The sequence below is a fragment of the Cricetulus griseus genome, chromosome 2 (genome assembly GCF_003668045.3).
Source record: "Cricetulus griseus strain 17A/GY chromosome 2, alternate assembly CriGri-PICRH-1.0, whole genome shotgun sequence".
In the NCBI taxonomy this organism is placed as follows: Eukaryota; Metazoa; Chordata; class Mammalia; order Rodentia; family Cricetidae; genus Cricetulus; species Cricetulus griseus.
The window spans coordinates 201327451-201568788 of record NC_048595.1 but is presented as its reverse complement, the minus strand read 5'-3'; the positions used below and the strand labels follow the sequence as shown (position 1 = coordinate 201568788).

General features: G+C 47.9%; 2 protein-coding genes across 2 annotated transcripts; one reads left to right on the top strand and one right to left on the bottom strand.

Moving 5' to 3' along the window:
- The first annotated feature begins 21157 nt into the window (after window positions 1–21157).
- Psd2 (pleckstrin and Sec7 domain containing 2) lies at window positions 21158–57874 on the top strand. The gene is made up of 14 exons (XM_035440194.1): window positions 21158–21588; window positions 22529–22978; window positions 23374–23568; window positions 28064–28144; window positions 30817–30929; window positions 31776–31834; window positions 46197–46286; window positions 47971–48014; window positions 48970–49160; window positions 49330–49400; window positions 49773–49930; window positions 50702–50846; window positions 53959–54102; window positions 55710–57874. Exons 1-14 carry the CDS (start codon window positions 21218–21220, stop codon window positions 55917–55919), a joined length of 2322 nt encoding a protein of 773 aa, XP_035296085.1. The 5' UTR covers window positions 21158–21217; the 3' UTR covers window positions 55920–57874.
- A 2019-nt stretch (window positions 57875–59893) lies between these two features.
- Window positions 59894–239781, bottom strand: Nrg2 (neuregulin 2). The gene is given in 11 exon segments (XM_027400776.2): window positions 59894–61414; window positions 61417–61814; window positions 64614–64841; window positions 65366–65493; window positions 65839–65962; window positions 67911–68013; window positions 76813–76889; window positions 82673–82793; window positions 90870–90988; window positions 97065–97236; window positions 238515–239781. Coding segments are annotated over 11 exon segments (2529 nt in total). The 5' UTR covers window positions 239212–239781; the 3' UTR covers window positions 59894–61052.
- Window positions 239782–241338: the final 1557 nt, after the last annotated feature.

Here is a 241338-nt window from a genome sequence, read left to right as displayed (position 1 = left end):
CTCCCAAATGCCCATCATGGATTGGATAAAGGCACATATCACCAAGGTTGGACCTATAGGGAGTTTCTTTTTCTAGTTCATTTTTCAAGACAGGGTTTCTCTGTGTAACAGCCCCGGCTGTCCTGGAACTCACTCTGTAGACCACTCTGGCCTCAAACTCAGAGATCTGCCTGCCTCTGCCTCCCGAGTGCTGGGATTAAAGGTGTGCGCCAACACCCACCATCTGGAGTTTCTTCTTGCTCACTCCTACCCACTTTCTTCAGGATCTCAATTAGCACAGGCTGTCTCTAACTGGCTGTGTGGCTGAGGATGACCTTCACTTCTGACCCTTTTGCCTGCACCTCCAGAGTGCTGGGATTGCAGGTGAGAGCCACTAAGCTTGGTCTTTTGCAGTGCTGGAGTTCTGGATCCAACTCTACCACCAACTGAGCTATTAACTGTGGACAGACGTTTCTGTCCCATCTAGTCCCACTGCCATTTAGTCCCAAATAAACACAGAGGCTTATATTAATTATATACTATTTGACTGATGGCTCAGGCTAGCTCTTTCATAATTATTAACTGGTTTCTATTAATCTGTATATCTCCATGTGGTCTTGGCTTACCAGTGATACCCAGACAGCTTGCTTCCTTGGCAGCTACATGGCATTTCCCTGGTGACTCACTCTCTTCATTCCTCTTCCTAACCTTCTCCTGGTCTGGTTGCCCCACAGGCTACATTCTGCCTGTCCACTGGCTGAAATAGCTTTATTCATCAGCCAATAAGAGAAACATATATTCACAGAATACAAAAGGACATTCCCCATCAATTAATACACTCTTAGTCTCAATAAAGGTGAAGGTTAATGTCTGCTTTGTTTCATGATATGGGGCATCTATAATTGGGACCAAAATATATTTATTAACCAGATCAGGGAATGGAGACTGTATGATAGTTTGGAATTCTTTAATTTAAAAATGAGGTTGAGTTCAGTGTCTAATATGGCAGTCTGAATGTAATTGACCCCCACAATCTCTTAAGGAATGGTGGCACTATTAAGAGGTGGGGCTTTCTGAGCAAATTGGGAGCATGGGAAGAGGGGGGAGGGAGCTAGGAGAATGAGAAGGGGAGAAGAGGAGGGATGCAGAGGACATGAGGGAGCAGGAAGGCTGAGTCAGGGGAAGAATAGAAGATAACAAGAATGGAGATACCATAATAGAGGGAGACATTTTAGGTTTACAGAGAAATCAGGCACTAGGGAAATGTCTACAAAGATGACACCAGGTAATAATCTAAGCAACAGAGGAGAGGCTACCTTAAATGCCCTCCCCTGATAATGAGATTGATGACTGACTTATATGCCACCCGGTAGCCCTCATCCAGCAGCTGGTGGAAGCAGACACCAACAACTAATCACTGAGCTGAACTGGAATCCAGATGCAGAGAAGGACAAGTGAAACCCACAGAAACAGCTGACCTGAACATCGGGGAACCCTTGCTCCCCAGACTGATAGCTGGGATACCAGCATGGGACTGATCCAGACCCCAGGAACATGGGTTTCAGTGAGGAAACCTCAGAAATCTATGGGGCCTCCTGTAGTAGTTCAGTACTTATCCCTAGCATAGGTGTGGACTTTGGGAGCCCAAACCACATAGAGGAATACTCCCTGAGCCAAGACACACGGGAGTGGGCCTAGGCCCTATCCCAAAGGATAGACTCTGATGACACCCTATGGAAGGCCTCACCATCTAGGGGGAGCAGAAAGGATATGTGATAGGTAGGGTTTTAGTTGGGGGGGTTGGTAGGGGAGGATGAGAGGGAGAGAGAACTGGGATTGTCATGTAAAGCAATCTTGTTTCTAATTCAAATAAAAAATCTGCAAAAAAGAGGTGGGGCTTTGTTGGAGTGGGTATGGTCTTGTGTGTCACTGTGGGGTGGGCTTTGAGGTTTCCTATGCCCAAGACACTGCCCAGGGTCTCAGTCAACTTCCTGTTGCCTGCAAGATGTGGGACTTTCAGCTACTATTCCAGCACCACCTCTGCCTGCATGCCACCATGCTCTCCACCATAATGATAATGGAAGGAACCTTTGAAACTGTAAGTGAGCCATCCCAATTAAATGTTTTCATTTATGAGAGTTGCTGTGGTTCTGGTGTCTCTTCATGGTAATAAAAACTCATGCCAGGAGGTGATGGCACAGACCTTTAATCCCCAGCACTTAGGAGGCAGAGGCAGGTGGATCTCAGTGAGTTTGAGGCCAGCGTGGTCTACAAAGCAAGTTCCAGGACAGCCAGGACTGTTATACAGAGAAACCTTGTCTCACCGCCCCCCCCAAAAAAACATAAAAATAAAAACAACAATAGCAACAAACTCCAACAACAACAACAAAAACAACAAAAACTCTAACTAAGAGAATGGCCATTTGTGTAGCAATAATAATAAAAACTCAGAGACAGATATCAGAAAAGCAAAGCAGCCAAGCCAGTAGAGAGTTCTTACCTCTACCAAGGCTAAGATCAAAGGGGAGCAATCCTGTCCTCAGAGTGACTGCAGACTACAATGCTCTCCACCACCGCACCGAGCTCCTGCCTTATATTCCTCTCTAGTGATGGGATTAAAGGCATGTCATCCCAAGTACTGGGATCAAAGGTGTGAGCACTGTGTCTCTTTTATACTGATTCACTCTCATGTAGACCAGGCTGGCCTTGAACTCACAGACATCTATCTGCCTCTGTCTCCCTAGTGCTGGGATTAAAGGTGTGGCAGCCAACCACTAGAGAGTTCAGCATTTTTGCAGGCTTAACTAAATAAGATACATCCTGGACATGCAGCACTTATGTCCCCATGGTAAGTGGGATCAGGTGCTAGTGTTCAGGAAGAGAGGCCTGTGCAAATCACTTAACTGTCAGCAATACGGTTAAGGCCGCGGGTATGTGCCATGAGATGGGTTCAATCCCCTAAAAGAAAACCAAACGAAACACAACTGTCAGCAAGCAACAGTGTCCTCAAAGGTGGGGGTGACATGAATAATGTTCACATCATTCGGAGAAAGTGGAATAGGTTGACTGGTTTGGATGACTTGACCGGAGTGCCAGGCCATGGCGGCACATGCCGATAATCTCAGCACTTAGGAGACTTTAAGGACAGTGTCGGGTGGGTACAAGGCTAGTTGGAGGCTAGCTTGGGTTAAATGGACACCTACTTCACATCCTCGTCTCTCAAAAGAATTTGGCAGGAGCCTTGTGTAAGGGCAAAATAAAAGTTAGCCTTTGTTATCTTATGTGCTCTCTGGGGTCAGGCTTCTGCCAGGTGGCACAGTTGCATTTTCTGTGTCCACCAGCAGGTGGTGGCCCAACCCCAAAAGAGCCCTTTTTCCTTTTTTCCTGGGCGCGGGGAGGATTGGGCGGGACAGATCTGGGCACTGACATTCATACTTGCCCTGATGCATCAGGACTTGGGGTGAAGTGCCTGCACTTCCCTCTGTTCTCGGTAGTCGTTGGCAGACGGAAAAGGTAGCTTCGGTCACCACGCTATAGGACAGCCTCTGTTTCCATCCATACTGTGAAAGAGAGACATCCTGGACGAAGTTGAGGAACTACTCGGGTTGAACTAGATAAAGGACTTCTCGAAGGAGCAAGAATCGGGACTCGGACGCTGGTGATAGACGACTGTGGCTGGAGGTTCGTCGCAGCTAAGACCGAGTGATGACTCGCAGGATGAATATCTGCTCTCCTAGTTCAAGAAAGCCGGGCTGCCGTTCGGCGAGGACCCGCTGTAGGAGCCTGCCTAGTGACGAGCTGCGCTGTAATGCAAGATGCTACCAGCAGAGAGCGGCAGGGAGCCATCCTCTCCTGCCCGCTCCCTCCAGCGCCAACTAGCTCTCTCGGGAACCTCTGGACCTAGCCAGCCTGGCTGGGCAAGATCCGACTTGTCAGGTGTCCCTCTGCTTTTGAGAAAGCTTGTCCTACTTGAGAACACTGGCGGAGAAGGGAGGTTCAGCCTTAAGCCAGAAGCTATCTGACTTAGTCGAATCCTTTTTCCCTGAAGTCAGGAATGAGTGGCACTGGCCACTCTAGTTCCAGCAGCCCTGAGACCCGGTAGGGCAGATGGGTGCTCCTTGAACTCCTTATTACTCAGCCCTGGATGGCCCCCAGGAAGCAGGGGGTTCCCACCCCATCCCACCGTCGCCAGTTCCCGCACTCTCTTGGGCAGGCTCCCAGAGGCCCACAAAGGCTCTCAGATGGAGTTCTGGGCCATGCACCGCTGTGCCCTGGGACCGCGGCCTGCTGGCTCTAGGCACTGCAAGTCCCTGGCCCTCCCCTGTCGGGCTTTGTCCACTGTCCTGGCTCTGGGCTGGCAGCAGCTGCTTGCTATGGGAGGGGAGGGGTAAATATGGAGGCTCTGTGGCTTTCCTTTCTAGCCGCCCCATTTTGTTCCAACACCTCTCACTGCTGGTCCTACCAGACAGGGCCTGTCTGGAGGGAAGGGTCTCTCCCCTTCCCCACACAGGCTTTAGGAAGTAATCTCATTTCCAGATGACATTCTGAGGTTCCAAGGACTCAGCCCATCCTCTGTACCTCCCTTCCCAGGCTCCTGACATGTGGCTTTCCTCGTCTGTCTCTCTAGAGACTTTGGCCCACTCAGGGACTGGTCCCTGGCCTGGTATTCATTCGTTGGTTTCTATTGTATGCTTTCTTGGCTCATGGTAGACCTGGGAACTCCGAAAAGAGAGAAGGGACCTAACCCCCAATGAGCAGCTGTCCAAACAATATGAAGGTGCAAGTTGCGACTGGGAAACCACTGAAGCCTGGAGGGGTGTCCCCCAGGTCTAGGGAAGTCTTCTGAGAGGTCTTCTCCAAAGCTGCTGAAGTAGCTCCCACCCAAAGGTCAGGGCCCATCACCCCCCTGTTTTGTTTTTTTGCATGCTTGTTTTGTTTCAAAACCACTTTTAGTATTTACAGCTTTGTTCTTTATCTGCTGATGTGTTCATCTGAATGCCTGTGATGTGTCAGGTGCCAATCCAACTCCCAGGGATATAGAAGTAAAAGAACACAATTCAAACTGTCATGGAGCCTATGGTCTAGGAGGTGGTGGCAGGAGAGACAGACGGCCAGAGTGAGTAAGTGAACAGAATATGTGCACATGTGTTGTGGAGGGAAAGAAAGCAGGGGGGTGGAGGCGGTGGTGAGGGAGGGAAGTGGTGGGGGCGGGGCTGTGCAGATCTGTCGGGGAGGAGTGTTTTAGGAAGGGGGCACATCACAGCCAAGGGTCCTGAGGTCAAATGTGTCTGGCACAAGAGAGGATGGGTGTGGCTGGGGAGGAGAGGGCAGAGAGGGGCTGGGGAAGAAGCAGTGGAGGACTCTGGAGGCCACATGAAGATGGCATGATGTTGGGGTTGAGCCACAGAGAGGCACTTCTTGAATTTGAGCAAGAGAGTGAGGTCTTTCCATCCCACAGCCACCCTCCCACAGCAGCTGTGCTTGAATGCTTGGGGTGTGGAGTGGAACCAGTTATGAGGCCACAGTGACAGTCAGGGAAGAGAAGGTGGTTGGACTAGCATGGTAGCAGTGGGACTGACCAAAGTGACCAGCTTGGGACATAGGTGGGATGTCCCTGACTATCTGGGATTGGATGTGGTGGAGAGGAAGGCAAAGGTGGCTTTGGTTTGCGCTGGGTGGGTGGAAGAGCAGGAAGAGGGCTGGGGACTTCGCTGGGCTGAGTTAAGGCAGGAACCTCAGCCAGTAATGGTATCTAGGTCTGACCTGGGGGGTCACATGCTGGCACTCAATGCATTTACCTTGATTTTGAAGCTAGTCATATCATCTGGGAGTAGAGAGTGGGGGAGGGCCAAGCACTGAATCAGAGAAAGCTGAGGGACCAGGCAGCATGACTAGGGAAGTCCCAGAAGGAAAGCACAGAGTCCCAAGACAGTGTCAAACACTACAGGGAATAAAGAAGTCTACAAATTGGATATGGGCTGGGCACTGCCACAAGGCCCAGGCTACAGTCAGCCTCTAGTATCTTTATATATGATTTGGGTGGGCTGGGCTAAGTATCTACTTGCATCTACTTGGGGGTGCAAGAAATGTTGTCTTTCCCTGGCATCCCTTGTGCCAGGCTCACAGCATGGTGAGAAGAGAGTGGGTGATCCCAGCTCCTTGAGGTGTCTGCAAACTCAGGTGTCCTTGTGCAACACCCAACCTGCACATCTATACTGAGGAGCTGTGCTGGTGATTCTCATGAATGGCGATCGAGTCTCATGAATGGTGATTCTCATGAATGAATGGTGGTTCTTATGAATGACATCATGGATTGTGTGAGGGCAGAAGAGCCAAGAGCTGGCTAGAGTCTGTTAATATTGATGGCCATCTTGACAGGATCTAGACTCACCTAGGAGACAAATCTCTGGGTATGTTGGTGAGGGAATTTCTAGACTGGGTTAATGAGGAGGAGGGCCCACCTTAAACGTGGATAACACCATTCCATGGGCTGCGATCTTAAGCTGGAAAGGAAAAAGGAGAAAGAGCAAAACACCAGCATCCATCTTTCCCTTTCCCGACTATTGGAAGGCTACCAGCGGCCTCAAGCTCCTGACCGCAGGTCTTCCCCATCCACCGCAAGCCCAAACCAGCCCTTCTCTCCTGAAGCTGCTTTAATCAGGTATTTGGAGAAAGTACTAATAGAGAGTCTTTGAGAGAGAGGAATTGGAGACAGCCGTCAGGGACAGCTTTCAAGGAGCTCCCACGTCCTGTGGAGAGGAATGAGGACAGTGGCTGGAGGGCTGGGAGTACCTGGCTGTGGGAGGATGGGTGACAGCATGTGCCTTTCCTCCTGCCATTCTTCCCTGCTCTGTGTATGGGTGCTGGGGATACTTGTGGCAAGCTAAACCCCATCTTACAGGGCTCCGTCCGTGGGAGACAAAAGTAAAGAGTCACTTCCACGAGGGCCTCAGGCATGCTCGGATGCTGGATAGGTACTCTAACCACTGAGCTACCTCTCCAGTCCCAGACAGTCATCCTTACAAGAGCCATGGCCACTGAATGTACACATGTGCTAGGCTCCACAGGGACAAGCACCCAGCTCATCAGCCCTTTTGTCCCTACTTAGCCCCATCAGTCTAGTCTACCACCGTCTGAATGGGGGAGATGGAGTGGGGCCTAGAAAGGTGGTCTGGCCGTGACCTGGGAGGGTGTGCACGAGAATGGCTGGTGCCTCTACCTCCTCCTGAGCCCCAGCCACGGCCATCCTCCTCAAGGCGTCAGGCCCCCATCCCTCAAGATGTTTCTGCATTCAGAGGGTGTCTGAGAGCCAGTGGGAGGCAGAAGGCTATGTTCTAAGCCCTCCCTCAACTGCCCACTTGGTTCCTTAGGTCCCCTGAAACCTGGGGCAAATGAGGTCTGCTCTTGGCCCATCAGTGTTTTTACCTGTGAAATGGGTTGTAGGATTGTTTTGAGTCAAATAGCACACAGGGAAAGCGTTAGAGGAGACTGTGGGTTTGTTTGGTGACCAGAACCTAGAAATTGAAGTAGAGAGAGGTGCAAAGTGGCCTCCTGTGGTAGCCCCTGCTTCCCCTTCCTCAAGGCCTGGGCCTTCTCACCCTTCCCTTTTCCAACCCCTAGGGTTTAGAACCCCTTATGTCTCTCTGAGAGGTAGGATTTTGCTCTATTGGATATTTACAGCCAAGAAGTCCTTAGTGTGAAGTCCAGGCGCAGTTGGTCAAACTCCTCCAGGAAGCTGCAGTCCTGGGGTGGGTGGGGGTCGTGACTAGCAGGAGGATAGGCCAGGGCCGCGTGCTTCTGAGTCCCCAAGTGCTCTCTCATCACCCTTACCGGCTTAGCTGGCCCTATCATTACTCCCATCTGCAGCAGGGTCTGTCTTTTGTCTCCTCTCTTCTGTCCCTTCCAGCACTGTCCTCAACTCCCCTTGTCACTCCCAAGTCTGTCTGTACCTCTGGGTGCCTATCTCCCTCTGTGACTCTCTCTACTTGGCTCACTAAACTCCAAGGTGAGAGCTCCCAGGATGAGAATGGGGATTCTGGAGTGGGGGCAAGGCCCATCCCTCTATCAGGGACTGGGACAATTGGGACAGTGGTTGGGACGGCCAGAGGTTCGAGGACAGAGGCTGGGCCGGGCGAGGAGGGGGGCGGAACCTCGTGGAACTCCCCTCCCCCACTTTCTTAAAGGGTCCAGCGCGGGCCTATATGGGACAGGGGTGGCCGCGTCCTGTGGGTGGGCGCCCCGCACAAGGTCGTGCGCTTGTGGCCAGGCGCCGCGGGTGGGCCCTCCTGGTGGCCACCGTCCTCTCCGGGCTGCGCGCGCGCCGGCAGCCCCTCCACCCCCCCCCCCGCCCTTCTCGTCCTTCCCGCTCCTCCCTCCCTCCTTCGCTGCTCTGTTCCCTCCCTCCTGCAGTCGGTCCCCTCCTTCTCTGCCCAGCCTCTCTACAGCCGAGGCTCCAACACCTGAGAGGACAGAAGCGGACGCCGGGAGCTTCAACAGGAGGCGGCACGGGACCGCGGGTCCAGGGGTGGCTTCCGCATGGCCCCGCCGTGAGAGGGGACCCAGTGGCTGGGACCCGAGCGGTGAGTGGGGCCGCGGGCCAACTGTGTCCCTAAGGCCTGCATGCTCCGGGACCCCGCCCCTCTCCTCAGAAGGCCAGCTAGACACTAGAAAGGGGTTCAGGGTGGGGAGAGGAAGGCCGGCTGGGTGGCGGGAGCCGCCCTCCGCCCTTTTTGCCCGCTAGGGTCTGCTAACAAAGCTACATTTCGAGATCAATTCTGTGGTGGCTGGAGCATCCAAAGGATGCGGTTGTCATGGAGATGGGGCAGTGACAGGAAGCCCAAGATGGTCAGGACTGGGCCAGGGAGTAGGGGCACCGCCAAGAGCTCCATTCCCGCCTGCAGGGCGGACGAGGCTGCCGGCCCAATTGTCTTCCGGGCTCTGCCTCCCGGTCCCCTCCCCCTTTTGTATAATCAGTGTCAGTGTGTGCGTTGGTGGGGTGCCAGTGTCAGTTTGGTGGTCCGTGCTTGGGGTGTTGTGTGCTGGGGCCTGCCACAGCTACCTCCACAACGGAACATCTTTGAGGATTTATTTCTCTTTCCAGTTTCCCAACTTTGACAGGCAGGCCTGGGGCCCAGGCCTCTCTGCAAGAGCAGGGGTTCGCTTGGGGGCGTGGCAGGCGGTAGGCAAGGCCAGGCCTCACAGAATGGTTATGGCAGCATTGAGAGGAGGGGTCCTTGGAACCAGGTGCTGGGTCTGGGGGTGGGCAGGGAATCCAGATGTGGGGACCACCCTATTCATCTGGCTCTCTTCTAGACTCCGGTCCCTGGAGGATCTGGGACTCTCTGAAATAAGAGCCGGAGCATTGTTTCCACACAAGACCTTGGGCCCACTGCCCACTGTCCACCCCTTTGTCTTAGGTCCATCTTGTCCAGACCAGAAAGAGATCTGGGGGCAGATGCAACAGTTATAATGCAAGAGGGCACAAGACTCCTCCTGGCAGCTCAGGACAAGCTTGGCTGAGGTGGCTGAGACCAAACAGCCTGCCCTGGGTTTGCTGGTGTAGGAGAGTGGGCCTGGGGGTAACATTAGGGTTTTCCCAATCCCCTCCAGACCCTGGAGAAAAGAGTTGCTTGAGGGATAGTAGGCATGGAGCATGGGGGTCACCTCTGAGTCCACCCCCATTCCCGGACAGACCTTCATCCTAAGGAAGCTAGAAGTTCTGTGGCCTGGGGTCTATGAATCAAGACAATGGGCCAGCCACTCTTCTTGTTCACTCAGAATCTGGAGGAGAGAATTGCTCCCCCAAAGCCCTTTCTCCTGCTGTATGGTGCTAGGCAGTGGGTTTTGAGAAGGGCTTCTGTAGTGTTTGATCCTGGAGGGAGGAGCAGGCCCACAGGCATGGCCAGAGCCCTCAGAGGGTTCCCACACATTGGGGTGAGTAGGTAGGTGTGGCCTAGCTAAAGGCAGAGGAATGACAGGTGTTCCTAGAAGGCCTCTTCAGCTGGTGCCTCCTGCAGGGTTGAGGTCTCAATGCTCAGGTGGTTTGTCCCTGGAGCTCTGAAGTGCCTTGTGCCAGGTCTCCTTCCTGTGGGCTGGCCCCTGTGTGCTCATTACCAGGGAGGGGCCACATGTCCCAAGTAGGTCTAGGGTCATTCCTCAAGGGAGAGAGAAAAGCTAGCTGGGATGACTTCCTGTTCTCCACAAGACTGAGAGACAGGGCCTGGAGATGTCACACTGCCCTGCTTCCATTGATGGAGCACAGCAAAAAGTGTGGGGGTACCCCGATACCTGTGAGTTTTTGGAGGGAGACACTCACTATTGCCCCTATTCTGATGGAGAGGCCTCTGGGCCCAGGGAGTAGTTGTTGTCTCCAAGTATCTTGTGGAGATGGGGCTTCTATCTGGGTAGGACTTTCTGAGGCTCAGACCTGTGTCCCCAGCTGTATGTCCCCACCCACCTTCTCTTCTGCCCTGGAACTACAGCTTAGGGCAGCAGTGGGCCTGAGCACCTCCCTATCTGCATGGAGTGACCTTGGGAGATACTGAAGCACTACACTGGGGTCTCCTAGGGAGGTGAGATGAAGGCATTTTTCTCTGGGCAGCCTGCAGACTGAAGCTACCTCTCTTAGCAGATGATGCTCTAGACCAGATGGTCTTTTCCAGGAAAATCTGTTTTGAGAAGCATCTTGTGTCTGGGGTTCCATATTTAGACTGGCTCCTTCTACGGGAGGATATACTCAGACTGTCACCCTTCAAGGGATGTTTGGGGGTGGGGTGGGTCCAGGGCTACACTTGGCTCCTTGCCACAGCTTAACCATGATGAGGAGGTCCTTCCCTGGCTGTGATATGTCCTGCTGGTCTCTCTGGGGTCTGGTCATGCCCTGGGAGCCCTGTTCTTTACTGAGCTTGGTTCACAGTAGAGTCAGGCTCATTGTGGGTGGTGAGTCCTCCCGAGTTGTGCCCGCATGTTTGGGTGACTGGTATTCTGGTCAAGGCAAGCCCATGGCCCAGCTTGCTTCAAGGCTGTGGGTTGTTGCAAGCAGCAGCACCCTTTCTAGCCTCCTGCTCAGAAACCCAGTTTGCAGCAATGCTCTTTGGGGCCTCTTCCCGAGCCACTTTCATCCAGCCTCACTCTGCATACACCCACACCTCCTTCACTCAGAGACCCAGATTTGCTAAGGCCAACATCTGGCCATGCTTCTTCCTCCCTTCCTCCCCCTCTTTTGAAAGTTGAAGGCTTTATTTTTTAATTTATTTAACCTTTATTTTACGTGCATTGGGGTGAAGGGGTCAGATCCCCTGGAACTAGAGTGACAGACAGCTGTAAGCTGCCATGTGGGTGCTGGGAATTGAACCCCAGTCATCTGGAAGAAAATTTAGTGCTCTTAATCCCTGAACCATCTCGCCAGCCCTCCGAAAGTTGAAGGCTTTAAAATCCATCTCCTTAAACTATTTCAACATAGAATCAGGGATATTTTCCCCTGCAGAACAGTTCTACTATTATCATACCCAAAAATTTAGTGATGATTCAGTTTGTTCTTACATTTAGCCTGCATTCAAGTTTCTCTAGTGGCTCTAGTAACATCTTTTGTAAGTATCTGTTATGGATCTTTCATGTTCATTTGTTTGGTTTGGTTTTTGAGGCAGGGGTTCTCTGTGTAGCCCTACCTGTCCTGGATCTTGCTATATAGACCAGGCTGGCTTCGAACTCAAAGAGATCTTCCCGCTTCTGTCTCCTGAGTGCTGGGATTAAAGGTGTGACACTATATCTGGCTATAAATGTTTCTTTTTTTGATCAAGGAACATACAGTATATTTAGTTTTTATACACTATATTTGGCTATGTTTTAGTTCTGGATTAACCTCACTTTTCCCTCCTTCCATTTTTGAAATGGGGGTTTTAAGCTGCCCAGGCTGGCCTCAAAGTCATTGTGCAGCACCGAGGATGACCTTGAACTCCTGACCCTCTTGATGCCACATTTTTTTTTTTTTTTTTTTTTTTTTGAGACAGGGTTTCTCTGTGTACCCTTGGCTGTTCTGGAACTCACTCACTAGCTCTGTAGACCAATCTGGCCTCAAACTCACAGAGATCTGCCTACCTCTGACTCTTGAGTGCTGGGATTAAAGGTGAGGACCACTGCCTTTAAACCATTGCTTGGTGATTCTACATTTTATCTGCTGGGATTATGAGCAAGCTCCACCATGCTCAGCTAATCACCTGACTTAAAAAGTTTTTTTTTTTTTTTTTTTATCCCTTATACTGTTTTAGGAGTTGTGTAGAATCTCCCATGTTCTGGTTTGTCTTCTTGTTTGTTCCTGATCAGGTTTAACATTTGTGGCCGTATCCCATAAGTGATGTCCCATCCTCAGTGTCCCATCAGAGGGCACACCTTACAATAGACAGTGTTATGTGAGGCCACTCAGCTGAAGGTCTATTCGCTTCCATTCTTTCTTCGATTTTGCTTGGGCAACCCTGCAGCAGGGGCGTGCAGCTTTCTACCATCAAAACAGCTCAAAACCAGTTCAGACTGGATTGCTCTCAGAGTGTACTGCCTCTGGATGGAGGCAGATGCTTCTCAGGAGGGGAGAAGTGAGGCCTGAGAAAGGAGTGAAGGGTGTGGGGAGTGTGAGGTGTGTGGCAAGAAAGATCCAGAACCCAGCCTGGGCAGAATAAGGGCTGAAGTTGGCTCTTCTCCCCTCACCCCCCAGGTATTGGGAACCCCTGAGGGATTTTACAGAGGTGAGTGATAGGGTCATTTTGTGCACTGGAAGGTTCTCTGAGGAGGAATAGGATAGGTTGGGTAGCATGTTGGGTGAAAGCTCATTTAGGAAGTTGTGATGTGGTCCAGTACAAGATGCTTGGAAATTGTGATGCTTCTGTGTAGCACTTCTCATGGGTTGTGTTGACCTGGTGGGACAGGGGACTGGGGAAAGGATGCAAGGAGAGCCTAGTGGCAGATGGGGTTTGGGTGTGTGGAGGAAGAGGATGGAAGACACCACTTCTCAAGTTGCTGAAGCTTCTTCTGTGGTGAGGGATAAGGAAGGCCATACACTACCTGCAGCAGGAATGGCTGGTGAGCTTCCAGGCACCAGCCGGAGTACTTGAGCAAGTGAGGGACCAATGTGTAGGTAGGTAGCTGTCCCTGCAGGAGTCAGGAGACTCTTTCCTTCTCAGAATCCAGTTCCTCAGCTCATGCCACTCTATCAGACTCTATTAAAGCTCTCCCTAGTAGACCCCAGTGTTTGGTTCCCTCCAATGTGAGGAAAACCCAGCCTGGCCCCATAGTTCTCACAGTAGGTCCAACCCACAACTTCAGCTGACTCTGCAGCTGGCCAGCACTCAGGTTACGGCCCAGAGCTCACTGCCTCCTCCTCCACTCAACATTTCCTCGTTGGCCCTTACCCGGTGTCTATTAGTCAGGGTTTCTATTGCTGTGATGAAACACTGTGAGCAAAAAGAAAGTCGGGGAGGAAAGACTTTATTTGGCTTACACATCCACTGTTCATTACTGAGGGAAGTCAGGACAGGAACTCAAACAGGAGCTGGAGGCAGGAGCTGATGCAGAATCCATGGAGGAGTACTGCTTACTGACTTGCTCCCCATAGCTTGCTCAGTTTGCTTTCTTATAGAACCCAGGACCATCAGCCCAGGGATGGCACCACCCACAATGGGCTGGGCCCTCCCCCATCAATCACTAATTAAGAAGATGCCCTACAGCTGGATCTTATGGAGGGATTTTCTCAGGTGAGGTTGCCTCTTCAGATAACTCTAGTTTGTGGCAGGTTGATGTAAACTGTCCAGCACACTTGGTTTCTCCTTGCCCACATCCCTTTCAGTCAAAGTCTGGGAGAAAACAGAAGTCTCTGCTCCCTCAGTTGCCTGGACCAAGTTCACCCATCCTCCTGTTTCTGCACCTCTGCCCTGCCTTCCTCCTGCCACTGTGGGCCAGGGCCACATGTCCTTCGCCTGCCTAAGGTTACCCCTGGCCTGGATACCAGACCTTATCACCTCTCACCTGCTTGAAGACACTGTTCAGCAAGTGTTTCCTTCTGAACCATAGTTCCCTTCTCTGTAAGGTCATTTAGGAAGGGCCTTGCTATTACTTCTGGAAAGATTGTTCTTGGTCGTCTCCAGCCAGGGCCACCACATCACTCCTCTTTCTAGCAAAAGCTATCCAGACTCTGCATCCTCTCCTCACACATTCTGACTACTCAGTCGTGAGCTCCCCCTCTGCATTCCCTGACTGCGTTTCTCAAGGTCACCAGTGACCTCCACATTAGTTCAGCAGCCAGCTTCCCCTCCTTGCCTGTAACACGCTACATCCTGTCTCCTTCCTTGAGACGCTTTCAGATGCTTTCTCGGCTTCTAGGTCACTCATTCTCCCGTTTGCTTCCTGCTTTGTGTGCTGTTCCTCAACTTTGGTTGCTGGCTCCCTTCTCCCTTGAAATGGGAGCACTCCAGGACTCAGTCCCTGCACAGCTGCCTGGCCAGGACTTACACCGACTTCACCTACTGCTGCAGCTTTCAATGCCACCTGTGCCTTGCAGGCCCCACACCCATCTGTCCATCCGTGTGTTCATGCCCCCAGCCTTACCGTCCCCTGAAAGCTCCAGGTGCTTGCTCTGCACTTTAACTTTCATGCCAACCAGATGCCTCTAATTCAACTCCAACATGGGACTCCCGTCTTTCTCTTAGACCTCCCCTTCCTCCCCTTCAGGGGTGGCACCTCCATCCTTCTGGCTGCCGGGGTCAGAACATGAGCATCTGAAATGGGCAAAAAGCTGAGGGTGGAACTCTTGGCTCGTCTTCTTGGCTATTGAAGGAGATGGAGAGAGATGCTCAGACATTGTGCTCCCCCAATGAGCAGGCTTCCTCTATGTCCCCTGCAGCACACAGGCCATGGGTTAGGTGTGGGCCCTAGAAGCAGGGTGAGCCCATGTACCTTCTGAAGCTGGAGGGAGGCCGAGCAATGGGCAGGTGGCAGTGGACTCCCAGAACCTGGACAGCCTGGTTCTTTGTGATTCTAGATTGTGACGGTCTTACCCAGCAGGGAGGCCAGCTGCGGGGTGGAGTTCCCTGTTCTACATGACTTGGGATTTGAAGGCAAGATGCTATGGATTTCATTAATGTTAAGGTTTCTCCGAAGAAGCATGCTGATGTATGCAAATGTTAAGCAAATGAGGCTGCCAATTGTCTGGGGGCTGTAGGGAGAGAAAGCTAGGGGATGTCAAGGAATGACCTTTGTGGAGTGGCCCTGAAAGTCCCAGTGGCACACACAGATGGATGCAAATGCGTACTCATCCCTGGGGCCTCTTCCTGTTCAAATGAGACTACAGGAGGCTGACCTCCTCCTAATAGGCAAAATGGGCGGGGCTTGCTAACAGCTTCAAGCCAGAAGGGGACAGTCACTCAGAACACAGATTTTTGGCTCTTACTTAACCCCTTGTGTGGCTCATGTGCCTTGGAATGGAGGAAGTTATGAGCCTGGCCTTGAGGTGGGGAGTGTTGGTGTGGCTGTCTTTTTTTGTTTTGTTTTCGTTTTCAGTTTTGGTTTTTGGAGACAGGCTCTGTATAACAATCCTGGCTGTCCTGAAACTCATTTTGTAGACTAGACTGGCCTCAAACTCCTTGAGGTCCACCTGCCTCTGCCTCCCAAGTTCTGGGATTAAAGGCATGTGCCACCAACTCCCAGCAGTGTGGCTATCTCAAGTGTTTGCTTAAGGGTAGGGGGTTCCTTCTCTGCTCACCCCACTTGTCCCACAGGACTCATTCACTGTCTCCTCCCTTATGCTGGGCCTCTGGAGCTCCTGCCTTGGAACCTGACAGTTGCCAAGGACAACGGTCTCCAAGGGTGAATGGCCTGTGCTATGTGCTGCTCTTGTGAGCATCCCACCTAGGGCATAGGCAGCCAGCTGGTTCCTCTGCAGACCTGAGAAGCTTCTGGAAGGAAGTAGACAAGGCACTTCCTTGGATGCAGCCCTCACCACATTTCCTTCAATACTACGTTTGAAGGAAACTACGTTTCACAGGGGCTGCTAGTTTGTTTTATTTTGTGGATGGTCCAGAGGCTTAGGAAGATGAGTGACCTTCCTGAAGTCACATGGCTGGTGGGGAGCAGAGATCTCCCCAAGGCTCCTGGGTAGTCATGTTCCCCATATTTTCCTGGGTTCCTTCTGCCCCAGGGAGTGGGATATTGAAGTACTTGGGTGACCTGACTTGGGAAGGCTCCTGGACCTCTTGGATGACAGGAAGAGCCTGACCTTTGGATCTTGTGGCTGGCAAAGGCAGAGTCAATGAGAATGAGATATGTGGTCTAGGGATACCACCCAGAAGTCCCCCTCACAGTTGCCTGTTGTTTGTGCTGTCAAGGGCATGGTAGATCCTTGTGGAGCCCTGGAAGTGCTCAGGTCTGGGCCAGTTTGGGTCCCAGGCTGGTGAGGGGCAGAGCTGGCCAGCATCTGTTCTCAGCATTTGCTATATGCCATTATCACTCCAGCCTGAAGTTCTGAATTGTCCCTTCTCCTGTCTCCAAATTTTCCACCAAGAGGTGGAAAGATTTCTGCCCTGGGTGTTCAAATGTACGTTTAGCTGTCCTTGACATTGTCCTTAGGTTTGAAGGTTTCTCATTCCACCACGACACCCAGAGGAACTATCTCCTTCCCTCTGTGTGGTTGTCTGGGCCTGAGTATGTATGCACACATGTATGAGCCCACAAATGCATGTTATGCACAGCTAAGCATACAGGTGTCTCATAGAGCAAGCCAGCCTGGAGCATGCCCACTGGCCCTGACCTGGTGCTTCCCACAGCCCCTGGCTTGTACCCGAGCATGGAAAGGACCATAGAATTGTCCAGCCCTGCAGCAGCCTTACTCCAAGCATGTCCCTCAGTGTTGCCTAGCCTCTGCCAAAATGGAGATGATAATTATCCAAATTACTCAGCCAGCAAATATTTATAAAGCATCCCTATGTGCCGGGCATAGCAGGCTCTTGACAGCTGTGTCCATGACAGGTCCCTGCCCTGACTGGACTTACATCTTAGTGTCAGGGAGGTGGTCAGGAAATAGACATATGGGGGTTTGGAAAGTTGCAGAGATGGCTGGCAGTCAAGTGCTTGATGAGCAAGGCTGAGGACCCCAGCTTGGATCTCCAGCATTGATATAAAAAGCTGGGTGTAGCCTGGTTGTGGTGATACACACCTTTAATCATAGCACTTGGGAGGCAGCAGAGGCAGGCAGATCTCTGAGTTTGAGGACAGTCTGGTCTACAGAGTGAGTTCCAGGACAGTCAGGTCTACAAAGAGAAACCCCATCTCGAAAAACCCAAATGAAAACCATGCAATAACAACAAACCAAAAATACCCCCACCAAAAAAAGCTGGGTGCAGTGGTATGTCCCAGCACCCCCAATGCTGGGGAGGCAGAGACAGGAAGATCCCTGGGCTCACTGGTCAGCTAGTCCTGCCAAATTGGTGCACTTCAGGTTCAGTGAGAGACTCTGCTTTAAAAAATAAGATGGAGAGCAACTGAGGCAGATACCCATGGTGACCTCTGGCTTCTACACATACATGCACACATATGCACACCAACATGCACATACATGTGTACTCACACATAGACCAAAAACATAATTAGTTAATAAAGGAGAGTTTGCATTTTTATTGATACTCTAAAGCTCAGAGGAGTGTGACTGGTTGGTCAGACAGGGACTCTGTTGGGTGGGTGGAAGAGCTTTGGAGTTGAGCCTTGAATGGCAGGAAAGGCAGTCACTCAATGACCCAGAGAAGCAACATTCTAGGTCAAGGGTATAGCCAGTGCAAAGGCTCTGAGGTGGGAGTGAGCTTGGGGAGCAGAAAGAGGCCAGTGTGGCTGGGGAGGAGACAGCAGAGTGAGCTCAGGCAGGACTTTTTAGGCCATGCTGGGGAGCCTGGATTTTCATTTAAGGGAGATAGGAATTGCTGGAGGGTTAGGAAGGAGGGAGCACATGGTGTTATTTATTTTTACAGTATCCTCTGGCTGCCATCAGGGAAATGGGGAAGGGGACAGGGTTATCTGAGGAACAGTTGAGATCCAGAAAGTGTGTGGCTCTTCAGTCACTCTTGGCCCAGCTGGCTTCTGCTGTCATTATGGTCTCCATCTTAACTGGTACTCAAAGGAGGCCACTGAGCCCAAGGTCATCCCAAGGACTGGGGGTAGTGAAAGGCTCCAGGAAAGGGACTTGGATCAGGCTAAGAGGCAGGGGGTCTTGAGTGCTGCCAGCTTGTCATTTGCAAGGTTCTCCCTGAGACAGATGCTCCGTGGCCCAGCTCCACTCCTCTGCTCTGGCCACTGCTTTGGGCTGACTCTCTTAGTTGAGGTTTTGGGGTCTTGATTTCATGGGAGGATCCAGCCTGCCTGCACCTCTAGTCTCTCCAGCTGCAGAGGGAGACTGCCCCTGATCTCGAGCAGTGGACTTTTAAACAAAGCTTATCCCGGTGTGTGCCTCAGTCTCTCTAGCACTGGAGAGTTGAGATCAGCTGCTGCTCACCCGGGGAGTTTGCTGCTCCTTGGATAACCACTTCCTCAGCCTCCATGACCTTAGTGTCACCTACCCGCTCTGGCTTCACACAGGCAAGAGAGGCAAGAGTGAGTCCCTGGTCACATCATGGTTCAGAGGGAGGACCTGGGACATTGCTTCCCACCTTTTGCCTTGGAACATCCCCTCGTTGTATCCCTTCCAAGACGCAAGTACTCTGGGCTCTACTGGCCCTCAGCCCAGGCAAGGATTTTGGGCCCCTCGCCTAGAGTGGTGCTCAATGCTGCCCCTTGTTTGTTCAGCCCTAGAACTGAGGGCACCGGCCAGTGCCCAGTACTGGCAGAGATTCCGTCCTACAAGGGGACATGGCAAGACAGGTAGGTGGATAGTCTGAATCAGTTTCTAGAACTTACAGCGTGCTAGAAAGGTCACACAAGAAGTCCTTGATTTGTCCACAGACCTAGCTTTGGTCTTCTGTGTCTTGGACTTCAGGTGGAGCCATTTATACCATCAAGTGGCTTCAGGGAGATCAGGCAGAACCTTAACTAGAGGGTCTCCCCACCCCACCTGACCCCACCTCTGTGGATGGGCACAGGAGCCTGAGACATCTGGCAGGATAGGGGGCTCAAGTCCAGAGCCAATGCCCTGCTGCCCAGGGTTGGAGAAGTGGTAGAGGACTGGAACTAAGGCAGTGGGCTGCAAGCCCCCATTCCCTCTCTTCCTTTCTATGTTCCCATGGAGTGTCAGTTGAGGAGGTGACCTCCTCCCTTTCTCTACGTATGCCACTGGAGGGAACCAATAGAAATAGCAAAGACGGCGGCAGGGATGTAGGGCAGACCAGAAGGACTCCCTTACTCAGCACTAAGCCCCGAGGGCCCCTGGTGCCCTAGCATCAGGGCCAGATAGCTTAGAGCTTCGATTGAAGTTATTTTAAATCTTTGGGCTTTGCATGCGGGTGTGTGTGTGTGTGTGTGTGTGTGTGTGTGTGTGTGTGTGTAATCTGAAATTTAGTGCAGTTGTTAGAATTCTAGGTAGTCTATATAGAGAGACCCTGTCTCAACAAAACAAAACAAAACAACCCCCCAAACCCCCAAACATCCAAATTCTAAGTGGTGACAATGAGTCAGGCTGAGGCAACAAATCTCTCTCTCTCTCTCTACTCAGTAGTATTTGAAAATGCAGGGTTACATGTTTTTTTGGTCTATAGTAGCTGAGCTCCCCTCAGAGGCCCAGGAGTCCCCAGAGAGTGGAACTCACTTTCTTCTCTGGGCTCACATAGGTGCAAAGTCTTCCTGGAATTGACCTCTGTTTCCTGCAGGCCTGAGCTGGTAGCCTGAGGCAGGCCTGGCGGGCTGAGTCCCCAGGTGAGACTCAGGAGTAGGCAGACACTGGGTTCACGTCCTTATCTTCACACTGCAGCATCTTCTGTTGCAGTCCAGAAAGCTGACTCTCCTTCTCCTCCTCCTACAGCTGCTCCTGAACCCAGACAGGCCTCTCCAGAAGAAAGCAGGATGTTGGGGCTCACATAGTGGAGCAAGGAAGTAACACAAACCAGAGACAGAGGAAAGTCTAGGCACTTGGCTCTGCAGCTTTCCAGGGTGCTGGGACAGGACTGTTTTGTGTCTCTGGCTCAGGTCACTTGGAAGGATAGCCTAGACTACAGGGGACTGGGGCAGAGAGGAGAGAATTGGCCAGTATGTGGCTTCCGCCTTCCTAGCTAGGATGACATTGGGGGGGAATGTCATCTCTGGAGGTTGGGCAGAGCAGGGTGTGGCTCTTCCTGCTTCACTTTCCCCAGAGAGATTCTCAGACATCTTTCTCAAGTTCTTCCTTAAGACTTGGTGAACTCCTGTGGCAGCCCTCATGAAGAAGGGAGCCCTGGACCCCCTTTTCCTTTCTTCTGCCATCGCCAGACGCTGGTGCTGCAGGGGCAGCCTTGCCTCTCAGTGCAGCGCTGCACCCGCCCAGCACCCTGGACAGCGGCGCACGGTGGGCCCCCTGTGGCTGATGGCTGTCTCCAGGCTCTGTTCTGGCCTCCCTGGAATGCTCTCTATCAGCATCAAACTGTACTTCTCTTCTTTTCCGTGACTTCTCTTAGTGCCCCCTTTAAAGGCAACTCCTGGGTCAATTTCCTCCATTAGTTACGAATTCAGGTTCATGCAGCCAGAGCTGAAAACATGTGGAGAGGCACATTACTCCTCTCACTAGCAGTAATACAGAGGGGCCTTCGAGAGTGTTGGACACTTGTCCAGTTCCTCACTACCTGGGTCTTCCTTAAGGGACTTTGGTGGATTCTGAAGGACACAACAGAGATCCTAAGAAGTAATAGAGAAGGCAGGGGCTAGGGTACAAGGTCCCAGCCTCGGGCCAGAGGAGAGCTGCAAAGTGTGTGTGTGTGTGTGTGTGTGTGTGTGTGTGAGAGAGAGAGAGAGAGAGAGAGAGAGAGAGAGAGAGAGAGAGAGAGAGAGAGAGAGAGAGAGAGATGGCCATTGAAGTGAGGGTGTCACAACCTGAGCTCACTCCCCAATTGAAAGTTACTAAGGAGATCATCACGGCCAGGCCCCTAGTCCTGATGGCTGTCCCACATTGGTTTCACAGGGCTTTGGACACTCTGACTTCTGCCCTTCTGACTGACTCTGTCTTTCTCTCTCCATCTTCTGTCAGGTTTTGTCCCCCCCCTTTTTTTTTTTTGAGCCCTAGGGCAGGCTGGGTCAGGAAGCAGTGACTGTCATGGATGAAGAAAAGCTCCCATGTGAACAACGTGAGGAAGGAGGTGCTATCCAGGACCCCAACCTGGAACCTAAAGGGGAGCCTGGGGTCCAGAATGGAATGGAAGCCAGTAAAGGCCCAGGCAGTCACATCAGCAGTCCAGGCAGTGAGAAGAGAGACACCTTAGAGGGCACCATGGAATCCATGGGAGACCCAGATGTGGCCCTGCCTGGCCTTAGCCTCTCTCTCACCAATGGCCTGGCCTTGGGACAAGATGGGGACATTCTGGAAGATTCTATGGAATCCAAGCCCTGGAGGGCTAGTGGGCCAGCAGAGGAGGAGGAGGATGTCTCCAGGAGTCTCTGTCCAGATGCTGAGGACCCTCAGCTGGGGTGAGTGGGTACCCGGGCCGGGCACTCACATTTCTAACTCTATGAAATCACCTGGGGCTAGCCCCTTAGTCTCTCTGGGAGTCTGGGGTTTCCTGTCCCCATTTTCAGCTTCTGAGTGTTTTGAAAAGATAGACCCCTGTAGGGGATTTCAGACGCAAGCAGGCTTGCTGTTCCCCTCCTCCCCAGCACTTGGCCCCCACAAGCCATAATGAGCAGTTTCTGTGAGGGGCTGTCTCTCCATCTGACAGTGGAGCTTCAAGTCCACTCAAACATCTAAATGTGGAAGACAGGTTATCTGCTCCATTCTCCTACCTCAAGATGGCCCCAGGAATCCAGGCCTTATGTGCTTGTCCCTCCCAGGGAACTTTCCTGGGATTTTGAATAAGTTGTACCAGAAACTTTGTGTCTATCCTAGTTAGCAGAGTTACAGTCTGTTTGTCAGCAGAAGTTGGAGAGACTGGTCTTGGAGTACCACTGGACAAGGAGGAGGGCAATGTCTAAAGACCAATAAGTCTGGGAAGATCATACACAAGTCTGGTAGAGTATAGGTATAGGCCTGTCTGGCCTGAATGGGCAACTGCACAGGGGTGTATAAATATATGTATGAAGGTATCTCCAGCCTTTACATGGTACATGCAAAAGGATGTGTAAGTATGCATGGGGGGCACATGTGTGTTTATGTGTGTTTGCACTCATGTATGTGTGTCTAGCCTGTCCATTGGCATTTACACAGGAGTGTATGAATATGCATGAGACGTGTGTGTGTGTGTGTGTGTGTGTGTGTGTGTGTGTGTGTGTGTGTGTATGTGTGTATGTGTGTGTATGTGTGTGTGTGTGTGTGTGTGACTGTGTTCGGCTCCTAGAACACATGGTATGGTAGCTAGCCTTAGTGTGGGGAGACATCTAGGAAGGATGGTGACTATTCTCTTGCATTCTATAGGCTGGATTGCCCTGGGGAGCCAGATGTGCGGGATGGCTTCAGTGCCACGTTTGAGAAGATTCTGGAGTCAGAGCTGTTGCGGGGCACTCAGTACAGCAGCCTGGACTCATTAGATGTGCTGAGTCTCACTGACGAGAGTGACAGCTGTGTCAGCTTCGAGGCCCCCCTCACACCTCTCATCCAGCAGCGGGCTCGAGACAGCCCTGAGCCTGGGGCTGGACTAGGCATTGGGGACATGGGGCCTGAAGGGGACCCGGGGGCAGCTGGTGGTGGTGATGGGGAGCTGGGCAGCCCCCTGCGGCGGTCCATCTCTAGCAGCCGCTCAGAGAATGTCCTGAGCCACTTGTCTCTCATGTCGATGCCCAATGGGTTCCATGAAGACGGACCTGGGGGCTCAGGAGGGGACGATGAGGATGATGAAGACACAGACAAGTTGCTGAACTCTGCCAGGTGAGGAGGGAGCTAGCTTGGGAGCTGGGAAGCCACTGAGCAGATAGGGGAACTGAGACCGAGGGGAGGCAAAGCATTCTGGGATGACAGTGTCCACAATCCACATGCCCTCACAAGGTCACCGTGGCTATCCTCTGCATGCAGACAGCCCGTCCAGTCTTGAGGGTGCACTCTGCTCTTCCATTCTAATAGCTCAGAGCTGGTCATATTGCTATGCTCAGGGCACAGCCACATCTGATTTCACTTGAGTCACTCTGGAAGTCTGGCTCGATGCTTTCCTCCTGCAGTGGAACCTCTTCCCTTCCTCTGCCCCCCTGCCCCCCAAGGGTTTTCAGAGACCTGGGATCCCTCCTAGCTACACACAGGACTTCTGATCCCCTCCTTTCCATTTGCAGTGACACCAGCCTCAAGGATGGCCTGTCGGACTCGGATTCAGAGCTGAGCAGCTCTGAGGGGCTGGAGCCCAGTGGCACAGACCCGCTGGCCAATGGGTGCCAGGGGGTCAGCGAAGCTGCTCGCCGGCTGGCCCGTCGTCTCTACCACCTCGAGGGCTTCCAGCGTTGTGATGTGGCTCGGCAGCTGGGCAAGAAGTGAGTGCATCTCCCCAGCTCCTGCCCCAGGCAGGGCAAAACCATTGTCTTCCTCAGTTGGAAAAGGGCAGAAAAGGATGTGGGTGACTTCTTTCCGGGGTGGCTGGTGCCACAAGCTCTCACCAGGCCTTCAAGGATACCTCCTCCTGTCACTGTCCTCATTCTTGACCTCGCCCTAAATCTGTTTCCTTTCTGGGCTGCTTGGGAGAAGGTGGCTGCTGTCAGGGAGGGGGTGGTGACAGGCGGCCCCTCAGGGCTGCAGCGGGATGGTGTATGAAGGGCAGTAGAGAGGACAGGATAACCTGACAGGACTGGAGCTTGCCCCAGTGGGGCCAGGTGGAGTGGAGAACCTGTGAGAGATCTGGGGTGAATGTCGGGGACTGGAGATAATGGTGTCCGTCTTCACTAACCAACCTGTCTATTGGGACCACCTGTAGGGACTGGACATACAAAATCACAGGGCATAACCTTTAGACTGGGTGCAAAGGACACTAGGGAGGTAGATGTTGTGAGGGCGGGGGAGCGTGTGTGTGTGTGTGTGTGTGTGTGTGTGTGTGTGTGTGTGTGTGTGTTGACATATTCTGAGTATGTTTGAACATAGTGTGGCCCTTGCCTTGGCCCTTCTATCCACAGGAACTCCATCACCCCAGGAAGGCTTGGAGGAGCTGGCCAGTCTCCTGTGCCACTCACAAGGCTAAGGCAGATCATCAGACCTTGGTCAGGCTTAGACGGGGGACTTAAGTCTTAGGAGGCCTTCTTGCACCCTCTGAAGTTTCTTTGTACCTTGGGCGGTGGGTTCCCAGGATCCCTTCCTTAAAAAAATCACAACTGATACACTTCTCTGGCAGGCTGAACGTCTCCATACTTTGGAGAACGGATTCTTGCCGTGTTTCCACGGCGCCCTCTGCAGGCTCCTCCAGCAATTTCTGCAGCTCGCCCCTCCCATCCAAAAAGGGCGGGGTGGGGGGGCCACACAATGATGACATGACTTTCCAACTTCTCATCTCTAACTCTCAGGTCTTTTGCCCTAGGTAGCTTCTGTCCACTTCTTTTCTTTTCTTAGTCCCACCCAGATGGGTTCTTGCCATTCTGTGCCCTCTTTAGAAACTTCCCTTTCCAAGCACCATGGGCTTAGGGTATTGGAAGCAGGTGATTGCTACCCATGCCTCCTTCAGCAGCATCTGCACACCTGGGCCACTTGTTTCTATTTCAAGTTTTTCATTATGAACATTTCGAGAATACAAAAAACAGATAAACATCACATCAAACTTTTCATGTACCCATTGTGCAACTTCAAAGTGTTCTGAGGTCTCACCAGCCCAGACTGGTCACCAAATCCCTCTGCCTCAGCCTCGTAAATGCTGGGATTATAGGTGTGTATCATCACACACAGCTCTCAGCTTTGATGTTCTTCTGTTATTCTTTCCTCTGTTGTCCCATAATCCCCCCCAATTTGTTGGATGCATATTCAAACACTCTATCATTGGGCTCACAAGTGCTTAGGCTATATGAAAAATTTTAACATAATTCCCTTATAACAGTTAGCAAAAATTTCTTATCTCTAACATTTATTGTATTTCATTTTCTCTGGTCCTCTCAAAAACATTGATCTGGTCAGGCCTGGTGGTGCAGGCTTGTTATCCCAGCTACTGGGAGCCTGAGGCAGGAGGTTCGAAAGCTTAAGGCTTGCCTGGGCTACAGAGTGACTCTATCAGAAATATATACAATAAAAATAGGGCTTGGCTGTAGCTCAGCATAGAGTACTTGCCTTACATGCATGAGGCCCTGGGTTCAATCCTCCATACCACCACCACCCAAAAACAAACAAACAAACAAACAAACACAAAAAAAACCAAAACCCCAAAACCAAAAAAGATAAATAAAAATGGTGTGTCCAAAATAGGGCTGGAATATGATTCCCATGTTTTACCTGTCCCCCTTTTTCACAAGTGGCATTTAATATACAACCAGCTGCAGCTCTTTCTTTTTCATCCCCCCCCCCCCCCCCGCCGCCGAGCCGTGGTGCATGCATGTCCATACGTATGTATGCATGAATGCACATGTGGAGGCCAGGGTCTCTCACTGAATCTGGAGCTCACTGACTGGCTAGGCGGGCCAGCTGGCAGTCTGCAGGGATCCTCTTGTCCCCACATCTCAGTGATGAGATTACACGTCCACGGCACCATGTTGGCTTTTTACCCTGGGTGCTAGGAATCCAAACGCAGGTCCCAGGCTGTATGTAGAGTTTCTCTGTGTCTTGGCAGCCACTCCCAAATAACCAGACAGAGACTTACTGTTAATTATAAAGGCTTGGCTGATAGCTTAGGCTTCTCTCCAGCCAGCTCTTACAACATAAATGAACTCATTTATATTAATCCATGTGCTGCCCAGAGACTCTTTTACCTTATCTATGGGCTCCCATGTTGCTTCTTCCAAGTCTGACTCACGACTCCTCAGACTCTGCACTTCTTCCCAGCATTCTCTTTACCCCCCAAATCCTGCCTAGCTATCAGTCCATTCGGCTTTTTATTAACAATGAGAGCAACACATATTTCGAGTGTACCAAGATTGTTCTGCAGCACCAGGCTTGCAAGACAAATGCTTTAATATCAAGGCCATCTTCCCAGGCCCCTCTTTTAAAGTGCCATGTACTGAAGGAACAGAGCTGTTCATCCCAAAGAATTTCCCACATTTTGGATATGATATGGTGATGTTTCACATATTCCTCTAATTCCCACGATCCTGTCATGGGAAAGAAAGCTCGAGGCTTAATTAGAGACAGGTGGAAATCTTCAAATTCTTCTTCCTGGGCTTCATGAAACATGTTCCTTCTTGGCCTCCAGGAGGGCACAGCCCTGCCCCTCTGCTGTTCTCAGACCCCTTCACCAGCTCTTTCCTTGGTCTAGACCTTAATGGGGCTGCTTTCAGAGCTCTTCCCTGGGCTTGCACACTAAAAGAAAATATTTTTATTTATGTGTGTGGATGTGTGTGTTGTGTGCTTTTTTTTTTTTTTTTTTTGAGACAGGGTTTCTCTGTGTAGTTTTGTAGCCTATTCTGGCACTTGCTCTGTAGAGCAAGCTGGTCTCGAACTCACAGAGATTCACCTGCCTCTGCCTCCCGAGTGCTGGGATTAAAGGCATGTGCCACCAACGCCCGGCTGTGTGTTGTGTGATTGTATGCTAAATGTGGGCAGATGCCTGAGGAAGTCAGAAGAGGGCCATAGAACCGCTGTGGCTGGGTTACAGGCAGTTGTGCAATGCCAGACATGGGTGTTGGGAAGTAGACCAGAAGTGTGAATGCTGTTAACCCTTGAGCTATCAATTCAACCCAGTCTGGCCTCAGGCTCAAGATGGCCTTGAACTCCTGACACCTATCATGCTGGGGATTGAACCCAGGGCTTTGTATGTGGTAGACAGACACTCATCCCATCTGTACCTTTAAAAGTTTTATTTATTTATTATGTATACAACATTCTGCTTCCATGTATATCTGCACACCAGAAGAGGACACCAGATCTCATAAACGATGGTTGTGAGCCACCATGTGGTTGCTGGGAATTGAACTCAGGACCTCTGGAAGAGCAGCCAGTGTTCTTAACCTCTGAGCCATCTCTCCAGCCCCTTACTTATTTATTTTGAGTCACAGTTTCATTATGTAGGCCGGTTGGTTGGGCTCAAGCTCCTATCCTACCTCACAGTGCTGAGGTGACAGGTAAGCACTGCTACACCTAGCTCCTTGCGCCTTGTTCTCCAAAAGGTTCAGGTCTCACAATACCAAGCTGTCTCTTACAAGGTTGCTCTCACAGGGGTTCAGCCAGCCCTGTCTTTGTCCTGAGCTCTGACATCTTTTCTGATGACCTCAGCAACCTAAATTTTCTCATCTTGGCCACCTTTTTTTTCCTGACTCCATTCTCCGTGGGTTTCCACTCTGCAGGTACAGTGTTAGCTTTAAAGTCTGTAGCCAATTGGGAGGTGGTGGCGCACGCCTTTAATCCCAGCACTTGGGAGGCAGAGGCAGGTGGATCTCTGTGAGCTCAAGACCAGCCTGGTCTACCGAGCAAGTTCCAGGACAGGCTTCAAAGCCACAGAGAAACCCTGTCTCAAATCCCCCTAAGCCCCCTCCCCCCAAAAAAGTCAGTAGCCATGGCCTGGTCCTTCCTGTGATCTGAGGTCTTGCCCTGTATCACCTCTTGCTGCTTCCCCTAGTGGCTTGATGTGATGTCATATCATTTCCTTTGCTGGGGACACTTGGCATCACCTTACCCCAGTCCCTTCCTTCTGAGCGGGATCTTAACTGAGCTGGCTGAGACACCATCTCTTGAGGCCCCAGACCAAGGTTGATCTGTCTGAGCTGAGTGACCAGAGGGGAGGTAATCCAGGGTCTGAGCAGATCTCTGAGGTGATTAAGGGTCCTCTGGGACCAGCTTTCCCAGTAGCTGCCATCCCGGGACTTGGGGCCTGCTTCTAATTGACATCCCATGATGCTTTCTTGGCAGCAATGAGTTCAGCAGGCTGGTGGCTGGGGAATACCTCAGTTTCTTCGACTTCTCAGGCCTCACGTTGGACAGAGCACTCAGGTCAGTGGGGCTGGGATGGGACAGTGCCTACAGGTGATGGAACAGCACATTTGGATTGTCATTCCAGGTCTATCATAACTTGCTGCATGACATTTGTCCCTCTGATAAAGCTGTGGGGAAGAGATGCTATGAGTAGCACTTGTCCAACAACTCAGCGAATGCCAGCTAATGTGATGGGTGCTCAGGGTATGAAGGTGGGGGTATAGTCACAGCTCGGAGGGCTTGTCTGTACGGAGCACTTCCTGCCTGCCAGATGCCATAGGTCTTTCTACACCTGGCCTACTTTGATGGTAAATAGAACTTGATTGTAGCTGTTTCAGTGTTTGGGCCACAGGAGGGTCAGTTGTGGGCCTAGGGAGGAGGAGGGGTGGGATGGGTGGATGTTGCCCGGTGTCATCAGAAAGATGCAAGGCCGAGCTGAGGAGGGAAGGGCAGAGTCTCTGAGCTAAGGGTTGTGTCCACAGATGTCTCTTATACTTAAAAAAAAATACGATTGTTTTTAAGATTTGTTTATTTTCTTATGCAATGTTCTGTCTGCACTCCATAGGAGGGCACCAGATCTTATTATAGATGACTGTGAGCCACCATGTGGTTGCTGTGAATTGAACTCAGGACCTCTGGAAGAATAGCTGGTGCTCTTAACCTCTGAGCCATCTCTTCAGCCCCCATTCTTATACTTTTTAAAAATCACTTTTATTCTTTTCCCCTCTGTTTTGGTTGGGACATTTTCTGTTGGCTTCTAGTATACTTGCTATTTTGCTGCATTCAGTGTACCATTGAAGCCAATTAAAAACTCACTGAGGGCCTGGCTCTGCATGAGTAGGAAGGGTGAGGGCCACAGTTCAGACCCTCTATTTCTGGGAGGCTTTCTGCCTAACTACGCAGTTCCATAACTGTCACCCCTTTGAGTCTGGCAACTGTGTGCCCATGTGCTAACAACCCCTCAAGACTCCAGATTTGTTTTCCCAGACCTAAGAAAGGATCCAATATACTGCCTTTTGCCCATGGGCTTTGTTGGCAATGCACCCAGGGAAAAGATGGCTGTCTCGTGTCAGCCCGCTCTGTCCAGTCCTCTTCACCTTGAGATTGTGGGCCGGTGGCTCCTCTTGCTTCACCTGTAACTTAAGGAAGTGCACTGCTGCCACTGTTGGGGATGTATATTGCTCTACTCCAAGCAGATCTATCTTGAGCTGAGCCTTTGGTTGCATCAAAATGAGAATGGTCAGAGAGACAGTGTTAAGTGGGACTGGCTCACCGTCAGAGGCACGGACGGGTGCTGGGCTGAGGGTCCTTTATATTGGGCCCTAGAGCAAGGTTTGGCTGTTCAGAACCTGCAGAGCTGCAGAAGGCTCTGGGTGTGAAGCAGCACCGTAGCAGCATGCTAGCAACCTTTAATCTGGAGGACAGGCCTGAGGATGCGGGAGAGTGAGCAGGAAAGATGGGCACGAGAGCTTCCTCAAGAGATAGAGTGGAAAGCAGCTGGGGCAGAGATAGTGAGAATATAGGCAATGGTGGGGCTGAGCCTTGGGGCAGGCAAGAGTATAGGGGGAGGAGGTGTGACACTTGGGGGTTGGTAATGAGCCCCTGGGAGGCAGGATTTGGGAAGGATGGGGCTGGAGTTTACGAAATACAATGGATTGGGTCTGGAGAGATGACTCAGTGGTTAAGAGCACTGGCTGCTTTTCCAGAGGATCCAGGTTTGATTCCAAGCACCCACAAGATGGTTCAGAATTGTCTGTAACTCTATAATATGAAGGATGTGGATGTTTCTCTGGGACTTCTGGGGAGCCAGGGAAAGGTTTTAAGTGGCTGTGGTGAGTTGAGATCGCCTGTGTGTCTACAAGGCAGATACAATGTGTGTGGGGTGCTAGCTGAGAGGCTGGGGTAGGTATCCTGAGCACATGATGAGGGTAGACTGGAGGGAAGAGAAGAGGAGGAGGAGGGATTGAGATAAAGACAAAAGGAAGGCCAAGCGTGGCAGCACAAGCCTTTGATCCCAGCCCTTGGGAGGCAGAGACAGGTGGATCTCTGAGTTCCAGGACAGTTAGAGCTTTGTAGAGAGACACTGTCTCAAAACAAACAAACAACTCTCCACCCCAGAAAAATGAAGAACAAATCACAGAGACTTGGTACAGCTTAGACTTGGGGTGGGGGAATGAGAATGGAGGGGCAGGTTTAGGGCTTAATTGATGGCGAGTAGGGTTTAGGAAAGACTGAAGAAGAACATGCTGATGTGTGGGGCTGGCTGGCGTTCTAGGACAGGCTGATACTGGCTCTGAGGTGCTCATCTGCCTTGTTCAGATCCATCCCCCTGCCTGTTTCCAGAAGGGTGCTTTAGGAATGAGAGAGAGACAGAGACAGAGAGAGATAGACAGACAGACAGACAGACACATGCAGAGAGAGAGAGAGAGAGAGAGAGAGAGAGAGAGAGAGAGAGAGAGAGGGAAGGAGGGAGGGAGGGAGGAGGAATTCTGTGGTCTTAGAATCCAGAGGCCATCTTGGAGGTCAGGGGGTCCGCCTGGGCCTGTAGAGGGTACCCAGACCCAGGTACTGGGTACAGGAACACTGGTCTCACGTGGGCATCTGTGTGTGGGGAGTAAGTCTTCTATTCCAGTGAGAAGACTGAATCAGGGGCTCTGAGATTCACTCAGCAACCTCGAATTACATTCTAGAACCTTCCTGAAGGCCTTTCCACTGATGGGGGAGACGCAGGAGCGAGAGCGAGTCCTTACCCACTTCTCACGCCGGTACTGCCAGTGTAACCCAGACGACAGCACATCAGAAGGTACAGTACCCCCTGTTCCCCCTCCCTTATTCCTGCCTGAGTCCTGGTTCTCTCCCACCCTGGCCCACTCCCTGGTCCCCCTCCCTTATTCCTGCCCGAGTCCTGGTCTTCTCCCACCCTGGCCCACCTGTCACCTCTGTCTTGCAGGCCCAGGTGGGCTAGATGCTTTGGCAATTAAGATTGGATGAATATAGTTGGGTGTGGTGACTCATTCCTGAAATCCCAGGAATTGGCAGGATGAGTCAGGACTATTTCAAGCTTGAGGTGAGCCTGGGCTACAGAGTGAGACCCTGCCTCAAAAACCAAAATAATAAAATGTCCAGTGAATATCAGATGGCCTGGTGCTAGACAGGAGAGCCCAAATGTCTTGCTCATGGTCATTTCATTCCCAGTGCCTGTAAGTCCTTCCTACACTCAGTCCTTTAACGTAGTCCATGTTCCGTGTCTCTCCCATCACAACCCTGACTCTCAGCAGGGTAGGGGACCTTCTATGCAGGTCTGTTTCAGGGCCAGGACTTGCCAAATGGATGGACCCAAGTCATAGGAACCAAGGGACTAAATCTCTTATGGTTGTTGTAGGGACATGGTTTGGGGTTCAGAGCCTTTCTTAGGTCTAAGGTTCAAGGTTCAAGGTGACTTTGTCTGCAAGGGGCAGACATCTGGACTAGAGCCTCCCCAGGGTGGTTAGGGGCTGGGTGGTTGGGCATTACCCAGGCATTAGCCCTGAAAAGCTTGGGGGCAGATGTCTGGTTTCCTTTGTCTGTGTGGCCTCTTTGCTGGCAGGTGGGAGACCCTTGGTGGGAATGAGTGTGTTCTCACACTGAGAATCCATTGTGTTCTGTTTAGATGGGATCCACACGCTCACCTGTGCCCTGATGTTGCTTAACACAGACCTGCATGGACATGTGAGTGAGTAGGGGGGCTGTCGGGGGACATGTGAGTAGGGGGGCTGTCGGGGGGGGGACATGTGAGTAGGGGGGCTGTCGGGGGGGGCATGTGAGTAGGGGGACTGTCGGGGGACATGTGCTCTCACTGGCTCCCTGTCACTGAGGGTCAACCCTGTAGCCATCCCTCTTCCTGAAGCTCTTGATCAGGAACAGTGTTTTCTCCTAGAAGACTAGGAGAGGTGGCAGTCTTGCTTCTGGATTTGACCCTGTCCTGGTTTTATCCACTGGTTCTGCTTGGGTTCTGATTCCTAAGAACAGTGAGAGCAGTTGAGGCACATGGGAGTTTTTCTTTTTGATTTTCGAGTCAGGGTCTCTCTATGCAGCCCTGGCTGTCCTAGAACTCACTCTGTAGACAAGGCTGGTCTCAAACGCAGAGATCTTCCTGCCTCTGCCTCCCGAGTGCTGGGATTAAAGGCGTGTGGCACCACTGCGCCCAGCTGAGGCATGTGGGAATTTAAGACATGGCAAGTCGATGTGTCATCAGGACACATCTGTGGTGGAGTCCCCACCTTGATCTACCAAAAGGCCATCTGCTCTTCCATCTCTCCTCTAAAAGCCCAGATGTGGCCTCCCTGAAATGGCGTGCCCAAGACAGTTGGTCTTTGCCCACCAAATGGCAGGTTACTCTTAAGGGGCCTCCTCCTCACCCCTTCACTCTTGTCAGGCCAGTGAGTGGAAGAATAGGTGTGGGGTGCCCTGGCCCCAGGCCGCCTCCAGGCTTCCCACGCTCACTAATTCCTTCTTCCTTCCTCTGTTGGCTACTGCTCTGGGTGCCCCTGCCCTCCCTTCCTCAGGTGGTAAGTGCTGCTGTTAGAGTGTGCATGCTACGTGCTTAGACCTGCCTCCATTCACCCTCTGTGTCCTGTCACGCCATCTGCCCCACCCAACCGCTATCTGGCCATCACTCACTCGGGCTGGTCAGAGCCCCTCCTGGGAGTTGGGTAGATTTAATAACTCAGTGACAACAAAGTCTAGAGTAAACCTAAACAGAAAAGTTTAGGAGATATGGCCTGTAAGAAAAATCTGGGATAGACAAGCTTCATAATCCCTTCTTGCCTTCATTGGGTAGCCGTGTGAGCCCGGGCAAGTCACTTCCCCTCTGAGTCGCAGGTCCTGCCTGCATCTTCTCAGGGCAGTGATGGTTTCCTCCAGTGTCCTGGGGAGGGCAAGAATGGCAGCAATTTATGTCACGTGTCAGGGCCTGACCCTGGCAAGGGTTTTGCTGTGAACAATACATCCACATGCCCAGTGGTACCCATTGCTACTCTTACAACTTGAGTGACGGACAACCTGTCAGTACAATCTTGAGGCTGGTGGCAGCCGGAGTGGCCAAGGGAGAGGAGGAGTAGCCGGTTGGGCTTGTGGGCTCATGAATGAATGTGATGCATATTTCCTATGAGCAGAGTGGGGTGAGCACCCTGCACAAGCCAGCCCTTTCCCTGAGATTGCCTCTTCTGTTCACAAGTGTCACTAGCCACTTGAAAAGGAGTGGTAAACACACCCCTCAACACTGAGCACTCTCAGTGGAGAGACCCCTAGCATGGTGGGCCTTAGCTGGTCTGGGCCCCTCCTTTGAGGAGGGAGAGGTGTTTGGATGGGGCCTTCACACTGCAGCCGACACTGAGCAGTAACTCCCTTGAAGTAGCATTGCTCAGCAAGCAGAGGGGAGGGACCTGGGTTAGGCTTCTCTGTGTTTGCCCCCAGCACAGCTGTATGGCCTAGAACAAACCTCTTAACTCACTGAGCCTCTATTTATTTCCCATCTTGTAACCCCTGCCTGTGAATTTCTTTCTTTTTAAAAATTTATTATTTGATCTTATGTGCTTTGGTGTTTTGCCTGCATGTTTGTGTGAGGGTGTCAGACCTCGGCAGTGAAACTGTGGTGGGTGGAAGACCCCGGGAAAGATTCGGGATTTGACACCTGTCTTTAAGGCTTCCTTCCAGGTGAACCATAAAAACAGGCTAGGATTGTTCTTACCTCAGTGCCATGCCAGACTTTCAGGAAAAGGCTGGCTGTCCTGGTTCAAAAGTGACCACCAAGTGTCACTTGGGTAACACCTAATCCCAGCCAGTCTCTACTCTGGGCAAGGATGTGGGTGGGGAGATGGTCACCTGGCATGAGATGTGACAAGCTGTGACTTGTCCCTGTGGGGGACAAGCTGTGGGGAAGAGACGCCAGGGTCCAGGGGAGGTCCTGTTGATGACAATGGGAGCGGGAAGAAGGAGACACTGGACACTCAGGGTTCTCAACCATACACCTTGGGCTGTACTGTTATCTGGGTCCCCTGTCCCCACACATGTCTTTTACCCAGTGGCTGACTATCAATGCTACTTTAAAGCAAATAACTTTGGTATGCCTTCTTTTTTTTTTTTTTTTCTCCCCGCACTTTGGCCAGTCTTGCTTTTTGGCCTACAGAGACTATAGTGAAGGGTTTGACTTGGAGTGTGTTCTTTAGAGTGACTATGATGTCCTCATATGTCAGTAAGGCCAAAAAGGCTTTCTGTATCATGGAAACCTTGTGTGCACTCACTGATTAATTTCACTGTGGTGAAATACAGTAGCAAGCACTGACTATTTTAACCACTTAAAAACACAGAATGCAGTGACAGCGGCTGCAATCCCAGCGGTGTGCACCCGGCACTACTGACCCACTCCAGAATTTTCCCTCACTCTCAAAATAATCCTCAGAGCCACCAGCAGTCATGCGAGTGGAATCATGCAACCCCTGACCTTCTGTGTCCGGCTTATGTCACTTGACATACTGTTTTCAAGGGTCGTTCATGTTGTAGCATGCGCCAGCACTTCATTCTTGTTTAGGGATAAATAGTGTATTATTGCATGGATAGGCCACCTAGGACATGCGTGGATAAGCATGTGGAGTCACAAATATTTGTGTGCAAGTTTTAGTTTGTACACCTGTTCCCAACTTTTGTTCTTTGTTGTTGAAACAGGGTTTCATTATGTTGCCCTGGCTGGCCTGGAACTTGCTGTGTAGACCAGGCTGAACTCAAACTTACAGAGATCTAAACTGCCTGGCTCTTCCTTCTAAGTGCTGGGATTAGGGGCACCTCCCTCAATTATCTTTTTTAATTATTAAAAATCTCTCTCTCTCTCTCTCTCTCTCTCTCTCTCTCTCTCTCTCTGTGTGTGTGTGTGTGTATGTGTATGTGTGTTGTGCACATGTGGAGGTCAGAGGTCAACTTTCAGGAGTTGGTCCTCTTCTTCCTCCATGTGGGTCTCCCAGGGATTGAACTAAGATCAACAGGTATGGCAGGAAGTGCCTTTACCTGCTGAGTCATATTGCTGGTACTTGGTTTCTCATTTCTTTTCAGGTATATGCTCAAGGTAGACTTGATGAATTACATATTTTTATATTTAACGGGCTGGCATATTGGCTAAATATTTCCTATCACGCCAGCAATATATAAGGGTTCCAATTGTCAACGGTGTTAACTTTTCTTACCATTTTGAAAATATTATTGACATCTTAGTGGATGTGAACTACTACTTTAGTTTTCAGTTTGATTTCGGTGCTGTGGATTGAGCTCTTACGAATGCCTGGTGAGTGCTCTGCCTCTGAGCTACTGTGCCGGCCCTGCTGTGGTTTTGATTTACTGGTCTTCATGGCTTGATGGCCATTTGCATATGTTCTTTGGAATGCCCGTTCAGATCCTTTGCCCACTTTATTTTATTTATTTTCTTACTCTATTGTGTTGGCTGAGTACAAACTCACAGGTTTCTTGACTACAACTTTGAAAGTGCCAGGTTATGGGCATGCCCCACCAGATCTGGTTCCTTTGTCCAATTTAAATGTCTGTTTTTGTTGTTGCATTCTGCTGGCTTCCTGTATTCAGAACACCAGACTCTTGTCAAGCATATGCCATGCAGATGTTTTCTCTCATCTTACTGGTTGTTTACTCATTCTCCCTCCCTCCCTCCCTCCCTCCCTCCCTCCTCCCTCCCCTCTCCCCTCCATCCCTCCCTCCCCTCTCCCTCCATCCCTCCCTCCCTCTCTCCCTCCCTCTCTCCCTCTCTCAAGACAGGGTTTCTCTGTGTAGCTGTAGACTAGGCTGGCCTTGAACTCACAGAGATCCACCTGCCTCTGCCTCCCGAGTGCTAACATTAAAGGCACCGCCTGTCCTCTTTCTCACTCTCTTGATAGTCTTGTGATGTAGGACAGTTTTTAAAATTTGAATGACATCTAAATTTATCTTTTCTCTTCCTCTGTGTGTGTATGATGTGTGCATGTATATGTGTGGGTGACCTGTGTGTACATATGTGTGGAGGAGGCCAGAGGTCTATCTGGAGTGATCTGGAGTGTAATTCCTCTGGAGCCAGCCATCTTTTTCTTTTCTTTTCTTTCCTTTCCTTTCCTTTCCTTTCCTTTCCTTTCCTTTCCTTTCCTTTCCTTTCCTTTTCTTTCCTTTCCTTTCCTTTTCTTTCTTTCTTTTCTTTCTTTCTTTTTTTTTTTAAAGACATGGTCTCACTGGGACCTGGGACTTACTGATTACATTAGGATGGTTGGCCCAGTAAGCCCAAGGAATCCTCTGTCCCTTCTTCTCCAGGCCTGGATTACCAGGTCTCCCTGCTTGCACAGCAGATGCATTGCTGACTGTGCTCTTACCATAACCCTGCAGCATCCTTTTTTTTTGTTTGTGCATTGGGCATCATGAACCAGAATCTATTACCAGTGTTGTGGTGGCATACATCTTTAATCTCGGGGGCAGAGGCAGATGTGCCTCTGGGAGTTTGAAGTAAGCATGTTGAGTTCTAGGTCAGTCAGGGTTACATAGTGAGACCCTGTATCAAACAAACAAGGAAACAAACAAGCATTGAAAAAGAAACCATTGCCAGATCCAAGACATGGAGCTTTGCCTTCTTTTCTTCTGAGAGTTTTAGCTCTTCTACCTAGTTTTGAATTTTTCTTTTTTTTTTCTTCAGCACTGAGGATGGGACTTAGGGCCTCAAGTGTGCTAGCCGAGCACTCTCCCACTGAGTTCTGGCCCTACCCTTAGTTTTAAATTCTATTCTGAGTAATGAAATACAGTACCAGATACAGATTCAATCCCATTCATTTGCGTTTGGACATCTGGCTCCAGCATCATTTATACAGAAAATTATTTTCCATTCAAACAGTCTTGACAGACTTGCTGCGATCTAGCCTATTGGTAAGCATGGTGTTATGTACCAGTACTCAACACTCAAGAGGTGGAAGCAGGCAGAACTGAGTTTGAGGCTACCTCCACTACAATGCATACTCCCTCAAGCAACAACAACAAATTGATTGATTTTAAATTATAGGTTTGAGGCTGGGGAGCTCAGCTGGTAGAGCACTTGTCTAGAATTCATGAGGCCCTCAGTTCCATGCCCAGTATCCTCAAAACTGAATGTGATCACACACACCTACAATCCTACCTCTTGGGAGGTGGAGGCAGGAGGATCAGAAGTTCAAGGCCACCCTTGTATATGTAATGAGTTTGAAGCCAAGCTGGGATATAGGAAGCCTTATCTCAGACAAAAGTTATAGGTTTACTTCCTGACTTATAATTTGCTTCAATTCATTTGCAACTCTGCTCTGTGTGAGTGCCCCATGTTTTCACTACTGTGGCTTTCTAGTAAGTTCTCAGTCGGAAATCTGATAGGTAAAGTCTGTTCTTCTTTGTTCAAGACTGAGTGAGTGGGTGATCTCTTGCAATTCCACACAAACGTAAGGATTGGCCTTTGCATTTCTTAAGGTGTGTGTGTGTGTGTAGAGCATAAAGATTTTGATGGAGATTACCTTGAGGTATTCAGGTCGGTTAGGGGAGAATTGCCATTTTAGCAATGCTAAAGTCTTCCTAATCCATGAACAAAGGACGTCTTACTGTGGATTTATACCTTCTTAATTCATTTTAGAACTCTTCTGTAGTTCTGAGTATACAAACCTTTCATCTCCTTGGTTGAATTTTATTTGAACCAGGGTCTCATGCTGGAACTCACCATGTAGTTCAGAGTGTAGTTCACTGTGGGTCCCCTGCCTTAGCTTCAATTACAGGCTTGATCCCTGTGCCCAGCTTCCTTGGTTAATTATATTGGCATTTTATTATTTTTTATTTTTCTGAGACAAGATCTCATGTATCCCAGGCTGAAATTCAGTATGTAGCCTGGGATATTTTTTTTTAATTTAAATTAGAAACAAGCTACTTTTACATGTCAATCTCAGTTCCCTCTGCCTCCCCTCCTCCCCTGACCCCCACCCACTCCCTATCCCAACCTCTTTCTGCTCCCCAGGGGGGGTGAGGCCTTCCATGTAGGATCTTCAAAGTCTGTCCTATCATTTGGAGCAGGGCCTAGGCCCTCCCTGCCTGGGATGGTCTTGAACTCATGATCCCTTGCTTGTGCTGGAATTCTAGGAGTGAAACGCTGCGTCTAGTTCATTTTATTCATTATGTGTGCATGCACATGAGTATGAAGTCAGGGGTGGACCCTGGAGGCCATTTTCTGTCACTTCCTATCTTATTTTTTGAGACAGTTTTTCTCACTGAATCTGGAGCTCACTGATGCAAACAGACTAGCTAGCCAGCCTCCCTCCTGTCTCCCTAGTGCTGGGATTATAGATGTATATTGCCATGCTGGCTTTCATAGGGACGCTGGAGATTAGACTCTTAGGTCCCATGCTTGTGTGACAACCACCCGGCTGATCCATTTCCCAGCTCCGTCATTTTATTCTTGTTGATGCTGTTGTGAATAGAATTGTCTCCTGAATTCTGTTTTCTGATTGTTCACAGCTAGTACACACAAATCCAACTTGGGCCAGGGAAATGGCTCAGCAGGAGAAAGCACATAAATTTAAAAATGTAAGCCCAGTGCCTGATCTTGGCTGCCTCTTTTCAAGTTGTTGGTTAGGAGGCCCCAAAACATTACAGGTTACTGCCATCGCTCTTGGTTATCTTCCAGAACTTGATGGTAGGACCCTATAGCTAAAGAATCCACACTTGAGTCATAGAACGTGGAGAAATCAAGCTTGTACTGACCTGGAAGCTTTATCCCTATTGGCTAGGTGCCACAATACTGGAAGGTGCTATTCACACTATTTGGGGAGACAAGTCATCTACAGTTTTACCCATCTGTGGACACTGCAGACCTCAATAACAACTGGCCTGGAAAGATATGCAATAGTGGCATAGCTGTTATGGGAGTAACCAGTCACTTCCTTCTTGGGCTTAAGGTCTGCTGCATAAGACAGACTCATGCCTGTTACCTTTAACTATGACAAGAATGGCTGGGCAGGTCATAGGCTCTAGGGGAGAACCCACTGCTATCATTCTGCTATGTGGACAAAATATTAAAACTCCCTAAGCACTTATTTTTATATCTATGGATTAGAGCAGTTGTCAGCTCTCATTAGAGAAGCTGCTTTTGTGCTGTAGATGGTGACTGCTTCAGAGACCCACAACTGGTCAATGTGCAGAGAATAAGAGATTGTGGTATCTGCAACTAAAGGTAAAGAACTCCCTCCTTTTGAATTTGATTTTTTTCCTAATTGCTTTGAGTAGGACTCATTTATCTATTTATATTTATTTATGAGATAGTGTCTCTGTACATAGCCCCACTGTCATGGAACTTATTATGAAGATCAGGCTGGCCTTGAACTCACAGAGATCCACCTGCCTCTGCCTCCCTGGTGCAGGGATTAAAGGTGTGTGCCACCACACCCAGTTGGCTAGGACACTTAGTACAATTTTGTAAAAGTTTCTGATTATAGGGGAAAAGCTTCCAGTCTTTCACCAATGTACATCAGCTGTGGGCTTTTCATAACACCCTTCCCCAATTTAAGAAAGTCCATTCTGTTCCTAGTTTGTTGAGTATTTTTTCCCATGTATTTATTTGGGGAGGGGATAGTGGTCACATGGTGCATGGGTGGAGGTCAGCGGACAACTTGCAGTAGTCGGTTCTCTCCTTCCATCATGTGGACCTTAGGGTTGGAACCTAGGTCATCATCAGGTTTGGTGGCAACGTTGGTGGCAAAGTGCCTTTACCTGTTGAGCCATCTCATAGCACCTGTGTAAAGTCCTTTTAAGATGCTGATGAATTTGGTTTGTTAGTATTTTATTGAGGATTTTTGCATCTTTATCCTAAAGAATTACTGATCTTTTCTTGTAATATTTTGGCCAGGCACTGGTGTGCCCCACATTTATGAGTGAATTCGGAATTTTTCAAGAGTATGTCCACTTCATCTAGATTTTCTAACTTTTTGGCACCTACTTCTTTAGTATTCTTGCTTATTTATTTATTTTTGTCTACTTGATCTTCTTACGAGTAAATAGTGAAAGAAAGTGAGGACATGGCCACTCCATAGTATGGCTGAGGAGAAAGGTTTTATTTTAGATATGAGGTAGAGTTCATCCAGAGGCATTTGGAAGGGTCCAGAGTGAACCAAACCATGAGAGGAGAGAAAGAAAGAGGGAGAAGGGAGTGAGGAAGAAAAGAGAGCTAAGAGGAGGGAGGGCAAGTAGACTAAGAGAGGAGCCATGAGTGAGCCAGCCAGGAACCAAGAGAGGAGGACCAGGAGAGCTTGTGTCCAGAATGGCTGGATTGCACAGGAAAGAGAAGTGGAGGGAAGAGAAGCCCAGCCAGCCACTGGGCTGGAGAGGTTCAGGGTAGTGGGTGGGGTGAGAGGTGCTAGAAGGAACCACAGATACTGAATGATTCTTGTCCCAGGTTTCTTTGGAACCTGACAAGTAGCATTAAGGTCTGCAACCAAAACTGTGACTGTGTTGTCTTTTGAGTCTATCAGGTTTGTGTCCTATATGCTATTTGGTATATATGGGTTTACTGTGCTTATGTTTTCTGCTGGAATGATGCTTTTTTTTTTTTAAAGCATGAAAACATTGCTGCTTTTGTCTTTTAATGCTTCCTATCTGATATCAGGGCTGTCCTTTAGAAATTAGTGGGTCCGACTGGAGATATTATGTTAGTTGTGTGGGGTATCCTTTTCTAGCTTTTGGCTTTCAAAGATGTCTGTCCATTTATATTTAGGGCATGACTCTTGCATCATATACTTTACAGATATTAGCTCTGATAACTTCCTTTTAATTTGACCATCTAATGAGTTATGACACGTTTTAACTTAAATATACCAGGTTAACCTTGCGTTTTGGTTCATGCCCTTAATCCTAGCCCTCAGGAAGTTCAGGCAGGAGAATCATTTAGAATTTGAGGCAAGGCTGGGCTACAGATTGAGTCCCTGTTTTAAAACAAAACAAAGCAATAAGTAAATAAACAAGCTAAGTTGCATTTTCCTTTCTGTTTCATTCACCTGTTCTTTCTTCCTTTCTTTTTATATATGAAACTTTATTTTATGTGATTTGGTTTGAGGGTGTCCACTCTCCTGGAACTGGAGTTACAGATAATTGTGAGTTGCCCTGTGGTCGCTAGGAATTGAACCCAGATCCTCTGGAAGAGCAGCCAGCATTCTTAACCACTGAGCCATCTCTCCAGCTCATTCTTTCTTTTTTTTTCCCTCCTTCCTTCCTTGTCTACTTTTAGATTGTTTAGGTTTTTTTTTCTTAGATTTCTGTTTTCCTCTTTTTTAGATTTCCTGTTAAGGTACTGGGGATTGAACCAGGAGGGCCTTGCATATGCTAGTACTCTACCACCGAACCACGTACCCAGCCCTCAGAATTCTTTTTGTTTGTTTGTATGTTTCTGTGTACATTTCTGACTTGTTAAAAGTGTGTTTATCACTTCTGAGGCCACACAGCGCCTACAGACACCTCAGTTCCTTCACTGTTCTCTCAGCTCCCTGTCTATTCTTGTTTCATCCTTCGCCAGGCTCCCTGCTTTCCTTTTCTCACTCCCCTTACACCTCTACACTTCCTGACTCCCCAAATGTAATGTTTAAAAAAGAAAGGCGAAAACGGGGACCTTTCAGTGGGCCCTGGCAAGGGGTGCTATGCCCAAAGAGTTAGTGCAAGAGGTTTATTGGGGGAGGGGGATGGGGAGAGTGAAGGAGCTTAGGGCTGTCTCTGAGTGAGAGAGACAGACAGGCAGACAGAGACAGAACCGGCAGGAAGAGAGGCAGGAGACAAGACAGACAAGAAGTAAGAGAGACAAGAGAGCGAGCTGTGCCTGGAGGACACTTTTGAGGGGTGCACATGTTGCATAGCTGAAGGTGGAAAGCCCCCTGGTGACAGGTGATGACTAACAGGCAGGCTGCTGCCACTGTGGGAACTAACACCAACTTTCCTGTTGCTCTGTGCTTTCTACTTCCCCACATTTCCTGTTTCCTTATGCTTCCTGATTCCCCAAGCTTCCTATTTCTCCATGCTTCCTGCTTCTCCACACTTCCTGTTTCCCCATGCTTCTTCCTTCTCCACACTTCCTGTTTCTCCGCGCTCTCATCTAAAATTATTTTCTTCCTGACTGAAGAATTCATTATAGGACTTCCCTTCTTTGTTTCAAATTTCATGTTGACATATGGCTGAGGTATTTCTCAGTAACCCTTGCCCTTGGTGGGCTCTGACCTTCAGTAGGGTCTCTTGTTTCCACAGCCGTTGGGCCACCATGCCTCAAGGAGGGAAGTTTCCCAGGGCAGGACTCTCTCTGCATTCCGGGATTGGCAGGAACTTAACCTTGGTGTCTGTTTTGTCTTTCTCTATTGCCGTCACACAGGGGCTACACTAATATTTCAGCCCAACCCTTTCCACTAATTTTTATTTAGGTGTATGTATGTGTTCCATTGTGCATGTGTGCCACATGAGCATGCCCGTGAAGGCCAGAGCAGGGAACCAGTTTTCCGGAGTTACAGAAGGTTGTGAGCCACTCAACATGGGTGCTGGAACCAAATCCAGGCCCTTCTTGAAGAGCAGTAAGTGCTCTTAACTCTGAACCATCTCTCCAGACCCCTAATATTTGTTTTTTATTGGGAAGGTATCCTTTGTAACAAGGATATGTCATTATTAACATTAAAAAACTGTTTATTATTATCATCATTATTTTATTTATTTTGAGACAGAGTCTTACATAGCCCAGGCTAGCCTCAAATTCACCGTACTACTGAGGATAACCTCGCACTTCTGATCCTCCTGCTTCCTCTTCTCAAGTGCTAGGATTTCAGGGGTATATTAATATGCCCAGTTTATGTGGTGTTGTGGAGCAAACCTAAAGCTTCATACATCCTAAGCAGCACTCTACCAACTGAGCCACACACCCAGCCCAACCTAGCAATCTTTTGACCTTGTACTCTTAGTGGCTGAGAATGTTAGGTGTGGAGTTCAAAGACAGTATTTCCTCATGTCTTTGTATTCTTTTATTTAAAATGTCCATGACACAGCTAAATGCTTATGTCTGCACACAGGAAATGTATATATAAAAATGCACATAGAATCTTTTCTTTTTAACCCTTTAGAAGACATTAAGAAAATTCTCATCAGCTATATATTAAGTCTTACATTGTCTGGGTACAGTGGCATATATACCTATTATTCTAAATCAGTTCTAGTGCTGAAATGAAGACAGTAACCAATAGCAATCTGGTAAGGAAAGGGTTTATTTGGGTTACATCCATCAGTAGGGGAAGCTAAGGCAGAACCTTGGGGTCAGAGATTGAAACAGAATTCATAGAGGAATTTTTTGTTGTTGTTATTTTCCAGACAGGGTTTCTTTGTGTAGCATTGGCTGTCCTGGAACTTGCTTTATAGACCAAACTGGCCTTGAACTCATAAAGATCCATCTGCCTCTGCCTGCCAAGTGCTAGAATTAAAGGTGTTTGCCATCACTGCCTGGCTGATAGAGGAATGTTTTTTATTGGCTTGTTTAGCCTGTTTTCTTTCTTCTTTTCTTTTTTTAAGATGAGGTTTCTTTGTGTAGCCCTGGCTGTCCTGCAACTCGCTCTGTAGACCAGGTTGGCCTCAAACTCAGAGATCTGCCTGCCTCTTGAGCACTAAGATTCAAGGCATGCGCCACCACTGCCCAGCTATATCCTGTTTTTTAAAATTAATTAATTAATTTCATGTTCATTGATGTTTTGTCTGCATGTATGTCTGTGTGAGGGTGTTGGATCCATTGGAACTGGAGTTACAGACAGCTGTGAGCTGTCATGTGGACACTGGGAATTGAACCTGAGTTCTCTGGAAGAGCAGCCAGTGCTCTTAATCTTTCCAGCCACCCAGCCTGCTTTCCTATATAATCCAGGACCACATTGTTGTGACAAAACTTTTCCTGGGATGATGCAACACACTAAACCCACATCAAGCCAAAGTATGGATGGATACCACCAAAGTCCAAACTGGAGAATCAATAATTTTTCTGTTGTCTTTCTTGAGACAGAACTTCTCTGTCTGGCTGTCCTGGAACTCAGTTTGTAGACCACATTGGCCTGGAACCCACACAGATCCACCTGCCTCTGTCTCCCAAGTGCTGGAATAAAGGCATGCACCACCACTGCCTGACCAAATCAATAATTTTTATTTACTGTAATAAGAGTGAGGGGTTACTTACAGGAGCAGAAATGACTCAAAGACATCTGCATCACTAAAACCCACCCCAGCATGGGTGATAGCTCATAAAGTCTGGGAGCCTGGAGTACATTGCACAGCCTATAGGCAGCTCAACAGTTTGGAGGGTGTCTTTCCAGGTGCCTTAGGTGGTCTAACCTTTTTCTAGGCAGCTGGGCTGGCTCTAAGAGTCTTGGCAGGTTTGCTTGTCTGAGAGTCTTTGCAGCTTGGGTTTATCTGACAGGGACTGTCAGCTTTTACTGTTTGCTCTGGCCGGGAGGGGCCTAATGAATCTGGTCAGTTTCAGATACTTCCTGAACTATTTTGAGTTGTTTATCTTCCTGCTTAGGGGATGTCCCTGAAGGATGAAATGTTTTGCTATTGGAGGAAACTGTTACACAACACAGCTACCTAGAGGTCCAACTACCCACAATGAGCTGGCCCATCCCACATCAATCATTAATTAAGAAATATAGGACAATGTGATGGGGCATTTTTTCAACCGAGGTTCCCTTTTCCCAGATGACTCTAGCTTGTGTCAAGTTGACAAAAAACTAGCCAACATATCTATAATCCCAACATTTGGAAGGCTGAGGCAGGGGGATCTCAAGTTTGAAAACAGCCTCAGCTATGTGGTGAGACTCCATGCCAAACACACACACACACACACACACACACACACACACACACACACACACACACACACACACACTCCTTGAAGCAGTATTTTTCACATTATTTCATGGATGCCTTACATGGAGTTAGTAGAGGCTTTTTGTTAAAGTAATGCCAACATCAAGAAGTCTGGGTTAGTGCACATGGAAATCTGTCCTTGGAGAATCCGGCACTCACGAGCATGTTCAAGGCTCTGAAGTGTGAAAATCAATTTGCTAGATTATAATATTTATTTATTTATTTATTTATTTATTCATGGAAATACATATTCTCATGTCATGGGATGCTAACATTCCATAGTAAAATATGAGGGAATACTACCTTAGAGCAAACTCCAACTCTCAAATCCTCCCATAGTTGTAGTGCTTCCTAGGGCCTCTCCAACAGGGCTTCTCCAAGGATACTCTGAAAGTGTGAATGCCAGGTGGTGGGTTTGGAGGGCTTGACCCCTTTTGCTAGTGAGAAGTTAAAAAAAGACAGAATTTGGGGGTACAGCCACCCATCCCTAGCTCTTTGCTTATAGCAAAGAGAAACTGCTTAGGTTCTTTTGTACCAACCCAGCTCAGTATGGATGGCCCATGTGTGCTGGTGATAACTGATTTTTGATCTCATAAGACCAGACTCTCCTTTACTTGACCTACCTCTGGGAGGTCATCCTGACCCCACTCGGTGCAGGTGAGATAGTAAGAATATGGTGGAATATAGAGAGCTGCTCAGGAGCCAAGAGGCCTGGGTTCAAGTCTTGGTGCGGAATGATCTGGGGAGAGTTGGTGAGAGTGTGGCCTTTGATGTCAGGTACACTGGGCCCTTCCACTTCCTTCGTACACCACTTTGCCTTCTCATCCTTCAGGGTTCTCGCCTTGTGACAGGGAGATATGACAATGCAGCTCAAGTACAATGCCCAGAGCAGAGCAGGCACCTGGCAGACTCAGCCAACCAGACTCCTTCACTCAATTTGAAGACAGCCTTTCATGCTGTTTGTGGATTAAATAGACTTTTGAATGCAAAAATGTTTTGTAAATTCTTGGAGATGAAGGAGTAGCCAGGCAGTTTTACTTTCATTACTGCCCTCAATACTGCCTCATCCTGTCTGACTGGGCAGGGCAGGGGGTATGGACCACACCAGCCTTCTTCCCTACTCTCAGGCAGAACCATTTTTCCATGACAGAACATTGGCAAGAAGATGTCCTGCCAGCAGTTCATTGCCAACTTGGACCAGCTGAATGATGGCCAAGACTTTGCCAAAGACCTGTTGAAGGTATCTGCTAAAGTCCTCATGCCCCTTGCCCACATGAACGTAGTAAAATTTTGCTCCACTAAACCTTGACATTCTAGATGCATAGCACCGAAGCCAGAGTCCCATCACTCTGGGGCAGAGTTGGAGACTGCTTAGTTCCTCAGTTGACTGTTCTGTCTTCTCCAAGAAAGATAGATGGAGAAGATCTGTGCACTTTAATTTTAGTGCTCCAGTCACCAGCATTTCTATGACAGCAATAGCCATCACTACCGACAATTGTAATGGCTGCTACCCATCACCACCACCACCACCATAACAACCATCACTACCACTACAACCACCACAACCACCACCACCATCACTACTACAACCAATGCCACTACCACCACAACTACAGGGAAAGGCTCATTCATTCTTCCATCACCAGCAATGAAAGAAATTAGTTTTTCTTTGAGGCCGATGCCCAGAGTGAGGTTCTGGCCTTAGATAAAGAAGAGCAGATTTATTTTTTGGTTATGTATAGATGATGAGTTCATTTTTAGATAGTCTTTTAATATCCATATGGTGCTAGGAGGGGAGCTGAATGGTAAATCTAAAGGAAGATATATATAATTATTATGTGTCAGTTGCAGAAACTAAAAGAGAACATTGTCTCTATCTCTCTTTTTTGCTATAATTATCTGCTCACCATCAAGAAGTACCCACTGAGAACATATCTTTTAGATCAAGCCAGGTGATGGTGGCACACACCTTTAATCCCAGCACTTGGGAGGCAGAGGCAGGTGGATCTCTGAGTTTGAGGCCAGCCTGGTCTACAGAGAGAGTTTCAGGACATCCAGAGCTACACAGAGAAACCTTGTCTTGAAAACAACTAAATTGAAAGCAAAACAAGACTAAATCATCACCCATTCATTCACCTCTCCCCATCTACTTATCCATCCTTTACACAGTCCTTCATCTACCCATGCATTCCTCGTGTACCCATCTCTCCAGCCATGTAACCACTTACCTACCCATGTACCTACCTGTTCACCCCTCACCCGTTCCCGTGCCTCCCAGCCCCCAAGCTACTTTTTTTCTTGAGACAAGATCTCACATAGCTCAGGAAGGCCTTCAGCTCACTGTAGCTGAAGATGACCTCGAGCTCCTGGTCCTCTTTCTTCACTTCCCAAGTGCTGGGGTTACAGGGATGTGCTACCATGCTGGTTGATACCATGGTTGATACCATGCTGGTAGTTCTGGGCATCAAGTCTACGGCTTCATGCACTCGCCTTAAGCACTCTATCAAATGAGCTACGTTTCCAGCCCTCCAAACACTCGTATACTAACCACTAATCCATTCTGACATCCATGTATTTGCTTCCCAACATCCCACCCACCCACCCACCCCGTGATGTGACATTATAGACTTTGTACTGAGGATTCAGTGGTGAGCAAGTTAGACATTATTGACCTTGGGAAGCTTACAGCCTCCTGGCTAGACAGACGGTAATGACTGCATAATAAAATATCACCCATCCATACACCCACTTATCCACTCATTTATTCACCAACTGACATCAAATAAGTTTGAATCAAGCACCCACTTTATCCATTAATGCAAAGGTGCTCCCTCACCACAGCTGCATTGCTGGAGAGATACGGGGGGTTTCTCGGACTCTCCACCTTAACTCCTTTTCCCCTCCCCTTTCTTTGCTCCGTTCAGACGCTTTACAACTCCATCAAGAATGAAAAGCTGGAATGGGCCATGTGAGTAGTGCTCAAGGGTGTGGCTATGTGAGACTGGTTACCAGGAGAGGGAGGGGCTGGGCATGCAGACCACTCTCCATGGTGCTGATTTATCCTAACTCAGGCCCCTGACAACCCCTACCCAGCTGGGCAACACCCTTGCCGGTTCTTTTTCTGACTTGATTACAGGTGTGGAAAGTTTACATTGCTGTAGAATAGATTCAACCATGAATTTAGTTCTAGGAGTGTCTGTGACTGGTTTGTTCTTACCAAGGATATTGTGGAGTTCCCAATTAATGACAGCATTTTCCCCTTTTGGGAAATAGAAGGGCAAGAGGCACAGGTCCCCAACAATACTAGCAGTATGAAGATGTTTGGGTGGAGACTGCTTTGGCAGTGGGGAGGGGTGAATGCCCGAACTCCTTCACCTCTGAAGGCTGGGTGTGCACAACCATCAGCAAAGAGGGGTGAAGATGTCTCTGGTTGGGGCAGTTGTGACAGGTTCTGTGGCTGAGCTCCCGAGGGAGGATTGTGCCTTTGTGTATGTGTGGAGACCAAAATCTCAGGGACTATAACCCTGCTGAGAAGAACGGGCACTGTTCTACTAGGGATCCCATGGTAGACCTGGACTTCAGGGCTTGTCTCATGGTCCTACTATTTCCAGGATGTTGGCATGGTTTATACAACAGCTTCATTCTGAAGGGGGGTAGTGCTCCTGGGGCTGGAGAGAAGGAAGACTCGGGGAAGGAGACCTGAAGACAAAAGTCTTCAACCCTATGTTAAAGGTGAAGATTAGCTTAGAGACCCTGAATCAAAGGTCAGGACTGAAGATGGGGGCGGTCAGACCCCGGAGATGTATTCTGCAATCTTTTGTCTCCAACCTTGATGCCAGAGGGATGTCTGGTGGGAAAGGCTGTGGCAAGGGGTGGGGACAAGTCCTCTCAGGAGGTGGCTCTCAGGTCTGGTACCTTCCTAGTGATGAGAATGAGCTGAGAAAATCCCTGTCTGAGCTGGTGGATGACAAGTTTGGGACAGGCACAAAGAAGGTGACTCGGATCTTGGATGGTGGCAATCCATTCCTGGATGTCCCGCAGGCTCTCAGCGCTACTACCTACAAGCATGGCGTGCTCACCCGGAAGACTCATGCTGACATGGACGGCAAGAGGAGTGGGTGTCAGGCTGGGGATGGGACCTGGGAGGGCTGCTGATGTAGGAGGGACCTAGTCTTGGTCATTCCTCTGGGGACACACATAAAAGTGGACATGCATGGGGTGACAAGGTAAGAGTTATTGAAGCAGAGGGTTGCAGCCATACTACCTGTGCGCCCCCCCCCCAGCACCCCGTGGAAGGCGTGGCTGGAAGAAATTCTACGCGGTGCTCAAAGGGACCATCCTGTACCTGCAGAAGGTGAGAGGGAGGCTGCTTCACAGCCCTTACCTAGAAACGGCTTGCTCAGTCTCATCTATTCCCTGCCTATGGTATCCAACTCAGGGTCTTCTGGCCAGGACTAGGGCCTAGAGAGGATATAGGGCCTTCTTCTATTAAAGGTCAGACCTGGACTCACTCAGGAGCTTTGAGGGTTTTGGGAAGTGGACTCTGTTGCCAAGTGGATTAGTGTCAGGCCTCTGGGACAGACTGGAATGTGAGGGGAGAGTACATGGAGTGACTCTCATTGGGGTCTGGGAAGGTAGAGGTCATACAGGGGACAGTGAGAGGGGGACAATGGGATGTGTGGGGCAGTAAGCCACAGCCTGGAGTGACACAGCATGCCTCACTCAGGATGAATACAGGCCCGACAAGGCTCTGTCTGAGGGCGACTTGAAGAATGCCATCCGTGTGCATCATGCTCTGGCCACCAGGGCTTCTGACTACAGTAAGAAGTCCAACGTGCTCAAGCTGAAGACAGCAGACTGGAGGGTCTTCCTCTTCCAGGCACCGTAAGTGGGAGCAAAACTGTGCTGCCTGCACCATTAGCCCTGCAACCTCCACTCTCCTGGTCTCAGGGTAGACACCCCAGTTGTCCATGCTGGTCAGCCACAGACTTGGTGTGTCTGCTGGACACAGATCAATAGCTGCTTCAAGTCTTCCAGGGCAGCCCGTCTCAGTGTGGTCCTCTCTGTGACCTGAAAGCTGGGTAGAGGCACTACCTCTTTGCCCCATCTTAGGCCCACAGAGTCAGACTGGGTCTAAGAAGCCCACGGGGCTGCAGGTGCACCCTGGAGTCCTGAAGGTCAGGTTGATAGACTGTGACTCAGTCCTTGACGGGGACTCAGAGGTTGTGAGGAAGGGCTGTCTCTACCTTTGACGCGTAAGGCCTTCTACTCCACTGCACCCCGTCCTCTGTGACTAGGAATGAGGTTTTCCACATGCCAGACAAGTTTCCCATGAAGGAGACTAGTGTGTGAGGACTGGGGACGGAGTGGCGAGGCTGGGCAGGTGGTCAGCTGACCCTGGAGTTCGTGGGGTGTAGGGACACCAGTCCAGACTGTAGCAGGCTTACTTCATGGGCGTCCAGATAGGAGTTCCCTACCCAGTTCTGACCAGGCTCATCCTCACACTCCCACCCTCCTCCCTCCTTCCTGTCCTTGCCTAGGTATTAGGCTTTTCTCTGCCAGACTTCATGCTGAGTCCTGGATGCCAGGTGTGGGGAGGGCCGGAGGTCCTATCATGAGAATCTGGAGTCCCTTTATGTCCTCCTTTGTCCCCAGGAGCAAGGAAGAAATGCTGTCCTGGATCCTGAGGATCAACCTAGTGGCTGCCATCTTTTCTGCTCCTGCCTTCCCAGCAGCCGTTAGCTCCATGAAGAAGTTTTGTCGGCCCCTCTTGCCTTCCTGTACGACTCGCCTCTGCCAGGTACAAGCTCCTGGGTTAGGCTGCTGCCTCAGCTTAGCTCTGCCTCTGGGTCATGTGGCCTTGGGCTGAGGGACAACAGGGGAGGAGATATATTCACTAACAGGTGGGAAGATAGCGACCCCCACACACAGCACACAGAAGCCTGACAGTGCTGTGATTGGCAAGCCTCCCTGCCAGTGGCAGTGCGGCTGTGTGGGTGTGATTGTGGGTCTGTGGCATGAATTGAGAGGCTCTATGTGTCAAAGGGACAGGTGAGACTTGGGTGGCTCTTCATCCAGTGCTCCATTGACCTGTTTAAATGTTGATTTATTTGTGTATGTGTGTATGCATGCACATCTACGCATGCGCAGCCGGGCGTTGGTGGCGCATGCCTTTAATCCCAGCACTCGGGAGGCAGAGGCAGGCGGATCTCTGTGAGTTCGAGACCAGCCTGGTCTACAACAGCTAGTTCCAGGACAGCCTCCAAAGCCACAGGGAAACCAAACCACAGAAAAAGAACACAGAATCCCCCCCCCAAAAAAACCATTTATGCATGCACAGTGTGCATTGTGTGTGTGTGTGTGCACACGTGTGTGTGTGTGTGTGTGTGTGTGTGTGTGTGTGTGTGTGTGACATCCTGCTTAACATGATCTTTACACCAATTTTCTTATAAATGGCATAGTTTAATTTTTAGTTTTCAAAATTTATGTATGGTGTATGAGTTCCTGTGTGAGTTTATCTGCACCACATGCATGCAGGTGCCCACAGAGCCCAGAACAGAAGAGGACATCAGATTCCCTGGAATTGGAGTATCAGGAAGTTGTGAGCCACCTGCTGTGGGTGCTGGGAACTGAACCTGGTTCCTCTGGAAGAGCAGTAAGTGCTCTTAACTGCTGAGCTATCTTTTCAGGCCCCATAATTCAGTCTTTATGGCTGAATAAAACTTCCTGTGTATATACACTACATTTCTGAATCCATTCATCTGTTGGCAGACAGCTAGACTGATTCTGTCACTTGGCTGTTGTGAACAGTGCTGCAAGACGCATGGGTGTGAACGCACGGGTGTGAATGCATGGGTGTGCAGTATTGCTGTGGTGTGCTGACTTGGGTTCCTTTGGGTGTATTCCCAGCAACGATATGGTTGGAGCATGGTAGTTTTTTAAATTTTATTTATTATTTTGTGTGTGTACCTTGTGTGGCATAGCATGTGTGGGTGTCAGAGGACAACTTGGTAGAGTCTGCTCTCTCTACCTTTACATGGCTTCTGGGATCTAATTCAGGTTATTTGTATTGTTCAGCAAGCAGTTTACCCACTGAACTATCTCCGTGGCCTCCTCTATTTTCAGTTTTTTGTTGAGCTTCCATCCATAGTAATTTCCTCAGTAAATATACTTACTAATTTACAGTTCCACCTACAGTTTGTGAGGGCTCCATTCCTCCAGTCTTCACAAGCGTTTGTGTTATGTGTTTTTGTTGTTGTTGTTGTTTTGAGACAGGTTTTTCTCTTTGTAACAGTCCTGGCTGTCCTGGAACTCTCTTTGTAGACCAGGCTGGCCTCGAACTCACTGAGATCCGCCTGCCTCTGCCTCCCAAGTGCTGGGGTTAAAGGCGTGCGCCACCACCACCCAGCTTTTCTTATAAAACATATTTTCATACTTCATTTATTTTATTTTATGTGTATGGGTGTTTTTCCAGACTATATGTCTGTGCACTATGCATGTGCCTGGTGCCTTCAGAGGTCAGGTGAGGGCATAAGATCTCCAGGAACTGAGATTGCAGATGTTTGTGAGCCATTTGTGGGTGCTGGGAATTGAATCCAGGTCCTCTGGGAGAGAAGCCAATTCTCTTTACCATGAAGCCATCTCTCTAGTTCCTATTTTTCACTTTTTAGAAGTCCAAGTTGACATCTGTCTTAGTCAGGGTTATTGCTGTGATGAAACACCATGACCAAAGCAACTTGGGGAGGAAAGGGTTTATTTCACTCACAGTTCCATACAACAGTTCATCATCAAAAGCAGTGAGAGCAGGAATTCAAGCAGGGCAGGAACCTGGAGGCAGGAGCTGATGCAGAGGCCATGGAGAAGTGCTGCTTACTGGCTTCCTTCCCCTGGCTTGCTCAGCTTGCTTTCTTATAGAACCCAGCACCACCATCCCAGGGCACTACCCAGGATGGACTTGGCCCTCCCCTATCAATCACTAATGAAGAAAATGCCCTACAGTGGGAGTTTTCCTCCTTTTAGACAACTCTAGCTTGCGTCAAACTGATGTTAAACTAGGCAGGACAATATTCTTTTTTTTTTTTTTTTAATCTTTAAGTACTTTGGTTATATTGCTGTGAAAACCCCGTCTCACTAATACCACATATTCTCAGGGTATTTTGGACAGGGCAGGATAAAGGATAGACCAGAACTTGAGAACAGAAGGCCAGCAAGGTTCAAACTTTCTTCCTCAGCCATTGGCCCCTTTCCTATCAGGGCCTTTGTCTCTCCACAGAGCTTCAGGGCATTCCATGTCTGCGTGGAGCTCCTGTGTGTGTGCACAGTGAGCACAGACACACCACACACACACACACACTCTGAATGAGCACACATATGCACACAAGCACCCCTGGATGTGTATCCACGCATCCGTGTATACAGATTGCCTAAAGGGGCCTCCTCACTGTGGTGTGTGCACCGGCCAGCTAGTGACAATGTCTCAGTCTACCTTTAGACGTGCTCTGGATCTGCAACTGTTATGTACATCTGAGAATGGCTGTGAGGGGCTGCATGTGCTGTGTAGAGGTCGGGAACTGGGGCCAGGCTGACCCAGCATGCTTGGGTGTACATGTGGAATTCTATGCAAGGGGCCGTGGTGGTGCTGTCTGTTTCACAGTGTGTGTGCGTACCTGCAGATGCAAAGCTCTCTTATCTCCTGAGCCTGGGGGCACTGAGGGGGGCTGACGTTCCTGTGAGGAGGGAGGAAAGGAAGCTGGAAGGAGCATTCACATCTAGAGCCCACCTCTGCACCCATGTATGAATTTGAGGGCTCTGGTCGGCACCAGTTTTCCTTTGGTGAAGCCACTTCCAGTGTGATGGGGTTAGCCCACCCCTGTGATATTCCAGACCTTATAAACGTGGGCTTGTCTTTGTAGGAGGAGCAGCTGCGGTCTCACGAGAATAAGCTGAGGCAGGTGACTGCAGAGCTGGCTGAGCACAGGTGTCACCCAGTGGAGAGAGGCCTCAAGTCCAAGGAGGCGGAGGAATACCGGCTAAAGGAACACTATCTCACATTTGAGGTAGGTCTGGGAAGCGAATGGCAGAGGTCAAAGCTGGGGCCAGAGGAGGAGGCTGGTTCCCACCCTCCACTTCCTGCCATCAACATGCCAGGGACTCTGGTTTGAGACTCCCCTACTCTGGGGCTCTCTTAGGCAGGTGTAAGCCACAGTGTGCTGTGGTCAGTCTCGCACAGTCTGGCTGTCAAAACTTGATCAGTTTTGCCTATGCCTGGGTCTCTCCGGGAGCCTCTAACATCTACTCTACAGTGTGAAAACAGAGATGACAGCAGCTGTTGTGGGCTTGCTTTGGGGTGAGGTCTGGCTGTCTTCCCTTCCTTGCTTGGGCTGAGTTACATTGGCTTTCATGTCAATGCTGTGGAAGGGTTTCTGTAACTATACCTATTTGATAGAAAGGTAAGCTGATGCACAGAGAAGCCAGAGTGCTGGCCTGAGGTGACACTCTCAGGAAGAGCAGAATCCTCACCAGGTTACTGGCTGCAACTCTGGCATCTGAGTCCTCTCTTACTGGCTTGATATGGGTGGGGAGGACATGAAGCCTGGAAGGCAGAACTGGGGGGAAAGGCTCCCCTGATATTGGAGAAGGCCTGAAGCTCAGAGTCAAGGTGCTCAGACACTGCTAGGTTGACAGCAATTGCATTCCTTCTAAGTGATTACCCTTTTCCTCACGCCCTTACCAACACTGGGCATTTGGAAACACTTCAATCTTCAATGGACCTCACAAGTTTCACAGTCATTGTCTTATTACTATTTTAATTTAGATCTTACATTTTTAATTAAAATATTTCCTTTTATTTATGTGTGCCCGTGTGTGCTCTGCACACTTGTTTGCTGATGCCTGTGAAGGCCAGGAGAGGGATCAGATCCCTTGGTGCTAAAGTTACAGGGGTTGTGAGCTGCCTAACATGGATGCTGAGAACTGAACTCAGGTCACCTGCATGGGCAGCCAGCACCCTTGACTGAGCCATCCCTCCAACCCCCAAATTTTAAAATTTTAATTGTGGCAACACATAATTGTGCCATCTTGATCACTTTTAAGTGTGTAGCTCAGTAGCGATTATTCTCATTGTTGTGCCAATTTTCAGACTTTTCTATCTCCCAAAATGGAAATTTTGTGCTCATTAAATATAATTTCCTTATCCTTCAAATCACAGAAGTTTTAAATATCAATGCAGCCCCATTTGTCCATTCTTGCCTTGATTGCCCATGTCTTTCATGTTATATCTAAGAAATCATTGACATCATTTGTATTTCCAAGTTGTAAGTGAGAAGCTGGGCATGATGGGGCTGACAATAATCCCAGTACTCAGGAAGTTGAGGCAAGAGGGTCACTGTAAGTTCAAGGTCAGTCTGGTTTGCAGAGTGAGTTCCAGACCAGCCAGCGATACACAGTGAGATGATGTCTCAAAACAATGATGAGTGAGACCTAGGTGTATGTAGTCTGCCTATTTTTTATTGGGTAGTTTGTTTCCTTTATATTGATTGCAAGAACTCCTTGCACACCTCTGAGGGCAGTGTTTTGCTACTAGTTTTCCAAGGTGGATCTCCTATCTCCATTTTGTCATATCTCTTTTGACTTTGTTTTTGGCTTTTGTCTGCCCCTTTCCCAGAAAAGCCGTTATGAGACCTACATCCACCTCCTGACCGTGAAAATCAAAGTGGGCTCAGATGACCTGGAGCGGATTGAGGCCCGGCTGGCTACTCTAGAAGGGGATGACCCAGCTCTCCGGAAAACACACTCAAGCCCTGCCCTCAGCCTGGGCCACGGGCCTGTGACTGGCAGCAAAGCCACAAAGGATGCCTCTGCATCTGATACTTAGCTGGTGTGGCTGTGTTGGCCCTGGAGTCAGGCAAATGTCCCCAGAAGGGTCAGTGAGCACAATTCCAGCCAGAGGCTGCTTGAACCAAGCTCCATGCAGTTAGCAGGCAACCAGAGGGGTATGGAGAGCCATGTGGCCAAGGAGATGCCATTTGTGGCATTGATCTTCTTGAATCCTGGGCTATCTCTGGCCTAGACCCTCTTTTAGTCCTGGCTGACCTCAAGTCATGGGGCCTTGCTTTGCAGGACAGACATGCTCTAGGGCTGCCAACTGGAGAAGTCCATCACTGTTGCTTCCCCAAGCCCCCTTCTCATCAAGCTTCTCCCTCATCTTGTATTTGAGAGGATGGGTCTGAACTCTGGGTTTCAGCTTGGACACTTACACTTTCTCCTCTTTCCTCTCAGCTGACCAGAAGCAGGTCTATAAACCACCACCAACGCCTTTCTTTTCCCCAGCAACCTTTGCAACTGGCCCAGTTCTCCTGCCTCACATTGCAATAATCTGAGGCCTACACTCCACTCAGTGCCAAGCTGATTCTACTCACGCCTGTGTCCAACTCTCCTTTTATCCAATGAGGCCTTCCTGCCTCTTTTTTATATGGACACACACACACACACACACACACACACACACACACACACACACACACACACTTGAAAACTCATTTAAGAAGGTCTGAGAACTACTGCCAATTAGAGGATAAAACAAGATGAAGGAAAAGCTCATCTCAGCTTGGCCTGCTAGCAAGGAAGCCTGCTCTGGGGCCCTCTGCTACCCTGGCATCCTGGATGGAAAGATGACGGCTCTCTGTGTTTTTGCCTTTTCCTTTTCCGGCTGACTTGTGACTCATAGTCACTTCTCTAGTTGATGCTTTTGGACTAAGCAGGATATGTATGTCACTTCTTCAGTCCCAAGGGTGTCCTGTGGGGTGAATGGCTCAGAAGCACACCTCTATTTGTTTTGATCTTCTGTGAATGCTGCCAAGGTCTTTGAGCTCCAGTGTGGCCTCTGCACAGACCTACTGGCAGGATGAAGGACACACTACCTTGCTGAGTGCCATCTGCCAGCAAGCCCAGGCTGGATGATAGAGGAAGCTGTTAATTCATGGTCTTGGGGAAAAGGTGGGGTGGCAAGTTTTTGATTACTGATAATCCTTTCATGTTTTTTAGTGAATCAGGAAGGCCTAGCTGAGAATAGAGACTCGTGTCCATCACAGGTTGACATCCTTTGAACCCTGAATCACTTAGACCAACAAGTGAGTTGGTGGGATGGCCCTCTTAGACACAGCTACTATGAGCCAGTCTTTCTTATTGTTTGGCCAACAGTTTGACCTCTTTGGTGACATAAACCTTGCGACTAAGCGCCTAATGTGTAAAGTCCACTCCCATTGGATGTGGGACGCTGTATGTGGAGAGGCCTAGGGGGTTTAAATCCAAATTGTTTGAATTGGATTAGCTGAAGTGTGTATTATAGCCAAACCATCTGGCCCCTTTGTTTTGCTCAGGGGAAGTAAATGCTCATTTGAATGAGATCAGAGAGGCGATTTAGGGGCAGTAAAGAGACCTCAGTTCTTTGTCCAGCTGCCTGAAGGTCCTGTGATTTTCGGGCCAGTGCCCCACTCTCTGTGTCAGAGGTGCGAGCTCATTAGCCGAAGACACGCGCAATTCCCCAAACACTAGTCGTGCCTCCCATGAGTAAAGACATTTTTTAGTTTGCTTCCTTAATTGTATAATTCTTTATTTGTAAATTATATACATGTACTACTGTACTAAAATATTATGTACATTATAAAACATACACAAAAAATAGAAATTTAAAAAAAAGATGAGATGAAAATAAATCTAAATCAAAGTTCTAATATTTTTTCCTGCATTCTAATAGACCATCATGTTCCTCTCCCCTAACAGTTGTCCCTAACATGCCCATAAGGCCTAGTTAAATCCAGGGCCCAACAAAATGCAGTAAGTGGTTTGCTCCATCTAGAGGTCCTGGGAAGTTGCCCAGGGCTCAGGAATTCCTGGTGGCTAACTCTTGACAAACAGCCTTCAACCTCTTCAGCTAGGGACGGTGGTGAAAGAGGTCAGCTCCCTGTCTTCATGGGTCTCAGTTAAGGGGGACTCTGGGTTATCATTGCCATAGAGGACTCTGAGAGGGGCTGGGGAAAGACACTAAACGAGTTACTACAAAGTAAAGAATTTGGGGAGCAGGGAAGACAATTTTGACCTAGGAAGCTGCCTGAATGTCCTGAGTGTTCCAGGGGACAGGGTGGTGGAAGGGAAGTTGCTTAAAGTGATTGCAATGCTCCCTGAAAGGCCACACACTCAATTTCCCCCGAGGCTGAAACCTGAGAGTCAGGGTGGGTAAGAGGGTCTCTCTGGTCAAGTATGCTCCTGAGTCTCAATCATACCTGTCCACTGACTAGGTGGCTGGTGCAATGAGGAGACAGCTGAGGAACTAGGTTAATTCTGGCCTTGGACTCTTGGCTGGTATCTTAGACCCCAGGGCAATGATGAAGGAACAAAACGGGGTCAGATACAAGCTCACTAAGTGGTTACTCAAAGACAACCGGGGCCATACACAGATAGGAGAATTCATTTGAGTCATAAAGGTGGTTTCTGAATGAAAACCTAGAAGGCAACAACTTAAAGCCCTCACAGAGGCTAACCTGGATCGTTATAAGATCTGATCAGTGGGCTCACCAAGAGGCCGTAGTAGTTAATTTGGGGTCCCATAGAGATCAGAGGTCACATGTAAGGATAACTGCCTCAAGGCAACAGCAAACTGAGATAGAGGAATCTCATGAGGTCATTTGCTGGGGCTTAGAAGAGGTCCATGATCTACAGGCCTGTGTACCATTCAGTCCAGGCATTTTTCTTTCATTTTTTTCCTTTGTAATAAGTGCCCTCTCAGCATCCCCGATGAATATAATGACTGTGTAAGTTTAGACTTAATCATCGAGTTTTTGCCACTTTGATTCAAGGTTGCAAGGCTCAGGATTCTGTCACCAGCACCATCAAGGTAGCCATCTTCTGGCATCTGTCAGCAGCAGTGATGGGTTCACCTCCACAGCGACTTGCTGTGGCATACAATTTCTTCCTCATTTCTCACCAAGCAAACTGTGGTCTGGAGAAGGCACAGGTCTAGTGAGGGCCAGAGCTGGCACACAAATTCAGTTCCTGTTGTTGCTCTATGCCTTTCTGTCCCACTTGTCTGTTAGTGCCTGTCTAGCTCCACACTGGGACATTCAAGAATGTATATAAGCACACACAAACGTGGGCATTCATCCCAGCTCTTTAGAGAGAAGACTTCAGTTCCAGAAGGCTGGAATCTTCCTTCCTGGTATTCTAGGTTGCTGAGGAGAAAGACTCTTCACCTTGGACTCCCATCTGCCTCCTCCATGCCTGAGATCAGACCTTCATCAGATTTGCAGGTTTAGACAGACCCTGGCTCTGAGGGGGTATAAAATTGGGGAAAGAGCGGTACCCTGTGGGTTTAGAAGCTGCAGCTGTTGTGGTCTTTCTGGCAACGAGGGTACCCATCATGCTGTCTTACATGTCCAGACTCTGCCTGTGACGTGCCTGAAGCCCCAAGGGTCATCTTTGCCTCCACTGCCCCCGTGCCAACCCCACAACTCTTCCCTCTTCACCCACCTGGGTGGAAAACAGTTGCCTCAGTTCAGCTTCCCAGCTCCAGGGCAGGGACTGGGCCAGAGTTCTGAGGCTGAGTTTAAAGCAGAACAATTTGCGTCAGTCCTTTGGCTGGGTTCCCCAGCACCCAGGGGGGACACCTTATAAATGATTTGGAAGGAAGACTTGGAGCAGGTCTTTGGAGCTGGGGCCAGCGGAACTGGAGAGAGGGTCACTTCTGCTCAGGAACTGCCCTGGCCCTTTCCAATCTTTATTCCAGTACCCACATGCCTTATCCCGGGTCCTCAATTCTATCTTCCCTCCTCACCTGGGGCCAGGTACACACAGTCAAACAGGAGTTATTTCTGATTTTATTTATAATATAAAAATGTTCAAGTGTCAACAGTCAGGTGTTTGGACATGTCAGGGTTCCCATTTGTTCCTGTTTGGGATTTTGTTTGTTTGTTTTTTAGACAATTGCCTTTTTGACAAATTAGCATTGGATCCAGTTGTGAGGGCCGGGGAGGGCAGGACTGGATGGAAGTCATAGGTGGGTTGGGGGCTGGGCTGTGAGAAGGATATGGTGTTACTTTATTGCTAAAAGGGGAATCGAATACACTGTCGGAGTGGCTCTTCTGGGTCCCAGCGTGACCATGCATTCAATCTAAAGAATCTGAAATGCAAAGGACATGCAGGCGTAAAATAGAAAAGACGACCTGTAAACGAAGGTGCTGCAGAGGACAGAGGGTATCCTGGAGGCCGCAGGGGAGGAGGAGCCATGAAGGTTGGGCCCCTGGTAGAGCTGCCCCCTCCCTAGGCCGGGGGCTGGTGGGAAGACCTCTTTCTTTGTCCTCTTTCCCTTAGCAGCTGTGAGGAGGACCCCTCCCCATTCTAGTTGCTCCAGTGGGGGACCGTGTCTCCCCCTGGAAGTAACCGACCTCAGTTCTAGCTCTAATCCTAGGATCCCTACCCTCTGCCCAGGACTCCAGATCTGGACTGGGGAAGATCAAATTCTGCCTTGTCTTCTTTTTCTTTCTCACCGTCTACTACCCTCAGGGCCATTAGAACCTCAGTCTCTTTTTTTCCCTGCCTTCTCTCAACCCCACCGATTTGGGATCCTACAAGCGCCCATCCCCACCCTGCACCCCAGACGACTCTCCAGGAGCCCCAGATTAGCGTACAGCAAAAGGCACCACAATATAGGTTTCTATTAAAGAGTCAAAAAATTGGCCCATCTCTCTTTTTTTTTTGTTGTTTCTTTTTTTTTTCCGAAGCTGTAAATCAGGATGTTACATATAAATAGTTTCCCTATAAAAACGTCTTTGCCGTTAGCTAGTATTATAAGACAATTTTTGCTAAAATGAAAATAAAACATTTTGTTATACTTTTTTCCTTTTTATAGAAAATAAAAATATTTTTATTTCTTTGTTCGCTCCTATTCCCTCTTCAGTCGGTGGTCTCCGCTCTCCTTGGAGACGTGGGGCGGGCGAGGCGGCGGCGGGGGGGCCTAGAGGGGCCCCGAGTCCTGCTTGGCTCTCGTGGGCGGCCCACGGCTGTGTCTGCTGCTGGCGCGCGTGCTGTGGCTGTCCAGGGAGTAGTAAGTCCTGCTATCGGCCGCCGGGCACAGCGGCGGCGAGTCCGAGCGCAGCGCGTCGTGCGCCGCTCGCAGGCCGAGGAAAGGCGTGCTCTCGGCCGCCAGCGCCCCGTCCGCGTCGTCCGCGTCGTCGTCCGAGGCCGACGCCGAGCCGCAGCCCGAGCCGCTGCTCAGCGACAGCGAGTCCCGCGCCGCGCGTGCGCGCTGCGCCGCCAATCCGTTGAGGCGCGAGCGCCGCCAGCGCCGCGGCCCCGCTGACGTCCTGCGGGACGCGCGCGCGTGCGCGGCCGCGGCGGCGGCGGGGGCGCGCACTCCTGCGTGGTCTCGTACTCGTCGTCCTCCGGGATGCGGAAGGGGCTGGCGGGCAGGCTGCCCAGGCTGCCGCCCAGCGCGCAGGCGCCGCGCCGCGGTCCCGGCCCCGCCGCGGGGTAATAGTAGCTGTCGTAGCTGCGCTGCATGTCCACGCCGGACCCCGGCCCAGGGCCCGGCGGCGCCGGGTGCCGCAGGAGCGGCTGCTGCTCCGCCAGGCGGTAGCTGATGGGTGCGGCGGGCGGCAGCGACACGGCATGCGCAGAGTTGGGCGACGTGATCTCGAAAGTCGGCACCTGCGTGGCCAGCGAGTAGTGGAAGTCCACGGGCGAGAGGCGCGCGGGCGTGGTCAGGGCCGACACGTACCTGAGGGGCGGGAGAGACAGAGCGTGGGTTGGGGAACCCGGGTGCAGGGCCGGAGATTCCAGCCAGAAAGGACCCTGCCCGTAAGAGCGATGGCTGTGGCTCTCTGAGCACGTTCGGTGCCCATGATCCCTCCCAGCCTCTTTTCATCTGTTAAGCATAGATAACTACAGTGTTTACTCCAGTGTGATGCTGGACGATTTCAGAAATGTACTAGGGAAGTACCCTAGCCCAGTGCCTGTCCTTGGGTAAACATCCCCATGCTGTGGGGATGCTTAGTCTCCAGGGCACGCTCAGCTTGGGGTATTTTTACGTGTGGTTTCATCTATTCCGTAGAATCTGTGGGTGAGGGCCACGCTACACAAAGGAAAGAGAGACCCAGATATTTAAGAGCCAAGGACAAATGACCAAAAGTGGCCTGATCCTTTTTTTTTTTTTTTCTGAGTCAACTAACTCACTCTCCTCCCTGTTTCACCGAGACACCACTAGGTGTCTCTTCATGGAACCAATGACTCCCAGGTCCATGCAGGCCTGTTTTTGCTAATACCTCCCAGTGTGAATCCTGGGTACCTATGCCTGGGATTTGAACCCAGGTTAGGCGGAAACTAGTAAACTGCCATTCAGAGACTCCTGCATTTGAGCTCACTGACCTTGCACGAACGGTTTATCCCACGGCTTGGCTCGAATGAGGGAAATGACTGAAACCCAAAGCTGCCACATGGAGGTGACACTGGTTAGGGTCCTCAAACCAGGACAGACAATACCAAGATAACATGGGTCTCTACCCCCCTGACTTTCTTGAAGAGTTTGCTTTTGCTAATATATCCCCAGATGTCCCTTTTTGCTCTTCACAATCGCCTTGTGGGCCTTCAGCTTCCACCATTGTCCACCCCAGGACAGGGGTCACTCACTGCCATGCCTTTCTTCCAGACTGCACTCTAGATACCTCGTGCTCTCTGGAACTGGCTTAGCATACTTGTTACTTTCTTACTGGATCAGTTGATTTGGCCTCTTCCCTTTCCCACATGCAGATCTAACTAACTGCTAAGTCCTACCTATTCCTTCTCTCCTGAGGCACACTCTCCAGGCTGGGCCAGATGTTCTTTCTGGTCATGCCACCACCTTGGGGTGTCTTTCAACTCTAGGACGTTCCCAGAGTAAACAAAACAAAACAATCCCCCTTTCAACCAAAACCAAACCAACCAACCAAACCTCAGCTCTTCTAAAGACACCACCTCCCAAGCTCCACCTCCCAAGCAAGCAGAAGCCAAGGGCCCTTGGTCTATCTCTGTGTCCCCAGCCTGCCTGTTGAGCTCCATGGCTCCTCACAGTCCACCCGGTTTCTCTTAAGCATGTTCCTAAGTGTTTCTCCGAATGCAGCTGCAGCGATACACCAAGTCTGCGAAGCTTTCTTTCCCCATGGATGGGCTTCCCACCACCTAGTGTTGGGGTGACCATTGATGATAACAGAGACAGGGGTGAACTCTGTAATTATCTTGGGTCCTTTACCAGCTCCATGTGTAGTAGATACTGTTTCCCCCTTATCTACAACGAAGGAGCAAAGTTTGAGGCACCTGCCCCAGATCACGAAGATAGCAGTGGAGCTGGGCTTGGAGAGGAAAATCTGGATGCTTCTTGGAGCCTGTAGTTGGAGCTGGTGTCTCTGCTTTGGTGTGGTATCTGTGCTTAGCACTTGGAAAAACTGCTGAGGGTGTCAGGGGTTTGTCCCTTGCTTGGAATAAGAGCAGGTAGGCCATCTCTGGTATGCTTGATCAGCTCAGGCCTAGCTGAGTCAGAAAGAGGTAGAATTTGCTCCTCCCCATTCTGGAGCCTCTTCTGCCTTGGTGTGCCCCCCCTCTGCTTTCCTCTCACAGACCTAGCTGGATTAACAGCCACTGGGAAACTGGTCAGGGTGGGGCCTAGCTCCGAGGACTCCTGGTGTGGAGTAGTCAGGAAGAAGGGGATTTCGTGTGTGTGTGTGTGTGTGTGTGTGTGTGTGTGTGTGTGTGTGTGTGTGTTTGTGCGCGCTCTGCGGCGCGAACTCACACGTGTGCATGCACACATGTGATGAGAGAGAGAGAGAGAGAGAGAGAGAGAGAGAGAGAGAGAGAGAGAGAGAAAGAGTATAAACGTGTATATGGAGGTCAGAGGACAACTTGTTTGAATTGGCACTCTCCTTCCAATTTGTGGATTCTAGGAATTAAACTTAGACCAGCAGGGTTGGTAGGCAAGCTTATTTGCCACTCAGCAATCTTGCCAGCTCCAGGGAAAAAGCAATTTCCTGTTTCTTTCTTTATGGATTTCTCAGGATCCCAGCAATGCCTTGGGCACTGGGGACCTTGATGGAGATGCTGAAAGGCACTGAGGCCATTCTTGGCTTATGTCCTTGCTCTCCAGTCAGTGCCCTTGAAAATGATCTCTTTTCCTAGCCTGTAGTCTTCTTGGTCTTAGTGTCTTTCTGCTTCTGTTGAGATGTGGGAGTCTTTAGGTAACACTAGGAATCAGACAACCTTGGATCCTGTGTGTATGGAACAGCCCTGTTTGTCCCCAATGCTTCAGTATGATTATTAATGTTCCCTAATGGGACAAACTATGTGGTCACTCCAGCCAGGATCTATTGAGCTAGATGTAATTCTAATCCCAGGAGACCACTTAACCTTTCTGGGACCTTGTTTGCCCAACAGAAAAATTGGGATGAGGCTCTTGGTAATGCCTCTGAGGTACCCTAAGGGTCAGCTTTGGGTTGGCAGCGACAGCTTTCTAGCCAATGTAGGGTTCAGTCAAGGGGGAGTAGAAACTGACCTCTCACTGTGTGGAGAGTCACGCAGGGAGTCTATGGAGTCATGGTAGGGTGGCATGGCAGCCCTGCGCCGCTCCTCCTGGCTGTAGGCTGCTGCCCTCCGTGCCCGAGCCTCCACACATGCTGGGCTGTTGCACTTGCTGGTGCCCACTGAGGACAGCATGATGCCTGACTGGGAATCCGAGGTCAGGCTCTCTGAACGTTCCAGGCTCCACGTGTGGCTCTCATGTCTGGGAAAACCAGATAGGAGTGAATTGATAGGTCAGGAAGGACAGGCGTTCCAAAGCAGGTGTGTGATCCCATGGCCACCTTGCTCTTAGTTCATCTTGTCTGTGGCTCCCTTAGATCACTGTCCTGTCCACTGTGGGTAGATGTGGAGTTTCACAGATGTTCAGCCCTGATAATGGAGAAGGAAGTCTGGGATCCTGTGGTTGGTGAGTTGCCATGTGTAGAGGCTTTTTCCTCCTGCCACCAACGTCCCCCAGCTGGGACACATCCACCCCTCAGGATCCCAGCCTCAGTGGCCAGTATGCAAGGGCTCTGACTATTGCATGGAGCTCTCCATGGAAGAAGGGACCAGCCTTATTATTTTTCTAGCTGTAGGAGCTATTGTGCTTGTGCAGACAGGTTGCCCCAGTACTGGAGAGTCAGGTGGACTGTGATCCATATGCAAACACAAGAGAAGATATCAGCTAGCTGTGGATGATTGAAGAACAGGAATTAGCAGGGTTCCGAGGGCCCTGACACTGCTCACCTGTGACTGGAGGTGGGGGTGGCTGTGGAGCAGTGGTGAGAAGGTGAACAGGAGTGGCTCCCAGAGAATGTAGTCTCAGTTTCCCTCCGGATCACGTGGTCTGTGGCTGGCACATTTTTGGAGATATACTGAGACAGACAGAAATTGGGAGGAGTTAGTGAGAGAAACTCGATAAGTTCTCTTTCCTGGTAGGGAGGGCAGGTGATGAGCACCGAGCTCTAGGTTAAAGAGTGACCCACTGGGTGAGATGTGACTTTTGTTGGGTCAGTGATAGCCCCGACAATCAATTTCCTCCTCAGTTCTTCCTTATGGAAGTGAGCAGAGTGAAGCCAGGTCCCAGGGAGGTGGTGCCTGGCAATAGGACGAAATACTCTAGGCTCAAGCAGCATCCACCCTGGCCCATCCTTGCAGCCAGAGAAGGTGGCTATCCAGCAAGAGCTGGGGGGGGGGGCAGGTCTGGGAACAGGACTCACATCTGCCATCTGGATCTCCTCAGGGTCCAGCCGAGGGTGGCTGGGCCCATTGGCCAGGCTCCGGTTCTGGTGGGCCGGACACATGTTCTGCCGGAGATGGTTATGCATCTGCCTTCGCTGTTTTCTGCACAGGGGAAGGATAGGTGAGCATAGCATGGCTTCCCTTCCAGGGAGGCTGGGCAATGCACACAACTCTACTGCTTTGTACTGTGCGACCTCGGGCAATTTCACAAAGATACTTCATTGTCTCCATCTGTAGTGTAGAATCCCTTACCATCCCAAAGACCACTGCTCATAAAAAGTCCATAAATGACTCTCACACCAAGATACCCGCTCCTCCCTCATTTGTTTAGTAATTGTTTATTGGGATTTCCTGTGTTCCAGACTCTGCTTTGGAACAGATGAGGTAAACATGGTCTGTGCTTCATGCAGCCTGGAGCCAGTATGGGAGGCAGACAATAAATAAACAAGTAAATGAATAGTCATTTCCAGTGAAGCTTTACAAAGAAAATAAAACAGAATGCTATGATCCAGGAGCCAGGCCCATGGGACTCCTGTATACTGACACATAATAAATGCTCAGTAAATTATTTTAACATACACAATTGTAATTATGTCACTCCTATGGTTCAAACCCTTCCCTGGCCTTCAAGATCCCCTTTTCTCCCCAGGCTTGACTCTTGCTGCCTCTCTCCACCCAACTGATTCCTGGGACAGCTAGCTTCTGATCCTGCAGAGTTTTGCCCTGCACTTTAGCCTCTTCACCTGCTCATGTCTTCTCTCCTTGGGCCCTAGCCTGGAAGCCACTTCCTAGGGAAAGCCCTTCTGCTCTCCAGCTGAGGATAGGGGCTTCAAAAATGTGTCTTGGTGGCCAGCTGTAGTGGAGGCAGGGAGATCTCTGTGGATCCCAGGCAGTCAGGGCTATATAGTGAGATCCTACCTCAAACAGCAACAAAAAGTCCCAAACCAGACATGCTCTGGGACCACTTGCTTGGAGCCTGGTCACGTGCCTGGGGCTGGGTCTAGTGTCAGCGCCACTGATGAAGGCTTATTGCAGTGATGAAGAAATGCAGCAGGTCAGAACTAGTGCTTCTTTCCTTGGTTCATAGACTCTACTTTTTGGGCCCAGTCTCAACCCCGTCCTTCCTTCCCAGCCTTTTGGCCTGGTCTCATACAAGATGAGGTCAACAGGATCTTCGATCCCATCTTTAGGGCAGCAGGAGTCCAACTAAGAGACCCATCCTCTGATGGTAACTGCCTAGGCTTACTTTCTGGATCTAAGCAAAGGTTGCACCACCTCACTCTACAGCCTTCGTTGGCTCCATGCCATTTGAAGCCTGACATCAAGGTTTTATGAAGGCACCTGAATCCCAGATAGCTTTAGTTTCTGCCCACTTTTTTTCTGACCCTGGCTTCTTGCTCTGAGTGGTCTGGACTGCCTTCTCTGACTTATCTTTCATTTTGTCCTCTTCTACATGACCTCCCAGCTTCCCCAGCTGCTGCCCCAGCCTTCCCTGAGATAGCCCAATCTCTCCTCCTCTGTGCTCTCTTGCGGTACTTCCAGTGTGGGGGTGCACCGTGCTGTTGAGACACCTGTTCGTCCCAGGAATGCAGCCTTCCCTGCACATCCTCTTTCTTCCCAGCATCCCCAGGGCCTCTCCTCCACCAGTCCTCCAATCCCCCCATCTAAGCTATAACTGTAATCATATCACTCCGATGGCTCAGACCCTCCCCTGGCCTCTAGCGACCCATTTTTCTTCTCAGGCTTGACTCTTGCTGCAGGAGCCTGCAAAGGGCAACTGGGAGCTCCAGTGAGGCCACTGTAATGTCCTTTGAGGTGCACACTAAGCTCATCACGAGGACTTGGAGAAGGTCCTCAATTTTCTCAAGGTCCTATGGGAAATAGCAGAGTTGGGTTTGAACCAAGACTTTCCCTGTGCCTGTCCCTTGGTGCTACAGCTGCAGAAGGTTGTGAGACTACTGGGGACAGGAAGCTGTAGACTCTCAGGCTAGGCAGATTGGAGGCCACCCCCTGGCTTGGCCTGCTCTCCGCTTGAGCATGGAACACTCACTTGGTCTTGCAGTAGGCGACCACACAGACGATGCCCACGACCAGCAGAGCCACACAGATGCCAGTAATTGTCAGGACTCTCTTCTGGTACAGCTCCTCAGCCTCTGCAGGGGCAGAGCAGGAACAGAGCCCATGGAGATGCTTGTACGAGACCTTCATATTCCCCAAGCTGTGGGATCCCTCAGTACAGGATTTGTACCCTCCTTCCATCCCTTCCCCTTGCCTGCTCTTAGACTGCCTTTGCCTCCCCTCAGATTCTCCCTACTCCTGGTCACCCCCTCCCCAAACCCATACCTGCCCAATGCACATGAGCGGAAAATGCAGAGGATGGAGGGGATGGAGTAGGGGTGAAGTTCCAAGGCCACATTAGAGGGGAGGCAACACCTTGACCAACACCTCTGCCCTGCTCCATGGTGTCCCAGCAGAGGGTTGTTCAATGAACAGAGACCTAAGGCAAGGGCTCAGGCACCCTGATTCCCTAAGAAGAGTTGGTGATAGGATATCAGGCCCAGATTTGGGGGTGGTGGTGCTACGGCCAGGAGCAGGAACATAGCAGACTGGGCCTAGAGAGGTGTGGAAAGAAAGGCTTTCTCCATCTCACAGCCTGGTCGGGGTAGTGCCTTGGGTCACTGGACCTTGTCGTCTGCTAGTGAGAAGCCTACCAGTGGCATCACAGCTCTGCCTGGCATGTACGGATATCCTTGTGCACAAGGAACAGGCCCCACCTTTAACGAGCTGGGAGAGGCTGGGCCCAACTGTTCTGTCTACCCTCCGTGCCTGGTATGGCCATCCCTGCCCCTCTAAAACAGAGAAAGCCAGGAGGAAGACAAAGATAAGGCGACAAGCACTGGCTACAGCCGAGGCCATATCGCAGAGAGCCCACCCCACCTGCCGGCTGGCACTGCCATGTTTCCCTGTTCCCAGTGGTTATAAGTAGAGGCAGGCCCTCCATGATTGGCAGAGCTCTGAGAAATGTCCCTGATCCCGCAGATTTATGCCACCTCCTGTGTACACCAGTAACCTCAGAGCTACAAACCCTCTGGACATTCACATATCCAAGCTATGGCTCCTGGAGTCACAGACATGCCTTTCACGCATGGACCTGCACACACAGCTGACCACATGCTCCAGGAATGGGCATACATGAATGCCCAAGCACACTGAGTTACATTCAGGCAGAGTTTAACCAATCCCTGTCCCACTGGGCTTTACTCTGTCTACCAGTTCTCCCCAGCATATGTCTCCACCACTTCTTGGAGACCATTCTGGTGATGGTTACAAACAGCTTCCATATTATCAAGTCCTGTGGCATTTGACCCCCCTTCCTCCAAGGCCTGGTGCCCTAGAACTTTGATGGTGAACTGCTCCTCTGTGGACTGACCTTTCTACAATGGCTTCGTCCTTCTCTTAACCTAGGCCTCCTGGGCCCAGGCCTCTTCCTTTCCTCCACTCTTTCTTGGCATCATCTAGACAGACGTCCGGTCCTCCAGGTATGCATTCTCTATTTCCATCTCCTGCCCTGATTTCTCTCTGCTTCTCAGCTCAATACCCATGAACTATGGCCAGCCAAACAACTCGCCAGCCGAAACACCAGCTCCCTAGCTTTCTTCACAGCTGCTTGCCCATATCAATAGTGAGGCTTCTCTTCTTGTCACCCCCCCTTCCCATCTCCTTGGTCCACCCAAAAGTCACCTCAGCTTGGCTTTCCAATTGAGTCAGGGATCTGACCAGAGTGAGCATTTTCACTGCTGCCTCGGTAGTCCATGAGGGGTCCCCCTCAACGAGAGATGGCCACCTTCTGACAGGCCTTTCTGCTTCCACTTCTAACCCTGACTCATCCCCGTGCTTCGTAGATACCAGTAATAATGCAGCACATTCTAGCCTGCTGCCTCTCACTGCATGTATAAAAGCAAGGGCTTCCTGGATCTTCAAGGCCCCTGACTACCAGTTCCACATTCCATTTGGATCTTATCTGTGGCCTGCTGTGCTTGGAGTCTGCTGCAGCACCTCTGTCAACTGAATGCGGCAAGCCTCTATGTACTATATCCCTGCCTTCAGTGTGTTTCTCCAGTCATTTGGAGGGATGGCCACCAGATGCACCACGTGGGACAAACTTTTTCTTGATCATTAGTCACAGTAGTTCTCTACTGCAGCCCAGCTAACCCCTGAGTCGAGGTCACTCCTTCCTTCCCTCCCTCCCTCCCTCTCTCCCTCATTCCTTCCCTCCCTCCCTCCCTCTCTCCCTCCTTCCCTCCCTCCCTCCTCCTTCCCTCCTTCCTTCCTTTCTTCCTTGTCTGTATCACTGTCAAAAGCATTTCCTGTTTGTTGCTGTCTCCTCTGAATGCAGTTCCAGGAGGGTGGAGATGCTATATGTGGTAAGTTCTGGTGCTGAGTGGATGTTTATTGGGTAGGCAAATGAGTACATCTCCTCCTCAGACAGACACACACCCACACTCACCTCCACACGCTGGCAGTTTCAACACCAAATGCTCTGGGTTTAACACAAAGACACTCCACAGCCTTTCTTTATCCCTAAGTCCTGCCCAGAGACGCTTGGTAGCCAGACATTACCATTCCAGATGCCAACAAAATCCATCCACATATACGGGCAGATTCATTCCTGTGCACCTCGCTGCAATCTCAGCCTCCACCCTCCTCTCCACTCAGGATAGCTGGAGACCCACACAGACACTCACATTCGGACTTTGAGCTTTGCCTTCTACTGAGAGCAACTGGCAGGTACTATGTGGTTGGGGAGCTAAGACCTCCTCAGGGCTGCCATGAAAAGCCTCCCCTGTATGTATGTTGTCTCTGACGTTCCCTGTCATCACTGCCATGGCATTCCCACCACCCTTGAGCCCTCTGTTTCTGGTGCTATGACACAGTGGGACACTTGAGGCTAGGTTGGAGTTTCCCTGCACCATGCCAGAGAGTTTAAAATGACGATCCTCAAAGTCTCTTCCAAATAGGTAGTGTCTTCTCAAGGCCAAAGGGCAGTGTTTGTGGCTTTGTGGGGGATGTAGGGAATCACATGTAAGTTTTTGGGGAGGGTAGAGGTGGGGGTTAGTACAGATTAGACCCTGGGTGGTCTTGCCCACAGATACACACACACACTACATGTCACTGTAGGGACAGATCACAGAGGGGGCGAATGCCTCAAGCAGATGGCAGAGCCTGGCAGACAAGACACAATGCAGGGACAAAAGCAAATGGGAAGTTGTCAGTTTTCTAGCCTAGTGCAGAGAGTATGAAGCATCGGGAATGGAGATGGGAAGGAAAGAGGACCAAAGTGAGATGGGAAAGCTGCCTCTCTGCATAGCTCCCCGAACCAGGCTTCTTCAGTCTACAGACACCAGCTGTTCGAGTAGCCATGTCTGATTTGATTACTGACAGGTTGTCTACTGCATGGGAGGGCTAGTCCCTGCAGGTTCCTCCCCTGCAGGGGATGCTAACTGAGCACCAGGCACAGTTTGAACTGCAGGGTATCCTGCCCTTCATGGGATTTTCTTGTCTGTCTCTAAATCAGCATAGTTTATGCTAGAGCATCTTGATGAGGCCTGGGAAAATTTCAGAATCCCCCCCTTTCGATTTGGGAGGAAAGGAAACCTAACAGTGCGCAATCTTGGTGTCAGAGGCTGTGGAGGGGGGCTGTGCAGATGATGCAGAGTGATAATCAGGTTCCATACCCTTTAATTCAAATCCAAGGTGCTCTGGCAGTGCAGAAGAAAGGAGAGTGAGAGGGGCAGGGGAGAGAGAATGAGAAAGAAGGGGAGGGCAGGAAAGAGAAAGAGAGAGAAAACGTTGGTCAGAACTCTTCAGACACTGGGCAGCCAGCCTGTGAGGTGAAAGCAGGTTAGTAGTTCCCCCTCCCAGCCTCCTGAGCTCCTTCCCTGGTCCCCAGTTCCCGAGTGACCCAAGAAGGCAAGAGAGAGGCCATGTTAGAGTTGGCAGGCAGGGAAGGGTCTTTAGAGGTGAGCAGTGGAGTTAGGACCTGGTGAGAAGGCACAGGCGCAAGAGTCAGTTGGCAAAGTCCCCTAGGAGTGGAGGACGAGCCGGGTGGGGTCCAAGGAGGAGTATCCAGTTCCCTTCTCCTGGCTCTAGTCCCAACCCTTCAGCATCCGCAGGCCCTCCTGAAGGCAGTCTGTCCCATTCCTAGCTCTTTCTTGGGGGTCCTTTTCATCTGTTCAAAATGAATGTGTTAGCCCCATGTCCCTGCTTTATGCCACAGGCCTACCTAGCTGTTCTGGTACAGCTCCCGTCAGTCTGAGTGAAGGGTTTTGGCATCTTAGGGGAGAAAAATGGGGTAAGGAAAAGACTCCAAGAAGCAAGTCATTGCTCCAGTTGACATCCCCTATACCCTGAGCTCCTAGGGTTGGGCTGTGGTACCCAAACCCATCTCACTACCTAGGAGAGCATCTACAACTCAGAGCACAGGAAGAGTGAGTTCACCTGTGCAGCACTTACACTTCTTACACCATGGACACATGACTGTGTTGGAAGTGAGGTTGTTACCTGATTGTGTGAGTTCAAGCCTTTGAAAGGTGGATGCTTACAACCTTGAGAGGTTAAATAAAAGGGCTTTGGTCTAAGGGTTAGTTCTGGGAGTCACATTGTCTGTGACTCTGAGAGATGCCCAACCTATCTAGGTCTCAGTCTCCCAGCTGCGATGGGGATCAAGCCTTGCCATGGGATCTTGGGAGGTCTGAAAGCCTGGCTGTGCTTCAGAACCATCAGGCCAATGGGAGATGGCCTGGGTGGGAGCCAGGAAGTCTTGGTGGTGTTTTAAAGACTTGCCTTCCCTTTTCAGGCACAGCCTGTTCTGTTCTACGGACCCAGGCCTCTGCTTCATCCCTACTTTGCTATGTGGATGTGGGTAATCCATGAGTCTGTTCTCTGCAAACAGCCAGTACACAGATGTGAGCAGGCCTGGCCATCAGGAGGTTAGGACATGTGTGTGCCAGGGCCGCTGCTCATACCTACCTGGGCACACTCCCTCACTAACTTTCACAGCAGTCACCTAGATCTGGTGAGGGTGTGACACTGGGTTTGACTTCTCATCTGCTGTGGAGGAAGGGCACCCTGAGCATTATCTGGTCCACTTCTTGGAACTTTCTGAAAGGGATTCCAGAGGGTTCTGTATTTGGAAAGAGCAGGAGAGTGGGTGGCTCTGAACCAAAGACCAAGAAGGTCCTGATCCCAAGAACCCCGAGGAAGATCCTGGGGTTTTGACCTGACCAATTCTGTGCAGAGGCCACACCAAGGAAGTGCTGATCCCAGAACTTCAAACACAAGGCCTCTGCATCTCTGCCACTCTGAAGCTGGGGTGATGCTGAGGATTTGGTTTCATTTTTGCTCTGACTTCTTGAAGCCCTAAGTGTAGCTCAGGGTCCTCTGACTGGATCCAAGGGTCCCACAGAGGTTCCCAAATAGCACATCCTGGAGCCTAGGACTTCGAAGCACTCAGAAGGATGTTACTGATGTCCAATCATGCTCACCCGAGGGACAGAAGACCAGCTTCACCAGGTTCTAAGTGCTGGTCTTTAGCTCACTTTCAGAAAAAGTTGGTGAAGTCTACGGGAAAGCTGGTGCCCTGTGGTGCCAGGATACTTTCTCAAAGTGATGCAGGAAATTGGGAGGCAGAGACTGGAAGGGACAGTGGGTCTAAGCTATGGCTGTTCCTGCTCAGGCTTGCCTGGCTGCTCCTGAGGATAGTGGCCACCTGGAGAAGCAAGCAAGTCTCTCAGAGCCCTCTGAAAATGTCCCACCAGGTCACTTATCTGGGAACCAAACTGTCAACAGCAGCTCCCAGGGGGCACCATTAGGGTGAGCCAGTGGTGGCTGGCATGATTGGTGAGGCAACTGAGAGTTTGGCTAGTTACTAGGTAGATGACTTTTTTCCTGGGAAGCCTGAAGACAGGTGCTGAGGGTCTACAGCTGTGTCTGTTGCAGTTAGGAGTGCAATCTCCTACTCATGTTTGTTTTTTGTTTTTTTGTTTTTTTTTTGCATGGCATTCAGCCAGGGTGGGGTGGTACCACTGAATCTCAGGCCAGAAATGTTCATATTGACCAGCAAATTGGATGTTGGATTTCCAGCAGGGTCAGGTTTCTTAGGAAATATGCCAATTTATTGTCTTGGATATAACCAATGGCAGTCATAAGGTGCCTGGATGAGGAGAAACTGATGTATGTGCTGGTATGAGCACATACTCTCTCTCTCTCTCTCTCTCTCTCTCTCTCTCTCTCTCTCTCTGTGTGTGTGTGTGTGTGTGTGGTGTGTGGTGTGTGGTCATACACATGTGGGATACAGATGGGCCAGCTTTCCCTTTCAGGAGGGCAGGGACCATAGAGAAAGAAACTTCAAAGTGCTATTGGGGTCAAAGGTTGTTTTCTTAGTCTCTGAAAATCTTGCCTGGGTTTGAGGTGGTTTGGGTAGGTGGCAGGGTCAGATGCTTTTCTCAGCAATGCTGGAAGGCACCCTCCCAGGACTAGTCTGCTTTCTGCCCTCCTCCTTGCCATCTACAGCTGGGAGAGATACGAAGTTGCCCTCTAGTGATAATGGCAGGCTCTCATATGCTTCAGAGGAGCCTCTCATATGCTTCACTTCCTCTTGACTGCTGCCTCCTAGACCTGGATGCCTCTATCCTCATTGTACAGATGAGAGAACAAACCCAGAACAAGTAGATAAGGCCCAGGACTAGGGATCTAGGGATCTGGTCTTTCTGGATGGGCAGCTGAGGACTTCAGGGGGCACAGGATGATGTCTTTGTGCTCCTCGTGTACTAGAACATTGTAAGGCCTTCAGAGAACACACTTGAAGAATAGGACTCCTGTATGGTACTGATGACACAGGCAGGAAGGCTGGATACTGCATCTGCAGGCTTTTTTGGGGGCTCTGAGAGGTCTGCTGACACCTCCCCCCCCCCAGCTGTGATGTAGGCTAGGCTGACATGATCTAGGGGCTTTGCATAGCAGGCCATGTTCTGGAGGCTCTGCTGCTCTCGGATCTAGGGTTGGCTGGGACTGCCTGTCCAGAACAGTTTCCCAAGCTGTGTAGCTCTTGGCCAAGGGTAGAAAGGAACAGGTCCCCCACTGCCTCTCTCACTGGGCCCACCCGTGTCTGTCTGCTTCGTCCTCTCTTGAGACTCCCCCTGCCCCAGAGCTTCCCACATAGGCCGGATCTGATTTTGAAACCCTTCTAGAGTTTGAGTTCTAAAGAATTTTTTCAGGCTACACGTCTTGTTCACACTTTCTGCCTTTATCCCCTCTCTCTCCATGGCCTGTGACTGTAGGGGTCTAGAAAGAGCACTGTCTTTCTCTCTCAAATTGTAGACAAAGGTGGGTCTACCAGCCCTCACCTGCTGGGGCTCAAATGCTCCTTCTAAGGGCAGTAAATATATATCTGGGCTTTATCCTACAGTCTGAGAACAATTGTGAGGCTTTGCTTTCCCACCCTGAGATCCAAACCTCTTTTTCTGATGTGCTACCTACTGGTTCCTTTATTTATTTATTTATTTATTTATTTATTTATTTATTTATTTATTATTTTATGGAGTTTTCCTTCCCAACACCCAAGTACCATCTGGGTTCTCTGGTTTCTTATGGCTCACAGGATCCAGATACCCTCCCTAAAAAGGACCAGGGAGCTAGTCTGCTCTGCAGGATGGGATGGGTGACATGGTTCTGGTCTTGAAGGCCAACAGATCACAGAGCTCCAAACCGAGTCTGTGACTATCCAAAGACTAACTGCTCTATTCCGCCCCACCTGGTGGTACTTGAAGGAACTGCTCCCAGGCTCCAATGAAAACAGTCCACTATTCTAGCCAATTCTCTCCCGGTGTGGAAGAAAGAGATCCTGGATAGTGTTCAGACTAGACAGGCCTTGTGAAGAGTCACCAATTTTTCCTGGAGTGTTAGCATCTGCAGCAGTCCATCTCATCCTGTAACCATACAAATGTCTCTGGCATCCATGGAAACCATTGTGCCTGCTCTCTTTCACTCTGCCCTCTGCCTTGGTCCAGGAACCCCAACACAAACCGTTCTGGCTAGACCAGGAGACAGGGTTTTGAGACCTTTTCCCTTCTCTCAAACGTACCCGCAGAAACATGCACACACTCACTGCCTGGCCCATCAGCAGCCTTACACCAGAGGCAGGGGAGGGCCCCACAAACGCCTCTTCCTCTATCTGGCAGGCGGCCTGATCCCGGAAGAGGGGAGAGGCCTGGACATGGCCTGCTGCTGCAGAGAATTCAGCCTGCTTTTCTCAGGTGATACAGGTGACTTAGGGGGGTGGGTGGGGAGACAGGGGTGTATCGTCTCCTCTGCAGAGGCTACTGGTAAGTACTGAGGGCTGAGAGGAGCTCAGGACACCCCTGTTCCCTCCAAGTCTTGGTAGGTAAGGCCCCCATCCCTCCCACATGGGGAGACTGCCAGTCACCAGGGAAGAAAAGAAATAGAAGAAAGAAACATACTGGAGAAGTTGACCATTGCGAACTGCTGACACCTGTCCCCGGTGTATCCCACAGGACACCTACCAAAAGAAAGAAAACCAGAAAGAGAGAGCCAGGATAGCAAGACACAGGCATTGCAACACCCCGGCACAGGCTCCTGCCAATGCCAGCTAGGTTCCTCGCCACGGTTACCATTTGTACTGGCCTTGTCGCTCTGCCCCTTACCTGCAGCCCTGAACTTTAAACCCAAGGATTAGGCCAAAAAATGAAAAACAAAGCAAAACAAAAACAAAACAAAAGAACTAACAAACCAAGGTACAAAAAAGAAAAGAGAAACAAAACATAACAGCCGAAGATCAAAACAACCAACACCCCTGACCCTAAGCCCTACATTGGGGGACTGCACCCGGAAGCTTTCTAAGGAGCAGGGACTTGTGTTTGTATCTTCAAACATACTTTGCTTAGGATCTGGCATGTACAATCGCAAAGGCAGTTTCTCCAAACATCTCTGTCCGAAGAATCCGTTTGGACATCTGGAGAAGGAAAAGGGGAAAAATCACAGAACAAACTGGCATCATCCACGAGGCTAAGGTTAGAAATCAAAGTGCGCAGTGATGAATGAGAAAACCAAGTCAGGCACTTGGGGTCACACTCGTAGCTGAAGGGCTGGAGTCAGGGGGCTGGGTGGAGGGCTCTGTCATCTCCTAGCAAACACTCTAATCCATGTGGCTCTATGGGGGATGGGTGGGTGGGGTGGGGCAGGGAGGAGGATGCGTTAGGGAAGTTGGGTGGGGAAGGTGGGGGTTATTGACTAAACTGTCCTACTATTTAGGGAACTTTCCCGTCTCACCTGCCTGGTGCCCCAGGAAGCCTGAACTGTAGCCTCTGGGTACCAGGCAGCCAGACTTATGGGATACAAGTTCCTGGTGTCACTCCTCTGGGCTCTGCTGAAGGGTTCTCTCCAGAACTCTGGGCAGGTTTCCTCCTCTATGAAACAGCTCCCAGAAAACTCAAAGTAGAATTCTGCTAGGCTGCTCACCCTATGTGCTCATGACCAAAGGGACCTAGGAGGTATTTGATCTGTTCTCTCAAAGAGGGATCTGTGGGCCAATATGTTTGGGAAATCCATCCCCTGGGGCTCCTGTAGTGGCAGTCTCCGTTAGCGTAGGAAGGATTATGAAAAGCTTTGTAGGCAATAATAACTGAACTCTACAAACTTATTTGGCCAAGGAAGTCTTGTTTGTGTATTTTGAGACAGGCTCTCGTGCTGTAGCTCTGGCTGGTATGGAACAGAAGGCACTTTTCTAAGAACCCTTGCAGGGCTCCCGTAGATGCGGGGAAAAGCTAAGTGAGGAAAGGGGATGCTGGAGAGGGGGGAATTGCCAGTGTCCCAAAGCCACCTTCCAGACACCTGGTGCAGGGGGAGGTGGGAGCAGGCTAACTGGGGACCCTGGAAGCCTGTTCTGTACAGGAGGCCCCTGGAAGCCAGCCTTGGCCTGCCTGTCCTTTACTTGTGACCTGTGCTCCCACTGTGGCCTGGCTTTGGCCGAGATCTCCTAGCATCTTGCCTTCCTTGCCACTCCAAGTCACCACCCATCCACCCCCTTCTCCCTGACCTTGTCTTGCCTTCAAGGTACACTTCCTTCTGTTCTCTGGCTGCCACCTCTCCCCTTAAGCAAGTCCCAGTTTTGTAGATTTCTAGGAGACATGCCCAGTCCTGTACTCTCTCCTGAACCCCAGGAAGGCCGGATGCCTAGGGAGAAACCCACAGAGAGGTCTGCATTGACCCTTATGCATGTCTCTCTTCAGAAACAGGTCTCTGTTGGCCTGGCCTGAATTCCCCTAGGAGCTAGGGAAACCTCATCAACAGTAACCCTTAGTACCAGGTTACTGTGTGACATTAGTCAACCTAGACTTCCTCAGGAGGTGTCTTAGCCTTCTGCTGTACATAACAAGAGGGCCCTTGGCCTTTCGGTAGATGCTAGCCATCGGCTATGATAAATAATCATGAAAACCCTGTGGCCTCTAATCTGGAGGAACAGGGGATGCGAGTGGCTGGTGGACACAAGCTGGAGTTTCTTGGGGCCTGTGGTATCTCTCTGGAAGGAGGGAGAGCTGGACATTGTGGTGGGGGAACATGGGTGCACATGTTCCTGGCCAGGTGGAGGTCTGGCTGGGAAGTTCAGCTATTTGGGTGGGCAACAGCGGTGCATGTGGACCCTGTGGAATAGGGTGGCTTAGGGGAGGAGCCCCTCTTCAATCCCTTGGCACTAGTCATTTTATCCAAGGAAGATGGAGGAAGTGGCCGAGGCTTCCCAACCGACCACAGCCAGGTTCAGCTCTTCTTCCTTCACTGCTGGCCCTTGATATGGGGGATGGGGATTAGAAACAGGTGAAGTGGTTCTTTTTCAGACAGAAGCACCTTTGGGAGTAAAGTATAAAGATCCAGAAGTTGCCAAAATGACTCTTGGATTCTACAAAGTAACAGGAAAGGACTAGGCTTGACTGTGTCCCTTGTCTGCCACTAGCTGGACTCTTAGAGCCAGGGAAATCAGTGTATGCAAATGTATGGTGTGTGTGTGTGTGTGTGTGTGTGTGTGTGTGTAAGAACAGTGGAGTGCAGGGGCAGAATGGGACAAAGAGTAACTTATTTGACGTCAAAACTGCTGTCCCATGAGTCTTGTTGGAGACCTGTGGCAACTATAAACACACCCCTGTGTCTCTGTACCATACTCAGCCTGGACTAGTCTGACTGCTTGCTCAGGGCTACCGAGTTGCACACTTCCAGGTGGTACCATTGACTGGTCCACAAACAAATGTGCTATGGTATTCGTGCAACGTTCTGGTGCTAGCCTTGCACCACCTGTCTGTGAGAGGGGTGCTGCTTCTCGCTGGACAAAAGGCCTTGGGGAGTAGCGTGATCAGGTTGGGAAGGACCGATACACAGTGCTATCCCTTGGAGGCACTAACTCCATTAGGGGCTCCTGAATACTCCTACTCCTCTCTGCAGTTCTGTGTGTGGAGACTCAGGCTTCTTTAGAGAAAGTTCTAGGTGTGAGCAGGGCCTTTGACCTATCTGCCCTGCTTCCCCTTATGGACATGACAGGAGTCTGCACAGGGAGTAAGTGGCTGGCTGGTGGCTGGCTAGTGGCTCCCACACAAACAGGGATGACCCTGTGAAGTTCAGGGAAATAGGGAATGGGTTGGAAGGGGCAGCAGGCCGCAGCCTTCCTAAACCTTCCTACAGGCATCACCACTGACTCTGAGAAGGTCTGAACCTGGGGCTGGAGAAGAGCAGGGATGAGAGAAGGGTAGAGAGGAGAGCCCACGGGCTACATCTGGGGTGGCAGAGGTCAGGACCTCTGCTGCCCCATTCCCCACCCACTTTCCGGGCCTCAGTTTCTCCTTTTGGTAGCCTGGGGATAATGCCATGTGTGCTGCCCTCACCTGGGGAAGGAAGGATGAAGGATGAGGCTGTGCCCCAGGCACTGGAGGGAGCCGGGGTCTCGGAGCTCACGAGGGCGGGTGGGTGGAGATGTGGTGAGAATGAGCAGGCAGATGGGGTGGGATGGGGTGGGGGAAGCTGGGGGTGAGGGAGGTGAGCTGATGGGAGAGGGAGGCATGCCACTGGTATGTGCACAGGGCTGGAAAGAGAGTCTTGTTCTGTCATCATCCCCTGAACCAGTCCCCAAGAGTCACGCACCAACCGTGCTCAACAAACACACGGAGAGAAGAGGAGAAAACGGCAAGAGGAAGTGTGGAGGTCCCTGTCTGGCCCAGACAGAAGACAGTCACCTTGATTTGGACCCCCATTTTCAAGTCCCCTTAAGTTGTCTTTTTTAAAACAAAATTCAGTATCAGTGACATTGTTTCTTTTGGCACTGATTTCCAGAAAAACAAGAGGGTTACGGAGTGTGCCTGCCTGCTTTCCAACACCCCCTGGGGGGCTCTGAACCAACACAGCAACAAGGGTAAGAAAACCAGGAAGGAAAACTGAGTTTTATAGAAACTGGAATGAAACTGACCAGTGTAGTTTCATTATCCAAGCTAAGCGGAAATGCAAAAAAATCAAAATAAAAAGTAAACAAACAGCACAAATGGTAGACGTGAGTCCCGTTTCCTAAATTCTTCCCCTTTTACTCCATCCAGGTGTTATCATAAACCCCAAGAGGCCTGCCCCTCTTCCCACCCGGTTTCCCACCCTCAGAATGGCCTCTGGGCTCTGCCCGGCCCCCTCCCCCCTGCCCTTCTCCAGCTCAGCTCCAAGGACTGCAGGCCCAGCCAGGGATGTCCCTCTCCCTTGCATGTGACAAAGGGGTTCAGGGAAGTGGGTTATGGAGCCTTGACTGGGTTGACCCAGGGGGGCAAAGATGGAGACGTAGTGGCTCTGGGTGCCAAGTTTACATTTGAAACCCAGTTGCCCTGGGTGGGGGAGGAAACAGGCACCCTCGTGCTCACCAGGGCTCAGGCCCCTCTCCCTATGCCTTTCGATAGAATCCTAGGGGCACAGTCATGTTGGTAGCTTCTCCTGGGAGCCATTGTCTCATCCTTCCCTTTCTTACACTACACTCCATCCTGGAGCCTGGGTTCTGGTGACCTACTTTGTCCTTGTACCTATCTTGGGGTGCAAAGCCTTCCCTGCCTGCAGCCAGGGCTAACTTCAGTGACAATGCTGGATTCTTTGAAGGGTCAGGGGTCCAAGGGGCTAGGGAAGAGGAGAGGCCCAGTGTGGTAGAGGGGAAGGGGGTCAGGGCTGGGACATCTCTGTGAGGCATGCTGGGATCTTTTGAGTCTCTAGCAGGTCTGTTCCAAAGAGCTCAGAGCATTTGCAAGGCTGAGATGCTTCCCTAGGCCTGAACTGCTATTATGGCTGCCTCTTAGAAGCCAAGGCCAGGCCTTGAACTTCCCTGGGGTACTTGTTGCTCTTGGAACTTCCCTTAGGGGTTCAGGAGGAAGGAGGTTGGGAAGGGGGTGACAGCAGGTGAAGGGTGGGACCATGGAGAAAGCCAGTGAGGAGGCCAGCTGGGGCCAGAGCCACAGTTCTGTCTGGCAGTGCCACTGAGCTCTCCTGCCCCATGGGAGAATGGGAGGAGACATGGACACTGGGACCCTGTTAGTTTGTGGAGGGTTTTTTAAAGTCCCAGCCTCCCCTCCAGGGTCACATTCTTAGAAAGGCCAAGCCAGTGAGGGGTGCAAGATCTGGCCTGGGTAGCTAGAGGTAGGAGCCTGAAGTTCTATCAGGAGGTCAAAACCCTCTTCCTGAACTAGCAACACTTTGGTGGCCTTTGTCCAGATGCCATGGGAATGGGACAGCTTTGGCACCTAGTCTGGAGCCCTTGGCACAGGCTGCTTTGAGAAATCCAAGCTGTGGACTAGACCCCCTTCCTATTCCTCCTTAAGATCTGGCCAGAGCTGCCCTCATGGAGTTTGTCACTCTCCTCACACACATGCGGGAGCATCGCCCAGAAGACCTGCTGGGACTGAAAAAAAAAAAAAAAAAAAAAAAAACAACAACAACCCTTTCTGGTAGCCTAATTCACACTAAGCTTGAGTGCTATGGTATGGATAAAGGGTTGTGAGCTCCTTGGAGCTCCTGCTGGGGCCACCCTCACCTCCCCCATTGGGCCATTTCCATAGTGGTGTCCTCCTGAAGTCCCCGCCTTCCATACAGAGGGACTGCAGTTAAAATGGCACAAGCAATGCTCAGGGCAGGACTGGGCACTAGGGTTCACCAGGGCAGGAAGAGAAGCCAGATCTGAGGCCAGCACTGGGCTCTGGGTAAACCTCTATTTCCCCTCTAGACAACAAGAGTGGGATCAGCAGGTGCCAAGGGCTGTGCAGCCTGAATCTTGCCTTACTCTTCCAGGCTTTTCTATTGAAGAAGATGCAGCCAGGACATGATCATCCAGAGCTGCTTAGAGATGGGGAAGAAAGATAAAATGTTGGGGGTGGGGGAGGAGAGAGAAGAGAGAGAGAGAGAGAGAGAGAGAGAGAGAGAGAGAGAGAGAGAGAGAGAGAGAGAGAGAGAACAAGCACCCAGTGCCTTAGACGGGTATCCCCATCTCCCTGCAGGGTGGTGAGAGAGAGAGGGTAAAAGAACCTAGGGAACTGGGTCTGCAGGAGTCCACACACCCCTTAGAGCAAACATATCTTTAGAGTCCAGAAAGGACTAGAAAGTGGACAAACGACCCTGTCTGTGCCCCTCGGGGATCACTTCCAAGTTGCTTGAAGCTTGCTTTTTCTAGAGCCCTCCACTTCTGCCCCAGCACCTCCTCCCCTGCTCCTGGTCCTGTGCCCACCCTGACCGGTCACTTACTTGCAGGAGAGCTGGTTGATGCCCTCGATGTAGTAGCACACGCCTCCATTCACACAGTAGGACTTGGCTGTCTCGTTGCACTTCCGGGCGTGCCCCGACCATGATGACAGAGTGGTGCTCACTGGAGGTATGAGAGACACGTGCTAGTGACCCACTGAGACCACTGCTGGGCCCAGGGATCACTTCCTTCATGTTCTTTCATGTTCCCATCTCAAAACTGGAAGGTCACTAGGGTCTGCAGGAATGCCTGGGCAGGGAAGGTCTGGGGGGGGCATCTCTTGGTGGGCAACAAGGCAAATGGGAAGCCACAGTGGACCATCCACCCAGTGTGACTCTGCATTCACGCTCTTGGCAAAACTACAAAAGTCAGAGGGTTTCCCCCTGTTTTGGAAGGTTGGAAGAGAACAGAAAGAGCTTCTCCACTGGAGTTTGGTCTGGCTCAGGGGGAAGACACCTGTATCCATCCGCACTGCTCAGATTCGTATTGTGGACCAGGGACTCAGGGAAACGACACCTTTCGGATTCTGTCATTTTCGGAGCTCTGGGAAGGGAGTTTTGTGTGTGTGTGTGTGTGTGTGTGTGTGTGTGGACCTGGGCATCCAATCTCTTTCTTCTTGTCCCAGCTCAGGGATGTTAATAAAGGCTGCCATGTCTTGCCTCTAGAAGTGTCCAGTGTCTCCTTCATGTCCCCCACCAGACAGCTCCCTCCTTGTCAGCTGTTGCCTGTGGAGGGGGCCTTCAGACCTTTGACAGTCTCAGCTATAAATCATGAACTCCAGGAGGAGATGTAGCTGGGCAAGGGGCGGGGGCAGGGAACAGCTGGGCTCTCAGGTTGCTAACCCAGGCCACACATCTGACTGATCAGGCTTGCCTGAAACAATTGAAAATAATGAATGCTCTGCTCCCTTATCAAGGGACCATGTCCAGAAATCTGGCTTTAAATGCAAAACCCTCTTTGTAAGGCACACTCCACACTGGCTTTCTGGAATGTGCTGCTGAAAAGGAGCCCTGCTTCCCTTTAGTGCTCTGGGGCTCTGAGGGGCTCTCACTCCCGCCCAGCGGTGGTCCTCTGACTGAGGTGTCTTGCTCCACCTTGGTTCCCCTTATCTCCTCTGGGGTGGCAGGCTCCATTGCTCCCATCGGCAATGGGGAGGAGGTGAGAGGAGGAGGATGGGGCAGGCAGGCGCTTGGCACCGTCAGTGTTTAGACATGTAGGGAGACAGATGGAGCGTGGGGGACTGCAGTGTACACACAGCACAGCCTCTGTATATGTCTGAAGGAGCTCACAGATAAAACTCAGCGGGTAGGGCCAGCTTTCGCCCTCCCCTCCACCCCATGCCTGCTGCAGAGTTGGCATCTTGGGCCCCACCCACCCCTGCTGAGGTCTTCTCTAGGGTTCTGCCGCAAACCCAGCTGGGACCCACATGCTGGCCAGGGAGAGGAGGCTTTCAACTGGTGTTTGCACCACTTCTGGGTCACAGAGACCCAGCAAACTAAGAAAGGGACAGAGAAGAGACACAAGTGCGGTGACCACGTCTGCAAGTTATAAAGTCCAACACTGGGCAGATCCTAGAGGTTGTCTTGCCCTTTGGTTACGCCTCCAAGGAGGAGTGAGGGAAGGGAATGGCCGAGGGCCTCTCTAGAGCTCACTTGTGTATTCCTGCCAGATACCCTGTCCCTTGTGGAAGAACACGTCAGCACCAAGGCTTGACGTGAGCAGATGAATGTGGACCACAGCCGGCGGCCTCCCAGGGGCCTTGGCTAAGCCAGAGGAATCTTGGCCCCGATCTGCCAGGCCCAGCATGGCTCCTCTGAAGCAGTGGTGGCAGAGACCTCCTGCTGTTGGTCTTCATTGCTGTTCTGTGAAGTTGACTGAGCACTGGACAGCAGTGAAACTGCTGGGTGGCAGGGACCACAGAACACCAGTTGTGGTGCACTGAGTCTAGGTTGCCAATACCATATCATGGGGTTGATGCCAGGGCTCCAGAAAGGCAAAAAGTGAGGGTAGTGGGGAGCTAGTCATACAAGTGTCAGGGAATAGTGACCACAGGCCTTCCCACCTCCTCTGTCATGGTGAGACCTTCCCAAGTCACTTTAGCATAGCTGTCCTGTAGGTACCAAGGCAACATGTTCTTCTTTATCCCCTTGGCAACACATCTGTATTTTGCCACTGGCCTTTTTTATTGTGAGACACAAAGGTGGCAGGGATTCTAAGTGAGAAGGCTGCTCTCTTGTCCTCTCCACTGGGATGGCTACAGAAACCCAATCCAGTGTGTCCAAACTGGCCTCCCAGCTACTGCTCTCTTTCCTATGACTGAGAGCCCCAAAGTCCCAGAGAGCATCTTTCATTTTTTCTTTATTCTTTCCTGGCCTATATTCTCAGGGACTGACACTTTCACCACCTCAAGAGGCTCCATTCAGGCCTCCTAGTTCCTCCCCTGGTCCAGCTCATGGTTGTGTCTTCCTTGAGTGACCTACTTACTTCCTGGTCCTCCTGCCTCGCACTTGCCTTCACTCTGGCAGCCACAGTGGTTTTTAGAATATGTAAATTATGTCAATCCCTTCCATGGTCAAGGTTCTTTAGCATGTCCCTGTGTAGTCAGAACAAGACCCTCTACCCTTCATTAGGTCTTATCTGGGCCTTGTGGCATTTCTGTCGTTTTTTATCCTGTTCTCTCAACATATTTTGGCTTTTCTAACAAGCCAGGTGCCTTGCGGCCCAGGACCTTTCAAATATCAGTGTCTTGGTACAGCCTCTCCCGGCTTCTCAAGATGGGCTACAATCTTTATGTTCACTTCTCAAGCTTCTGCTAGTAGTATTCTTTCTAAACTAATTAAGGAACCAAGTATGTCATCAGTAGCTCTGCCACTAGAACCCCAGCTCCTCGGGGCATAGTCACCTCTGTCATGTTTCATTAAATCCCAACATCTAACCAAATGCTTGACACAGAATAGGTGCTTAACATTTGTGGACAGAATGAACAAGCACACATCTGATTCTTGAGGGAAAGCAACCTCTGCTGCTTCCCTGAGCATGGTCTAGTGTTCTTACCCCATCATCGGGCATCGGTACCTTTTCTCCTCTCACTTGCAAATACTGCTAAGAGGTTGTTAGGAGTGTGACGTCAAAACCACAATGAGATACTGCTTTACACCTACTAAGATGGCTAGAATGCTAGACCTGGAAAACAGCAAGTATTGGAGTGGACATTGAGGAGCCAGAACCCTGGGGCACACCTGGTGGGAATGCACAGTGGTGTGGTTGCTTAGACATCTAGTCTGGGAGTTCTGTTTTTGTTTGTTTGTTTTTGAGAGGGTTTCTCTGTGTAGCCCTGGCTGACCTGGAACTCCCTCTGTAGACCAGGCCTCAAACTCACAGAGATCCACCTGCCTCTGCTTCCTAAGTACTGGAATTAAAGGTGTGCGCCACTGCCTCCTAGCCTCTGGAAGTTCTTTAAGAAAGAAAGAAAGAAAGAAAGAGAGAGAGAGAGAGAGAGAGAGAGAGAGAGAGAGAGAGAGAGAGAAAGATAAAAATTAAAAATCCCCAGAGTTACCATACACTCAAGAAATTCCACTCATGGGCGTATCAAGCCTGAAAACCTGCGTGCTTACAAACACCTGAACATGAATGTCCGCAGAGACGTTATTCATCAAATGTGGAAGTGATCCAAATGATTCAACAATTCAAACTGTTAAACGGATGGAATAAAATGTAGTACATTCACACACTAGAATAGCATCTCACCATAAAAAGAATGCACTCATACATGCTACAATGTGGATGGGCCTTTGGATAAGTTAAGGACACTTACTATATGGTTACATTTATACAAAATTTCTACTACAAATTAATCCACAGGGGCAGAAAGCAAGAGTAGTAGAGTGAGTGCTAACATGGAGTTTCTGAGGTGATGACAAAAATGTTCTGAAGCTATACTGAAAACCACTGAATCATACTTTCAAAGGACAAGTTTTATGGCATGCAAATTATATCTAAAAATATTAATTAAAACCATGCCCAGAAGGGGAAAACCCAGGAAGCAGTTGCCATGAGTGTCATGGCGCAGGCTGTCCCAGACCTTCAGAGGAAGATGAAATGGGACAGACAATGAGCGGGAGGGAACACTGAGTGTCTCTCTCTGTCCGGGCCACAACTGCTTTTGTCCTTTTAGCACGGGCACACTCCTGTCCCCCTCTAAGGTCCAGGCCCCTTAGCTTGAACTACCCAGCTCCTGCCTTGCTGTGCAAATGGCTCCTTCTAACTTGGCTCAGGTGTCCATTCTCCCATTACTTTGTTGGGAGAGGCAGACACTTTCAGGCCTAGGATTTATCTTCCTGTCATCTGAGGTTCTGTATTGATAACCAAGGCCTCGGCTTTCTGGAACTCAGAGAGGGGTCATGCTGAATACAACTGGTGTGGGGGTATATGTTCATGTCTGGTTGTATAGACGTGTTCAGCCAGCTAACCTCTTGCCCAGAGGCCTCTACCACATGTCTGCAGTCCTGTAACTCGTGCCAAAGCTGCCTGCCCTGTGCTTGGTGTCCTGGGACAATCTGGAGTTCCCTTTCACTTGGGACAGGGTTGCTGGCTTCTGTAGGGCAGAAGGGGATTGCACTTTGCAGACTGATTTGTTCCCTGCTCTGTCTATGTCTGCAAACTCCTTTTCCCTGCAGCCCAGTGAGGCTAGAGGCTCCTGTGAGACCCAGAGCGATCACTTCCAGAGGGCCTGCTCTGATCTGGGAAAGAGGACTATGGCTCCACCCAAATGGAGAGGTAAGTAGCCATTCAAGAGTGGGATGATACCCTTTGACGCCCTACCCCTGTGGCCCTACTCCCCTGGGGCCTGGGCGGGCCCTGCCAACCCACCTTGGGATGAGTCATTGGGGGCAGGCTCAGCTGCCCGCTGCCCGCCCTCCACCCCCTCCTCAGGGTGTGGTTCCTGAAGGTCTGCTGGGTTTCGCTGGTAAACATGGAATCCATGGATTTCTTCTTGGGAAAACGTCCATAACCATGTCTCCACATCAAGAGTGGACTGGACAGGGCAGCCAAAGCAAAGAGATATATGCGTGGCGTGTGTGAGGATGCACACAAGTGTGTTGGTGAGGTGCAGATGGCAACCTCAGCAGCAAACTCAGAATCCCAGGAGTTCAGGAGAAACTTAGCACCATGTAGCTCAGCCTTTGAGGGGAAAGCTGAGCTTTAGGAGGGGAAGGAGCAGGCAGTCTGTGGGACACAGAGCTGGGAACGGTGCAAATATTGGAGCTCTTGCTACCTCCTGGGCCTCAGCTCCCTTGGGCCTCTGCTTCCCCTGGGCCTCTGCTCCACCTCAAACCAGGCTGCAGGGGCCAGAGGCACTGAAGTCTTCGGACAGCTGGGATTCCATTCTCTGCATGAGACCCTATACTCAGCCCAAAGGGTCACTGTCTGCTTCAGATGTCTATCAAAGTTTGGCATTCTGCAGGCTGAGGGGGCCACTCAAGGCTGGGGCTGCAGCTTGCTGGTGAGTCAGACCTTCAAGACCCTGGCCCTGCCCAATGGGGAGGGCACAGCTTAGGTGTTCTGAGTAGGAACCCTTCCTGTTCCCTTTGTCTCACATAGCGAGATGGTTTTCCTACAGGGCCATCACTCGTTATAACCCTTGTGCACACAGATAAGCCTGGCAAAGATGGTGTCCCATTCACCTGAACAGGGTAACAGGGCCATGTGTGCATGTGACTTCAGCAGGGTGACTAAGAATCCATTCTCATTCCTGCCCCAGGAGGTTGAAAAGATGGCGGCTGGCTGAGGTGGAACTCTCTGAGGCAGTGCCTTCTCTTTCTGCCCCACTCCCTAAATACAGGAGATGCTGTTGCATAGTAGGAAAGCAAGAAACCAACCTACTCCCAGTTCCTGGAGTCTTTGCCATCTGGAGTCAGCATTTGCACTTCCTAGTTTCATGAGCCAATACATGATTTCCTCGGGGTCGGCTTAAGTGGATACTTGTCAGTTCTAACCCAGAAAGTCTTCATTAATAAAATGGGAGATTCAAAGTTCAAGGCAGATCAGAAGATGTCTGCCCACTGCAGCAAAAGCGGCAGATGCTAAGCTCAGGTACATCCCAGTGGAGCAGCTTGAAAGCCACTGGATCCAAGCACTTGCCTCTGACACCATTCTCAGGCCAGGACAAGGCCACAAAAGCCTTGGAATAGCTCCTTCTTTTTTTTTTTAATTAATAAAATGATATTGAAAGCTGGGCATGGTGGCTTTAATCCCAGCACTTAGGAGGCAGAGGCAGGCAGATGTCTGTGAGTTCAAGTCCAACCTAGTTTACAGAGTGAGTTCCTGGACAGCCAAGGCTATGTAGAGAGACCCTGTCTCAAAAAAAACAAACAGCTGGGACATGGTGGCACACTCCTTTAGTCCTAGCACTTGGGAGGCAGGCTGTGAGTTTGAGGCCAACCTGGTCTACAGAGTGAGTTCCAGGACAGCCAGGGCTACACAGAGAAACCCTGTCTCGAAAAATTAAAAAACAAAACAAACAAACAAACAAACAAACAAACAACAAAAATGATATTGAAATTCAGGCCTTGTACATGCTAGGCAAGAGCTCTCCTGCTGAACTACATTCCTAACCCTAGGTTGTAATTTCTTTAATATAACAGTTACCAGCTACCTCTTGTGAGGTAGGCATTGTGCTAGGCCCTGAGGCCAGAGTAGTAAACAGACACATGGAGTGCCAAGACCAAGTTTACTAACGACTTTCTCACTGTAGAGATCCATCAGTAACAAGCTGTTTGACTTTGGGCACAACCTCTCTGAGCCTCTCCCAAAGAAGGGTCCAGGAGACAATGCAGATAGAGTATGGCTCAGCAAACAGTAGACCTGACCAGAACTCTCAGGGGATAACATCATTCCTGTTCTTGTCACTTCCCTGAGGCTCCTCCTGAGTTAGGTGGTCTGAGCACAGAACAAATCCAACAACAGGGGGTCTAAGGCTAGAATCCAAGAGATGCCCCCAAACCATGAGGGTCAAGAGGTGGCTCAGGATTGGGTTTGGACCCAGAGTAACACTGCAGGAGGTCAAGGAGGAAGGCTGCTGGGGGGTGGGGGTAGGGTTGAAAGGTTATGGATGGGGACTGGTAAAGGAGACAGAGTTCATCTAGGGATGACATGATCTTGGGGTCAGATAGGAAAGGAGTAAGCCCTGGCGAGGAGGCTCCATGGGAAGGGTATGGCTTCAAGAAGGCACTGTCAAAGCCCATTGCTCTGACTTGTGTGTGAGCTGGGGCCAAAGCCTGAGCCATGGCTGCTCTCGAGATAGGGAATGGAGTGGAAGGGACAGGTGTGACAAAGAGCTAGACAACAGAAGCCTGAGGTATCTCCCATGAGCATAGGGCAGACAGGATGGGGTCTGACTTGTGGCCTTGGTAATGCAACAGGATCCCCTTAAAGTCAGCACTGGATCTGGGGAGCCCTTCAAGGCTGTATGGTGGTAACATAGTCAGACGGCATCATACACAGGGTCAGATCCTATGCCAGGGACAGGGCGTGGTGAACAGCAAACCCTACACGATGGAATCAGTTTGTGGCTGCCCAAAACCAGGGCCTGAGAGGAAAACCCAGCAGAACGATGTTCTCTATTCTGATGCTACATCAGACACTGTGAGCCAGCAAACCAAGCAGCTCTGAGGTCCTCCTTTGTAAGTCTTCAAAGAGGGCACAGCATAAGTGAGGTGAGCCAGGCCTGTTATCCCTAAATGGAGGCTGCCCACAGGCCACAGACACTCAAGCTTCCCACCCTGAGGCCTGGCTCAGGTGCCCAACGATGCTGCTGGCAATAGGCAGGCAACTCACACCCACCTCAGGCCCCGCTCTCCCCCAGCCTTGCTCCTGACAGCCCAGCCTCCCGTAATTGCCTTCTAAAAATATCTTCCCCCCACCCCCACCTCTTGATTTCAAAATATTTAGTTTTCAGGGTATTTAAAATGAGAGTTGGCGGCTCTTCCAGGCCCAGATAACAAAACTAAACATTTATGCTTTGACTGCATTTCTCTGAATTGGCTGAGATCTTGGATTTGATATGTAGCAGCAGGAGGGAGGGGAGTTGAGTGCAAGACAGATCTCATGTGGTTCTCCTGAGGGCTGAGGGCCAGCTGATCTACTCTGCCATCCCCTACCCCCCACCCAGGACCCTTCCCTTCCTTGAGGAACACCTACCACTGTTAACATGGAGCCGGCCCCTCACGGTGTCCTTCCCAAGGATGTTCTCGGCTTCGCAGACATACTCCCCAGCATCTTCCACCTTCACTTTGTTGAACTGGAGTCGTGAGTTTTTTCTGGTTTGGGGGAAGAAAAAGGGAGAGAGGTGTGAGCCAGGGCTGCTGGAGCTTATCAGGGTCACTGAATGGTAACTTCACAGATCCACAGTGGCTGTGTAGGATGGGTGAGAAGAAGGCCCCTTAGGCCAGCTCTTTCTGGAGTGCAGGTGGTACACCAAACCCTGGAGCTGGGAGGAGACGCGAATCCTCAGTGCAACACTGTGTATTGCTCCACAGCACTCAGGTTCTGATCTGTGAATTCCCGCATCTCTTTCCTTGGGGCTGGGTTTCTTTGTATCATTTTTCTTGGGGAAGAACACCAGGCCCCTTAGGAAGTCACATAGCTACACCTCGAATTTCCAGCTGCCTTTGCCATCCATGGAAGTAGCAGATTGCCACTGTTCATGTTGTATATTGTTTCCCAAAGTCCACTGGTCCTCACTGCAATGGTGTTAACAGATGATGAGGACACATATTGAGAGGGTCTCATGCCCTTGATTTTGGAGTTCCAGACTCTACAAATGAGGGCCAAACACATCCCTACTGTTTATCAGTGAACCCCTCTGGATACTCTGTTAGAGCAGCAGAATGGACTCCAACTCCCGGATACCCGGGAGAACGCCTGTCTGATAGCTTCAGCGGCAACTGTGCTAATCCAGGGTGCCAGTCCAAGCCTCTCTCCTACTGTTTGTCCACTCAGCCTTGCCATCAAGGAGCCTCTGTAGCCTCTCCAAGAGGATTTTGTTTAACTCCTTCCTCAAATGTGTAACAAGCACCTCCCGTGTGCTGGAAACTGTGTACCCCAGGGTCTGGAGCCTCAGGGCCAGTTAGGGTGTCCTCTTCTTACCTATGGACAAACTAAGTCTGGCAAGGCAAAGCAGAGGTAACCAGGAACTGAGGTCAGTAAAGACACCAGAAGCTAGGGCTAGTGCCTTTCTCTGGTCTCTTACTTGAATGGTCCGAGGCCAGGTCCTAGCCACCCCTCCTCCAAGCTGTGGCTCCGGAGCATCTGGCTTTGGCTTCTTTCTGAAGTCCTGACCAAACCTTGCTTCCTCCTCAAGGCTTCCTTGCACCAACTCTGAGATGTCTTGGTTCTGCAAGGCTCTGCTCATAGTTCCCAACCCTTCTTGCATCAAGTACTCTCTGAGGCTCAGAAAGTGTTCTGGATAAAGCCAGGGACACCAGAAAGGACATAATGTTTTTACTGTGACCTCCTATTCTTTTTAGTGATGGATTAAAAAACCAGATTCCTTGTAGATGCACAGTTGGCTGGAGTACGGGCAGGGTACAGCCAAGATGCCATTGCCCTGCAAAAGAGAGCCATGATACTGATGGCATAAGGACTGTGATGGGAATGGGGAATGGGATATGGGGTTTGGGGTATGGGGAAGTAATGGGGAGAAAGCTGAGCAGAAAGCACCTCCCTCTTGGCTTTACCTCTGTCTTTGGGAATTGGCCTCATCTCAAAAATCTCTCCACAGACTGATCAACCTTAGTGCCATAGTGATGGCCTTGCCAATGTGGTAACAGTGGCTTGACTATATGCCCTACCATTCCTGGTTCATGCTGGTCTTTCTCCTTGGGCTTGTGCCTGCCACAGCCCTCCTCTATCAACAGCTTCATTCATTAAGCAGAGTCCTGGAGGCCCCTCTGACTAAGTGAGCCCCTGCTTCCCATCTCAATCTAATTAGTGCCAGAGTCTCACTTCCCTAGGACAAAGCTTCCCTCACTTTCTTGCATGCTGGATAGGCAGGGCCGGGGTGGGGGTAGTGACAGTTGAGGGCAAGAGGGTTCATGCATAGGGGACCCAAAGCCAGGAAGATCCTCATGGTCACCCATAGCGACATCCCTAAGATGCTATTTGTAGCAGGACAGGTAGAGCATCTAAGGAGCAACATAGACTTGGAGGAAGAACCCCACCCAAAGCTGCATGAGACCAGGATCAAGGAGCAGCAGGGCTTGTCAAAGGCCAACCTTTGAGACAAGAAAAAGGCAACAACTCTCAGGTACAGAATAGGCATCTTGGTTCATTGGGGCCCAAGAGGTCTTGGGGAAATGAGATCCAGAGCTATAGCTGAGAATGGGCCCTGAAGTTGCTGGGACTCTATACTCTCCTCATTCTTAGCTCCATCTGGAGTCCCTAGGACTCAGGGCTCTCTCCTTGCCTTCCTGGAAGGGAGGCAAGGTGTGCACTCCTGCCACCCCATCAATGTGTTGACCCAGGTCTGCCCCTACAAAAGGTGCTGTCCTACCCTCCCTAGCCGGTTCTCTGCTGGCAGGGACAGGATCTGGGCAGCCCCACACTTTCCTCAGTGCCTGCCTCCCTGCCTGCCTGAGGGGCCTGTCCCGGCCTGCCCCTCATAAATAAAGGAACATGCGGTTCTGCAGGGGGGCAAGTGTTCTCCTGGCTCAGGAAGGCCTGGATGACACTGCAATTTGGCAGGCACGGAGACAGACAGTCAGCCCCTGTCGAGAAGGCAGTCTCTGCCAGCAAACAGAGATGCCAACCCTGAATGTAGCCTGGGCAGGTAGAGCATGAGACGCTCAGGCAGGAAGGACAGAGAAAGGTTCGTCAGAAAGGGCACTCCTAGCTCCGTGTCACTGAGGTGTGCACAGTGGGGGCGTGGGTAGTATGGAGGGTGACAGTTCTCTTGAAGCCACTTTGAGAGGACTTTGTATAATCAGAAGTTCCCTGTCACGGCCTACTCCTCCACAGCTAACGATTTACTGCTGAAATCCCAGGGACAGGACAGGTGGGACAAGGGACAGACATTTCAGAAGGCAGCATGTGGGAAAGGGGCCATGTCATACTTCAAATTTAAGGGTCTACCATCTAGGGAAAGACCTTGGCCTTGTCTCTGGATTAGGTCACCCATGTGTCAGATGAATCTGAGGCTTTACCAGGAGTAAGTTGTTTAGAAGATTGGACTATCCATAGAGGACCCGTTGAGCCTCTTGAAGGACAACCTTGCACTCAGGAGAGGAGGGCCAGCGCTGGGAGGTTCTAGTCAGCCTCACACTGAATATGGATCTCTGCATCCAGGCTCATAGGGGAGCAGGGGGAGTTGCTCCTGTGAGAATTGATCAAGTTCTCAATGGTGAGGTGAAGCTATGGCTAAAGTATGGTCAGGGGACATGGGCTGATCCGAGGGCTCCGGTTCATAGATATTCCTGAGTCCCAGCATTTGTGCTGGGTCTTGGAGGGCTTTGCCAGGGACAAGAGGTGCAGTTTTCCTAGTACAGGGGACAGCCTGGGCCCAAGTCCAGGTTTGTGAAAGGAAAGACCAGGGGTTGGGCCTCTAGTAGGGACAGATCAGCAGAGAGTTTAGGCCAGCACAGATTGGGAGGGTCCCAAGGCTGTCAAATAAGGAAGGGATGATTTCAGGGGGGGCTGGGGTGGAAAGGATTATCTGTTGCAGGCACTTGTAGGGGGCTGAGAACTAGAATCATAAGCAGGGTGCAAGAGGATCATTTTTTTCCCTGAAAAATGGGCGGGGGGCTTTTATTATTGCTATTATTGTTATACCAGAGTCTATGTTGGAAATGGGCCCAGAGTCTCATGAGGGCAGGGGCTACAGCTGTCTTGTTCACCAGTGTATCCTGAACCTCTAGCAGAGTTCTTGACACACAGTCAATACCCACAGGTTAGCTGCATCAATTAACTCAGAAAGGGGCCTGTGTCCAGGGGGGAGGGAGGTCAGATGAGAAACATTTAGGGCAGGGAGGTCATGTCCACCTGCAGAGATGGCAGAGAGCATGACAAGGAGCAGCTGGGTCAGTGAGGGTGGGGCGGAGGAGCTGGTTGGGAGTACTGTGGGTCAGAGACTGCTCAGGAGTGATGCTTGGGGCTCAGCTGGCAGCACAATGTGAAACTTGGTGAAACTGCCACCATGCCTAGAGCTGGAGGCCTGGGGTCTCAGAGATGTCAAGCCATAAGAGGGTGGCGTCACCCCCTGGTGGGGAGGGAGCGGACAGTGAAGCCCAGGTTGTAGGAAAGCCCAGCACCAGTGGACTCTGGGAAAGAGATCTGACTCAGAGGAGGACAGTGGAGAAGCCACAGTGAGAGGCGGCAGGTGTCAGTGTGCCTAGCGACCCAGAATTGGGGTGGAGGAGCCGAGGACATGCTGCACTGGCTGCATTGGATAAGGGAGTGTGGACAGAGGACGAAAGGCATGGAGGAGGGGCCTGGGTGACTCTCATAGTGGTGGGGGGAACAAGGGAGACAGGCAACAGCTGGAAGTGGGAAGGAACAGCAGTCAGGGATAGTGGCTTGTCAGAGGGGTGAACAGGATGAAGTCTGCTGCGAGGGAGAGGAAGAGAAGCTAAAGTTACCGAAGAAAGGCAGGAATTGGTGGTGCCTCAGCAAAGTGGAGTGTGTGTGTGTGTGTGTGTGTGTGTGTGTGTGTGTGTGTGTGTGTGTGCATGCGTGTGTGTGCATGCGTGTGTGAGTGAGTGTGTAAGGGAGGGCACGAGGCAATATTGTACAAGGTCTGGTGGGATGGAGATGGGTAGATAGGTGCCATGTTGGGAACAGTGCAGAGGAGAAGGGCCAGCACCTTCCCTGGACTTTGTAGACTTCAGGAAATAGTAGAGAAGCTGGAGGGAGGTGCCCCCTCCAGTCCTAGCTCCAGGAGTCCTGTCTACTAGTTTTTCTAGGCTGGTACCAGTACTGTAGCAGGGTGGGGAGGAGTGGGGGATATAGGAGTTGTTAGACTGAGTTTCTTGCCAATGATATAGACAAGGGACACATAGGGAACCCACTGCAAACCTTGCTACCTCTCCAGCTACTATAATTCCCTCACGAGTCAGCCCTAGCGCCACGGACCTCTCATCTAAACCCTTCTTGCCTGACTTTTTGCCTGGGCCACTTTCTGTCTTTGTCCAAGTAACCAGTTTTTCTTTAGTTCATGTCTTGGAAGGAGAGTGGAGACAGAGTGAAGCTCCCGAATCCCATTTCTCTTCTCAGGTTGCAGGTCTCTGAGGTGGGGTAGGGATAGCCTGAGGCTGGACCTTTACCTAACACTTTCTGTTGTGGGGTAGGCCAATGATCTCTACAAAAATAAATACCATTGTTTGCATTTTGTGGAGGGCTGGAAGAAAATGATATTTTCAAAGGAGGTGGTTGCAAGCTACTCTAGGGGGTGAGGGCAGAAAAGGCTTGAGGGGCTCCTTAGTGGGAGTAGAATGTTTACCTAGACCTCAGCACCCACAGAGAAAGGTTGGGTAGAACTGTGTTTAATGGCAGACATGTAGGAGCTGCCTTAGACTCCTGGATCTCCTGGCACATCCCGCCCTTTGCCTGGATGGAGGTGAGGGTATCTTCTCCAGCCTGAAGACTCAGGGAGTGTGCACACCATGCTCCTTCCTGAAATATTCATTTCAGGACTAAAGACAATCTTCTTGCAATGGGGAGGGGGGTGTCGCAGGTAGACCCCTGATTGTCTCTTCCCAGTTACTAAGCTCTCTACAAGGGGCAGCTTGCCAAGTCAGACCTCCAGCCTTTTGTCTCATGTGAGTCCCCAGGGTCTTTCACCTTAGACTGCCAGATTCAGGACCCCTCAGATGGATGCTAGGTCTTTTGATACGTAGGACTTCTGCTGCTAAAGACAGCTCAGAGTCAAACTGCCTCCAATATTTAGACACATAAATGGCTTCATTCTTTTTTTTTTTTTTCCTTCAGTGAGACAGGGTCTCATCTAACCAAAACTGGTCTCAACTTGCTATGTAGCCGAGGATGACCTTGAACTTCTGATCCTCCTGACTCCACCTCCCAAGTGCTGGGATCAAAGGCATGTGTCACCACACCTGGTTTTATGTGGTGCTAGGTTTGAACCCAAGGCTTTGTGCATGCTTAGCAAGCACTTTATCCACGGAGCCCCATCCCCAGCCTTGGGAATTGCTTAATTCTTGCCCCTGGTCTGTAATCCCAGGGCAAACCTGGCCTGAAGGGTTGAGCAGTCAGGGAAGCATTGGGTGTGGCAAGGAATGGATGCATGGAGGGGACCTGACTGGTTCCATGCTGAGTTTGGGAATATGGCTCTGGTCCTCCCTTTTGGACTAGAAGCTGGTGGGATGGAGAGCAGGTGGTACTCACCTGCCATTGCCGTACTTGATACGGATATCACGACTCCGGTTGAGCTCTTTGCCATCTTTGAACCAGCGGTAGGAGGGCTGGGGATTCCCCGCTGCTGCCTCGCACTTCAGCGACTGCTTCTCACCCACCTCTCCTGTCTGGCTCTTCATCTTCTTCAGCTTGGGCCGGGTGGCTGTGGGGTGCAAGGCAGGCAGGTGAGTGTGGGGGTAGCGGGGACAGTGCCAGGCATGAGCAGTAGGAGTTCCCATGGTAAGGCTGGAAGTGGGGAGACTAGAGGCTGCCCCTCCTGACATTTTTCTTTAGTCCAACTCAACCTGCATTTAGAGTCTGCAGTGGGAACATAGTCCTGCTCCTTCTGGGCACTTCTCTGGCCTTGGGGTGGCACCAAGAGCTTCGCATTCGCTTGTAAAACCTTCACAACCCCATGACTTCACTGTAGTGTTTAAACCCATTTATAGACAGGGAAACTGAGGCTTAGGAGAGTGAAGTCACTTCCCTGGACCTGAGGTTCAAATCCAGATCATGACCTTGGTGGTCATGATCTAACTCCTGTCTTTCCCCTTCACTTCCTCAACCCCGCCCCCACCAAGGTCTGTGCTGGGCCCAGAAGACACAGGAAGTCAAGATGGTAGACTTTGCTACCACTTCCATAAAAGGCAGCCTAGCACTGTAACCTGGAATTGCCACTGCAGTGTGGTATGAGGGGAGCTGGGGGTGGCAGAGCCCAGAGGAGCAGTCTTAATCTCAGCCCCGGGGACAGGGCTCAGGCAGCTAAGACTAAAGGAGTGGATGTGGAGGAAAGTGAGGAGGTGCGCTCTGCTGAGGTAGCTCTGAGCTGAAGGAATGTGAGCCAGAGTAGTGGGCTGTCAAAGGGTGATGGAGGGCACCTAGACAGGTGGGTGTGGGCCCAGGCCTGGACAGTAAGCTCCAGGCTTTCTCCTCTGTTTCTGAAAGCCCAGGCAGTTCACAGACATGTTAGACTCCCATATGCCACCTCCTTGTGACACTCCCTGCCACCTTAAACATATACACACACTTTGTTCCCAGCAAGGTGAGGGCATGCAGGGCTACCTGCTGGGTCACAAATTAATAATTTGCACTGAGATGGCCCTTCCTAGGACATGCAACTTTCCATGCACACTCTCATTTGATTCCTGAGCTCTTTGTGTCACACTCCAGTGTGGGTGGAGCTGACTCAGGTTCAGAAACTTGACTGAGACCACACAGCTACAGAGCTGAGGCCAAAGCCTGGGTATAGGGCAGGTGGCAGGCTGGTGTCAGCTTCTGGAGCCGTCTCTCTCACGGAATGCAGACCCTGGATTTGAGGCCTCCCATTAGTGTAAGGGAGGGTCTACCAGGGTCAGGAACTGTCTGGGGAACCTGCTGGCCCCATCTCCAGTCCTCATCAATCACCAAACCTTTCTTTTATTGTAGCTTAGAGTCCTGACAGTGGGCTAGAGGCTTCAGGAGAAAGGGCTTGCTAGAGGTAGAGTTTCTTTCCTAACTTATATGCAAGTCTGCTCACAAGTGGGAGGAGATTAGAGTGGGGCACAGAGAGACCAGAAGGAAAGTGCGAGAAAGCTTCCTTTAAAAATGTATTGTTGGGCTAGGTGTAAGCACAGACACCTGTGAAAGTCATGACAAAACACAATGAGTAGGCAGAAGCAAACAAAACCATCTACTATTTCAGTACTTGGAAATCAGTACACACACACACACACACACACACACACACACACACACATTATTTTTAAGCAAAATGGGACTAGTGCCAGTAACATGATTCTTTCATTTAAAGAAACAATGCAACCTCTTCACCTCCGTGTTCAGTATCAAAACCAGCATTTTTAAAACCTAACTTGCAAGTGCCTGGAGAGATGAAGACAGATCATTACTCAAGAAAAGGGTTCCATGATGAGGCTGATTCGGGGAAGACACGAATGGATGCAGTCCAGGAAGGGCCTTCATTTACCTTGGTCTGACTGAGTATGGGCTTTTGAACCTTTTTTGGGGATCCCCAATAGTACTTCTGGGGAATAAAGTTCTACATTGTAACTTGCATGTGTATATGTGCATAGATGTATACATTTTAACACATTATAGCCACATGATTCAAATATAACAAGAGTATATATTTTACAAAACAAATCTCCCTCTAGCTTCACAGAATAGCCAGGAGGTAACTAATTTTATCAGTTTCTTCTGTATCCTTTTAGAGATCTTTTACGAATACAAAACCATTTTTTTTCCCCCTGGCACTCACACAAATATTTTTCCACAGAATCACTTTTCACACTTGCATAATATTCCTGTGTGGGCGTATCATAATTTATGTAACTTATTGCTGTTGAGAGGTGCTTAGCATGCCCTCCCAATGCTCCCATTACAAATCAAGCCCTGAGGGCCCTCCCTGTGGCTTCATTTCTGCACACATCCAGGAGACACAGACCGTCTGAGTTCTAGTCTAGGTTTGGCTACTTGTTAGCTCTGTGTCCTGAGGTTGCTGACGTAGTTTGTGTCTGCTTCACTTTTTCTCATCTGTAAACTACAGGAGATAAAGAACAGCTGCTACCCTTGTGGGACGGCTGTGAGGACTGTGTGAGATAATGCATACAGAACCTGGCATGCAAGTGGGATTGCCATGTCAAAGGCCATGCAATCCTCCTCAGCAATTTTGTTCTGCCAAATTGCCCCCTAGAAAGGCTACTCCCATCCACATTCCTCCTCTGAATGACTGGGCCTGTTTTTTTTTTTTTCTTCCCCACACCCTCACCATGTTGGGGTATTATCACGTTTTTAATCTCTACCAATTAGCTAGGCAAAAGATAACGTCTCTTTGTTGTGGTAATTTGCATTTATTCGATGACTGGTGAGGCTGAACAGTCATCGGCCCATTGTGTTTCTTTCTTTGGAATTGTTGGTTCATGTCTGCAGTCTGTTTTTCCAATGGAGTGCTCATCTTAAGGATTTGCAAGAGGCCTCTGAAAATAGTAAGGCTATGAACCTTTTGTTACAGTGTTCCCCCCAGTTATCTGCTTCTCACATTTTAAGATGCATGGCTGGCCTTCCTTCCATCCCTTCCTTCCTTCCTCTTCTGTACCAAGAGAGTTTGTGCATCAGTGTACTGTGGAACCTTCTGGAACTTCATGACACAAAGTAGTCCTGCCTAGCATCCTTCTTTTCCCCATGTCCCATGCTTTCACCTGCTCCAGAGTCCCTGTCACACCTCACAATTCTGAACTATGGAAGCCATGGGAACCATCTGGAGACTTAAAAACCTGGGCAGACATCTGAGAAACAGGGCTGGGAAAGCCATCCAGGAGGGTGGGCTCACTGTCTCATCTGTATCTTTCACATGTGCTGGAGAGTGTGTGTATAATCACCGTACATCCCAGTGCCTGGAGACACGGGAGCACATCTGCACAGCGGCTTCATTCTAAGGTTGACTGACAGCTGTCATCTAACCTTGGTCTAGCGCTGACCTCTACCTAGTCCTCTTTGCTTTCTTGTGACTGGGACACAGAAAGCTCCTGGTAGGGTCTAAAGTACCTACTTTCCGTACTGGAGTTCTGACACCAGGGAAGCCTTGTCTCCTAGCCCTGTGGGCCACTTTGCTTCCAGCCTGACCCCAGCCAGCCTCTGAGGGGTGGGATGAAGCCACACTGACTCTGTTACTTTGCTGCCTGATTTGAGTCCCAGCCAAAGAAGGTACAGTGAGCCAGTGGGCCACTGTTTCACATGAGGGTGATGGGCTGGGAATGCACCAGACAGAGGCAGTCAGCAGGCAGGACCAGAGGGCCCAAGGAACTGAGGGTTCCAAAGCCATTCTATGTCTCTGTTAAAACACAGGCTATTGTTTTAGATCCCAAGGGTTCCTCTCCAACCAGTGGGAACTCGTGTGTCTTATTAGCCACTTCTTGATAGTTTACGCACTTCTGAACAACTGGACTAGTTTACTCACTCCTCATTCATTCATTCATTCATTCATTCATTCATTCATCCATCCACTCACTCACCAACTCAATTCATTTCCAATGAATGATTCAAGCTGCTACATGCCAGGCACTGTTCATTCACTGGGGAGTGAGCTAGATAGTCCTGAATTTGGGGAGCCTGACTTCAAGAGGTAGGATGAGGCAGTGACAATGAGCTTGAGAATTCACAGGCTTTAACAGCCTATGCAGCTGAAGAGAGCAGGGGCTGGAGAGGCAGGCAGGCCCCAGGTGACAGGGTTGTAGGAGTCAGGATAGGAAGCCAGGATTGAGCTTGTATTTTTCTTTTTAACTTCTTTTGTGTCTGCTAGACGATTTTAAACGACATATTTGAACTAGACTATGCTTGCATTGGGCAGCACTGGTCTAAATGGCAAGAGCATAAGAATAACCACATGCTCGAATCATGCCATGTCTTTTACAGAGAATTTTCTCTTCTAGCTTTTGGAAGATCCTCACAAGAATCTCCTGAAAGGCAAAGCGGGGCCAGGCATACTCACTAGGCTCAGTTTTCTGTGTCTGGAAAGTTCTTTGGTGGATCTATTAGAGCAGTTCAGATTGTAGAAAAGAAGAGTGCACACCAGATGGCTCTTGGAAAGGTGCCTGGGGGACCCCTGCAGCCCCACTTCTGGGCCCAGAGCTTGGAAGCTTTCTGTGGCAAGGCCTGGGGACCTCTCCAAGATAGCCCCGGATTTGTTCTGAAGGTGTCGGAGGAGAGCATTAGATGCTGTCTGGGAATGACAGACAGTCGTGCTTGTGTGTTTAGCTCTTTCTTAATCTTACAGGACGTTGTTTCTCCTGTTGTGGCTTCCAGACATAAAATTCAGTACCAGTATTCTAGGGTCACTTGGCACAAGGCTGGTAGGTCATTCATGTGGCAGGCCCCAGGCACCTAGAGACAGCTCTCAAAGGGTTTCAAACATGACTGAGCTAATCCCAGCCCCCAGCCACAGCACCCACCCCCTTCCGAGAGGGATCTATTTTATGCTCAAGTCCTAGGATGCCATGCTAGTGTGGGGGCACAGAGAACATCACATTGTGTCCGAAGTGTGTCTTGAGGCTAGAGCTGAACCAAGCAGGGGAATAAGCCCCTGGGATGAAGTGGGTTCTGCCAAGACAAGAGCCAAAGCTACCAGTGGGCTGGTATTCACCCTCTATCCTGCTCATGGGGCTTACCGAGCACCTCAGTATTTACTGGGGCATTTGCTGAGCATATCTGCTCTTTGTCAGGCCTGGCTCTGGCTTTGGCTCCACACAGATAGGACTTAACTGTATGTGGAATGACCAATACCCCCTGAGTTTAGTTCTTTCTCTCTGTCACTCTTTTGTTACATAAGAAATAACATTTTGCTGTAGAAAAATTACACAATACAAACAAGGAAAAAGGAAAACACATTAAAAGCAATTCAATTATCTTCAGAGAGGAAACCCACTGCTCATATTTTCAAATATCACCTCCAAAACATTCTTCTCTAAATGCCTTAGGTTCCTTTTCAGTCAACACATTGGAAAACATCTTTTTCCAAGTCAAGCAATACAGCCATAAATCATTTTAATGGCCACCTATCATTCCATTGTTCAGATGAATTTGTCATCCCCAGCGTTCTCCTGATATTAAAAATAGTGGGGTAGACTTTACCAGGTCATCTCTGTGGCCCAGTGAAGGAGGAACAGCAACCCTGAGGGGATGGTATGTTCCCCCTCAAAGAGAGGAGGCTTCAAAAGCTCAGCACCCAGGAGTCAGGACAGGTGACAGACATTGGATAAAAGCAATAGGAAAATGTGTGTACAAAGAGGGGCCAGTAATGGTTAAGCCTCCCCACCCTAACCAGTGACATGAGTGACACCAGTGGTGAACTGATGACCTAGGAAGGCCTGGATTACTGAGCAGCACTCCCCTGTTTCATCTTCAGACCAATTTTCCTTTGGGCTGAAAACCCACATTCCTTGGGTTGGAGGAGCACAGAGGTCCCTTCCACCAGCAGCTTCAGGGTATCCTTATGGGGACAGTAGGGTGTGGAGAGACTGCCTTTGGAAGCTATAATGACAAAAGGAAAGCCTTTCCAGGTCTGCACTAAAAGGTTTCCCTGGCTGACATGTTCCAAAAACCCTTAGGACACATCTCATGTGGTATAAGTTGGACCATGGGCTATCTAATGGCTTCTACTTCCTGCCACCTAGTGCCAAACCAGAGCATCTGGCCTGTATCTATGTGACAGGCAATCCCCAGAGAGCACCTCATTAAAGATAGCAACCCAGAACAACAACTCAATCCTTCCCCACATCCCAGCCTGGAGGCCAGTGCTGTTGCTGCCTGACCTCATTCCTCTCAGCAGTGGGCGGTGGGTGTGGAGTGAGAGATCTGAGAGTGAGGCAGACAGGCTGTGGCCAGGCAACCCGGCTGGGAAGACCTGGCCCCACCTCCCCACTTCCAGAACCAAGGGCAGGGACACTGGACTCTTAAAAGGGTTAATGACCCTCTCCTCATGACTAAGACGCAGCACTCTCCTTTGCAGCTAACACCTGGAGACTATGCGGCCAGCCTGCCTGGCATCAAAGTCTTCTTCTGCCCTGCTGCTGGCAGGCTGTGGGCCGGCCCCCTCCCCACCCCTCTCTCCCACCTACAAAGTGACTGCAACCTATTCGAGGTTAATTACAGACTCCAAGTTCAAATGAGAAAAGAAAAAGCCAAAACAACCTTAAACTCAAAACATAGCTGGTTCAAGTGGGCACACAGGATCTGCTCTGTGAAATGGACACTCGAGTGTCCTCAGAGCCTGCTGAAGGACCATTTGATACCCACAGGTTGGCCTCACAGAAAGACTGAAAGACTTGGGGTTTTGGCTTTTATGGGCCGTGTGTCCCAGCCTGGCACCTGGCTTTACTTTGCCCTCTTCCAATATCCACCCAACAGCTATCCATACCCAATAGGCCTGTGTTGTGCCAGCACCTACTAGCCAGGGAGGCAATGCAAGACAAAACAACAGTATCCCTGCCCTCCAGGCTCAGCCTCCTCCTTAGGGTTTCCATGGGGGCAGGAAAGGGTAAAAGTCTCTGGGAGAGCCCAACATCCGGAGAGAGAGCCAGTGGCCTCCCCAGGCTTTACTAAGGCCAGGGGCAGAGATTGCCAGTCCTGTTCACATTTTGGGGCTCAGGTGGAGCCACAGGTTTGAGAATGGTGCAGATGGGAGTCTGAAGGGAGCTGCGGTGGGTGGGGAGATGGCACAGGTCCCCAGAGCAGACACCAGCTGCACAGACACCATAGACTCTCAGGTGCTTTCCAGGGCTCAGACACCTAGTGCTACACAGATGGGGCATGGCAACCAGAGCTGGAGGAGCGGTAGTGAGGACATTTCATCAGGAGGGCGAGAGGTCCCACTAGACCTTCTGGGAAAAAAGGGCCACAAGGTCGACATAAATGCCAAGGTGAGAATGAGGACAAATGTCTTTGTCCCACTCTCCCAGTTTTTCACTGCAGGCCTTAGGTAGCAGTCTAGTTCCCTGGGGCTTCAACTGACTCATCTGTGGACCATGTATTTTTTTTTTTCCCCTCAGGGGAACGGAAGGAAGGAGAAGTGCTTTGGGGAGGTACAGAAGTTTCTGGCCTTCTCACCTCTTTGGTGGCTGGGAGCCAAGGTAGGAGACAGAGCAGAAATAACAGCCCTGGAAGGCCATTACCATCTGCCCAAACCCTGTTTAATCTGTCTGCTAGGGAAGGTTGGGCATGAGACAAAGTCTTAGGTCTTGGTCCAGGAGAAGCCAGCATGGAGGCTGCCTGCTGCTGAAGGGCTGGGGCAGCTATGGCTTGGGGGAACTCAGAGAGCAGAGGAAAGAACACTCGATACTTTGTCCTCTTTGGGGTGGCCCTGTACCTCTGCTTCCTCAGCCTAGATAGGGAGAGTTGTCAGGGCCTTGGGGATTTCAGGGGGAGGGGGTCACCTGACTACCTAGACTGCTGACTTTTCAGTAGGGACACAGGTAAGGCTACAAGACAGTCTTAGGGTCTCTTTCTGGAGGGTCGGCCTGGCACATTACTAGGCAAAGCAGCACATCCATGTTGAAACAGACAGCCATGTGGTGAGGCATAGTATCAGATTCATAAGGATTTTTAAGATAAAACAGAAGACTGTGGAGCAATGTTGGGCTTCAGGTAAAGGTGTCAGCAGCCCCACCCAGGAGACATCCGTGCACTCATATAGGTTCTTGTTAAGTTCCAGGTGTGGGGCAGGGCTGAGACACTGATGAGGTCCAGGCTAGTGTGGGCAAGGGGTCTAGAAGCAAAGCATTCCAGTCACTAGCTCAGACATGACAAGCAGAGAACCGACATCTCTACCTCCCTCCATTGGATGCCCTTTCAATAACCTTGGCATCTGTGACCACCTATGTCTCTCTTGCCTTCCCCCAAAGTTCAAGTTCATTCAACTGGCACCAATCCTCTTGCTTTTGTTACCCTCCACTGTCTGCAGGGACCTGAAATTGCCCACATTGTCTCTTACCCCAGGATGCTGCTACCAGGGTACACCTGGCACACTTACTTCTACCCTCCTTGCTGACTTCCTCAGAAACCTTCCTTAGGTTCCTGCTGCCTAGAAATGAGGCTTCAGCCTTCCTTTGTTGGCAGCTGGGCCCCTCAGGGATGCTTTCTGGTTGGTCCACATTTCTTCCCCAAAGGCCCCCTGCTACCTAACCTTAACACTTCCCTCTAGGAACCACACATTCCAGACAAACCAAGTCCCAGTTTGTCCCCTAACACGCATATTCTGTCCTGCCTCCTAACACCATTCTCCACACAGGAAACAGAATAAAGAGAGCCACCATAAGGGCTGGAGCCAAAGAGGCTTCATTCAGTGTGTATGCTGGCTCTGGCCAGTGTCTTGTATAACCAGTTGTTACTTCACCTCTTCGAGCCTTCATTTTCTTGTCTGAAAGACAGGAACCATCCCACCCGCCTCTAAGAGTGGAGGTGACACACGTCAGGAACTTTGTGCAGGACATAGACTAGAGCAATCTTTTAGCAGTTCTTCTTGATCCCTCAAGATGTCAGATGCTGCCGCCTTCACTAATCCACCGGGCCAACTGCAGCCTCTGCTCCAGGCAGACTCCCCAAACATTTCCTCTACCCTTCTTGGGGCTTCTTAGCATGGAACATACTACGTTCTTTTCTAGACTTCCGGGGGTCTTGAGAGGAGGGGATGTGCTAGGGTTTCATGACATTCCAGGTATGTGGCCAGAGGCAGTGCTCACTGCTCATGGGCTGAGCAAATGAATTGGTGATGTAAGGCTGAGCTATGACTGATGGGCTTCTAAAGCAGCCCGGATAGAGACAGCTACAAGCACTCTGGGCAGGGTGGAGCCCCTGTGCTTAATCCCAGAGCCGTTTCCCACCCACAACTCCTTTGCAGCTTGTCCCTCAGCCCAAACAGGCCTGTGCCCCACGACAGCAGAGTTGATGATGAAATCAGGGGCCTCAGCTCTTTCTGGTGTACCACTGCCTCCAGCACAGCCCTGGTAGAAAGCCTAACCACAGCAGTCTCTCTCTAGGACAGTGTCCATCTTCAGGGGGAGGAAGGCGCTGCTAGGTGTGCACATATAGAGGTGAAGCATCTCAGAAGCATCCTCATTTGTGCCTTCACTCAGATCCAGACAGGAGCACAGCACACATCAGATGTGAGTGTCAGAAGCTGAGCAAGGCAGTGCTCAGCAAGCTTGGAGGGGTCTACCAAAACCGTGCCAGGGAGTACAGGCGGTCTGCTCATCTCTCTCCTCATCTTGGGTGCCAGGAAAAGTATTCCATGGGAGGATGGGGTGGGGAACAAAGTCTATGCTAGACCTGCTGGGCCTGAGGGATGAGCAGGTTCAAAGGAACAGGTGGTGGTAGACCCTGGTGCCCTGAAGGAACCCAGAAACTGGTGGTGAGGCTGCAGTAGCTGCCTCAGAGGGAGCTGCCTTCAGAGGATTGCCCGTGGCTGTCAACCCTTGCCTTGTTGACATGGACACTTCCCTTTCTGGGCCTCTGTTTCCCCATCTGGATAGTGAAGTGACAGAACTATCTGCTCAGATCCAGTCTTACCCAACTCCACTCAAAAATCACAGTACCTTCCAGCCAGGCCCACACCTTTTAGAGTCCTTGCGAAATGTTTCCAGTTTGAAGAGGGCTTTTGAGACAGTCCATGGTCCTCTAGCCACTCACTAACACACTTGAGCGAGCACGCACGCACGCGAACACACACACACACACACACACATCCTAACTGGGCAGCTCTACCCTGGTCCATCCTTCTACACACAGGGGTGTGCAGTGTATAACTGAGGATGCCTCAAGGGCAGCTCTATCTAGGATGTCCCTGCTGCAGAACCTTCGCTCCCTACTGGTTCAGAGAAGGCCAGACTCCTGACGCCATAGTCAGAAGACTACCTACCATCCTTCCCTGCGGTCTCTGCCTACCGTATACAGCACTGCCAGCACAGTTTGGCACTGTATGTTTTCCCCAGCCTTCTGAGCTGCTAGCACCAACACTTTACCAAGTGGTTGATCTGATTGCAATGCTCAGCCTCCCTTTCCCAGGCTTTCCTGTTCCTCTAAGTCCATCTCATCCATCTCCTCTTCCTCAAGGCCTCTGGAGGCACCTTGAGTGGGAAGCAGACTCTCCTTCCATCCCTTTGCTGGCTCCTCTTCTCAGGTTAGGCTCTGCAACTAGAACAAACCCTGTTATATCTCTCTTTTCCTTAGAGTGGTGAGCCCATTAGTCCCAGCAGGTGGAGTTGAGTCCACATGTGGCACCATGAGCATGGAATGGAGCCAGGGAAATGCCAGGTCCCAGCGGGGGTCTGCTTCGTAGGGTGAGACAGCCAACTGAAACAGTGGTTTTCAAATTCAAGCACAGCTCCTAATCCACCATGGAACTGTCTAACACACACAGTTAATTCCCCCCACAGTTTCTGATTCAATAAATCAAGGGTGAGATTCAGAAGTTTGCATTGCTTTGTGTATATGTATTTTTTATGAGTATGAGCATGTTCATGTGCGTGTACATACACAAGGGTGTACATGCGATTGTGGAGGCCAGTGTCTCCTTCAATTGCTCTCTTCAGTTTTTTTGAGACGGGGTCTTTCATTGAACCTGGAACTCACCAATTTGGCAAGACTAACTGGCCAGCAAGCTTCAGGGATCCTCCTGTTCCCACCTCTCCAATGCTATGATTACAAGTGTGTGCCACCACACCTGGCTTTTTATGTGGGTGTTGTGGATCCCAATTGGCCTTCTTGCTTGCATGGCATCATATACTTTACTGACTGAGCCCCAAGAATATGCATTTCTACCAAGCTCCCAGTTCATGCTTTAAATCAGGTTCCTATTGAAATATCTTTTGCACAAGGGACTTTCTAGGACCAGATAACTACCCACTAGGGTACTGGATCTGGCTGGACTCTGGATCTTTGGTTTGGTTTCTGGCCAGGCCACTCAACCATGACTTCCATCTTCCCAGGAACTACTTACTACCTGTTGGTGCAGGCTCAGGGCCTCCAGCTGCCCTCCTGTGTCAGTGCTCACAGTTTCTGTTTAATGCCCTACTGCCACAGCCATGCTCTAAGCTACTGGTGAGGGCAGGGCTTCACTGCTCATCCCTGAATCCCCTTTGTGTCTCATCTCTGCAGAGCCTGGGAAGCAAGCACCTGTCTAACTGATCTGATGGGAGGCTTGCTCCAACAGGTGGCCAGCAGGGCTCCTCTGGCTCTTGCCGGTTTGTCTTGAGGGACACAGAATGCAGAAGAGCCTGGGGTTAAGTAGATGTGACTGGGGAAGGCAGGGCAGGGGCAGACTTCAGCTCAAGAGCTCATCCTTCCACTGGTTCATGGCTGATCTCAAGGTAACTCATGAGTTTCCCTGCCCGTGAAGAGGGGGTGACATTAATATCCATGACTTTGTGGACTGGACTCTACACTGGTAGGAAAGGCTCAGTCAGGGAGGGATACCATCCCACTTCTTGTTCTTTCCCTGGTACATTTCTAGCCCCCCATCTTGGCTGAGCTCAGACGCCACCTTCTCCGTAGGGTCCTTATTTCTCTGTTCCAAACCTAACTCCTCTCTCCACTATACTTTGCATGTTTATGGTTCTATACCCAATTTGAATCTCAGGGATTTGTGAAGGGATCTTTCTCTGAGCGTCCTGAGGACAAGGCCTGAGGTTTAATCACATAATAGAAGTGCAACTGGTGCTCACAGAGTTGGGTACAGAAAAGCAAGTAAAACACTTTCAGTTTGTGTGGCTATCACAGGGCTAGTGAAGCCAGCTGAGGTCAGAGCCAGGCCTGTGAGTGCCTGGGTCAGCCCCTTTCCTCCACACTATCCTCTCTCAGTCACTGCCCTGAGGCCTGGGTGGCTCTGCTCCATTTGGAGGCTTATGATGCTGAGGACAAAAGGCAGCAACAAGGGCAGATCTGCCCATCCCTGAGTCCATTATGTTGCTTCAGTAGCTCCTAGAACCCACCTGGCACTAGGGCCCAGGTTGTACATGGAGAACAGAGGGTCTGGACCATATTGTTTTAAGGGAGACCATCTCTCCCCGGCAATTTGCAGCCTGAAGCTGAAGCTCATGGTCCAGTTTTACTTCTGCCTCAGACTTTGTGGCCACCCCATCCCAGGTGACTCACTGCCCTATCCAGCCCCACTGCTATGCTGATCTAGAAAGACAGCACTCTCTGTCCCCTTTTCACCCCCGCCAAGGGCCTGGGACCTGCACTGGGGAACGATGAGTGTTGGTCTGTAAACTGCTTTGAGCTCTCGGGATGAAAGGCCCCTGGGAAGTACAAAGTCACTCCCTGCCTGTTGTTACTGTTCCTCATGAACCCTGCCGTGCCCTGAGGTGCCAAGGAGCCAGAGCAGAGCATGAGGTGCAGGCTGCACCCCGGAGTGTCAGGAGGATCGTTCCAGGTGCCAAGCTCAGCAGGGTCAGCCAGGGGCCGAGACTGGGGGGAGTGTGCCAACCCCCAGATGCCGTTGAGACACGTGCACATGAGCACAAGCACCTTGGATCTGGAAGACTGGAGTTGGTTCCAGAAGTCTGAACATTCACTTTACCAATGGGCAGGAGAAGGGAACGATGGGAAAGGAAGACTTCAAAAGATTTCTCTGTGTCCAGGGAATTCAAATGCTATATGGCTAGAGCTCTTTGCTGAGTATGCTGGTCCACCTTGACACTCCAGGACACCTGGTGGAGACCAAAGCCCTCCCAATGTCCCCTATGGGAAGATGAAGACTGCCGGTTCACAGAGGAGCTTCCGAGGATGGACATTTCCATCCAGTCCTGGCTGGTCTTTCCAAGGCCACATGGAAGAGGCCAATGACTTCAAATCTGTTCACCAAGTCTGTCTCTAAACCAGGGCTGGCTCTTCATTGTCTCTGAAGTCACGTCTTCCTACTAACTGGCATCTCACAGTGATTCTTCACTGGGGCTCTCAGGGTCACGAGACCCCAAAGGTGAGACTCTCCTCCCATGTAGAAGATGATAGCAGAATGTAATGCCAGCGAGAGGGACACAGCTCCCGAGTGGGTCCCAAGTGCCTGGCTTCCAGCTATTATGTGGTATCCACTGCACCAAGTGGACTTAGCCTAAATTCCTCCCCCCAGAGCTGCCATATTCCTTGGAAGAAAGGAAAATGGATTGTCAGGGGCAGCCCCAGAGGGGATACCAGGAATCGGCCCCACAGATTCTCTGTGAGTCATGGAAGAGAGCTCACACCTGCAGCTCTGCCCCACCCAGCACTCCTGCACTGAGGCAGGGGAAATGCCCTTTTCCCCACACTCCCTCCCATTTGCTAAGGAGGAGCTTGGGTGCTGCTGGGGGCACCAATTCATCAGTATCTCTGCTTCTTATTCCTCCTGCTTTACAGAGTTCTTCCTCCTCACACTTAAGAAGGTTCTGGAGAAGCACATGCTCACTTTCCATGGCTGCAGCCCTCTAAGTGTCAGTCAGATGTGGCCCAGGCCTGGCTGAGGCCCCTTTCCAGTTGCCCTGTGCCTACAAGGTGCTCTCTGAGAATGCAATAAAGTCCCGGTAGCCACAGGGTTGGCCTGGAGTGGTGTAGAGAAGAGGCCTCCGCTCTGAAGGCCACCATCATCTTAATCACTCATCCTGTAGGGTTTGAGTCATACTCTTAGTTACAAACCAGGGGATTAAGACTGTTGGTTCTGTTAATAATCTTGATTTAAAGTGTGACCTTAACCCATGCCTTCCATGTTCTAGATTGTTCCACAGTACCCAAAGTTCCTCTAGTTCTTTTTTTGGATCTGCCTGGGATCTCCTTCTCAGCCAGATCCCTAAAAAGGGCATTCTGAAGAGCCAGATGGCCACTGGAAAACGGGGAACATGCAAAGTATAAGAAAAAAGACAGGGAGAAAGTTTACAGGAAAACATTAAGAAGGACTTTGTCACCTAAGGTAGATGCTGGGATGGACAGATAATTCCGAGGACTGTGGAGTCTCTCTCATAGTCCACCCCTCACCTCCCCGACGTGAACACTCTACCCTTGACATCAGGATGCTCAATGATCCCCAGCAGCTAAAGCCTACCCAGAGTCACACTACCAGGTTCATTCCTGCATGTGTGATATCGTATCCAAGTCAGGGTGTATATGTGGGGGGAAGCAGGGAAGGGGAGTGTAAGAGAAGGTTGCACTGAGTGAAATCCATGACTTTTTGACCCCTGCAAGAGAAAGCCAACTCCCTCAGGTCACAGGTCATAGTTGCTGGCCCCTCATGTCAGGCGCCTGGCAGGAGAAGACTTACATCTCCTGTTTAGCTGACCAGTCTTCAGGAAGACTCCAAGACACCTGCCCCACAGAAATGGCCAAAGAGGCAGCCTGGACTGTAAGGGTCCTTGCCTGCTTCTCTTTGGTGGGCTTCTATGGTGAACTCCTAGACTCTCTCTCCAATAAAGATCCAGTCTCGCCCCTTCACCATTACGCAGAGGCAGGGTAGGAAAGAGATTTGGTTTTCTCTCAGTTACTACGGAAGCTTTCTAACCTTCCATCAACTGCTGGTTGGATGCTATTTTTGTTGGGTCCTGGTGAGAACTCCAAGGTGGGTGTGGATCAAAAAATTTGGGCACACTTGTCCAGATAATGCCATTGGAAATTCAAAGTCTCAACCCTGGAAAATACTTTTTGACTTCACCCCAAGAAACCCTCAGTACTTCCCCTGTAGAATGGGGATAAGACTACCTGCCCACAGCACTGTCATGGGGAGTAAGTGGAGATTGGGCATTTGAACTCATCTGGCTTGTGGGTTAGTACCAAGTTTACTTTTTTTCTTTTACAAAGTAGTCAAGGAGAGGCTTGCCTGAGGAAGAAAAATGAAGTGAGAAGTCAGAGCTTCCCCAAAGGGGGCCTCAAGGCCAGCCTGGTTACATGGGGAGGATGTGCATGTCATAGGCTCTGGGCTGGGAAGCCCAAGGCCAGAATACCCCTTCACCCTGCAGCTGCCCAGGGTCAGCACCAACGTGGGTCTCTGTCAGGGGCTCTTCTCACTGAGAGGGAAGGGTGCAGAACACAAGAGACCAAGGGAATCACCAAGAAATCCAAGGCAGGACATTTCATGCCTGGTCACCCTCTGGGGGACACATGTGTCACAGAAGCAGCATTGCCCCGCTGGCTGGGATTCACTCCCAGGGCAGGGCATCCCCTCCATCTCCAGAGGTGGCGGGCGTGCTGCCCAAGCTCCAATGGTGGAGCAGAACGGATGGAGGTGTGGCACAGGGGTGGGGGCAGCCGGAGAGCCCAGCCGGCTGGGGATCCTAGCAAAGGCAAGGCAGTGACAGCTCCCCGAGTGCAGCGGGCTAGGCCCGGAATGTGTTCGCTCACGTCCTTGTCCCCGACGCGCTGCGCCCACTTGCTCGGGGGGCAACTTGGTCTCGGTCGCTCGGGAGATATACTCGCATTGCCACCGCCAGACTCCGGGCGCACATCCCTCGCCCACCCTGTCGAGCCGACCGGCTCGACCTGCTCTCAAGCGCGCACGCCCGGGTTGCTGCTGTCACCCCGGCGCTGCTCCCTGCGCCCCAGACTCACCCGCGCGGCGCCTGGGGCGGGTGAGCAGGCGGCAGGTTTCTCCCATCGAAACGGGGTTTCTGGGCGCGCCGAGGTGCCCTACCTTTCTCCCCGGGATCAGGCTCCCGCTCCCGCTCCCGCTTTCTCCCCTCTCGGTGCTTCTTGCCGCGACCGCGGCCCCTCCTCCTGGGCTCCGACATGCTGCCCGGGGTCCCGGGCGGAGGGACGGCCTCGGCTATCCGCTGCCGCGCTGCGCCCCCGCCGCCTGCAGCCCCAGTGCCGGAGCGCGGCGCCTTTCTTATAGGCGGTCACACCCTCCGGGGGAGGGGAACGGCGAGCCTTAACTCTTCCCCTCCCGCGCCAGCCGCCCTCCGCCCACCTCCCACCCGCCCAGGCCCCAGGGGACCGTGAGCCGCGGCTCTGGGCCCTGCACCCCCTTCCAGAGCCCACCGAGGCAGACAGGACGCGCGCCCCAGAAGAGCGCCTTAGACCTCCCCTCCAGAGAAGGGGCTTGAACTGAAGGGGGTGGGGGTGCTGACTGGGGGGAGAGAAGATGGGATTCCCCCAGCGAGGGCCAGGCTAAGGACAGTGTGGGGGTGGGGAGACAATCAGAGATGGGCCTAGGAAAGGACCAAAAAGAAGCCCACCGGAGGGTGCAGAGTGAAGGAAGCACCCTTGCCTCCTGGAGTTGTTCTACACAGCTTTGCCTGGCAGTTGTCTTGTTTCTCTTCATCCCCAAGGGGCTGGTCTCAGCCTCACTGGAGATCACAATTTAGGACATTATCTTTATGCACCCCCACTTGTGACTGACTGGCTGAAGGAGCCCCTCCCAGCCAAAAGGGGCTGCAGCCTACTTGAGGGAGCCTGGGTGCTCCAGGTGGTTTGGCGCCCCCTCCCACACACACGAACTGCAAACCTCAGACCAGGCAAGCAAACAGCTCCAGCTGGCTCCTTTCTGGGAGGCCTGCGAGGTGAACTCCGAGGCGGCTGCACCGCCCCCCTGCCCTAAGCACACATCCCACAAAACAGCAGGGATGAGGGCTGTCGGCAAGGACACAGGCTCCTGCCTCCAGTCTGGGTGTGGCACTGAAAGGGTTACACAGCAAAGACTCTCCTCTCCTGGCTCCCAGAAAGCCTGAGCCTGCGGTTTGCCTGCCTAGCTCTGCCTTGAGGTGTCCCCTTACAGCCATCCTTACTAGAATCCCAGTCAGAGATCATCCTGGCCAGCTCTCCATCTCCTTAGCAGAGGGTCCCAGTGCTTCTCAGGACGGAGTCCTCCTTAGGACCGTCTTCGGGAGGCAAGGACTCTGGGTCAAGGCCATGGATTCTGGGGCTCCAGGGCTGTCCTGGGGGCCTGCCTAATCAGAACTGTAGCCTAAACATGGTAGGGGAGTACAGGAAGGGAGATGATGTCCGTACAGAGCTGATCTCTGGAGCTCCCGTGGCCTCAAATAAGTCTTATCAGGGGCCACTTCAGGGGAGGCTGAGTCTGAGAAAGCAAGCCCCTCTCTCCACCCCAGTAAGGCACAGCAAGCACTCACCCTTATAGCTTTGCTCGGTGAGGGAGATGGCAAAGGATCCCAAGAAGACTTCCCCAAGCTCTTGCTTTGGCAGCTTCCAAAATGTCATTCATATAATCGCTCCCCAGCCTTTGGCCATCACCTCAGATCACTCCTCCTCCTGTCCCCTGACTTTGGTCTCTCAGCCTTCTTAGTCTGAGCATGCCCAGCTGCATCCCTCATCACCCACCACCACCCACCCACTAAACTCAAACACTTACTTGGCAGCTGAATCCCAACCTGCCAGCCCTCAGCTCAGAACTCAAGCTCCACGTCTGTGCCTCAGCCATACTCAGCCACAGCCACATGTTTGCTCAGTGTCCTCTCCACACACCTTGCATGCTCTAAACCAGCCACTCAGGGTGGCATTCTCCCTTCTTGGCCTACCCCACGGCTCTGTTAATTTACTTCGTGAAGATGTGGGAAACTCCCTGTACTTCAGGCACATTGCTAGGTGTGAAGGATGTGGCTATGAAAAAGAGAGACTTGCAATGACCTTGCATGAAGGTTATAACCTTGGTGGGGATGGAGAAATAGCTGGTTACACAGATAATGGATTAAATCTGTGCTAAGTAGTAAGAAGATCTGTTCATTCAGCAAGCATTTATGTATGCTTATCTACAAGTGGTTCAAGGGAACACACTGCAACGAGGGAGGGCTTTCCACAGGAAACATTTATTCTGGAATCTGAAGAGTGAGCAGGACTGGACCAGACAAAAGGGAGCAATAGCATGTGCAATAGCCCTGAGGCAGGAAGCTTTTGTGGTTTTGCAAAATCAAAAGACAGTCAGCATGCCAAGGTGTGTGTGTGTGTGTGTGTGTGTGTGTGTGTGTGTGTGTGTGTGTGTGTGAGGCATGTGTGTACATTTATGTATAAGGGTGGAGAGTGGTCCATGTGCTCTGAAAAGAAGCCAGGGGAGAAGATAAATAGCAGTTAAATTATCCAGGACATTAAATTATCCAGCCCAAGGAAGACCCTATTTTAAGAGTAGTTAGTTGCTTCTAAATGCAGTGTGGGAGAGAGGAGAGAAAGGGCACATCTGGAAGATCCTGCACGTCCCAGATGCCCCTGTAAGTGTCCACATGAGCAATTTCACTTTCTATGTGTAGCTCCATCTTCATCTCCCCATTAACTCAGATCTCTTTAAGGTTGTGACTCTAGTACCTGGCACGTGTTGAGGGGGGCTGTAGATACCTGCCATTATGACAGCCAAGTGACTCTCTCCCATTAGAAGAGTGGCTAAGGATAGCAGCGGGACAAAAGGCTCCAGTGGGGCAGTGGGAGGGAGCCTTCCCTAGTGCAGCTGTCCTGGCAGTCCATGGCACTTTATGAATGATGCAAGTCAGAAATGCCATGGAAATTCCAGGGGTGCAAGCTCTCTCTAGGGAGCCAAAGCATGCAGACACAGTGCTGAAGGGGGCAGGTCATGAAGATCTGGATTTCAGTGTGTGTGTGTGGGGGGGGGCAAGCGAGGGGTCCTGGCAGAGAGGATAGCCTCAGGGAAGGGGATAACTTTGGGCGGGCTAGCTGGGTTCTCACTGAAAGGCCTGCTCTCATCACATTTTGCAGATAAGGATGGCACAGAGTGATGGAGTCATCTGCCTGATCAAGGAACGGGTTAAGTGGCAGGACAGAGCTAGAAACCCGTGCACTTGGGCACTTACAGCCTGTGCTAAGGTTCACAAGTGTCTGGCTTGGCTAGAGAAGGTAGAAGAAGAGAGTGGGCATGAAAGGGACCCCTGCCTTGCACCCAGTTTTTGTCACTAGAAGTAACACCTCTGTCACTGGAAAGTAGAGAGAGGCCCAGTGGTGCTGGTACCATGCCAGCAATGTCCTTTTCTCCTCACTCGCTATGTAAAACTTCTCCAGGGAAGGTAGCACAGTGGGGCACTTGGGGTGGGGAGTGATGTGCCCATGCCCCTCTCCCGGCTGCACTGGAGCTCCTGCCTGAAAATGACCTGTGAGCAGGCCTGTGGCCACAGGCCTTCCTCTTACCACACGCTGCTGAGTGAGTGAGCCTGGGAACAGCAGAGACCACATCACCCAGCAAAGCCTGTTTCACAATGGGATTCTAATAGCAATACAAGTCAATTCAGTTCCCGAGATGAACAACACAATGCTTAACTGGCTTACAAACTTTTTTTTTCCTTTTTTCCCCCTTTAACATTTTCCCTTCCACTTTGAGGCCGTGCCATGAGCAAACTTTGAAGTTTGGAAAGTTTAGACTTGTTTGAGTCATGTGCAAAAATACCTTTGAGTAAAAAAGAGGAAGGAAAAAACCAAAACCCAACAACAACCCCACACTCCCTTTCCTCCCCTCCACTCCCAGGGGAGGACTTTGGGGCTCCAAAATATCTTACCTGAAAAATTCTCCTGCAAAGTGGTCTTAGGGGCTGAACCAGGCTTTGCTCCCTTCTCCTTGAACTCACTATTTCATGGGTATCCTTTTTAAAAAGCATTACACTTTTACAGATTTGTTTTGTGTGCACTCATGTGTATGTGTGGGCATGCACGTGCCATAGTGCACGTGTGGGGAGGTCAGAGCGCAACCTGTGGTAAGTGGGTTGTTCTTCCCTTTTGTCATGTGAGTCCCTGACTTCGTGGCAAGTGCCTTTCCTGCTAAGCCATCTCACTGGTGGCCCCTTCCATGGGAATTCTTAGAGATGCCTCAGTGACATAGCTTTAAGTAGTCTTTTTAGAGGCTCCTGCCCTACACACCCTCTCCCCCACAAGCCATTGCTGAGCCACCCACTCTTCCACAGAGGGTTGAAAGGCTCTTAGAAAAGATGAGGCTGTCCTTACCCTTGTTAACCCTATTTTACCGTTCCAAGTCATGAAGCTCCTCTCTTTACTTCTGCTCTCCACCCAGTGAGGCCACCAGATGAGGGACAGAGCTAAAGGACCACAGAAGTTCCCACTCACCCAAGAGCTTTTACAGATTCTGAAAAAACCATCCTTCCAGAGCCTTAGAAGGCTGGAGGTCCTGGCTGCTGACTGTTGCACACAGAGTCCAGGCCTAGCCTACTCCTGGCAGGGACAGCCCTGGCTCCATCAGAATGGGTGGGCAGGCCTCCCCTCTCCCCAAATACATACCCTGGTCTGAAGCTCAGTACCTAGCAAATGATAGAAGGTTCTCATCTCACTCAAGGGTACTCCAGCCTCCACTTCCCATTACAAAGGACTCATGGCTATGAGGAAAAGGAACTGTGGTGGATGCTCAGGCATCTGGGCTTGGGTTCAATTTTCCCCTGACACTTGGTTTGTATTGCCTACTGGGGACCCAGGTCACATAGCAGGGAGACATGTCCTAGAATCCTTGGCCTAGGAATGTGGGCAGTTGAAATGACTGGGGTGGGCATGGGGGACACTTGCAATCACTGAAGGAAAGCTTAAGGCTTGATGAACTTGCTTCTGTAGCCACACCCTAGCTTATCACTCAGAGGTGCTATACACACACACACACACACACACACACACACACACACACACACATGTGCACAGTCTTCTTGCATCAGTAGGGACTAGAGTATGCTAGTCCCTGAGACATTTTCTAGACCCAGACCCAGCCCTTGCCAGTCCTTGATGCTTCAAACAACATCTGGCTCCCTTTCAATAGGGGTCTCACTGACCCAGGCTCTACTTCCAGAGGGGAATGGGCAGGGCTATCAGAAGAGGCCCCAGCCAGCTGGTGGTGGCACATGCCTTTAATCCCAGCACTCGGGAATCTCTGGAATCTCTGTGAGTTCAAGACCAGCCTGATTTACAAGAGCTAGTTCCAGGACAGGCTCCAAAGCCACAGAGAAACCCTGTCTCGAACCCCCCCCCCAAAAAAAAAAGTAAAGAAAAGAAGAGGAGCCCCAGGAACCAGCAGGGAGAACACAGGAGAGAGAGAAAAAGCACTGGCCAGAGCAAGTGGGGAGCCTCCCTTGGCTTCAGAGGCTGGTGGAAGAAAAGCCAGACAGCAAGAGGAGAGCAGAGGAGGGGAGAGGTGAGGCGACAGGCAGGCCTGGGCAGGGCTGCAAGCAGGACTGAGAGGAAGTGAGAAACTGGAGCAGTCCCAGTGATGGTGTGTGTGTGTGTGTGTGTGTGTGTGTGTGTGTGTGTGTGTGTGAAGAGCACAAAGAAGGGAAGTGGAGAGGAGGCTGGGAAGGGCAGGAGGCAGGCCAGGCTCTACTTCCAGTGTCCCCAAGGCCCGCTGTGTCCATTTGGAGGAGGCGCTCTCCTTCTCTGGCCTGCTTCCTAACTACTGGATTCTCTAGTGTTCCCTCCATCTGAGGAGTCTAAGAGCTTGTGCAGAGAAGAGCAGTTACAGGTCCACAGGCTCTTCTCCCTGATCCAGGCCCTCCCTTAGCCTCTCTTCTGTGGCTTTTCAGCCTGGCAGCAGCCCTCCCTTGTCAGTTCAAGGAGGCAGTCAGGGCCTGGCTGAAAGCCTGCAGCAGGGAGTCAGGTCTGCTTCAGGTGAGTAAGCACCCCAGAACCCGCTGCCAGAGCATAGCCTTGGGGTTTGTTGCAGAACTGTGTGGAGGCACCTGAGAGCCTCTAGCTCTTCATTTGCTGTGGTTCTGGGTCATGGTTCTCACTGAGGTGAGGGGTGGGAGCCAGCTGTCTTTCAGGGTGGGGGTGATTCAGCCCTTCTGCCTGCCTCCCTCTTCAAGCTAAGTGCATAATTACACAGCAATAATACTAACCGGTACCTACACACCAACTCCCGTGTAAGTACATAATTTATTTATGTAACAACATAATGACTTCTTTGCTGGCCTGGGGGGCAGGGGGACCATTTGTAAGGGCTTAGCTACTGCCTGTCTCACCCTGGGGACACAATGACTGTGTGGATCAGCAATCTGGGAGAGTCCTGTTCCCAGAAGCAACTGTCTACTGCCCTGCTGTTTACACCCTGGTCTAGCAGAGGCCATGAGGAGCCAGTTTCTCAGAGTGTCTGCTTACATAGCTCCATCAGCTCTGGGAGGTCAGGCTGGAAGAGCCAGCATCCATCCTCATGAGGATATTAGAGGCTCCCCTAGGAGAGGCAGAAGGAGACACTTCGAGCCAGGCTGGCACATTGGGAGAAACTCCTGGTCACCACCCAAGGAAACAAGAAGCCTTGCCCAATATAGGCATCCAGGAGCCTGGAGGCCAACATTTCTCTTCTCTTTCTCAGCCCTGCCCAGCTTAGCCCTACCCAGCCCAGCCCTGTCACCCCAGGCTCAACTGCTCCTGGGACCACAGCCCAGCTTCGAAGGCCTGGTCTGGGTGCTGAAGCCCCTACCGTCTTTGGTTTGCTTGGGGAATTCCCAACGGATAGCTTCACAGCTTCATAGTAGCTGTGGTCGATCTAAGAGACTGTTCCTACTACCCCAATCACACCCCGAAGCAACCGGAGCCCTCATGCAGAGGATAGGAAAGTGCCCACATTGATCTCAAAGTGCACACTACCAGAACACCAAGGCTATGGCTCCTGATCCCACTGGCAGCTTCCATGAAGACCAGGCCAATAGATACTGCAAGGAGAGGGGGTAATTCCCTTTTCAGTTCAGCCAGACTCCCCACCCTCCCCTCCGTCCTTGAAAAGTCATATTTTTCTTTTGGGCCTCAGTGACTTTTTCCTGTGAACCCAGAGCCCAGCAGGAATGATGTTTCTCTCAGAATCATTCCAGCAATCAAGCATCAGAGAAGAGCTCAGAGTCTTAGGGATGTCCCGAGCGCTGGGAACTTTGACCCTTGCCATTGACCATCCCAGCTGGCTCTCTAGCAATCTTCCTTTTGCCTCTGGCAGGCTGCCCACTAGTTCTCTGGAACCCTCTCTTTTTCCAAGGCTTGCAAATAGGTGTCTGCAGGGCTGTCCAGGGAACGGCAGGTATACATGTCTCAGAAGCTTTGAACACTGCACCGGACCACAACATGCTTTAGAATTTCTTGAAACAGCATTTAATCAATATCACCATCATGACAAGGAGGAGATGATAAAGCTGACTTCAATGTCTCCCAAAATCGGTTCTCTCCATCTTACTTCTGTCACCCAGGCTTCTGGTAAGAGTGGCTCCCTCTCTGCCACTCTGGAACAGCAGGCTTTGGAAAACGGTGGTTCATGAAGCGCCCACCACAAGCCTTTGACTAATTGCTTGCATGGTTTGGGGGTTCTGACTGGCATCTGGCTGAGTGCATTCTGACATGATTTACACACAGCCCTCCCCTCTAAATGATTCTGCGACTGCAATGCCACCAGCCCACTCCCTGGTCCCAGGGCTCCTCTGGCCGTCCTTTCTCATGCTTTACAGGGCACGGGGTGCATCAGAACGTTTTTCCCTCTCCTCCACCATGGCTACTCCTGCTCCTGTGCGCACAGCCTCAGTGTAACAGTGCTTGCTCAGCATCTCTTTTATGACAAGCTCAGTCAGTGCGGGGGACTGCAGGATACAAAGGCCCTATCTTCAGGGACAGAAGGAGGACCGCATTTACATAGGAAGGCACAGGCCGTTGGAAAGAGCAGTAGCAACTTGGATCATACCCTAGATGAGACTGGGCATTCTTGAAGTTCCTGGGAGGCATGACCTGGTGGGGTTGGGGGCTGTCAAGTGAGCTCCCTGTGGAAGGACAGGGAACCTGCCAGAAAGGGCAGGAGTCAGGCTGTGAGCTAGAGATGAGAATATGGAGGCCAAAGAGAGTTGTGCTAACCTACAAGAGAGACTGTGGCAACCCAAACTCCACTCCTTCACCCACCAGCCTCTCCCTATCCTAACCACCTCAGGACTAAGAAAGCCACACATTGGCAGGTATCTTAAGGGTAGTGCTGCCTTCCTCTAGCTGACGTTCAAGGTCCCACAAGGAACACTACACCTCCCCACAAGTGAATACACTCAGGCACACCCACTCCACAGCAGTGGCTTCATGACCAGCTTTGGCCGGATTCCCCTGGCCCCGCCCACTCCTTTTGCAGTCTCTCGCTCATTCACTCAAAACCCTCTATACCTTCAGCCTCAATCCCTCTTATCACAGCTCTCCCGCCCATTACATAACTTTGTTTGGGGTTATTTTTGCCCAAAGGTATGAACTACATTTCTGCATATTTAAACCATCCTTGATTCATTCTTGTTTCTTAGCTCTGTTTGCCCAGGTGCCTGCCCCACCCACTGGCTCTGAGGCCCCTGGGAACATGCCCACAATGGGCTCAGCTTGCCCCACAACTATCAACTACTCCACTCCAGGACCTCTGGAAGGGCCACATTTGGGTCCCCGTTAAGGGGGCCTTAGGTAGACCTCAGGGCTGGTCCATTGGGACCATCACAGCTGTGGGACTTTTTTCTGTTCTCTACTTTCATCTCCAGTGAGCCCCGTGGAGCTCTCAGGGTTTTTCTTCTGGATTGCACCCTAGCTTCAGGGTGTGGCACTTGGAGGGGAGGAAGGGGCAGTGAGAGGAAAGACAAAATACTAATTAATGGTTTGTTTCCTATTAGTCTTTTGCAAATGGAATAGCTTAATGTAATTACTGGAGTAGTTGCAAGGGGCTCTGGTTGCATTGTAAAATAATTATCTGACAATCATCATTTTATTTTTAAGAGCTCATTAACAAATAGGCCGTGAATGGCTTTCTCGCCTTCTCTCCTGCTGTGGAGACAGGGTGATTTAGTGAGAGGAGGACAATGGGGTGGCCAGGGCCTTTCTGTCCAAGGTCATGAGTTGGAATAAGGATTCAGCTCGGCAGTTGCAGCCTCCAGGAGGAGCTGGCGCCAGTGGCACTGCCAGGGCATGACAAACTCAGCGGTGGCCAGGGCCCCCCAGGTCCTGCCCACATTCCAGTGCTATCTGATGTAGGCCCCAGATCTTCAGGTCCCCAGAGAGGACACCGACCTCCATGGAAGAAACTGACTGCCACCAGAACTTTGTTCCTGGCATACCAGCATGACCACTGCCGCCCTGTACCCTGTGTCCTGAAGGCACTATTGAAGTGTGACCCACTACATTACGGTATGCCAAACAGGTGCTAGGCCAGGCCACCTGACCCGCAAGTTAGGCTCTCCTAACACTTCTTGTTGCTGTCTGGTTTTCAAGTAGCGGGGTGACATAGTATTCCAGATTATGAAAGGCTGTGTGGTCAACACCAGATAATGGGCTGGTTAAAATGAAAGGATGGTGGTGACATTTGCATCACAAAAACTGAGATGGGATGTTGTAGGGGACTTTCTCTTGAAGTATGGCACAGTCTAGCAAGAGTGGAAACTCACAAGGTAAGCTCAGACATTAATGAAGATTTTATCTTGATTGACATAAAAGACAGGTGAAGGGCACCATGGGAGATGAGGCTGTAAGACATGGGCAGGTGGCCAGCTATACAGATATCGGGAGGTCATGATAAGGAAAGAGGGGCACTGAGTTATCAGGGGACGGAGTTGCAGTCTCACTTGGGGTGCTTGCTGTGAGGGTGGAATATTGACCCCATCCAGCATGTTCTGAATTCGTTTCTTGGGTGAGGTCAGAACATGGCATTTATTACTACTGATGCAGAGAGTGTATGAAACATCCTTAGAAAAAAAGCTGGTCCTAGAGAATCCAGTCCAGTCAGTCCCTACAGCTCAGATCGTCAATTAAAGCTCTCTAGAACATGCCCCTACTATTGATGCTCCTATTGCTACATTTTAAAGTTAATTAAGATATAATTCATATACCAACAAATCCCCATCTAAAGTGTACAACACAAAATTTCTTGCTTATTTGTAGAACTGTGTAGTCATCGCTACATAAATCTTAGGACATTTACATCGGTTGTAAAAGAAACACTGCACACTGCAGCCTCTGCCCCAGGCAGTCAGTGACCAACTTTCTGTTTCCACACATTTGCCCTATTCTGGATATTTTATGAAAAACATGTCACCTTTTTTCAGTTGCTATCTTCCACTTGGCACATGCTTACAGGGTTCACCCATGGTATAGCATGTAACAGTGCTTCATTCTTTTTACTGCTGAATAGTATCTCATGCATGTATACACAATATATTATCTACGTATCCATCCACTGATGGACTTTTGAGTTCTCTTCACTTGGCAGTGTTATGAATGATGCTTCTGCAAGCATTTGCATTCAGTGTTTGTGTGACATGTGTTTTCATTCTGAAGTCTACCTGGTAGTGATTGCTGGCTGTTTGGTAGCTCTGTTAAGCTCAAAAAGGACCCGACAGCTGTTTCCTACTGCGTTTGCAGCCATTTACATTCTCACCAGCAGTTCATAAGTTCTCTGATTCCCCCACACCTCTGATTTGCTATTACCTGATAGTTTTATTCTGCTGTCCTTGGAGATGTAAAGTTACATATATGTATGTGCACATTATTTTATATATATGCGTAAAATTTAAAAATCAGCTTTAATATGACATAACTCAAACACCATATAATGAATCCATTTAAAGTTTACAATTATTTTTTTATTATTTTTTTTTGAGACAGGGTTTCTCTGTATAACTGCTCCCCTGGCTGTCCTGGAACGCTCTCTGTAGATCAGGCTGGCCTCGAACTCACAGAGACCCACCTGCTTCTGCCTACTGAGTGCTGGGATTAAAGGCTTGCTCTGTCATCACCTGGTTACAATTAACTACTTTGGGGGGGATATTATATCCCTTCATTTCCCTGATCACTAATGAAGTAGATCATCTTTTTTTTTTTTTTTTTTTTTGGTTACATCTTGGCTACCTGTATCTCTCTTTTCAAGGAATGTCTACTCAGATCATCCTTGGCTTATTTTGTTTATAACTTTATTGAAATACATTCAATACATAAAAATTGTACATTCCCTGGGCCATTTGTCTTTTCATGATCAAGCTGTAAGACTTTTCACTCCCAGCCTGAAGATCTACAGCTTATTTTCTCCCAAGAGCTTTGTATTTTGAAGTTTTGTTAGGTCTGTGGGTCACACAGTGTTAGTTTTCTGTAAATAGTGCAAGGAATTCTTTTGTACAAGGATATTAGGTTAGCTCAGTTCCACTGCTAAAGTGATCACAATTACAAAACACAAGTGCCTCCAAATAATTACCATGTGGACTGAATTTTGGGAACCCCTGAGCTAGAGAATAGGTAAGTAGGCTTTGTAATGGATGAAAGAGTTTAAACTCTGTTGTTTGCTGTGTGTGGTGGTGCCCTACTCGGGAGGCAGTGGCAGATGGATTTTGTGAGTTGGAGGCAACCTGGTCTACAGTTGAGCTCCAGGTCAGCCAGAGCTACATAGTGAGACCCTGTATTAAACCCAAATGAACAATCAAAAACAGTGGTTATTTTAAGAGACAAGAGAATGAATGAGAGACACAGCAATGAAGGAAATGGTAAGACCAAGTGATGAATTTGATATGATAATCCATAAAAAGCTGAAGATGCTATGCTATACAACAATTATAGCTAGTCTTTGTGTATCACCTTACATTTAAAACATGTTTCCACATGCCCTGTTCTGCCCAGTACTCTCAGTAAACTGGAGAAGGCAATGATGTTTTCATAGGACAGGAGGAAACTGAGGGTCCAAGATGTACCTGGGAAGCATCCAAGTGAAGCTCTGGGATCAGCGAGTAGACACTGGTAGAAGCTAGACAAGCAGGGGAAAGCTGTCCGAATGCTTCAGAAAGGTTGGGTTTGAGCTGCCAACTGGATGTGTCTAGCAGACAACTGAAAATGTAGGCCAAGAGTTGAAGGCAGAGTTCTGAGAGGACAGCGTCAACACCAACAGGCACAGGCAAAACTGCCTGTGAAAAAGGACACAAAGGAAGGCAAAGGAGAGACTTGTGGGAAGATGCCCATATTTAGAGACCAGGAAGGAGCCAAATGATAGATGCTGGAAAAAGCTAGGAGGGGCATTTTCTGACACTAAGGTGGGTCGATGAGAAACAAAGGCTGAATAAACAGCCAGGAGAGTGGAATACTGTGAAAGGTGGAGCCAGCCATAGATATGAAGAGTTGCCCCCTGGGGTTGGACTTTAGTGGCTGAAGGAAGGGGCTGCAATGTTTGGAAGCAACCCTTGCTTTGTAAGGCAAATAGCCACTCTGTTCTCACACAGAGAATTTCCCCGTGGTTTTATGTAGTAGGTTTTATGCAGATACAACTGTTCCTGCTTGTGGAAGCAGGCCCAAGATGCTTCCAAAATTAGTAGCCTTCCAGGGCAAGGAAGTCAGGCCAGGTTCTTTCTGTCTGAGCATAGGTCAAACAGGCAATGATGTCAGGGTGAGTGCTCCTTCCTTCCTTCCTTCCTTCCTTCCTTCCTTCCTTCCTTCCTTCCTTCCTTCCTTCCTCCCTCCCTCCCTTCCTCCCTCCCTCCCTCCTTTCCTTCCCTCCTTTCTTAATAATTATTTATCCTTTTTTTTTTCAGAATCTCATGCATCTTGGGCTGACCTCTAACTTGCTATAGAGCCATAGATGGTCTTGAGCTTTTGATCCTTCTGCCTCCATCTCCCAAGGGCTGGGATTACAGGTGTGCACCACCACACCAGATGTATTAGGGCTTTGTGCGTGCTAGGTGGGCACTCTACCCACTAACTACATCCTTAGCTCTCAGTGCTATGAGTCTGAGCTTACTATCAAAATATCAGAATAACCCTCCCCACTTCTACCGCTTCGGCCTCCAAAGCAAGAAGTACTCGCAGGGGGCTGGTCCTATGGTTTACTTATGTGTATTGGCAGCATGAGAAAATGATCTTCAGAGCTCCTTGGATTGCTGTGGTAAATGATACTCTGGAGGGAGGTAGGGCGTTGGAGGTGACAGGATGAGAGATGCAGTGTTAGACTGATAAGCATCTGGAGAAAGTTGCTCAACCCTCCCTCTTCGACATCATAGGTCCTAAGGGTTTGGTTTGTATTAGGGTGGAGGTGGGGAGACAGTCACATGGCTAAGTGTCCAGCTCTCTGATAATGTGATTTTACTGAGCAGGGCTCTAACATGCAAGCTACGGTTATGTTGAAGACAGCCCCTACCTTGAGGAGCTCACAGCTGCCAGACTGAAAGGCCAGACATATGGTTTCTCACATGCATTTGGCACACAAATATTTGGGAAAACAAAATTGAGTTAGAAAACCAACACGAGGCTCTAAAAGAGAAACAGTGAATGTTACCCATGAGATCCTAGGTAACTGCTCCAATGACAAACACCCGGCTGATGTCATTGACTCGAGCACAAATAAAATGCAATAATCAAACAAGGCGGAGATCATATGAGAAATAGCCAAGGAAGACACTTTTGAAAAAAAACAGAGAGATGGGGGGGGCAGTAAGGTTTTTACCCATTCTTGAAATTTCCTTTTATAAACTTGCTTAGGCTCATGACCAAAATGGGCGTTCTTGAAAACAAGTGCTGTAGCAGTGTGGAAGGTGGAGTCACTGTGCAGGAATGAGACACAGGTGGGGAGGTCCAATTAGGGGGGACAGCATAGGCGGGGGTTCAGAGGCAGGAATGTGTGTTCTAAATTGAGGCCCAGTGAGGACTGCAGCTGAGCAGAATGGAGCCTTAGATCCCTGTGTTAAGGCTTTCTGATCAACCTAGGTGTGTGGCTCTTGTTTAATGTATGTGTGTGTGTGTGTGGGGGGGGGGTTGGGGCAGTGATTCTCATTACTGTTCACATCTGTGAGGAATAAATAAATTAATCCAGGTTAAGTTCTTGGAACAGAGCTCAGTGTTTATTATCATCTTCTCTGTGGTTTGTCTCCCACAGGAGCTGAAAGGTTCTTGAGGACAGACAGGGTTACATCTACCAGAGAAGCAGGGACGTGGAGGGGCTCAGCTAACCCAGACTTCTAGGGTCAGAGAAGGTTCCCAAGCATAAAACATGACTCATCTGTGTCCTTGAAGATTAATCAGGCAGGAAGAAGGGGATATCTGGAGTAGAGGCTGAAAGGGAGAATGTTCCAGACAAAGGCAAAAGCATATAGTAAAGCCTTAAAGAAATAGTGTGGTGACTCTCCATTGCTATTCTCTGAGGGGATGTCTGTTTTGGAAACAAACAACAAACAGTGATTATAGCATCCACATAGAAAGGTTGTACTATACAAGATCATTAGGCACGAGTTAATATAACACACACACACACACACACACACACACACACACACGTAATGAACAAGAAAAAATGGAATTAAAAAAACACATTTTGGAGGTCGATAAGATGGCTCAGAGGTAAAGGTCTTGCCATGTAAACATGAGGATTTGAGCTCCAGTTCTAGCATGCACATAAAAAAAATTAGCAGATTGTGGTGGCACACATATGTAACCCCAGTGCTGGGAACCCGACAGGAGGATCTTAGATCTTAACCACTTAACTGGAGAGTGGAGAGCTGCAGGGTTAGTGAAAGATCCTATCTGAATGAGCTTGATGAAGACATGTACCATTGACGTCTGGCCTCTATACATGTGCACAGGCAGACGTGTGTTCGTAGTTATGCCACATCCTTACATCTGTATTAGCATCTCCCCAAAATGGACTGCTTAGGTATAAATCTAACAAATGATATGCAAGATCTGTGTTAGTAAAACCAGAAAACTCTGACTAACAAAATCAGAAGAACTCAATAAATGGAGAGATACTACACGTTTAAGGACAGGAAGACTTAATATTGTCAACATGTTGATTTTTTATAACTCAGTATTGTCATCATGTTGTTTTGCAGATATTAACAAATTGATTCTAAAGTTTATATACAGGGAAAAGACCTAAGATAGCTACCCCATATTGAGGGAAAAGACCAAAGATGAGGAATGATGCTGTCTGACTTCAAAACCTACTGAGTAGTGACCCTGATCAAGGCAGTACACAGCATTGGTGTGAGGACAGACCAACAGCTCAAGAGAACAGAGTGGAGACCCTGGAAATAGACTCCAGATATAGTCATCTGACTGTTAGCAAAGGAAAGGAGGGGATCTTTTCAATAGACAGTGTTGTGACAACCTTCCAAAAGATGAATCTGACTGACTTCACACAAATTCACTCAAAGTGGATTACAGAACTAAAAAGGCTAGATGAACTGAGGTTTGGCAATAAAGAAATTATTGATAAGCTAAACCTGATTGAAAATTTGGTCTTTTAAGGACCATGAGGAAATAAGCTGAAGACAAGGAGGGGGAGGGGATGTTTGTAAATCATATCCAGTAAAAGGACAGATACCCAAGATAAAGAACTCCAAAATCTCAACAAGAGAAAAAGTAACCAATTTAAAAATGGGCTAATGGGTGAGATATCTCACCAAGAAAGACATATGGACTTCAAAGAAATGTTTGAAAAGATGCTCCAGGGTCAAGTGTGTGTGTGTGTGTGTGTGAGAGAGAGAGAGAGAGAGAGACAGAGAGACAGAGAGAGAGAGAGAGAAGAGGGAGCCACACATCATGAGGCAATGGTAAATTCAAATGAGACATCAATCACTACACATCTATTAGAATGGTCAATCTCCAAAATTTTAACACCACCAAATGCTGGCAAGAATAAGAGCAATAGAAACTATCATTCATACCCTCCCTTATATCCAGTAGTTATATTCCTTTTCTTGTTATTTATTCAAATGAGTCAAAAACATATCCACACAGAAACTGTATACATGTTTGTAATAGCTTTCTATATTATCATAAGACTTGGACGCTCTCACAATGCCCTTCAGTATGTGTATAAATAAACTATGGCCCACTCAGACAGTGGAATATTATTCAGCTCTAAAAATGAGCTATCAAGCCATGAAAAGGCATGGAGGTCACTCACACTGCATGTAATGAAATAAGAGAAGTATAGTATGATTCCAGTCTATGGTATTTTGGAGACAATAGAAAGTTCAACAGTTGTCAGAAGAATAGGTGGAACACAGGGAATTTTTAGTCATCAAAACTGTTGTGCATGGTACTATGATGGAGAGCACATGCCATTAAACACTTATCAAAATTCACAAAATAAACAACGAAGTGGACTCTAATGTAAACTATGGCCTTTAGGTGACAATGTATGAGTTATCACAAAAGTACTACTGTGCTGTGGAATGCCAAGAGAGAGGGAAGTTGTGCATGTGTGGGAGCAGAGAGTTCACAGGAACTTTCTTATTTTCCTGTGAAGTTAAAATTGCTCTAAAATGGTATTAGGTATTAAATATTATTTTATGTATGAGTGTTTTGTCTGTATGTATGTATATTACAACATGTGTGTGCAATGCCTGCAGAAGGCCAGAAGAGGGCATCGGTATCCCAGGGAACTGGAGGTACAGATGGTTGTGAGCAGCCATGTGGGTGCTAGGAACTGAATCCAGGTCCTATGGATGAGTACCAAATGCTCTTAAACACTGAGCCATCTCTCTACTCCCCCCAAATATGGCTTTTAAACCAAAGAAAAAAGACAACTGATGATTATGGAGACACACCTGAGCCACAGACTCTAAGTCTTACTGAAGTGTGGGCCAGGGTCTCCAGGGTGCCTGGAAACAGAAAGTGAACTGGCTAAGCTGGAGCAGAAATGGCATAAAAGACTTGATACAGAACTTGGCCCCTTCCCTGCTTGGCCATTAGCTAGCCCTGTGGCCTCAGGCAGATGCTAGATTTTCTGCTCTGTCTAACTCTGAGGCCAAGGTTCCTCATGCCGACAAACAGCTTGGAGGCTTGTGCCCTCAGCAAGAGCCCTGGCAGCTCTTGTGCCCTGTGCCTGTGCTCTGGGATTCAGAAATTGGGAACTCTGGAGCTTTGGTATCCAAACTTGGGAAGTAACTGGAGACCACATGGGCAAACCCAGAGCTCCTGTTGCAATTCATAAGGTCCAACAGACAGCAAAATCCTGAGTGCTGATGGGATCCACTTGGCTTGCTTGAGACTCCTTGGCTCTCTGGAGGGAGCTGCTGCTCAGATATTTAAACTTTGCTCAAGTGAGTGGGTCCCGTGCCTCGTGATCAGGTGACTTGGTGGTGGGACAGCAGTCTAAGTGGTCATTTGCCTCTCAAACTAGTCCCCAACAGAGCTAGCTGCAGAGTCCAGCAGGGACACTAGAGGGCTGAATGAAGCCTCATCTTGCCTTCTGTTGCCAGCTCCCATAATGCTATAGGCTGGGTGCCCAATGGATCTTTGAGGGGCCCCATCCTGGGAAGGGGAGCCACCCCGGCAGTCTGTGCTCAGGAGTCTCTAGTGGGTTTCCATTTCTTCTGATCAGCATTGAACAAGCTTTAACAAAACATCTTGGTGCTGACTACATCAATTAGATTCTGACAAGAATAAATCTTGTGGGTTTGTGAGACAATATCAAAAGTGCAGAGTTTCTGGTAAATGAGAAAAAAGGAAAAACTCTGCGTATTTTTCTTAAGGGCAATGAATTATACCCTCCTTGTTGTGTTCTACAGACGAATTACTCAACCAGCCTGCTCTGTTTTAATTAACCCAGCTAATAACTTCCCTGCTGGATTCCCTTGTTCATAACTTCTTGGTTCCACATAATAACGTGTTTGTTTCTTCCTTTGTGCTCTAATGAAATGATAATAACCTTCTCTGGCATTCATTTCATCCTTAATATCCGGAGATTTCATTAATATAAACCCTCTTTCCATCTGCTCTCGCTCCTTTTAAAGGAAACATTTCTGTGTTCTCTTTCCTTGTCTTCTTTGAGGAGGCTCCGCTAATCTCTTTTCTCGAGGAAGAATCCTTCGGTATGGCATCCCTGAGCCAACAAGGCCTGGCACAGACTCCCTGGGGACCACAAGTGCCTGGCATTGCTAGCCTCTTTTGGAGTGGGGGGTCAAGGTAGAAAAATAGAGTTAACACTGGCTTCAGGATGTTGAGAAGAGCTTCCTGCCCAGGTTTTAGGACAGCAGAGATGCGTGAAGACCAGGGGTGGTGTAGAAGGTGGACAGAAGTGGGGGCAGGAGCTGCCCTGAGGTCAAGGAAGCCGTGGTTTTCAGGGAAAATGGGGCTGGCAGAGTCTCTTTGTACTCAAAGTGTCACTGGACTGCAGACATACTGTGTGACGTGTGGCATGCAAACTTGGCTCTTCTGCTTTTTCACTGTGTATGTATCATCTGGGGACCCAGGAGGCTGGGGACCCTAGTTCCATCCCTAATGAGTCCCACGCTCTGTGGAGCTTTCCAAAGTATCCACGAACCCAGACCCTAGGGAGACATGTTGATTGTGTATATCCTGAATGTCACAAAAAAAAATGGGAACTTGCACTCCTATCCTGTGAACATGATTTCTGCTCCTGATTAAACTAGAGGCCCCTCCAGAGGTAGCTGAATCCTGTGGGACTGTGTCTGAGAACAGCTCAGGCCTTTGAAGCAACCAAACTTAAGGAAAAACAGAGGCCCAGGAACTCAGTCTTTTAAGGGATGTCTACCTGGGTCAGCAGGGGTGCCAGGCTGGGGCCAGCATAGCTCCTGGGGTCAGGCATGGGAGCTCTGCAGAGATTTAGAGTTTGTGGGAAGATAGCTGGGCCCAGCTCTGCTCCATCTTCTTTCTAAGTGCCTAGTTGGCACAACCTGCCTGTTTACCTAAAGGGTCTTCCTAGGAGCCCATATTTGGATATCAGAAGCCAGTTCCTGGCAGTTGGCCAGACCCATGCCTGTAAGCCAGGGCATCTTCACCTTGTTTCTTTCAATTTCACCCCAGCCATGTGTGCCCAGCAGGTATAGCAACTATGACATTGCAATCACTCATTGTCCCTACATGGCAGCAAGATGTGGAGTCTGCTTAGAACCACCCTCTGACATGGGAAGGGAACAGGTGAACCTTTGTCATCCACAGCAGATGTTCTTCAAGTTCTCCAAGAAGTAAGGGGCATGCCAAGCATGCTGTGGCTGCTCTGCCAGGCTCATCCCAGCATCTTGACTTCCTGCATTAATATTTGGTTATGAATGCTCACCCCAGGGAATATGACACCATGGACGTAGCAAGAAGGAAGTACCATGGTGAGAGCCCCTAGATGCATATGCTCGGTTACATATGGTGGAGCCAACTTGACTCTCAACAGGGCGCCAAGGTTGCCAGTCCTTGATTCTCATCAATGAGTTGTGTTTTGTTGATGGCCTCGGTGGCCTGGACTCTGGCTCCATGGTCAGTCCAGAGGACACAGCTAAGGCTAGCATCGGCTGCTTCAGGTAGAGGTAAGGAGGTGCGTCACAGGGCAGCTCTGAGAAAGGGCTGCATCTTTGCTTCATTAGGCTCATGTGTCAGGCTTCAGGCTTTATGCTCAGAAGACCAACCCTAGCCTAAGGGTGACATGAATGCTCAGGAAATCTTGCCAGGGACGGAATCCCCATGCTGTTTCCTTTGGAAAATTTGATAGATCCTTACAATTCTCTCTTCATTCTTAAGAGGGTGTGGTAGGCTCCAGTAAGAGGGATGACCTCTGAACTTACCTACTAAGCACATTCCGACCAAACTGTCTTCCAGGCAGTTAACATACATCTGAGAGGAAGAAAAGGCACCTGGTTCCAGGGCTTTGTGTCAGCCACCTTCTAGTAAGGCTCAACTGGTAAGTTGCCACTACTACAACCTTCATTCCTTCTACAGAGTCAAGATTCTCACAGTTCTTTAGGCCATGAAAAGTTTAGTGAAAGGATGTGACACCCAGCAAAGACCACAGCTGCCTCTCTGGGAGACAGTGTTGGAAGTGTGTGCAAGAGGGGGCAGCAGTCCCTATGCCTGCTGTGTTATTCTTAGTGCACCCTGAGCCCAGATACCTCACCCCTGCCCTAGTGCCCCATTCTGGAACCACCCCTGCAGTGAGTCCCAGGAAAAGCTTCTTTGCCTTCAAAAACACGATACTCATCCCAGTCCTCACATCTGTATCACAGTCCTCACATCTGTATCCCAGTCCTGAGTTCGTAATTACAGCCCTCAAACACAGGCAAGCAGCAGGCAAAACACAAAAAGGAGATTCCTTGTTACCAGCTACTCCCTTGCTATCAGCTGCTCCTTTATTACCAGCCACTCTGTTATCAGATACTCAACTTGTTTGCCAGATACTCTCTTGCTATCAGATACTTCCTTGTTACCAACCACTCCCCTGCTATCTATCTGATGCTTCTTTGTTATCAGCTACCCCCCTACTAGCAGATACCCCCTTGTTACCAGCTATTTCATTACTATAAGATACTCCCATTTAAATCATAAACTTCTCATCCTTTCTGATCAATACCTTATGACTATGATGGCAAAGCAAGGAAGAAAACAAATGGGTCAAATGTCTGTGGACCAAGTCCATCACTCGGGAACCCACCAACTTGAAAGCAATGTAGCCAGCCGTCTTGAAGGACCCTTAGGAGCTCCAAGATAACTCTTATATACTACAAGCAGAACTTACCGTCTCCTGAGCTTGCTCCTCTGGTTCTTGACTTTTGACTTTTACCATCAGCCTTGGTGTTTTCTTGAACGGTCTGTTTTGTCTGATGTGTCTCCTCTTCTCACCTCCACCCTCATCAGTAACATCACAAATAAGCCATCTAGACTGTCCCTCCTCATGAGCTATTTTAACATCTCCCTAAAAGTCCTACATAAAGCGGCAGGGTTAAGCTCCCAAATCAGCTTTTATCTTATCATTCTTCTGCTCAAAATCCTTGTTGAACTCTCTATCAATTCTCAAAGAGAGTTCAGATTTCCTGGCTTGCCACTCAAGGCAGCTATATTGGGCATCTGGTCATCGTCTACCTCACATGTCTATTCTCCAGGCACTTGATTCCCAAACACACTTCTCAACACTGATTATTTTGGCCACTAGCCCCTTTCTTTAGGGACACATAGGTACCGACAGGGCACATCCAGTTTCTAAAGAACTTCTTTCCTAAAGAACAGAATCAGATGTGGCTTTCCTCCAGTGACAGCCTCAATAAACACACCACTCCTACTGTGGCTTCAGTGTCCCTAACTAGACTATAATATTAACTGATGGCAGCTTTCTCACTTACTTCACTGGTTTCCTAATACTTAACGTGGTGGGTGTCCATAGTGCTTGTCAGATGAATAAAAGAACTCTTGCTTCACAGGGAAGGCAAGAGAACAGATGAGAAGAGTGTGATGGGAGACATCTCACCAGCTAGACAACCATATATCCCGTACCCCACCACCACCAGGAGGCTACGGGTAGGTTTATCTCTTTACGTTTTTACAACATGATGATTTCTGTCCTTGCTCAGAAGTTTGGATACAACCTGAGAAACACAATAGAATATTTCTGGAACAAGGAAACAGACAAACTAAAATGAACAAAAGGACAAGATGCTTAGCTTGGCAGCACAACTCCAATCCCAGCACTTCAGAGGCAGAAGCAGGAAGATTATGAGTTCAAGGCTAGCAAGAGTTCAAGGCTAACTTGAGCTACACAGTGAGACCCAGTCTCAAAAAACAAAACAAACACAATGAGCAACTAAGGGTTGGGAATGTAGCTGAGTACCACATGAAACAATAAAAAGTTCTGGATACTGTAACTTGTCAAGAGCTGTCCAACAATGGCTCTTATACTGGAGACTTGATAACACACAGGTTCCTCACAAGGCAATACTCCCATCAAATGGTATGTCACCCTGTCAGTGAGAACAGTCATCTTGCTATTTCAATTAATTTTCACTCTGCCTTGCCTATAAAATGGGGGAAAATTACCAAATAGGATTGCTTTCCCCAAACAAAGTGAATTTGTCTGAATTCATAATGACATTTAATATGAGCCATTTCAACACAATTCTTAACCCAAGGCATTCCTTTCAGATTTAGGCTTCTGAACCAGTAATTCAGCATGAGGGTTTGTGGGGTTGTGGGTTTGTGGAACAAACCAGGATTAGAGTGTTTCTCCATGGCACTCTCCCTTTCCTCTAGGTCTCTCCCATCCTCAGTAAGGACTGTGCTTACCCCCTCTAAGACCTAACCAAAGAAGCAGCCTGGTGGAGAACTTCTTTCCACACATTTCCTTGAGGTGATGAAAGTGAATTAAACAAATGCTATGTCACAACACAAAGGCAAGAGGGTTTCTCTTTCTTTCTGTAGACACTGGGGTAAACACAGTCATTGGCTAGGCACTGACGGCCAGACATGTTCTGAGGAGTGCCCATACAGGATGGTTTATATTGTATCTATTTTAGTTATGAGCAGGTATGTTTGTAAAGTGACTCAGACAGAGAGACAGAGACAGAGAGACAGACAGAGAGACACACACACACACACACACACACACACACACACACACACACAGAGAGAGAGAGAGAGAGAGAGAGAGAGAGAGAGAGAGAGAGAGAGAGCACACATATGTGCCAAACTCATCCAGGTCTCACAGAGAAAACAGACTATTCAAACTTTCCAGTAGGTTCCTTTGGTTTGTGCCTCCTTTCCATGCAGGAGGTCTGTTTCCCACGTTTGCAGAGCGCACCTCTACCTCTGATGATGAGGCACAAGCTCACTGACTTCCAGACACTAGCTGTGGCTGGCCCTGCTCATGGCCAGTTGGCAAACATTGCTGAGGAAAGGTCACCAAAGGGAAAACAAAGGCCAAATGAGCTACCAAGGAGGTAGGATCAGTGACTATGTGCCGGTCTAGGCATTGGATCATTCTTTGATTGCCTAGCAGTAGTGGTACACCTTTAGTCCCATCTGGGGAGGCAGAGGTAGATGTATCTCTCAATTTGAGTCCAGCCTGATTTGCAGAGTGAGATTCATGACAGCCAGGGCTACACAGAGAAACCCTGATTCAAAGAACAACAACAACAACAAAATCACTCTTTGAACATTCTGTACCCCTAGTTTGTCCACATGTAAAATGAACACCATGTTACCTACCTTTCAAGCTGTTACTAAAGACTAGATGAAATGGTATCTCAAAGCGCTCAGGAGAGAACCTATCATACTGAAGGAACTCAACTTGCTGACATTCTGGGGGATTGGGGGGAGGAACTAAAACTTTCCAAACCCTAAAGGCACTAATCATCTAGTTAGGAATATGAATTGAATAAAAATTAACAAGCAACAGGACATGACTCAGCACGAGATTATGTGATATGAGTAGAGGTCTCTCAGAAAATGAAGAGAAGAAACAGAGAAAGGTTCCCCTCTGCTTCTGAACCACCCAGGCAGTGCTGGGGCCATGCTGAAAGTGTGACGCTGACACCAAATATAAAACCATTCTTGCTTCATTTTACTTGGAGGCTGTCCTGGAACTAGCTCTTGTAGACCAGGCTGGTCTCGAACTCACAGAGATCTGCCTGCCTCTGCCTCCTGAGTGCTAGGACTAAAGGTGTATGCCACCAACGCCTGGCCATTTCTTCTTTAAAAAAAAGATTTATTTATTTATTTAATGTACACTGGTGTTATGCCTGTATATATTCTGTTTGAGGGTGTCAGATCCCCGAAACTGGAATTACAGACAGTTGTGAGCTGCCATGTGGGTGCTGGGAATTGAGCCCAGGTCCTCTGGAAGATCAGCCAGTTCTCTCAACTGCTGAGCTATCTCTTTAGTCCCTTAGTTACTTTTCTATCGTTATGATAAGACACTATGACCAAGGCAACTAATAAAGTACACACCCACACACGCCTATTTATCTCTCCATATATATATACATATATATGTATATATATATATCCTTCTTATTTCTTGATAACATATAAGAGTATTTAAGGCAAAATTATAATGTTGTAATAATGATTTTATGGTTATAGATGTTATGTCTGATCACAATTGCCCTGCAGCCTGGATGACTGTTAAACAGTAAATGGACGTGCATACGTTTATTAAGTTTCTGTATTTACTTGAAGTAATCCACTATTACTTTGAATGGACTGGGTTAAAATACACACACACACACACACACACACACACACACACACACACACACACACACACGTTTCTGCAATGCAACCAGACCCAGCACTCATGCCAACAAAGCTCTGTTGTACCTCAGTTATATGTGCAAAGTGGGTGCTTGTGCAGCACTCCCATGGTACCATGATATGGTCTCTCTGTGTGTATAATTTTGTGTGTATCTATGCATGCCTGAGTGTATATATGTACACCATATGTGTCCCGGAGTCCAGAGAGGTCAGAAGAGGCATTTGATCCCCTGGAACTAGGTACTCTGCAAGACGAGTAAATGCTCTTAACTGCTGAGCCATCTCTCCAGCCTCATAAGTTCTATATACTCGCTAAAAACAATGCAGAAATATTTTCTGACTGCTATTCAAAATACATAGTTGACAAAGAGTTCAAGGAAGAATGAAAGAATGCCAAAAACCAAACAAGAAAAATAAATAAAATTAATAGAAAAAGAGAAGACATCATGTCAATAATTACACTAAATTTAAGTAGGAAAAACAATCTTATCAAAAGGCAGAGATTGTCAGATTAAAAACTAAGGGCAAACTACATACTGTTCATAAGAGGCATATTTTAAGTACAAAGACACAGGTAGACTAAAAATAAAATATTGCAAAATTATGCAAGCAAAAAAGTAAGATTTAAAAAGAGAAGGCTGAAAATTATACAGATCTAAAGGATAAGAAAACAGTATGGCTCTCTTAATATAGAACAAAATAGACTTTAATAAAAACAACACAAGGCTGGGAAGATAGCTCAGTGGGTAGGAGAATTTGCTTTGTAAACATGAAGACCTGAGTTTGAATCCTCAGCACCTATGCAAAAAGCTGTGCATGTCAATGATCCTAGCATTGTGGGGCCACACACAGGCAGATCAAGAGCATCCTGGCCAATTAGCCTAGCCAAAATGGTGAGCTTCCAGTTCAGAGAGACATCTTATTCAAGGCAATAAAGTAGAGAGTTATAGAAGAGGAGTCATTTGCACTCTTCTCTGCATGCATATGAAAGGGCATGACTACACATTCACATGTATGCAACACACACACACACACACACACACACACACACACACACACACACGAAATATACTAGAAACAGAGGGATACTTAATTGTGAAGAAGTTATACACACAAACATATGTCACATTATTACCATCATCAAAATATATGATGCAGTTAGTTACAGATCTTAATAAGAAAGGAGAAAACCCTCCAACCATAGCAAGAGATATTAACATACTTCTACAGACAACCAATAGACTATTCAGTACGAATATAAAAGAAATGAATGATGCTACTATCTGCCGTAAGCTAATTTATGTTTACAAAAGGTTTCTGTAAAAATGTAAAAAATATGCATAGAATGTGCAATATTGATAACATGTTTCTCCACAAAGTAAAATCAGTAGATTAAAAAATATATGCTTGGGCTGGAGAGATGGCTCAGCTGTTAAAAGCACTGATTGCTCTTCCAGAGGACCCAGGTTCTAGTCCCAGCACCCACATGGCAGCTTGCTGCTGTCTAGAACTCTAGTTCCAGGAGACTCAATCACACAAACATACATGCAGACAAAACACCAATGCACATAAAATAAAAATAAATAAAAATTAAAAGTGCTCTCTGAGTATAATAAAAGCAAAATTTTAAGTAAATTAAAAGAAGGGCTGGAAATGTAGCTCAGTTGGTAGAGTGTTTGTAGCATGCACAAAGCCCCCAAATTCAATTCCTAGTGCCACAAAAACAAAGCACAGTGTTGCACACCTGCAATCTCAGGATTTAGGAAGGAGGGTCAGAAATTTAAGCTCATCCTCAACCACACAGCAAGTTCAAGGCCAGCTTAGAATACATGAAACCCTCTCTCAGAAACAAAAACAAACAAACAAACAAACAAACACAAAATCTATTAAAGAAGAGTTTTCTTAGAACCCTGAACCTAGGAGTAGTGGTTCATGATGGCAATCTGAGCATCTGGGAGGCTGAGGCAGGAGGATTGTGAGTTTGAGGCCAGCCTAGGCTACATAACAAGGCTCTGTCTCAAAACCAAAAACTGCTGTGGGCTTGACAGACGGTTCAGTGGTTAAGTGCCCTAGCTGCTTTGATTCCCAGCACCTACAAGGTGGCTCATAACCATCTATAATTCTAGTTTCAGGGGATCTGATGCCCTCTTCTGACCACCCGCCAGGCACCAGGGATACATGTCATTCACATGCGTACATGCAGGCCAAATTCTCATACATATAAAATTAATAAATCTAAAAAAACTGGTTCTTTGGAAAGATAAATAAAATTAAACTTAATAGTCATATCAAGGAGGCATAAGCAAGACAAGGCATAGATTAACCTTGTTGTGAAAGGAGGCATTGCTATCTATCTACAGACATTGAAAGGAAGATGAGGGAATGTAAATCCTAAAAAATAGAAACTACCAGAAATCACCCCAAAAGAAGTAGACAATGTAAATAGTCATATATCTAGTAAACCAGTTCATTCCCAAAGATAAAACTCCAGCCTCAGAAGGCTCCATGGTGAATTCTATCAAGCATTTAAGGAAGAAGCTGAACCAATTCTGTATAAGCTCTTACAGAAAACGGAAGACAGAGAAATATTTCCCAACTCATTCTGTGAAGCTAGCCTGGGGAAAAAGATATTAACAAGCAATAAAAACTACAGACTAGTATTTTTTAACAAATATAGACATAAGATATTAATTTTAGAACATAAAATCCAGTAATATGTTGAAGCATGTCTATTTCCAACCAAACAGAGTAAATTCTAGGGGAGCAAAGTTGATTTAACATTGGAAAAATCAATGTAATTGATTGTTTTAGCAAACAAAAAAGCAATAATTTTCATGGATGGATGAATTTGACAAACTCTAAGGTCTATCTGAGACAAAAACAACCTCTTAGGAACAAAAGTGACCTCTTTAACCTGACTAGAACATATGAGCCGCAGTTCCAGCAGGCATCCAGGCAAAGGGCTGCCAGGTTGAGATCAGAAGCAAGATTGAGAGTCAGCCCTCTGCTGGATACTATTGGAGGCATTTCCCCGTGTGAAAAAGCAAGAGAGAGGGTGAGGTATTCAGACCTGAGAAGGAGAAGTGCCTTTATTCATGAATGATGTGGCTGTCTGGTAGACAATTGTAGGGAATCAATGAGGCAGCTACCAGAGCCCACAAGTGAATTTAGCAAGATTATAGGATATATTGCATTATATAGAAATTAAATGTATTTCTCTGTACCGAGGCACAAACCAAATTTTGGATAAAGGAACAGTCTATATTATGGCTAAAAGTTAAACAGTATGATTTGTAGTAGCATCAAATTTGGGGAAAACCTGGGGAAAATTTAACAGAAAAATGTGTGAAACTGCATGCTGGTAGCTATGAGAAGAATGATCTAAATAACTGGAGAGTTATTTTGTATCCATTCATCCACATTGCTAAAGTGGAATTCTTCTAAATTGGTCTATCTAAATACAATCAAAATCCCAGCATGCTGATTTAGTAAAAAATGACAGGCTGGTTTAGTAAAAAATGGCAAGCTGATTCTAAAAGGCATATGGAAACACAATGGATCCAAAATGGCCAAAGAAATTTTGGAAAGAAGAAAAATGTTGGAGTCTGCATTATCTGGTTTCAAGATGGACTACAAAGCTGTGATGACCAAAGACTTAGACGAGCAGGAGATAAAAGAGCATCCAGAAACAGCGAACTGAGTTCCATGAAGGTCCCTGAAGCAAGAAAAGGGGTTCTTTTCAACAAAGGGCTCCAGAGCAATTGTGCCACCATATTTAAGAAGGACAGAAGGAAAGGGGGAAGGGAACTTTGGCCCCTCAGTCACACCGTATACAAACAACTGAGAATGGACTGTAGGGTTGTGGAGATGGCTCAGCTTGTAAAGTGCTTGCCGTGCAATTATGTGGACCTGACTTTGATGGCTAGTAAAGAGTTGTGTGCGGTGGAACACGCATGCACTCCCGGCACTGGGGAGGCCAAAATAAGTGGTTCCCTGGGGTTCACTGGTCAGCCAGCTTGGCCGAATCAGTGAGTCCCAGACCAGCAAGGGAGCCTGTCTCAGAAACAAAACAGAACAAGATGGATGGTGTACTGAGGAAGGATCCCAAAGTTGTACTCTAGCCTTTGTATACACGTGCATCCCTTTCCTGTCTTCTGAAAAGGTACACACTCACAAATGGATCATAGACTGAGATGTGAGAGCTGAAACTATAAAACTTTTGGGGACTGAGCAGGAGAATTCTTAATGATCTTGGGTTTGGCAATGATTTCTTCAATAGGACTCCAAATGTATGCAATATAAAAGAAATAAATAAATTAGCCTCCACAATGAAAAACTTCTGTGCTTCAAATGACAGAACTATGAAAATGAAAACCGCAGATTTGAAAGAAATGCTCAAGACAGAGCTGACAAAGGAATTGTGTATAGAGTATATAGAGAACTCATAACTAAGCAATATAAAGACAAACAAGGCAATCAAAAGTGGGCAAAAGATATAAACACACATTTTACCCAAAAAAGAAACACCAATGACCAATAAACACACGGAGAGCTCAGCATCATTAGTCATCAGGGAAATGCAAATAAAAACCACAGTGATTCACTACTGCACACCCACCAGTAGCGGTGAAATGAGAGCCATCGAAGACAAGGTTAGGATGGATGCTAGTACTAGGAACACCCAGAGCACCACAACATGAGCTGACCCGTTCTTAATCACCTGTCTAAGAGAAATAATCTGTCCACACAAAGCACTGCCCACTAAAGTTCATACCCCCCCCCCAGTGCACACAGAGTGGGCAAGCCCTGTACTGAGTGGAAATAGTCAAAATGCCTATTAACAGGTGAGTGGAGATGGATGGATGGGTGGATGGATGGATGGATGGATGGATGGATGGATGGATGGATGGATAGACAGACAGTGGAATACTATTTAGCAATAAGAAGAAAGGAACTAGCGATTCATGCAATAATGAGGATGGATATCAGAAATATGTTTAGCAAAAGAAATAAAACACATTTGAATATCTGCTGTGTGGTCTTATTTAAATGAAATTCTAGAAAAGCAGAGTGAAAAAAAATCAGTAATTGCTTAGAACATGAGGATTTGGGGATGGGCAATGGAAACACTTTATGACTTGATTGTGAGCATTTGAAAAAAAACTCACTGAATTATACTTTTAAAATTGATGAAATATATTCTGTTAATTCTGTACTCGTAAGAAATAGGATGAGGCTGCTCTGTAAGGTAAATATGAGGTAAAGACTGACATTTTCTGTTAAGAAAAAAAGAAAGAAAGAAAGAAAGAAAGAAAGAAAGAAAGAAAGAAAGAAAGAAAGAGAGAAAGAAAGAAAGAACCTTATATATAGAACTCAGGATGGACCTCGGTAGTGCCCCCTTATCTGTGCTTTTAATTTCCATGATTTTATTACTCATGGTCAACTGTGATCCAAAAATATCAAGTGAGAAATTCCAGAAACAATTTACAAGTTTTATATTATGTACTGTCCCAAGTGGTATGCTAAAACTCTTGGAGCACCCTACTCCAATAACCAGGGCTTGAGTCACACGCCGTCAGAGCATGCACACTGTAGACACTGCTCGCCTATCGGTTCTCAAACAGCCAGTCCAGCTATCGGATCACTGTCATGGGACTGCGTGCGGTGTTCACAAGCCTTGTACTGTCCTTATGCAACATTCCCATGCCTCTGTCACTCACAGCACTTCACTTTATCATATAGACACTGCATTACCACAAGAGGAAGTAAGTGCATTACAGAAAAATAAGAAATTTTGAGAGACCATGTTCACATAATTTTTATTATAGTATAGTAGTATACTATATTTTATAATAGTACATTGCTAAACCATACCATTTTGTTATAGCTTCTTTCTTTTGAAAATTTAACTTCTTTATTGATTTTTTTTTTAAGGCAGGGTTTCTCTGTGGCTTTGGAGCCTGTCCTGGAACTAGCTCTTGTAGACCAGGTTGGTCTTGAACTCACAGAGATCCGCCTGCCTCTGCCTCCCGAGTGCTGTCTTTATTGATTCTTTGGGAGTTTCACATCATGTACCCCAATTCCACTCACCTCTCCTTCCCCCCATGTCCTCGCCTCACCCCTGCAAGGCTCTTCCCACAAAAGAAAATTTAAAAAATATCAAACCAAAGCAATCAAGTAAACAAACAAAAATGAGAACAAACCAAACCAAACAAAAAACAAAAATATCCTCTCTTTGTTTCTCCTTCTTTCTCACCTCTGCAATACCTCTTTATTCATCCTGGTGGCATTGGGAGCCTTGGTATGTCAAATAGTATTTGTTATTGTTTCTTAATCTCTTGCATAATTTATAGATTAAACTGTCAAAAGGAAAAAAAGATATAGAACTTGGTAATGTCTAAGGTTTTGTGGCACTCACTGGAATGAATCCCCACAGATCTGGGGGGCGTTCTGGAGTATGTTCATTTGTTGGGGAACAAAAAAAATATGTAGTTGTGTCATAAAGGCAGAGAAGATCTCCGAGGGTTATCCAAGAATTATAGTGTTTCTCTAGGAAGAGAAAGTCAGTGTCTCAGGTCCTCAGATGGCTGGGGTACTTGATTTCCCATCATGTACCTTAAAGTGATACATATTTAAAAACACGTTGTGGAAGTTCTCAGGAGGGTTATCTCTCGCACAGTGGTGAAAAGCGTTGGCAAATACTTCTTGGAAGAAGTTGTCTCAACCAAGACATGAAGAACATTAAGGAGCCAGCCAGTGGAGGTGAGTTGGAAGCAGATGTGCAGAGCAAGAGTGTGTGCCAAGATGACAGGAAGGCGCCAGAGGCTGTGATGTGGGCTTCTGTGGGGCTAGCATGGAGCTCTGGGGAAGCGCTGGGGCTAGGTTTCCAATCTGTAAGCAGTGGCAGTTTTGTGAATGGCCAGTGGAAAGATACTAGATTTTGAGTTAAGAGGTAAAATCAAGGGTTTTTTGTTGTTGTATCATTGTTTGCTTCATTGGCAGATATTTACATTATACAAAAAGTAAATTTCTAATACTTTCATTGACAAAATTCAAAATATAATAAGCATAAGTTTTCCAATATAAGTTAATGAGAATCATGGAATTCTTTTTGGAGGAGAATAGCATTTTACCTCATGCTAACGGATTTATTACTAAAAATCAATAACAAATGCTTGTCTGTTAACTTTGTTCTGTACTGACATACTAAACATTTTGTCTTTGAAAACACTGTTTTCACAAAGTTGGGTACTGCTAACCATTGATATCAGCTTTGGAGTTTGTGATTTAATTAAGATTATCCACCACTTGGAGATATTTTAGACTTTGAATTTGATTTTTTCTCTTCAAATTTGCATCCTTATGTTGCAGTTCCAAATGAAGGTTGGGGGAGGCTCTTTTAAATGCAGGTAAATGAGTTTTAAAGAGTGGAAGTTTCCCTCACACTTACCTGAAGAAAACATGGCTGGAAATACAGCTTGAGCCCAGAGACTTCGGAACGTGTGTGTGAGTGGGGCTCTCAGCTGCTGCTTCAGCCCGTGTTAGCGTGATAAAGACAAAAGGCATCCTGATATTACTCATGACTCATTTACTAGTTATAGTCAAATTGTGAATGTCACAAACGAGCATTCTTCTGCTTCATTAAGAAATAACAAGTCAGGGCTGGAGAGACAGGGCTTAGAGGTTAAGAGCACTTCCTGCTCTTCCAGAGGACCAGAATTCAATTCCCAACACCATACTGTGTGGCTCACAACTGCCTGTGACTCCAGTTCCATGGGGGTCCCACATTTCTAGTCTATTTGGGCACCAGCACTCATGTGCATACACACATGTGCGCGCACACACACACACACACACACACACACACACACAGAGAGAGAGAGAGAGAGAGAGAGAGAGAGAGAGAGAGAGAGACTCTGAGGGAGAGTGAGCCAGAGAGACAGAGACAGAGACAGAAACACATACACACAGAGATACATGTACATACACACAGACATACACACACACATGCATACATATACACAGAGAGACACACAATTAAACTTAATATAAATATAAAAAATAAGGAAATGTCAAGTCCACAGCAAAGAACATATTTCTAAAGCTGTTCAGTATTTGATTAAGGATAGTTTTCTAATTAAGGAAAACTTTCCTCTCATCTCTGAGCTAACACACACACACACACACACACACACACACACACACACACACACACACACACACACTAAAATTTTACTACTGTTAAGCCACTGAAATGCTATGAAGACAGACATGCTAACACTTTAGATCTAATTTCTGACAAAAAGTCACAGACAGCAATGGCCACATTCCCAGGAGCAAATGGAGTTCTCACTCAAGATGATTTTAGTGCCATGTATGTGATGGACAGAAACACTTTCCCCAGTGTCTCTGTAATGAGTAACACAAGGAAGAGCCATGGGTTTGAAATCTTTTCCATCTCTTCCATATTTTGTAGATTTTCCCAAGTAACCCTTTTTGTCTGTTCTACAGGTATTTTTGCTGTCACTGGTTGTAAACACGTCCTAACAGGTTCTGCTCTGGCCACACTGACTGAAAGGCTCTGGGCTCTTCTCACTTGGGCTTGCTCCGTGTAGAACACCTTCGGAGGCCAGTTCTTCAATTCACTTCAAATCTGCCATCACTTTCTCAAAGGCTAAGAACTGACCAATATCATTAACAGCTGTCGGCTCATCCAAAGCCAAGGGAAACCTCTTGAAATCATTTGTCTTGACTTTAAGTTTACTATTTATGTTGCTCTCGATGTCCTCAGCTCTTTGAACAACCATTCTTGCTGAAAGGCTAATAATCTTAAGTGAGTTGATTTTCTCGGGATGCATTCTTCAGCCACTGCAGTCAAACATGATTTGATTAACTTACCACTTATAAACAGCTTTCTTTGCTCTGCTAACAAAAGAGCCTGTTGGAAAGTTACTTTGGTTGCAGCCTGATTTTCTTTCCCTTTCCTTCTTTCTTTCTTTCTCTTTCTCTCTCTTTCTTCTTTCTTTCTTTCTTTTAGTTTTTGTGATGAAATTATGCTTCAATGAGATATTAAATTTTTAAATTTCTAGCTTTTCCAGTTATTGCTTTTCTGTGAATTGGGAATATTGTGATGAGTTTTTAATTTGGTAAATATTGGTATATGCTGAGTTCTATTAGTATTGTTATGTCATCATGTAATAAACATAATTGTCACCAAATTCAATAACAAAATCATCTACAATTCATTGCACTTCAAAAGTGTGACATTCAAAGTTAACCTTTTTCTTCTTCTATGGTTTTGAAATTGGCTAGACAAATGCCACGACACAGTGATGCCTGTATCCCATGCACGTGCATGTCATTGACAGCATTGCCAGGTACACTGTTATTGTCTGTGTGCAGCATCACAGGCGGTTTTTATAGTAACTACCCACTGTGCTGTTGTAGTGCAAAACCAGGCTCAGAAAAGCATGTGAATAAATGGCTACTCCAGTAAAATTTAATTTATAGACACTGAATTTTGAATTTTATAACTTTTTTTCACATGGCAAACATGTTTTTATTTCTTTTATGCTTTGACCGGAATAAGCAACAGTTAAATAAAAGGTATGCACATCGAACAGAAGGTGTAAAGTTACCTCTACTCACAGATGACACAATCACCTGTATGGAAATTGCTAAAGAATACTCATTAAACACTAGTAGAACTAACAATGGATTCTGTGTCCTTTAAAAGACACTACAAAGTTGGGCATGGTGAAACATATTTGTAATTCTAGCACTTAGGAGGCTGAGGCAGGAGGGTAGAAACTCAGGTATTAGCCTGAACTAGATAAAGAAATGCCAGGAAAAAAAAAAAAAAACTGAAAAGGGTGAATGGGGATGTAATGCAATGTTAGAACACTTGTCTGGCCTGAGGTCCTCAGTTTGATCCTCAGAACCACAGGACACACAAAGGGTGGAGGAGGAACTTGTATCTATGATATACAAAGACTGTGTATAACTCTACAACATCAACCAACCTGGCTACAGGATAGATTTAAGGGCTGGAGAGGGCTCAGTGGCTAAAAGCAATTGCAGCTCTTCCGTCAGACCCAAGCTTGGCTCTCACTTCCCAGATAGGGTGGTTCACAACCACTTGTAACTCCAGCTCCAGGAGATGCAACACCCTCTTCTGGCCTCCACAAGCACCCACTACACATGTGCACACACATGCAATGCACAGAGGTATGCACAAATGCACACATAAACAAATTTAAATCACAGCTTTAATTTCTTTTTCAAAGGAATCGAAAAGCCCTTTCTCCAAAGAAGAAATGGCCAATACATACATGGAAAGAGTTCAGCATCACTAATGATGAGGGAATTGTGAGTGACAGCTGGAACAAGAGGCTACTCACACCTACTAAGGTGGCTACTACTTTAAAAAGCCAGAGAACGACCAACCTGGCCATTCCCCTCTGGGTACACATTGAAAAGATCTCAATACACGGTCTTGAAGAGGTATTTGGACCCCTATGTTCACAGCAGCACTCTTTAAAACAATCAAAGGGTGAAGACAATGTAAATGTCCACTGACAAATGAATGGACAAGCAAAATATGGCATATACATTCAATGGAAGACAGTTGTTTAATGTGCATGGAGTTGAGTTTTTTAAAGATTAAAAAGAGTTCAAGAGATGTACAGTGGTGGAAATTATCCAACAATATGCATATACTCAATACCACTTAGCTATATTCTTAAAAATGATTAAAGTGGTAAGTTTTATGGCATGCATACTCTAATATAATAAATATTTTGGGGAAGAAAATGGGTATAGCGTTTGATAACCATTTCTTTAAGGCAGTATACAAATGGCCAACAAGCACCTGGGAAACACAACATCAGGAGTCATTAGGAAAATATGTGTCCACTTTTCAGTGAGAAGTCACTTACAGCCATTAGTTTGGCTGGAATAGAAAAGAAAAGTAATTACCAGGGGCTGAAGAAATAGAAGCAAAGAGGACCTTCACATATTGCTGATGAAAATGTAAGATGGCATGGTTGCTTTAGGAAACAGCCTGGCTGTTCCCTAAGAGATTAAACAGAGTCATTTGAACAACACCGTTCCCAAGGGACTCCATACAGAATGAGTTCCAGGATAGCCAGGGCCACACAGAAAAACCCTGTCTCAAAAAAGCAAAATAAATAAATAAATAAATGGATAAACAAATAAGTAAAATCTCTATGAACCATACTAAAACAGTTGTAGATAGAGAAGGTCTCTTTTCCAAGTGCTAGGAGAAGCTAGTGAGCAGTTTCAAGCATATATGTACAACCGTAGGGTCATATTTTCACATTAAAGATCTCATCTGATGGTGGCACGGATCGTGGAAGGGTGATGGCATTGGTGGGTCAGTTAACGGGCTTGAGGGCAGGGTGGTGAGAGTGAGGCCGGTCGGTGAGAACTGGTATGATCTGAGAGATGTTTAGGTGGGGCAGGTCAAGTGACTTGATTTCAGATTGGACTCTGGGGCCAGGGTAGGGACTGGTGTCCAGTCATCACAGGCAGCCACCTCTCATTAACTGGGTCTGGGAGGCCCTGGATGAAGCCCAGATCATTCAAATCCCTGTCCAGAGATCCATAATGTAGACATTTCAGTTGAGGCACAACTAACAAGTCACTGCAGAAAAATCCTTCTCTCTTCTCTTCCACTTAACGGAAAGAGGGAGCCACTTATTAAAGGATGGGGGGTGTCTTCCCTCCAATTTTACATATCTCCATCTCTCCATCAACCCTTCACATTCAGTCAGTCCCACAGACACTGGGTGGTTCTGCTGGTAGCGGGTTTGACCCCACTATTTTAGTGAAGGGCTCAGAGGCCGTCTTCCTCCCCCTAGCAAACTGCTGGAGAAGACATAGAGCTAGCTAATTTTCACCGATGCACAAAGGAATGCTGTTGTGATTTTCCTGTGAAGGGAATTTAAATTAATATAATTCCCCCATTTCAAAATCAATTCACAGGTAAGCACAAGAAAGAAATAAAAATCATTAGAACACCTGCTACCCAAAGATATTTATTCAAAACATCACAGACATGTGAGTGGGTCAACGGGAGTGGGGTGGGGCAGGGCCAGGGGCTCAGACCTATAATGGGAGACTGAGACAGAAGAATCACAAGTTCAAGGCTAGCCTGGAAAATTTAGTAAGACCCCATCTTAAAGTAAAAAGCAAAAAGAGGATTAGGGATATTTGGTAAAGCACTTGTCTGGTATGTTTGAGGCCCTGGGCTCAATTCCAGTACCACAGACACACAGACACAGACACAGACACAGACACAGACACAGACACAGACACACACACACACACACACACACACACACAGAGAGAGAGAGAGAGAGAGAGAGAGAGAGAGAGAGAGAGAGAGAGAGAGAGAGAGAGAGAGTCACATCTGCAGGTTCATATTTATGGTGGCTACTAAATCAGATCCTCCTTGGTATCTGGCCACAGCCAAGTGTCCACAGCGTCCAGCACACCAGCTCTGCTCACCTCAGGTTTTGGAGCAGAAGATGAAGGAAGTTACAAACACCCTTGAGGCCTGGACTAAGAGTTGCCTTAGGAATGAGGTCACCCCATGGACAGCAAGAATTGCTACATTCTTCCATGGCTCCTGCCTCTGTCTAAGCAGGAAAAAGATGCTGGGACCAAGTGTCTGTACAGAGGAGACAAGGGAAAATTTGTTGAGAGAGTGGTGTTCCAAACTCTTCCGAAGGGAATCTGATTAAAAGAACTACTTCAAAGGGTCCATTAGTAGATTAGTAGAAACAGAATTTTGGGTTCCCTCGGGTAGAGCTGCCTTTGAGCCAGGATTGATTTCAACACTTCTAATATATCTCCTGAAAGGTCAGCTAGAGTGAGCCACACACCAGAGGCCAAACTCCCAACGTCAGGAGACACAGATGGCCAAAGCTGGCTTCTTCCCTGACAGAATCACCTAAACCTACCCCAGTGAGTTCTAGAGGATTTGCCTGTCTTAGGGAGCTGGCACTTGGTGTTGGACATCCTCATCCAGGGTTATGTAGGCCTACTGCTTTGTGTGTGTGAGAGGATGTTGCTGGGGACAGAACACAAAGTCTAGGCATCCCAGCCTTCACATCTCACAAAGCAGAAACTCCCCTGATGCTGAGAATCTATGGAACCTCTACCCATCTCACTCATGAACTAGGGGGATGGCTCAGTAGTTAAAGCAAAAGGAATGGTCTTCAGGTCCTCAGAACCCATATGAAATTCTAGGTGGGTATGACATCATGTCTCTAATTCTGGCTCCAGAAGAGGGAGACAGACAGATCCCAGAAAAAGCTGATCAGAAATACCAGTGGGATGTGTGATACTGGGTTTGATTGAGACACCCTGCCTCGGTGAATAAAATAAGGTAGAAAAGAAATAGAGCTTAATTATTGACACCTCAGGCCTACACACACACACACACACACACATCCAAAAAACAAAACAGGAAAAGATAGGCCTTGTGTCCCAATTTTTCTCAGGGAACCACCCAGATGATCTTTCCCTCCTGCAGATACCTGTACCCACAGTTGCCTCCTTCCTGGGGCAAATCATCTCCATGTGCCAGAACTGGCCACAGTCCACACGAACTGATTGCATCTGACATATTGTCATGCCCCACTCCAGGGTGTCTGATGTCAGCCCTCTGTTGTAGTGGGAAAGAATCTCAGCTCTGGGCTTCCAGAGACACCTAATGTGAATGAAAAACTCTCATCTTCAGAACAGAAGTCTTTATCACAAATAATTGTGATATCACTCTGATTATCACTGTCACTATTCCAACTACTTTCTCAGCCCCTTTCCCAACCACCATGCCAGCCAGCATCCTGCCTGCTGCTGCCATATCAGCTCTCATCTTTGAGCACCTGCTCCATTGTCTCTGGTCTTCATGGCCAACCCATAAGTTCTTGAAGAGGAGAGCATGGCTCCAAGATGATGCCACACTGTGTGCTAAGCTCTGGGCACAGAACAAAAAGATGGAATTCTGCTAGTTTTGTGACACTGGGCAAGTCTTGTGCTTGAATGTCATCTCTGGGAGAACAGTTTTGTCTGAAGCAGACAGACGGACACATACCACTATCTTCATGGATGTGGGGAGGGTGTCGGCATGGATCTTTGTGGGCCTGTGTGTCTGTGTGGATCTGGGCTCTGTAATTGGATCTGGGGACAAGGCTCTTCACTGTCCAACTCTCCAAATCCAAGGCAGTCACATTCTGGAGCTGCCATGGGGACATAGTCCGACATGGCCAGGCCACAGGATGCCTTTCTAACACCCCCCCCCACCATACCTCCCGCTGCCTCTCTGGGGGTACCACATTCTGTGGTCATAAGAGGGGCCTCTAGAGGGCCCTTGGAAAATTTCATCTGCTGGGAGCTCCCTGCTGGGCTGATGGCATGATAAGGGAACAATAGCAGCTGGGGCTCTGTGGCTCCCTTCTTTCCTTCCTAATGAGGTTCCCTGTGTCCCAAAGCCATGGAAAAGTTCCAAGTTCTCCACAGATGCCTCCAAGGCCCATCTGCCTGCCTTTCACCACCACCGCCCTGCTTTCTCAACTCCTAATGTGTTTCTGTGGCTTCAGTCCCCAGGCCCTCAAACAACCATGCAGAAACTCAGTTGGTTACAACACCACAGTTCCAACCCCCTCATTCTCTGCTGCCTACAGCCTGGGTTTTGCCAGGCTGTTCTTCCCTGCCTGGCCTGAAGGGGAATGACAATGCTCACAGCCAGTGGCCAGGAAGGAGGACCTAAAGGGTGGCTTTTAGCAGTCACCAGGGGAAATGGCATGGGATGAGGGCATGACAGTTGGGTTTGGGAGGCTGGTTCTGATCCTCCTAACCATGTGACACTAGGGTAACCTTGCTGAGCCACACTTGTGGCGTGTGTAAAACAAAGGGAATAATATCTACCTTGTAGGGTGGTTGCAAGAATTAACCAAGATAATATATTTAAAGCACCTTGCTCAGTGCCTGACACATAGTTGGCACCTAATAAATGTGGCTTCCTTTTCCTCCCCCGCACTCTCTGCCCAGCCTCTGCCAGCACCAATGGGCAAACAAACTTGGCAGATCATGTCTCAATTATTTGAGGGTCCAGAGATCTGTAGTGAATGTTCTTTTAACCTACTCAACCCATGGAAGGAGGGCAAAGGGAAAGAGGAAATGAGGCCATGGTGGGAAGATGGTGGTTGCACAGAAGGAGGCTTGCAGAAAGGGGCTCAGCCTGAGCTGGGAGACCTGGTATGGCCCAGGACCTCAAAGCGTGCCCCCAAATGAGTATGAGGACATTTCTATTTCTGCAGCTGGCCTCTGGATGAGGTAGGGGCAGGCTCCAGATTTGGAGCCTGGTTTCAAGCGGGTCCTTCCCACTAGCCTGTCTGGGCTGGAAGCAGGGAACCTGATATTTACATACCTCTGCAGATGTGTCCCAACAGCCTGCTTGCCCTGCCGTGGTGGAGGAGGAATAGTGTGTCCAGGCCAAGCTCCCCCCCTCCCCCCCTCCAAAGGCCAGATGACCTCAGTGCTTCAGTGCTCCAAATGGAGTGCTGTGTGTGTGTGTGTGTGTGTGTGTGTGTGTGTGTGTGGTGTGGTATACAGCTCCAGCCTCTAGTAGAGAGGCTGCAAGCCTGGGTTCAGAGGGATGCAACATCTGGACAACTGTGAGGCTGATCCAGATGTGTATTGGCCAGATGGAGGGCAAGCTCCCCTGGGTGGGGGCTGCACAGCAGGGAGTCATAACCCCATTGTGTGGCCTAATCCCAAACATATTACTCTGGAATATGTGCACCATCAACAACACTGTCGTTAAAAAGCCTCAACATGGAGAGAAGAAAACAAACCCCTGTGAGTTTTCAGGGGCCTCTGACTGACATGCTTTCTGGAATAGGGGCGGGGAGGGGAGTCTGGTCTAGTACTTGATCATGAGTGCCAGAAGCCTGTGTGCTCCTGAGGAGTCAGGGTTGAACTGGGAGTGTAGCCCCTGCTCTGGGAGGAGAGCTATTCAAGGCTGCAAGCCAGCCAGGTACTCAGCGTGTTTCCAGCACGGAAAGCACTAGACTGCTCCCTGTCTTCTCTTCTATCCCATTTCCACCCCCACTGGAGAGAACCAGCCAGAAATCCCCCAGAGGCCCAAAGCAAGGACCTTGAGGGTGTCTGTCTTGAGGAGTGGATGTGTGTGTGTGTGTGTGTGTGTGTGTGTGTGTGTGTGTGTGTGTGAATCCAACCGAAGTTTTTAGGAATACTGAGGTAGGGTTGTCGCAGCAAGTCACCTGAAGGATGTTCAGACTCAAAAGATGGACAAAGGTTTGGCTAGATAGAAAGAAAAAGGCAATGAAGTTCTGTTTGGCTTTGGAAGGCCCCTGATCCTTGAGACACTGAACATGAGAGGGGGAAACAATAAACAAGACACACACATACACACACACACACACACACACACACACACACACAGAGAGAGAGAGAGAGAGAGAGAGAGAGAGAGAGAGAGAGAGAGAGAGAGAGAGAGAGATCACATGGAAGCCACAAGCACCTTGAAGCATGAGTGGTCCATTTCTTTCATCCACTAGCTTGGAGACAGGAGTGAATGAGCAGTTGTGAGAGGAGCCTGGAGAGGCCTTGAGGTACCTGTAACTCCATCCCTCCCCAGGCAGCTTCTCTGCTCTCAAACCCACAGAGCCAGGATGAACAAGTCAGGATGGAGGGCAGTAAAGAGACCCAGGAGGGAAGATGGAGGGCTTGGGAGCTGGGAAAGAAAGGGACCCAGAGAGGGATGGGAGACAGCGAGCGGGCCAGGGGCTAGACTGGCTGATTTTCTCCCCTCTCCTCCTGCATGTTCGTGGCAAACACAACTGCTTTTCATTAAAGTGACCGCAGAGGGGAAATCCAGCCCAGCCCAGGTCATGGACACAGCCATAAGCAGGCAGCCTTAGCCAAACCAGAGAGGAGCAGGCTGCAGAGGCCCCTGGAGACCTGCAATTGCTGTCCAGCTCTGGGGTCCTAAGGTCACCCATGTCAGCATCTATAGAAGGCATCAATGAATGGCAAGAATTCAAATGGCTGCAGGACCAGGGAAAGAGGGAGACAGTGCCCACAGGCTCCTGGCAGTTCTGCCTGCTCTCTCTCTCCTAATTCTTCTTTCACGCCATGGCTACATTCCACCCTACCAGCCTCTTGCTCAGGAACTGGCCATGACTTTCTCAATTGAGTTGCACTTTTGGACCTAGTGTAAAGGTCCTCCGTGGCTTAGCAAGCTGGACATCATCATCACTTCCCCCTCCCGTGGTTCTCTAACCCAAGCCATCCCCACGCCCAGCTACTCTCCCCACAGATGCCTTGCCAAGTCCTTCTGCATCATTGCTCATGAACTTTAAAAAAAAAAATCCAGAATGCCTTTTGTCTTTACCAGCTCATCATGATTTCCCTCTTACGTTTCACTCACCTGTAAAATTGGACAGGAATAATGCCTGCCACACAGGATTTTTGTAAGGATAAAATTAGAAAGTCCTTGGAGCAGAGCCTGGAACACCGTGGACCTGAGATCTTGGGGCTGTTGCTGTTCTATTCACTACCCTGGCAGGCAGACTCCAGGCTCTACCTGAGCTGCCCATCGGGAATGTCATTACACCGTCTCCCTTCGCGCACTTGCCAACTCACCGCACTTTGGCTCAAACAGTTTCTGTCGGGCACCACACAAGATGCCGGGCACTCTGTTGGGCAGCAGGGGAGAGATGAGGATCAGAGAGCCTATGATCAGGACAGAAACACAAATGAAGGAGGCAGCAAGGGGGGTTTTGCAAGTGTTCTTCTTAAAGTATAGAGGCAAGTCAACTCTGAAGGGCAAGGAAGGATTCCTGGAGGAGGTGACAGACAAGCGGGGACCTGGAGGCTGAGGAAGAGAAAGCAAGGTAAAGAGGGGGACAGTTGTTACAAAAAGGAAGAGCAGCCAGGGCCAAGGTCCAGATGGAAGGGGCAGGGTTTGGATGTGCAAACCGCCACCAGGCCAATCAGATTAGGAGTGGACTGTGAGAGGAAAGGGAAGCTCAGGCAAGCCAGGTTTGGAAGGACCTCCATTGGAATGGCTTTGTAATTTGGACAGAGACTCTGGGCTGAGTAGTAGGGAGTCATGAGGAGCCATGGCGCCCACCTTGACGTATGTACCTCAGGCCTCTAAATATTTCACAGTCAGCCTTGACACTCGGGGATGTTAACCTTGAGCCTTCCCACAAATCTCTTTCAGCCAAGTAGGAGGTAAATGAGCAGCTACTTGTGTGATGTCCTGGGAGGGCAGGAGACATAGACAGAGCAGGAGGGACTGCAAGGTGTCAGAAGAGTGCCCTGCTCTGTGTGGAGGGTGGGAATGTGGCCATCTTCCAGCCACACACAGCAGGAATCCTCACCCCAAACCTTGCTCTGTAAAGAAGTGATCTGATCTGGTGCCCTGTCTCCTACCCACAGCAGTGGAGTCACCATGCTAAGATGAGCTGTCAACAAGGAGGAAGCTGACCCCGAGGCAGGGAGAGAACCCATAGGAGCTGAGACCCATAAGAGCTGACTCTGGAAGCTGGGAAAGGATTGTCCAAGTAGGGAGAAAAAGAAATATAGAGTTCTCAGAAGTTCCCCCACTCTATCCACTCACACCTTGTCTCTCCAACATGTGGGAAGTTCTGTTGGCAGTCAGTGCCATCTGACTCTGGGAAGGACACACTGTATACTATGGGCACTGAAGCAATTTAGGAGGCTATAGGCTGTCCCAGTTTTGCCCAGGGAGCATCTCTCCAGGGAAACCCTCCCCACGCCTCACTGTAGCCTCTCCTTTCTCTGACACTGTAGTTCCATTCATGAAATGCAAGACTCTGATGTTTTCTTGGGCATCCTCAGACCCTAAAGCCCCTCCCAGCCTCACAATGCTGAACTCCTCAAGGGCTGAGTCGGGCTGCTGCCTCTTTAGCATACTTCTTGATAGAGCATAGCTGGGTCTTAGCGATGGAAGTAGGAGAGGAGCGGCCTCTCTTGATGTACTCTTCTCAGAGTCACCAGCCAAAGGCTTAGGCCTGGAACAGGGGCCATGTGGCCATCAGATGGCAAAGATTGTGGCATCTGGACAGCAAGTGCCACAATCCTAGCAGACCATGCAAGTTCCAGGATGGGTGGGGAGGCCAGCTGCTGACCAGCAAGAACTATAAATGCACTGCAGCTTCTAGAGCCTGACAAAGGGTCTGGACAAGGTCTCACCCCATCCAGCTGCCCTCCAGCTCTCTCGCCTCCTGAACAGTGGGTGTGCCTAGAAAAGGGAGCTGGAAATGAGACCACCATCTGGAGAAGATGATGGGGCTTGGAAGACAATGTCACCAAACGGATTTCTCCCTGAGGCAATCAGGGCATGGCCTCATCAGCACTTTGAAATAAGCATCCTGGAAGTTTCCAGATGTGGAACCAGATGTGAGAAAATGACATTGGCTGATAGATAAGTTCAGGGTCCATCTTCAGCCCTCCTAGCTGGCGGGGTCTTGTCCATAACTTTCTGTCGATGTCCTGGCCTGTACACCTTTCATGGCTACGTAGCCCTAAGCTGCAGGACTCTTGGAGTTAGCTAAATACTTTATTATGCCTGGCTTTGATCCACCCCACAGTCAATGTATTCTCTTGTTCAGTAGAGATGGGAATGAGGTGATAACCAATACCCCCTGTCAAAAGTCTGGGGTGGGTGTTTGTGTGGGTTTGTGTGTATGTGTGCATCCACACAGGCACAAGGTCCTGCAAGCAGATGCAAGTCAGATCCCTGGCCTTGAAAAAGATGAAAGAAAGCACACAGACTCATTCATCCTCTTGCTGTACAAGCAGCCCAGGAGATGTCTGCCAGGGGCATGAAGGAAAGATCCTGTGCCTCTAGCAAATCCAGATCTCAGGTAGCAGGGCTCTAGTGCTGTGGCCATGCAGACTCCTTTCTCTAGTCTATCCTGCCCAACACCAGCCCGGTCCAGCCCTGCCTTGAGATTCAGAGTGAAGAGGTCTCTTTCCTAGGCTGAACTGCAGATGATGCTGTGCAGGTAACAGAGTGCAGAAGAGCACTGGAGAGATGGACCATCCTCCCCAGGTGCCTCCTGGAGAAAGCAGGCAAAAAAAAAAAAAAAAAAAAAAAAAAGCATTCAAAAAAAGAATTCAAGGAGGGATTTCAAGAGTTAGACAACAGATGAGAGGCCTTAAGGCCTGGCTTCTGAGAGATGTAGTCCTTCTAAACTCTATAGAAGGACTTCCACAGTCTAGGGCTTTAGGCGCCTCCTGTAAGTTTTCTAGGACAAGGACACAAATATAAGCTTTTGAAAGTGCAGTTTAATTCACCTTACAAATGCCAACTTTGACTCCTACTTTGGCTAGCTCCAGCCTCTGCCTGTGCATCAGGCAGAGTACTCTAGAGTGGGGAAAGAAAGAGCGAGCATGTCTACAAAACTGTGGCCACCTTGCTCTCAAATTGCTCCAGCGGGTGAGGAATAGGGGTGGGTGGGAGTGGGGATTAGCTTCAACGTCCTTAGGAAGAAGCTGCTAGGGTCTGGGGCCTCAGAGCTTTTCATGCATCAGTAATCTTTTGAATTCAAAACCTTTTGATTCTCAAAGTTTGCAGAGCACATACTGTCTGCTCCCTTCATTAAGGACTAATTACTAGCCAAGTTTGAAGTCTTTGGGGTTGTTTGGGAGTCATTTGAGCTAAAAAAGAAAACATAGCTGTGTTGTTATTTCTTCTAACTGGAAAGGATTTTTTTTTTTTTTTTGGTGGGTGTTTGCAGTGCTCACAAACAGCTGAAGGGATTTTTGCCTCTATCTTTCCAAAACTCATTGCTCTAGGCCACATCCAAATATGGAAAAAATGACCAAAAATAATAATCTCCAAACCATGAACTTTGTTGAAAGTTACAAATAGCTGAAATAGAAGCCTGTAACAAAAATGGCTGATAGCCTTACTCTGGTCAGTTTGCACTATTTCTGGTTACCTGCTCATGATGGACACGGAAGATGCTTTGTTTAGGTATCCAGGGGGAAGGAACCAGGCACAGAACTGAGGACCAGAGAGACGGGAGCACAACCAGATCCCTGACCTGGCTCCTATCAGACTGTCACCTCCAACACTAGCAATGCATGTGCATAGCGCATGGACTCTGGGCACTATGGGAGAGAGGCTGAGAATTTGGACAAAAGAGACAGGTGACAGAGACCTCTTCCCTGTCCTGAAAGAAGAGGTAGCAGTCTCCCAAGGAGCACATTTGCTGTGCTAACCCCTCTCCCAGGTCCTCCAGGACACTCCTGGTCAGCTGCTGCAGAATGAGGGTGCTTAGGGCTGGATGCTGTACCCTGCTCTGTGTCCCAGGCTCCAAAGCACCAGAAACTATGTCTCATTATGAATTTCTGCCATGATGACCAAGGTTAGGGCCATGGCTTCTGGGACCTCAGTCCTCAGACCAACTACAAGGGATAGAGGCAGGGTGAAAGGGAGCTCTGTCTACAGGACAAGGAGTCTGTACTGGGTTTGGTTCAGAATAGCAACACAGCTACACTACTGGCCAGGCACAGTGTGAGAGCTTTAATCTCGGCACTCAGGAAGCTGAGGCAGGGCCAGCCTGGGGTACATAGTAGGATCCTCTCTCAAAACAGGACAGACTATGGCATCAGAATAGCTGAAGTAGAAGCCTGTAACAAAAATGGCCATTGAATCTGGACTTGAATCTGTGTTTGGATCTGAACTCTCTCACTAAGTTTCTTCCTCTGTAAGTACTGGGCACGTCTCTAACCCCATATTAAGTGCCATGTAAACTGGAGCAGAGGTCACTGCTGTTATTTTTCAGTATTGGTGACTTAGGGGAGGAAGAATAAGCAAGTGGCCGCCTAAAAGCCCAGGCCTGACCTTCTGAGTTAGACAGAACTTCTCAACACCAATTTTGGGCTTGAGTTTCTCCTTGCAAGTAGCATTGTCAGGGACACAGGAGATGTCAAGTGGCCCCAGATCCCCATGGAACATCCTTTACCAGTCTTTTGCTGCCTCCTCCATGAGCCCTGAAAATGTTGCTGAGCCCGTCTGGGGCTTGATTTCTCCATTAGTAATAGGAAGATAATAGAACCTTGGCTGCTCCTTTAAGCTCTTTGAGGGGCCCGGATGAAAGGTACCGGCAGCCAGACAAGATGCTACTATTACCGCTAATGACAGAACGAGCTCACTCATAAGCGAGGCCTAGCTCTGACTCAGGCTGTTTACGGTTCTGGGCCTGGTCTGGGGAGTGAGGGTGTGGACTGGAGAAGGGAGAAGGGCCAGTGGTGCCCTCATCTGCTCTGCGACCCCGTGTGAGTGCATCCACTGTGACCTAGGCTTCCTGTGAAGACCAGCTGCTGCCCAGTGCCCATGAGGAGTTCTATAGCTCTTGCCTCACACCTCCCCTCCCATTAGGACTTAGACTCCAGCCCTGCCATGTGACACACCACTCCAGAAGATGATCAAGCCTGTTACAAACATGCGGAGATCATGGTGTCAGGCCATCAAGACCAGAGGAATAAAATAGTCCCCAAAGCCAGGCCCTCCCTCCCTCTCAGCCTAAGGACAGCAACAAGAAGGGGTTGACCATCATGGGTTGGACCCCTTTATGACCTCCACATCTGGTCAGAGGCTGCAGGTTCCTCCTCCCCTGGGGACCATCTGATGGGAGGCTGACCAGGGAAGGGAGGCTTTCACAGATAAGCCCCACTCCAGAAGGCCTGCTGGGCCATCCCTTCTCTGTACAATGAGAAGAAGTGTGGAGACCCCTGTGCCCTCATGGGAAAGTAGGCAGAAGGAGGGCTGGCAAAGCAAAGTGTATTTGATACCAGGCTGTCCTCAGGCCCCAAGAGAAGAGTTCTTTCCTTGGCAGCTCAGGCCACACTAGGACTACAATGGTGTCTGTCCTGACCTTGGCACTGGCTTAGGGACACAAAAACTAATCCATCTTAGATCCCAAATGACACCAGTGAAGGCAGCCCTACTCAAATGCCTCTTGACTTCTCAAAGTGTCTCCTCCCTACCAAGTGCTCTTGTTTTCCTGCCTAGTACAAAGCACAGGCCACAGGAGTAGTTGGTGGGCTAGGTGTTAAGATGTATTGTGGAAGATCTGTCTCTCATCCACAGTCTCATAAATGCTAAGCTAAGCACACTGTATCCGTGAACTATGTCCTTAGCAATGGTGGCTTGGGGGTGGGGGCTCCAAGAACTATCTCTTGACCCTTAGCGTGTCCCCCCCGCAATCCTGAGATTCCCAAATTCAGCCTCTATTAGTCCTTCTTTCCATCAATGTTTTGAGGCCCCTGAGACAGAACCTGTGGCCGACATTGAGTGCCTACACTAGGGAGTTGGGGATAGTCAAAGGAAGCAAAGGAAGTAGAGAATGGTCGTGGAGACAGACACTCGGTGATGGGAAGGAGGGGGAAAAATCAAACTTCCATCCAGAGAGGGTCCTTGGCCAGAAAGTGTCATGGGACTGAGTGTAGTTCCCTTGGAGAAGCCTGGGGAGAACATTCCAGAAAGGGAGGCAAAAGAAGCAAGAAATGGAAGAATCTAGAGCTTGGCATCTCAGGGACCAGCTGCCACTGAGTGTTAGAGGCTGAGAGCAATGGCGGCACCATGCCCCAGCAGAGGAAGGAGAACATGGCAGGAGGGGAGGTGAAGCCCAGAAGTCAGGAGCTCCTCAGGAGCTCCTCAGCGGTGTAAGCAACTCTGTTGAACAGAGAGGGAAACTGAGGCTCATTAGTGCTTAGTCATCTGCCTAAGGCCTCAGTGTAAGTCAGCAGCCAAGCCGGTGGAGTATGCCAGACGCCCAGGTGTGGAGAGGCCCTCATGAGGTTACCTGCTCCACCTCCGGCCTGATGGGTTCTGACTATGTCCAGCCGAGGCAGGGAAACCTTCCTCCCCTGGTGGTCCATCTCTTTTGTCTTTTCTTATTTTACTTTCCCTCCCTCCTCCCCTCCTTGCTTTTTTACTAATGTCAAATATTTATTGAGTTCTGATCTAGCCAGAATCCCTCCTTCTGTAGTTTAAGCATACAGCGTTCTGGGTTCCTAGGAAACTGGAGTCCTAGGAACGTGCTGGATTTACCTTGAGGTCAGTTTGGCTGCCACTTCTGACTCTCCTTCAGAACCATTCTTGGCTGTTTCTTTATCTCCAGGTCATGCTCCTTTAGAGCAGGCACAGCATAGCTATCAGGTATTTCATACAGGGCAGACAAAAACAAAACAAAGCCCACAACAACAACAAAAACCAAACTAAAATACAACATTCACACACAAAAACAACCATGAGATTTTGAGACAAGCAGTCACTGGCCCCTGCAAAGCAGATCCAATAGGGACCCCCCAAACACCACTAACTTCACTTAACCAACAGTTAAGTAAACATTGTAGCCACTGTCCAGGTCAGCCAAATTCTTCTGGGCCAAATTCTTACTGTAAAACATCTTTCTCTGCTTGGGTAACCTTCCATACACAAAGTTCACAACTACTCCAAGCTTACATGCAGTGAAGGCATTAGCCACTTGGGAATCCCCTGTCAACCAGATTGGCATTGCTGCTGGGTTCTTTTGGTGAAGAGGGTAGATTCTGCAGACAGCTAAGGTTTATCCCCCTGGAATGCCTGCTTATCGTCATTCCTATGGTCTTCATGCAGGAAAAGAACTGAGTCCAGGCATCATTTCTGCACACCATGTGCCAGGCACTGAGCCAAATGCTTTGTATGCATTTCTCTTATCTGGTCCTTACAGCCACCTTGTAGGTCCCAGGGAGGAGAAAGAGCCTCCGAGAGTTATAGTCTGGCTGGTAAATACCACTAGCAGGTGTGAACTCTGTCTGCACTGCCTCACTGCAGAGCCCACTCTCTTACCTGCTCATAGAGGATTGCCTTCTCCCTAGGCCTAGTTGCCTTGAATGCTCCACTGTTCCACCCGCCCCTGTGGTGCCTAACCCTGCTAGGGTGAGAACACTTGATTACAAGGGGCTTGTCCAGTCTAGCAGCTTGTCTTTGTTCAACCGGTCACTTTTCTGGCTGTTCTTTTTTCTCCTAATCTCAGATTGAAGACCTATTATTTCTAAGCCAGGAAAAAAAAAAAAAAAAAAAAAAAACAAGGGAAAAATGGGGGGAGGGGTGTCTGCTCCAGGAGCTGGCACTTCTCTGTACAGCCCAGATCACTTCTCTGATTTTTGGGCCTGTCCCCAAAATTTGGTGGGATCATTGATCACAAAGCCTTTTTAGGGTCTTCTTTCCTTCATACACCTCCAGGTGAAAGTTAGGCTGGGAGAAGAAGGAAGGGTGAGAGGAAAAGTAGAACAAGGAAAGGTCTGGGAGGTGACACCACAACCTCCTAATCCAGGCTCTAATGTGCACCATCCTCTCGAATAGAGAGGCAGCTTCACAGAGAGTGGTCACATGCAGAAACATAGATGCGCACGCACACACACACACACACAGAGGAACACATATACACAGGCACACACACATGCATACACACATGCACACAAAGGTCCCCACATTAACACTGCAGACGGTCATAAGCACGCATCGCAGCCTGCTCTTATTCACAGAGACCTCCAGGACACAAACTCCCTGAAGCTCAGACACATAATCACAAGCACATGCACTCAAATCGCACATTTCCAAAAAGGGCCATAAACATGCCCTTTTCCCAAGGCACAAACACTGTCACATGCAAGCCTGGGGGGTTGGGATACTAGGGCTCTGGGGATAAGCATCGATGAACAGGCCCCAAAACAAAGGATGCTGGTGTTATAGGCCTGAATAGAAGGGTCTCCAGGCTCATGGGGTAGGGGAGCTACTTCTGAGCACCCAGCTCCACCCACTTTCTGGCACCAATGGTTGGCGAGTCGTGTCTAGTCCAGAAGCAGGGAGGCCTTTCTCAACTCTTCCTGTGGACCCTGTTCTGAAGCACAGCCCATTTATCCCTGAGTCAAAAGAAGCCACGCTGTGCCAAGAGGGATGGTTTGTGTCAACTGTCAGGAGACACCACTGTGTTGCCTTGGGAAAGAGTAGAGTTGCTGGCTGGCCTTAGGCCACCAGGAGCCTTTAACCTGCTGCCGGTATCCAGTCCCAGGCAAAGGGGAACAAAGGTGCCTTGATGCACAGGTACTGCACAGGGATAGCTGGTGGCAGCAGACACATCATCACTGCCCCAGGGCAGGAACCCTGACATTGCTATGTTAACCTCTCAAGGTTAAGCTGGCCCTATACACTTCCCACCGGGAGCCACACCGCAGCCTCCACCGGCCCTGCACATAGGTTAGCACACGCTTCCCTTTGAAGGGACTCCCTGGAAGGGGTGAGGAAAATAGGTAGCATGTCCCACCCAGGCTTTCGTGGGACAGAAATCCTGCAGATTTCTCAGTTCCCTCCACATCATGGCCTCCTAACACAAGACACAGGTTTCCCATGAAGGCCACAGCTGCCAGGAGCAGAAGGCAGAACTGCCAGTGCAGCTGGAGGCTGGCATTTCTCAGCCTCAGACTAGGCCAAGGAGCAGAGTATCACAGTCCTATGGAACAGTTTCAGGTGCTGGCCACTTCCTACCAGTACCTCTGAGGCCCAATGTGGAATCAAGAACTGAACATTTATCTAGCCAGAATCCCAGACAGAAGGACTTTGTGGTGTCTATGGATGACTCCTGGCCCTTCTGAGGGTTTTCACTGGTACAGAAAAGCAGAGAGCTGCATCTCCATCCAGACCTTTCCTGACCAGGTAGGTGATCCCTTCACCCTAGACACAGGCAGTATCATAACAAGCAAAGGCTCAGGGTACAGCTTTGACTGAGGTTAGAATGTGAACTGAGAGAGAGAGACATTGCAAATGTGAAGGTGGGGGTCAATGTGTGGGGAGGAGCTGAGCTGGCCACCAGCAAAGAGGAGTGGCGGATAAGCTCTACCTCACTCTATAGCAGCCAATTCCAGAGCACACAACATAAAGTGTGCAAACATCACCTTTGGATTTGCCTGCTTATTTATTCCAACTGTTCACCTACAAGCACCATGAATTTAGGAACCGAGCCTTTTTTATTTACTTCTGTATCCCCAGGGACACCATAGTTTTTGGCACATAGGAATGACGTGGTAACATTTGCTTGTTGAGGAACCAATGGCCCCTGACCACCGAATCCATGCAGGATGCACTCCAGTGCCTACAAACACAGGAGGAGTGATGGACCCGAGACTAGACAGTCCAGATGAGAGAGGGCAGAAAGCTCTCAAGAGAAGCCCCCTGGACCTAGATCTTCTTTTTTGTTTTGTTTTGTTTTTGTTTTTGTTTTTTGAGACAAGGTTTCTCTGCCTAGCTTTGGAGCCTATTCTGGCACTCACTCTGGAGACCAGGCTGGCCTCAAACTCACAGAGATCTGCCTGCCTCTGCCTCCTGAGTGCTGGGATTAAAGGCGTGCGCCACCAATGCCCAGCTAGACCTTCTTCTCATCTCACAACCTGTGAGTCTGTCACCCAGTTACATCTCAGAGAACTGAGGACACTGTCATAAAATAGGCCCACAAGCCCCTTCCTTCTAGATGTCCCTTTGAGAAAGATTTCAGGAAACTCTAACAGCCAGCACTACCAGAGAGACACGGGCAGAGGGCCTGCCCGGCTTAGAGACCAAGAAGCCTTCCTAGAAGAGGAAGCCCCTGAGATGACCCCCGAGGAGTGATATGACTTAGACAGTTTTGGAAATTCCTTCAACCTGGGCCCTGATTTCTTGACACTGGAAACCCAAGAAAATGGGACTCCATGATAACTCAGGCCCCTTCCAGGGCTTTGCCCCAGGGGAAAGGGCCTGGGCTAAGGGGAAAGGGCTGGGGCCTCACAGGGAATGGCTTCTGTCTTGCTGGTAAGTATTGGCAGCTTAGTCTCTGCTAACTGGGACTTCTGAATTAGATACCTATCAGATTAGAACGGAGGGTGTGGAAGCAACAATTAAAATAGACTACAGAAAGAAAGGGGGCTGGGAGTGCCAATCAGGGGGTCAATGAACAAAGGAGACCGTCAATGCTAAAAGGGGTGGGGGGCAGATGGACAGATGGAGGGACAGACAAACTCTGACTTTGGGAGGGTGGGGGGTAGGGGCTCTGAGTTGAGAGAGCCCTGTGTTGGAGTGGTTCAGAATGTGAATTCCCACTGAGAAGAGGCCGAAGAAACTAGAATTTTGTACTCCTCTGCCAGGCTTCCCTGAACTGGCTTGATCCCATGGAGGGAGGAGCCTTGCAGGTGGCTGCTGAAGGGGGCAGCAGGAGGGGTAGCAACATTTGGAGTTTGGAAAGGCAGGACCCTGGAAGGGTAGGAGGTCTGAGCACCAATCAGCCATCCACACTGGGAGACTTTCAGAGACTGCTGATCTTAGGCTGTCTGGACACCGCTCTGAAGAGCCATACTGCAATTATCTGCCTGGCCACATGGACTGCAGCACGCAGGGCCACCAAGACCCGAACTCTGTCACTGTCACAGGGCAGCAGAGGCACCGAGTGCTCTCAGTTGGGGGGAAACTGAGAGCTTCGGGGGCTCTCTTGTCAGCTTCAGCCAAAATGGCCTGTGTTTGGAGGGGGGGGGCGCACTGAGCAGGATCTGACTTGCAGCCTGCAGCTCCACCTGGTGGGGGAAGAATGAAGGTGCAGGAGGGACTCTCAGGAACAGGTAGGTGATGCCCTGCCACCTGGTGGAAATTTGGGGCAGAGGATACTGTAGCTCTAACAGTGAGTGAGGATCCAGGCTCAGCTACTTAGCAGCCTTGAGGTTAGAGAAGGGTGTCATGTTCAAGGGTGTGACTCTAGCACATAAGGATTCACAGTTGTGTGGGAGGAAAACAAAACTTATTCATGTGAAACGTGATACAATGCACAGTCTAAGTCACAGGTAACTCAGTTCGTTTACTCTTTCAGGGTCCATGCCTCCATCCAACTCAGAAGCACTTGCTATGCAAGGCAGTGTGGCTGTCATGAAGGGAATAAGTTACAGGGGTTGCTCTACCTAGATAAGCTCTCTCTCTCTCTCTCTCTCTCTCTCTCTCTCTCTCTCTCTCTCATAGCGTTACCAAATCCTTCGTGTATGTCATCTCCCTAACATTCACAAAAACCCAGAGAGGTGCATGCTATTATTCTTGCCTTGCACATGAAAACACTCAGGAGTGGAAATGACTTGCCCAAAGCCTGCTGGATAAGAAAACCAAAATATCCATGGCCTGCACCATGAAGCAAAATGGATGAGAAAGTACCCTTTCCCAAGTCTGCTGAGTGAAAGACAAGAACAGACAAGAACACAGGGGGTCATAGAGAGCTGAGACAGAAATTTCTATAAAATTTTTATAGCAGGAGCAAGCACAACTACAATTCTAGTACTGGTAATAATTGTAATGATAGCTAATATTTGTTGTTTATTACATGCAAGTGCTGCATTCATGAGCCAACTAAATTAAGCCCTTCAGAGGTAGCAGGTATTAACACCATTTTGCAAATGAGGAAATGGAATCAGGGAAATTTTAACCAACAGGACAAAGATATAATTCCAGGTAGACAAACTCCAAGCCTACACCCTTGAATACTACGTAGGCTGCATTGCCCAAAGACAGCAGCAAGTGACTGAGCATGCTGGGACCTAGAAAGGGGCTGGATTGGCTCGCACTGAATAAGGGAAGTGGCTGGTGACAAGGTTCAGAGACCATGCCATATTCTTCTGACCCAAGAAGCAGACTTTCTCTTAAGCCATACTGGGAAAGACTGGCTCTAATTTAGACCTTCCAAGATTAGGGCCAACACAGAGAATTTTACTAACACACATTTGGGCCCTGATGCTGTTTCTGATAGTGTTCTAGAGGCAAGTTCTAGCTTTGGCGGGAGGAAGAAAGGAATGACTGCTGTCTTAAAAGGTCTGCAGGACTGTCTCAGAACGTTTTGTGCTGCTGTCACAGAATGGCGGAAGTGGGTAACTTATGAGGAGCAGATGCTGATTTCCGATAGTTTTGGAACACAGGCAGCTCAAGACCAAGGGTCCTGTATGTTACTGGTGCATGTACTCCGAGCCATCCCATTGGCAGAAGGCAGAAGCATGAGAGAACCTCTGAGGCGAGAGGAGGCAGGACTTGCCTGGTAACATGCCAGGAAGGACTGATCACCTCTGAGAGTCATATCTCTTGACACTGTTATATCAGGGCTCAGTTTCTAACACATGAGCTTGGGGCTGGAGCTTACTGCAGGTGGACAAGCTGTGTATGGAATGCCTAAATTCATTAGGGCAACTCAAAGGGAAAGGCAGAAGACGAAGAGAGTAAAGGGAGATAAAGTCTGTCTTCATGGAAAGAGAACACTTAGAATGGACCCTCTGCAGCTTTTGAGCGGAGATGGATACTGGGCAACAGGTGCACCTCAGAAAGGCCATTGGCTAGAAGAGATGCTAGAGCATCAACGTCCATGCAGGGATCCTTGTCCCATCCAATGTGGAGATGCCACACCAGCGTACCCCTCTTTCTCTGCTTACCTTTACAAATAGTGATAGTAGGTAGACACTGGGCGGGCGCTTTAGAGGGCCACAAGATACAACTCTCCCCCTGAGAGCTTTTGGAGGTTAGTAGTGCATCCCCAGCCACCAGCCCATCCCAGATAAGCTTAGATTGACACTGCATGCTCTCTCAAATGAGAAGAATAAGGTGAATATTGTATGCCTTTCCTACTCAATTTTGAACAATTCTATACCTTGAGCCAATATATGAAGTTAAATGATATTGCAGTATATGTGTATGACCACGACCAAGGAATAATCATATTTTTTTTGGAAAAAAAAAACTATGTGCCAGGCACTGTACCCCTCACTTTACAAGTATTATTTTTAACCTAATTGTGCTGGCAAAAGTTCAAAGCAATCTTAATACACTTTCAACTTCCTGAAGGGCTACACAAAAAGAGGTGTCTTACTGTTCTCCACAACCTCTAGTTCATGCCAGAAGATAATAGCTTTATATCGCAAGAAGAGTAGGCCAACTATAAAATAGAACGTTCTGGGAACACGGTGCTCCAAAACATGGGAATAAAACACCAAGCAATACTGTGGTGTTTCCTTCTATGGAAGACTTCAAAAACAGTGTGGATGTCCATTTGGTTTAGTGATGAAGGGAGGGGACAGAGGAAATGCATGGGTTGGATCCTGGTAAGGTCTGGGCACATGGCAGGACCTTTGAAGTCATATCAATAAAACTCCAGGCAGTGACCTTCATCTGACTAGCAAGCCCAGAGCAATACCCCCATGGCCACTGGATGGGCACCAGAGCCAGGCACCACAAGACACAGGTGAGGTTCATCTGGCTCATATTCTGCTACAATAGCATTCCATGCCCATTCTTCTATCCAGCCATGCCTTTCCCTGACTATTCTTGTCTCATGTCCACCGGCAGGCTGATCTCTCTTCTGGGCCACCTGCTTTCAAGCATGCAGCCTGCACATGAGAGATTAGAAAGCAAAGAGGGGGGGGAGGCAGCTGCAGCAGAGAGCAATGGGGAGGGGAGAGGTGGAGAGGTGTTCATGCTTGGGATGGTCCCCAAGTGCTAGAACTCAGGGCAAGTGGTGGTGCTCATCTTTACATGCAGCCAGAGTTGAAAGTGTAAAGCCCAACGGTGAGTCCTACTTAGCACTGCCCATAAGACCTTGCCAAAGCTGTACTTGCTTCAGACTTGACATTGAGTCCAGTCCCCATAAGCAGCTTTTCTTCCTTTCTTTTCATTTCCCCTGTAAGCTTTGCGAGTTCATCAACCCCCACTGTTTTTAGAAGGGGCCACCATGCGGGAGTCTATTTGCCCAACTTCAGTTTCTTTTACATGGGGTGGTGGTGGTCGGGCTAAATAATGGGAGACCAACCTGATGGCTTTTAAGGGCTTCCAATGCTTCCTTAAGGCACTTGATCTGAATGCTCTGTCTCCTCTGCGACGGCCCCACCTGCCTTATTTTCACTAGGTGGCAGGCCCCTCCCCTGTTACCTAAGCACAGAGCTTGAGGTAGGGAACTAGGTGCAACTTGGTTTGATCCACAACATGTCTGTCCTCTGGAAGCAGCTGACAAAGAGCTGGTGGAGGTGTCATTCTCTCTCCAAACTCCTTATTACAATGACAGGCAATGACAGGGAGGAGCCATGGCCCAGACCCAGAAGGATATTGAATGGCCTCAAATTAAGGTCAAACAATGCCTTTGGCACAGACTTACAGAAGGAGGAGGAGGAAAAGGAGGAGGAAGAGGAAGAGGAGGAGGAGGAGGAGGAGGAGGAGGAGGAGGAGGAGGAGAAGAAGAAGAAGAAGAAGAAGAAGAAGAAGAAGAAGAAGAAGAAGAAGAAGAAGAAGAAGAAGAAGACAAAACCAGAAGACAGCATTTTTCTCTTGGTTACAAAATGAAATGCAAATGTCCCCAAAGCTGATATGTATGTGAACAACAGACAATTAAAAGATCTAATGAAAATGTAGTGACTATTAAAACTTTCAATAGGAACAAAGGGTAGAAATAAAGTCAGTATGTGATGTGGTTACTATCAATAAAAATTTATGCCTTCAATGTGTTAAAGGAAACAAAGAGAAAGACATGAATGGCTGAGATAGAAATGGCTCATCCAATAAAGGCTTTATCCTTGAGACCCATGTGGTGGAAGGAGAGAAATGACCCATACCGTTTCGTGTGTGCACGCGCACGCGCGCGCACACACACACACACACACACACACACACACACACACACACACACACAATAAGAGTAAATAAGGAAAATAAATAAATGTGAAAAAGAACGTGAAGGAATAGAAAAATGTACTAAGATAAATTTCCCCTAAGCTAACTTCCAACAGGAGCTCTTGGGATAGCCACAAGAGCATAGGTGAATCTCACAGTCATCTGGGAGAGTAAATTTAAGAAAATAGCCAAGAAAAATATTGATAAGGAGAAGTTTGTTAGAGGTATATTTGTAGCTTGGTGGTAGAACACTTGCCTAGCATGTACAAGACCTTGGGTTCCAGTCACAGCAATGCCAAAAAAGAAAAAAAATCTAATAGTCTTAGACACACAAGACAGGAGGGGTCTCCTGAGACCAGTTCAAGGCCAACCTGAGTAGCATAGTGGCATGGCATTAAAAAAGAGTGTGGTGCAGGCAGCAGAACATAACACAAAACCAAGAGACTACTGAGATGTTTCACCAAAGCTTCACTAAGGGTTCCAGAACTTATAGAAATGTCATACAACACATACACATAGGATGTTAAGTGACATTTCACACTAAGGCAAAAATGGGTACCTAACAACCGTACAGAAATAACAAGTTAGTGTTTGAGATGCCATACCTATAGAGCCTAGAATGAATTGTGGGTGGTTAAAAGATTTAAGTGTTAAATAAAACACCAGAACATTTTGGTGTATGTTTGTATAACATAAGGACAGGAAAGTCTTTCTAAATACAGATCGAAAGGAAACATTGAACTGTTTACTATAAGACATTTATATAAATCCTCAATGCTACAGAACGTCACAAAACTGAGGGCAAACAATAAGCTGAAATTATATGCAGCGTTCTTCAAAATAAAGGTTAACAACCTGGCATATCAGGAAATTTGCCAAATGACAATGAGACAAAGAGATCCTTCAATAACAAAATGGGCAGAGACAAGACAGAAACACAAAGGAAGTGCTAACGAGCAAGCCCGTGAGTACAGTCAACCTGAGTGATAATCAAAGAGAATTTAGAAGGATGGCATTTGCACAGCAAACTTGTAAACGTGAAAAAGAAGGCTGGTAGGGAATTAGCAACCACAGACCGCTGAGGTAGCTCTCATTGACAGCTTTTCTCAAGTGCAGCTGAGCAGCAGGCATCAAAGCCTAGAATGTGTTCGTCTTTAGTGCCTTCGATCCCACCCTGGAAGTCATCCTGCAGGCACAATATGGGCAAAGGGCTTTACTTAGGAGTACAACCAGCATGACAAAAACAAGGAAAACAAATCAAATTTCTAGAAACAAACAAATGAGAAGTTACCCATGTATTCACACAACAAAACACCATGTGACCTTTTAAATGATGGTATAAAGACACAGCTATATAGGAAGTGTTCCCCATAAACTTTTGAAAACATTTTATTATTATTATTTGTGTGTGTGTGTGTGTGTGTGTGTGTGTGTGTGAGAGAGAGAGAGAGAGAGAGTGTTTTGTCTCCGTGTGTGTGTGTGTGTGTGTGTGTGTGTGTGTGTGTGTGTGTGTCTAAGCCCCATGTGTATGCAATGCCTGTGGTGGCCAGAAGGGGGAAGCACATACTCTGAAACAGGAGTTGCAGATGGTTGTAAGCCATTCTGCTGATGCTGGGAATTGAACCAGGGCCTATGGAAGAGCAGCCAGTGCTCTTAACCATTGGGCCATCTCTCCAGGCCCTATTTCTAAATATTTGATATTAAGTGCTTTTTGTACGATTAAAATTCTTTTTGAAATCTTTTTAGAAAGATAAAAGGTATAGCTGGGTATGTAAGCCCACACCTTCAATACCAGCACTTGGGAGGAAGATGCAGGAGGTTCTCTGAGTTCAAGGCCAACTTGGTTTACAGATTGAGTTCCAGGACAGCCAGGACTATATAGAGAAACCTTGTCTCAAAGAAAGAGGGAGGTGGGTAGGAATCACTTCTTAGACATCCAAGCTTCCTCGGCTCTGTTTGCTCTGGGGGATAAAAAGCCTTCATAAAGGAGAAAGTAACCCCATGGCTTAAACACACACACCACACACACACACACACACACACACACACACACAGAGAGAGAGAGAGAGAGAGAGAGAGAGAGAGAGAGAGAGAGAGAGCTCCAAATAGTTTCACTTAAGTTCCTTACTTGGCTTCTTGTCCTCATCAACAATAATCACAAAAACTACAACAGGACAAGCATCCCAGCTTACCTTCTCTGTCTACCCCCAAAAAAGGATCTCCATCTGGACAGAGGGAAAGGTTGTACCTTGGAGGGCAGTGAACAGGGTATTTGCCATGGCCCAGAGACAGCTCAGGGTGTCCCCAAAGGTTTGTGTGTGGAAAACTTGGTCTGAAATTCAACAATGTGGTCAAACAGTGAGACCAGGGTAGTGGCTCATGCTTACAATCCCAGCACCATCCAAAGCTGAGGTAACAGGATTGAAAGTTCAAAGTGAGACCCTGTCTCAAAAAAGAGGGTAGGGGTAATGGGAGGTATTAGGGAATTGAAGATGCTGTCATTAGAAGAGATTAATGCCGTTCTCAAGTTATGTAGTTCCTGAGAGGAAAGGTTAGGGATGTTCAAGAGGTGATCTCTGCATCTTGCATCAGCTCTGACCACGAGGCCACCTGCCATTCTGTGACAGCCTCCAGGGTCTCACCAGAGCTGAGAAAGATGCTGGTGCTATGTGCTTGGAGATCTCAAACTTCGAGCTAGAGAAATGCTTTATAGAGTGTCCAGCCTCAAGTTATTTTGTAATAGAAATGAAATAAAAGACCCTCAGCTTGGGCTATCAAGGGATTGTAAATGGCTCCTAGATTTTGCTTTTAAAGTAATTTAGGAATTATACAAGAAGTACTTGTGGCACAAAACAAACAGGCCACTGTAAGTTAGGAGAAGGAGAGGTGCTACTAGACCAGCAAAAGTGGGGATTTAAGTAAGTCACCAACACATGAATAGGTCATTGTCTGCCACATGGGCCATAAAATGGCAGGGGGCCCATGAAGGGCTGGGAGTGAAAACAGGATAGATGTCCACTCAACTAAAGTCAAAATTATATTTTAAATAATTTATTATTTATTTGTGCGTGTGTTGAGAGAGAGAGAGAGAAAGGAGAGAGAGAGAGAGAGAGAGAGAGAGAGAGAGAGAGAGAGAGAGAGATGGCAAGTGCCTGGAGGTCACAGAACAACCTTATAGGGCTGCTTCCCTTCTTCCACCTTTATGAGGGTTCCAGAGACCAAACTCAGGTTGCCAGACTTACCCACTGATCCATTTCACTGGTCCCCATATTACATATCTTAATAAAAACTTTATAAGTCATTTTCCTACAAGTCAGAACTTAATTCTTTAAAATCCCAACACCTTAACCTCCTCTAACCTGTTGCCAGCCCTGGTTCTCCTCTTCACACGGATTCAGAACTCAGAAATGGTGTGTTCCTGCATCCTGACCTCAGGACCAACTTCTCAGCACCAACGTCAGGGACAGCAGCTCTCAAAAGTGGCATATGTAATGCGCTCCTACTTTAGGGACCTGTTTCCAGTCTACAAATGTAGGTCACTTCCTCTCTAACCAGGAGGAGAAAGCCCACAGGATGACTCCTCAGATGCAATCAGTGTTTCCTGGATGTGGAAAACCCATTTCCTGGCCTGTATGTGGGCCGTGGCTCCCTGTGTGGGCTGACAGCCAGACCCCTGGAGCGTGCGTGCGTGCGTGCGTACGTGTTATAAATGTCTGTCGTGTGTATGAATGCCCCATGTATGAATGCCCATGTCACTCCCTGTCACATCACATCCCTGTACCTCCTTATTCTTAACTCTCTGGGAATCACTCAGCCAATTTAAACTCTTAACAGCAAAGGATTTGGAACCAAAGTCAAGCCTTGTTCCTCTGATGTGCCTTCTAGTGGGAACCAGGGGAAGTGCGCCAAACAAACAGAAAGACCCAGGGAACACTCTGACCAGGCGGCCAGGTTGGCTCTGTCCCTATTGTGTGGGTCCCTGAGATAGTCTGAATAGGAGCCTCTTGCTAGAGAAGTTAGCGCAGCTGTGTGTGTCCCAGGGAAGCACAGACTGCCCATCCGCACAGTCTTTCTTTTGTGGAGGGACCGGCTCCATCATCTATCCCTGGGGTCCATAGTCCTTGACATATTGGGTACTATTCTGTGCTAGTCACCTCCACATGCTGCCCTGGATAGTCATCTGATGTCTCTGGGGTCTCACCACCACTTGATGGGAGGAAACAACCTGCTCCCCGCATCCTCAAAGAGAAAACTTCATATATGTTACAGGGGGAAAACACAAACAAAAACCAACCAACCAAAAAAACCCTCCATTGTTCAGAGTGCCTTATCCAGAGACTTTGATCTTCAAGCCATTTAAGAGTTGGGTCCTTGGAGCCCCAAATCTGGGGATTGTTAGCTGGATGGGCGGCTGATTAATTCAATCCACTCCAATGACTGATCTGTTGCTCTCCGGGCCACAGCAGCTAGCGAGCCAAATGACTCAGGAGGATCATCCCTACAGAGCCAATGACTCTCTGTGCTCAGGGAAAGAAAATCTCCCTTCTCAGTTCCCCAGAGCAGCCGCCAGATCCTCTGGGTGAGGCTGGGAACAGATAGGGAGAGACCCAAGGTCATCAATCCAGCCCTGTGGTTTCACAGAGGATGGGGTTGATGGAGGAGGGAGGTGCAAACCCACAGCCGTCTCTGGCATATCTTATTCCCCCCCACCCTGTAAGCTTAGAGCCTGATCTGGGCCCACTCCTGGGTTAGTGCCAACATGCACACCCCTCCCACCCTAAGCAGCACTCAAAGGGGGAGAGAGAGGAGGAGGCTCCAGTGGTTAAGAGGGCTGCCTGGGGCACGGTGCAAACACTCTGCTTCTGCACAGGTCTGTGATCTTCGCCAAGTTACTTAAGCTCTCTGTGCCTCACTTTCTTTTTCTACAAAAGGAAGATACTAATAAGGCCAACTCTGAAGGACTGGACTGTTTTTTTTTTCATGCAATATATTTTGATCACATTCTTCCCCTCCTCCAAGTCCTCCCAGATCCTCTCTTCCTGTCAAACAAAAACATAAAAGACAAAAAAACAAACAAAAAACCCCAAAACAAAAACCAATCCAAAACAAACAAACAAACAAACCATAAAAAGCAAATAAAAAAACATGGAGTCCACTTTTGGTTTTGTTTTTACATAGGACTAGTAGGGAAATCTGAATGAAGAACAGGTATTTTGTTCACAGAAATATCAGTACTAGTTTGTTAATTGTAACAAATGAGCCATGCTCAGGTAAAATGCTCACAGTAGAGAAAAGCAGGTCGGGATAAATGGGAACTCTTTGAACTGTCTTTGCAATTTATCTGTAAATTTGAAACTTTTAAAATAAGACATTTCCGGGGGCGTGGTAGCGCACACCTTTGATCTCAGCACTCGAGAGGCAGAAGCAGGTGGATCTCTGTGAGTTTGAGGCCAGGCTGTCCTACAAAGTGAGTTCCAGGATAGCCAGGGCTACACAGTGAGACATTGTCAATAAATAAATAAAATTTATTTATTTATTTATTTATTTATTTATTTATTAAGAATAAGAGACCAGTCATGGTGGTACACACATGTCATCTCAGCATTTGGTAGAGGAAGGCAGGAGAGTCACGAGTTAGAGGTCATCCTTGGCTGCATACAGGATTAGAGGCCAGCCTGGACCCTGTCTAAAAAGACTATAATAAGCCAGGCAGTGGTGGCACAGGCCTTTAATCCCAGCACTAGGGAGGCAGAGGCAGGTGGATCTCTGTGAGTTCAAGATCAGCCTGGTCTACAAGAGTGAGTTCCAGGACAGCCTCCAAAGCTACACAGAGAAACCCTGTCTCAAAAAAACAAAACAAAACAAAACAAAATAAAACAAAACCAAAAACAAAAACAAAAACAAAAACTACAATAATAAAGCAGTCCTTGTCATATGGTTCTAAGCCTTATTCCTGAGTTTCTGGAACCATCCAGAAAGCATCAAGCTTCGAGACAGCCAGCATCAAAGCCCCTGGTATTCAAGTCAGTGACAGCTCCCAACTACAAATATCAAGGGACAGTAGGCTTGGTCTGCATTGAGACATCGTAATAAGCCAGGTGCCATGCTTGCATGTCTGTGGTCCTGAGCTCAGCTCCTCACCTCTCTGCAGCTCTTTCTCCTCTTTACTGTGGTGTGCCACCCCCAACCCAAGGCTTCTGTGTTGGAAATTTGATCCCCAGAACAGTGATGTTAAGAGGTCCTCTTCCTGTCTCCTGGTGTGTGTTCCCTCTCTTACACCTTTTTGCCATAATGGAATGCTGCCAGGAAGCCCTCACCAGAGTTGGCACCATACTACTTTGTAAGTTTGGCTTACAAAACTGTGAACTAAGTAAAACCTCATTACTTTATAGTACACCTAGTCTCAGGTATTTTGCTATAATAATGGAAAGCAATATACTTGCTGACTGATTATAGATTTACTGTGAAGCCAAAGTGAGAGGCGCAGAAGGTAGCCTCTGGTAACCCTGTATGTTGGTACTATGCTCTTATGTGTAATCTCCTGAGTGTGGGCTGTTGAGAGGTCATGTCTAAGGTCTGGTTGTCCCCAGGAAAGCTAATCATTACGCTGTAAGGGAGCACTGTGAAGAGGCTCATGGGAATACTCTTGGAAACAGTCCTTCTGAGACTTGCCAACCATGCATGGATGCTCTGGGAAGAGCCTTCAGTGCAGAGGACTGCAGTCCCAGGTGACAAGTATGACCACAAGTGTGACTGTGTCCATGCTGAGCCCTAGACCTGAAGCACCCAGGTGAGTTGCACCTGCATTCTGGGAGTGTGAGATTGATAAGGTTTAAGTCACTACACCTTGAGGTAATTTTTATTCAGTAATATATAACAGATTGTGAAAATATTTTGTTGAAAACTTATGGAAACTGGGAAAGCCAGAAACAAAACAAAACAGAACAAAAGAAACCCTGGCCCCGAGATTCCACAGAAAGCCCTCCATATAGCCACATCCTGTGACATTTCTGCTTCTCGCTGCCTCTTCCTTCCTTGAACTCACTCAACACCTGGAGGTAGATGAGTTTGGTGATGACATTGTCTCCCCTCCCCGGGCCTGGGGCCGCTCAGATGGGGCAGCCCCACCCCGTCCCAGCCAGCATAGGCGGCCTGCTTCAGATCAAGGCAGCTTTCAGGCCTCACTCTTTGAGGAACTTATTTCTAGTCCCCAGGGTGTTTGGCTGCATCAAGAGCATGCACATCTGCACTGCACCTCGTGCCGTTCCTTCTGAAGCTGACTTTAGAACGGGAAGAACTTCTTGTAATTGGACTTCAAACCTTGGTGTTGAGAATGGGCAGACAAATACACTCTGCTCACAGTCCAAGTCTCGCTTGTGTGTCCCCTCCAGGACAGACATCCTACCCCACACCCATTAGTCCCTATAAAGGTACTAGGGTAATGGCAAGAAGAGATTCAAACCATGAGTACCACTTAGCATCTGCAACCCCACTGATTCCTAGACAAAGAAATGGAGACAATATGGACCCCACGGAAACTGTAGCACTATTCTCTACAATCATTTGACCTCAATGTGGAATATTCCACTCAGTTTCTCTGTTCCTTCTTCTTAGCATTGACGCCCCCTGCCCCAAACACACACCAACACACAGACTTCTCTGCACTCACTGAGTAGCTCCTTTGCCCTGGAGGGTCTCCCAACTTCCCTGTTCCAAATAGTTGAAGCCCCTGCCTCTCCTGACTTCGTCACCCGATACAGACAGAGAGCCTGGCTGTGTGGAGAAGGGTTTCTGCAATTGTTCCTGGGAGGGATAGGGAAGGGTGGAGATGCTACACCTGGCCTCCTGGGGTGCAGTGTAGCTGTGAAGAACTGGGAAGAGCAACAGCCCTCTGGAAGGGCTTCCAGTGATGCGACTGATGCAGAAATGAGGGTCCAGAAGACAGACAGTAGGACTCAGTCAGGCTGGAGGCCTTGGAGCCACAGACTGACTTACTGTTGAGCCCCACAGCCTGAGAGGACCACCTTACAGGGTGCTCCTGCCATCTGTGTTCCCCCAGGACCCTTCCTCAAAAACACAGCATAGAATCCTAAGACTAGAAATCACAGACAGAAGAATTGAGCCTGCTCACTCTCTCAGCCATATGCGAGGGAGGGTTTTCCCAGTAGCCATTGCCCTCCCTGCCTCCATCTCCTTCATGGTGCTGTTAGGAGTCATAACCCCTGGTCTTCTGGTCTCTGCCTTTCTCCTTATCTTTGTGTGTGTGTGTGTGTGTGTGTGTGTGTGTGTGTGTGTGTGTGTGTACATGTGCTCCTGCTAAGCTTCAGAGCGTCCAGGTGGCTGTATATAGCATGGCTGAAGTTCTGGCTCTACCCTAGACACAAACACCTGGATTCCCCCCAGAATAAGGAAGCGTGGGATGGTTCGAGAGACCTGCTTGCCACCAAGCCTGGCAACTTGAGTTTGAATCATGGGCCCTACATAATGGAGGGGGTGGACCAGCTCCTGCAGCTGTTCTCTGATCTCCATATGGTCCCCATCATGTGAGGACACACACATGCACACACACACACACACACACACACACACACACACACACACACATTTAATTTTAAAAGAAGTGGTAAAGGGACAGCTCCCAGAGCCCTCGGACTTCCACTGAGAGCTCCAGACTTCCAGGGTTTGGGAGACCCTGTTCAGCAGTGTTGGAGGCTCAGGCTGCCAGGAAAAGAGATAGCTGACCTGTTTGACATGCTCCCTGTATTCCAGCTCTTCCAGGCTGTGCTCTGGAGTCTTGTTCACACCAGTGCCCAACAGGGAGCAAGCACCCACTGTCTGCGGCCTTGGTCCTCCCAGCCTGCTAACCTAAATGGGGAGGGGAGGATATAGGAGAGGGGTACATATCTAAAAATGTTCTGGAGAAGAAAGGAGTTGACAACAACCCCAAGGCTACATAAACACTAGAGCTTGATTGGGACTCTGAAGATCAGCTCTCTACTGAGATCTGGCATAGCTGAGCTCAGTTCAGGAGGTTTCACTGAGGGCAGAAGGAAAGAATTCAGAATCCAGTTAGAATTGTGAACAAAGCCTGCGCCTCAAACTTCCCCAGACCTCCTTCACCAGAGTCAGGCCTAAATCCCTCTGTGTGGAACTCAAGGCAGTCTCCAGTTTGCCTGCCTTCCCCATGTGCTTTGGCCCACCACACCCTGTACCCATCTACTAAAGATAGGTGTGCCCTTCCACTCTGTCCTTGTTACTAGGATCCGAGCCTCCAAGGGCTTGGGTTCCAGTCCATCCTGTTCTCTTCCCTGCAGCCCACACCAACCTCTGCCTCTTCTCAGCCCTCCAGCAGCCGAGCCTGCACCACACCACCCAGAGTGCCTGGAGCATCTCACACTGCTCAATGGGCACGTTTTTTAAGTTCGGTCAAGCAGAACATAAAAGCTTAGACAGCCACAAAGGTACCAGGAAGTCCCATGTCGTGAGTTCTCAGGGCTCAGAGAGCTGGGACTATATTGGAGCCATTTTATGTTCTGCCTCAGAAAACACCAGTGATTCTTTTTTGTTGTTGTTGTTTTGTTTTTCTATGTAATTATTCCTTAACAACTTCCAAGTAGTATTGTTCTTCCATTTCCTTACTTAGATGTGCTTTGCAGGGTTCCTTTGGTCCAGTGGGCAAAGGATAGGCTCTGCAGACCAGATTGAAGTCACTTTACCTGGTGAAGGAGGAGTCTTGCTCAGGGCCAGAGAATGAAGGAGACGATTTGCTCCCACCAGACACTGTCCCCACTGTCCCCACAGTGGTAGGTGTCCCTTCCCTGGTTCCCCTCTTCACTGTCTCACATCATCAAGCTTTAGCAAGCTAGCTCCCATTGCTGCCAGGCTGAGTGCAGCCAGCCAGGGGATTAGCCCTCTTGGCCAGCTCAATAGCAAGCACACTTTGCGACACTGGTTTTTAGTCACAGAGGGCTAGGGTGTGCTGCACATTCCTACAGAGAGGGGGCAGCCTTTCATAAAGAGGTTCCTATTTAATTCATGTTGGCCACACCCTTGGGGGTAAGCACCTGGTTCCAGGTAGCCTCTCCCCATTCACACAGCCTTGGAGCTGGCTTCAGATTTGGAAGGAAAGACAGATGTGAGGATTGATCCCAAGGCACTCAATATCTCTCCTGCTCCTCAGGAGACATCAGTAACCCGAGTCTGCCAGTGATTCCCTGGGCGGAGGTGGCCTGAGCTAGGCTGATACACACCTGTAAGAAATGACTCCTGATGCAAGTTGCTGACAAACTCCTCACGATACTTCCCAGCCTCTGTACTTTCAGTACCCCAGTCCCTTTTCCTCATTATCTCTGTCCTCTGCTGTTTTCTCCTACTCCTGACAGGCCTGGTTCCCATTGTTAACAGAAAGCAAAGACCAGCCCTGACACACACCACTCCTTGTATATGCAGAATGTGCCTTCCTGTTAGATAGGCTGAAATTAACCTTCCTTCCTCCATTTTATAGACAAGGCTACTGAAGTCTATGAAACACTGTGACTTTTTTACCTTAGTAACAAGGTATAAGCTGTGCTTAGTGCTGCAGGCCTATAGTCCCAGCTGAGGCAGAAGATTCCAAGATAAAGACTAGATTACACTACATATTGAGTTCAAGGACAGCCTGGGCAACTTAGGAGATCCTGTCTCAAAAACAAACAGTAAAAGGAGTAGTAGAGCACTTTGTCAGCATGCACAAGGTCATAGGTACTGGCAAGGTAGGGAGAGGGAGAAAAAAGCATCAGGTTTTACAGGATTTGGAGTGGAATTCAGATTTTCAAACATTTTGGTAAGAGTTTGGTGTGTGTGTGCTTACATGTATGTATAACATATGTGGGTGTTATGTGTATGTATATATTTGTATATATGTGTGTATATGTATATGTGTATATACATGTGTGTGTACACATATATGTGTATATATGTAAATATATATGCGTGTGTGTGTGTGTGTGTGTGTGTGTGTGTGTGCGCGCGTGTGCATGTCTGATAGGAACCAAATCCAGGCCCTCAACACGTTATACACACTCTTGCCTTGAGCTCCAGCTCCAGCCCTTTGTCCATTAGCGTGATGCTTTACCTACACTCCCTGACCTCTCACACTGAAATTCTCTCATCATAAGTGATTTGTATTCCTGGCATAGGAGAGGGAAGTTGACACTAATTCCATTATAGTAATAGAATCCATATTTTACTACTTGCTTTGGGATCAAGACCACGATTACCTCAGATACACAGACAAGCCTCAACTACAACAGGCCCATGGGGGTTTACACTCATAGAGAATGAGCAGGTATGTGTTGTGATCCTCACCAGTGTCCTGCCCTAGGACAGCAGTGTATATTAAAGTATTTAACTACATCACCTTTACTCTGAACCAGCAATCTCAGCTCTAAGAATTTATTGTAAAGCAAGAGCAATGAACACAAAAAGATTTATAACAAGGTTTTCAGCATAGCATTATTCACACCAATAAAATATTTGGGGGCAACTTACAAGTAGCATACTCTTGGGAATTTATTAAATAAATTTTAGTTCCTTTAAATGATGGAATATTAGCCACTAAATCAAGTTCCTTCAGAACAGTTAGTTCCATGAGTAAATGTCACCCTGTGATATGAAATGAGAAAATAAAACAACAAGAATATCAATATCTAGTAGAAAGAACAAATGGGTATGGGGAAATGATCTAGAAGGAAAGTAACAAAGACTTGGAGGGTTTCTTTACTGTGACGAAACACCATGACCACAGCAACATTTACAAAGGAAAACACTTAATTGGAGTAGCTCGCTGAAAGTTTCAGAGGTTCAGTCCATTATCATCATGGCGGGACATGGTAGTGTGCAGGCAGACATGGTGCTGGAGAGGTAACTGCTACATGTTGATACACAGACGCCAGGATGTAGACTGAGTGTCACACTGAACAAAGCTTGAGTAAAAGAGACCTCAAAGCCTGCCCCCACAGTGACACACTTCCCCCAACAAGGCCACACCAACTTCAACAAGGTCACACCTCCCAATAGTGCCCCTCCCTTTGGGGGGCATTTTCTTTCAAACCATCACAAGGCTGTACTTAGAAATGGTGAAATTGTGAGCAGTTTTTCCCGTTTTCCTATTTCCTACAAGGTATATTTATTAACTTTAAAATGAATAGTTGGTTGTGGTGGGTGGGACACACCTTTAATCCCAGCACTCAGGAGGCAGAGGTAGATGGGTCTCTGTGAGTTTCAGGCCAGCCTGGTCTACATAGAGAATTTCAGGTTAGTCAGAACTACAAAGAGAAACCCTGTTTCAAGAAAATGTATTAAATGCTAACTTTTGTGAAATTTATTCTTATTTCTCACAATAGCCACTGTCAAATCCATTTTACAATATGATACAGTAATCACGAAGACGCTAAGTGACAATCAAGGTCATAAAGTGATTCAGGGTCAATGACATCAGGATAGAGATCCAGGTATTCTGAGGCCCAGCCTTTAAGGCTCCTCTGCCTTTCACATAGTCTCCATGGATAACAGTTTCTTCTCAGTCATGATCCCTTTTAGCCTGGATACTTGGGCCAGACATGGTACCTGTGTTCCTACCTCATGTTCTTGTGGTGTACCACACTGACACCAACCTCACACATCCGAAGAGTAGACTTGGGGCCAGGTGGTGAGAAGCATGCTCAAGCAGAAAGCATTTCATATCAGACTCCAGGGCCTGAGAGAGCTGGGCCATTGGAAGAGGCTCCTTCAATAGATGCCAGCCAGGCCTTTGCTCTAGGGCTCCCGACTTCCTGGAGGAGAAGCCCAGTTTCCATTGCCCTCTTAGCAGGCGTAGCTCCCCTTTTCCTCAGAACCCAAAGGACCAAGGAATTAAAACTTCAGAGGTAGTGATTCAGAATTTTGGGGATGACTACACTTCCCAGAATGTGATGACAGCTCTGGATCATCCCCCAGAAAGCGGCCTGCAGGCTTCTGCCCACTTCCCACAGTGCAGAATTCCAGAGGATTTCAGGTCTCCCTGGAGCCCTTTTCTGGGCCACGGGAAATCAAGTTTCTCCTGAAGAGCATATGTAGAGTGGGTTGTTCTTTTGTCTTTGAGCTCACACCTCTTTGCCTCAGTGAGCCCTAAGTAACTCCTTCTTGAGAGGTGACTCAGGGCCATTATCCTTCTACTTCTGATGACCCATTGGGAGGAGAAGGGAAGTGACTTTCACGGAGTCATATCATGAGTCAGTGTACAAGCCAAGACTGGAACATGGCATTTGGGGCTCCCGGCACTATATTTAAGTCACTATATTTAAGCAAAAGTGGCTTGTCACGGCAGGGTCTGGACCCAGGCAAGATAAAAACATAGGCGGTTGCTGACCCCAGATCCAGGGTTAACAGAGAGAATATAGAATCCAGAGTTTTGTCACTGCTGTGCACTCTCTCCTTAAAAACCTAAAAGCAATGGAAATGCTTATCCTTATACTATACAAGAAGAAACCGAGGCCGCAGGAAGGAACTAAGGATAAAGAATTAAACACCTGGCTGCAGGTCAGCATTCTTCCTTAGCCAGGTGAAGCCTTCCATGGACTGCCTATAGGGTGCACAAGGCATCACCCTACCCCTGGAACATCGTATTGGAGGGAAACTGCTGTGGCCTAGGTTGAGCTGTGATATGAACAGATGATAGCCTTCTCCATTAAAACAATCTACACACAGTCCTTAGGACCTGTTTGTTACAGGCCCGAGGCCATTGCTCCAGATCAGAGACTAAGAGATAAAGAAAACTAGCTTTAGCACCAGCAAGGGAAAAATTCAACAAGTTATATAGACTGATGCCAGGAACTTCCCCCAGTCTTGCTGGCCATTTCAATCCCACAGCTAAGAGAAACCCTGGATAGCCACCCACAGCTAGGAGGAATTCTTGAGTAGCCCAAATTCTGCAGTGCTATCCCAAGAACTTCCTGTGATGGTGGAAATGTCTTATTAGGGTTGTTCTGAAGGATCTGAAATGCAACTAGATAACTGAGAAGCTGTTCAATTTTATACACATTTTTATTATGTGTGTGTGTGTGTGTGTGTGTGTGCGCGCGCGCGCGCGCGTGCGTGCACGAGCGCGAGCACGTGGGTTCCATGATGTGCATGTAGAGATCAGAGGACAGCTTGTGGGAGTCAGTTCTGTCCTTCCACTACATGGGTCCTGGAGATCAAACTCAGGTCCACCAGGGCTTGCCAGTGAGCCTCTTTACCCACTGAGCCCTCTTGACAGCCCCTAGTTCTACTTGTTTTTGACGAACTGAAATGTTTCCCATCCAAGGCTAGTGGCTATTTATTATACCAGAGGTTCTGTGAAGACATAAGCTTGAGCAATCACTCAACGGTGAATGGATCAAGAAACCATGGAACAGCTGGATCATGGAATAGTATTTGGTGCTTAAATGACATGAGAGCAGTCTAAAGTTCATGACTATCCTGATCTACATAGTGAGTTTTAGGCCACCAAGGCTACATAGCATGACTGTCAAAAAACAATAACAAAAGCAAACAGAAAAAAAAAAAAAACACCACCAACAAAAAAAAACCTATCAATTGAAGAAATTGGGAAAACACAAGCACGCATTAATTATTAAGTAAAAGAGGCTGACCTGGAAAGGTTATATATTATAATCCCAACTATATGGCAACCTGGAAAAGACAAACTGTAGAGACAGGGGTTGGATGATGGATGAGCAGCAGAGCACTGATGCCTTTCAGGGCAGTGCAAAGGCTCTGATGACTTAACACCAGATACAGGTGCTGGACTTTATCTGTAGACCATACAACATCGCATGAACCTGGTGTAAACCCATGGTTTGGGGAGATGTTGAGTCAGTATGCACTCATCTTGTGTAATAAATGCTTCATAGTGGTGGTGTGGTAGGGGCGTTGGAAAGGGTAGATTCTACACGTGGGTAGGGGGGTGGGGGATATAGGCAAGGTCTCTATACCTTCTTTAATTTAGCTGTGAACCCGAACCTTCTAACACACACACACACACAGACACACGCACACGCACACGCAGACATGCAAAGTCAAACAAAATAAAATAAAACCCAAACTCATACCATAAAAAGTAGAGAAATTAATTCAAGTAGCATGAAGATTAAGCTGCAGGAATGTTCATTTTAGACCTTTTTATGGAGCAAAAAATATTGTAAACAATCTGGATATACAATTGGAGCATATTGTTAAATAAATTCTGGCAGCTTCACAAAATGGAACATTTCTTACCTCCCACATCTAAGCTATCAGAACAAATTCTCTGCTGCCTCCAGCATACATTCTGATTCTGTCCATTACTCTTATCTCAGCTGCCACCCTGCGGGATGAGGCACCACCCCCCTCCCTGTGGATTACTGAACAGCCTTCTGACTGCTCAACCTGCTTTGGTTTTTACACTTTCCATCCATTTCTTCATAGCAGCTAGAACTGTCTACTTAGCTGGCTGGCTGGGCTAGTTAGCTATTTGTTTTAAATGTGTTAAGCACCCATAAACTAACCACCTACAGGAAGGGCTAGCTCTCAGCCATCAACTACACCTAACCCTTTAGCCTGCCCTTGTCCTCTCACTTCCTCCATCCCCAACAGGATGGTGGCAGGCAGCCACCATCCCCAACACCCATTTCCTTTAAATGTAGTTATTGCATCTATACAAATTCCTAAGTTTTCCTATTTCATTTATATAAGTAGTATGAGTTTAATAAAAGAACAGCGTGGCATGGAGTATTTTTACACTCAGTATTTACTAAAATGCACGGATGTTGTTGCATAAAACTGGACTTCATTTAAACTGCCAACATATCCTGGGGACTGGAGAGCAGGCTCAGTGGTTAAGAGCAAAGAGCAGCAACTGCTCTTCCAGAGGACCCGGGTTCGATTCCCAACACCCACATGGCAGCTCACAACTGTCATAGCTCCAGGGGATCTGACACCCTCACACCAATGCACATAAACTAAAATGAAATAAATAAACTGCCACACTATCTCATTGTCATTGTTACATTCCCTGATGTAACGTCCACTGCAGACCTAATCCAGTCAGCAGCTCTCATGTGCAGTTAGGGGCTCGGGGCACTTATTGTACCTGTCCCTTACATGTTAAGCTGGTTTAAGTTATGTCCCTCAAACAGATGCTGAAAATCCTGTTAACTGTGGTCTTGCTGTCTAGTAATGTGGTGCTGAAATCTCTTCATATTTTATTACTTTTGTTTAAAAAACCACCTTTATTATTTTACTTTATTTCTTCCTATTGTGTGGGCATGTGAAGGCCAGGGGACAGCTTTTGGGACTCTACTTTGTGGGTCCCAGGGATTGAATTCAGGTCAGTGAGTTTGGTGGCAGGCACCCTGGCTCTATTTTTTTTTTTTTTTAAATCTCAAATGTTTCCTGTTTTCTTAACATGTCATTTGTTCATTTTTTCCCCAATTGGTTTGTTCATGCTTTTCTTATTAATTTGCCAAAGTTGCTTCTTATGTATTCTTTTTATTGATAGATTTTTGATGCAATATGTTCTGATTATATCCTGTCCCTCAACTCCTCCCAGCTCCTCCTCCCTCCCCTCCCATCCAGACCCATACCCTTTCTGTCTCCTCTTAGAAAACAAAAAGGCATCTAAAGAATAATAATAAAATAAGCAAAACAAACAAGTCAAAACAAACAGAAGAAAAAGAGCCAAAGAAAAAGCAGGAGAAATACATAAAGATGCAGAGACACACGCTCACAAACACAGGAATCCCATCAAAACACCAAATTGGAAACCATAATATGGACTTCATACTATTTTTGGCTGATTGTGTGTTGCAAAGCTTTTTTCCTTGTCTTTTCACTTTCTTTTTCTTTCTTCTTTCTTTTCTTTTTTTCTTTTCTTGGTGTTTTGAGACAGGGTCTCTCCATGTGGCATAAGTCCTGGGATTAAAGGTATGTGTCACCACACCAGGGTTCCTTTGTACCTTCTTGAAGGTATCTTTTGATATATAAAAGTTCTTACTATTAAAATGGCCAAGCTTGTCAGCTTTTCTTTGGTTGTCAGTATTTCTGGATCTTATTTAAAAATAGCTCTCCTCTCAAATCCTGGAAGATAATACCATATTTTCTATTAGTGAGTTTCAAAGTTGTAGGATTAAGAAAAAATATTTCAATACTGAAGCCATCTGGGGTTGGTACTCCAGACAGAATGTAAGCAGTCATCCAATTTCACATGCTTTGCATGTAACGTTTTCCCCAGTTCCATGTATTATTTCCCTACTAGCTTGACATTCTGCTTCTGGCACCTACTGCAGTCCCATATCTGTGAGTCTAACAGTCCTAAGTCCTCACACTCAGTAAGCAAGGCCTGTCCCAAGCCTTTTATTTCAGAACTTTAAAAATCCAAGTCAGGTAACACAAAACACTACATCAATAGAAACCCTGCTAAAATGATGTAAATTGGAAATGTTTAGACATCTATGAACTAAAATTTTCTGCCTCATACTGTATTATCTCCCCCCATTTCTTTTTCTTTCTTTCTTTCTTTCTCTCTCTCTCTCTTTCTTTCTTTTTTTCGAGACAGGGTTTCTCTGTGTAGCTTTGGAGCCTATCCTAGCACTCGCTCTGGAGACCAGGCTGGCCTCAAACTCACAGAGATCTGCCTGCCTGTGCCTCCCGAGTGCTGGGATTAAAGGCATGCACCACCACTGCCCGGCTTGTCTCCCTCCATTTCTTAATTTTTCTATATCTCCTAATGCATTTGAGGTTTCTTTTACCATAAAAGACTTGTGCACATGTTGTTGGTTTTATTTGTTTATTTATTTATTTATTTATTTATCTTTGGTTTGTCAAGACAGAATTTCTCTGTATAGCTTTGTAGACTAGGTTGGCCTCAAACTCACAGAGATCTGCCTGCCTTTACCTCCCGAGTGCTGGGATTAAAAGCATTCGTCATCACTGGCTGGATTTATTCTTAAATATTTGATTTACTCTCATATATATATGATATATATGATATATATATGATATATATGATATATATATATATATATATATATATATATATATATATATCAGGCACCACCACTGTCCAGTAATTTCCAAAATATTTTAAATGTGCCTTTCTTTAAATTTTTTTGTAACACCCCCCCTTTAGAGAAACAACTAGCAACAGGTTATATAGAATGAAAATTTCTTTAACATATCCATGTTATTTCAAGTAGCTAGATTCTCCTTTTATTTTTAATAATCTTATGTTGTTTGGTTTTTCTGTGAAAATTTAGTCATTCTATTTGTGGGGGCTACATTCCAAGAGCCCCAGCAGATGCCTAGAACTACAAATAGCAGTACCAAGCCACATATATGTTTACTTTATAAATAAAAAATACATATATGCATGTGTATGCTGTTTTCTCCTGTGCATACATTTCAATGATAATGCTTAGGTTATAAATTAAGCACTGAAAAATAATAACTAAAAATAAAATGGAACAATTACAACAATACACAGTAAAAAAAAAAGAGAGAGAGAGAGAGTTTTTTATTATGCCGCTCAAAACAGTAAGTAATCTAAAAACAGGGTATTTGTTTCTGGAATTCTCCTTTTAATATTTCTACACAGCGTTTGACTGAATAACTGAAAGCATGGGACTGAAACTACAGATGAAGGAGAGGTTCTGGTGATGGGATTAAACAGTGATGGCTGTCTCTGTTTCCTTCCTGACTTCACACTGATCACCTCCATTATCCCCATTTGAGAAGATGTTTGATCTAGTGGGTTTTGTTTGTTTGCTTTTGTGGAAACCTAGGCCTGTACACACACAAGACAAGGGCTCTCCCACCGAGCTATACCCTGTCCAGCTCTAGTATTTTATAGTTACTCTTATTTGGTTAGGAACTTCCTGTTTGCTCTACTTTGTCATAAACAGCTGTTGATTTTTAAAGTGTTTTCACAAGCAAAATGACAAAAATATAGAAAACAACATAATTCTAACAAGGCCAGCAGCCACAAAAGGAGATAGTCAGCCACACCAGAATCCTAGGTCTCTTCCCTCCCTCTTCTCTCCCTATCCACAGTCCCTGCTCCTCTGACTTTTTAGTTGTCACTTCCTTGCTTTGTTTTGGTACTACAAGCATAAAGCCCTAACGCTATGTATGTCCTGATTTACATAGCTGGACTATTCACATACCTTTCAGTCTTTTGATCTATAAGCATCTATAACCATCGCCCATCTATTTTCCCCTCCTCTGGCAATCCGTTTGGTGAAGACCAGTGATATTTTCCTTGGAAGAGTATTGTATTAATAAGGGTTCTCTATAGGAACAGAACTGATAGAATGTATGTATGTATGTATGTATGTATGTATGTATGTATGTATAAAAGGACATTGACGAGTGTGGTTTGCAGACTGTGGTCTAGCTCATCCAACTGTGGTTATCTTCCAATGGGAAGTTCAAAAATCTGGTAGTTGTTCAGTCCACAAGCCTGGATGTCTTGGTATATGTCGGAATCCTGAAGATGTAGGCTCTAATACTAGTGAAGGAATGGACTTTCCAGTGAGAGCAAGAGCAAGTAGGCCAGAGCAAAGCTTCTTTCTCCCCTTATATAGGCATCCCAAAGAAGGTGTGGCCTCGATTTAGGGTGAGTCTTCCAACCTCAAATGATCCAGTTAACTAAAAATCACTCACAGATATACCCAGCCACTTTGGTTTTGATTAATTCTAGATGTAGTCAAGTTCATGACCAAGAATAGCCGTCACAGGTGTTGATTTTCTTTAAAAATTGATGAGGTGACCGGGCAGTGATGGTGCATGCCTTTGATCCCAGCACTCGGGAGGCAGAGGCAGGTGGATCTCTGTGAGTTTAAGACCAGCCTGGTCTACAAGAGCTAGTTCCAGGACAGCCTCCAAAGCCACAGAGAAACCCTTGTCTCCAAAAACAAAACAACAACAACAACAACAAAAAAAACCCTATAGGGATTGAACTAGAGAGAAATGGCAGGATCTGATGTATTTTATGAAAATTGCCCTTCATAATGTATACCACTAACAATTTAAAAAGAGACAACCCCTTGCACATAAACCCTCTAGTGCTTCTCATAGATGTTAGGATAAATCCCCCAAGCTTTGAATATTGCATGAGTTCCCAAAGGACCCTATAAAAGATTCCATCTACATCTTCCTTTCCAATGGCTTCAGTTATAATTTCCCCTCTGTGTGGTTTAAATGTAATTGCCCCCACCCCATAAGCTCATAGGGAGTGGCACTATTAGGAGGTGTGGCCTTGTTGAAGGAAGTGTGTCACTGTGGGGGTGGACTTTGAGGTCTCCTATGCTCAAGCTATGCCCAGTGTGACAGTTCACTTCCTGTTGCCTGCAGATGAAGACGTGGAACTCTCAGCTCCTCCAGCACTATGTCTGCCTGCGTGCTGCCATGCCCCACCATCATGATGATGGACTAAATTTCTGAAACTGCAAGTTACCCCAGTAAAATGTTTTCCTTTATAAGAGTTGCCCTGGTCATGGTGCCTCTTCACGGTCTTAGAAACTCTAACCAAGACACTCTCTTTTTCACAGTTTTAGACACAGTGGCTATCTTAATTTCCCAAACACATCAAGCTTATTTGCCAGATTTGTTCAGTGCAGCCACCATTGCCTCTTGCTGGAATGTTTTTCCCTCTGATCTTTATCATATCATTAAGGCCTCAGACCAAATTTGTCTTTCTTAGCAGAGTATGGTGGTACACATCAAGAATTCTGGCACGTGGGGCTGAAGAAATGACTCAATGGTTAAGAGCACTGGCTCTTCTTCCAGAGGCCCTGGGTTCAATTCCCAGCACCACATGGTAGCTCACAACTAGTTGTCCGTAACTCCAGTTCTGGGGTATCCAACACCCTCATACAGATGTACATGCACGCAACACACACACACTCACACACACACACACACACACACACACACACACACACACACAGAGAGAGAGAGAGAGAGAGAGAGAGAGAGAGAGAGAGAGATTTAAGAAGAAAAAGATGGATAATTTCAAGTTTGAGACCAGCCTGGCTAGTAAGACCCTGTCTCAAAAATTTAAAAATAACCCAGCATACCACATACCTTTAATCCCAGCACTTGGGAGGCAGAGGCAAGCAGATCTCTGTGAGTTCAAGGCTAGCCAGGGCTACACAGAGAAAACCCTGCTTGAAAAACAAACAAAAACCAGAACAAATTTAAAAACAATATTTTTCTTCAAACAGAACTTCTAAAATGTGCTCTAGTTACTCCCATATCATCTGTAATAACCCTTACAGTGGTCTGTATGTATATTTACTTATTATCTTACCTGAATTCATAATGTAAACATTATATAAAACTTTTTCATTGATTTATTCTTTATACTGAAATTGGTGCCTGGCAGAGGTGTAGCCCCTTGATGAGATATCATGTTGAGATAACATAATATTGTAAGAATATCTCTATTGATAAGTAAATATAATCAAATCATATTAACCCAATAAAATAAGTATACATCTATGATATGATTGCATTTTTAAAAAATATCTGTATCACCTCTCTAGAGGTTGCTGTAGTAGGGTCAGGAGTTGAAAGCAGGCAAGTCTGGGTCATATAATGAGTTCAGGTCCAACCTGGGCTACAAAGCAATACCCTGACTCGAAATAAAACAAACAACCTTAAAGGCATGATGGACTATGCCTTTAATCCCAGCACCCTGGAAGCAAAGGCAGGCAGATTTCTGTGAGTTTGACATCAGCGTGGTCTACATAGAAGAGTTTCTGGCCAGCCAGGCCTACATGGTGATATCCTGTCTCAAAAAATAAAAACCGATATTTATGTTTTTTCCCTGCCTATCTTTCCTGGTTTCTGCTTTTGCTTGTTATGTGTTTTTCTTCTTTGACAGATACATGCTGTATTATAAGAAAATAAAAGGGGATCGACTTTACCATGGTGAAAACTGGTCTTCCTTTTTTAAAGGTATGATCTAGTTGAAAGAACTCAGACTCCCCAAATAGCCCAAGTGCTTATTTACAACAGCATATGTAATTATCCAGCAACACACAGGGAGTGCATGCTCATCTCTATCCCAGTGTACCCGGGACGCCAAGGTCTAAATCTGCCTATATGTAGTCACTTTATTCTGCTTTGTCCCCCAAAAAAGTGCTTGTAGTTCACAGGAAGGTCATTTTTTATGTTGTCTATGTAGGAACACGAGACATATACAAATGAGAAAGGTTAACTGGAAGAAGGGGCATTTGGGGACTCACTTTTTTGAGATAGGGTCTTGTTACGTAGCTTAGGCTGGCCTTCAATTCATGACCCTCCTGTCTCAGCCCCAAGTGATGGGATTACAGGCATATATCACCACACCCATCTGAAAAGGAAAACTTACTCTATAATAATTATGAGATCTTGTCTTCATTCTACCCCAGGATCTACAGCTTCTCTGGAACACTGGGGCTCACTGAATGATGACTGAACAGTTTGACAATTAAGGTGAGCCAGAGAGCTGTGATCTAAAGGATAAAGAGCTTCATTTTGCAAGATGAAAAAGTCCTAGAGATGCGGTGCCTAACAGATGCACAGAGTTAACTCTACTGAATTATGATAAAAATGATTGTTGGTCAATATTATGCAGAACCACAATATGTGTGTGTGTGTGTGTGAGTGTTTGTGTGTGTGTGAGTGTTTGTGTGTGTGTGTGTGTGTGTGTGTTGTAGTATAAGTGTGTACATGAATGTGCAACTATGTAAAGGTTGAAGTCTGTGTGTTCCACAGTTGTCCTCTTGTTTATTTATTTTTTTCTCTCACTGAACCCAGAGCTCACCAATTCAGTAAGGCTGGCTAGCCATGAGGTCCAGGGAATCTCTACCTGTCTTTGTCCCTTCAAGTGCAGGGATTAAAACTGCTGTGCCATACCCTGTATTGGTACTGGGAATCCAAATGTGGGCCTTTATGTTCATACAGTAAACACTTTATCAACTGAACCAACTCCCCAGACCTCCATAATTTTTTACATGCAAAATTAAGGACTAGAATGGTCAGATGGTAGTACACAGAGGCTGAAAAGCAAGAAGTCTTAGGGAACTGTGGGAGAAAAAACTCCAGCCAGCCAGGGAGAGGCGAGTGTAACTGGTTTTTCACACAGGGAATAAAGGCGATTTGGTGGCAGTTGGAGGGTTGCTGAGGTATCGGAAGCAGATGTTTGAGGGGAGCAGTAAGCCTAGCAGGTTGTCCCAGCAGAGCTGCAGAAGGCAAGTATCTGGACAGGGCGGGAAAGGGGCCATCAGAAAGTGAACGGCCTCAGATGCAGGCTGAGTCTGGACATGAGCCTAGAAGCAATGAGGAGAGACAAACGCTTTTAGATTTTGGAAATGTGTGATAAAAGGGGTAGTCTAAAAATACTAATGAGCATTCAAATTAGAACATAGTACACATTAATCTCAACCCCGCTGAAAGCGACAGAAAAGGAAGCACCCAAACGTCCTGAGGTGACATTCAAATGAGAGTGACTGCTGAGACAGACATGGAGTCTAGACCAAGCGGTCATCTGAAAGCTTTTTGGGGAACGGAGAGCCTGCCCTCACTGCCACTAATGTGGAAGGTGGACTCCATCACTCTCCTCTCCTAACCTTCCAGAGTCTCAGGCTGGAGAGACACCTTTGTCTTCCTGTCCCTGTAGTTAGATAGACAGTGGGCAGCAGTGCCTTCCTCACTAAAATGGAAAACATAAAGAAGGGTGCATCTAGGAAGTGTGGCTTCACATGTGTAGACGGACACTCAGCCCCCTCCGCATGGCCTGGGATCTGTGCAGGTTCACTCAGAAGCTGCCCCTGCCGGTGCTCACATGAGAGTGAGCACACTTCCCCCTACCTCCATTGCCAAAGACCAGGGTGAGTAAAGAGCTTGTGTCTCCATTGGGGCTTCCACTCACAAGTATTATAAATCACCCCAATTCTTTTACTTAAAAGAAGAGAAAACACCAAAAGTTATTTTATCTTAAAAGTTAGTGAAATGTAACAAACAAATCAGAAAATAAAAAGGCAAAAAAATTAAAGTAAAATTTTAGACTTGTTTTAAATCATGTATCTAAGTGTGTTGCCCGAATGTATGCATGGGTGCTAAAAGCATGTCAATGCCTGAGGAGGTCAGAAGAGGGCATCAGATCCCCTGGCACTAGAGTGACAGGTAGCTGTGAGCTGCCATGTGGATGCTGAGGATGAAGCCTGGGTCCTCTGCAAGAGCAACCAGTGCTCTGAACTGCTCAGCCCCGGGACTTAGCCCATTACTGCATTGCACTCAGCCGTACCTGCTGTTTCTGGAACCTGATTTTTTTCTAATGAACAATTTCTTAAGAATATTCTCAGATGTCATGAAAATGATGTGTGGTGACCTATGGTGGTTTGAAAGAAAATTGCTCCCAAATGGAGTGGCACTACTAGGAGGTATAGCCCTGTTGGAGGAAGTGTTTCACTATGGGGGTGGACTTTGAGGTCCCTTTTGCTCAAGCTTTCCTCAATATGACTTTCAGTCAACTTGCTGTTGTCTGTAATATATAGGACTCTCAAGTACTTTTCCAGCACCATGTCCACCTGCATGCCCTGTTCCCCATCATGGTGATAATGGACTGAACCTCTGAAACTGTAATTGAGCCACCTCAATCAAATGTTTTCTTTATAAGTGCTGCCAGGTCATGGTGTCTCTTCACAGTAATAAAAACCCTAACTAAGACATCGCCGCATGTCATTCTCAATGTGAGGAAGGCAGAAGGCCACAGTCTAATTGGCCAATGTCCTATCAATGCTATTGGGCAATATTAACATTATGAATAGTACTAGGATGAACACTATGGACCAAATAACCCTGTCCCCAGCATACTAACACTCTTGCTGTTGACAAGTGTTCATTGAAGTCCCATGCAGTGGTGGCAACCTGTGGCACCTACCATGAGGAAAGTGCATGTCCCTGCAGGGAATGGGCTCATGTGCCATTTCCTCTGGGAAGGCTTCTCTAGACCAGAAAGATCCAAAATGTGTCTTCTCAAGCCCAAGTACACTGATGTCCTGACTAGTAAAGGCTATGCCCTCCCTCAAGTACTTACTTTCCTTCCCCATCAACAGCCCCTTCCTCTCCAGTCACACCGTAAGATTCTTGAAGGTAGAGAGCACATTGATATTCTTTTTGGGTTCTGTGGCTCGTATGATTAGCACTCAACAAATACTGTCTAAATTATTTCATTTAAAAGCTTAACAAGAAGTTTGTGGTAGTGGTGGGGAGTCTCTAACTTTAATGAGGTTTAAGGGATAGTCAATGGGACTAAAGAAAAGGAAGCCAGAAGCCTTCCTTTGCTCCTCCCATACTCTAACACAGCCTATTACTCTGCCTTTTTCCTGGCCTCATCTCCTTGGTCTAAACCATCAAAGCTCTGAGTAATACTAAGAGAGCAGCAGGAATACGTGGCTGATGAAGGCATCTGACACATGTCTGCCAGTTAAGGCTCTAAGGGTTTGCAGTAAGCTGCTTGCATTTCCAAACAGTAGTTCACATGCTTCTTCATGAAAGGGGGACAGAGACCAAAGATCAACAAAACAGGCCTTCCTGGGGGGTTAAGGGAAGATACCACTGCTAATCTCAGGCTAAGACAGACGTGGCAGGGCTGACTCTGCCATATGGGGCATCATCTGCCAAAGTGCAGAAATAGATAGAAGCGGCCCCCAGAGCCAAAGCTCTGTAGTCAGTGAAGATACCCTTATACAGCCTTTATCAGGCCCAGCATGCAGCGCTCTCCCATGAAAACAAGCAAGCCTCCTGCCCACAGGCTGTGGGACTCAGGATAGTTGGCGGGTGTCCCCCTCTCAATGGTCCCCGGGCTCTATCAGGTGAGAGGACAAGGTTGGTCCTCAGTTGCTATGATGATGGTCCCTCTGGGTAAAGCAGGAATCTTTGAGCCAGGTGCTCCCTTTGACACAGGGAGGAGTAGCAGGTGTGTGCAGATGAAGGTTCTCCTCACAGAACCTTCATCTGGCCACGCATCCCAGATTGGGGTAGAACAAGGAAAAGTGCTCTGTTGCTGCTATGTGAGCAGGATGTGGAGAAAGTGGGGAGTCACAAGTCAAGAATCCTAAGCTGCAAACCAGGAGGCCTAGAGTGAAGGATGGCACGCCTTGGGCAAAGCACCTGGCCTCTCTGGGGTCTCTACACTAGAAGAGCGAGAGACCAGGTCTCACTACTGCCTGCAGAAGAGCTATTAGGTTAGACCATGATTCTGAAAATGCCAGAGGGCTACAAAAATGCCTCTGTTGTGGTAAAAACCCCATCCACACTGAAGTCAAAGCCAAAGCAGCCCCTGAGGGCCAGCCATCTGTCTACCTTGGGGACTTGAGAAGCCTGTATCAGGGTGTTCTGGCGAACAAACACAATCCAGAGCCACATAGTATCTGTTTTATCTCCAAACTGGAGACTGCTCCAGCGTCGACAGCCTGCCTCACCCCTCCGCTCTCACCCTCTCTGACTCTCCAAGTCTGGTTTCTACCGCTGATGTGGCAAGAACTGCAGGTTCAGCGTTCCCCAAGGGAGAGACTCTCAGCTCTCAGGAGTCCAGTACTCATCCTGACAAGGCTGACAAAAGTGTCCTGATCTAAGAATTGTGAGGCAGAGTTTTAGGTTTGGGGGAAAACGCAGACCACCTACCATCCAGAGTCAGAAGAAGAGATTGTTATGTAAAACATGGACAAGACCAGAGAGTTACAGGAATAGGAAATGGAGAAGAGCAATGGAGACAATGGCAACAACTTGCTCACATCAGTTAACCTAAGAAAGGCCTCGGAAGATGAAAACAAGAGCAGAAGTCGCTGACCTTAGTCACCTGCCCTGTGGTTCATCTTCTGCTCCAGCACAGCTGCCTGGGTGAGTGCAGACACACCTCCTGTTTGAGCGGCACGCATACCTGGCCCAGTCTCTCTAAGGCCTCTGTGGTATTCCAGGGCAGTGTACAGTCTGAGAGAGAGAGACCCAGCCTGCCTTTAGGGTGAGGGGCAGACAATTCCACACAGCATCCCACATATTCTGATAGAATTGAGTGCATAGTAGGAAGCTTAGTAGTGTAGTTGGTTCCCTCTTCCCTGTCTTGTTCCCACTCACACTGCTCCCTCATCCCTCTTCCTGGAGTCCTGGCTTAAACAAACTCTACCTCAATCATTGTGTTGGTCCTGTTTTTCAGCCAAACTCAAACCAAACCACCAGTAAAGAATCTGGTGCTTGTGATTGGTTGCAGAGTTTGGTGGTGTCTTGGCATGTTTTTTTGTTTGTTTGTTTGTTTGTTTTTTCCCAATGGATACCCTTTGTGTAATGAATGTCATGTAATGGATACCCTTTGGCTCTCCATTCATCCCTTGGCTAGTTATTCAAATCAGTGCAAACCTCACCCATGTTGCCCTATCAAACAGTGACTAAAAAATCCCCCACGTCTCTATCTCTGTCTCTGTCTCTCCTCATGAAAAGGTCCTCATGAATGCAAAAAAAGCACTCTCCCATTGAGCCATACCCCCAGCCCCGAAAACTCTTTGCTAGTCCTCTGCAGGTTTTGAGGTCATGGTCCAGGAGGGAAGAACATCTCCCTCAAGGTACCCAGCCCATACCGAGCTCCTCCCAGCATCATGCCCTCCTGGAAGAGACAACAGCTTTCATCAGGAGCATCATTTCCCTCTAGAGGAGGCAAGCACTGTGGGGCAGTCACTCAGACTGAGCCAAGAGAACATACCTGTGCTGTGCCTCGAGATCTATATGCACCCAAAGGGAACCCAGAGAAAACTGACATGCATACAAGCTGCATAAACATATATGTGCCCAGAAGAATACACATATCCGCCCCCAAAAAAAGAGAGAAAGAAAAAGCAGGAAGAAAAGTGGAATCACCAGCCAGAGAGTTTTTGCTGAGCACAGGGATCATTTTTCATTCCTTTCTTTGTATTTTCATGTATTGTCTACAGTGAATGTATAATAATCTCGAGTTTTTAATTAGAAAAGGATGACATTGTCTCTTTCGTACTATGATATCTATAGAGCTTTAAATATGACCTAAAAATGCCCACCGATCAACAGGACAGGGTAATCTTAGACAAGATTGCGTGTCTGGAGGTCCTTAGACAAGAGATGCAGAAACACAACATATTATCGTTATCAACCATTTTCTCCCTCAGTAACTTGGTCTTTCTCAGGAAGTGAAGCACAGAAACCCAAGTCAATTGCCCACACACCTCTGCGCCTGAACTCTGACATTCACTGTCCCCACCCCCTCTGCCTCTGCTGGTGAGCTACTCCTTGGGGCAGAAGAATCCAAGAGCACTTAAGGAGCAAGCTTCCCATGCTGGCTGCCCAGGGATGTGGGCATCCTGCTGAATAGCAAGACGGGAGGCGGGGGCTGAAGGGCAGCAATCAGTGAGCTGGGGAGCCCCTGAACCAAGCCAGTTGTTAAGTAGGCGTGAGAACCCATCAGCTGGAAACACCGAAGGCGGGCAGGCAGGCGGAATGATTCTGGGTGAAGGAACATTGTAAATGTTGTCACCCAAAATAGAGCTGAGCTGAACTTGGCTCCCAGGCACCGAAAGCCTCCTTCCTGCTCTCTGCTGGCTCTCTTCCAAGCCGTGGAGATCCTCTGCAGGTGCCACACCTCCTCATGCTGCCACCAGGATTGGCTTTGTCTGTGGAAGCTGGGGTCACCAGGCAGAGTCTGGACTGGAACACCAGGAGTCAGCCCTGAGGTTAGACTCAGCCACTGCTGGCCCAGCAGCTACACAAACAATACAAGCCCAATACCAGGGAACTCAGAGTTCAAAGGTGGGATGGTCACACAGCTTCCTTATCCTTACTATGACTGGCACCTTTCACCCCATGGCTCCTGTCACCCCAAACTCTGCCCCACTCTTCCTCCTATCCTCTGAGAACCACCCAGTCACCTGAGTCAGAAACCTCAGCATGATGCTCCTGCAAGCACCCCCTTTTACTCCACAGGCCGTATCTGGCTCCTTCTTCACATACTCTCCAATCTGCTAACGTCTTCCCTTCCTTGTAGGTTCTGTTGAACTTCAGACCTCCATTGTCTTTCCCCTGGATGCCTACAGGATTGTCCTAATTGCTCTCCATATTTCCTTGTTTCCCGAGTCATCACCAAAATCAAGCTCGGTTGTTTCAATCATCCAACGTGGCTCATCACTACCAACACAATGAAGTCCAAACTCCATTGTGGCCCTCAAAGTCCTTTGCCATCCTTCAGGGACTCCTTTGCTAGTCTCACCTCCTGCCTTTCTCCATCCTCACACCCCCTATTCTAACTACACCACACCTCTCAGATGTCCCAGTTTAGATGTGAGCTTGGACTGGACACTGAAGCTGCCGTCCCTGCTGACGAGTGCTTGCCCTTAGATCTGTCAGCAACTGCCTCGCCTATTTGGCATTTGGCTCAGCCAGTCCGGTCCTTTGTTTTCCTCTGTGTCATTACAACTAGCCTAAAAGAGCTTGAACAGAGGAAACTGTCTACTAGGAAACTGTTCCTAGTATCTACCTCTATCCCCAACACTTTATACTCTTTAAGACATATTTATAGTCTATAATGCTAATACCAGTTGTCCTTACACATAAAGACTTCTTGTTACCCCAGTGAAATAATAAACAACTTGAAGATACAGGTCACGTCTAGAATTTCTTTTTTGTTTTTTTGTTTTTGTTTTGTTTTCCGAGACAGGGTTTCTCTGTGTAGCTTTGGAGCCTATCCTGGCACTCGCTCTGGATACCAGGCTGGCCTCGAACTCACAGAGATCCGCCTGCCTCTGCCTCCCGAGTGCTAGGATTAAAGGTGTGTGCCACCAACGCCCAGCATAGAATTTCTTTTAAATCTACCTAAATATATATATATAACATATGGCATTCGAGCATATGACAGTGTCTCAGGAAACAAGGGGCAGTATGTTATTCAACTCGGAAGGCAGATATTGTGGAGCACCTGCCACATTCAAATAGTGGAGATGTGACAGGGAGAAACATCTTTGTCCATTTGGAACCTATAATTCTTGGAGGAGGGGATAGACATTTATAGGATACACAAGGTGTTGCTTGTTCTATGGTGATCAGAGCAAAGAGAGGGAGAGGAAATGACCCAGGGCTGCGGCTTCACACAGGATGGCCTGGAAGTTCTCACCAATGAGGAGGGTGGAAAAGGCAAAGGAAAAAGGAAGGAAGCAAACCATACAGATTTCTAGGTGAAGTATTTTCTGAGTGTGAACAGCAAAGACAAAGGTCCTGAGATAAGAATGTGTCCGACTGATCCAGAAAATAACAGGGATGGTCACACAGACAAAGTAGGAGATGAGAGAGGCTGAGTAGACTTGGGATCAGAGAGGAAACAGAAGATGCCAGTGAGCCTCCAGCCATCCTACTCTGTGAGAGAGAAAGCCACGTGAGGCTTGGAGCAGAAGGATCTCACCAGCTCATTTATTTTTGATTGTTCGGTCAGTCTGGCTGCTACATTCAGAATAGACCACAGAAGCACAGGAACCAATCTGACGCTATTAAAACAAGGCAAGCGATCTCAGTGCCACAGGCAAAGTGGGGGAGGTGGTGAGAAGCGCTTGGACTCTGGAGGGAGAACTTTGAGGATATGGGAATGTAGTCAGAGATGAGTGCCATCAGAATGGCTCCAAGAGGTTTGTTTGAACTACTGCTCTTGCCTTTTTGGAGTTGGGGCAGATGACAAGAGACATCCAGGCAATTTTTCTATGAACTGGCAAACTCCCTTTCTAGTTACAGAGTGTGGTAACATAAGAGGTGGCAAATGTGGCCCTTCATTAATGAACAGATGCCATGCTCAAAAACACGTGGCTAATTCATTGGTAGGGGTCCTGACACAGAAGAGACACAGAATGCACTAGAATAAAGGAGGAAACCAAAAAGAGCCAATGATATCCTAATTCACAGACCCTCTTGAGTATTTTACCTACCAGACAAAAAGGAATTTGCAGATGTGATTAAAGTAAGATCTTAGATCACCTGGGTAGCTCCTCTATGATCACAGTGTAAATGAGGGGCTGCAGGGACACCTCGGCCCTTAAAGTGTTTGCCACACAAGCAATGAGGATCCGAGTTTGATCGTCAGCACCCAGGCAAGATGTCCATTATGGTAGCATACACCTGTAATTCCAGCACTGAAGACACAGGGACAGACAGATCCCTGGGGTTCGCTAGCCAACCAGACTACCCGAATTGGTGAATCATAGGTCCCAACTTGTGACTCTGTCAAAACAACAAAAACAAGGCAGAAACCACTTGAGGAGTGACACCCACAATTGACCTCTGACCTCCATACATGTGCCCACGTATACACTCACACATGTACTCACCATTGAGCTTTGATCAATAAATAATGCCCTCATAAAGATGAGGTCTTCAGCTTGACTTCAGAGCAGACCACACATTGTTCTACAATGAATACACGTGGAAGCCCCATGGCAATAGAAAATTATGATCAGACAGACACAGAAAACAACTCTTGCAGACAGGATTCACCAGTGGATGCTAAAATTAGTGGCCCAAAGTCAGAAGATAAAAAGGATTTTCACAGTTTTAAAGTATGTCCTCCAAGGTATTTTTAACTATAAAGGAATAGTCACTTTACTGTGCAGAAATGCGGCAGACAGGGCTTGACCACGTGATCAAGGCTGTCATCAAGGTTGTACAATGTCCGGAGAAGCACAAAATCATTTCTGTTCATCTTTTCCAGAGGCAAGCCTTGGTTTAATAGTAAGAAGCCATTAAGTAATCCTAAAACTGAGGTACCTAGTTCCAAATAGCTCTTCTAAAAGGGCGAGATCACTGACAACATGGAAAGACGCAAACACAAACAAAGAAGACAAGGAAGAACAATGGCTACATGCAGCTGGGGTGCACTGGGATTCAAAGACACTCATGCTTAGTTAGTAGTATTGTGTCCATATTCATTCCCGAGAGCTTGGATAACTGCACTATGGGCACATAAGGTGTTGATACTAGGAAACGTGTGTAGGGGAGCACAAGGACTCTCTGTACTGGTTTTCTTTTTTCTTTTTTTTTTTTTTTTTTTTTTTGGTTTTTTGAGGCAGGGTTTCTCTGTGGCTTTGGAGGCTGTCCTGGAACTTGCTCTGTAGACCAGGCTGGTCTTGAACTCGGATCCTCCTGCCTCTATCTCCGAGTGCTGGGATTAAAGGCATGTGCCACTACTGCTCAGCTTCTTTGTACTATTTTTTAATAACCTTCCTGTGAGCCTAAAATTAGTTCAAAATGGAAAGTAAGAAAGGAAAGATTCTGTGTCCAGATCTACCATCCATCAAGCATCCCTCAGTTTTAACTGCAAAATGCAATGTCCCCAATATCTTCACAGCAGACATGGAACCTAGTGGACTCTCCCACCCCTGCAAATCATGTTTCTCAGGCCTTGAGTTCCTGGGGCTTTGAAAGCACAGACCCTACAGTACTAAATAGCCCTCTCTCAACTGAGGGCATCAAAGAACCCAGTGATAGATCTGAAATCACCACTGATGACAATTTCATCATCACCGAGACTCATTGGCCAGAGAAAGGTGCTCAGGGATTAGAAGCTGATGGTCCTGCCTATACAGTCCCTTGTCACTGTCATGGCATGGCAATCACTGATTGTCAGCACTGTGAGCATAGGCTGCTCTTGCATCTGTTTGTAGAGCTATGCTTTTGCCTGGCAGTGTCATCCTTGACAAGAAAGCAGTGAGCTCTTGGTCTCAGAACCCACCTCTCTAGCTGCATCCTTGCCTGTCTTGTTTGCCTCTCAATCCTCAGTGTCCCCATTCTTCAGAGACAGCCATGTCAGGAGTATACCAAGCTACTAGATTCTCTGGCTGGGCATCAAAGGCATGCCTATACCTGCATAGGCCAAGCATCTCTGGTATCACACATACCCACTCCACTGACCGGGTATGCCACCGGCATTCAAACTTAGGACTAAGTGGGTGGTAGGACACAGGAGAGACACAGTGACTTGGTGATAACCTCTAACAACACCTCAGATGCAGCCTTCTTAGTCTTTCATAGGGCCACTAGAGTCCTCCCGTAGGTAACTAGATACAAAGATGTCTAGGTCAAAGGCTTGGAAAGTCATAAGTCCCTCCAAAGGACCAAATAGAAAAGGGCTGTTAGCATACCTTATTCAGTCTGCATCAGGGAGAGCAAGCCACAAAGAAAGGGTTATCACATCCTATGACCTAATAAGAGCCTTCATCTTTGGGACTTCTATCAGTGACACTGAAATATGGGCTGGGAATATGGATGAGTGGTAGAACTCCTGCCTTGATGGGAGGCCCTGGGTTCCACCCCAGGCACCACAATCAATTGATCAATTATCAACTGATAATAAAACTGTACACTCACTCATCTGTACTGTGAGAGCAGACCACCTGGCTTTGTAAGCACTCTTGTGCCCTGCTACAAATAACATGGAGACTGTTCAGCTTCTGCAGAAGCCTTCGCTCTCAAAGAAAGCTTTGAAGTACAGATTGCCCCACTCTGGCTCAAATACACTGCGGGTGTGAAATGGCACAGCCATTCTGGAAGGCAGCTTGATAATGTGTCAAATGCCTTGAAAATGTTCCTATCCGTTGACCCAGCAATCTTGCTTCTAGGAATTATCCCAATAAGATCAGAGCTGTATACAAAAATTACTGTACTGAGTGTCATCCCACTTTTAGAAGTAAGAGCTTGCAGGACTGTTTCTGAACTGACCACTGGCTGACTAGACAAAGCACAGTAGAATTCTTAGATGGCCTAATAGTCATCCATTAAAAAAAAAAAAAAGCACATTCTTCAAGGGCTGGGACTGTAGAGTTCAGTAATGTTCAAGTAAGTCTGGCATATGGGAGTTCCTGGGTTCTAACCCAGCACTGAAAACATAAAATAAAGTTATATTCTCCAAGAACACTTTATCATTTAGTAAGATATGACCTTGATTTATCGTGTGTGTGTGTGTGTGTGTGTGTGTGTGTGTGTGTGTGTGTGTGTGTGGTATGTGTGTGGTGGTAGGTTAGAAGAGACCAGCAAATAAAAGATTCAGGAAGAAAAATCACCATAAAAGTGATCATTTCTAGGTCATTGAGAAATTGAGGGATCCTTTAAATTCTTCTTTTTTAAATTTTTTTTCTGTTGCTTCTAAATTTTCTACAAACAACCATATGCTATTTTCTAATAAGGAAAACCAACATCGAGCCTCCGTTACAGAGAGTCTCAGTAACATGCCCTAGTGTCTTTACAAATCAGAAATGAAAACAGAAACAAAAGCCATGGTTGTCAAAGCCTTTCTTGGCTCACAAGCTGCCTGTGTATGAAGGGACAGCTTTTGGGCAGTGTTTTTTAACTGGGGTGATGCTGTCCCCGGGGACACTCGGCATGTTTAGAGACACTTATCAGTGGTGGTAACTAGGGTAGGAAGATGCTTCTGGCATATGGGAGGAAGCCAGAAGTGCTGCTGTGAACACCCTACAATGCCCAAACAGAGCCCAACATGCAGGAGTACCAGCATGATGAGATTCTGCTCTAGGGAGTGAGAACCATGAATCCAGCCCTGACTCCTGGACCATCAAAAAGCTCAAGCAGTTGGAAGGAAGGCCTATCAGGAAGCTCCTAGCTATCTCACATCCTGAGTGAGCCACAGCACCTTCTGTTTAAGACAGGATCTGACTTGACAGTTAATGGGCCCCAGGGTGGAAAGCACTGAGGACTTCATTGCTTACATTAAGCAACATTCTGCTTCCAACTGGAGGAAAATAAACTGTTCGTTTTTGCTTAAGAGCAATGAACAGCACACAGAGAACAGGGCTCAGACCTGAGAGCTTTGCAGAGAGAGAGCCATGGATGGAGCCTGCAGGGAGCAGGAGGCCTTGTTTGCATGTTCTTCTTCTGTATCCTCAACTTCTCAAGCTTCCTGGATGAGGATGCTAGATTTTGCTTCCAAGTATCTTTAGGACACACAAAACGGAAACTACTACTACAGCTGAGAATGACTTCCTACTCTCTGAAATGCCTCCATCAAAAGGCCCTGCTTGGACTTACTGGGGGCAATGGATGGGATGCCAGAGTTTCCCTTTGTCTGTGATCTTGGGCCAAACTTAGCAGCTTATAGGACTCCGGAGCTGTAAAGAACCTTGACCCAAATCCCTTCCCTTTTCAGATCATGAGATTGAGTACCAGAGAGCCAGATTCTGAACCCACATCTTCGGGTCTGGCTGTTCCTTAATGGTATCTGTCATCAGGTAGTCCAATTGTGAGACCCCCAGACCTCTAGGCCTGCCAGAGATAACTGATACCCTCTAGTGACATTTTGCAAGAACAGATGTACAGGACCATCCAGGAATACATACACATGAACACACTTACATTTGCACAGCCCATTGGCCACAACCACTGAGGAAGAACTCTGATGCCTAACCCACAAACATGGAGCCCTGGGGTGCTACTGCTATGTCCTCCCAGTGTCTAGCAAACTTCTATCAGCCAAACAAAAGGATGGATGTTAGCCTCTTCTGGATAGTGGACCACACAACTGCTGGATTCATTGATTCTACAGATACTTATTAAAGACCAATTGTGAGGTGAAAACTGAACATGACAAAGACTATTTGGGTCTGGTTCTGCCACCCTACTGTCCAGCCCTGTTATATACCCTCTACTTAGATTACTTCAAAATCCCTCTTTCCTTTCTGTTCTGTTCCACTGCTGTGAACCTATCTTTACCTGAGCTGCCTTGGGAGACTGTGATGTTGACTTGTAACCAAAAGGACACAAGAAAAAAAAAAAAAAGGAATGTAAGTAAATGAAATGAAATGTGTATATACTGCAATGGATTCCAGATGGGTCAACAGGACCAACAGGTTAAAAACAAAAAGAGAGCTGATGGGGGATGTCTTTCTGTATGCTGTGAATATATGCTTCTCTTATTGATGAATAAAGCTGTTTTGGCCAATGGATAGGCAGGATGTAGCCAGGCAGGAAGTATAGGTGAGGGCTACCAGACTAGGAGGATGCATGGAAGAGGAACAGAGGGATTGAGTCTCCAGAGAGATGCCATGTAGTCACTGGGAAGGTGGGATGCCCGGGCATTCGCCAGTAACATAAGGCCATGTGAAAATATATGGCTTAATAGTTATGAGTTAATAATTAAGAGAGAGCTAGCCAATTAGAAGCCTGAACCATCAGCCAAATAGTTTATAATTAATATAAGCCTCTGTGTGTTTATTTGGGACTGAAGGGTGGCAGGACAGAAACTTCTGTCTACAGAGATTGACCTATTTCCCTTGGAGGAGAAGGAAAGAAATGACATAATCAGAGACAATGCTGACAGAGTAGAATGATAATAATAATGACGACAATGTTAGTAATAATAAGAGCATGAGGACATAGTATTATTATTAGAACATGGGCTTCAAGGCTTGCATTTGCCTTTTACTATGTGGCCTTAGGCAAGTTCTCATATGAAATGGATAGCAGTGAGGATGCCAACCTTCCAGAGTTGTTACATGGCCTGAATGAAGCAGCTGAGACAATAATCTCTCTCTGTCTCTGTCTCTCTCTCTCCCTCTCTCTTGCACACACACATGCATGCACAGTGTCCTCTCTTTTGGCACTTAGGAGCTAGTTAGCACTCACTCTCCAATCTGACCTTCCTAGACAAATGGCATCACAGATGTCCTTGGGCTGCATGGTTCACTGCAGGAGATCCACGGTGCTACAGCCTCTGCAGACTCTTGAGCACAGACACCCCTGCCCTACAGTGTGGAGCTCCCAAACCCACCTGAGGTAACATTAACTGGCCAGGAATTCTGGGAGGCTATTTGAAATATATAAGCAGGGGACCAATAGGAAAATATGAGCATTTTCTGAAGATTCACTACTCTTCAAAGTGGTGTGGGGAAACTGCTGGCCTCCAAGATTGCAGCAGCTGTGGAACTGGGCTCAGGGAGTCTCTTTTCCTTTGTGTCAGGAGGAAAGCATCCTAGTCCTAAGAGCCTCGTCTCTTCCTGGCCTGACTAAGCTGCAAACTCAAGGGTGGACTTGTGCTTACATTCAGGATGGAATGTAGATGGCGTATCTACACACAGAAGACTCTTAAATAAGGCTACTATCTAATACTTCACTGCAGGTTTTGCTCTCTGTTCTCTTGGGTAAATACCAAAAATCACAATTGCTGGTTTGTATGGTAAGTTAGTTTGGTAATATACCATCAAGTCGTCTTCCAAAGTGGCTATGCCATTTTATATTTCCACTGGCAGTGAATGAGAGCTCTGGCCCCTCCCCTTCCCGCTCCCCCTCCCCACCTCCGACAGCATTTGGTGTTGTCAGTGTTTATTCACAGTTGCCAAAACTTGGGAACAAGTGATAAACCCTTCATTTGGGTTAATAAGTTGTGGTGTATCTGGACAAAGAGATACTTATTACTCAGCTCTAAAAGGAAGTAGCTTTCAAGCCATGAAAATGTCATTATGGTTTAGATACAGGTTAAATGTCCTCCAAGACCATCTTGGTAGACATGATGTTGGAATTTGGCCCTCAGTCTGAAGTATTAAGAGGGTGGAAACTTAAGTGTTTAGAAATGGGAATTTGGGGAAGTGTGTGTGTGTGTGTGTGTGTGTGTGTGTGTGTGTGTGTGTGTGTAAATTAGTATTTCCAGGTGTGCTGACACATGTTTGTAATGCCAGCACTCAGGAGGACTGTGGGTTTGAGGCCAGCCTGGGTTACATAAATTTTTAAAAACAACAGCAATGAAAATAAACTTTTAAAAGCCAACACAGAAAAAAATCCTTTGAACTTCTTTCTTGTCAGCAACAAGAACTAGGAACTTGAATTCACATTCACATATATGTGATCTTTCCTTCCATCCATGAGGGCAAGGTCTTATTCATGCCTTGATAGGTACCTTCAGTTCCAGCCAGAGCACCCAGGGATCCAAGTGGAGGCCTTTGGAAGCATGAAGGAAGCATTCAGTCCCCATTGTCTGGGATGTTTTCTCTTTTTTTTTTTAAACCTCACTAACCTGGATTTATTCTTCAAAGTCTCAACTCAAATCTTTCCTCCTGGAAAATTCCCCCACTCCACAGGTTGGATTTAGGGGGTCCTTCTTGGCCCCTCCCCTCCCAATTGCAGTATTTTCCATATTATACTACAAATCTTTGATTGTTTATCTCTTGACTATATAGTTCTGAGCATAAGACATTTCTGCCACTCAAATATATACAGACACTAATTCTTTCTTCAGTTACATAAGTTTAATTGCACTCATTCCTCTCTCCAAAGCCTGTCCACTCTCTGATTTCTTCAAGGACTCTCACACTTTGCAATCCTCAAATGTACATGTAACGTACAAATGTAATGCTTCCTTCTCTCCAACCACTTCCTCCTCTCCTCTAGCTTCCTCCATCAGTCTGGACTCCAGAAGGATTTTCATCCAGACAGGATCCAGCCCTCTGTTATTACCATCTTTTTCTGGTTCTCACGATGAATATAATGCCTTCTCGTTTATAAGCATGACCAATCTTCAATCATCCCCTGTCTTAGGTAGGCACAGTGGTTCATGCCTGTAATCCTAGCTTCAAGGGGCCATGGCGAAAAAGAATTTGGATTTGAGGTTTGTCTGGCCAATATAGTAAGACAAGCAAACAAACAAAAAGCCACATTTTTAAAAACTCTATTTCTTCATTGGCACAATATCAACTGTAGTTAAAGCCAGTTGAGTCCATGCACTTGAACAGAGATTGGGAAGAAAAGCACACAGGCAAGTAGACTGTTCTCGCTTTAAATTAATGACCATGAACCAAAGATGAGCCATAGTAGGCCTGGAAATACTATCCTCCCTAGTATATTTACCCACCTACTTTCCAGGGTGATTACTCCACTCCCTCCTGCTCCTCCAACTTAAGACAACACCTCCTCCATATTTTCACTGGTGACCTTGTTTCCTACTTCACTGAGAAATTGCCACAGCCAGGAGAGACTTTCCACAAGCTCCCACCACAGTGTTCACGCACCAGGCAGCATCCATGCTTAACTCTGCCTTTCTTCCTGTAATTGAGATGGATGGTCCATGAGTTTGCCCTCTCTTACCAAAGGAAATATTCCAGCAACCCTCCACCCCCTCCCATGTCACTAATTTCCTCCTCTCAGTTGGGTTATCCCCCATCAGGACATCAGCATGCTGTTTCATCTCCCTATGGAAGACAAGTAATTCAAATTTCAGATTAGAAAGATAAAACCATTCTGGAAACAAATGGTAGTGAGGGTTGTACCAAAATGTGAATACGTGTAATGTCACAGAACTCCACACATAAAGCAGTTGCAATGGCTAATCTTGGTGGCCAACTTGACACACTTGGAAAGAGGGAACCTCAATTAAGGAATTATCTCCATCAGATTAGCCTGTGGGCATATCAGTAGGGCATTTTCTTGATTGCTAATCAATGTTGGAGGTCCTTGTCAACTGTGGGTTGACAAGAAAAGTGGACCTGGGCTATGTTAGAAAGCTAGCAGAGACAACCTAGTAGAGCAAGCCAGCAGGCAGCCTTCCTCCATGGTCTCTTCTTCGGTTCCTGCCTTGAGCACTTGTCCTGACTTCCTTCAGTGATGGACTGCAAGCTATTAACCAAAATTGCTTTCCTCCCAAAATTGCTTTTGGTTAGTGTTTCGTCTCAACAACAGAGAAGCAAACTAGAAGAGTGGTTAAATGAGAAATTTTGTATTATGTACACTTTACTACAGAAAAAAAGGAATAAAGTCTCCCAGTCCTACTTCCCCAATGACTTTTAATCCATCTTGCTCCCCTTTACAGCAGATTTGCAATGAATAACTTCTCTTCCATTTTCTGCTAAATCCACTCAAATAAGGCTCTACCCACCCCACCACATTGCAACTGCTCCTGTCAGATCCCCAGAGACACCAACAGCCCAGGCAGTGGTTAGTGAGGTTGCTGCTCACCTTCCTGGGCTCCTCAGCGGCCCTGGGACCTGTCCACACCTCCTTTGTTCTCAGGGCATTTTCTTCCTTTGGCCTCATCTCACCACACTCTTGGTTTTCTTCTTCCCTCACCTGTCATTTCTCAGCCCCCCACCCCACCCCCACTCTCAACATTCTTGTGTCCAGGACTCGGTCTTTCCTCTACCAGCTACACTCACGGATTTGCTGGTACTTTTCTTAGCTTTCAAAACTCACACTTACAATCTCTGCCTACATCTTAACAACCATTCTCCCCCAAACCCAAGCCCTTAATGGTCCTCAGTATTTATGCATCTTCAGTCATACCAATCCCAGTGTTTCCAGTTTTTCAGGTCAAAAGTTTGCATTTAGTTTTTTACTCCCCTCTCTGCACTTTATCTACCAAGAAATATTTGGACTTTATCTTTTAAACATACCCCAAAATTCACCTCTCTGTTTTCTCTATTCAGTGAGCTACCATCCACTCTCACTCCAGTTTCTGGAGTCTTCCCAACTGGCCTGTCTCTTGAAAGTCTAGTCTCAATGACATACTTTTATGGTCCCTGCCAAATGAGCCGGAGTTTATTTCTCTTAGACCCAAAACCCTCTAGTGGATCTTTTCTTTCCACTAAAAGCAAAAGCTAAATCTTCGCAGAGACTCCCCCATTACTTCTCTAATCTCAGCATATTCCACGTCAGCCAGAGGGGCATTTTTGCTGTGACCCCAACATGCCAAGCATATTTCCATCTTGAAAATTTTCCTGCCTAAAATTCATTTCACCAAGACACCTGTCTAAGATCCTCCTTCCAGTCTATGCTTTAATACCACCCTATCAACAGGTGTGCCAAGACCACTCTACTTAAAATCGACCCCCTCCACACTTCCCACAGCTTTCTTCCAGTCCTTATCTCCCCCATAACCCTTACAACTTTCCAAACAATACCTAATTTACACACTTACAATGAGTCTTCTATATCACTGGTCTCCCCTTGCCAGAAAGTAAATTTCCATGTGGCAAGTCTGTTCATGATGCTATATGCACCTGGAAGTATATTCGAAGAGAAACTCAAATATTGCTGAATGGGTGAATAATTCCAGTGGTAAATGCCTAACACATACCTCCCATCATCTCACAAATGTTTTATACATGAGTGGATGAATAAATGAAGGGTCTATCACTGGGCTTTGAGCTTCTCATAGGCAGGGGAGTGACTTACCCATTTTCATATCTCCAATACCAAGGACATTTATTGGGAGCCGATAAACATTTGATAAATTGAAGAAGAGGAGAGGAGATTTGAAATGTGAGTGCCAGAATTCTGAAGTTCCTTGACTGCCATTTCTGACTCTTTCAGGATGTAAGTCTTAAGTGCTAGGATGGAGTGGCTGGGTAAGTGCAGTGGAGAGAGATTACCTCCTGAAGAAGGGTTTCCCTGCATGCTTCAGTCAAGGCTTCACCAACAGATTGCACAGGGAGGGGTTTTCCAGGGACAAGAACTCTGCCTTTGGACACCCGGATCTCAGAAATAACAGATGCAAGTCAGGTTCTTTCCATAAGCTTGAACTCTCATGTCAGATTTCTAGGCCCCAAATTTTAATAACTTTAAAATTAAGTTACCTCAACAAACATACCCCTCGTTTCTCCTTTCAAAGATTCATGTCTCAATAGTAAGGCTGGTACTTGCTCAGATGGTTTTACAGCCTGTCACTCATCCCACCCTGGGGGAGAGGGGTTGTGCAGTAGGTCCTCAGGCTGCCCCCTAGGGCAGGTTGGCTCCTATACCCCCGAGTCAGGGAGGAAGCATCAGACTTGGTTCCAGAGCCTTGCTTCCAACTGGAGAACACAGAGCTGTCACTTAAAGGAGAGGCAGGAGGCATGGGCAGAGCAGGAGAGCCTGTATGAAACCTGGACCTCAGGGGAGAGGGCTTATAACCTGCCATTCTGGCATTCTGCAGCCTTGGGCAGGTGATTGTCACTGTGTCACTCTTACTATCTCATATTTAAAATAAATTTTGTTGGTTTTAGGCATGGTGGTATAGCCTGTAATCCTGATACTTCAGAGTCTGATGCAACGGGACTATGAATTCAAATCTAGCCTGGACTACATGGTGAGATCTTGTCCCTAAATAAATAAATAAATAAATAAATAAATTACTGAGTCAGATAATGAAACTGTATGGTTTTTTATAAAACTGATTGATTACTGATATCTTTTAATTTTTATTATTTCATTTGTTTGTTTAATTATTATTTGAGATAAGTTCTCACTATATTGCTCTGTCTGTCCTGAAACTTACTATGTAGATCAGGCTGGTCTCAAATTCACAGAGAGATCTGTCTGCCTCTGCCTCTGGAGTGCTTGGATTAAACATGTGCCACCATACCCAGCAATTTTTATTATTTTTAATTATGTGTAGGTGTGTGTGCATGTGTGTGCGTGTGTGTGTGTGTGTGTGTGTGTGTGTGTGTGTGTGTAAGTGCGTGCACATATGTGCAGGTACCCTGAGAGGCCAGAGGCATTGGATTTCCTGCACGTCAAGTTCCAGGGGATTGTGAGCCACCTGATGTGGATGCTGGGAACTGAATCCCGATTCTCTGGAAGAGCAGCTAGTGCTCTTAATCGATGAGCTCCAGCCCTATTAATCACTTCTTTAAAACGTTCAAGAATGTAGCATCCTCTCCATATACCTCCTTGCAAATCTATCTTGAATGCTTCCTCCAGAGCTCAGTCGCCAGTAAAAGAACATCAGTATTTACCATGGATGATTTCAGTAGGCTAGCAGGTAGATTCAAGATGTATGCAGGAGTTTGCATGGTAAGACATGGGGTGAGGGAGGAAAAGACCCTAGGAAAATGCAACCTAAGGGGTGAGAGAACAATTTTGGGAGAGCAGTCGGGAGACGGGCAATATTAGTTTAGTCTGGGGTCTCTATGAGCTTCAAGACATCTGTGAACTATCAAGTAGAGGAGATGAGCAAGAAGGTAAGCCTGAATCTGAGCTCAAAATCTCAAGAAAATGAAAAAAGAGTGGCAGCAAGTAGAACATTCCATACCTGACCTCACTGGCTGGCCACAGTCAAAACACAGGGCTGGAGAGATGACTCGGTGGTCAAGAGCACTAGCTGCTCTTCCAAAGATCCAGGTTCCATTCCCAGCACCCACATGGTGGCTCAGAATCCTCTGTAACTCTAGTCCTAGGGGACCCAACACAGTCTTCTGGCCTTTGTGGGTACCAGGCACACACAGACATAGACATACATGCAGACAAAATATTCTTACACATAAAATAAATTTTTCTGGGCATAGTGACACACACCTTTACTCTTAGCACTTGAGATCATTGCATATATATGCATACATATGCATATACATACAATTAAATCTATATTTACATAAAATCTATATAATTTATATAAAATATGAAATATAAAACATTCCAGATCCCAAGCAATTTGAATGCAGAAGGCAGACTAAGAGAGTGACAAAATGGAAGTCAAAGAAAGAATACATTTCCAAAAGTTAGAATTAGTTAACAGCCTTGCAGTGCTGGGAGAGGAGATGATTGGGGGATAGAAAATGTCCTTTGGGTTTGGGCCTGGAAGTTCACTTTGAATGGTATTGATGAAGCTGGAGTTGGAAAGAAGGGACCAGGGGTATGGTTGTTCTTTCAAGAGGTTTGATTATTAAAGAGAAGGAAAAAGAGAGGTGGCAATGTAGAGGGGGAAGGCATGAGGGTGCTGGAAACACTGGGCAGAAATAAAGAAAGGGGCATAACAACAGAGAGAAGGGAAACCATTATGTTAGATGCCTGGGAAGAAAGGAAGGGAAGGACAAACCACAGGATGGGGAAGAAGACTTAGCCTCAGACAAGGGCTGTTGCAAAGCAGGGGGTATCTTGGTCACTTTTCTATTTCTGTGAATACAACAGTGACCAGGACAATTTGTAGAGGAAAGAATTTATTGGGTGCTCACAGTTCCAGAGGGTGAGTCCATGACCATCACGGCGGGGAGCATGGCAGCAGGCAGGCAGGCCTAGTGCTGGGACAGCAACTGAGAGTTACATCCTCACCCACAAACAGGAGACAGGAAGTGCTAACTGGGAATGGCGTGGGCTTTTGAAACCTCAGAGTCCTCCCACCAGTGACACACTTCCTCCAACAAGGCCACACCTCCTAATCCTTCCAAACAGCTCCACCAACTGGGGACCAAACATTCAAATATATAGCCTATGGGGGTCATTCTCCTTTAAGCCACCACAGGGAGGAGAGGATGCTGATTTTTCCAAGAATGCAAAACTGAGAAGTTAGCTCTTCTGTTTACAGAATACATCTCAAAATCTACAGGCCCTGGCACTCTTGGTGAGCAACAGGGTCTAGGGACACAGACAGCTGTTCCCAGCCCTATCTCAGCACCAGTTCAAGATTGCACTTCCTTCTCTGCACTGCTCCACAGTCAGAACAAAGTAGAAGGAGAGCTGCCCCAAGCCAGGCTCCCCAAGGAGATGTGAGGGGATCTCTGGGAGATGGCTCAGGTGTAACCAGGTCAAGTTGGGAAAGTGGCTGAAATGTGATTGAAGTGGTAGGCACAAAGCACTGGCATGCAGTAGAGACAGCTGTGTTAGTGTAAGGACTGCCCTAGCCATTCTCATGGTGGCATAAAGGGAGGACAGACAGACAGACAGGAAAGTGTCAGCCTGCCACTGCCCAGTCACCTACTCCGAAGCTCCCCACGAGTGGAATCCAGGGCCATGTCTCCGACTCGCTGTCTCATGGACAGTGACTCTAGGACCAGACTTGGTGAGCATCTCCTAGCCTGACCTGCAAAAGCAGCCCTTGTGTATAAAGATTTAAGAGGGACAAGTGCATGCCAAGGTGACAGGAAGCAGAACACCAAAACACAAAGCCTGCCAAATCCAAGCACTTGACTCCTGCAGATCCAAACCAACATCCCTGCTCAGCCTAGGCCCTCTCTCCCCTGTCTGTTCTCTCTTCTACGCCAAGGAAAGAGGTGCTCCTTCCTAAGCCCACAGAGGAGTGGTTCTCTCACTCACAGGGCCAGCATTCCTAACAAAGTCCACGGGGACTGTCAGCAGAGAAGCCATATTTCGAATGAAGAAAAGAGAAGGAGTCTGGCGAGGACACTGCCTCCCAGGTCCCTATCATCCCAAATCCCCAAAACATCGGGGAAGACAGAAGGAAAGGAAAAGGCAGAGCACCACAGGGAGGTGATAAGTAACACTTAGCAGGCTGCCTATAATAAGCAAATGACATAATAGAAATAAACACAGCTCTGGGGAGAGGTGCTGCCAATGCTGCCCTCACAGGCTCAGGGGCTCAAGGGAGTCACGCTGGGCTAGAAACCCGGTTATTTCTAGGGCACCATGCTGCATCTGACCTGAATCAGGAGCCACTAGAAGCAGGGCCACAGAAGGCCCGGAGTCTGCAAAACACAGCACAGCTCCAACCAGCAAGCCTTGGGAGCCATCCTGTTCCCACAGTTGGAAAATGTAAAAAAAGAAGCCATAGAACCCTTTAGAAAACCACATCCAGTCATCCACATTCTAGCAGGAAATAGCCCAGTGCTCAGAAAGAGCTAATAATCGACTTACGATGTCTTTGTTTTCACTCATTCTTCCTAGAAAGTGGGGCTTTCAGACCTGCTCCATTGCTTATAACCAGTAAACCAGCCAGGAACTCGCCCATTCTGGGCCTGAGCTCCTAGATGTACAATTGGGAAAGGCAAGCCCACCTCCCAGTTGTTTCAAGAATCAAATGAATTAACTGACACCTGTAAAAGTGTTTGTTCAATACATGATACTCTCAGCACCACCCACTGACCTGAGGGCTCACGATCACTTTGGCTGGGAGGGGATTTTGAGATAGAGTCTCACTAGGTATAAATACCACTAACTACCCTGAAACTTACTTATGGGGTGGGGGGGGGGGAGAATGGGGAGCCATGTTGCACGTGTGGAGGTCAGAGGACAACTTGGAGTCTTTTCATTCCTTCTACCATGTGATTTCTTGGTACTTAACTCTGGTCATCAGGCACGGTGGCAAGTGCCTTTACCCACTGAATCATTTCCTTGCCCTAGAACTAACTTTGTGGTTCACGCTGGCTTGGAGTTTGCAGTAACCCTCCTGTCTCTGCCTTCTGAGTGAATGTTGGGATGCAGGAGTGTGCTGCCACACTGGACCTGGCTTAACATCCTTAATTATAAATTCTGTGTTTATAAGTTTATATACAACAGCACAAAGACCAGAAGCTCTGGTCTTCATGCAAGGAGCTCAGGAGGCAATGGCCAAACATGGGAAATGGGAAGTCCACACCCAGACAGTCAATGGGAAACCTAACTGGTAAGAACTGGTCCCCAGTAGGAGGCTCTGGATTTGGACTGGCACCTGTGAGCATTTAAAAGGCAAAAATAAAATAAGAACAGAATTCTCCTTGAAAAGAAGCTGCATGGAAGGCTAGTTGGCTGTCCTGTCACTTAGGGTGTTGATGTTCAGAGCTTATAGGACAGGGTGAGGGATCTAGCTCCCCAGTAATACCCAGAGCCTCAGACAATCAAACCCAGGATGATAAAGTTACCTGTCATCAAAATGCTTTATGCCTTCCATTTCTAGTAGGACAGAGAAAATGACACTAAAATTGCCAATAGAGATTTCTCTGACATCAGGACATTCGATGTAAAGGCCACATTCTGCTTCCAGTAAGTGATGAAAAAGGGTGACCATGACTTATTACGAGACACTCAAAAGCAGAGTGAATTCCAACTTACAAAGGCAACAGAAGCCTCCTGGTGCATTTTTAGTGAGATTTTTGCTCACTAGGTGTGAAATAAGATAGCTTTCGGTGATGGAGAGGAAGAAAGAAAATTTCCATGTATAGCCCATTGCCTCCAAGAACAAAGGCATCTTAGTCCATCTCTTGCCCCTCATTGTCAATTGCAAGGCACACAGACAGACTTTGGAGATGCCAACTTTGTGGGGAAGAGGGCTTTGAGTTCATATTAGAGCCAATGAAACAATATGCAACTACCTAAGGAAATTTTATTCTACCCCAAACACCTGCTCTATGGCCTTGTCCTTGACAGTCTTGGCAGAGGGACTGTGAACAGGTTATGCAGAAGGGCCTTTCAGAGAGCTCACATTGAAGAGTGAGCATAGTCAGTAACTATAAGATCATGGGTGTGCTTGATACAGCTCTTTGCAGTTGTCTAGTTCCTTCACAGACATTACCCCCCTGCTCCCCCCAAGCTCCCTGTCAGGTAAGCACAGCAAATATTGTTAGTCCTACTGTACAATTAGGAAAACAGGCTCAGGAGAGTTAGCCAATAGACTCTGAACCAATGACACGAACCCTGGTGTTTCATCAAATCTGTCTTGAATCTAGACAGAATGGCACCAAGATTCCTAAACAAAGAGGTAGCAACCTCAATGGAGCTTCATGCACCCCCAGGAGGCTGAAGACCCCTGAAAAGGAAAGTCTGGAGGTAGAAGTGGCCTCCCAGGACAGCAGATGACCAAATGTCAATCCAGAAGCCTCAGGCCTTATTTTAGGGACAGCAGGTTCATGTTGAAATAAAAATAGTATTGTTATACATCAGCATGCACAAAACAGAAGGCTCCTCCCTACCCCTTCTCAGCTCTCCTTCTTCCATCCCCCTTGGTGTCCTCTATCCTGACACCGTTCTCTGAATTCTTGTGTCCAGTGAAATCCCTTCACTCAGGCTCCAGCTTCTCCATCAAGGGGATCTCGGTGTTCCCTCTTCCTGCATCCCCAACTCACACTTCCTGTTGCAGCCTAACAAAAGCCAAGTCCTGTTATGATAAATCTTTCCGCCAAAAGCTGCCTGAGCCCCACCGCCACGTGTAAGCTTTTCGCCAGCCGCCCGCCCGAGTTAGGCCCAAATGAATACACAGAAACTTGTATTAGGTTCAAAGCTGCTTGGCCAATGACTAGGACTTCTATCTGCTAACTCAGTCTTAACTATCATAAACCTATATATTTTATAAGACTTATCTTATCGGACACCTTATTGGCATCCCTCCTCGCTGGGATCACATCCTGCCGCTGGAGCAGGAGTGGAGGGGAAAAAGAGGGCCCTTCCTGTTTCTCCTTTGCTTAAATATGAGTCTCCCTGCTATGTCACTTCCTGCCTGGATCAGCACTTCTCTACTACATTTCCCAGAATCCTCTTTGACTTCTAGTTCCGTCTAACTTGTTGTCTCATTGGCCAAACAGTATTTTATTTAACAATCAATAAGATAAACATACACAGTAGTACATTTCTCATCAAAGTCCCATCCTAGTTCACACTGACAGAGCAGGATGCTGAGTCAGGTGCTCTGCTAAGCCCTAGTCTCAAAATACGTTTTGAACTCCCCCACACACCATGATTTTATTCAGGATTTTGTATCTGCTAGGAATGTTCTTCCCCTACCATCAACTATGCAAATTCACCTTGACCCACCACCTATCATGGTCTCTCTATATCCCACCTTCTTCTCCTTTAGGCCTTTTCTGTAACCCTACATGGGTGTGTATCCACCCCCCTCCTCCTCTTAGCTGCTACCCTCCTTTGTAATACACAACTTTGTATGCTTGAGCAGGATTTGACAAGCTGTTTACTTCCTGTGAAGGGTTGTGCACCGAGGAGGCATTTGGCTAACCTCTGTTTAACCCTTCATGGACTCTTCTTCCACCTGAGTCTCCCATCAACAAGAGGGAGCGTGTCATAGATGGCCTGGATTCAGAACCCTGCTCTGCTATGTACACTAGTCTTGGAAAATTACTGACACCTCTATACTTGAGTTTCTACCTTTGTAATAAAGAAGATAATAACAATATTCATTCCCCATGGCTATTATGAGAACTAAATGAGTTATCTTTTATAAAGTGATTTGAATGGCGCCAAGATCGTAACAAATGTCACATAAGCAAATAAAGCCATTGCCAAACTCATCATTTCCCCCATAAAATTACCTTCCCTTATAACTATCCCATTTTTGTTAATGGCACTATTATTACTTCCAGCTTTCCAAAATCAGAACTTTGACTTTTTTTTATCTCCTTTGTGCCCGCTGCCCAGCTCATGCTCAAATCTCCCAGGTTCTGGAAAGGAAATGTCTGCTAGGAGTAGTGGTGCATGCCTTTAATCCTGGCACTCAAGAGGCAGAAGCAGGCAGATCTCTGTAGGACTGAGGCCAGTTTGGTAAACATAGGGAGTTCCAGGACAGCCAGGGCTACATACAGAGACCCTGTCTTAAAAAAAAAAAAAAAAGGAAGAAAGAAAATATCTAATTTACCCATCTCTTCCTCATGGCTTCAAGAACTTTATAACTGCCCGTTTAATCTCCAGGACACAACAGCAGTCTGCTCATAATTGTACGTACAAAGCATCGCCAAGCATTCCTTTCTCTGTATCATATCTCAGCCCCAGTACCTACAATGGTACCCTATCACCTTCAGAGCCAGGTCTAAATTCCTTTGTCTGCCCCTAAAGACCCTCTTTAATCTGGCCCCATCCCACTGTCTTAATCTTATCTCCCTTTATCGTCTCTTCAAGCATATTGACCTCCTCGTGGTCTTGTAAAGGTATCTTGCTGTCTCTACTTCTGTTTATATGGTTCTTTCAGTCTGGCAGTCCTCACCCCATCCTCCTAAGCCACTCAGACCTGCACATTCTCCAAGGCTAATCCCCAGCCCTAGCTCCCTCCTACAGACTTTTCAACTGTATTTGTGCTTCAGCGTCCCTGAATTCTAGAGTCTTTCAACTTCATGTCATTACTGTACCTTATGCTTTTATGTTACTTTATTAGTCTGATATTCCCAAGTAGACTTTAAATGTCTCAAAACCAAGAAATACAAATTCTAGATACCACCCACACACACCAGTATCCTTCAAAGAAATAGCAATCAAGGAGAAAAACAAAAGTAAACAAAATACCTCCTCAGTTAACTGGTATTTGATTTAGAACCTGCCTCCCCCTTCCCTTTGGAGGCAGGAGGTGGATAGGACGGAACTGCATACCTACCTAGCGGTTCCTATATGCTGTGATCACAGATGGCACGGCACCTCTACCTGGGGGGATTTGCTATAGCCAAAAAGCCTGTTCTTTCTGTGACAAACGCCAACAATCTCTGTAATCTAGCTGCCATATGGTTCACTCAGCCCTGTAGCAAAGTCAGTTTCTCAGTAACATCAGTGAGATCAGGCAAGCAACCTCTCCTGTCGACAGAATACAAAGAGGTCACCTTGAGCTGGCCCTAGCAGAAACATAACCTCCAAGGACAAACCATAGGCCAACTTGATGCATATCCAACATTCGCAGAAACACATGTCCCCAGAATCTACCCTTTCTCTAGAGTCCAGCCTCATGGGTCTGGCAAATGCCCTCCTTCCACACTTTCGAGACTCCCTTAGATGATCGCAGCAGGCAAGGACAGAGAGAGGTGTACTGCCCTCACCATGTGGAGAGGGTTGCCAAAGTCAAAGAGTCTAATTTCTGTTTTCATAGTGTCTGGTCCTGAGGGCTGCAAACAGAGTAAAACAGTTTTATCATGGAGCCTGCTGTCCCAATTTAGGAGGAACTGTACCCACTTTTTGATCAACTATTCATCATTTCTTTCGTTCTCCCTTCTTTTCAGATTTTGAAGGCAGGAGGAGGTCAGGCCCCCATCATCTTCCTAAATTGCCTCAACCCCTCCCATGCAATTATCATAGACTCATGGAAGCTGCTTGTGTTTGATACTCAGAGTGGAATAAGGGGAAGCCTGGAATCAGGAAGAAACGCAGTGTTCCAGATATACAGAGTGTCTCCCAGCCTAGGATTTTGCTAAAATTTTCAAAGAAAAACAATGAGCCCATGTGGGCTCTATTTTGGTGCTATGCCACTTACCTAATTGGCTTAAAAAACACTCTTCCCCAGTTCTCACAGCTGAAGAAGGAACCACGATTTGTCTGCTGAAAACAAAGCCTGGAGTGTGAGTACAACCTGCACAAGGTCATACGGAATGCAGTGTCTGAGACGGGGCCCAGGGAAGCAGGTGTCCGGGAAGAACCCCCATCACTTAAAAACAAACCCAAGCAACTGCCAGGGCCTGAGGAGTCTCCTTTCCCCTCAACTAAGGACCTGTAGCCTGGTGCCCTAAAGTACAGAGCTGCCACTTCTGATGACCTGATCCCGATTGCAAATATACCATCTACTTGCTACCAGCCACTGTCCACACATGTCCTCCACCTCTGTAGTGAAGCAGGAAGTGCTGAGTCTCAGGAGGACCCTGGATAAATCACTTGTGCTGAATGAGCCTTCTCTCACCTTGGACTGACAGCACTGTCCTCTCTCTCTCTCCCTCCTCCACCCCCCAAGGTCCCAGCTGCATAGCTCTTCCTAGCCTCAAGCGATCTTCCTGTGCAGTACCCTGAGTAGCCAAGACAACAGGGATTGCCAAGTGATTTGACCCACCTTCCTTGGCTGTGTTTCCTTGGGTGGGACACATGTAGGTGCCACACAGAGGCACATCCTTCATTTTCACCTCAACTTGTACTTACTGAGCTCCTGTGTATAGCATCACCATGAAGGTGACAGGGACACAGTGGTATACAAAACCAGGAAGTTATTATTGCCCCTTGATAAAGTTAAGATGCTGCCTATAGGAGCTAATAGGAAAGAACCTAAAACATGTAACAGAGACTTGGTGTTTAGCAATAGTATAAAGAGCAGCTACAATAATGGAAAAAAAAAAAAAAACATCCAGCACAGCACTTTGTAACTTCTGTCATCTCAAGAGGCTGTCTCAACTGATGTCATGGATCCGCTAACATCACATCCCACCCTTCTGCCTGCTTCCTTCCACATGCAGGAGACTTACACCTGATGGCCTGCTCTAAGCCTAAAGTAAAGTTCTAAGGTAACTCTTCAAGTCACAAGCAGTTGTTAGGACATCTTATGGCGCAAAAAAAGCAGAATACAATGCATCCTTAGCTGCAGCTCCATCCTGCACTTAAGAAGCCCACAGTGCAGAGAACACACACTGCCCTCCTCCCCTGGTGTTACGGAGAAGCCATGAACTGCTATGGAGACTTGAAAATGCTGTGCAGTGCTTTAGGTCTGTGCTGGGCATGGGTGTGGAAGCTAGGAACTGACTGAATAGGGAGAGATGCACCAAGTCACAGAAACAGAGTGGAGTGCCAAATCCCAGAGGAAATAAAAACACAATGCACAACTCAGAATTCTCAAGCAGTACATTTTGGCTGTAAGAGCTAGAGGGTGGAAGAGTCAGCTAAAGGCTTAGGGAGGTAGGAGCTAAATTGTGGAAGCCCGGCGTGCCCTATAGAAAAGATTTACTTTATTCTACAGGCAGTGAGGAGGTTATTTAAGATTTCTGGGTTGGAAAGAGAGATCTTATTTTAGAACTCAAATTCTAACAATAGGTAGTAGATAGGAGAGGAGAGAGACAAGGCATTCTGCTTGCAGCTCTGGTGGCAATCTGGATGAGATATGATACCCAGCTAGAGCATCATGAATAACAACTGTACTGAGGGGATGTCACAGCACTAAAAACTGCCATGAGTTGTCAATGGGTTGTGATGGTGGGTGTGAAAAAGAAGCCACAGATGATACTGATATTTCTGGTAGTTTGGGGAACTTGATAGAAATTGTTATGGAAGGAAAAGGTATGCTAAACCCAATAGGATATGATAAGAAGCCACTGGACTCAACTGAAGTCCCCAAAACGATCAAAAGGGGACTTGAGACAGACAAAAAGGCTCATCTAGATTTTTAGGATGTGTCTCACTTCTTCCCAGAATAGGAATCCCACTAATCTGAAAAGCACTGTTCACCCCACCCTGCCCACCCAGCAGTCTCACCAGGTGCTCAGTGTAGGAAACATTTATCTTGATAAGGCTCGTAGTTGTGGGTTTTCTCTGATATAGTGGTCACAGCAATACATCTGGAAAGCCACATGCATTAGGAAAGAATCGTATCAGCAGGAATGCCATCAGCCTTGACAGAAAAGGGACAGACTGCAGAAATGACTTAGTTGCAAGCACAAGTTACGTTTTGTGGAGAAAGAAGGCAAGGGCAGAACCAGGATCCCTGAGATAGAACCAAAGCAGTAGGAGTCACTCCAGGTGGCAGTGCCACACTCCGATGCCAGCTGCACATGAGAGCTGCTCTTCAACTAAAGACAGACGCTCTCTCTCCTAAATGGAAACATCTACCCTAGGAAGACGGTAAAGACATGACCGCTACAGGTGACGTGGGGACTAAGTTAGAACCTGGACTAGGAAATATCTGTTAGCTGGACGCTTGGCAAATTCAGAATGAAATCCACAGGCTAGTTAACAGCATTGTATCAGTGCAGTCAACTTCTTGGTTGATCAGGTTACCCGCTGTCTAATTTGGGAAAGCTGGGCAAAGGCTATTTGTGGATACTCTACTGTGTTTGCAACTTTCTTATAAGTCTGAATTTCAAAACTTAGAATGGCAAATGAAGTCACTTTAGAGCTGGGAATGGTGGCGTGCACCTGCAATCCCAGCACTCAGAAAGCTGAGACAGGAGGACAATGAGTTTGAGACCCTGCCTCAAAAAGGAGGGTGATTTTGCTGGGCGGTGGTGGTGCATACCTTTAATCCCAGCAGGAGGATCTCTCTGAGTTTGAGGTCAGTCTGGTCTACAGAGCTAGTTCCAGGACAGCCAGGGCTACACAGAGAAACCCTGTCTCAGAAAACCAAAACCAGACAGAGAGAGAGAGAGAGAGAGAGAGAGAGAGAGAGAGAGAGAGAGAGAGAGATTTCAAAATGCAAGCATTGCAGCAGTTATCCTCTATCTATCCTAGCAATGTATTTGGGTACAGAGTGATATTTGTCTTTTTAGTTCCCAGCCTTCAGATCAAGAAGGACAGCACTAAATTTAGTTGCCAAAGCCAAGGAGCCACATTGCAGGAATCCCATCTACACCTAGACCTTATTTGCATAATGAGACCCAGACCCTGAGAATTAATGAGATTGTGTCGGGGAAGGTCTTGGGTGGAGGTGACTGTTTTTCATGCATGGTAGTTGTTATCTGTGCCAGATGGCAGGCTGTAATGTCCACACAGCCTTTGAAACTCCGTCCATCTTGAGGCAGAGTGTATGTTCTTCCCTACACTTAAATCCAAAAGGTTCATAACCCTTTTCTAATAAGCTGAATCTTTTGGGTGTGACGGTGACCACACAGCTCTGCTCTCTCATGCAGTTAGGAAACTGAGGAGGCCATGTCCTTCCTAAACAAGCTCCCCAAGCCCCAGAGCTAAGGGACAGTATATATAACAAATAACTGGTGCTGGCTTAATCACCAAAGCAACAGATAACAGAAACCATTTGGCAGGAATAGTTAGAAGCTGGAATCAAACAATATGAAGATAGGTTCCCTGCACTGGATATTTTCCTTAAGCAGGTGTTGATGTAAGCACTTCCCATGGAGTAACTCACCAGGCAGGGCCGATTACAAATCCCTGAGACAGCTGTTATTATTGGCTCTCTTTTACAATGAAGGGACCTGGGGTTAATTAATTTGCCCCAGGTGAGGCAGCTATGGAGCCACAGAGTAGGATGCACCCAGTGGGCTGAAAAGTCAACTGTCCAGCATGCAGCCCGCCGCCCGTGGCTAGAGATAGGAGAAACCTTCAGAACAGGTGAAGAGTCTTAAGGACAGCCCCTCAGGAAGCTGGCCCTTTCTTTAGGTGGACAATAGAAGGAGAGCCCCTGACTGGGATGATCTGAGAAGTCAGGAGAGAGAAAGCATGTAAGGACATCAGAAAAACCTGCCTATGGATGCTCATGGCAGGATCCACAAACCAGCTCAACTTTTAAGGGCAACCAGACCAACTGCAAGCCAGCATGGAACCTCCCCGAAAGTCGTAATTGTGAGTAACAAACCCTTCCCAAGACAGTCATCTCTGGACCGTAGAATCGGGTCCATTGGGTTACCCTCTGCTGCCAGGGCAACACTATCCCTTCTCTCTCTTCCTCTAGCACTTACTTCACTCACCTCTTCTCTGGAATGATCAGGCTACTGTTTAACTTCAGAGATGAAAAAAAAAGTTCTCCCTCCCTCCCTCTCTTTGTGGTTTATTTGTTTTTGTTTTTTGTTTTTTTGTTGTTTGTTTTTTTCTAGACAGAGTCTCACTATGTAGACCAGGCTGGCCTCAAATTCACAGAGATCCACACGCTCTGCCTCTCAAGTGCTGGGATTAAAGGTGTGCGCCACTGTGTCTACTAGAAGGTGTAGCATACTGGGGACTGAACCCTCAGCCTCAGTGATTGTAGGCAAGCACCCTAGAAATGCACCACAGTTCCAGCTAAAATTCCCTTACTTGAATGTGGTTCATGACCTTGGTTAGCCCAGGGAGGAGCACTGAACTCACTGGACCTCTTCAGAACCGGATGTTTTCCTTCACAAGAAGCTCCTTGGAGTGCACTGGAGTTTTAAGGACTCCTCCACAGAATGCTTCTAAGACCAACGCTTTCCACTTTTACTTCTATCTAGCAGGCTCTGGCCCTAAGGAAGATCATTCACCAGAGACCCCCCCCCCAGCCCCATGCTACCACCTAGAAGAAACAGAGACAGTAGAAGCAGGGGTGATGCTGGCCAAGGGGGAGACAGTATTCCCTCGCCCTGCTGTCTGCTGAGTACACACCATGCATGGCAGGACGACTCAGAAAATTTCCATGGGAGAACGGAGACTAAATTCTCCTCCTGGGGCCACCCATGTGCTCCTGCAACCTTCATTCCCAGCAACAGAGGGTTGCATCAGAGGTGCTGACGTCTTGCTGTGCCCAGAAGGCAGAAGCACAGCTTCCTCATCAGGATCATTTCTCTCAAGTTGGGCTCTCACGGATGATGTGTGAGGATTCTCTAAGAATGCCTCTCCCATACTTGTAGATTCTCCAGAAGGGCAAGTGAGGGGAGCAGAGTTCTTGTCAAACAGTCTTTCTTAAGCCCTGAGTTTAAGAACTGAAATAAAAGATAAAAAGATGTTGGCTTTAGAGCATCTTGGTGAGGGGTCACTTGAAACTTTAGTGACCAAAGTGTGCTCAGATCCACAGCTGAGGGTCTTCGGCCTGAACCATCTCGGCTAAGCCATGGAGGTGCTGTCTGGAAGGGATCAATGTCAGTGTCTGGCCAAGACAATTTAATATGCATGCTATTAAGAGGCCAGTGGACGTCACTGGAGACGAAGGCAGATGTGTTACACTCAGTTCCACCTCCCTCCTATCCTATGTCTCAGTCCCACCTTCCAATAGAGACTGTGAGATCTAAAGTCCAAGGAAGGGTTGGGGACTTTATAGAAGACATTTCTGGGAATGTTTTTCTGCTGCTTGGTAATGGGGCTGACCAGCACACACAGTCAGAAGGCAGGCTGCAACAGGAGGGTTGACAGTTCTAGGCCTGCTTAGGCTACTCAGGAACACTCAGTCCCAAAAAACAAACAACAAAAAAGACACTTAAAAATAAAACTTACTTATTAATTAATTTAACAAGAGAGAAAGAGAGAGACAGAGACAGAAAGACCAACTAAAACACAGCCACACAGACTGCCTTTGGAATCCCCTGTAACCTTTCAAAGAAAATCTTCATTTATGGACCTTGGGTTCACTCTGACAAAGGGATCCTGTTGTGGTTTGTGACTTTCCCCCTTCCTCTTTAAGAAAACTCTTCCTTGCATTATCTTTTTCCTGCAATTGCATCATCAACGGATGACAAGATTGTGGAAGCTGCTCCAGGGGCAGCCTTGCTGTTTTCTTTCTCCCAGGGATGGATTCAGACAGGGTGATCACCTACTTAGCCTGCTGGTTCCATCGTGGCCGTGAATAAGCCCTCCTCACCTAACAGGAGGAGATTGTCAGCTAGTGCTTGAGAAGCCAGTGCTCTAAAGAGCATGGGAAGTGAGTGACAGCCCCAGGCACCAGTGAAAGAGACTGTAGCTCAGAGAAGGCCAAATTCCAGAGCCTCCTGTGATGTCATGATCAGCGATCCTCTTAACTTGGTGCTGGGGAAATGACACAAGTCCCCCATGTTTCCCATCTAATACTTCAACCAAGCACCCATAGAGAAAGCTTCACCTAAGAAATGGAGAAGGAATACCCACGGAGAAACATTAACAACACACATAGTTAATGTGCCCCTCTTTAAAATCAAAGGATGGCTCTAAGAAACTATGATTTCCAGAAGTCCCTGAGCTGCCTACTAGATTTAAAAAAAAGAAAAAGAAAAAAAAAAAAGGCACAGTAAACTCTGAACTTAGGCTCTTGTCTTACTAGAGAAATGGTGCCCGACCACGCCTCTGCAGTCATTCATCCTGAAGCACCAGCAAGTGAGATAAACAAGCACCAGGAGACACTCCTGTGGGAGACCAAAGTAGAGCATATTTGGAAAGCTCAGGTGGCAGGAGAAAGTGGTGGATCTCCCCAAATGCTAACTAACCAAGTCAGAAAGGAAACTCAGGCCAAACATAACCATATGTGAAGAAAACTGCCAATAGAGAATTCTAAAGTTCAGGGGAAAGGGGGAATCTGCCTGCAAGAATCTGAAGAAACTAGCCAGGCCTGGTGGCACACACCTGTAATCCCAGCACGTGGAGGACAGAAGTGGGAGAGCTGATACAAGCCTGGTGCACACAGTAAGCTCTAGGCTAGACAGAGCGACCCTGTGAAAACCAGCAATGGTGATGTTACAAGGAGACCATGGACTTCGCAGGAAACACTGAACTGAAAGATGCCTGAGTGTTCGAGAGCTGCCCTTACTGAAACAGTTGGAGATGCTTCTCAGAGCATTCTGGTCCCTTGGCCTGGACTGTCATTTGAGTAGTTTCAAAATGTGTCTAGGCCAAAAAAGCAAATGGGCAGAGGTGTGCCAGTAAGTGGTGCTGGTGATGAATACTAAAAAAAACTTGGATTATTCTTCAGGATTTGCAGCCAGCCAAGGACCCCCAGGTTAATAGTACCCAACAGAGAGAAAGAACCCAAAGTAAGAAGTCTTGTCCTGTAAGTATCTAAGAAGCAAAGTTGGGTTTTTTGTTTTGTTTTGTTTTGTTTTTTGTTTTGTTTTGTTTTTTTTGGTTGTTTTTTTTTTTTTTTTTTTTTTTTTTTTTGGTTTTTAGAGACAGAGTTTCTCTGTGTAGCTTTGGAGCCTATCCTGGCACTCGCTCTGGAGACCAGGCTGGCCTTGAACTCATAGAGATCCGCCTGTCTCTGCCTCCCGAGTGCTGGGATTAAAGGTGTGCGCCACCAACGCCCCGCAAGAAGCAAAATTTTATACTTCTATCGGATTCTTCCCACCAATTAACAAACTAATTAGAATAAAATTAAATGCACAAACTCTAAAACTGTCACCTGTGACATGACCTCATTGCTTCTCTGACTATGGACAGCTATCAGAACTTCCCCATTGGGCATGAAGGAGCCTGTCTCTACAGCTTGCAACCCCAAATCAAATCAGGGTGAGTCAGGGACCCTGCTTTGAAAGTCCAGAAGCTTTCAGCCATGCCCCAGGATCTCTCAGCAACTCTCCTGACAGCTGTAAACAATGTGCTGAAGTCGAAGCAAGGACCTGGCAAGGCTACAACAGTTCATTCACCCCGTGTAAGCATGATGAGAAGTTTGGAGAGACACTGACAAGTCTGGATCTTAGACTTCTTATTTGTGAAACAGAGAAAACCACAGACATCCCCCCGAAAGTGACCACAGCATATCACACACCCATCAAGATCTGTAGTATATTTGGGCCCTCCACAAGCTTAGCGTCCATACCCAGGGACTCCTATGGGCTATCCTAAAACAAGACCACTCTCACAAACAGGTTTTCCTCTCTCTGCCCCACCACAAATTCAACCCAGCAATTCTCGAGCTCAGATTAATAGAAACATCTGGGCGAAACTATAGTTTTGTGTACACTTCCCTGTCCTCAGTATACTTCTAGGACTTGAAATTTTTATTTGCCCACTCTTCCTGCTTACATTGGTCTAGGTTAATATTTGGTCAGGCTTGGTAGCACACTCCTTTAACCCCAGCACTTTGAAGGCAGAGGCAGACTGATTTCTGTGAGTTCAAAGTCAAGCTGGTCTACATAGGGAGGTCTAGCTAGTCAGGGCCACATGGTGAGAGCCAATGAAGAAGAGGAGGAAGAGGAGCAGGAGAAGTGGTGTGTGACATTTTATGTGCACTATCTTTTTAATATTCATAGCAATCCTATTAAATGATCACCACTTCCACTTTATAGGAAACTAAGACATAGGAAGTAACTTGCCCTGCACCTCCCATCTGGAAAACACAAAAGATGGGTTCCAAGCCCAGGTTCCTCCTGACTAGGTCATTACACTGTATTTAGTAGAATTTTCTGGTTTTACAGAAAGGGCATATTTTCAGAAACCTCATCTACCATCATAATTAATAGTGAACGTCTGGATGTTTTCCTCCATGAATAGAAAAGGCTGGCTGCTCTCAGCACTCCTATTCAACATTGTACTTGGCAGCCCTAGCTGGTGCAATAAGGAAAAAAAAGAAAGAAATGGAAAGTAGAAAGGAAAAATTGAACTTTTTTGCTGACAACATAATCATGTGCATAGAAAGTCCCAACAAATCCAAAAAAATAAAGCATTACTGTCACTAAAAAAAAAAAAGTGAATTTGTTAGAGTCACAAGATATAAAATCAACATTAAAAATGTCAGGGTGGGGCTACAGCTCAGTGGTAGCATGGTTGTCTAGCATTCATGAAGACCTGGCTTTTAATCTCCATCATCACATTCAAAAAATTGCTTTTTAGAATATGACATCTACCTCTTTTGAAGACCCCCTATGAAGGCCTCATCCTCCCTGGGGAGCAGAAAGGGTATGGGATAGGTAGGGTGTTAGTTGGGGGGAACAGGAGAGGAGGGGAGGGAGAGGGAATTGGAATTGACATGTAAAAAAATCTTGTTAATTCAAATAAAATGTTTTTAAAAAATGCTTTTTAATATTCTGTCGGCCCTCTGTATCTGTGGTTTCTTCATCCACAGACTGTGTAGCTATGCCTATGCTATCTACTTCTTTGAAGAACACACACAAACTTTCATCTTGTCATTGCTTCCTAAGCAATGCAGGTCAACACTATTGACACTGCTTTTACATGGTATTAGCTATTATAAGTAATCTAGAAGAGACTCTAAGAGGATATGTATAAGCCATATACAAACACTATAGCATTCATAAGGGATTTGAACAGCTGCAGATTTGGTTATTAATGAAGGGTCATGGAGTTTGTGTCCCTTAGATGTTAAGAGACAAGTACACTAGCAGTGAGTAACTGAAAAATGAAATCAAGTTAATAATACCATTTGTAATACCATCCCCAAACATGAAACACATTACGCTTGACAAAATATATACAAGCCACATTGCCACATTCATGAATAACCAAACATTACCAAGATGGTTTTCATTTGTTTGTTTTAGACAGGGTCTCTCTACATAGCTCTGTATATCATGGGACTCACTATACATAGTGAGCTAACCTTGAACTCAGAGAGATCCTCCTGCCTCTGCCTTCAGAATTCTGGGATTAAAGTCGTGTGCCACAATGCCTGACATACATTGTTTTTGGTTTTGTCTTTTTTATTTTTATTTTGTATGTATATGGTATTTTGCCTGCATGTTTGTCTATGTACTACTTGTGTGTGCCTGGTATCCATGGAGGCCAGAAGAGGGAGTCAGATCCCCTGGAACTGGAGTTATAGCCACCATGTGGGTTCTGGGAATCGAACCTGTGTCCTTTTGGAAGGGCAGCCAGAGATCCTAACAGCTGAACCACCTCTCCAGCCTACCAAATTGTTTTTAAACTAAGACTTTAAATGCTGCTTACATAATTAAGAACAGGGCACTATCACCCGAGTTCACCTTCCTAAGCTCCGTAACTATTTCTCCCTTTCTTTCATGTCTTTTTACCAACCATGGTCATGGCCTTCTACTACTAAGAATGCTGTTCTCTGTGTGGAATTGACTTTAATTAACAGATTTATCTCTCTTTATCATCAAACCACTCACACCTGATCTGTCTCTCACTTTTGGAATCACATCTCAAACCGCTCCAAGAAATTTCTTTAATTTTCTAACAGATAATGCCTTCCTTCTCTTCACGATGCTCTTCCGCCCCTCCCCCAAGCACTGTGTTGTCATAAATTACATTTCATATGGTCTAAGTTGAATTGCTGTTACATATGTGTACTTCAGAATTATAAATTCACCAATAATGGAATCTATAGCCAATTTGTTGAAATAAACATCTAAAGGATAAATATTTTTTAAATTCCCTTTAAATAACAAAACCTTTGGGATACAAATCACATTGCTGTCACAACAGAATTAATGCTACCCTGATGGTTGCACAAACTGGGTTAGGTATTTAGCCACTCGGTGACCTTCCTTTCATTCAATTCTGAGTTGGTTCATTTTGGTTTCTGTTAGATGGGCCAATACCAAGATCAAGGCCAAGTAAAACATCCCAGTCTAATGGACAAGGACAGTCCATTCTCAGTCTTCATAAACCAAAGAGGAAAGGGGGAGGGGCAGTGTCCTTAGAACAGGGTAGACAACCAATGAATGATTTAAATTAAAAAAAAAAAAGACATGAAGGATTTCTGCATCCAAAAAAGAGCATAGAGGGTAACCTGAGTGTCATTATCCTGGCAGGGGGTCTTACTGCTAGTAGACAGAGAAACCCTGGGGATACCTGTACCTCTGCCCTTCTGGAAACATCTGCAAGAGGAAGTGAAATGTCAACCACTTCTCACCCACCTCAGGAGGCTAGCAGCACAGCCATGTCCTGAGCAGACTCACAGAAATACCAGCTTTGGAGAAGCTGTACCTCTGTCCCAGAAAAGGTCCCTGGAGAGGTATTTGGCTCTCACTGCATATACAAAGTGGGAGGGGAATGTGACTGTAGATTGAGCTCATATGCCACACTCTCCTTGAAGCAACTAGCTGAGGGAAAAAGTACTGGATTCAACTTCATTTCATAATTATCAAAAGCATCACAGCTGATTGGTAACAACTGATCTCAATCAGTGCAATTTGTGTTTTGACCCCAGATTGGCAAAAGCTTCCCAGATTTTTGCCTGGTTCTAGCATGTCTTCTTCATGTCATTTTAACACCCTCTAATTGTCCTCCATGTCCTCTATGTGTGCCTTGCATGGCACTCTAGGTCAGCAAGATTGATAAGTATACATAGTTATTTTCTTATACTTATTAATTAGTTAATTCATTTATTTGGTGCATGAGTGTGCCTGCCACTGTGTGTGTACAGAAGCCTGAGGACAACTTGCAGAAACCAATTCTCTTCTTCTGCCATGTAGACTCTAGAGATGACACTCAGGTCACCAGACCTGACAGCAAACACTCACTCACTGAGTCATCTTCTACCTAGGCCTGGGTATTGTTATTATTAAAAGAGTCCATTTGAATTTCATAAAAAGAATAGACATTTCAGCACAGAGTGGGTTTGAGATATCTGGGTGGATTGACTGGACATGTTGACAATATGGCTTCTCCTTTAGCATGCTTAATTATGATGTTTAACAGACATCCTTGCAGTTTAAGGTGACACTTTCAAAACAGAATTATCTTCTAACGATGACTTGAGCCCTGCCACTCAAAGGAAAAATGAGCAGATCATGTAAAGATTTTATTTGGAATTGACATCCTCTTTTGTAATCTTATTTTCTACCTTTTCCCCCACTAGAAAGGAAAAAGGTGATGTTCAGTTTTAAATTTTAAGTGTACAGGTTGCTTTGTCACCAAAACTAATTTAAACATGAAAAAAAGACATTTTCAACTTTGTCATGATACCATACTGTCACAGTCAACTCAACCACTTACTCAGTTTTCTAGAGTTGCCTATATAATCCCTTGAAACTCATAAACTGGATTTATTTCTGTGTACAGACTCCAAAAGGTAAATTGGATGAAAGGCTTGATTCACTACAAACAGGGATGAAAATAATACTCATTTCACATCCATCTATCTAACCAAACTCAAAATTGAATGGAAGCATATTTCTTTAGTAAAATTTATACTAACAACACTTTAACCTTTGAAAAAGAAAACCCCAAGAATATGTTGCTAAAAACTGCACAGGGTGCTGGGCATGCAGCCAGGGCTACATAGTGAGACCATGTCTCAAAAAAAGGAAGAAAATTTTTAAAAAGACTTCACAGATTGATATTGATATCACCATTCCTTTCCCAAGTCAATATTTAAAACACCAAATGCCACTAAGCCAACTCAGGGGGTGGAGTCCCAGTGTTTAGATATTTGCATATTTACTTTCTCCTCTATGTACCCAAAGGGCATTTCCCTGATCCTCTCCAACATTCTAATCCTTTACCTCAGTGGACATCCTAACAGTTCTCAGATAACTAAATCCCTCTAGAATCATCAACATACAAGTATGGTCAAAGTCACATTCTTCACAGACATGGAATCCTGAAACTCCTCACAGCTGGCTGTGCTGAGAGCTTGTTGTATGGGCAGGCCTCACTTTCAGAGACAAGTCTTTGGGTGGCTTTCTTGAGCATCCCAGTAAGGACTCACAAAATCCACCGTCATGGAGAGAAAGAGAGAGAGAGAGAGAGAGAGAGAGAGAGAGAGAGAGAGAGAGAGGGAGAGAGGGAGGGAGGGAGAGGGAGAGAGAGTTTAATGGCATACGATGTAGATTTGGATGGCTGGAACTCACCATGCTGGGTTGAAGGCATGTACCACTGTGCCTGGCCATGGAATGTTTTAACAGCAATGCATCTGAAAACTGAGTTGAGAGTTTAGTTTTTCATCCTAGGATTATATTTGTGAGGTAAAGTGGAAAAGGAAGGTCTTTGACTAGATAACTTGACACAGAAAAGGACTCAGAAAAGAAAGAACCCAGGTAGTTAAGATATTGGGTTGTAACTGGGAAGAATTTACCATACAACTGTCTTAATGGCAGTTAACACTCTCCATCTACTAACACTATGAAAAAACAATTTTTAAGAGAATGACACATTTCAAAATTAGACTATTATTGTTTTAGGGTGGGGTAGCTGAAGGTATGACAAGGGGAAAACTTACACTCTACATTCTGATGTATTTTCTTAATTTTGAGTCATAAAAATATGTTTCTTATACAAAAACGTAAGTGCAGCTTCATTTTAAAAACAAGCTGTTACTAGAGAATAAAATTAAAAAGCTCTGGTTAATAAAGGATGATAAGGAGGCTACAAATGCCTTGATTAGGAGCTAAGAGGAAGTTAGTCCTTTAGACTATTAATCAGACCCAAAAGATCCCAAAACATTTGCTAATCAAATTAATAGTTCTTTTATTTGCATTTAAATTTGGGAGGGGGTGTGGCAGCCTACCTCTACACACACACACACACACACACACACAGACCACGAAGCATCTTCTCCAGCAAGATCTTCCTTTCCTACCTCTCAGATCCCATTAGTACTAATCACCATAGTGATTAAGCATATTGTGGCCAAGTAGTCTAATTGATAAAGGCTCCTTTGGAGGGGGAAAGAAAAAAAAAAAGAAAAGAGAAGAAAAATGGGTTCCCATGGTGACAAGCAAAGGCTATAGTCAGACTCAGCTTTCCCGAACAAAACTTGGTGTCAGGGATTAGAAAGTTGAGATTGTTTCAACATGATCTGGAAGCTCCTTTTATGAACTTGACTTCATCCACTCAAAAGAGTGTCTAAACTAGACATAGTACCAAACACTGCCAGGGGGCAGGGATGAGGACAAAGAAGATCTCAAAGATAAGATGTTATTTCTGTCCCACAAATTGCACTCTGCAGAGGAAAGCAACCACCCAAGCAATAATGGCACTGGGGTGCAGTGCAGTCCCTGAACCTATAACCAAGCCCCTGGGACCGGTCAGCTTCTAATCTGGTTTCACTTTCCCGTCTTCAAGCTGCAGCACAGCTGGCTTCCCAGCTGGCTGGGAAAGAAAAGATTCTGCAAATAAACCATGTTTTAAAAATATGCGGCCACTTTTGCTCTACTGAGTTCTGTGAACCACCTCCCTCTAATATGTGGATCCCAGTGCCAGATTGGTGTCAAAGTCCCCAGAAGCACACCTCACACTGGAGAACCACAAGTCAGCAAGTCCCAAAGGAAGCTGCTGTCTTCTTTCCTGCTGTCTCCACACATATCCAATTAGGAAATGGCTTAAAAACATATATCTGAGAAAGCAACAAGATGAGGATACTGTAAGAGATGCTCACCAAATACGTGTGATCAGCTCTTACAGTAGAGCACTATGTAAAGAACCAGACTCACTTGCATCGTGGCACAGAGCTATGCGTCCCTATAAGGTTTTGTAGCTCTACCTCTCCTTTCCACAGAAGGCTCAGAAAACTTCTGCATATATGCAAATTTCTTAGAAATGCAAAGATTTTCTTCTTTACCACTAGAGGTAGTCATTTTGATTAAATGCTATACATTGGACTTATAAAAGACGCCTGCCCCTTTGGTATTGCTCTTCCAGAGAGACCCCCAGCTACCACTCTACCTTAGATCACACACTCTCAGGCTATACTTCACAGTTGCAACTAGCCATTATGAGGTTCATTTAGAAGGGATCCAGTATGATCTTTGGGTGGATGTGACTGGGGCATGTGCTTTCACCCTCAAAATATCCTTCCATATGGCACATCATTGCTAAGTCCCCTCCCCAAACACAGTTTCTAGAAGACCTCCCCAGGAACCACACACCTCTGTAACCCAGACAGCTCAGAGTTGAAACTAGCTTAACAAAGTAACAATTCAACTCCAGTTGCTCAATATAACGGCCACAATGACAGTTTCCAAATGCCAGCTTCCCTATTTTGCAATGGGCAAATCTGCTCCAAGGAGAGAATGTTCCCAATGACCCTGTGGCCCACAGGGCTTTCTTTAGAATAGAAAACAGAAAATGAATGTGTTAGCTATTTCCTGCTGAGCACAAGGAAGGTGTTGTGGTTAGTTAGGCTGATTTTGTTTCCTCATTTAATAAGCCTTTACAGCACATGTTTTCTTTAACTGAATGGTAGAAAATATAGTTTACATTCTTCTGTCACATTATCCCCAATTCCATAAGTCTCCTCTTACAAAAAAAATGCCCTTTAGTTTCTAATCCTCTTATGTAAACTCCTCTGATGCCTATCTGTACACTATCATCCAAGGCATTCTTTTTTGTAGTCTAAAATATTTACTGCCATACTCATTCCTGCTCCTCGATAATTTATGATGTGTGAGGGCCTTCCCTTTACAAGTGATTGCAATCCTAAATTTATCTCTGCAAGAACTATACTACACATAAATAATACGAGCTGCCCATAGTCTAAAAGTGGAGTATATTTATGACCTCAAATCTTTCATGATCTCTGCATTCAACTGTTGAAACTATTAAATGCTCACTCAAACAACCAAGGTGCAAGGAAGGAGACACCACAGGGAACAAAGGGCAGGGATGACTGCTATGATAGTGGCTGAATAGCAATCAGTCCTTGGTGACCCTGAGGAGGCATCGTGTGGAGACATGCACTGTTCATATTCAGGAGCAATTCAACAACAACCCAAACAAAAGCTGTCCTTGGACAAGGTTCAATACATGTTTTTACTATCTGCTTCCCACTGCACAATACAGTTAGTTCCACAATTCCCCAAGGGATCTCAGATAAAATACTTAGTAGAATTTAAAAAGAGGAGAGGGAGAGAAATTCTTAGCTGGTCTCAACTTGTCATCATAAAACTTTTCAGAGCATAAAACCTAAATTAAAAAGCAGGAAATATTGCTTGGAATAATATCTGAACTGTAAACTGCTGTCATTCCCCAAGTTTTTCTCTCCATGGTAAGACACTTTCAAGATTCTTCTCATTAAAGGGATCAGGGTTTAGCACAGTGCTTAGATACACTCCCACAACTAACTGTCTAAAATTTGTCTCTTAGAGGAGTAGGGGGAGGGAAGCTTCCAAAAGCCAAAAACAGTGATTGCTCTAGAAAGATGAAAGCAGATTTTCCAGCTAGCTGTTACACTTTTTTTCCCCTACTCAAGCTTGTCTACACTACCCAGGTACCGTCGATAAACTGGTAAATACACCCACTTCTATGAGAGTTCAGGAGACCTATCACAATTCATGGCTCCAACAGACCTGGTGTTACACTAAACACCGCAGATTCAGCCTTTTAAAGAAATACCTTATTGAGAAATCATTGGGACTTAGAGACAATAAGAAAACGCTGTTAAAGTGTCATTTCTTTGACTTCCGAATAGGAGACCTTCACCCTGGGGCGGCACAGATGTGCGGGCTTGCGTTTATAGCCAAGCATTCCTGTACAGCACCCAACATTGTGAAGATAGATGCGGTCAATACATCCCGCCAGGAAAATGTTAGTGCTGAACTTCAAACATTCAGTAAATGCAAGTTACTCTCTCATCACCACCACCACCACCGTCAAAACCAGGTGAGATACTTCACAAACTGCTAAGAGTGTCTGCTCTCTGGGTCGGGGGTTAAGAAGGTTAAGGCTGAGCTACTCGCTTAGCAAAGACAGGCGAAGCACAACGGAGGAAAACAAAAACAAAACAAAACAAAACAAAAAAACAACCCAGAGCCACACGGAGAACGGAAAACAGTAGCAGAAAAAGTCCAACTCTGCCTGCGCCAGCGGTGTGGATGAGCCGAGCAACGAGCCGGGAGAGGAAGGAGGGGGCGGGGGCGATCATTCCCTAGGAGAACTTGGAAGCGGAGGCCTTCACAGCCTGGGAGTCTGCCCAGCTGCTCCTGTAGACCCTGCCAGCCTGGCCAAGGCAGGCCCCCGGGAGCGGAGCGGGCGAGGCCTCCGAGGGTCACTCCTGACTCACTGAGCCTCAGGCCAGCGCCGCCCGGACCTCACCGTCTTCCCTTCCGCTACTGGGCTATGATGGCAGCTTTCCAGCCCCACATGCCATACATCAGCCGCAGATCCCTGTTGGCACAGGCCAGCGCCTCCTCACCGCCTCTCGCCCCTAGCACACACACACTTTGAGCCCGAATCTCCTTCTCCCCTAGCCCACACCCTCACCCACCCGCGGCCGGCGCCCGGCCCAGGGGCGGCCCCACCCCCCGGCGGCCGAGCGCTGCCAGGCCTGGGCACCTGCGGCACCTCTGCGCCCCACCCCCATCCTCCGCCGCCTCCCTCCTCCCCCCTTTCTCCAGCAGAAGGAGGGGGCGACTCACCGCAGTCAGTGCACAGGATTTTGCCCACCTCTTTCTTGATGTTTTTGCCGTTAGGGTCGACCGGGGCAAAGGCCGTCTTAAAAACTGAGGGCTGCTCCGTGGGCTCCAGGAAAAAGATGTAGCGCTGGTTCCTTTCGAGCGGCACACAGGAGCCCACGCTGATCACCTGCTCGCGCTGCAGCCCCCCGCTCCGGAGCGGCCACTTGTCCAGCACCTTCACCAGCGCCACCCGACCCGAGGCGGGCGGCTCGCGGGTGCTGTTAGAGCTGGAGCCGCCTACCGGGGCCAGTCCCTGTACCTTGCCCTCCACCACCACGGGTGCCTTGTACGCCTGGTCCTGCACCGACTTGAGGCTGGGCGAGTAGCAGGCGAGCGACACACCGAAGAGCAGCATTGAGAAGCCGGGGGCCGGGTCGCGCCTCATGCCGCCGGCGGCTGCGGCTCGCGAGCGGGCGGGGGCTCTCGGGGCTGCGGGGCTGCGGCGGCTGCGGCTGCGGCCGCGCTCTGGGGGCGCAGCGGGACGGGAGATGCTGCTGCTGCCGCCGCCGCCGCTCTCGCTGCTGCTGCTGCTGTTGCTGCTGCTGCTTCTGCTGCTGCTGCTGCTGCTGCTTCTGCTGCTGCTGTCGCTGAGGCTGTAGCTGCTGCACGGAGCCTTCTCCAGTGGCGGCGGCAGCGCTGAGCAGCAAACCTGCCGCATCTGGCCAGGCCATTTGGGGGGCTCCGCCGCTCAGCCGCCGCCGCCTTGGGAGGGGAATCAGAGCCCTCTGGAAAACCGGAAACAGCGTAACGTTAGCGCCTTGAAGCCCTCCACCGGCAGCCCGGGGAGGTGGCCCAGCCAGGGCAGGGGACAGGCGGCAAGTGGGCCGCGATGCGCAGCCCGGCGCAGCGCAGCGCTCCCTCCCTGCGCGCCAGGACTTGGAGGAGGATGCGGAGGATGGGACGCCCGCCCACTTGCTCTCTCGCGCCCCCTCTATCCCCGGACCAAGTCAGGAGCGTGGCTTCTGCAGGGGAAGCTTGGAACTGCACTGCTTTAGTGCCCGCCTTCAGCCCGCAGGGGCGCGGGAGGAATCGTGCCGCCCTTTGCTCTTGGGGTTTATAGGCATGACAGTGGGGGTTAGTGCCGTGAGGAGAGAGGGTGGAGAAACGAAGAGGCTTCTGATAGCATCCCAGGGACAGGGGTGTAGGACACAGGGCGTGCCCCTGCCTTCAGCCCTTAGGCTGTAAGTATCAGGGAGGTAGCCAGGGCAGGGATGGAGTGCCTGCTTCTTGCCTCCAGGGCAGTCTTCTTCCCTAAGAGGACCCTGGAAACAGCCCCCCCTAAGAGTCCACCTGCTCGACCCTGCCACCGCCTGGTGACCGCTGGATATTCGAGCTGAGATAGATGATTCCACTCCCATCATTTTTAAAGGATCAGGGCTACAAGGAGTCTTGTCTCCAGGGGTAATGATTGGAAGTGGGTCCATCCGCCCAAACTCAGGGTTTCTCCAGTTGTCAAGGGGAACCAGGCTGCACGTTATACAACCCCATTTCCTTTTTAAAAAATCAACTCTTTAAAGGGGGGGTGGGGGGGAGGAGGGCGCTCTTGGGAGCTAGCTTAAAGCCAGAGCCTGTCAGGGCCAGAGAGGCTCCATGGAAATGGTTTGGGTTTTGTTTGTTTGTTTGTTTGTTTGTTTTTTTGGCTTGCTTTTGTAATCTGGTGCTTCCAAAAGCCAGTGTTTGATGCAAACATGTATTCCACAATCTGCACTTTTATCAGTGGGAGCTCAGGAAGTTTTCCATATGCTGCTGTTATCCTTGATAGATGTCAAGCTCAGAAATGCTTGTGAAGCTCTCTGAGAATCTGATTCCTGGTGGGCCCCACAGGGAAATTAGCCCAAGAAAGACTGACTTGAGCCAGGACAGCTCTTGGGGCGGGGGAGAAGGTGGGTGCCGGACTCTTGGCTCTCTTACAGACCTTTCCTCCTGGCTCTCTTAAGTGACACTTCAAACTGAATATCCAAAACCAATAGCGGTATCTCTCCCACCAGACTCCAAATTCCCTCTATTTCTAAGTGGTAACATTTTATACTAGGGCACCAATCCATTCTGATAAGTTCCTAGTCTCCATCGACCATTCAATTACCAAGTTCTGTAGTTCTACCTTCAAAAACCTGTAACCCATCTCCTTCCTCTCCAAATGCCACAAACACCTTAAACCCAAGTCCTGGTGACTCGTCTGAACACTAACAAACTTCTTAATGGTCTTCACACCTTTTGCCTCATCACACACTTCCAGTTAGACGGCAGCCAGTGAGCTTTCTAAAAATCAAGTGAAAGGTTATGGCCATTCCCAAGAGTAGAAGCCAAAAAGAGTAGTAGCAAAGCATTTTAGGGTCCCCTTCTGCTTCTGGGCTGCTCTTGCTCTTTCTGCATGTCCAGGGAGCCTCATTGTTAGCTTGTCCATCTGGAGAACTAGCCTTTCCTTGAGGTCCAGGTCAGCATTGTACTCTCCCCTGCACAAAGTGCATATTCATCACCACTCCAATCAACACGTACACACCTGATGGAATTAACTTCATCATCCTCTATATTAGCATGCTCCTTGCAAATCTCACTGTTACAGTATTGGTTCCAAGGTACTTCTAGCAGCTGTAATGCCAAGGTCTATGTTCCATGAGTCTTTGAACCCCTATTACAGCCAACATATAAAATACAACCAGCAAATTTTTAGTAAAGGAAAGAGAAGAAAGGGGACTGAAGATCAGTAGTCAGGGTTTCTCTATGTAGCCCTGGCTGTCCTGGAACTCCCTCTGTAGACCAGGCTGGGCTCGAACTCAGAAATCCA

Bases quoted from the DNA above. Each gene is read 5' to 3' on its own strand.
- Psd2 (XM_035440194.1), top strand. From the start codon at position 21,218: ATGGATGAAGAAAAGCTCCCATGTGAACAACGTGAGGAAGGAGGTGCT. The intron at 48,015-48,969 runs GTGAGTAGTGCT...GTACCTTCCTAG, and splicing joins GAAAAGCTGGAATGGGCCAT to TGATGAGAATGAGCTGAGAA. The intron at 54,103-55,709 runs GTAGGTCTGGGA...CCCCTTTCCCAG, and splicing joins AACACTATCTCACATTTGAG to AAAAGCCGTTATGAGACCTA.